Source organism: Leptidea sinapis, chromosome 21 (genome assembly GCF_905404315.1).
Source record: "Leptidea sinapis chromosome 21, ilLepSina1.1, whole genome shotgun sequence".
Lineage (NCBI taxonomy): Eukaryota > Metazoa > Arthropoda > Insecta > Lepidoptera > Pieridae > Leptidea > Leptidea sinapis.
The window spans coordinates 4,205,125-4,493,482 of record NC_066285.1 but is presented as its reverse complement, the minus strand read 5'-3'; the positions used below and the strand labels follow the sequence as shown (position 1 = coordinate 4,493,482).

Below are 288,358 nucleotides of genomic sequence, written 5' to 3'. Positions count from 1 at the left end.
GTATTTGGGAGGGGGGGTGTAGGCCTCCGGATACCCCACTCACCGGACGAAACACAGCGGCATAGCCGCTATTTCACGCCGGTTTCGAGTGGGGGAGTGGTATTTCTCCGGGCGTGCCGGCCCAATTCGGTTGTGTCCGTGAGGACCCAACATGGCACTACCACTCCTAATATGAACTTATTAGTACAAATAAACTTCAGATTCGATAAAACTATATATATAACGAGAAAAATAATATTATACATTAAAAAATAAATTTTTACATAGGTATATGTATACATTAAATTTCCCCTCCGCGCCCCCCAGCGGATCAGACGTACACTGTGCTCGTTACTTCTAAAATTATAAAGTCCGTGATTACTAATTTGCAGACACATATTTTACATCGTTATCAGATCAATTAACTGTGAAAAGTAGAATCAGTGGTGACAATATTAAGTGGTGCAAGCAACCGTTTTGAAAATCATTCGAACATTAGTAAACGTAAGTTATCAATTACCGTGTTGTGACTCATCTTTCTGTGCACTGAAACACACTTTTTACCTTATATGGTTATAAAAACAGCTGTTGACTCAAGGAAATAAATTCAACGTATCAACTTATCTATAACTTCAATCAAGCAAATAGCGTTGTCGTGGCGGAGTGGTATAACATCGTGAATGCAAAGCACAAGACCTGAGATCGCGTCCGGTCCAGCCACAAGACTTTCCTGTGTGTTTTATTTTTGATTTTGGTGATTTTTTTTTCTTAATCTTTTTACGTTTTGCTTTAATTCTGCTGACGTTTTAAATATTTTCGATTGGAGGTGCTATAAAAAGTAAATTATAAAATGCCTTGATGTGAACGATCTCCACCATCAACTTAAACTTTTGACGAACATCTTCAATTTTCAACACCTAATATGGATAAATCACTATCAGATACGGATATTAACTTGATGGGGAAAGTCCACAAGACACCACCTAATTATGACTTGAATCGCAAGAGAACTAGGGATAAAATGGATGACTCTATCAGTGATTAGCTGGATGAATTGAAGCGAGAAATGCGACAAATGCTGAATACCTTTACAAAACAGCACGGTAGAGAGGTTCAGCAGATAAATATAACCCTTAAAGAAATTAAACAGTCCAACGTCAGCATAGAAAACTCTATTGCATTTTTGACTGGGCAGAACGAAGAGCTCCATAAGAAAATTAATCTATTAGAGAGGGAAGCCAAAGAAGACAAAAAATGTATTTCTATGCTTGAGACAAAAATTGAGGAAATCCAGATAGGAAACCGCAAATCGAATTTCATCGTAAAGAATGTGCCCAGGCGAAGCAATGAACTTAAGGATGACCTCATCGAAATGATAATGTGTCTCACCCGCAACTTGGACAGCAACATTTCCAAATCTGATATAAAGGATATATATAGATCACATACTAAGAGCAACGAACAACGTAACGCACCTATAATAGTGGAAACCAGTTCGACCATGTTGAAGGCGGAAGTCCTGAAATTGGGTAAGGCATAAAACATAAAGCATAAGTCCAAACTATCCTGCAAACAACTGGGTATTAAAACCAATGAGGATACTCCCATTTTCCTCTCTGAACATTTAACCCCTAGGGGGTCCCGTCTACACTTCCTCGCCCGAGACCTAACCCGATCTGGACTTTACAAATTTTGCTGGACAGCCTATGGTAAAGTGTATGTCAGAAAGGACGACCAATCTCCATTTATTATGATTAGAAATGAAGACCAAGTACATCAACTGCAACTGCAAAAGTGACTAGAATTAGCGTAGTTACACGTTTGTATTATTTACATCTTAAAACAACAAACCTACAATTTCGTTGCATGTTAATGACAATTGTTTTTATAAAAAATATTTTTCTTTGTTATATAATATTCACTAAAGTTTTAAAAAGTTACCCAATGAAAGTTTATGCAAACAATCTTCTGGGTAGCAATACATTTATTCCCATTCACAGTATTGACAACTTACTCTCTCAAACGCACACTTACATTCCACACAAACAGCTCATACTAACCACTTTTATACTAAATACATGTTTTCCCCGAATCTTCACTAGTCTCACTCACAGCGTCACTACACTTCATTCCAATAGCACTGTTTACCCCCAACCATATAATATACGCTTAATCATATACAAACTATCGACAATATCATACTGTTACAAAAAGATTAAGTACTTACACGAATTCTACGTTCTGATATATTGTTTCTGTGAGCCCTCACTGTACTCAAGAAAGGTTACATTATCTACAATTGAACCTAACGACAACATTTCTGTTTTGTTCCTCCACCTGCGACTAAATACCATTTTGGCGAGTATTATATGGATACCTTGTGTTTTCACCTCGGGAACTATACCAATTAAAATTCGCGGCAGCTTGTGACTTTTTATCCGACCTTACTAACATCACTTTCTATGATGCTATTCAATGCAATGCCGAAGCATGTTCTGAGTTACTACCAATATCGGGTTCATGTATCACTTTACTATCTCAAAACATTTGTAGTATTAATGCAAATTTTCCGGGTCTTTTAACCTTAATTGAGAGGATTCACAGCTATCCTGATATTATTGTCTTAACTGAATGTCGATTATCTCAAAACCCCACTATTCCTTTAATGGATGGGTATAACTATAACGTAACCCAAATTACACATAATCAGAACGACGGCGTGGTTGTGTATACCAAATCAACACTGACTCAAGTAACTGTCACGGAACCAGTTATACATGACTCCAGCTGTCTATTGGTTACTTTGGGTACTGACATAGCTATAGTTGCCGTCTATAGACCATTCGCATTCAGAGACCCCTCCAGATTTATACAATCACTGGACTCCCTATTACAGCAGCTGAAGGCATACAGTAGTATAATTCTTGCGGGTGACATTAATATTTCAAATGAGCAGTCAAATGTCCACTCGATTGACTATATGGAAGTACTGGCCTACCATGGTCTTTTTCTTGGTCATAATTTTCCAACTCATGATCTCAACCTGAAGAGTCATCTACCCATTAAAATACTAGTTGTCGAGTCAACCGTCACTGATCATTTTGCTATTGTAGCTGCGATATCTTTGAAAAAGAAAATATCACATTATCGAACCTCAATAATAAAGTTTGACGAAGATAAGCTGACTGAGGATCTAATCGGCATAAACTTTGAGTCTGTATATACCTCTGATGATCCTAATATCGCGCTAAAACACTTATATGACCCTATTCTCCACGCTATCTCTGCTAACAGTAAAACTATCAAATTGTCTCGAAGACAAAGACCTATCAAACCCTGGATTACTCCAGGTTTACTGAGGTGTATGCGTCATAGAGTCAAACGAAACACTGAGAGTTACTTATAAGCGATATCGTAACTTTTGCATTAACCTATTACGAAAAACCAGAATTGCATTTGAAAAACTTGAATTTCATAAAGCCGGCAACAATTCCAAGCAAGTATGGAAGACCATACAATCAATTACCAACTCCGGTAAAACGAAGTCCCCGGCTGAAAACCTATTGTGCCTAAAGGAGAACAGACAGCTTAGCGTTGATGAGGTAAACTCTTACTATGCAAATATTGGTAGGCAGCTGGTAGATAAAATACACAATAGTGCTTTTGCTGCGAGATCCCACACGTCCATTCTATGCCCCAACTCTTTTGTCCTGTTCAGCACCGACGAATCCGAAGTCGAGCGCGTAGTCACATCATTAAAAAACAATAGTGCTATGGGCTGGGACGGAATCTCTACTGGTTTCTTGAAGAAGCACAAGAGAATCATAATCCCGCCTCTTACATATATATGTAATATGAGCCTGAACACGGGAATATTTCCTTCGGCCTTCAAAAGGGCTATTATCCACCCTATCTTCAAATCAGGTGATCGAAGTCTAATTATAAATTACAGACCAATATCTGTATTGCCCGCGATGTCTAAGGTACTGGAAAAAATTATTAATATTAGACTCGCTAAGTACTTAGAGTCACATAATCTCCTGTCTGCAAACCAATATGGCTTTAGAAAGAATTGCTCCACTGCTGATGCTGTACATAATTTAGTGGATCACATAGTCAGAAAACTTGACGATAAACAGAAATGTGTAGCACTTTTTCTGGACCTTGCGAAAGCGTTCGACACGGTTTCGATCTCGATATTGTTATCCAAACTGGACTCGTTAGGTATAAGAGGAAACCAATTATCCCTGTTTCAAAGCTATCTAACCGGTCGATCCCAATGTGTTAAGATTGGCCCTTATACAAGTTTAGAAACTACCATTGAATATGGCGTTCCTCAGGGGAGCATTCTTGGCCCAAGCTTGTTCTTAGTATACGTGAACGACCTGTGCAATCTTAAATTATATAATGAAAAAATATTTTTTTACGCAGATGATACAGCATTGGTATTTTCTTCCGGAACGCTGTCCGGGACGTATGTTGCTCAAGATGGACTTAACGCAGCAAATAAATGGCTTAAAGAAAACCGGCTGATCTTAAACGTAGCTAAAACTAAAATGATCCATTTCTCTATGCGCAACCATAAATACGAAGACTCCTTACAAATCACTGTTTTACCAAATGACGGTCAAATTTCAGCTGGTATTCGCTGCATTGAAAAAGTATCATCTATCAAATATCTGGGGGTAGTTCTTGACCAAAACTTGACTTTCAAGCCCCATGTAGAATACTTGTCAGGCCGAGTACGTAAGCTTATTTATAATTTCCGGCGATTACGTCACTCTGCCTATCCTAACATTATGAAAATGGTATATCTAGCGATATGCCAAACTATTTTGAATTATTGCATTACGACATGGGGTGGTGCTGCAAAATCTCACCTTCTCTTGGTGGAGCGTGCACAGAGGACTCTCTTGAAGGTATGTTGTTTTAAGCCTCGCCTGTTTCCCACAACAGAACTTTATGAATACTGCCAAGTTCTGACAGTCAGGCAACTCTTCATATTGGCGATTGTTATCAAACAGCACTCTTTAACAGAGTTTAGGCCAGAGTCTACTCGCCGCAATCATCTTGTGGCAGTATCTACGAAGGTAAGGACATCATTTATTTATTCTTTCTGTTTCTGGGACCGTACCTTTATAATAAGCTACAAAAGGTATTATGTTTGTATGGTCTAAACATATACAAATGTCGGTCAACTGCACACGAATGGCTCCTTTTGCAAGATTACAGTCACACAGAGAGACTTCTGGAGGTCTTGGGTAGTTAGCACACCTATAAACCGAGAACACCCTATCGTACGCATGTTTGCACATACACCCTCTCTCTCTCTCTCTCACATACACACACACTCACACATACACACACACACACATTTACCTCTATCCTTTGGAATTTCAAGCTTTTTAGTCCCTGTGTAAAAGTGGAATCCTGGTGACCAGTAATACAGGTATTTTATTACCTACCACAGGCACCAGCGATCCACAACCAAAACTTATGTATCCCCTGTATTTTTAAGTTTTCGCAAATATTGTAATTTTGGTTGTTGGTGAGAAATAAAAGTTATTATAATTATATTAATAAAAGCCATCAATTGTTAAAGCAGTCAGGACGCATGAACATCACACCGTTATTCAATGCATGTAACTTATATTTAGTTCAAATATTATCTTAAAGAGTATTTTCTTATAAAAATTTTGCTTATAAATAAATATTAAATAAACAAAATTGGTATAAATACGCGCGAAATATAAAACATCGAAACGCAATGGTTGTAGCCCGTCAAAGACTACATTTATAAACTGGTATGGTTCCTATGTAAATATTACTTTTGGTCATTATGTGATAAATAATTTAACTTTAAGGTTTTTCCAATTTATATTTTCTCATATTAATTTGTAAAGTTAAACATAAACTACATATGCATAAAATAAAAATTAATTGGAATAACTATGTCCAATGTTTTTTTCTGTTATTAAATATCTCAACGATACTCATATGAAATATATACCTCAACATTGATAATCATATCAATGTTGTAGTTTCCTTCTTTGTAAATTTTTTCCACTTTTTACTACTTTGTTTCGTGTTAAATTTTTAATTTGAAAATGTCCCAGTTAATAAAACACACTGTATAAAATTTGAGATCCACACCGGTACCACACAGATAAAATTTATTTTAAATAAAATTAGTACCTAGTTGCATACCAAACTTTAGTTATCAAAAGCAGCTTTCAAAAGCGCACAGAACTTGCGTTTTCCGGGTGATTAAAATTAAAGCAGTTTGTCGATTTTGAAGACGTACATGGATTTCGGTTTTAGCAATTTTTTATGATTCTAATGGTGCTATAAATTGAAATATACAGTGAATAAATAGTAATACAAAATTCTAATTTAGCTTAAAGTTAATTTTGTAAGAGAATTCGCGTCATTAGGTTCATCCGAGGTGGCTTCTCATTAAAAGTTGGAGCTCTACATAACTTTCGGTGCGTACCGCTTTGACGAGCATTAATTTTGATGTACAACTTAAGTATGAACTTTTGAATGATTTCACAAGACCGTTCTGTAGTATGAATTGTTCCATATATGGTTATATTGTTTTAATTGGACGTAATTCCTGAAAAACGTTCCAAGTCACAAACATTACATTTTAAGGAATTCGTGTTTAAAGTTTAATAAATATTAGTGTGCTCCATACATGTGGGTTGGGCTATTAAGTCATGATGCCATTTAAAGAGTGATAGTAGGGCTGCCATTTTTGTCAGTCCGTTAATATCAATTACTTGACCAGTTTTATGTTCTTAACTTAATTTCGGCATGATTGTGGTTTGGAACGTTTTTCTGGAATTACATCCGTTTGTTGGAGACAAACCACCTTTGCGGTCACATCATGTGCTATGTGTATCAGCTATGTATCGTAAAGTGGTTTTGTATCATAATTATTAGTCGATAATAGGGTTTAGGTGGGTCACTTCCACGAGCCCGACTACTTTCAAAATTTTTGACATAAGTTGACATAAGATGCAACAAACAGTCACCATTGCGCCCACTAATCGCGCCCAGTAATAATAATAATTATTGTAATATAATTATAATAATTTTAATTAAGTATTAATTTCTCGTTACGTAAATTTACAAGCTAAAATAACTTCTGTTTTATTTAAAATTATATTTAGCGTGACGTCACCAAATGGCCCAACGGAAGACCAGCGTTGGTTGTCACCATTTTTGAGTTAAGACCATTTTTGTAACGTATAGGTTCTTTCAGATTTTGTTTGTCTCCTTTATAAGTTTTATTTTTAGTTATTTCTATATTTATGTGTACTACTATCCGTTTCAAATAAACATTTTTTCATTTTAAAAAAATCAGAAAATCCGTTTCGCAGTTTTCTCGAAGCAACTTATAATATTTGGTTTCCTTAATTAACTTAAATAAATGGTTTCAATCTTTTAAATTTTTTATAGTTTGCGATATTATATAATTATAATAATAAAGTTGAAATCCGAAATTTTCAAAAACCAGCCAAATACTAATAATATCTTTATTATATTATATATATTATATAATATAATATAATATGTATTTATGTATGTTTATTGTATTGAATATACCGTTGTCTTGCAACCCATAACACAGGCTATATATATGCTAAATTTGGGGCAAGATAATTTATGTAAAAAGTGTGTCAATATTATTATTATTATATTATATTTTGATAAAACCTTTAGTTGCGAATGCAATGGGCAACTACTTGTCTATTAATAAATTCATATAAAAAGAACAATTCGGGAATCAACAAGAACATTACCAACCAAACTTTGATAATATTATTCGGCTTAACACTTAATGGCTTTGAAGCCATTTGAATGTGGCTCTCTCTAAATATAGAACTCATTAAACATTCAAACATGAACTAATTGAAACTCCATATTATACATTATTAATACCAAATAACCACACAGGTTCCGCAAATGTCCTCTAATTTGATTAATATTAGTTATGTATAAAATAGAGGTTTATTGGGTCCACATTTTAGGGTTCCGTAGCCAAATGGCAAAGAACGAAATCCTTATAGATTTGTCATGTCTGTCTGTCGGTCCATCCGTATGGCACAGCCACTTTTTCAGAAACTAGAAGAATTATAAGTCCTTGATGTTTTGGCGTTTTCTGGGTTTTGGCGATTGGCGTCTAGGCGCCTTTAAGCGGAGCGAGAAATTGGTTAAGAGTAGGTTATGGTCAGAGCCGCACTCTGCGCCGGGATAGGTTTTCACATTCGAAACTGAGGATCTCCAGCTATCTAGAATGATATAGTCGATTTGATTTCTGTGTCTATCGCCTGGAGATCTCCGTGTGTATAAACGTCTTGGATGATGTTGAAAATACGTGTTCATAATACTGAGATTTCTGGCTGTACAGAACTCGATCAGTTTTTCACCCCGTTCATTTCTGTGCCAAGTCCAAATTTTCCAACTGTGCTTCTTAAATGGTCATCCGCAAGTGTACTACCGACTTTGGCATTCCAGTCACCAAGGATCATTTTATTTTCCTGACCAGGAATTGAATTCAGCGTTTCCTCCAGTTTCCCATAAAAGTCGTCAATTACCTCATCTTGAGCTTGTGCTGTCGGGCGCGTATATTTGTAAAATATTCAGCACACACGGTTTGGTGTTCAGCTTCATTGTCAGGATTCTATCCGACACCGGGTTATTACCGAGGACATACTTATTCATGTGTGGCGGCAATATGATTCCGACCCCGTTCATACTCGAATCTTCACAGCCCGAGAAGTACATGGTGTTCCCCGCCGTAGTGTTGTAGTGGCCAGTACCACGTATGTGAGTTTCAGCAACGCCCAGTATGGAGATGTTAAGTGATTCCATTTCCTTTTCCACGATGGCCAGTTTGCCCGCCATTAGCAGACCTCGGACGTTTCAAGTGCCAATGCGACGATGGGTTCGAATTGAGGTCTTCTCGATATTAGATGTTTTGACAGCGACAGTAGCATATCCTCCCTCTGAAGCCTGTCGACTCCCCCCAGGGGAAGCTTTGGTCGTCAATTTAACACCATCCAGCCCGGGTACTGGGTGGCGCCGATGGTTAGTCGTCGAGCGACCTTTCTTCCGGGAGGCGTTAGAGGCCAAACTAAGGGATGACCCAGCACATGAACACGCTAACGCTGATACTCAGTGGAAACATTTGAAAGGTCATATCAACGATGCACTAGACCAGATCTCAAAGCGGAAAATGCTGGAGCGGAGGAGAGGATGTTGGATCTCCAATTATTCATGGGAGCTCATTCAAAGCAGGAAACACTTAAAAATCATGGGTCTACAAGATCATGACGTAATGACCGAATACTCCGGGCTTAGCAGAGCTATTCAAACCAGTTGTCGCCGCGATAAGAACAACCTCATTGAGGGCATCTGCAGCGACATTGAGTAACATTCGAACAAGCTACAAACTGCAGAACTTTTCAGAAAAGTTAGAGTCCTTTCTAAGCAGTTCAAATCTAAATTGTGGATTATAGATGATGCTGACGGCACTGTACTACACGAGCTCGACCACATTGCTGAAAGATGGCGTACCTACTGTGAGCAGTTATACACAGATCCCCACTTAACGACCGAAGTTACCCCGGTTTGGAGGGACCTAGCACTGGAGCTCATGATTCTAAGTTCCGAGATATCTAATGCTGCTTTCTTGCAGCAAATGAGTCAGAAATGGCTGCTTTTCTTGAACGTATGGAGCGGATTAGTGGAGAGATGGGACTTCCCATAAACAGGTCCAAAACCAATGTCATGGTGGTGGATAGATCTGGGAAGTTGGAACTAACTGGTGCGCTGGGCCTAGAAATGGTGGACAACTTTATCTACCTGGGTTCCAACATAAGTAACGATGGTTCGTGCGAGAGGGAAGTACGCAGGAGAATTGGCATGGCTAAGGGCGCTATGTCTCAGCTTGGAAGAATCTGGAGAGATCGTAACATTTCCGTAAAAACTAAGACCAAACTGGTACGGACCCTAGTCTTCTCGATATTTTTATACGGCGCTGAGACTTGGACACTGAAAGCTGCAGTCCGCAAACGCATTGACGCCTGTGAGATGTGGTGCTGGAGAAAGACGCTCCGTATCCCCTGGACAGCATTTCGATCTAATCTCTCCATACTGCGTGAACTCAGGATCTCCTCGCGATTGTCTTCCGAATGTCTGCGCAGAGTTTTAGAATACTTCGGTCACATCGGAAGGACGATGGAAACCTTGAGAGGCTCATTGTGGTCGGCAAAATAGATGGGAAGAGGCCTCGTGGACGCAGTCCAACACGATGGTCCGACGAGATCCGCTCCGCCCTCGACTCTACGGTTCACAATGCCTTTCACACCGCCAGAGACAGGAATAGATGGAGAGCGATCATACGTGAGAAAGTGATACAGAGGGGTGGTCACGACCCTGAGTACTGAGGATTACGACGCAGGGAGGATAAGAACTTTACAGTTGAAACTTGGTAAGTAGATGTATTCTGTACACCGCATTATGATTTGATATGAAAATAGAAAAAAAAAGCAATAAATTTTGGGGGAATATACAATACCTAGAACTGAAACTCAAAAATTATTTTTCATCAAACCTTTATAAATTTGACAGACAATGTGTCCAGTAAATAAATACATTACAAAAACGAATAAGCCATTTTGTATAGGACTACAAAATCCCGTTAAATTACACGCTAATTCACTAATATTACATTAGCTTCAATCAGAGAACTATCTGTATATGAAATGAAAGTTGTACTTATAAAAATTGAAGTAAAAAGTCAGAATATAATAATAATTAACTAAGTATAGCCTGTACTATGGGTACAAGACAACGATATATTTAATACAATATACTTACATAAACATACATAAATACAAATAAATATATTTGCAATACAAAAACAAGTACGCAAAAGCGTCAAAAAGTAAACTCCGTATGCAACGTAAAATATAATTCTAAACTGTAGGTAGTTAATAAAATAAATTATCAAAGTACTAAACCATTAAAAAAAAATTTTGTACTATGGCGCATGGAGGTAAACCGGTGTGTGACCGATACTCATCATTATAACTCTTTCATAAGTAATAGATAATGAAGAGATATAATTAATTAAGCCACGTTTGAAAACACTTTTCAATCATTCAGCTTATTCATTTGAAATATCATTCCAGTATAATTTTCAAATAAATAAAACTAAAATTTCTATAGCGTGGAGTAGTTTTAAAACGGGTTGAAGTCCTAACGACTATTTTATAGAATAGTAATCTTTAATGTTTGCTGTACATGAGCCGTGAAACTTGATTTATTTGTGTATCTTTTGTTTAATATACACGAATTATGTTTGGAACTCTTATTTATACTTAAATTGCTTGTTTTGAGTATTGTTTTCATTAACGTATCTATCCTTAGTTTAAGTTACTAGAGGTAAACAAATCTAACCTTTTACGCTTACTTACATTTCAATAACATATCCATAGATAGCATTGGACTATAACTAATAGCAAACTATATTGGACATAACTATGGATAGATCTTGTCATTAAACGGTGATAGCAATTTATCCGTAACTAGAAATACATTATTGAAAACGGCCGGTAATCTATTTAATTCAAAACGAATCTGTCAAACTTGTCTTCTTATAAGGCCGTTCCCCATATTCAGTCTATCTCCGGTTGTGGCCTACTTGAGATCACAATTATCTTAGACTTTTCTGTCCCAATAAACTTATCGACTGTAACTCACCTTATCCGTACACGCTGTCTGTCAATGTAAGGACGTATAGCTTACCAGCGATAGAAGTTTGTATGGACATTTGCAATTCACCCGTCCCAATATAAGGCGATAAGTATGACTTATCGGGTATATTTGAACAGCTTCAGATTATTGACAGCTAATTACTGACAGTAGAAGGTAGTAATTTAGCTCTATCTATGATCAATTGATAGATAAGATCTTGTCATTAAACGGTGTTAGCAATGTATCCGTAACTAGACATACATTTAATTCAAAAAAAATCTGTCAAACTTCTTATATGAGTAGTGTATAGATGTGTATTAATAATGTGTTTTCTATTTTGATTTGACAACGTGTGTGAAGCTAGCGGCTTAATATTCAAAATACATTGGAGCTAATTAAAAACATGGCCGATTGATCATTACTTGTTAACCAAAATTGGTTACAGTAACAATAAACTTGCATACCTTTTCTATCTTGCTGTAACTTTGTTAAATATTCCGCACGGTTTTCCGCATTCTTTATCCGGGGCGTGCATACTATATTGGCAATTAGGCAGTGCCTAAGAACCTACATAAATATAGCACTAGTGTTGAAGTTTATTCATTTATTTAATTAAATTGCGTTACATGCGACTTAGTTACTAAACAAAATTGCAGTGCTAAATAATTATCACATGCACTTCGTAAGGCAGCAATGAACGACAGAGGGGCAGACATTCAAATATTTTTTTCCTCTAAATATTCATTAATAGAAGAGTAACTTTTTTCCAAAACTAACTTTTCCAAAGCGCTTATGTAAAGTTGATTTAGTTTAACTTGGTTCCGTAATTTATTACCAAACTATTGAGCACCCACTCATAAAATCTTTTCCTTACGCTAGATCTTGTATACGTACGGTAGACGGTACGACAGAAAGTTTTGACAGACCTCAAAACCTTGTACTGTCCGACTAAGGCTAGGGTTACTATGGATGCGACTTCTGACGAAAATTTGTTCTGACTAGTACGTCCGAAATCCTCGTCAGAACAAGGCGTTTACACTGTGCGCGTTTTCTGTTATTCTGATAGTCAGTTCGTTTCTGCCGTCCAGCGAAGATGGACGAATTTGATGAATTTGATTTTCTTGAAAGTCCATTATTTAAATTATTTTTGTGGTGGAAAGACAGAGAATGTCAACGAGTTATTTTCTATAGGAGACGACAAAGGAGAGTACCAAATGTAGAGTGTTGAGTTCTGTAGCAACATTCTCCCACTTTTGCCGAGAAATATATCTGTTGTGATAATTTTTGTCTCTCATATCCCACAAACACCTGTTCTCGTATACGAGACTGATCAATTTATCGTTATCCATGGTGGAAACCAAATCACTCGAAATTCGCAGACGCAGGTCGTGCGAAAAAATCAAACTCGTTTGAACGCTCGAGTGGTTCTGACGACGACGTCGTGCATGTTCTGACGCGTTCGTTGTTGCCAGTATTAACACTGTCATTGGATACCAGGCGTTTGTTTCTTCTGACGAATCCGTCAGAACTCGCATCCATAGTAACCCTAGCCTAACATGCAACTACGACTAGTTAAATCTAGGGTGCCTTCCTTGCTAGAAAACCAATGCACGCCCCTGATGTTTATTTATCAATATTGAAAACGGTTCACCCGTTTTCAATATTGATAACTGGGTGAAGTCATGCACTACTAGAAACAAATATAAGTGTTTATAGCTTACTTAATGCATTGCAGGAAACAGTGTTCGAGAATCTCCAAGTGTCCGGTTCATACAAAGGTATTCTGAGACTTTGTTTGAACTGTCCAGGGGTCTGCAACCGTTTCTCAAACAAGATAAAGACTGACCATCTCAGAAGCTCTGCAGTGGATTAAATTAATATACGCTTTCTGTTTAAGTTTGTTTAATATCTTACAGCAATGATCAGTTTACAAAAGGTGGAGGCAGTCGTGGATATTTATAATGCTTCTTACCTCGGAACTACGACGTTTGTGAACTAATTTGGATTATTTGAAGTGAAAATTTATTTGAGCACGTTGAGTACTTTTTGTATGGGGAATATCATGGGAATATATAGTCACTGTCGTTGTTGTTGCAAGTTGTGTTACCATCAAGCCAAAGAGATTGAAGAAAAATTAATTTGTACTTTTGATAATAAAATTTTTAAGTTTATCGAAACAACATATTACTAATGTGTTCTTTTTTTTAAAGGCATAAAAGGCATTCATCTTCTAAAAATTGATTCCTTTAGAATTCTTTTTGATGTCATTTCTAATATACCATACTCTATTACCGCTTCGGAAACAGATGGCAAAGAGAAGACGCGGCGCAGGAAACTCTCCCAGCATTCTTTTATTTGCGCTCTTTAAAAAATATACAATTCTCAAATATACAGTATTGTACTGTAATTGCTATTGCTATAAAATAATCATAATCTAGTCTCAGGCTGTCAGATCACTTTGATATTCAGATGTGGAGTAGTAGTATTTATTTTTAAATGTAACCATTTTAGTGTCATCAAAACCGGAGAGGTATACATCCACACATACATGTGTACACCCAAACTAATACATACTGCTTACTACACAATATGCGAAAAGGCTTTTTACCGACATATTATAACAGCAACGGCTCACATATCACAATAAAAAGTATTTTGAGAAATAAAGTTCTTTTAATCTGAAATCGTATTCATAAAAAACAAACAACAAAACACTGATGTAAAGTTTTGCGATACTACTTTTACTACTAAATAACGCAATATTGACTGTCAAATAATTAATTAATTATACTACAATTCGTAAAAATATGATGAAGCTTACGTAAAATTATTTTGGACACTTTGCTCACCTTTATTTCAATTTTCAAGAAATAGGTTGAAAGGGATTTTCAATATATTATATTATGTATTATACAATGTCTTGTTATAATACCTTTAGTTCTAATGCCAGGCTTTGTCATTACATGCTACAGTGTTACACATTTAAATAAAATGAACTGAAAACCCCTCTGAATATGTGCTGTGAAAAGGTCACGAAACTTGGGGTTAAATGCAATAATAAAAAAAAACTTTTACACAAAAACTTATGTAAAAATACAGTTTCAATTATTCTCGTCTTCATCCTGCAAAAGTATTTTATTTAAATCTCTAATATTTTTAACTATCTTGGAAAGAATTGTTAGTGTATTTATACCTTTTCGAAGTACCTATTATGACTCTATATTTATTTTATGACAATAAGGGTTGAGACGAGCAGGACGTTCAGAGATGGTAATTGATACGCCCTGCCCATTACAATGCTGGGGATCCCTGAAAAACCGAAAAATTTTGAGCAGAGCTACAATAATTGCGCTCGTCACCTTGAGACATAAGATGTGAAGTCTCATTTGCATGCCCAGTAATTTCACTAGCTACGGCGCCCTTCAGACTGAAACAAAGTAATGCTTACACATAACTGCTGCAGAAAAAGGAGCCGTTGGCGTGCCCATATATTCAATCTTGTGCAAAGAAGACTCCCACTGGTAAATTTTTCTTTACCAGTGGGAGGCTTGTGTTTATAAAAGTATGGGTATATCAAATAACGAACGAATCGCAATATAATATTCATTTTAAAGTTGTCTGTTCTGGGCGGAGCGAGCTTGCGACTGTCAACTGAAGCCCGGGGCTCAATGCAATGTTGGAATGCAAATCACGAAGTTTACGGCTTGAACCGACATCGCTATATTGCAGCTTTGACTGAAAATTATTTGAATAACAATGCGACGTGCACTCGCTCAATCTATTGATGGCTTTTATTAAACTGAAGCTGATATGTAAAAGTTATTGGGAGTAAAATATGCAAATTCTCTGGTACTCATTATTACTGTAGTCAACTTCATGCGAAATGAGAGATGACTGAGAATTTGTGTAAGTAAATACTGTGTTGGTGGAATTGGCATCAGAAAAATATCTAGTATATCCTTACCAACATTCTTATCTTCAGTTCACAGTGTCAGCACCTTATATGATAATATTAGGGTCTCTGCCACTGTTGTATGCGGAAACTGCTAAGAATGCTTGGAAAGTTGCCTGTCCAAATGAAAATTTCCCTTTAAACATGCGATAACAAAAGCCTTGAGATGAGCCACAGTGCAAATTAATTCGGAAAAGGATATTAGTATCAAGTCACAATACTTCGAACCAAGCTCGTTTTATTTCTGCTAGCGAATGAGATTTAGGGTACTGGCTTCAGGCAACTCCTTTGACTAACATAGGGACACTTTTCGATAATTCCAGCTTCTCAATCGTAGTTGGTTTACGCCTGGGTATCCTAGAACAGTTCCCCACATGTGCCGCTGCGGAAGCAATGTAGACAGCCTTGGTCACCATGCCTTATCTTGCCGCCGCAGTGTGGGCTGTCTCTCCCACCATGCAACCTTAAACGACGTCTTGCGGCGGGGCTTTACTACCGTCAACGTGCCAGCTATCCTAGAGCCGAATGGAATTTCCCGTGATGATGGTAAGAGGCCTGATGGCATGCCTTTAATGCCTTGGAGTCGTTGAAAGCCACTGGTGTGGGATTCGACTTGTGTGGACACATCACAACATACATCTAGAGCGGGAGATGCAGCGGCGGAAACTGCCGAAAACCTAAAGCGAAGGCTATATGCATCACTCGGTGATGGATACATATTTGTTCCCTTTGGGGTGGAGACGATTGGTCCTTGGGGTTCATTAGCACAAAAACTCATAAAAGAGTTATCCAGGCGTCTAACCGATTTAACAGGTGACCCTAGATCTGATACGTAGCTCTGTAAAAGGATAAGTTTGGCCATACAAAGAGGTTACGTTGCCAGCTTCATGGGCACCTTACCTGCCGACAGCGTTCTTAATGATATTTAATATTAGTAATTAATTGATTTTTTTAGATTATTTAAGTTTTATTTTATTATTTTTTATATAAATAGTGTTATTAATTATTAAGTCAATTGTAAATAATTTGAAAAATAAAGTAAATACTGAACTATAAAATATAGCGAAAGTAACTGTAAGCATTAAGTAGGTGGTAACCCAATTCAATATAACAAATACGCTTATTCCACTCTACTCGCGGAGTGTCAATTTAAATTCGAGTATTTTTATTCAAAAACTACCACCCATTCAAAACAGACTGCTTCAGACCAGAGAAGAACGGGCGCATAAAACTCTGCGGACTTTTTTATATTGCAAATATGGATTACAATGTGATATCGTACAATAGACATTAATAATTAAAGAGCCTGGGGTGTTCACTCCATTCGCTGTCTGTAATATTATACTTTAATATTATTATTGTAATTTTTACTAGGGTCAGATACAAAAGGCAGCTGTTTTGAGAACTGTCGCCCTAACTACTGGCGGAATTGTCGTGAACCGCCTAGGTTAGGCTATAGCAATAAAATAATAAATGTAAAAAAAATAAAGTCCCACCGGCCTAGGTTCACAATAATTATTAATATTATAGCTATGAATAAACACATAATGAAGTGTGTGAATGTGTTAATTTGTGAGTGTGATGCCAGATGCTATGAATAGATTTTCATATTCTCGGCAATCTTACAATACATTTTTCTATACGATAATTAAAAGGTGGTTTTCTTTATTTGCCTTCAGAATTGTTTTGGATAGAAGGCTTCTCGTACTTACAGATATATTAGATCGTTAGTGGTATGTCTCCATCCAGCCTAGCGAGCTGTCGGTCCAAGGTTCGAGCCTCCTTCTTAAGACGCCCCGCGCCTGTGAGCTTTATTTTTGGCCTTCAAGTCGCCCGCCCGGCTTCGCTGGATAAGCTTTTATAGCTAGCAGCACAAAGGTTTTAGTCGATAGGGCATGTTTACACCCGAACCCGACATATGGGCCCCATTTCGGGGTCTAAATACGTCAGGATATTTTCTTTCTCTGAAAAAAAAAACCTTCCATGGATTTAATTGTAAAAAGTCTACGTGCAGGGTAGATATGACAGAAGAAAAGTTGGATTTATCGACAGTGTTCCGAACAGCATTGTAGTCTACCTATTTAAATATCAATGCAAAAAAGTAGTTTTTTTGGCTATAAATTTAGATTATCTCTGTGATTTCATTCTATCTCCTTCCATTACGCTTAAAAGGTCGCCATATGAAATATTTATATCTCACGTGATAATGCTCATTTCGTTACATCGAAAACCCTCCGATCTAAAAAGGGTCATTCAAGTAATCCTTTAAAACGGATTTGAGAGGTATTCATAAATTAGGGTAGAAAATTTTGGAGTGTTTTTCGCAAGAAATGAGTTCCTGAAATTTACTCATACCTAGCTAGCAATTAATTCAATAGGAAAGAATAATTATTTTGAGCTGAAAATGGGTTTAGGTATATCGATCGTTGTCCGCGGTTGTGTTTAGGCCTTCGTTGGGTTAGGAAATCTTGTGAGGGTGTCATTTACGGCAAACTTTTATGAATTTCACGATGACGTTCTATATATGTAGACAAATCACGTTGTATAAAATCAAAGCTGAAATATGAAACATGTCGCTACCATAATAAGCTATAACCATAACAAGACATACCAAATTTCGAGACCTGCGTCGTTCATAAAATTCGGTATAAATTAAATAAATATATTTAATCCCAGAAGTCAGGGATATCACTTAACACAAGAAGAAGAAAATTTAAGAATGAAAAGAAAATTTTATGAACGATGCTGGTCGAACCTACGACCTATCACGTTCCGAGCGAGCGCTCTTTCCAAATGAGCCAACCGTTCGAATGACGATGTGTTATATGTTTTGTTCAACTCTCAGGTTGTGGCTTCATCTAGTGGATCTACTTTACAGTTGACCTGCTCAACCCCAACATTTGCATATTAGGAAATTGACTTGAGATGTCGCTATCTAAACAATTTGTTATATTTTTAAAAACACGCGTTCGCACGGAACCCGAGAGGTCGCGGGTTCGAGTCCCGCATCGTTGACAAAATTTTGTTATCAGTTTTATTTGTGTAATTTATCCCAGAAGTAAGGGCAATCAAGGAAAGGTTATATAGGCGAAAGTATATAATAAACCAATTTGTTACTAAAACTTTAAGTCTTATTCAAGATATCAGACATTTCCTGCCACACTGTTCTTGAAATGGTCAGGGCTTTATATACAAAACGGTTTCTAACAACTAGACAGCTGAAACGAAGCATCAGCTTACCTTTGTTTGATAGGAATGGAGGAATATTCTAGAACTATATTTTGTATGTAGATTGCTAACCACCTGTTTAAATGAGGTTTAAGATAAACTAATACATTTATTGACATACAAAGAGACGTATTTTACCAGTGGGAGGCTCCCTTGCACAGGATGCCGGCTAGATTATGGGTGCCACAACGACGCCTATTTCTGCCATGAAGCAGTAATGTGTAAGCATTATTGTTTTTCATTCAGAAGGGCGCCATAGCCGTAGTGTAATTACTGCGAAAATTTAATAAGACAACGCCTTATGTATCAAGGGGGCGAGGGTAATTGTAATGCCGCTCAGAACTTTTGAGTTTTTCAAGAATCCCGAGCGGCTCTGCATTGTAATGGGCAGGGCGTATTAATTACCATCAGCTGAACGTCCTGTTCGTCTCGTCCCTTGCTGTCATAATATAAATAAAAAAATATAGGCTGACAATGAATTCAACAAATGACATATTATGGTTAAACTATTATTGATCACTAAACATTGTACATTGAGATATTGCATTGTGACAACTTAAATATGGATGAACAAAATAGTAGACGCTCAAACCTTCTAGGACTATAGTGGCCACTTATTCCCGATTGAGGTTAGGTTGTGGTACTATGGACTGGACTGTTCATCGCCTTGAGAGAGTCGAAATAACTTCGGGAATAATCGTCGGGAAGACTACAGCAACTGTCAACTCCATGTGTCATGAGGGGCTCCTGAAAACCAGTTTGGCGTTTGTGTCTTCCACACTGACTCAACAATGTATAAATGAATGAATGAAAACTTGATTAATAGCAAAAAGAAACCAGAGAGAATAAATAATACAAGTAAGAAAGACTGAGTCACCTCCTTTTAGGGAATTTCAGTGAATCACAAGCCGCACAGTTCCCTTTAATTTTACTTTTTAATTAATATGTTTTTTTTACTTTTCTCACTTAATTTTGTATTTTGAAATTGTAATTAATATTGTAAATTTAAAGTGTGTGCTTTTTGTTGCTAGTAAAGTGTTTTCTAATTCTATTCTAAATATAATTTATAACATTTTCTGTATATCATGTATTAGAGAGTATTAGTTTCCTGGTCAGTAGCAGGATCAAAGCATTACCTCACGAAAGAAATTGGCTTAGATTTTCCTGGGACGTGTTAAAACATGTCTTAAACAGGCGTTAATTTTAATTCACTTGTAACAGTCACACGTAAATATTTGATTAGGTGCCTCCAAGACTTTCTCAGAAGTAGGATAATAAGAGACAGAAAGACAAGCACCAAGGAGTGAGTTTTTTTTCCTTATGAGGTACGAAGCTTTTTTGCCTGTATTATTTACCTAATTTCGTCATTTATCTTTTCATTGTTACCTTCCAATTTCCCTTACCGAGGTAACTTCGCGAAAAAGTCCCCGAAATATAGATTACATTACCATATTGCTCGATACTATCTAGCACATATCGTGCTATAAATTCTCACTACAATACATAGTTGATATTCAATTCCACGGGTCGTCGCGACAAGAAAGGGCGAAATATTATTACAATAATTTTGTCTCGGCTATATTCGTGAATATTTCTTACAATACAAAAAGAGGATAAAATAAATTTAAAAGATAGAAACCAGCTTTACCAGTGGGAGGCTCCTTTGCACAGGAAGCCGGCTATATTATGAGTACCACAACGGCGCCTGTTTCTGCCGTGAAGCAGTTATGTGTAAACATTACTGTGTTTCGGTCTGAAGGGCGCAGTAGCTAGTGAAATTACTGGGCAAATGAGACTTAACATCTCATGTCTCAAGGTGACGAGCGCAATTGTAATGCCGCTCAAAATTTTTGGATTTTTCAATAATCCTGAGCGGCACTGCGTTGTAATGGGCATGGCGTATCAATTACCATTAGCTGAACGTTCTGCTCACCTCGTCTCTTATTTTCATAAAATAAAAATTCTCATTCAATAAATGGTTATTTAATATTAATCGAAACTGACAATGAACATAGGGTTTACGTATTGGTTGGTTGGAGTTTTTTGGCCGTCGATCAATTATTGAAATTGAAGCGATTCGTACGTACCAATCGATGATCAAGTTCTAAATCACATGTTATTTGAACAGTCTGAGCAGACTTCAACGAAATCGAAGCAAAACGTAACATCATTAAATTTTTCATACATTTCAACTTAGGTAATTTATACGTCTAGATAGACTATGACAGCTGTGAAAACGTCGAAAGTTAACCTGAGGTTGACAGTTAACCTTTATTTTGAGCAATTCACGCACACTAACACAAATATTCTTGAAAAATTTATTGAAGTAGGCCTTACTCTGCGGAAATCCATAATTATACAAATGATTTGAGTTTTCTTTAGTTTTAATTCCGCCAATATTTGTCTTTAAACAATTCGACACGTGTTTCGCCTCTACACGAGGCATCCTCAGGACGAGACTCAATACTCTCGTGCCAGATTTTGGCGAGACAACACGTCCTTTTGACGGAATTAACACTAAAGAAAACTCAAATCATTTGTATAAATATTCTTGACTTATTTGTATCGGATGTCTAACAACAAGAGACTCTATCTAGATGTAGAAATTATCTAAGCCTTTTAACTCTCTTGTCGGAACTTGACGCCTTCAATCTATTTGTTAACATTTTAACCTATCATGATTCTATTTTGTTATTCAATATCTAACATCACATCACGTAACATATTTAATTTACAATATATGAAGATATTGGACTGCACCTTCGTTCACGGTTGCTTAGAATATGCCTCTCAAATCTGGAATCCCTTGTATTCTACATATATTTCTCAAACAGAAAATATTCAAATAAAGTTCTTACGCTTAATATGCTACCGTACTAACGACAGCTACAATTCAAAGTCCTACGAGGAACATTGTAAAAAGCAACATTTACTACCGCATGAGAAACGACGTATGATCTCTGACATTGCTTTCTTCTTGAAATTAGCTCAAAATAAGGTTGGTTGTCCAGATCTTCTTTCGAAAATTTCATTGAGAACTTTGTCAACTGTACTACGCCATTTATTGTATGTACCTCAATCATCTTCTAACTACCGAAGCAATAGTTATATCTTGCGGGCTAGCTATAATAAATTAAGCACTGAAATAATTAATTTGGATATTTTTAATATAACTGTCAATGCAATGAAACAATGTATCATGAAATCACTTTTTGAAGCCGATGACTAACCTGTAAATGTTAAGTGTGCTTATTATTAGATTATAATATTACATGTTTACTCTTTATAATTTCGGTTCTTACTACTTCTATTGTGTATTTATTATATCTGTAATTAGGTCTAAGTTTTAATGGTATTTTTATTTTGTGTAAGTAGCTGTTGATATTCCTTGAAATAAATATTCAGCATTTTTAGCCATCTTTGCTTCTGTCTAACTTATATGAAACTGTATAGAGACTCGGAAGCATAAAACAATGAATTAATAATCGAATTAGAATTAAAATAAAACTAAACTAAACTAAACTAAACTGAAGAATAATCGCTCACATCAATATAAATTATTCAATGGATAATTAATTACACATAAAAGCGAGCGTCGTTTTGTGAGTAAATATCGGTGTGAATGAAAACACGATAGCACAGAAGTCCGAAAGGCATTTAATTAATAGCGGTCACGGGGAAATGAAATTCCTTCTTCACACTGAAATGTGTTAAAAAAGTCTCAATATTTTGTTTGTGGTTTGGATTTGAGATCTGAGAACTAATCTAGGCTTTTGTTAATCTATGTTGTTCGAGAAAGGTGGAATGGATAATTTTAATGGTTGATCTACGTCATCGAATTTCATCGATTGAATGAAATAGTATTAGGAATAGAAATCAAATGAAATATTTCGCGTTAACGTTAGATTCATCGATTTTATTTTATTCGTATTATTTCAATGTTAAATTTATAAAAGAAAATAAATATGTAAATAATAATGTTGGGGGAATTCTTTTAGATACTTCAAAGGAACTGAAAAAATTTTTAAGTTTTAAATTAACTTTACGTTAAGAGATATTAATATTTTAACTTCATTGCAGAAAATTCTATTTGTTTTAAAACTATCTGTTGAGAAGTAATTTATTAATTATAAGCGCTTATTAACAGTAACATAATAAGACTTAATGACTAAGATACTTTAATTAATTATTTTGTAACTCACCAAATAAGAAACAAAAATGAATAAAATATATAATAATAAAATAATGACAAAAATAACAGCAAAAATAACGAGATGATTACAGTGGTTTGTTAAACAACAGACAATATTAACATACGATTTTATATATAAAATACTTTTTTTTTGAATTTACTTGCTGATGATGCATAGATGTCTGTGGGAAACTTTCAGGTTGGGAAACTTTTATTATACAAATTAAATAGTAATGAGCAGAGAAAATATTAATATACGATTGTATGAAATGATTTTTTTTTTAATTTTGGTGCTGATGAAGCAATGATAAATAAAACTTGTTTGAAACTTTTCATCAAATGTTTCTATTTGTGTTTACTTTACTTTAGAGCCCTTTTTAAAAATATTGACGGGCTCGGGGTAGTGTATGAACTGGCCTTGTACTGGCATTTTGAAAGATAAAATAGAGAAGAAGTGCAGAAAGCTTAAACGAATAACATTGTAACATGCTCGACAAGTACTAGACCGATATAATTGAATCTTTATTTACGTTACCCTTTAACAACATCAAACAGATGGACTGTCAGATACACCGCAGATAAAATTCAGCTATTCAATTAAGTGGTCATATTTCTAAGCCACATTAATATAAGAATTAAATTTTTTTAAATTAACTTTTGTTATAATTAGTATGGAACATCTAATTGCTGCTTCAATTTCTCCCTTATTAGCGAAGAACCTCTAAAATACAAATTGTTCATAAAGTGTAAACATATCGAGTATTCTTACTTAATTTATTCAATTTACTTATTCAATATTTGCGATTCAAATGCTCGAATTACAAAATTTGCCAGATGTGAGAGTTAAATAAAAGTCAGCATCTCAGGTAACGGTATAATAGCTAAGACCTGGCCATTTACTGAGACGATGCTGAGAACCGTCTACGTCTTCGTGCTAATTTGCATTTGGTCAAAGAATAAACTAAAATGTAGAACTATTACATAATATTAACATGATTATTTCTACAAATTTTGTTGCTTACCCAGAAACTAAAAACTCTTCTTTATAGGGGTTTCGTATTTTCAAAATCGAACCTTTGGGTTGGACTTAACTGAATTGAATGAAATCAATTGGGCCTTTCATAGTATCGTAACAGTGTCCATATGTTCACCTGTTCGTCTGTCAATCAAAAGCCTTTTGAACTCCTTCCTTTTTTGTATAAATTGGTATGAAATACATTCACGGTCTAGTGATGATTAAAATTTCGTACTTAACTCAATTAAAATAGATTGCCATTTCAATCAAATACTATAGGATAATTTCCTTTGTACATAATGATTTAATTCCGGCTGTAGTAAGTTCTTGCAGTTCAAATTAGACTGTTAATCTGTAGGCATAAAACATACAAATGTTAAAATTAGCTTCTGTCTAAATTTTAATTTCATTCTATGACCAACTCCGGGTTACTTAATTAAAAGCTCACGAATAAGTGGCCACTTAATTGTATTAAATCATGCGATTCTGTCTAGAGGGCGCTTCTCTAAATCATTGTTCTTGTACGTGGGTAGTTCGAGAATGACCAATGGGTAATAAAATATAAGTAACGTGACAGAATAAAGCGATATATTTAATCACTATTTATCGTTGGGTCGTGGCGTTTAGTTTGACTTAGTTCTGTGATATTGATAATTATTTGATGGATCCCCGATTAATAACTATATGTTATATATGTTTAGTAGCATAGTTTTTTTATATTTTTATTTAAATTCATTTTTTCTTTTCTTCAGGGCAAGGATGACAATTCAAACGCATAGTTATGAATAATGATTTCGGTTTAGGCTTGAAACACGAATGAAGCTTGTACACGAACTGCTAAATTACCAATTAGCCTGTGATAAAATTCATCAGAACACCTTAAAAGTGTACAATAAGCAATGCTTTACTGATATTGTGTTCTTTATCTTATCTTATATCTTTAAACGAGCAATTCTTGTATATATATATAATCTGAATCTCGGAAACGGCTCCAACGATTTTCATAAAATTAAGTATGCAGGGGATTTCGGGGGCGATAAATCGATCTAGCTAGGTTTCAATTTAAAAAAAATGGTTTTATCCATGTTTGAATGAGAAACAGGTACAATAACATTAGAATACAAAGGTAAATTTCGAAATTTCGCCACTATATACAAGACTATTATAGCTCAGATGGGACATTGGGTGATCCGGAAAGCAGAAGACCCCGGTTCGAATCCAGATGTCCTATTAGTTTTTTTTTTTTGTTCAAGTTTTGTACATTCTTAGAAATCCGAGCAAGGCTCGGTCGTCCGGATAATATCCGTTTTAAGCACATAAGAAGCAAAGAGATTAAGCAAAATAATATAATAAAATAATACCGCACAACAAAATTTTGGACACAAAGAGACCGAAAACTAAACAGTCAGTAAAACAAACTTTAATTGTGACTCAATCTGCAGGATATAATTTGATGTAAGTGTGTTCTGACATGAAGATCTTTGTCTAGACTCCTACATACTTTATTGAGAACTCCTAAAAAATAACTGGTTGATCTTAGCTCAGCGACTGCAAAAGTGAAAACTTTAACATTAATGTTGTGCATTTTAGAATGTTTTGCAATGGTTAGGGAATAAGTACACATTTTTTTTAATGAAAATAAGGGACGAGGCTAGCAGGATGTTTAGCTGATGGTAATTGATTACCCACCCATTACAATACAATGCCGCTCAGCATTCTTGAAAAACCCAAAAATTCTGAGCGGCACTACAATTGCGCTCGTCACCTTGAGACATAAGATATTATGTCTTGTTTGCCCAGTAATTTCACTAGCTACGGCGCTCTTCTGACCGAAAAACAGTAATGTTTACACATTACTGCTTCACGGCAAAAAAAGGCGCCGTTGTGTTACCCATAATCTTTCTGCCGGCTTCCTGTGCAAATATAGTTATAGTTAAAACCTTACGTAATACATTTAAATTTTTAACCAAAAATTGTTTTGTCTGATTGCCAAAGTTGTCTAGTCTCTCAGCTGCAGTCAAACTATATTTAACGAAACTTTATGAAACATTAATGTTTATTGAAGTTCACGTTTAAGCCAAAAGTGATAAAATTATACAAATTTAATTTGTAACAAAATTCATGGACGATATGTAGTATCGATAAAACCGTAAAAAAACACTGAAAAAAGAATTGTAAGCCGTCCGGACGGTTGGCTCAGATGGTAAAAGCGCTCGGACGGAACTCGAGAGGCACGGGTTTGAGTCCTGCATCGTCTATGAATTTTGGTACAAATTAATTATGTATATTTAATTCCAGAAAAGAAATGGAAAATTCTTAGTCAAAAAGATATTGGTTCCGGATAAGTTGCTGAATACTTGCATACATATATGTTGCTGAAGCTGGATACTTATATATATATATACTTAAACCTTCTCCGAAACACGTTGCATACTATCGTATAAGTATTGTTCTGATCGGTTCAGTAGCTTTCGTAGTATAACCGAAAGAAAAAACCGGCCATACATTTATTAGTACAATATTATAGATTGTTGATAAAGACTCTGACGTCAGAGAAACCCTGCGCAAAATGGCGCGTGAATAGCCGAAATATACCTATTGCCCGAAAAGTTTGTTTTTTTTAATTCAATAAGAAAGTTTTTATCAATATTTTGATGTGTGAATTTTTGAAAATCATGAATATACCCTATTTTATGAATCTTTCCTCCTTTTTTCACTTAAAGCTCTCCTATACGAAAACGGAATCAAATTGTTGATTTTAATTAGAATTATGTTCATATAATAAATGAACCTGCAAATTATTCCAGCCTGTTTACCTTGAAATAATAGAGTACAATTATTACGTTGGTCGCAGCGTGGTTGCAGAATGGACCACAGTGTATGCACCGATCTGTTAATCGTGCCGTACTCGACTTAGCCGAGAATCTGGCCTAAATTGGCAGTCAGCCAGCGTCATGAAAAGTGGTTTTTGTTTTTCTTTTGGCACTATAAGCTTGCACGCTTAGAAATCCATTAGCTTTTTGGCATTAATACTCCATGTGAATAGGTTTGTACCAATTATTAATGCGGATGGAAAGTTTTTTATTGGCCATTGAATTTCATAACTTTAAACATATGAAGGTAGTGAATAAACTATGGTAAATAAATAAATTTTGTTTTATCAAAGTCAAATTAACTTTATTCAAATAGGCTAAACTCAACTAAAATCATCATTATAAATATTTCATTTAAGTTACTGAATCTAATGTTCCAAAAACAGCCACTCTATTAAATCAATGAGTATTTTACGAAAGTTTTAATATGCACATAACAATTACAATCTACTAGGTACTAGTATCTAGATTATTGATAGTTAATTGTCTGCAGTTTGGTTTAACACTATTTTAACTCACAATTTGTGACTTCACGTCACGGACGAGAAAAAAAATAAGCACTCCGTGTCACCTTACATGACAGTGAGGTACCAAAACAAGCCGGTAAACGTGTAAATACATAGCCCCACGCACAAACTTACACTAATACAAGCCTGTCTATGACAGATCAGTTTGCGTCGCAATAAAATATTTTAAAAATGTCGTCGTGCGTTGTGAAAAAGTGTAAAAACATTATTAAAGTATTTGTGGATATATGATTATTTAAGGGAAAAAAAATTGTGTAACTGGTATACCCCGCAACCGCACACACACTAGCATAAAGGTGCTTCACTTGCTTATATCACGGCGCAGAGTCCTTTTTTTACTAGACCGTGCTTCACCTGCGTATATTCTGTTTAGGTGATTTCGTCATTATACGGAACCCAGAATAATTACTAGGGACTGGGGCTGTTCAATCTTCGGGATCGATTCCCTGAGTACCAATGTGTTTTCTTAAGACTAGGCGAGGTTCATTATACGAAATACAATTTTTTTTTTGTATCAAAGTATATAAAATATAAAATAATATAATATATAATTTATGAAATACTAAAGTACGCGGAGAGCATTTAAATGGTATAATTAATTCAATTATTCTTTAATATTCCTTTTTTTTGTGATTTTTCCTTTCTGTGTTTCGTCTTTTAGTGTAAGTGGCACTGTCGTGCTAATTCTACAGTAAGTAAATAAATATTGATAATGTGAATTATTTTTATACATTATCAATATGCATTGATACATAAGTTATACACAGCCAATTGGGGCAGATTATTCTTCCTTAGTTCCAACAAAATAAAGTGACCAATTTTAAGCAGTTTTCACTACAAAAAATGTTCAAAAAACATCACGCTGGTAATCAATTTGTTAAGCTTAGTTATCTCCTTCATTTCTAGGGTTAAGGCGCGGACTGACAAGGATTGTAAACGCTACAACCAACCCTACAATATTTGTGTTGATCATGTGTCTAAGCTGCAAATGGACATTTATTTAACTGAATTTCTTTTGTTTACACAAAATTTACATATTAAATTGAAAAGTGTTAGAAAAGTACTAACTCTATTAAATTCTTTAAAAAAAGAATGTTGTTATAGCTGAAAATTCAGAGATTTTTGACTCCAAAGTTTATTTTTGGGAAGCAACTTCCACTTTTTAATTGTTTATTTCAAATTACATATAAATATTCTATTCGGTTCACAATTTTCTTTTAGTTCCTATTTGGGCACTGTATTTTTTGAGTCGGAATATTTTCATTGAGTTATATTATAATCGACTCTCTAAGAAACCAATTTTTGTGGATATTGAGGTATGACCGCGCCTTAAATAAAAAAATATTTGTACAAAAAATTATAGAATATGCGGGACGCGAACCCTTTGGTAGGTACTTAAATAAAAACAAATTCGTACAAATTAAATTTGTAAATCAAAATAGTATTCACACATACCCCGACCACATGAATAAATATACCATTAATTTACTCATGTGCCCCGACTATCCTAGATATCTTATGTCAAGGTCACCGGAGCTTCAAGAATAAGATTCTGCTAACATCAAGCTCGGCACTGGTGTTATGCCATTTATTATCCGTTTATCCTCAAGGATCATAACCTCATGAGATCGCCCTAATCTTTAAATCCGGGAAACATTTATTTTCTTTCGCATCTTCATTATTTTTAAAATACTCTCCCGCCTTCCTTAATCCGGTGTCGTGATGAAAATCTAAGGAATTTTCGTGTGTAACTGCGTAATATTTATGAGCCATATAGAAATGATAATATATTTTGGACCTTGTTTGTTATGCAACCAATTTTGTTTATTCTTTACTTATTTAATAATAATAATAAACTTTATTGGCAACATAATAACACTGCTGTATATAGGTCATAAATTATAATATAAGAATATATTTCAAATAACACAAAGACTCGAATAGAAATCGGGCAGAGTAACGCTAGGGAAACGTCGCCTTTTATAGACGTCTTCACCCTGTCCACTTGTCACTGTCAACACAATTTAAATAATTACTCACTACAAACAATCAATATGAAAACGGGCAGAGTTTCAGTGAGATGGTAACCGTCCGACGACGAACGAAGTAATGGTCACCAACTGTTCTGCTACCGCTAAAAATGGCGGTCTGTTGGCTGCAAGTGCTCCCCACAGGTGACGTCACGTCTTGAAAGTTTTCTTGTGTTTCTAAGAATATAATAAGGGAACCTTTAACAAAAAAGTAATTTTAACATAACATATTAAACTAACATTATAAGCAAACTAAACTTAAACTATAAAGACAACTAAAAAATAAATAAAACAGACCTAGTAAAATTTAAATTAATAAAACAATTAGATTGAGGTGCAGTTCAATCACTTTAGTATTGCCAATCGGAGGCCCACTCAGTATACGTCGAGCCTTCTGAGCCTCGACACTGATTTTCAGTAGGCACCGTGTTTTGCAGCACGGACAGCGACTGCGGTATACAAATACTACCTACATCTACAATTACAATTAAAATACATATTACTACACTAAAAGCAAAATTAATAAAATATAAGACACTATTCTAATGTTTATAAATTTTTATAACACATCTACAGTAATAGTTTATCTCTGAAACGTGCAGGAAAATCAGTTTTTTAAATTAGTAGCCGTAGTGCAATAATTTTCCCAGTGGGAGGCTCCTTTGCAAAGGATGCCAGCTAAATTATGGGTACCACAACGGCGCCTATTTCTGCCGTGAAGCAGTAATGTGTAAGCATAATTGTGTTTCGATCAGATCGACGCCGTAGGTAGTAAATAACTGGAGAAACGAGACTTAACATCTTATGTCTCAAGGTGACGAGTGCAATTGTTGTAACGCTCAGAATTTATGGATTTTCCAAGAATCCTGAGCGGCACTGCATTGTATGGGCAGGGCGTATTAATTAATAGCTGAACGTCCAGCTCGTCTCATCATTATTGTAATAAAATAATTTTAAAAAACTCGATAGAAAAGTTAAGTAATTTTTTTGTTTGAAATGTTTGAAAACTAAGCAAGATTAAATTTGTGAAGAGAAGAAGCATTCTGCGGGATGATATAGAACTAGTACGAGTGAAAAATTTTTCCCTTATTACTGAGTCAGCAATATTAGATTAACATTATTACTTAATAAACATCGATACCTTAAGTAACTTAACATATTTAATCTAACTCTTTATAATATTTTAATTCTTGTTTATTTACTGGAAATACTTCGAAAATGTGTAGCCTTAAATTGGAATATTAAGATAATTTCCCATTTAACAATGTAAAAGAGTAGCAATGGGTTTCTAGCCACTTCATCTCACTGAAGCTCTAGTTTTCTGAAGTAGTGGTAAAATCTTTGACATCCATTAGTATTATTTTGACCTGAGTGAATAAATGATTTTTATTTCATTATTTTCTTCTTACAACAACAATTATTTTCTCAGAAGAAAATCTTAGCAGGTTTTCAAAGAGCTTTCGTAGAACTACCTACTAAGTACCTTCAAATAACTTCCTTAAAGGCAGACAACGCTCCTGTAATTTCTCTGGTGTTGCAAGAGAATGTGGGAGTCGGTGATCACTTAACACCAGGTGACCCATACGCTCGTTTGTCCTTCTTTTCCATAAAAAAGGAACCAGTGATTTGACTATCAAAAACAATGGACTTGTTATAGCCAATGTAAAAAAATGTAATAAAATTTCAAGCTTAGATTAAGGATTTGTCTCCGCTGCGCTCCAACTAGATACCACACTACCTAAGAATAATAGCTTTTAATTTACGACAACTATTAGATGCTTGTGTGCGTGGCATCTTGCCGTGGTGCGTGGCATTTTACATTGAAATCAATAAACTACAAAATGTTTACTGATGATATGTGATGACTACGCCCACTTGGGCGTAGTTTGCTACGCCTGTGGTATCTAGTTGGACCGCAGTGAAAACCAATCCTTAATCTAAGTTCTCAAGAAATGTTTGCTACTCAGTTTAACATACAAGTTAAAAGGCCTATTTTGAATTCCAATCAAACATATCAAGCCAAACTTAACTTCATAGAGATCATATTAAACATCTCGTAAGCAATACGTAGTTTGTGAGTCCCTCGAGCGATATTCTCGTATACGTTTATGCAAATAGTGTTAACCGAGGCCGCCCTGCCGACCGCCCGCCCAGATAATGATGTTTTATGTATCTGAATTTACGCTCATAAAGTCGTTAACATATCTAATCGACTTCTGAAACACTGATTTACGGCCGGTTTAGTTCAACAAGATTATAGTGTACCGACTCTGTCAGATTGTATTTGTGGCTCTTTACTATTTGGTTGAAATTATTACTGTTGATTATTTTTGTAAGAATCATTGAGAGAAAAATAAACATCTTGACTGTTACCTCTCAATATATTCTTGATAATGTTATGTATCTATAGGCACATATGTCAATTTACTATAGAAACTGTTATTACCATAATGTTAACACCAGGAAGAAATGTAAACTTATAATGCCTAATACTCGGCTTAGTTAAGTTAGTAATTCTTTTGTGGGGCGTTGTAATAAGCTTTTATAACAAGATCTCAGATAATGTTCAAAACAAATGTATTACAAAATTCAAATGAATTGTTAAAAAACGTTAAATAATATATAATAATAAAAAACTTTATTTCACAAAAAACAGAGGTTCACAACATTTAAAGATATATGTACTACATCTTAAAAATTAACATATCTTAAATAAAATACAGTGTTGAATTGAAACTCTGATACCCATGATAAGATCTAACTTGTGTTATATGGGTACCAGTGTTTACGTAAATCAATTTATATTGGTTTAAGATAATAATAACATTAAAATGAAGATCAATCTCATCTAAACAACATTTTACAATAATTCATAATATATGTAGAATATTCCATATGTTGATAACAGTATGTGCTCAATAGTAATTTTTTTTGTTTTATAAGTTACATATCTTGAGGAGATCTTCAGTTTCTGTGTATGTTTTTGATAGGAGCCATTTATTAACAACGAATTTACAGGAAAATTTTGCAAGAGGATATATGTGACATTGTTGATTTATTTTATTATAGAGATGACTTGCGATTACTTGATGATGTCGACTGGCTAGAGAAGTTCTAAAATTTGGAACTGTACAAAGTCTTTGCGATTTTCTTCTTTTACTTTTATTTTTATCGCATGAGAGTGTGGTGTGTTTTCTTATTATGGAATGAAGTATAAAGAACTGTCGAACGGTCAGAACTCCAATTTCTTTGTAAAGCAAGTGCGTAGAGTATCTAAAAGGTTTACACGTCATTACCTTGATCACAGCTCTTTGTGCCCGTTCTAGTTCCAGAAATCTAGTCTTTGCGGCACCTCCCCATATTGAAATGCAATAGCTGATGATGGACTGGCACAGTGCAAAGTAAAAAAAATTTAGCGTATCACTATAAATATATATAAATAGTTTGTGTGGTAAAGGTTACTACAACATAAATGAATTTCTTAATAATACCACTAATTGGGCAGAGAATGACCGCCAACAGTATATTAAATAATAAATTTTATTGTACCATTTTACATTGTAACATAAATAATAAAGTTGAATAAAAATATTTGAATTTGTAAAAACTAGCTGACCCGGCGAACTTCGAACCGCCTTAAAAAGAAATAATGTTATGGAAATTACTTTCTGAATCAAGTCATTGAATTTAGATTTCTTCAGTGAAGCCTTGTGATATACGACATTTCGTTTATCTTTGACGTACGAGAACGAATATATTTAATGATTAGCCAACACATGAATATGCTATAGTGACTGTGAAAAAAAAAATTTAAGGTTGAACTGGCGATTTTCAGATAGTCGTGTCAAATGCAAAATCAAATCTTTATAATGATGGAATCGTTATAGTCATATGTACATAGGTGTGATCGTCGTAATTTCCGGAATTCCTCAGTTTGTGTAACATCGGTTTTGGAGTTTACTCCTTAAGAATCGGTTTTCATATAAGGCGTCCGGTATGAGAAAAATATGGAGAGTAAAACCTACTCATCAAATGGCATAGTAACGTTTTTAGTGCGCATAATATCTCGCGCACCTTTCACTTTCTTGTATTTTGAAGCTTTATTATATTATTGAAATTGATTTATTATTATCTTAATATATATAAATCTCGTGTCACAATGTTTGTCCTCAATGGACTCCTAATCTAATGAACGGATTTCAATGGGGATTACTTCATGGAGTGCAGTTTAGTCCAACTTAAGAGATAGGATAGTTTTTATTTCGATTTGGGACCCATAATTATTTTTATTTTCAATATTTGTTTTGTATGGTCATATTTTCTATGAGAGACTTTATTGACGCACGGTTTGACAGTTCCACTGTGAAACAATTTCATTATAACAACAGAGCATTTTTTACAAAATAATTATTGATGTTTTGAAATATTATTGGCACATTCCTAAAAAAAGAGTTTTATTTATTATCTACAGAACAACGTCTGTCAGGTCAGCTAGTACTTTCATAAATTCTTTTGTGGTCTCAGTTATGATAATTAATGATTCGATAATAGAATTATAATGATGTAATCATGTAAGAACTACTTATATGTAAAATATTTGATATAAAATATTTCGCCGAATAGTCGTAAAAAATGTTAATAAAATAAAAATATATATATTCTTTAAAAATTTTCATTAAATTATTTTTTTAAGCAAAGTTGTATAGTTGGTTGCTTCGTATTCTTTGATAACACAATCAATAAATTTGCTGGAAAGTTGCCGCAATAAATAATACTTAAATTATGTTGAAAATATTGCTGCACATCCTTTGCTGCGACGTAATTACGAATTTAACGTAAGCAATATTAATTCGTTCGATTGGTTCGAAGAAAGTTTAACAATGCATTCATAACGTATTTGGCGAGTTCATGCTTCTATAAACACATATTTGCGTGATATAAAATCGCATAAACTTGCCTAGACATTGAAATTTTTGTGTTTTTTATACTTTTTCAATATAGGAGAAATGTCTTTATGTGTAAAGCAAAAAAAAAATTCTAAAGTCTTACCATTCTCGACATGTAATGACTTAATCTTCTTTATATTTTATTATTCGGCAATGTTTATTCTAATAGTTATTCTGCTTTTCAGAGAAGAGACAAATCTATAAAAAAAATAGATACAGTCATTAATTATTGCTAATATACTATAAATAAGTACAAGAGACTATTGCTACGTGTTCTTTGGGGGAAATATGTGATTCTTGATTTATTATGGTCTCCCGACAACATGAGCACTTAAGAGATGTGAAGTTGTTTTTTAGATAATTTACTAGTAGTGAAGTACTTGCAAAGATATAATTACCATATGGTGGTCCATATCGAACACGACATACAAAATTATTTCAAATACCAAATATAAGGACAAATTGTCGTATTGCACAAAAACATATAACGATGATTATTCTAACTTGAATCTATTTTATTTATCGAATTATATAAACTAAAATCTGAAATTAGAAAAATGCATATTATAATAAAATAAACACACACACACGACACATGCAACCACACACACACAACACATGAACAGTTTGACTTTCTATTGTAAATTTTAATTGTGTAATTCACATTTGGCCATATTTATCTATGTTTTTATGCTTAAATTAACTGTATCGCTATAAGATTACCAAATGCAAAAAACAAATGAATATTTGAAATGGCTTCATTTACGTTTAATCGGTATAGCTGCTTTTTCAATTGGACAGGTAGACTGCCCTAATTTAGAATACAGCATCAACACTTCTATTTTTCATTCCTAACATGATACTAGTTGATATAAAAATAACAAAATTCTCCGTAATTTATTCTGTTTTACGTTTAACATAAGGCGACGCTTAAGTGCTTTTTGAGAAAAAATGTCTCGCTTAAGTAATTACACCTACACTTATTCTATTACACGGTTTGAGAGAAGATCAAAAATAGACATAATTCTGTGTTAATTTGTTTTCAAGTAATTTTCGCATATATTTAATGGGATGTATTGGCTAGGAATGGTTTTTATTAACTTTAAATCAGATCTTGAAGTCTTATATACCTGTGTAATACTGCTGACGTATTTCTAAGTTAAACGAGCATTTTGCTTGAGATATTGTATTCTAGATGGTCTATTTACCGATCAACAGGTTTGTTTCTATTCGAGTATATTCTTTATGCCATATGAGAAAGTTCGTGGTCGCTCAGTGGGCAATGGAGAGGGCTATGCTCGGAGTTTCCCTGCGAGAAATCAGAAATGAGGAAATCCGTAGGAGAACCAAAGTTACCGACAAAGCCCAAATGTTTGTGAAACTGAAGTGGCAGAGGGCCGTTGGGGCAGTAAAGTCCTCGAATGGCGACCACGTACCGGAAGACGCAGTGTTGGTAGGCCCCCAAAATCGCCGGAATATGATGGATGAGGGCAGCGCAGGACCGATCGTCGTGGAAATCTTTTGGGGAGGCCTTTGTCCAACAGTGGACGTCTTCCGGCCGATGATGATGATGATGATTTTCTCTGTGTTAGGAATCTTGATAAATTTCGGTGGAAAAACTATACAGTTAGGTAGTATTTAGTTACCTGTGAAGGGCATATAGTTACAGAATAAAGAACCCTTGTACTGTGAATTCAATTTACGGTTAAAAAAATTCCTTATATATGGGTTTCTGGTGATACAGGAGTTTATGGGCCGCGATGTTCAGATACCATCATTGACCCGTGTGTATGCCTGTTTGTCCTCCACTTTCATAACAACATTATTATAATTTCAACTTGATTCTTCCACGCTATCTGATAAAAGAGTTTTTACTTTTTATATGGGACAAACCGGTCACGTGGTGTTTAGTGATCACCGCAGTCCACATTTTCTTGTAACACCAGAGGACTTGTCTTGTGTGCTTAACATATAACAGAGTACTAAACGGTGGTTTCATGTCGTAGCTATATGGCAACGGCAGCAGACAGGAGGTTAAGGAAGGTGTACGTGCTTTTTTTGAAGGAACTCATGTCGTATCGTCCCGGAAACACAGCACAAGGAAGCTTATTCCGCAGCTTTGTATTACGTTTGGTTTTTAAATACTTATGGGAAGAAAGACAAACCAAGGGATGATATGGGCATGCATGTTAGCTTTTAAAGAAAGAAGCGTAACGTAAGAGTCGTGTGACAGTTTCATGTGTTACAAGACAATGAGATATCCGGAAATCGAGGAAGACAGAAGAGTGCTAAGAGTTCTTTTCTTTCTTTTTAAGGTACGTACTATCGTAAAACTATCAGATTAATACGAATAATAATAAAAAGACTAAATATAATAATAAAAAGACTAAATAATAGCGAATAATAAAAAGACTACTTCCAGAATAACTGAAGTAAAACTAATTAACTTGTGAATTGTATCGATCGAGCTATTAATATTTTTTGTAATTATACTAATAACGATCGGAGGTATATCTATATACCTACATACAAAAACACAGTATACATATAGTTCATCAAAAGCGTTCGGTGACGATGACGCGAGTTCCGTGATTTTTGTGCACCCAAAAAGTGCTTAACCCGCCTAAAGTTAAAACTTCAAATGATCATTTGATATAAAAATCTGTGGTGTATTTAACAGTTTTAGTATAGAAACAACCGAATACCTACCATGGAAGGAATCATGGGTAAGCGTAATTGATTATCAAATTTAAAATCTAATATAAAAATAATTAAAAGAAATTCCTACAGCATCAAGATCAAACAATACTGCTATCAAAACAAATATTATCCCGTAAGAGTCATACTGATATGAAGACACCCTAATCCTTATATCCGGGAAACATTTATTTTCTTGGAAGTCTTCATTATTTTTAAAATACAGACCCGCCCTTCTTAATTCAATGTTGGAAGAATTTTTGTAGAATTTATACACATCTCTGCGTAATATTTCCTAGACACATACTCTGAATTTGAAGTGTATGTACCTTTGCACTAAATATTAATTCACTAAATAAATTTACCAGTGGCCCTTTTGCACAGGATGCCTGCTAGATTATGGGTACTACAAGGGGGCCTATTTCTGCCGTGAAGAAGTAATGTGTAAACATTACTGTGTTTCGGTCTTAAGCGCGCCGTAGCTTCTGAATTTACTGGGCAAACGAGACTTAACATCTTATCTTGTCTCAAGGTGATGAGCGCAATTGTACGAGGGCAGCACTGAAAATTTCGGGAATCAAGGAAGTGACATAACTTTACTATTTAAAAATGTATTTATTGCTTTTCGAAGTATTCTCCGCGAAATTTGACACATTTTTCCATACGATCAAAAAAAAACAAATCAAAATCAAAAATTTATTTATTTAGAATTTTAGTAAATAGTATTTTAGTAAGACTTCCCTTTTAAGTTCGCAGAACCTGTGTTAGGGAAGACCGCTCTTTCCAACGGATCAGAATGCTTACACATTTAACAAAAATATAAATTATACTTAGATAAACCAATCTTAGGCATAAAATAAACAAACTAAAAATTGTTTCAATATTGAAGGTAGATTAATATTTGCGTGGCTCATACTAAACTTGTAAATAATATACCTACACAAAAACACTTGTCATCGTCTCAAGAATGTGCGACCACTGTAACTATGAACTAAGGTAATTTGTAGTTTTTACGAATATTTATATAGTTCTAAAATGTTCAAAGTACGATATTTAGATAACAATCAAATTACAGCAAGCGAAATTTAATTATCTATTCATATAATATACTATACTATAATTACAACAAAAATTAATATAATATAGATTTTTTTTTAAAACACACATTTACACTATTTTACTCATAATATAATTAATTTAGCAAGTTTTCAGTTTCTAAATAATTAAGGGTTTTCAGCCATTTAGTAACGCTAGTTTTACGTTCCCTATATGTCTTTGTGTATATATTTAAGATTTTATTTGCGGTATTATATAATTTAGTAGCCTGTGCATTAAATTGTTTAGACGCAAATTTAGTTTTAGTAAAATTTACATTTAATTACTGTATTTCTTTTACGTTTATTTAAAATCAAAGTATCTATAGATTTACTTTTGTGTATTTTTAGTATGCATTGCAATATATATCATTTTCTTACGGATAAAAGGTCCGCATCTTCATATAATTTTGTGGTATCATACAAACGATTTTTGCTTAGCATATATTTAATTACTGCTCTCTATGCTCGTTCTATGCTTAAGAATTGAGTTTTAAAAGTACCCCCCCAGATTCTTATACAATATAGAAGGATAGATTGTATCAGAGATGTATATAAATACTTAATAAGTTTGATATCACAGACGTTACGTTGGCGTTTGAATATCCAGATCAATTTTCTAGCTCTGTTGGCAACTAAATTTAACTGAGGATACCATGATAAATTTTTGTCTATAATTACTCGAGATTTGGTGGTGTTTACTCTTTCAAGTTTAGTGCACAGACAGTTTTCTATATCAGCCATGTCACATGTATGAGCAGATAAGGTAAAATTTTTATTAGGTTGAGTAGAATCTTTTATTGAAAATGTAATATAATTTGTTTTCGTTAAATTTAAAGTAAGAATGTTAATTTTAAGCCAGTTTTGTACTAAGAGTAGTACTTTCTCTGACAAAGAAAAGACCTCCGCCCAACTGTCTCGATGAAATAGCAAGGCAGTGTCGTCGGCATAAGAGTAAACTTGTCCATTTTGTATTTTTAAATTTGTAAGGTCGTTAATATACATTGAAAATAGCATCCGAGAACACTACCCTGAAGAATTCCGTATGATGTAGAATATTTAACAGAACTAAAAATTTCTGTATAAATTTTTACACGTTGTGCTCGATTATGAAGGTAGTCAGTAAATTTAAAAAGTTACCTCTTATACCAATTTTTTCAATTTTACGCAAAAGTATGGGAATAGAAACGGTGTCAAAGGCCTTTTTAGGTCAAGAAAAATACATAGAGTTTTTTTATTTCCATCCACATATTTTGTTACCTCTTGAGTAAGATCTTGAATAGCATCCTCAGTGCTAACTCCCTCACGAAAGCCATACTGGGATTTAGATAACAAACCATACGTATTTAAGTACTTGATTATTCTAGTATTTATAATCTTTTCTAATATTTTAGAGATAACTGTTAAGACGGAAATAGGCCGATAGTTATTAACATCCTCTTTAGACCCACCATTATGTACAGGATGTATAATGGAGCATTTGAGTTCTTGTGGAAAAATACCTTGAGCGAGTGATAGTAAACAAAGTCGTGTGATTATAGGAGTAAGTTCTTTTTTCGCCACTTTAATAAACTTGGTTGGGATATTGTCATAGCCCGAGGCAGTCTCTGATTTTAAGTTTGATATAATTGTTGCTACTTCTGATGGCTCGGGTTCTAGTATTCCAATTGTATTTGCTTGTGAAGGAAGTCGATTAAAATATTTCTGTACAATATGAGGAGGTGTTGAGATTCCAATAGCTAAAGATTTTCCAACGTTAACGAAATAATTGTTTAGAAAGCAAGCGAATTCAGTGGGTGTAGGTTTTAACTGTGTAAGTTCTATATTTTATTGTTTCTGTTTATTTAAATTAGTTATAGTTTTGATACTATTCCAAAGTGACTTATTGTTAGATTTAGATTTATTAAGTATTTCGCTTTCGTATTTACGTCTTAGTTGCTTCATTAAATTATTGCAATGGTTTCGATATCGTCGGTAAGTTATTCTGATTATTTCATTAGATTCATCACTTCTTAGCTGTTGCTGTAATTTATTTCTGGTTCTAATGCATTTTAAAATGCCTGGTGTTACCCAAGGGTTTATTATTATTTGTTAGTTGAAATTCTTACCAATTTAGTATTTTTGTTAAGTGCATATTGTATGTATTTGTGTAATTCTTCTTTTATTTTTAATACATCTGGATTATATTTTTCTTGCAGGGTCTTAAGTGCTTCTTCATAATTCATAACAGATTTCGTTTTAGGTGTGGTAGAATCTTTTATTTTTTTCCGATATAGATAAATAACAGTCATTTTATGGTCCGTAATTGTAGTGTTTAGAACTCCTATAAAAGTATTAAATTGGGAAGGATCAAGCTTAATTATTATATGGTCTAAACAACAATTTTTTCTGGTATCAAATTTATGACCAGGTAGTAACCTATGTGAAGCCAATGTATCTAAATATGAATTAGCGTATTTGTCACTGTGCCCTTCAATAATATTTATGTTTATATCTCCTGTAATTATGACATTAGATTTTAGATGGGATGAATCTAGATAGGCGTTTAATGAAGTTTCTTTTCTACTGTTGTGTTACTTAAAATTTTCAGGTTTCTTTTCTACTGGCGGCCGGTGTATACAAATTAGTGTCACTCTGAGGAATTCCGTATGCGATGCCCTGTATCTAGATACAGGGCTTCGCAATACAATCTCAAGGCAGGAAGCTCCATCCAAAGCAACTTCTTTGACACTATGTTCTAATGTTTTTTTTTACAAATACCACAACACCATCATTTTGATTTACTTTTCTATCAGTGTTATAAGTAAAATAGTAGGGTTTCTGTGGAACTGGTTTTTCGGGATCTATTCTGCATTCAGTTAAAACTATTACGTCAGTATTACTTTTTAGCATACTTATATTGATATCTAAGTCATCTAAGTTCGATGTGTTATAAACGCTTCTTATATTTTGGGTTACGACGGAGAGGAATAAATCTTCCCTAGGAGTGTTTTTATTAAAATACTCAATAGAACATTGTTGAGCTGTGATGTTATTTGTCAGGCTATCTAAATCTTCCAACAGAGTTATTGTATGATTATCCATTAAAGGTGTTTTTGTTACAATAGGTGTAAATCTTAAATTGTATATTATGCATGATACTATTATTTCTGTAGTGATTTATACTTTGGTTTATTTTAGTTGCTGGCTTAATTAAGTATAGTATTTTATTAATTTTAGTATGTTTGGTACTCTTATATAAAGTATTACACTTTTGTATGCTGTAAAGTACAAGGTGAATAAATATAATTAAAATATAATAAATATAACAGTAGTGATACAAATACATTAAAAGATTATAAGTATAGTTACGAAAATCCAGAAATAGTCATTCATTCCACAGTGGCTGTAATTGAGCTTCGGCCTTAATCCAAATAGTTTTTGAGTAGTCTTCTCTTTTCAAGTAGACACGACCAAACGATGTCCAACAATACTTATATCCTTTAGATTTTTTGAGGTCCCTTGCCATAAAATACAAACGTGAAGCCTTTGCAGTTAAGTGTTCTGTTATAAATATAGGTTCGTCGGGTTGCTTTTTTGAGCCAAGGTGTTTGTTACTAAGTTTGCCATTTCTGTTTTTATTGTTAAATAACTTACAATTTTTTAAGACTTCTTCCTTAGTTAGTTCAGATACAAATTCTACAATGATTGTTTTCTTGTCTGATTTTCCATTAACTTTATAAATGTTAGTTATGTCTAATCTATTTATTGTCATGTTGATATTAGTAGCCAATTGGGACAACATTAACACCAATCCTCCTTTGGTTTCCCTGGGCCCAATATTGGATACATTTTTGATTTCTATACTTTTCTTTTTCACTACTCTTGTTGTTTCTTCAATTTTCACTTCTAAAATAGCAATTCGGTCGTTTTTTTTCTTTATTTCAAGTTCTAGATGCTAAATTTTCTTCATGAACTCGCCATTTTTTTCACTTAGATAGAATACGGAAGCCTTTTTTTTTGAATTTGCTACCTGTATCTTATTTAGGATCGGGAACAGCTTACTCATTTGATGTTCACTTTGATTTACCATGGAGCGCACCAACTCCCTCGTCTATTCTTTAAATTCTGAAAATTCATCTGTACCAGCAGTTTCTAGTTTCTTTTTTTTGCCCTCCTGGCAGTTATGTGAGTCTCAAAATTTGGTTCATTTTGTGACATTGATGATAGGTTGGGCACAGAATTAGATTTCTCCGGCGACCATGGTTTAGACATGTTAAAGAAAAAAAAAACTAAATTTGATTCAGTCAATAGTTTATGTGGTCGTTCTCCACACACACCAGGCACGAATGACCGATGCACACAGTAATTTCTTGCGACGGTAGACGTAAGTTTATATTTGACGATTCACTAATGCTTACGTTAATCTTTACTTAATAATTGTATCGAAGTTAACAAAACACACGTCCGTTTGCCTCGAGTATCCGAGTGGAAGGGCAAGACGATGGAACCAATCATTGAAGCAACCATTCCATTCGGAAGTTGGGGTCTCCAAAATGGCCGTTTTGTAGGCGTCCACAGCTTCTTCAGGTGATGAAAATCTCTGACCACGCAATTTATTCTTTATTGTAGGGAAAGTATAGAAATCATTAGGGCTTAGGTCGGGGCCGTACGGCGGATGGTCTAATAATTCTATGTTTTCTTGCTCTAAAAACTCTTTTGTTCTGTGCGCGGTGTGAGAACTCGCATTGTCGTGATGCAGGATGATGCGGCGGTTACAGTTCTCTTTGCGGAGTTCAGAAACGACCTGTGGCAAACAAATGCTAGCAAACCATACTGCATTAACCGTTCTTTGTCCGTCAAGAGGAATAGTCGCAACATGGCCGGTTTTGGAGACAAACGTGGCCACCAATTTTTTTGCAACACTCCGTAAACGAACAATTTTTGTTAGCTTTAACTCATTTTCGAACACCCAAACTCGTGACTGGTTTTTTGTTTCGGGTTCGTACGCGTATATCCAGGATTCGTCACCTGATACGATGCTGTATATAGCATTTGAGGATTCTGCGTGGAATATTTCTGCGTGGAATAGCATTTGCTCTTCACAGAGCAATTGCGGTATCCATCGGGAAAACTGATTATTTGTATTTGAGTCATGCCAATTTCTAAAGTTGCCTAAATTTCGCGGTATGTCACATGTCGATCTTCCTCAATCAGCTTACGCACAGCATCAACGTTTTCTTTGGTGACTGCAATTTTTGGACGACATTGACGGGGATCATCACTGAGCTTGACACGTCCACGTTGAAATTCAGCAAACCAGCGATAAATTGTGGTTTTGGATGGGGCTTCATCATCAAATGCAGAAATCATCCGGTCAACACACTGTTTTTGTGTTAAACTACTTTGAAAGTCGTAATAAATCATCGCTCTAGAATTTTCTCGAGTCAATTCCATTTTCTCAACGACTAAACAAGTTTGAAAAGACCTTGTGACAAGACCGAGAATCTTTTTTTAAATAAATAAATGGTATTCGATTTTTAAAACCAAGGAGTTTGCAATTAAAAAGTTTGAAATGACAGGAACAGTGGAAATATTCCAATCCCGATACTTTTAGTGCAGCCCTCGTAGTGCTTCATCGTTTTATAAATTATTTTATTAAGAACAATGTTTGCAAAGTTATACAACAAATACTACCTGTTACTCAGATACTATATATATTTGATTATTAGAAAAAATAACATCATGATCTATCGAGTACAGATGCAGCAATTTACACAAACTGTAAATAAATAAAGATATTACGTGAGCATATCATCATTATGAAGGTATTTAAATGTATAATTTAAATATAAGATAACTTTATATTTAACCACTAGATGGCCTATGGCTTTTAGCCACCACAAGTGTCGCCCGTTCACAAACACAGAGACCAGCCATCGCATCCCCCAACCATATTTTAGGGAAACTAAGTCCCACGACTCCGCCGCAAATTAAATTATGTATTTATAATACTACCTTGAGCCTGCGACATCATCTGTGTGTAATTCGGCACTGGGTCCAGACAAAAATGTTAAACGTATGATTATAAAAAATACAGTCTCCGCATTTAACAATTTTATGAATGTGAAATAATTCTTATCAAAGCTTAAAGTAAACTGCAAATATCCCAAAAGTTTTTTTTGATATACAATAACAAAAAACTTTAAATAGATCTATATTGTCTTTTATACTTACTAAATCCAGCTATGAAAAGTACATGAAAGCTCGTTCAATATTATCTGAAATGTGCGCGAACAGACAGAAAATAATCGCTGACATGAGTTCCAATCATTCCATTCACAACATTCATTCATTCTTTTTTATTCCATTTCTTTAATTTTAAGAACATACCGGATCTTTGTGGCTTACTACATATTTAGAAGAATGTTACACTTTAGCAATATCAAACTGAAAAATTGTAAATATTAAATTTATGTTAACGTTAATTAAAACTTTCGTTCAGTATGTCAATGGCACTCACCTATACTAACACTCAAAGTAAAATGGAAAACATAAGAGCTTTCTTTTCTCAGGAAGAATCAACTTGAAATTAATATTATAACCACGAACACCTTCAACATCAGTTGACCACGTTTTTGAAGCCGTAACCTGATAGTTGAACAAGACATACCAATATTTATGAACGTTACGTCACTAGAACGGTTGGCTCAGTTAAGAGCGCTCGAAAGGAATGCGAGAAGTCGCGGGTTCGAGTCCCGCATCGTTCATCAATTTTGTTTATAAATTTAATTTGTGTAAATAATCCCAGAAGTGAGGGTTATCACTATAAAATATAACATATTGTTTAGATTTGAAAGAGCGACATCTCAAGTCAATTTGCTAATATGCAAATATTGGGGTTGAGTAGGTTATCAACTGTAAAGTAGATCCTGTAGATGAAGCCACAACCTAAGAGTTGAGCAAGACATATCAACAGTGTACAGCAAACCATAAAAATAGAAGTCATTTAATTCTAATTTTAACACGCATTCAAAACCCATTGAAATTTAAATCTTAAAATTTTGTGAAAAATGTTATTTACTGTTGTAAAAAACCGACAGCATTGCAAGTTTCGAAAAGCGATATTAACGCCGAAATAGTATGGATAGCAGGTTCGATTAGCAGCTTCTTTATCAATTAAATTTTTCTGAACTACAATTTATCGGTTATTATATTCCCTTTCCAATAAGCTTTGTTTTTATATTGAATAACGATATTAATTAGGTATGTTTTAAGTAGTGATAATTTGCATTTCTAAAAACTTCTTGATCAGGTAAGTTTAATCTACCTTCAGCAAAACACTCGTGTTAGGAATTGAAATCTGAGTCATTAAAGGTATGGTTCTCTTTTTAAATACAAATTTAAGAAAAAAGCTATGTGCTTAAGACCACAATACAGAAGTAAAAATATCAATATCCCCTAGTCGTGCGTCATACGTTAACGAAAGATTACGTAAACGATATAACAATGTGGAATTGAATAGTATTGCAGTTGTTATTTTTTATAGAAGAAGGCTGAACCATTAAGGTTCAGCCTTGTATTGTTTTACTGGGTTGCCTTATTTTTAAAATATATATGATTTAGCTTTTGTGTAATTACCATGTATTTGAATTGTATTTTTGGTAATTGACATTGAAGAGTAATCTGTTGATTTTATGTCAATAAAATATTTGGCTTTTACTTCGACTTTACCCGAACGAGCGTTACATATCCGTAAGTGACGACGAAGTTCTCGGTGCACCTAAAGAAATAAATTATGTCATATCGAGTCACTCTTATTCATCTAATTCTGTTTACTCTATAAGTATATAAAACTGTTATTATTAATAATCAAAATACATTCATCCTATCCATCACAAGAAACGTTTACTAAAACACTACCACCACCACATTAAATAATCTTTGTTAAATCCACTGCAAAATAAAGCCATAAAAACCATCAGTTACAATTAAATCCAAACACAATAAATATCAATAAATGTCTCAATGCTCGGCGCGCCGTTGTTAACAGCCGTGTGTCACGCAACTAATCCCGTAAACTAAGAGACGTCCAAATCACAGCACGCAGTGTATCTCTCTTCATTTTTCACTTCTGAAGTTTAATATCAGTTAAGGCACCACGTGTTATTAATGGACACTAGCTTAGTGTGATGGAAACTTCGCGGGCGGTCTCTATAATCAAGACGTGTAATGTAAAAGTTCTTAAGAGCGTTTATGCTGTGCGACCAACTCAAGTATACGCATTTATCGCTATATGTATGGGGCCCTTGCTCATTGTGCTCGAGATATGACGCTAGCGTGGCCATATAGCGCGACCGAAAAATGTTAGACTGGGTATTTGGGTATGTAAGACATCATTTACACACAATATCTTTTGAAAGATTTGCCACCAAACGCGGTATCTAAATTTATATTTAGAATTAGATACCGCTTATGCACGCACGCACAAAGCTTATGCTTTGAATTGGTGTTAATTTAAATCTTTAGATTTAAAGAAGATTTTAAGAGATTTCTCAAAAAATACCTTTCAGAAATATTGAAATATAGAAATGCTATCCTATCCCAAAGTGCCACTGTTATCATTGGCACTATGGGATAGGATAGCATTCCTGTCTTTTGCTGTCATTCAACCCGCAGCTCGAACGCGAAAATGCCACCACTCCACTTCCCCGTAATGATTGTCTACCTAATCATAGTATTTAAAATATATTTATAATCTTTTTTTAATGAAAATGAAGGACGAGACGAGCAGGACGTTCAACTAACGGTAATTGATACGTCCTGCCCATTACAGTGTAGGATTATTGAAAAACCCCAAAAAATCTGAGCGGCACTACAATTGCGCTCATTTAGCTACGGCGCCCTAAAACCGAAACACAGTAATGTTTACATATTACTGCTTCACGACAGAAATAGACGCCGTTGTGATACCCATAATCTAGCCGGCATCCGGTGCAAGGAATGCCTTCCACTAGGAATAATAATAATTATTTTATTTGAATAAATAAATAATTATCAATATTCATTCCAGAAGTATTATAAAACAATTGTTCAGATATCAAACTTCTTAAACAAATCACGTTTGTCATTGTAAATGTATACACTTTTATAATAAAGTCCCAGCCACTGTTCAGGCAGTATCTTTGAATAAATTTAAATGTTTTATAAAACAATGGCTCTATCGTAAATCCTATTACTCCACAGCTGAATATCTAAATGATCAGACAGCCTGGGACTAGATTATGATTATTTTTTAGCGAAAGAAATGACTTTATATATTGTATATTTTTACTACAAAGAGCACAAAAAAAATGCTACGAGAGTTTCTTGCGCCGCTTCTTCTCTCTCAGAGCGCCATTTGTTTCCGAAGCGGTAGTTGTATCTAGTATATTAGAAATGACATCAAGTATAATTCTAAAAGAATTAATTTTGAGAAAATAAATGCCTTTATGACTTTATTGAATAAAAGTTCGTCAACCGCAAGTCATTTTGTAGCGAAATTATTCTTGAAAGGATAAGATTCACTAATCCTCTTTATAAAGTTATATAAAACTAAGCGAGATTAAATTTGTGAACATGAGACGTATCGCGATGAATATTTAGAGCTTCTTCGAGTGGAAAATTCTCCGCTTGTATTTTCTACAGTAAGACAACAGCGACGGGAATATGCACATAGTATGGTAATACTTATATGGTTGCTTACTTGAAGATATAGCCCAGTGGTTAGTGTCACTGCCTACTGAGCTAGAGGTCTGGGGTTTACGAGTCATGGATGTTAATTTGTATTTATGTATGTTTAAGTATATTGTATTAAATATATCGTTTTCTTGTACCCAAAGTACAGGCTATACCTAGTTTTTTTTTATGAAAATATGGGAGGAGACGAGCTAGACGTTCAGTTGATGGTAATTGATACGCCCTACCCATTACAATGCAGTGCCAATGGGACGACGTATAGCTTACCAGCTTGTTTGTTTGCAATTTCCATACAAACTTCTATCGCTGGTAAACTATACGTCCTCCCATTAACAGAGAGCTTGTACGGATAAGGTGAGTTACCGTCGATAAGTTTATTAGGACAAAAAAGTCAACGATAGTTACGCTTTTTATCTCAAGTAGGCCACAACCGGAGATAGACTGAATATTGGGAACGGCCGTTATGCATCAGTGAATGACATGTCAAATAGCTATATTGACTTTAAACCTTAAGCAATTATTGTACAAACGCTCACGGCTTAAGGAGATAGATTCGTAGCACACTCATTCGGAAACCGGAGAAAAGTAAGTTGCGTTATGTATCGCATTATATCGTGTTCAATTCCACCCTATTGTGACATTTTTTTAGTTTGATTTTCACTCATTTTCCATAATAGTTCTTCAATAGTACCTATATATATATCATATTCGCACAAAAATATCACCGAAACATAATAAATACTCGTATAAAATGCTGAAACTAAAAATATAGATTAAAAATCATGGCAATGAGTTTCTTGCTACTTCTTCTCATTAACCTCAACTTTTCCGAAGTTATGCTCCAATTTTTGCCATTCATAAGTGTCATATTGAACGAATGATTGTTATTTCTTACTTTTTTTTTTTTTAATATTAATCAAAATCCACAAATAAGGCATGTTATAAACACAATACTATACTAACTAAAGACTTCGCCGCACTAGGAATGTCATTCGTACATGAGTTTGTACAACAGTTAGCGATGACAGAAGTGTCCATGAGTGTCCTGTGCTATACTGCACGGATGAAATGCTACAGGTGCGGCAGAGCAAACTATTTTAACGAGTATAAACTTTGTAATATTTGACAACATTCATGTAAACTTTATTTTTAATACTTCTGTCTAGCTCTCTTTGGACTAGCTTTTGATTATGCTAACTTTTATCCTCAAATATGAATTGCTGTCATTATATAAACCTGTTTAAGCTATGAATAAAGAACAGGTATTTACTCGTAGTAAAAAATTTCTTAACAAAAAACAACCGACTTGAAAAACACTATTCAAAAACAATAGATATAATACGCACTAAAAAGTATAAAAATAATTGCGTATTTTTATACAATCTAATTAATTAATCTAACCCTAGTTACGATTATTGTAATTGGTTTACGCGATATTGAGTTATTCGTAAATTTATCTTTGCTATACGTATGTACAGCAAATTTAAGACTTTTATGGTTTTCTCATAGATGCCATTGTCAGATCTGGACCAAAATACAATGGGACCACACGGGAAGCACCAACTTATCAAAATCGGTTCACCCAGTCGAAACCTCCTCCTTTTTTAAAGTCGGTTAAATGTTAACTTATACAATATATCCCAGCATGATGTAATAAAACTTAAGGAGTAGTAACTATAAATTATTTAATCAACGAATATATTTGACATAAGTATCCGTAAATTACAAAAAAATACTGACTTCAAATATGCCATAGTTGGTGCCAAGAAAAGCAAAAAGATTACGACATTTAATATATAATATGTTATATATCTAATTAAAAGTCAATACAAAACAAATATGACTCAGATAGTAATTACTAATTTCGATATTATGCAGCGAAAAGTTATTTATTATTGTTAAGTTACCATGTTTTAAGGTGTACTAATGTTCGATATCGATTTGTTTGTCGTATCACCGCTCTTCGACAGCTCTTATATCCTCGCCTAGTATCGGAATACTGGGTCTCGAAATCTTGAGCGATTGCCAATTTTGTGGCCATCTGGAGGGCAAAGCCAAATTGGCTTCAAAGAAACTGGGCGTCATTAATAGAGCACGGCAATACTTCAAGCCGGCCCACATTCTAGCGCTCTACAAAGCGCAGGTCCAGCCACACATGGAGTATTGCTGTTATCTCTGGTCTGGCGCACCCCAGTATCAACTCGATCCATTTGACCGCGTGCAACGTAGAGCAGCTCGAATTGTCGGGGTGCTCTGTGAACGGCTGGATCACTTGGCGATGCGTAGAGATGTTGCTTCATTGTGTGTCTTCTACCGCATTTATCACGGTGAGTGTTCCGAAAAGCTATTTAACCTCATTCCTGTCGCCGAATTCCACCTTCGCACGACACGCCACAAGTTAGGATATCATCCCCACCATCTGGATGTGTGGCGGTCTTCCACAGTGCGGTTTTCAAGGAGCTTTCTTCCACGTACTACTAAGCTGTGGAATGAACTTCCTTGTGCGGTGTTTCCGAGACGATACGACATCCGGTACCTTAAAAAAAAGCGCGTACACCTTCCTTAAAGGCCGGCAACGCTCCTGTGATTCCTTTGGTGTTGGAAGAGATTGTGGGCGGCGGTGATCACTTAACAACAGGTGACCCGTACGCTCGTTTGTCCTCCTATTCCATAAAAAAAAAGTAAGATAAATAACTTAAGAGCAATAGATTGAGGAAAATCAAGTCCTAACATTTGCATCTACGAGTATACTAGAATGCCGCAATCGCTCGTCGTACCGCTTCGCTGCAGCGATTAATTGAGCGAAGCGAGGTAAACTAAGTCTGTGTACAAAAACTAAACAAAACTAATCCAAACAAAAACAATATAAAGAATGTTTTGTAATTTGACGTCATATTTAAATATGAGAACACAGCGCTTTATTTGCTCACATGAGAATTTCTTTTTTTTTTATAAATATAAATAGCGCGTGCTAATTTAGAATAATTTGTAAATCATGTTTGTTTTTAATTATAATAATTGACCCAAGTTGAAATTCTAAATTTCGAAAGCTTTCTATGAGTTCTAAAATATTTAAAATCGGTCCAGAAATGGCCGAGAAACAATTTAACACAGAAATCAATTGGAGTCACCCGGTCGGAGCTCCGCTCAGCTTCGCTCAATAAGTAGCGCGATTATACACGCAGGCCCATAAATACCTTAACAATGTAAAGAAAGGTAATTTCTATAAAAAGAGTGAGGACTTCTACTATATAAATAACTCTACTACTACTCTCTCTACCATTTCCTTAGGTACTTTTTAGATAAATAACTTATCAAAAAACGACAAAATATCTAATAAGGCCAAATAAGTCTAGGATATACGGTTTCTATTAAAAAAAGGGTGAGCGTGTAATATTAACGCGCGATTGAAGTAAAACTTAATAATAATTAACTTTAGAAATAAATAACACATACATAAGTGCATTATAATTATAATATACATACATTAATTAAAGCCAACTAAGCACTCACGTATTGCTAAAGACCTAGGAGCATTGTTAGATTTTTCTGCTTTTTTTTTCTCGGACCTGACCTGACCTGACTTCTCTGACCTTATAACCTTATCTTTTGAGCAAAGTTGGCATTTCATTCTCTTAAAAAAACATAGTAACTATATTAAGGGGATGGCTGAAAAACAGCGCTGCATGGAAACACAAATCCATGATTCCATGTCAGGTGAAGCTGAGCCTTTTCCTTTTATTTCATCGCGTATCCTAATTGTTTATTTTATATTTGTAATGATTTTTATGGCAATAAAGAATTTAATATTATTATTATTATTTTAAAATGTAATTGTAATTGTATTTGTAGAATGATATAGAGTTATATTAATATTATTCATTAGAAAATAAACACTTACACTTTTTACAGTTCAAGTCATTATCAGGTTTTTGATTTTCTCTTTTATTCTTATTTGATATAGGGTTAAATGTTCCTGGGATTCTGCCATTTCATTTAACTTTTTTTTAATGAAAATCAGGGACGAGGAGGACGTTCAACTGATGGTAATTGATACGCCCTGCCGATTACAATGCAGTACCGCTCAGGATTATTGAAATACCTAAAAATTCTAAGACGCACTACAACTACGCTCATTTTTTTTATATTCTATTTATAATACATTAATACCACTTTTGAAATTTTCACTCATTAAATAAAATAATTGAAAATAATAAATTGAAGCAACAATAAACAGATTAAAATACTGAGTTTATTCAAAGAATTGTTAATTAATAATTTTATCAAAAGAATTGTTTGTGTGGTAAAGGTTACTATAACATAAATGACTTTCTTAATGATACCAAAGATTGGGAATGGAGTGACCACCCTCAGGCTATTAAATAATAAGGTTAATTTTACAATATTACTTTGTAAACATATTTTTTCGATGAAAAAAAAGCCCGCTTAGTTTGTTGGGCCCGTTCTTCTCAAGTCTGAGGCATTCATTTTGGAATGGGTGGTAGTTTTTGACTTTCAATAAGTGATGTCAGATCCTATTTAGAATAATAATATTTGAATTTAAATTAAGTTCATATTGACTAACTTATTTTCAAGCTTACGAAGTCTCTCTTAATTACTTTAATTAATTAAGAGAGACTTCATAAATGATTTGTTGATGAGATCTGTATACAGCATGAGGGTAAATTTTTCAAACGAATATTTTTAACAAATCGTATCGTAACACACTATAAATACAGAACCACCTACTTCTTATTGTACTCGGTTGAAAACCCGCCTTAATTATACATATTAACAGAAACAAACATGATAACATCCTCACTACGGTTAGATTACCTGGAAGAGATCGCTCAGTAGCGATAAGTTGCTCAACTGTACTAGCCTAGTTTGAATTGCTAAATACAGTTGCATTTTTAGTGCAAGAAATAATATTTTTCCTCATTCATTTGCTAATGTAGTCCGCATTGTTGAGTAGGATATTGAAATATGGCAATGCAGAAGCCACAACCTGAAAGTTGAAGAAAGACATTTCAAGATTAATGAACTTTACGTCACTCGAACGTGCTAGCTCAGTGAAAGAGTTTTTTTTAAGCTATTGCATAGCTTCTGTCGCGGGCCTTGAGCGTGGAGACTGAATCCAGAAATGTCGTAACGAAAATAACCGAACACTTACTTACTAGATGTAAGTAAAAAAAATTAAAAAGTAAAGAAGTGTGTATATTTACAAAAACAAACAATGCTTGTGAAGAAAATATGGTTGAATATGTAAATTGTGATCCAGTGTCGCATCTGTTAAGAAGACGGCCCAATTGTTCTCGATTCGATTCTCCGACAAAACATAATGCTTTTGTTTGCTTTCTACTGAATATGTAATATGAATCCATATTCGGCTGAGTTGCAGAAAAATCCGGTTTTATCTAATCTTTAAAAAGGTTTAACTTGGCTTGATCAGGGTCGAGTCAGCGTATTTAAATAATGTAATAGCTGATCCGATATCCATTGGTTTCTGATTCAATTATGTATGTTTATAGACACATTAGCAAAACCTCTGGACCATCAAAATCAAACCAAATATCAAAACCAGTGGGAGGCTCCTTTGCACCGGATGCCAGCTAGATGGGTACAACAACGGAGCCTATTTCTGCCGTGAAACCGTTACGTGTAAGCAATACTGTGTTTCAGTATGAAGGGCGCCGTAGCTAGTGAAATGACTGGGCAAATGAGACTTGACAATTTATGACTCCAGGTGACGAGCGCAGTTGTAGTGGCACTCAGAGTTTTTGGGTTTTTCAATAATCCTGAGCGGCACTGCATTTTAATGGGCAGGGCGTATCAACTACCAACAGCTGAACGTCCTGCTCGTCTCGTCCCTTATGTTCATATAAAAATCTCAATATATTTTGGGAATCATAATGTTAACTAAGTATAAACATAAAATTGTTATAAGCGATGTGTTTGCTTTAACAACACGATCCCAGAAAATTTTCAAAACAAATGTATTACGAAATTCTAAAGAATTGCTAAAAGACATTTATGTGGTAAAGATTACTATAATTAACTTTCCATACAGAATATTAGAAAAAATAAAATGCATGATTAGGCTATGAAACAATTAGCAAAAGTAAAGTACTCACCTTCATCTGAGATGGTATCATGAGCTCATATTTCCATACAGCGCTGTTTTTTAGCCATCCTCTCTTCCCTAAGGTGTTGAGTGGGAGTGGCCATTTTTTTGTAACTTTCTTTTGTCTTTCAAAAGAAACTTGAAAGACACATAAGTAACTCACCGGCAACTCCTTGGCAGAGCGTATCACATGCCATCACATGGACGCCTTGCGCCTCTCGTGACAGTTTCTCATAAAAACCAATATTCAAAGAAGTCGTTTAAAACCCATAAATATTATTTAATTAATAAATAAAATTATTCGAGAAATCCATAATTTAAACATAACTTCGATACCACACCTTGTAATGGGATCGGTTGCATCCAGGCAATTTAATAAATTGCGCTCGTTTACCTCAGGGATCAGGCATGTCTTTTTAAATTGGTGGAAGATTTTAATATTCAAGAAGTGATTTAAATTTCATCTGATCGTTTACTTGAATCACTCTTTCTTATCTGAAGGCTTTTTGGCTGCCGGCTAGATTATGGGTACCAAAACGGTGCCTATTTCTGCCGTGAGTCAGTAATGTGTTAGAATTATTCTGCGTCGGTCTGAAGGGCGCCGTAGCTAGTGAAATTACCGGGCAAATGAGACTTAACATCGTATGTCTAAAGTTGACGAGGGCAATTGTAGATAGTGCTGCTCAGAATTTATGGGTTTTTCAATAATCCTGAGCGGCACTGCGTTATAATGGGCAGGGCGTATCGATTACCATCAGCTGAACGTCCTGCTCATCTCGGCCCTTATTATCATAAAAAATAGGTTTCATAAAATCATTTGAGCCGTTTTGATGTACATAGAAAACATAATATATAGCCATCCACATATTAAATTCATCAATTAAATAAATAAAAAATTATCATTTACTACCACTTCGATAAAGGTTGAGCTTTAAAGAGAAGAAGAAGCAAGAAACTCACTGTGACTCTTTTTTTCGTTTCACAAATTATTTAATTGCAATTAATGTAAAGTTATTATTTTTAATAAATTAAAATCTAATAATAAATGACGACAAGAGCCAGAGGTTTCTTTCATTTCATTCACTTCATTCAGTTGATCGTAAGTGATTCGATCTTCTCAATTCCCATTACTATTATGCAGTGCAGCTCAAGATTCTAGGAAGACCAAAGTAAACGATGTTAAATCAGAAATATTATATCACTGGCTACAGTGCCCTTCAAAACTAAACAATTATTGCTGGGATATGATCATTACAATCCTATTCAATTTTCAATGCTTTTGAAATTATAGATACTTGTTTAGGCGCGTTATGAAAAAATGATGAGAGTGAAATTTTAAGATGCGCGCGCATCACTGTAACACAAAAGTAAGAAAGCGTCATTCGTTATTTTTATTTTTTTTTTGGTTTCTTCGTACATTATTAGGACAGGCAAAGGGTTCAAGCCCATAAAGCCGTATTAGTTATTTAATAATTAATTGTCAGAACTATCTTTGCAAGATTTGTACAATATTGTTCTTTCTACAAACGTAGAATAGCAGGAGGAATAAATGATTTTAAGGATTTTTGCTTTGTTACGCCAAAGAATTATAACTTCTCGCGTGCATACATAAGTACACACACATTTTTTGTCTTTAAATCTCTTGCAATAACTCAGTCCCGGTTCTTAGGGACGTGAAACGGACAAAAAGCTGCTGCGACACAAGCCAGTCAGGACTCTGTGTTCCAAAGCATATGGATAGCACAAGTTTGAGCACTTAAAACCTTGCCGATTGCAGTATAACTTTCCCTCAATGAACTACAAAAAAAAAAAGTGATTACAGGTTAGAAATTCATAAATGTAAAAAAAAATTACCTTTTGCGAATATCTTGAATGATTTAGCAGATTATGTCTAGCTCTATAATTTTATCCTTATTCATATTCATGTAAGAAAGGCAATATAATTTACATTTTATAGCGCCTAGCTGTGTACCATAATTTAAAAAATCACAACTCATTTTCTTGGACTGAATACGTTATTCTTCGAAGCAATTGTTGAAGTTGGCTTGCATTAATCACTATTACGTCATTACATACGTGGCGCACGCAAACTTTGGATTTTAATTGGTTCGTGTATTGTACCTTTATTCCTTAGAGGTATTTGAGAAATTTCGAAATTAGATTATGAAGGCGATCGATCATATTAGTACCCGGGCAGCATGTAGTACTTTTTCTTAGGAGATAGACACCTTCTTAACTTTTAGTCTCTTAGTCACCTCCTTTTCTTTACCACACTGGACGGCCTGAGAATTATGTTACATTTCACTCCAGCCTTTCCAATAGTCTTTCCTTTTATGAATTCCTAACATATCCACAACCTACTTAAAACAGGACATGTTTAATATGCCTTTGGAATACAGCTTATCAGTATTACTATCCGGAGTGTGTGGAATATCCAGTATAGCTTCCAGGGTTTCAGCTGTCTTTCTATTTTGATAGTAGACACTACTCCACAGATCTGTGTTTGAGATTTGATCCGATCTGGATATCTCTCCCAATATCCCTATTAGTAGACTTAAGAAGTTGGTGATAAGAGTAAAGACGTAGACAAAGAAATCGATTTACATATCACCCTAGTAGTTATTTGAAAGCTTATTCCTAATTAATATCATCAAATAATAGAAAGGTGCCTTAAGGAAGAGTAAAAGATCAGACGCCTCGCACAAAGTCGTGCCCAAATTCAGCATTATATAGTATATACAGTTCAAAAAACGAAGGTTAGTAATTTATTATTAACTTCAAAACATTTCATGAATATTAAGTTGTTTGAAAATAAATTAACACGGAATAATGTCTGTTTTTGATCTTCACTCACATCGTTTAATGGAATAAGAGAATAATTCCTCAAGCAAGGAATTTTCGCCAAATAAGCACTTTAAACATCACCTTGTGTTAATATGTAATTAAACGAGGCTGTGGGGAATTTTCCTTTTCCTTGAGAATACCAAGCTTAATTAAAATCGCACGTTACTTTCAAACATTTTGGTTACTGAAATTGTTTTTCAACCGACTTCAACAACAGGAGTAGGTTTTCAAGTTGACTGTTTCTTTTAGTTTTTACCGAAAAACTTTGACGTTAAGTTTATGGACTGTTTCGGATTTTTTTCCAGTTATTTGAATGATTATTATTATACCATATAATGATAAATGTCTCATTGTAATAATGGACACACTTCACAAAAATTATTTAACCAAAAATTAGGCATTTACCTAGGACCCAAACAACGATATAAAAAAAAGCAGGAGGAACTTTGAGGCAGGGATAGGGTAAAGGCCAAAGGGGTTTATACTTTACTTCTGATAATGAATCATTTAAACATAATTTTGAAATTATTAGACTAATAGACTTAAACTTAGTATTGTTTAATATAGTTATAAGGCCATTACAGCCGTTCAAAAATTGCCATCGCGGACGGTATTTCACGTCCACGCGGCGGGGTATTGGTAAAGTTTTCAACTAGCAATAATCGCACCTCGGATAAACCTCATTGGTTACGATATTGCCTCTGCGCAAAGTTAATTGCAATATCAAGTGAGTACCATTTATAACATACAGAAAATATAGTGATAGCGCGCCTCAAGTAATACCTAGCGCTACCTATCGGTGACATGCAGCACAAAAAATACTTGCAAATCATCATACACCTAAAAAAAAATGAATAAAAGAAACCAAAACAACATGCTTTAATATTAAAAATAGAAAATAATTTAATGTCAATTAAGAATAGTCTCATTTAGGGATTATATATTACTAATAAAATACCTAATAGATGCGGTGCTTGATATAAATATTTTATTGACAGAAATTGGTAACCATTTTGAAAATGTACTACAATTCACACACGATTTTCATACAAAAAATAGTATATATTATTTAAGTCCTACTTTAATTTTATTTTCTTTAAGTTTGGTTTTCTATTAAATCTTGTTTTTTATTTTTTAACAATTACTTATTTTTATTCTTAAAACGATGATTATTTCAAAGGGATAATAAGAATAATCGATTTTTTAGTTTTTTACTAGCTTTAGTTTGATTGCCATATAAAGTAATTAAAAAAAAAACAATAATTAAATTTTTTGGGGTATAAAAATAGATGCGACCGGTTCTCGGACCTACCAAATATATCTTACTACAATTATTGTATTCGATTGCCATCTTGCAACCTTATAGCGGTATTGTGGTAGGAACAGAATAATATAAAAATCGCGATACAAAAATAGTTGTAGATTGTAGAAGGGAGAAAATTTGAAGTTTTATGTATTTTTAATGCTAAATCATAATAAAAAAATGTAAAAAAAAAATATATTTACCACCCTGGATGGGTCACCCTTATCAATTAGGGGTATGAAAAATAGATGTTGGCCAATTTTCAGATCTTCCCAATATGCACACAAAATTTCATACAAATCGGTTCAGCCGTTTCGGAGGAGTTTGGTATTCAATCACCGGGATACGAGAATTTTATAAATTAGATATTTGCACGTCCAAGACACGTGCAACGTGTTTGGCACAAAGACACTACCAGGCTTCGGATAATAATCGCAAACCCCGAAGGTCCAAGCTTTGCACACTTTTCAAGCACCGATGAGAATGCAATGAATTAATAGAAATATTTTTTTCTTAAAAAATAAAGTTCGAATTTTGGTACATTTTCAAAATGACTACCATAATCTGTCAATAAAATATTTATTGCAATCGGCATCAAGCGGATTTATGCTTTTAAGCAAACAAATAACACATATTTCCTTAATGATACTATTCCTAATTGAAACCTATTTAAATAATTTTTTTTTTTTTTAGTTTGGTTTAATATTAAAGCATATTTTTTAGTTTACTTTATAATTTATTTTCTTTTAGGTGTAGACGATTTGCAAGCATTTCTTGTGCCGCCTGTCACCGATAGGTGGCGCTAGGTGTTACTTGAGGCGCGCTATTACTATCTCTTCTGTTTGTTATAAATCATTCGGACTTGGAAATTATAGATATCTTTGCGCAGAGGCAATATCGTAACCAATGAGGTTAATCCGAGGTGCGATTATTGCTAGTTGAAAACTTTACCAATACCCCGCCGCGTGGACGTGAAATATCGTCCACGCTGGCAATTTTTGAACGGCTGTAATGGCCTTAAACAAATTAAAATTAAGAAAACGTTGGTAATGCAGAGTTCATTTAAAGAAAATTTATTTATTTACAGAAAAAAAGCCTTTACCTTATCCCTGCCTCATAGTTCCCACACCTGATTCTAACTAAATAATAAAATTTCTTAAAAAGAACTAGGATTATGATCGAGCCTGTTGGATAGGACATGACTGATACGTGATGTTAACTTTTTAGTAGTGCATTCCATTTCCTCGTTCACAACGCCCACCTCACACCTTTTCCTGATAAAATTACATATGTGAGGTATAATTTTACTTTTCAAAAGTATAATTGCACGCTACTTTCTATACACATGAATCAATCCCATATTCTGTACTAAAGTACACATTCTACATTATTAATTTTTTGAAGCATTACAAAAAGCAGTAAGTGTATTTAATGAATGTTTTCTGACGAGAGATTGAAGAGCAAACAAAATACATTTAAATTGAGAACTGCCACTTGTTTTTTTTTATGAAAATAAAGGACGAGACGAGCAGGACGTTCAACTGATGGTAATTGATACGCCTTACCCATTACAATGCAGCTCAGGCTTCTTCAAAAACCCAAGATTTCTGAGCGGCACTACAATTGCGTTCGTCACCTTGAGACATAATAATATAATGACACATATTAATGTCAAGTCTCATTTACCCAGTACGAAAGTACCTAAGCTAGTGAAAACTAGCTATGGCACCCTTCAGACCGAAACACAGCAATGCTTACATAGTACTACTTCACGGCAGAAATAGGCGCCGTTGTGGTACCCATAATCTAGCCGGCATCCTGTGGAAAGGAGCTTCCCACTGGTAAAGCGATATCATTTATTTCTGAGGCGTGAAATTGTAATCGACTATCATGAAACTTAAGAGAGTTCTCGCGCGTAATTTAAAGCATATAAAAATATAGATACAATTATATTAATTTGGGACAGTGCTTAGTTTGGAAATTGTGAACGAATACCGACATTATACTGCAGGAATCCAAAATAAGTGAACATGCCTATTGCTTATTATCAGTTCTACTAGTAATTCATATAATACATACATATTGACGACCTGTATAGCCGAGTGGTTAGCGATCGTACCTACTATGCTAGAGGTCCCGGGTTCGAATCCCGGTAGGTGTAAGCATTTATATGATGAATATGGATGTTTGTTTCCGAGTCATGGATGTTTAAAGGTATTTATGTATGTTTATATGAATTTATGTATGTTTTAGTAAGTATATTGTATTAAATATATCATTGTCTTGTAACCCATAACACAGGCTATATATGCTTAACTTGGGGCAAGATAATTTGTGTAATAAGTGTATCAATATTATAAAAAAAAAATATATAGTAGTGTTAGGGGTAAATTTTATGCATCCTTTATAAAAATTTCAGGTGATTTTCTGACACTATATATAACCTTGCGTTATTTTATAACCTAGGTCCTAAAAAATGATTGAGTTCAAAATTTAAAGAAATATATCTTGACTGTTGCCTCTCAATATAGTATACTTGATAATGTTATGTATGTACATAGGCACTTATGTGAATTTTCTAGAAACTGTCATAAACATAATGTTAACACCAGGAGAACCAAGACAACTTTTAAAATGAAAATTGAATGAATAAGTATTTTAGTATGTCGAAAAGTTGCATGCATATACATCATTATTTTTATCTCTGTTTATAATTAAACTAAAAGAATTTGTCTAAATATGTGTAGATATACAAAATTTTTCAATGCAGCTATGAACGTAAGCGCTTAATTGAAGAGTTCCGTTACTTTGCCATGGATTACGTAACCAGAACCAAACCAAACTATCACCAAACTATCTTTGAAGTATATCCTTTCCAATAAAAAAAGACTCATCTAAATCGGTTGGCGCGATATTATTCGTAAATTTATCATCCACTTTTCTATACGTATGTATAGCAAATGTAGGACTTTTATGGTTTTCTCGTGGATGCCATTGTCAGATCTGGACCAAATTACAATGGGACCACACGGGAAGCACCAGCTTTCAAATAAAAAAAGATTTATCACAATCAGTTCACCCAGTTGAAAGTTTTGAGGTAACAAACATAAAAAAACATACCGACGAATTGAGAACCTCCTCCTTTATTGAAGTCGGTTAAAAATATTCCAATACCCAATTCATATTAAAGGTCATGTTTGGAGCAAAAATCAACGTCATGCTTGTCTCATCCCTTATTTTCATAAAATAAAACCTACTTCTTATCGTCTGTACAAGATCTCTGTAAGCTCGCCTATTTAATCTTTCGAAAGTTTAGCGAGGTTTCTTTTAAATTTGTTTGTGTGATTTTGCATGAGCTTTATATAATAATATGAAAATACGAATATACATGGGGGCTTCAAAGTGAATTTGTATAGTCTGGTATATTTCATAAACTATGTAAATATTACAGATGAACTGTTAAACAGTTTTAATAGACTACCGGAATTATTATAGAGGTATAGAACAGTTATTTTAGCTGAACCTTTACTAACTTTGGGGCAAAACTATTTAGATTGCCCAAAATCTGTTTATTGTGGTGGCGCTACGTTTTTGTTTCGTTTGCAATTGTATAACTTTGTATTGTCATTTCACGTGAATATTATGTCTATAAAGTTAGTTTGTCGTACAGAATTGTTGAGAAAACACATGAAAATGTACGAATGCTTTTAATTCAATTTATTTTAAATATTATATGACAAATATTAGTCAATTAAATCAATTTATCAGCTATGAGGTAGATTGTTGATTATATCAATGTCTAGTATGTCAAATACCCAAATTCATCATAAAACATCCAAGCAAATTGATCAGTATAGCTGTCCAACGCAAACGTGCCAGTATTCTTGGTATCCCATCTTCTAGTGAAAGATTTAACTTAATGACATCATATTTAATATTGTATAGTTATAATACTACGCCTTAAATTTAAAATAAATTCGTTTATCTTAATATAAATACATTATTTTAATAACTTTTAGTTACTTAAAAATAATATTATAAGATTAAATTCACATCGAAATATGAGAAATGAATGTTATCTTTATAATTCGAATCCACTCATGGAAAATTTATTCTTATACAGTATATAGTATTTACTTTTGTTTTATTTCTTAAGGATAACAAACCTGTGTAAAATTATTTATGTGTTGTTAAGACTAGCTGGACAGCAAGACTAGAATAATGAATAAAGTTAGAATATAATCTCGTACTTCAATCATTTCAATTCTAACGAGGAAGTATATCGGCATGAATCACAAGGCATGTGATCAATCTTGTAAGACCGTAATTAGCAATATTTTCATTTAGCCATTTATCAGGCATGAAAAATTTGCATTAGATATAACGCTAGACCTACAAGAAATATTGATGAAAGAAGAAAAACAACTATATCTTCGGGACGTGCATATGAAGGAAATTATAAATAGTGCCTCGCAGAAGGTGTGTTAAAAGAAAACCTCACCTCACCTCTGTAATAAAGATTAACTTACTCTTGGGTGCCTTGAATCGCTCCACTCAGAAGTTAACACTAGGGTTCTTTAAGAATAATTTCGCTACAAAATGACTTGCGGTTGACGAACTTTTTTTCAATAAAGGCATAAAACTACCGCTTCGGAAACAAATGGTGCTCCTGAGAAAGAAGAAGCGGCGCAAGAAACTCACCCAGCAGCTTTTTTTGCGCTCTTTTCAATAAAAATATACAATATTGTACAGTCATTTCTATCGCTATAAAATATTCATAATCTAATCCCAGGCTGTCCGATCACTTAGATATTCAGCTGTGGAGTAAAAGGATTTACGACAGGGCCATTTTTTAATAAAAGGCAAATGAAACTTAAAATTTTATGTCTCAAGGTGACGAGCGCAATTGTAGTGCCGCTCACAATTTTTGGGGTGGTTCAAGAATCCTGAGCGGCATTGCATTGTAATTGGCGGGGAGTATGAATTACCATCAGCTGAACGTCCTTATCGTCTCGTCCCTTTTTTCATAAAAAAAAAACACAAAGCAGACAGCCCTACGCTGTTTAGGTACCACGCGGCCACACGCCGCATTAGATATTAAATCCAAGGACAGGGCTGCGTTAGAATACTGTAAGATAACTATATCGTGCCTTGGCTCCAAAGCTTAATCAACCATATTACAGACTTGCAGCACCCCTGGATGCCTGTCTGTTGCATGAACGTTAATAATAATTTAAATTGAGAAAATTTGCAACGTTCCCGAAATATAAACTCTTAATTTAGATATTAAAAAGTAATTATACAATAATAATTGTAAACACACGTCGTAAATGTACGCGGTACAAAACTCTTGGCAATTATAAGCCAAAGATTGCGTGAGCTACATAATTGTGATTAATGTAAGCTAACTTGACGATTGCTACGAAGTGAGGCATTGAGTTCAAGAAAATTAACTGGAATTTTTTTATGTACATTAGATTAAAATTCAAATAGTACCATGAAATTTATATCAAAATTAGTTTCTAGCATTATGACTACCGGGCGTGGTAACAGGGACGGAACCATATCTGATAATAAGGGACGAGACGAGCAGGACGTTCGGCTGATGGTAATTGATACGCCCTGCCCATTACAATACAGTGCCGCTTAGAATTCTCGAAAAACCCAAAAATTCTGAGTGGCACTACAATTGCGCTCATCACCTTGAGACATAAGATGTTAAGTCTCATTTGCCCAGTAATTTCAATAGCTACGGCGCCACACAATAATGCTTACACATTACTGCTTCACAGCAGAAATAGGCACCGTGGTACCCATAATCTAGCCGGCTTCCTGTGCAAAGGAGCCTCCCACTTGTAAAGCAAGCTGGTTCTAGCTTTAACTATGGCTACTGGGCGTGGTAACAGGGACGGAAGCATGTCTTATTAACCTCTGGGTGACCTCAGTCATCAGGAAGGTTTCGAAAAGGCTTCGGACCGTTTTTTTTTACCATAGTTATCAAACTGTTTCGTCCCTGTTCTGTTAAGTTGAAATGTCAGCTTAAATGTGTTTCATAAGCGATTGAAGTTATTAATTATGAATAAGTGGGTTGCTATTTTGCCAGATTAATAAAGAGATATACTGCATAATATTAATTGGCCTTATTTATTCCGTGTCGCAGGGATATTGAAACGATAAGTTTTTATCTAAGCTGGGAACGGAAAGCATAGCAAAAAATCAATAACGTCTACTTATGACATTGTTACGGCCGTTCCCAATATTCAGTCAATCTCTTACTTGAGATAAAAATCGTAATTATCGTTGACATTTCTGTCCCAATAAACTTATCGACGGTAACTCCCAATATAAGGCGATAAGAATGACTTATCGGGTATATTCGGACAGCTTCAGATTATTGACAGCTTATTACTGACACTAGAAGGTAGTAATTTATCTCTATCTGTAGATAGTATATTGGGAACGGCTGTTAGACGTTTTGCTGAGAATAATCCTTACTGGTGTAAATAGAGGCGAATTTGATTGATTAGACCTTTGAGTAACTTAGTGATAAAGTGAACATTTGATACCTATAACAAGCATTACTGTATAAAAATTATAATCATTTAGCCAACAATATAGCTTATTCTTAAATAATGTCGAATTTAAATTTTAATGCTACTCGGTAACTCATTATAAACAGGAACACAATTACATACACAACTTTTAATATATTTAGTAATTTTGGGAACATCATGTAGAACGAGTCTTTGTATCCACAAAAAAACGTAAAAGTTAACTTCGATTTTTATGGCGTCGAAACAGCGCCATCTAGTGACAGACAGCGACAGCGTTGATCTGTACTATTCCATAAAAAATGCAAAGATTAAATGGACGAAATTCCAGAAAAACGTTCCAAACCACAATCATGTCGAAATTGAGTTAAGAACACAAAACTGGTCATATTTACAGACTGACTAAAAATGGCAGCCCTATTGTCACTCCTTAAATGACATCATGACTTAGTAGCTTAACACACATGTATAGAATACACTAATATTTATGAAACTTTAAACACGAATTCGTTTAAATGTGATGTTTGTCTCTTGGAACGTGTTTCAGGAACAACTGTAATGTATTGAATACTGTTTGGATGATTTTAATAAGGAAATCGTTCTTTAAATTTATTTATGTAATCTAGTCGCGCGTCGGATTTAGCAAGTGCCATATTTGGTATGATAATTCACTCAGCCTATTCAAACTCGCAAATTAATCCATAGTTATTTAAATATAAAATGTGTTTTAAAAATATTCCATCTGTACCTGTTATTTCCAACTCCGCTATTGAATTTTGAAATTCGATTCGATTCGATTTGATTTATGCCTGCTCCTGTTTTTGTGTATTGAAATGCAATCTATCCATTTAGTATTCAAAAAGATACCAGAGAATTGAAATGTTTTGAATGACGTGTGATGGTTGTAAGCAAAGTTAGATCTCTACGGATTTTTTTGTTGTAATAAAATAATAATTCGATAGTTAGGTACACTTTTTCATGTTGGAAGTATAGTTAGACTTATGTTATCAATGTGGAAGTCTACCCTTCGAAGAGAATTAGACAAGCCAATTGCTCGCGTAGTGTTGAGGTAATCTATAATATGCTCATTGCATACTTGTCCATAGCTCACCATTATATTGTGTGGACGTATGCAATTTTATTCATTCAAAGTTAAGTCGGTTTTCTGGTTTCTCAGGAACAATGAAATTCAATGAGTGTGTGCATATGTGTACACATGCACACAATCATCTCTCTAACTAAAATATAAGAGCTTATATGGACACACAAAAAAAAACTGAAAACAAAATTTCTTATGAACGATGCAGGACTCGAACCCGCGACCTCTCGCGTTCCATGATAGCGCTCTTACCAACTGAGCAAATCGTTCGAGTCAATTTCCTAATTTGCAAATATTGGGGTTGAGCAGGTTATGAATTGTCAACTAGATCCTGTAGATGAAGCCACAACCTGAGAGTTGAACAAAGCATACAAGATTTTATCAACGATACGTCACTCCGTTGGCTCAGTTGGTAAGTGCGTTCGTACGGAACGCGAGAGTCCGGGGGTTCAAGTCCCGCATCGTTCATAAAAATTAGTTTTCAGTTTTATTTGTGTAATTAAACCCAGAAGTGAGGTAATCACTATAAAAACATAAAAAAATATAATTATAAGCTTATTTAATAGCTCATATAGAGGATATTAAATGAGCTTATAATCGCAGTCATACAAAATTGAATACCCGAACCTCCAACATCGCAAGCGTATAGGAAACAATCGTGCGAGAAAGATGAACATATTATATTTCTAAGAGTGATACAGCAAGATATAATAGTAATACTATCTATTGGTACTGTAACATATTTTGATTGATGATTAGTAAAATGTCAGCCACGCTTCGTATCAGCACCTTAGTATCTTGCTAACGCACACATTCACAAATCAAAATTGCCGTTGGCCATCTGAGTGTGAGATTTGTATGTCGTCGAAAGAGCGCCATCTAGTGAAAGTAGAGGAAAACATCATAGACGCCATACAGATCGTAGTTAACATTTACGCGATCGAATTGGTAAAAAATCTCACACTTAGTACTCTGGTCTAACATACAATAGTATTTTTTATGCCTATAAGGGACGTGACGAGCAGGACGTTGAACTGATGGTAATTGATACGCCCTAGTCATTACAATGCAGTGCCGCTCAAGATTCTTGAAAAACCCAATTCACCGTGAGACAAGTCAGTCACCTTGAGACATAAGATGTTAAGTCTCATTGGCCCAGTAATTTCACTAGCTACTGCGCTCTTCAGACCAAAACACAGAATGCTTACACATTACTGCTTCACGGTAGAAATAGGCGCCGTTGTAGTACCCATAATCTAGCCGGCATCCTGTGCAAAAGAGCCTCCCACTGGTATAATATATATAAGTACATCCTAAGTCTATATTCACGCCACAAAATCCAAGAAAAAAATACAAAACTCATAAATTTAACTGTATGTATACACACACAAACATACAATGCTTGTGAAGAAAATATAGTTGAATATGTAAATTGTGGTCCAGTGTCGCATCTGTTAAGGAGACGGCCCAATTGTTCTCGATTCGATTCCCTGACTGAACATATGCTTTCATCTGCTTTCTATACTGAATATGTATGAAGCCCTCGTATTGAATCCTAATTCAGTTGAGTTGCGGAAAAATCCGGTTTTATCTAATCTCTTAAAAGGTTTGACTTGGCATACTCAGGGTCGACTCAGCATGGTGTAAAAGAATAGTTCTAAACCGCTAACCATTTGTGATCACTTGTTGGGATAAAAAATATTGTTTAACTACTTTTTAATAATTTAAACGCCTGGATAAATTGTGACAGCTGTGAATATCAAACAGACCTTAAATAGGTTTCTACACTTGATAATTTATACGTCTAGATAGACTGACAGCTGTGAACATGTCCATAAAAAATAGCGGCTAACTTTAATCCTCTATTTTCGGTAACATAGGCACACTAAATAACTAAAATAACAATATAAGTGACTTACGTATCGCGAGTGTAAGATGAAAGTGTCACGCACACTAAATTAATAAACCAGGCCTATTGTCTTGCATTGACCAACAGCAAAAGGCTATAACTAGACGTATAAATTATCTTTTATCTTTCAGTATGTAAATTGCATAGTGATCGATGTATTTTTTTATATATTTTGTTTTTTTATAAAATCTCCCCAGTTATATAGTAGCAAAAAAAAGTATTTATCACTCGGTGAAAAGTGCTTTTTTGGACTTTGAATATTGTGAATTGAGAATCTTACTTATTCGCTCTTACTTTTGTCACATGCCTACAATTTTTTCCCCTTTGTTATAAATCTGCCATTTCATCTTTGAAGATAATATGTTAACGACTTTATGAGCGTAAATTCAGATACATAAAACATCATTATCTGGGCGGGCGGTCGGCAGGGCGGCCTCGGTTAACACTATTTGCATGAACGTATACGAGAATATCGCTCGAGGGACTCACAAACTACGAATTGCTTACGAGATGTTTAATATGATCTCTATGAAGTTAAGTTTGGCTTGATATGACCTGATATTGCAGAGGGAAGCTAAATGTTAAAGATGTAGATTGTTTACAATGGATGGAAGTCAAACAGAACATAAAATTCATTCAGTTGTTCACTTATTTAAAAAAGAACATATTATAAAGAAAATTAAATACTCACACGGTTAGAAACAAAAACATTTACGGCCTTAAAAATAAACTTAGTATTAAGTTATAACTGATGATAAACAAATAAAATGCAAAATTTTTACAATATCGTTGACAACACTGTCAATACAATGATAATTCTAAAGTTTTCCTAATAACAAGCTGCCTTGCAAATAAACGCGGGAAACGTTATACGACCGAACAAACCATTCGTAAGCAAAATGTCTATTTGTAAACTTTTAACATATTCTTGGTTTTTGCTTAGTTATAACTTTATGCCAATTTTATTTGTAAGGCCGTTACACTTTATAGTACCAAATTATGTAAGCAAGTGTTTCGGTGCGAAGGGCGCCGTAGCTAGTGAAATCACTGGGCAAATGAGACTTAACATCTTATGTCATACGTCATAAATCGTAAACCGCAATTTTGATTCTACGGAACCCTTTATGGGCAGGTCCGATTCTCACTTGGCTGCATTTTTGTTGTTAGTATATAGCCAGACATATTAAAACTTAGCTAACTTAGCAATACAAACATTTTATGCAAATCATAATTATTAATTACCAAGCTGACATTTTATTTCATATTTCTGCATTGTTGTTTTACTGTAGAAAATATTAGCAGAGAGTTTTCCACTCGAAGAATCTCTGAATATTCATTGTGATGAGCCTCGTGTTCATAACTTTTATCCGGCTTAGATTAGTTAAGTTATCCTTTAAAGAATTTGCTACACATTGAGCAGCAGAACATTTCTTTGGAAACATATTAATTTATATACATGATCATCTTAAGCCGTTTCACGTTTGATATACAATTTAACGAAAGTTTCTGAAATGAGAGTTTTGTTAAAAAATGATGAAGAACTGATAGTTAATGATAAGCCGTGAATGACATAACCAAGGGCTTGGAGAGTAGCGAGGTAATAGCAACAGGCCTGTTGTTAGCCGGACCCAAACTTTAATCTCTTTTTTGGATCGGATGGACAAGGGCTGACTTCCATAAGTCCGAAACAACGCCTTTTGACTATGAGTACTACAGCACACTTTCTGAGCACGATGGGATATATGCCATCAGACCCGATTGACTTATTTACGTCCAACGAAAACAGAGCTTGCCCCACAGATTTCTGTATGAACGGTATATCAGGCATAGAGCTCTCACATCGCGAGATGGTTGACTTGTAGGCTAAAAGAGAACACAGAAGATCGGTTTCACATTGGCTATATGGGCAAGGGTGTCACTAGTCATGTGCAGTGGCTGGTTAAATTTACCAAGAGCTAAACAAGCTGAACAAGCTTTCGACAACGCCCAGAACTCACTTCTTCCAGTTGGGTAACTAGAAAGCTGTTCGCCGATTTTGACGATGGGCTTAGATTTTGCACGGCCGATTTGCTACTTAAAGAATTTGGAGGCTAGGCTAGGAGGCTCTTGAGAACATTGCAGTTCGGATTCTGTAGCACTTCAGCCACTGCAACGGCATAGGCACTGAGATCATGCAAAGGGAAATAAACCTTTGGCCTAAGGGTAATGCATGGATAATCTCAGTGCCCATGCCATTGCAGTTGGAACGAATCCTATTCCAATCTGCTGAATCATAGTGACAAAGGTGGCCGTTCACTGGTGTTTTTCAATGAGGCCGTTTGATATGATGAGATGGCACGACGCGATATACATATGACTACAGTCAGTAGAAGATCTAACAAGGACGGCATGTGGATATCTTTGGCAGTACCGGAGATAAAAAGACGTATTGGTATGACCAAGGATGCTATGACCCGCCTGAACAAAATATGAAAAAAACACCAAAATTCGGTTAATACGTGCCTTGATATTCCTCGTTTTTCTGTATGGCGTGGAGTCGTGGACGATACGGGCTCGAGAGAGGCAGAGGATTGGTGCCTTGGAGATGTGATGCTGGAGGCGTATATTGAGGATGCCTTGGAAAGCCAAGTGAACAAATGTGTCGATCCTCTCACAGCCCACGACAAAAACCCGTCTCTCCGCGATATGGCTTCAACGAATTCTATGGTATTTTGGCCACATAATGCGAAGGGGTTATGAGAGCCTGGAGAAATTGATCGTAGTTGGGAACACAAATGGCAAGCGAGCCCGAGGCCGATCTCCTACCAGATGGACTGACCAAATAAAAGACTCCAGCTCCCCGAGGTGACAGAAGCCGATGGAAACAAATAGTTCACTCCAAGTGTGGACCACTTGATGATGACCACGATCCTCAGTCATGAGGGAACGGCTAGAGAGAGAGTGGCTACCTACATATGGCAGCCGAGTCTGCAATTCAACCAACTGGGAAAGACCATACGCAAAAGCAAAATTATGCACAGATTGACCTGCGTAAGTGCATGTCCCAAGTCATTCGGCATTGTGCCCGTAGAAGTCACGCAAGTGATCCGTTTCTGCGTTATCACTATGAGACCTGTAGACACACTCGTAGATGCGGACGCGATCCTCAAATTCTACTCGCAGCCAGAGAGTAGACAGGTACTCTACGCTACTCTCAAAATTGCCAAGACGGCGACATCAGATATTCTCCCTAACGATCACATCTACCGCAGTATACGGCAAATAATTCTACAATATTTTGTATCCGGGATATGTTCAACATGCTGTATCACACGGTAGAGATAACTGTGTCGTTTCAAGATGGTGGTGTATGGCGCATAAATTGAAGTGGATTGGACTTTACGCCGGTTTTATGGCACTTAAAGATTAGTTTCTAGTCTAGTACCTAAAAGAATAGTTTCTTATTGTACAGAATTAAAATATATTAAAAACCGACCAAGTGCGAGTCGGAATCGTGCACGAAGGGTTCCGTACCATCTATTTAACGGCAAATCACGTCTGCTGTGTAGGAGCCCCCTTATATTTATTTTATTCTATTTTGTAGTATTTGATGTGATACTGGTAGCAGAAAAAAAACTGTGAAAATTTCAACTGTCTAACTATCACGGTTCATGAGATACAGCCTGGTGATAGGCAGACGGAATCATAGTAATAAGGTTCCATTTTTACGATTTGGGTACGGTACCCTTAAAAGTATGACTTATTGTTATGTTTGTATATCTAATATATAAAATTCTCGTGTTAAACATTGAACTCCTCCGAAACGGCTTGACCGTTTCTCATGAAATTTTGAGTGCATATTGGGTAGGTCTGAGAATCGGACAACATCTATTTTTCATCCCCCTAAATGTTAAGGTTGGTCCACACGAATTATATTTTTTATTTTTTTTGACATTTTTTTTTAAATTTGTTTGATTATGAGTCAGCATTAAAAAATACATAGAACTTCAAGTTTGCTGGGTTAGCTAGTATGTTTATAGAATAGCATCATTAAAGTTTTTTTTTGTAAACTATCTCAGTATTATTGTAGGTGCAATAATTTTAAAGTAAAAAGTTAAGTAAAGAAAATATATCCACAAATAGACTTCCACGAGAAAAATTATAAAACATTTGAAAACTTCATTGACTTATTCTTACAATTTTATATTATATAAAAATTTCGTGTCTCAAGAACAACTGAACCGATTTCAATCAATTTTCGCACACTGCGTGCAATTCGATTCAACTTGAAAGATATATTTTACCAGTGGGAGGCTCCTTTGCACAGGATGCCGGCTAGATTATGGGTACGACAACGGCGCCTATTTCTGCCGTGAAGCAGTAATGTGTAAGCATTACTGTGTTTCGGTCTGAAGAGCGCTGTAGCTAGTGAAATTACTGGGCAAATGAGACTTAACATCTTATGTCTCATGGTGACGAGCGCAGTTGTAGAGCCATTCAGAATTTTTGGCGTTTTTCATGAATCTTGAGCGGCACTACATTGTAATGGGTAGGGCGTATCAATTACCACCAGCTGAAGTCTTGCTCGTCTTGTCCCTTATTTTCATAAAAAAAATATATATTTTTCGATTCGTAACCCTTAATATATTTTTATTTCAAAACGTATTTTAGAAATTAAAAACCAAATAATATTTATGTAAATTTATATTTCATATTGTAGTTTTGATATAACAAATTGAAAGAAATACGAACGACAATCAAATTTACGTTATATCAACATTTGTGACTCGTCACGGAAGTTGGAATGTCCTCCGAAAGCCTATTAATTGGTAACACTAATAGCTTACAAAGCCAGATCAGTTGATTACAGGCTGTGTGCGTCCAATATATATATAAATGTAGATTTACTAGCCGGTGAGTGGTGCGGTGGTTCATCTAAATTCTAAGCAAATGCATTTATATCAAAAATCATATTATCAATCTATTTTTTTTATGGAATAGGAGGACAAACGAGCGTACGGGTCACCTGGTGTTAAGTGATCACCGCCGCCCACATTCTCTTGCAACACCAGAGGATTCACAAGAGCGTTGCCGGCCTATAAGGAAGGAGTACGCCCTTTTTTTGAAGGTCCACAGCTTTGTAGTACGTGGAAGAAAGCTCCTTGAAAACCGCACTGTGGAAGACCGCCACACATCCAGATGGTGGGAATGATATTCTAGCTTGTGGCGTGTCGTGCGAATCTGGAATTCGGCGGCAGGAATCAGGTTAAACAGCTCTTCGGAACACTCCCCGTGATAAATGCGGTAGAAAACACACAATGAAGCGACGTCTCTACGCAACGCCAAGTGATCCAGCCGTTCACAGAGCACTGGATATTGCTCTGCGTTGCATGCGGTCAAATGGATCGAGCTGATACTGATATCAATATTTAAAATATTTTTGTTAACTAATAAATTTCTAGAAGTTCAATCATTCCAATTTTGTTTTCTTTGGATTTTGTATATGTAGGTATTTAAGCAAATTATTTGTAATGAGTTTTGTAAAGGCATAAAAGGCATTTATTTTCTCAAAATTGATTTATTTAGAATTATTTTATATATACAAGATACTACTACCGCTTCGGAAACACCTTTATTTATACACCTTATTTTTTACTACTTCTTAAGAAATATTTGATATAGATAGGTACGCTATTTAACTCTGAACATGATTCATATATAGCATCTTACAAAATAATTTGCTATGTATATTACAACTATTGTAAAAACTTCATATAATTAAATAAAAAATAACTTTATTGCCATACAGAATATAAGAAAAAATAAAATGTATGATTGGCTATGAAACAATTAGCAAAAGGAAAGTACTCACCTTCATCTGACATGGGATCATGAGCTCATATTTCCATGAAGAGCTGTTTTTCAGCCATCCCCTCTTCCCTAAGGTGAGTGGGAGTGATCGTTGAGTTTCTTGTATGTCTTTCAATAGAAACTTGAAACACATATAAGAAACTCAACGGCCCCTTCTTGGCTATTGCCAGAGCGTATCATATGCCATCACATGGATGCCTTGCGCCTCTGGTGACTGTTTCTCATAAAAACCCATATTCAAAGAAGATCCTTAAAACCCAAAAGAAGTCGCCCTAAGGAGTAGATAGCCCAGGCTTTCTTCCAAAATATAGGTACCTATAGGTATTCATGGAATTCAGTTTTCATATTATTTTCGGTTATGTATTACCTACCACATATAATTAATTAGGTACTGAAATTCGAGAAAACCATAGTTTTAACATTATATATCACGATCTTCAGTCGTTAGTCACAGTGGCTCGACTCTACTGGAGAAATATCTCGAGGATCTGTAAGTAAAGGATATTTTTTCTTTATTAAATACAAACTACAAACAACCGCTCTTCGACAACACTTCCCTAAAAGCCTCGCCTAGTATCGGAATACTGGGTCTCGAAATCTCAAGCGATTGCCAATTCCGTGGCCATCTGGAGGGCAAAGCCAAATTGGCTTCGAAGAAGCTGGGCGTCATCAATAGAGCACGGCAATACTTCAAGCCGGCCCACATTCTAGCGCTCTACAAAGCGCAGGTCCGGCCACACATGGAGTATTGCTGTCATCTCTGGTCTGGCGCACCCCAGTATCAGCTCGATCCATTTGACCGCGTGCAACGCAGAGCAGCTCGAATTGTCGGGGACCCAGTGCTCTGTGAACGGCTAGATCACTTAGCGTGGCGTAGAGATGTCGTTTCATTGTGTGTCTTCTACCCCATTTATCACGGGGAGTGTTCCGAAGAGCTGTTCAACCTGATTCCCGCCGCCGAATTCCACCTTCGCACGACACGCCACAAGTTAGGATATCATCCCCACCATCTGGATGTGTGGCGGTCCTCCACAGTGCGGTTTTCTAGGAGTTTTCTTCAACGTACTACAAAGCTGTGGACTGAGCTTCCTTGTGCGGTGTTTCCGGGACGATACGACATGGGTACCTTCAAAAAAAGCGCGTACACCTTCCTTAAAGGCCGGCAACGCTCCTGTAAATTCTGAAGAGAACGTGGGCGGCGATGATCACTTAGCACCCGTACGCTCGTTTGTCCTTTTCCATAAAAAAGAATACAGTAAGGTATGTTACAATTCCTTTACGCCGGTAGGTACATATTGAATTCTATAACTCTGGCAAACATTCGACGTTCGTCGCGACCTTCGTATAAATATCTTCTATTTGCGTACGGTATAAAAAAGTTGAGCACTAATTTATACGTAACTAAACCCCGATGCCCGAGTTATAAATAAATTAAAATTCATTTCAAACGTATTGAAAACTTTGTAAAGAGCCCGCATGACGTACCAGTAGCCAAAGCCTAATGGATTTCCAAGCAAAGTTGTACCTTTGCTTGGAAATCCATTTTACAATCTTACAGTGCTAAAAGAAAAAACAAACATTATTTTTCATGGGAGCAACGATGGCTGGCTGCCAATTAAGGCCAAATCCTCGCCTTAGACGAGGACGGTCTTTTACATGCTATTTATTGGACACAATTTGGTTCATCCTGCAGCCAACGGGATAATTGAGTTATAATATTATTATCTCAAGATAACAAGACTAAAAAAAGTTTGTATAAAATTAAGACTTGTATTCTCGAAGGTACTATAGAATTATGGATTATTTAATGTTATGCAATTATTCGATATTTCAATACCAATCATTATAATTCGGTAATCAACAGATAATCCTCCAAAAGCTGAAAGTTTTAAATGCTATCTATTACTTTAACATAGGAGGGCGGGGCGATATACAATTGGCCTCTGCATGTTGGTTTTTTAATGCATCCGTTCCATAAATAAACTTTTTGCATTTAAAGTGAAGCAAGTAATATTAATAATAAAAACCTATTTATTCCAATTTACTAGATATTTCATTACATTCTTACAGTTATTATCTATGATATGATTTTACCGCTCAGAATTTTTGGGTTTCTCAAGAATCCTGAGCGACACTGCATTACAATGGGCAGGGCGTATCAGTTACCATTAGCTGAACGTCCTGCTCGTCTCGTCCCTTACTATCATAAAAAAAATATACGTAGTAAGTATATAATATTATCTTTATTTTACATAATTGAAAATAAATATAGTACCATCTTCATAATTATTTATTGGAACCCCATCCTGGGTATAGGCCTCCTCCAGCTTATTCCATGCCTCTTTGTTCATTGCTATCTCTTTTGGGTTCCGTAGCCAAATGGCAAAAAACGGAAATCTGTCTGTCCGTCCGTATGTTACAGCAACTTTTTTCCGAAACTATAAGAACTATGCTGTTCAAACTTGGTAAGTAGATGTATTCTGTGAACCGCATTAAGATTTTCACACAAAAATAGAAAAAAAAAAACAATAAATTTTGGGAGTTCCCTATACTTAGAACTGAAACTCAATCTTTCTCTCTCATCAAACCTATACGTGGTTATGTTTATTATCTATGGATAGGTCTTTAAAGTGATTTTGTGGTTTCTAATAAGTATAATTTTTTTCGAGAGACACTTTCAATGTGGTAAAATGTGTGCCTCCCCCCCCCTCTGTAACTAATATAAGAGAATGATAAAACTAAAAAAAATGTTGTGTATGATGAAATCTCATGTGCACTATATGATTTTGAGGAACGATTTTTCGCCTTTTCCCATTAAATAAATTAATATGATTTGCTATTCTATATCACTATTATATTATGTTACTTGTCGGCGAATCCGCCTCGCACTTGGCCAATTTTTCCCATAAGTTCCTGATGTCGTTTTAATGTCTTCTATCGTTCTTTTTTCCCTTTTCCTATTGGCCCTTCCCACATAGTTGTCTCTGAGGTCGAAGTGCTAAAATAGGTAAGTGATGGAACCACACAACACAGTTATTCTATTCTCTGTGAATAGAACTACCAGATGATAAACCTGATGTTTATCATAACGCTCACAAAATGTTCTGTGCAAATTTCGAGTACAAAACGGTCTTTATGGTAGCGTAATTCAATTGGCCTCGTATGAATTTAAGAGAGCCTTTACTCTTAACCAGTGGCGGAACGGTAGTGAGGCGCAAAACGATTCACTGCGTATTTTGTGTTATAAAGGGGAGCAATTGTGTAACCCAAGCAAATTTTCCAAATGAAATTATAAACAGATTTAATAGACTACAGACAATACTTTATAGTGTAGCTGAGTATACCCTTCCTAACTTTAGGGTCGTCGGTCAAACTACTTAGTTTATTCAAAATTTGTTTGTGGCGGTCGCCCCGTTATTGTTTCGTTTACAATTGTATAACTTTGTATTCTGATAATTTCATTTCCTGCTTAAAACAAGAGAAAATTGTTCTATGGTGTAGGAATATTTTTATTATAATATTAGAGGTATTGTTTGAAATTGCCATTTATACGGTAAAATATATTCATTCAATGTATTTAACCTCGTTATTATTTCTGATATATCTCGGTAAGATTTTTAATACCAATGCGGTAGAATTCTGTGGTAACCGGTTTGGACTAGGTCTGCCGAAAACAGTTAGATAAGAGTAGATAAGATAAACAGTAACTTTGCCAGCTTTTTGGACAGGTAGGCATCTATGTACGTAATTAATTTTAGCTTTAATGTTATCTACATTCGTTAGTAAATTAGTAGAAAATTAATTCAAGTATATCTACTAATAGGATATACTTATGTAAGCAGTTATGTAGGTATGTGTGGACTGCGGGGTTCAGAAAACACCAGTAAAATTTACGCAAATAATTGTTCTGATGACCAATAACTCTGATAGTGATCGCTACTTACACATTGTATCGCTTATTATGTACATTGAAAGTTTACTTCGGTCACCCAGTTACTAATAATCAAACATCTCCTTTTTTGTTACTGCGATCGACAACCCACCCAAAAATGGCAAAAACGCCCCAAAATATGACAGACAGTATAAGGGCCCGGCCCCCAGACCCTGGTGGCCCCGCTCGTGGTGGCCATGGTAGCAGCCACATAAGCGACGGGGCACGATCACCGGAATACATTGGATGAGGGCAGCGCAAGACCGATCGTCGTGGAAATCTTTGGGGGAGGCCTTAGTCCAGCAGTGGACGTCTTCCGGCTGATGATGATGATGAAACATCTCCTTACGGATCCGCTTTTTAAGTTGCCACTGCATGTGGCACTACTGATCGGCATATTGGGATGAGATGCGGTATTTTTCTGCATCCTACCCGTGGAGGCAATTATGTTTTTGACTGGAGGATCCAGATCCTGCTACTGGCTATGTTGGTGATATTGTACTGCAAGGTATGGAGCGTTTCATTTCGTTCTCTTCGGTGCTTTGACCGCTCCTGCAAAATATCCTATCGCCGAAAGCAGGAGTCCTAATAGGTTTGGGTCGATGCCATAGGTAAGGATAAAAACAAAGCTAACTTAAAGAAACACTACAATCATGTGTCCAGGTCCCTCAAAAGAATCGTACCGTTATAAGTGAGGCGAAGTCGAAGCACTTAGGCAGAATTGGCGAGAGACTTGCGCGGCTTTCCTTAGGAACTCGTTCGTTCAGGTCACTCGCCATACCTGTCAAAGGAAATTTCTGCCAGCCTGCCATTCCGCCATTGCACAGGGAAGAAAGCTGATGTCCGGACTTTCTTTTCGTGGCCAACTCGACTCTGGATGACAAAGGTAGGTAGTAAATCCGCGATACGAATCATATCTACATGCTGGCGGTATAATTCCTGCATGGCGCCGTACTTCTCACGATAGTGCTGCTATCACTTCGTTGTCTGCAGTACTGGCTTTTTCCGTATAGGTACAACGAAGAGCAGCTCGAATCCTCGACGATCAAGTCATCTCGGATTAATTCTGAAGCATTTCGTAGATATGTGGGGTTTTTGTCTTAGAAGCAAGGATACAGAGTGTATCACTGGTAGTGAAGTTTGTTTTCTTGTTTTGCTTTTGGAAACAGAGCATAATGTTATATGCTCCAAGTGGTAAGAATGTTATAGATTTCAACATTTCAACGTACTTACGGCCTTAATACTCCCTTCGAGAGTTTAAAGGCCGTAAGTGTTATTATTCCCAGTAGGTCCTCCAAATTAATATCAATCGATAGCTTATTGTTTATTATGTAAGGGTAAGGTGTACTCATCAAGTAGCACAATTTGAAGATCTCGTCAATATTAAAGATTATGATGATTTTAATTGTAATGGTTTCATGTTGGTACCATTCTTGGAAGAAAGCTATTTACCATAAACTGATTGGAAGGAGAACTGCTTGAATATTGGCCAATTGTAACCTGGAGAGTTCATCTTAAAATTGCAATAATTGTCTTGGGGCTTTGTCCACACACAGCGAACAACGGCGAACGAACACGAACAAAAGGAATGGGAATAAATGAAGTGTGGTCCCGAAAACCAAGTAACATACAAGAAAAATATTTAAAATAAAAACTCAAATCAATTTCATCACTTTATTCCAATGCTGAATTGAATATTTTAATATCTATATAAACAATTTAAAAATTATAAGTCCTTACGTTTATTACATTAATTAATATGACAATCTTCAGTCGGACATTTCCTTCCTAATAATATTAACTTTTACATTCGTTTCTTTTCCACACAATTCATGATACATAACCAATACAGCACAGATTAATTAAAAATTACTTTATTTGCTATGTAAATTACAGAAGTCAAATTCCGTTGATCATCTTTTGATGGTATTCTATGCTGAATATGTACTAAATTTGATAAGTTGGTTTGGCAGAACAATAACAATATTAATATTGATAGAAAACTTAGATAATTTATACGTTTAGATAGTCTCTTGCTGTTAGACAACCGAAAATAACAGGCCAGGATTATATTTAAGGCTCTTCACACACGACAGCTATAACGTACATTTTCATATCTTAGGATACAGAGCGATACGAAAATAAACATTGACATTTCGATAAATCTTTAAAAATCTCAATACTAAGTCAGGTCATACATACGTACCAATGGAATGAAGGGAAAGATTATTTATATTACCTGTTGTGTGTGTGATACATTAAGATAATTTAAAGCTTACCGGAATGTAATATACATAATAGCTGCCGTGTGTAAAGCCCTTTAGTGTGCTTGACAAGCTACGTTTTATACTCGCGATTTGTATGACACTTTGTGATATAGTGTGTGTGCATTGCTTAAAGTAGAGGATAACTCTAAACTCTATTTTTGGACGTTTTCACAGCTGTCATAGTCTACCTAGGCATATGATCAAAGAGCATCGAAGCTATAGAATATCATAAATTCTTAAGACTATGGTGTCTTAACTGTGGTGTCAATTTTAAAAATAAATATAGTAACAAAAGTATCAAAAGTGTAGTAGTAAATGGCATTTTTCCCTTCATCCAGAAATATTACTTTAAGTAATCTGAAGTAATTTAAACAAAGCCGAAATTAATTTAACTTTAAGTTTAAAGAGCCCGCTTTGACTTCGCAATAAATAGGTTATTGTTAACTAAGACACAAATAGAATACAGCAAAGAGGTCTCAATATCTTTGTTGGAATCTAATACTGACACTGGCATAAAAAATAAGTTTTAAATAATCTGTGCCTCCTTGCATTGCGTAAATTAATTATATCTAGACATCAATATTCATACCACCTTTCAACAATCAAATACACATTTAGGTACATTATTGCTTAAATATGTTCTTTAATTCATTCTTACCACTTAAATATGGAGTTAAAAACGGCCATACCATTGTTACAATCAGTAGTCACACTCTTAGGGCTATATTTCAAAAGGACGCCACAGTGGCGCAACCAGTCGCCGGTACCAACAAAATATATATAGAGCACTATAGGGTTACTCACCTAGTGTCCATTTCCACCAAATTGGTTGCGCAACCAATTTAGTGGCGCGACCACCTCGGACGCGTCGCACACTTTTACACAAATTATGTTGCCCCAAACTAGGCATAGCCCGTACTATGGGTACAAGACAAATATATTTAATACAATATTCTTACTTAAAAGCCATGGATGTTTAAATGTATTTATGTATATACATATAAACATCCATGACTCGGAAATAAACATCCATTTTCAGCATATAAATGATTGCACCGACCGGGATTCGAATCCGGGAGAATCCTCTAGCTTAGTAGTCAGGGTCACTAACCATTCGGCTATATGGGTCGTCAGATGTTATGTCGTTAGATTACGCAACCATTCGCGCCACCGTGGTGTCTCGGTGAAATATAGGCCTTATTAATGGCAGTGCTATATCAAAATGACGATTATATTATTACTTATAGAGAGAGAGAGACATATAGATGCTTATTGCGTACTATGATAGGATAAATTAAATTTTTGCATTTTATTAAAAAAACTCAGCGTAAACGAAAATTAAAATCGACAGTTCACTACATGTTTATAATAAACTATTTCAAAATTTTTTTGCCTATCGCTGATTTCAAAGAAGCATCGCAATTTATTATTCTGAATACTTAAAGCAAATTAATACTTAATGCAAAAAATCCTAGTCACAGTAGGTAGAATCTATCTACATATAAATAAGAGGTGAAACAATGTACCAATTCGTCAACGAACATTCGCTGTGAAAAAAGCGAATATTTTCGCAACTACCTTCCTTTTCAATCGTCATGTTAATTTTACAACTGTTGTGAATAACATCATAATTATTAGACTGTATTATATTATATACTTATTCTACATTTTAAGTAATGGTCGTGTTTTATATTAAAACCTTAAACAGGTTTGATGTAAAAGTACCATCGATCGTAGAATATATTTATATGGAATGTACACTTCTGAAACACGCGACAAAGACGGCTATTTACAAAACAATTACTAACTATATATTTGTACGCAAATTAAAATTAAAAGGCAGGTCTCTATAATTACGTATTTTATCAAATACGAGATCCATTCATTGACACTGCAGAAACGTCAACAGCGCGACTTGTCAATCTCAACTTTGACAGTTCTAATGTCAACATTGACAGTTGTAATGTCATACACATGAATATAATAGGCTGAATAAAATGGAAAAGGAATTGTCATGATGAAACTGTTAAGTATTTAATTCGGAAAGCTTGGTTAACTTATAGCTATACAAAAGCTCTTGGACGTCTTATTGTTTAGCATTAACTAACCTACTTAGAGCTCACACGGGTATTTTGTTAGCGGAACGATAAATCATAAAGATTAATGGGAATTAGACATGACGTAACTCATAATCAGAGTCGTATAGCTGCCGCTGAAGAAAACATTATCTACTTAAACATAAGTTTGGTTTTGAAGTACATATATCTTATAATAGAATGGGACTACAGAACAAATAAGAAAAATAGCCTAAATTACAGTCATTTTGATTTTAAGGCATTAATAAACGCAACTTTTGTGAAAAAAAAGAGGGTATTTTGAAATTAATTTTGCTGAACATTTTGATTCGATGAAATGATAACATGGTTTATTTATGAGATAATATTACAGGCTAGGGATATTTAATACGATTCGTTGATATGCATAATGATAAGACACCTTGTAAATACAATCGTTCTAACTCATATAAAAAAATTACTTTCATATCATACTATAGTAGTGACTTACATGTACATATTTACATTAGGCCTAGGCATGGAAAGATACACATAGGAATATAATAAACGTTGTCTGGCAGTATTTTTATGAAGGATAATATATTCATTTTTTTATAATGTTTGATTTATAACATAATATGCGATATTTAAAGATAATAATCAGAATAAACCAGGTCTTTATTAACATACTAATTAATATTATATTTAAATATTACATTTAAAACGCACCTTAACTGGACGATGTAAATAGAAAACATTAATCACACAACAGCGAATGTCATAAACGTAAAAAAAATAAACTTACGAATCCAAAGACTTAACTAAAAACGGGCGGGTTTACATTTTTCGATCTGGCAACCAAGCGCAAAATGAACAATGGCACTTACTTCATACTTAACTTACGTGTCATAAATGTTGCTAAACATTAACAACTATATTACCTAAATATTTTATAATACAAGAATTTCGAAGGTACAACATAGTAGGATCTTATTTAAAAAAATATTGTAAGTATTGTTCCTTAAGTTTTCGCTATAAAATTACATATAATTTAGGCGTTTCTACAACGATGCCTAAATAACGATACAAATCAGTCATTTTTGTAAACATTAATATGTCCATATTTACCACAAATATACTAATTCACTAAGAATTCTTACACGTCCAGATATATGACTGATAATTTGCTAACACACTTTCAATTATTATATGTAAAGTTATTACTGTATAAAGTAATTTAACAAGTAAAAAATTATTATACTCTAAAATTAAAAATATCTCTTAAAAAGAAAGATCAGGTTTTTTCATTTCTTTGTTTTTCTTCATGTATCTAAATATTTTATTTGTTTGTGAACACAAATGTAATATCGTCATTTTACGCATAATTGTATGAGCTTTTTTAGATGACACTATCTTCTTCTCATAATTATTTCATTCGACTCCTATTGCTTAATTGACACATTCTTAGCACTAAATACAATGTAACACAAATTGGAACATAATTGAAAAACAAAATAATTAAAAAATCATAATACCTTTGTTTTTTTACAACAACAAAAACATAAAAGTGCTTTTATTTTACATTTCACTGATAAAAAAATTTATGTATCAAAATCACAAATTTGTTTAAGTATAACAGCGTGTAGCAAGCAAACTGTATTTGTTAAAACAATTTAAGGTGAGCATAAACGCGAGATACCTTCGTGAAAATATCTACTCGTTCCGTCTAAGCGCACCTTTACATAAGCTAGAACATTACAATTTAACTAAAACACCACGGACCGATAAAGCAAGTGATACTAAAATAACGTAATATCACAGGCCAAAGTCAAATATTCCGGTGGGGTCACACTCACACGAACCGGCATCGAAAGTAAAATTAGCGTAAGGCATGCTTGATTTGTTACCAAGAGTTCGGGGCATTTTGGCCCTTACACAAAAGTCACATAAGACTGGTTATAGGATGGCTACACAAGCCATGCGTGGTGCTAGCACCAGGACTCCTCGTGCGGCGGTCGGTCGTCGTCGGAATCGCCGTACATGTCCGCTAGTTTACGGAATCGAGGCCCAAATGTTGACAGATAGTTGAATTTTAAGTCTTCATCGTCAGTACCTTTAAACAAAAATATATCAATAAATAACTTACATTTATATACATATAAAATGGAGGGAATTTTGTGATTGATTTCGACGAAACTTACACTGGCAGATAGCCCATATTATTGGGTGCGACTAAGGTTTCCTTTATATCGTAAATTGTTTCAAAAAACTAAACCTATGATTTTGATTGAGATAATTTATGATGAATGAAATACGATCAAAGTGCCATTTTGTTACACACATACAACCTTATACACATACTCTTTCTCACTCTTTCACAGTTTCACAGCCTTCTATCGCCGTCATTCGTTACATGTGGACCCAGACTTAGGAAAATAAAATTAAGAAATATACACGGGCGAGAGATTTCACTTTTTTACTCTCCCAAAATCCCTGACAGATAACTGTGCAGGTACTGCTACAAAATCTATTTCTGCCGCGTCATCGTACGGATGCTGGTAAATATGCGTATAAAATGCAGAAAGCTCTCTATGCAACGCCAAATAAAGTAAACGTGTGTGTGTACTTATTTATGCACGCAAGAAGTAATAAGTCTTTGGCCTAAAAAAGGAAAAATCCTTAAAATTATTTATTCCTCGTGCTATTATTCTACGTATGTAGAAAGAACAATATTGTAAAAATCTTGCAACTATGGCTTTGAATATTAATTATTAAATAATGATCACGGCTGTACGGGCTTGAACCCTTTGCCTATATCTACTAATAAAAGATGAAGAAACCAAAAGAAAAAATAACGAATATCTCAACCTTAAGAAAATATTAGGAACCAACTTTACCTTTTGTGTTACAGTGATGCGCGGGCATCTTGAAATTTCACTCTCATCATATTTTCATAACGCGCCTAAAGAAGTATAACTTCAAAAACCTTTTGGCCTTCTCTTCAAAGTGGCCGCGAAACTAAACGTCACTCGCAAAGACATTCTAATAAAATGACGTTAGATGCACGTTCAGCGTTCGGCACTCAGCCAGAGCGTGCAACGCAAGACGTTCCGTTAGTGGTGTAAAAATCGAACAGTAGCTTAAACAAAAGCTCACTGTAACATAACCTGTCACAAGTATAATTAATTTCGTTTAATTAATTAATATATATATTAAAACCGGGACCTCTAGCTCAATGGGCAGGGTCACTAAGTATTGGGATTTATGGATCGTCATCAACCTTATATTGATACGACATACAAAACAACATTTTTATAATAAAAAGGTTATTAATTGATCACCATTAGGTACCATTTAAACTGGCTGGTGTGATTATGCGGGTACTTCTAAAACAATAAAACTAAGTAATAATCGTTACGATTGAAACAATACTGTATTCAAGAATGAACAATGCTTGATATAATTAATAATTAAATATTCAAAGCGTGTTTCAACTACTCGAAATAATGAGGTTTCTGTTGTTCGCCAAGGCTTTACTAAATGTTATCAAGTTAACATTAATTTGCGAAGTGGAATTAGTTTTATTGGTCAACACTCAAATCTAATTAGTTAATGTTTGTTTAGTGTTCACGGCCTAACTTGTCGTCGTTTTGTTTGTTTTAAGTCGTTGTGAGTCGGATACATTTATCAGTATATTTTATTTTACGATTTGATTGAAGACTGGCCGTCATCTAGTCTCGAATTACATCCACAGAACTTATGTCAGTTTTAGAACTTAGGACGAAACTCCATGACAGTTTGGAGTGCCTAAACTTTCAATAAGATTGGCATTAAAGAATTCCATAAATTCAAATTCAAATATTTTTATTGAAAATAGGATATGACATTACTTATTGAAACTCAAAAACTACAACCCATTTCAAAAAGAATGCCTCAGACTTGAGAAGAATGGGTGCAACAAACTCAGCGGGCTTTTCTTTTGTCATCAAAAAACATGTTTACAAAGTAATATTGTACAATTATACTTATTATTCAATAGCCTGAGGGCGGTCGCCCCATTCCCAACCTGTGGAATCATTAACCACACAAACGTTTAATAATTCTTTTGAATATCGTAATACTTTTGTTTTGAACAATTTCTGGGATCTTGTTGTAAAAGCATATACCCCCACAAAAGACTTACTAAATACATACATAGAAATAAATATAAAGATGGTACTAGTCTTTTTAAGCTGAACCGTTAATTTGACGAACGATTTAGCGTTACCGTTCGAAATTAAACGATACCGTGGGATGGTGCAACTCACCCTTACAGTCTCTCCTGAGATATCCGTACCCCTCCTTATATGTAGCACAGCGATGTGACCTCGGTCCTATCGCGTTTCGAACTATGGATAATTTTGTGATGCGTAAATCATACACGTGTGAGAGGGATGGACAATTCTAACGAAGACACCGCAAGATAGAAAAGGAAAGTGAATCTATTGCAACTGTAACCGATTTTGATTGAAAAGTCGTAAACAGTCAGCCACGCTTGGATCGAACTTTCAGGTCGTCCATACGCTTGTATATTCTAAGACTATGGCTCAGATCACCTGTCATTCTGGAAGATGACCGCGTAACATAATTTTGGCTGTTTCTTTGCACATAATAATAAGCCCATAAACAGTTAACCATCCATAAACCCACCTAAATTATCACAACATTTCGCGAAATTATCGTGCAGTAGGAACATAACACCCAGTACCGGGTTAACCCCGTAGCAATAGTGCTACGGGCCCCGACCGAAAAGAGGCCCCGCATATTTAAGCCCACTCATCTCGCCTGATCGTAATTTTTGAGTCTGTTAAGATGTGGTTGGCTTTTTGAAAGCTTTTGCTACGGGCCCCACGCTTGCTTTATCCGGCACTGATAATCCCAATTATTGTTATAACGATTTCGAAGTTTTCAGTTTTACCGCACGTTAAAACATTACTCCTTTTTCGATGTGTCAGCACAAAATCGGAGAACAAGCGATTTGCTACATTGTAATTTGTAGTTTTAACTCGATTTTAATGGTCAAGGTTTTATTGCGTATTTATTTTATGATTGCTGTGATGCAGGCCACTGTTATGAACCATATTGATTTGGTAAACATTATATTATTATAAAGCCGAAACAAACCTAACAGTGGGAGGCTCCTTTGCACAGGATGCCGGCTAGATTATGGGTACCACAACGTCGCCTATTTCTGCCGCGAAGCAGTCATGTGTAACCATTACTGTGTTTCGGTCTGAAGGGCGCAGTAGATAGTGAAACTATTGGGCAAATGAGACTTAACATCTTATGTCTCAAGGTGAAGAGCGCAAATGTAGTGCCGCTCAGAACTTTTGGATTTTTCAAGAATCCTGAGCAACTCTGCATTGTAATGGGCAGGGCGTATTAATTACCACGAGCTGAAAGTCCTGCTAAAATACCTAATATTTGATATTAAATCTATTTAATGGATTCACAATTATTCTAAATCAGTTAAGTGTCATTGTACAATAAGCCATCTTGGTTCATTAAGTGAAAAATCGTTAAGAGATCTAAGTACTTTTATTCTGAGTATTGAATAAGACCGTCTCACCCGACTATGTAAGGATCGTTCGGGTAGTCAGCTCGAGTCGAGGAAGGAGGAAGGAAGACTGGTCTTTTCACTTCTATGATGTCGTCTTAAACACCTTTTTTTATTGTTATAGCGGCATTACCAATAAACACTCTGTGCGGATTAAGAGATAGTTTGCTGACACGACGATAAACGGTCGTGCAAAGGTCTCAAAATACAGCTTAAAAACATGATATGTGATGATCATATCTGTCAATTTATAACCTATTAATATTACACAATTTTATTGAGTATACAATTTCTTCTTTTCTATTCATGAGTTTTAAGCGATTCTTTACAAGACAGGAGGATTAATAATTTTATCGTACAGCTAATGTGCTAAAGGATCACCATTCGATATTGCAAAGTGTCGAACGGTTTACACACTTACGTTAAACGATTTGGACACTGCGGCTCGGCTTGGAGCCAAACTACGTGACGATTTTACTGAGGCTGACTCACTTTAGCCATAGACGTTTCTGGAATAGATGGAGCGTCGAATACTATAAGTGTTATGACTTCTGTTAAACTATAGGCTGTGCGCCAAGCGTCGACACATAATATGAAACATGTTATAATAGCTACTGTCGCTTAGTTATTATAACCAGAGACTTGTTAACTAGTCACACAGCTGTAGACAGGCACCAGGGCTCTGCTTTTCTTAGGTCTGTCGATTTTGGAAAAAAATTGCATATGTTATTTTTTTTATGAAAATAAGGGACAAGACGAGCAGGATGTAGAGTTGATAGTAATCGCCTTGCCCATTAGTACCGCTCAGGATTATTAAAAAACCCAAAAATTCTGAGCGCTACGATTGCGATCGTCAACTTGAGACATAAGATGTTAAGTCTCATTTGCCCAGTAATTTCACTAGCTACGGCGCCCTTCAGACGGAAATACAATAATGCTTACACATTATTGCTTCACGGCAGAAAGAGGCGCCGTTGTGGTACCCATTATCTAGCCGGCATCCAGTACAAAGGAGCGTCTCACTGTTAGAGTCGACTTTAATAAATCGAAGCCAATCTTGGTTGAATTAGAAGACGTATAAAAGCTCCAGTGGAGGAGTTTCACTTTCTGACAATATGGGAGAAGAGATAAATGGATAGTCTGATTTAAGGGCGTGTCCTGATTATGAATATGAGCGGTTGGTTTGTTTACTTTAGTTAAGCCACATGTGCCCTTTGACACCCTCTCATAAAATCATATATGATTTTAGGAATAAGAATGGGTCTTCTTTGCAAATTTTTATGATTCTTCATTTAAAGATAATTTTACTTATATTATAAATAAATATTAAAATATAATTATTTCAGGCACTGAATGAACTGCAGATTGAAGACATAAAATAGGCAGTCAATGTACATTATTTTCGGAGAAAGAGCGAAAAAACGTACAAGTCGCTCATCTGTTGGTAAGTGCTACGCCCTGCAAATTCCTATGCAGTAAGCACTCAGGCTTCTTTATACTTGTCACATTGAGACATATTAAGATGGTATAGGCTCATTGGCCGAGCCATTTCATATGGTTGCACATTATCATGCTTCACTGCAGAAAAAAACCAGCGCTTTGGTACCTAGTCGGCATTATGTAGGTACAAAAAAACCTCCCACAGGTTTGAAGTAGAGAGGTGTTAACAAGTATTAGCTGAAAAACTTTTGACAGACTTTTATATTGAATTATTATCCGTCTATAAATTTATAGTCAATGGAGCCGTACTTCATATAAAGCGTAGTTCTGCGATTGTTGTAGCCTACTTACCAACTTCTGCTAATTTATCTGACCTCATTACGCTTTTCTCGTTTATTAGATTAGTCACGGAATCTATACGAGATTTATGGGACGGAAAACAAGCAATATGTTACGTTTAGGTAGAATAAAATACGTATTTCTCGCCTGCCTCACTTTTGTTGGCCTGTTTTCATTATCAAACACCCATTCACAAGAATGCTGTTTTTTTCTGGTTCAAAACTATAAATCCACGTTTCGTATCTGTGTCATAAACAGCATCAGAATGTCAGTGGTCGTACACATTAGCATCTGTGAGCAGCATACAACGCGAGCCCGCTTCTGCTCGCTATCAGTTCATGAGGGATCTAACGACAACAAAGTTTCCGAACTTTCAACTCTTCGAGTAAAATCTGAATTTGGCTCATACCAATCGCCAATAGTCCTCGAATTGTCTCATAGGTAATCCGCGGGTTTTCTTTCTTTTCCGCGGCTTCTCGAATTTGTCATGTAAAGAAACCAGACCTCTCTCAAATTCAGCAAACCATCGCCTGACGGTGCCCAAGTAAGGTGCTTCCCTCCCAAAAGGATTTTGAAAACGAGCGGCACAGTCTTGCGGAGAGAGAGAGAACTTTTAGAAACATAAAAAATCATCGCTCTAAAATCTTTTCGACTAAATTATATTTTCCTTGCGTACGTAAGACTGATGTGTGATAAAAAACAATTGACAAATGATTTCCCGCCAATTGTTTTTTTTTTTACTAAGAAGGTTGCAACGTTTCAAAAAATATAACATTCGAAATTCAAATAGTTCCCATTAGCTAGAAGTGCAAATGTAATAATTCATGAAAGGAATCAATCATAGCAGAGAGCTAAAGTTAATACTGGCCATTACAATTGATCACATATGGACGATATTTGGACGAGCCGTTGATGAAATTCATAAAAAACCTTTTTGAAACCTGTTAATTTAATCCAGTTTTCACAGTGTTTTTTTCCAAACCGAAAGCTTTTTACACTAAACAAATAAATGCAGTGTGTAAATAAAATTTATTTCGCTTTACTATCACACTCCACTTAGGAAAATAGCTTTTGGAAATAAAATTGCACTGTACACTTTTGTTATCGCATTACGAGGAACAAAGTGGCATTATTTTGAATTACAACAGCGCTGTTATAACAATATTTGAAATTTTAGTGTTTTAAATTTGTTAGTCCCAGTTTTGTTGAATGAAAATGGGCCTTAATTGTTCTTAGGTAGTCAATTCAGCCTATTACATCTACCTTAGTTAGTTTAGCTGGGCTGATTACACATTTTGCCTTTTGATTGGGCCATTGTGCGTATTTAAAATGTCTTCTTACTCCGACCAGCCCAGATCATTCCAGAAGTCTAGCAGTCCTATTAGCATATTAGCCTTTGAGAATCTTAAACTGTAAATTCCTATTAAGGACTCTGCTGTGTATCAGACGTCTGTATGTCTGTCAACAGGCTGCGTTGTATTAATTTTGACAAATAATAGTAATAAGTATGTCTTACTCAAAAACGTCGAACACAAGAAGCCATTACGAAGATGATTCGGTATTCGTCTTAGTTCACGCGTGCGGTGCGAGTGCAGGCGAGCGCCGAGCAATCAGTCAGGGAAGAACAATCGAGCGAGGCGGTTGTATCACACGCGCGTTCTGGGTACACTCGTTCTTAGCCACAATAATAGATAACCACGTGACCGGCCTTCCCACGTCAAGTTAATAATCGTTAACAAATAAATATCGCGGATTCAAAAATTGTTCCCTTTACAAATTAAAGTACCATCCACTTTCAGCCATCCTCTCTCCATGAACAAACCACCCTAACATTGTATTTATAATTTGGAATAATTATGTACCTTTTGTATAACTCTACATCGCTCTCCATGATATATTTATTACCTTCATCATGAAACATAATATATAATATTAATAATTGAGTTGTTTTATTACTCACAGCTGGCTAGTGAAGAGAGAGAGCCGCTAGTGTTGCCGTCTCCTTCGTAGGCGTAGTGTCGCACATCGTCGTAAGGCGTTATCTCTGGGTCGCGATCCAGAACCGACTTCTTGTCGTCCAGGAAACCGGATATATCTGGCGCTGCTCCTACTAAACCTAGTAAAAATTTACTTCATTAATTTTTGTTTAATATTTTATCTATACATATAAATAAAATTGGAAAGTCTGTTTGTAATATTGAAATAACCAATTTGACTACATGTTTATGAATATATATGCACCAAAATAACATTTATTACAATTTTGTCTGTATGTCTGCCTGTTTGTTCCGGCTAATCTCCGAAATGGCTAAACCGATTTTGACAGGACTTTTATTGGCAGGTAGTTGATATAATAAGGAGTAACTTAGGCTACGTTTATTTTAGAAATAATAAAGTAATGTTGCAATGTACAAGAAATGGTCTAACTTTGAAATTAATTATATGTCAAAACAACGTTTGCGGGTCAACTAGTAACAAATAATATTTAATTTTCCTTTATGACAGGGGGCTGACTAAAAGTGTTGGAATGGCTTAAAACAAGCTGCCAAGTTGTTTTATTGTAATAAGTGATGGAATGAGAAGACCCATCTGAGCCCGATCAAGTCGCATTTCGCCCGTCACACGGAGACTTAAATGTGGAATGTTGCATATGAATGTAACTATAATCTTCGGACTGAAAAATATACATATTCACATTCACAGATACAGATACTAGATTTGGAGGCCAATGCCCCTAACAGAAATAGAAATATATTTATTTACCATAGACACGTTAAAAAGTGTATTGATTTTATAATAAGTACGGAAAAATAATATTTTGTTGAACAATGTCTGTTTAGTAAAAGATATTTTGTGTCGACACTAATTTTAATAATATTATGATAATGAAATTCTAAGCAATTTCACGAAAATCCTAAAGCAAATCGCAGCTTAAATTCTTAGGAGGAATTTCATCGTCGGTCTTATCAAATATGGAAGGCGTAACTCCTAAGATTTTCGAATGCAAATTGTGAAAACTTTTAGCTGTCTGCTTTTTATAGATGGTTGGGTGCCGTTAAATTTACATGAGTATTTTTAATAGATTTATAAATATATGAATATTAAAGAAAATTAAGATTACTTTCAGTTTTCTATTGGTGAGAGATAATTAATCAGAAATTATAATCTATTGATCTAGGCATTCTGACCTATAAACGGAATAAATTTAATTATTATTAATTTGGAAGATAATAATATTATGCCGGGAATTATATTCATCTTATTTCAACATATGTACATTATCTACCCATATAATATAAGGTGGGTAGATATTTACATAAACAGTGGCAGATTTTGTAGGCTACGTCACCTAAATCAAAATAATTAAAACTTCTTCTGATTAAAGCATTATTTTGTAATTGATTGGACGCGGCAGATGGTCTTTCAATTCCATTTTCATATCATTTTTTGTTCAAAAATTTTGTACGACGTGTGCCTGATTGATTTCTTCTTAAATTGTTAAACATCGAATTTAATAAAGACAGGCTTCTATCTTCGTCTTATTAATAAACGCAATGAAAAGTTACTCCAAGTGTAAAATTACTTCTTTAATTCTTTTAATTTATTATTCTTAATAATTTCTTCTTTAAAAGGTAAGGGTAAGGTAAGGTAAAGATAAAGACATACCTACGGCCTTACAAATAAACTTGGTTTAAAGTTATACCTGTATATATACCAAGAATATGCAAAATATTGACTATATCGCTGACAACACTGTCAATACAACGATAATTATGAAGTTTTGCGAATGTCAAGCAGCCTTGCAAATTAAAAGTGGAAACATCATACGTCCGAATAAACTAATCATAAACAAGATATCTATTTGTAAACATCTTGCATAATCTTGTTTTATTATCAGGTATAACTTTATACTACACTTATTTGTAAGGCCGATAAAGATTTTTTGGAATAACTTTACTTCGCGTTTATTAATGACATAGCTAGTGTTTCATATTAAGCAAAAGAATTAGTGTGAGACAAACTACAACATTTTTGTTAACTCTAAAATGTCAATAGATGGCGTTATTATCAAACCTCACTGACTGGACTTTTTAGTGTAGACTATGGTTTATAATATTATGGTGCCTATCCGATAACCATCGGTGAGGCGTTTAACATGAATGTGTCGTCACAAAAAATAATTACTATACTTTGGATAACAAATTACACGTAATCGTAGTTATCGGATGTCCAAAATGCTAGTTAATTGTTGAAGCTATAGAAATCCTGTGGGCGTTACACCAAAGCATATCGAGTAAGCTACATTTGGTGACATTCATTAATATAGGTAGGTACTTATTTAATGATAAATCTAAGTATTATTTTATTTTCTTTTTTGGTGATTTTCTATACTTTTAATTTGATTTTTTGAACCTTTCCGTTGAGATCATTTGATAATAAGGAACTTTTGACAGGTCAACTTGTTTTCAACTATTGTTATTTAATTCCAGTTTAAGACATTATTACCACCTATACCAATTAAATTTGTAACCAATATTTATGAACAATGCGGAACACGAACTCGCGCCTCTCGACCGCTAACCGTTAAAGTGACGCATGGATCGTAAATCGTGGTATGTCTTGTTCATCTCTCTGGTCCATCTCAACCCCAATAGTTGCATATTAGGAAATTGACTTAAGATGTCGCTCATTCAAATCTAACCAATTCGGTTACAAATTTAATGTGTACAATTAATCCCAGACGTAAGGGACCTGTAAGGGTGTGAGAAGTTCCACTCCAAAAGTTTATACTTACCAGGTGCTTTCATGAAGGCACCGTCTGCTTCGTTGGGCGGTGCGTCGTACATCTGCCGCAGCACATGCAGGTCATACCCCGCATCTGATTCGCCACCTCCTTCGTCCTCGTACGCTATTATATTTTCCCTGATGTCATCCAACTCTTTCTCTGCCCACGAGTCGGCACGCTTTCGGTGGACTACCACGGCTAGTAGTAGAACTGGAAGAAGGTTCAGTTTTACTACCACATAAGATACTAACACTCCATAGAGCGTCATCTAGGGTAAAAAAGGCATTTATATTATCAAAATCAATTCCTTTAGAATTGTCTTTCTATATTTTTAGTTAAATCACTACCATTATTTCGGAAACAATTGGCTCTGTAAGAGAGAAGATATCTCTTTCAAAGCCACACTTGTTGTTTGGCACACTAAGCCCTTCCACAATTCTTCTTTACTTTCAGTACAACTTCATACATTAATTATTGCTATTGGATTGTCATAATCTTAATAACGTATGTGACTTCATAAAAAAGTGTAGATATTCACACTTTAAACTATAATGTATTTTATGGGTCCTACTAGAATAAGTTCCAAGCAATTCATTTCAATGTCTTGTGACGGTGAAAAATCACTATTTTCAGCGTATTTGTAACAATTTTTGTTAACTCTTTTTTAATTTATAGTCACTGAGAAATAACAGTCATTATATTTGTTTCTGTAAGTTGTGTATAAAATGCTTAGATTAAGGTTGGTCTCAGCTGCGCTACACCTATATACTAAACTACCTAAGAACAACTAAAATAGCTTTTTGTATTGCGGCAACTATAAAATGCTTGTGTGCGTGGCATCTTGACACTAAATGGCATCTTTCAAATTTTGTACCGTATCGTTAATGTTATTTTACAATTAAATTAGTTAAAAGTTTCACAGAACATAAGATTGTGACGCGCCAACGTCACACATTGTTCGCCACGAAATCACACGAGACGGGCGTAGTGTAAGTTGCCGCACTTTACCCCTGCGGTATCTAGCTGGAGAGCAGAGGAGAGGATCATAAATCTAAGATAAAATGGTTTATTTACTACTGATATTTTATAGTTTAGAATTTATCATGCTTAGCGCACATAATTGACTGAATTGTATGAGGAGATGGTACTTACTGACTAATATAGCGATGCAAACAAGTATGGCTACTAGGAAGTTGGTATCGATTCCAAACGTGATAGCTGTGAACACACTTCTTTGACATCCTGGGTCTACATTGTGCTCCACAGATGGCGATCCCAAATTGTACATCTGTATACAAAAAGTGTTATTGGTTAACGACTCTGGAATGAAGAATCAAATTCTTTCGGGAGATGGCACACACAGTAAAAGATTTCATAAGCTTTATAGTAATGGTTTGTATAATGGCTTTATACAGTTCAGCGATAACCCTCTCTCACTGCAACGCAAAGACCTAATGTAACAGTCACTATTAACTATATATAACGGTAAGACGTCTTTTTAGAAATAGAATAGTACATTACGATACATGTGCGCAAAGTAGGTCGTTCTCGCACGCGCGACGCGAGCGCAGGATGACCTATGTGCGCACGAGTATCGTATACTATTTTTCCTATTAAGTTGCGCAAAGTTCGAGAACCATAATTATTTTCAAACATTCCGCACACTCAGTTACATTCCCGCACGCTCTTGTCAGCGTGTGGGAAAGAAATACTTTGCGAACGCAAATGCATGCGCAAAATCGAACTTTGCGCACGATAATAAGAAAAAATATTTATTTAACATAGGGAGTGACAATTACATAAATATTGCAGCAGCACTTGGTAAACGTCATGAGTCCCGCAGATTTGTAAGACAAATTTAAGTTTGTAAAACATGTTCAGCCTGTAGTAAAATTTTGTCATAGTGATTTTGACAAAAGACAAACATTTATGTTGTTGCTTCCTACGCCTATAAAAATATGATAACGTTATTAGTAATTAGCTTAAGGGACTCTTTATTTAAAAAATAAGAGAACGTCTTATCAACCTATATTTACGTTACGAAGAGAAATTTCAAAGAGACAAGATTGCCAATTTAGAAACTAAGAGATGGTATTCGGAAACTTTCTAGAAACGTCGGTTTAAACAAAGGAGACAAAACTTTAACACAGAGTGACAATAAGAGTTCAATTTATGAAAATAAGAAAAAAGTGAAAGCTTCTTACGTTCGCTGCATTATACTTTCTATGTGGAACAAAATGTTTCCATTTACTTCTTAAAAATGTTCAGTAATTTTAATATTTATATAAACTGGTATTCCTTTTCATATATTTTTATAGTACATAACAATATAGTATAAATATCGTGCCTAGTATCGACTAGGCATAAATATATACCGTATGTACAGCTGGTTAGTGTATCCAAATAAACAAATAGGAGTCAAAAATAAGCAGTTTGAATATGTAAACTGTTTCTTATAAGGATAAGTACTTACATAATCGTTGTAGGTGAAATTGCTAATACATCCAACGAAGTGTTGATTGGTTGGAACATGTCGCCACCCGAACGACTGTGCGAGATTCTGGAGGTCGATACTAGCGCCACCTAGCTGCAGCGGTGCGTTGACTGTTTGAAAGAGTTGTAAAATGTTTATTATAACATATATAGGTAATTCTATTATGTCTATATATTGAGGTAATAGGTAATATGAAGTATAAAAGCCATTCCAAACAAATTATAGGGCGCGACTTCATGACACTTTGACATTTACATTCATTCAATGTTTACATGTAGATTGCCAGATATTACCCGTTAGGTATTACCGCGACAGAGAATAATATTTAAATAAGTATGTTTAATAAATAATATTAAGTACTTAATAATTTTAGTTTATGATAATGTTAATTTAATAATTTAAAATATTATAATGTTGTAAGGTCATTCCTTAAATCTATATATATAAAAATGAATTGCTGTTCGTTAGTCTCGCTAAAACTCGAGAACGGCTCAACCGATTTGGCTAATTTTGGTCTTGAATTATTTGTGGAAGTCCAGAGAAGGTTTGAAAGGTAAATAAATAGGAAAATGCTGCTAAATAAAATAGAAACAACAAATTTGTTTTTCCTTTGATGTGTCCATACATAATTTCTATGAGAGAATTTATTGACGCACGGTTTGACAGGTCTGCTGAGAAACAATTTCATTACGACAGCATTTTTTACGAAGTAATTTTTGATGTTATGATATATTATTGACAAATTCATATAAAAACATTATTTTATTTATTATATACAAAACAACGTCTGTCGGGTCACCTGGTTTACTTATAAATAAATCCTTTATTTTGCTAGAAAACATGTAACAATGGGTGTTAATAGTTTTAACGTATCAATGTTATCGGCCATTTCTGGCATACAAAATTATTATTAACTATTATTACATTTTTCGTTTCATTACAAAATTCTAGTTATTATTATAATTAATTTAACATTAATAAACTCTATATTTTAAGCACTTAGGTCAATTTAAATTATAATTATTATTTTTAAATGTCATTATTTAAAGACAATAATTAATACTTTTTAAAGTCAATTCAATTTAATGTAATGTGTCAACATTTCATTTATGGAATAAAAACATTTATCTATAAGCCATGTCAAAAGATTTTTTTAAAATTTACTTGTCTTTTGAGAGTTAATAAAATAATATATTAATAGGTGAACCCAACACTCATATACTAACCCCCTTATTCATAATAGTCTCCTAACTTAAAGCATCGCTAATTCTCACTCTGTCTTCTTCTATTGACCTAAGTCAATAAACACTGCTAAGCGGCTGTTTAAAGTTAGCGGACCATTATGAATAAGGGGGTAACTGTCCACAACACGTCACGTCTTACAAACAGTTAAGGTCTTCTTCTCAAGTACGTAATAAATATTAGCTATTATGTATTCTTTAATATTACTTTAATGATATGGGTAACCGACGGACAAGGATATTTTGGCAGAATGAATAATATTATGTAACTGAATAAATTTTTACTCTACTGTATGCTATATTCAAAACAAAATAAATAGGTAAATATACTTTGAATACGACGTACTGTTTCCGAAAATTTTGTTGGTCAGCTAGGCTCTGCAGATCGCAGTCGCTAACCACTGTGATGTCACTACATACACTCATTGCGCGATGTTATGACGTCATACAGGCATTTCGCGCCATATTAAATATTTAAATAATGCGGAAACGAAAATTATAATATTTTCTAAACCAGTAACTCTATCAAAAGTATAACTAGGTCTATTTGTAACATTTCAAATCATTTAACGGGCTTACTTAGTATGCGTTATTAGTGCATTTTTTATATGATAAAGAGACGAGACGAGCAGGACGTTCAGCAGATGTTAATTGATACGCCCTGCCCATTACAATGCAGTACGGAGGGATTCTTGAAAATCCCAAAGAATTATGAGCGGCACTACAATTTACAACGCTCGTTGAGACATATGATGTTAAGTCTCATTTGCCCAGTAATTTCACCAGCTACGGCCCCCTTCAGACCGAAACACAATAATGCTTACACATACTGCTTTTCGGCAGAAAGCAGCAAAAAGACAGCAAAAAGGCGCCGTTGTGGTACCCATAATCTAGCCGGCATCCTGTGCAAGGAGCCTCTTGGTAAAATATTATGCCGTTTCGCAACCAGTGTGATCTGCCCGATCATCAATAATTATTTTAAAATAACTCACCGTTTAATATTTCTCTAGGTCCTGTCGGCGCTCCAAGACTCATGCACGTGGACAGTTGACATCTATCCACGAACATTTCTATAGAGCTCCTCATAAGGACGATCTCAATGAGATGCGGCTTTCCGTCCGCAACATGCACCACGCTGTTGTTCAGCCGCGTTGTTCCGGAACCGTAGTTGACCAGCAGTACCGGGAAGCCCTCGACCAACTCCAAAGACATGAAGTCTGAAATTAAAAAAATATTTTAATTCGAATAATGAAACTTGGACTTGAACAAATGTCGTGCCGAGACTTCTTAAAGTATGGCGTAGTGAATAACAAATCTGCGTGTCTAAAAAAGATAATATTTCAGTTTGTTTTAGGGTTACCATTAACTTTGGTTTTATTTGGGGCTAATACAAATGTGATAGAATTTGAAAACCCGACAGATATCCTTCATACTAGAAGTCAAGATATATATGCGTTACCGCTTTAGAAGTTCTACTCCTATCAGTAAGCTTGAAGGTTCAAGCAGGAAAATTATTCCTCAAAGTGGCTGAGGTAGGCAAAAAGTTTCATGCGAAACGCTTGGTGGTGGGATGCCAAACATAATCGTGGTTCCCATGTGGTGGTAAAATTTAGTATTATGACAAGATGGCTGATCAAGATACTTTTTATAACAATAAGTCACATATATTATCTCAAAATTGATACACTATAAATAACATTAATTAAATCAATAAAATACAGTAGAATCTCTGTCCAATCTTTCAAAGCCAAACTTCAACCCAATAATTGCCTCAAATATAAACTATCTCTACGTCGTATATTTCTCTTGCAAAGCCTCTGAACGTCGGTTATTTACTTAGAGAAAACCTTCCTAATTCGAACCTTTTCATTTTGCAAAACTCTAACTAATTCTCCCGCGTTTCCCTTGAATTTTGTTTGAAGTAGGTACAGAGGTTACTCTAGTAGCTAAAAATAATTAAATCTAAGAACCTAAAGTTAAATATGCTGCTCAGAAAAGTATGCAATTTCAACTTGTAAAATTAGTAACGCTTTTTAACGATATATTTATATTATATATGTCTTATTACAAATAATAAAAAAAAAGTAGCCATAAACCATCTAGGTTAAATTTCACATCGAATGGTGGTAGTTTCATGTCGATACGATCAGCGATTTAGGCGTGAAAGAGCCTCAAACAAAGACCATTTTCAATAGACAGCAGAGATAGATTTACAATTATTCTTAAATACCTGCTCAAGTACCTCTCTTGAGCTCTCAACCTAACGCAGCCAGAACATTATAATTTGTCAAACTAACGTTGTTACATTGTCAACTATACAACCACCGTTATAAATACTTATAATACTTATGGGTATATCTACTCCAGTAACATAAAGGCCAACAATAATTACGTTACATTACAAGCCTCTCCAATAATTCTTTCTCTATTTTCCCATGTCGAGAATGTTACCGAACAGATAACATATTCATTAGAAGTTGTACACGCGATCGAACATAAATCATAACATACTCGTACGCCGACGTCATTAGGTGGTCATTAAAAAATCATTACATCGCTGTCGCTTCAAGCACCCTTCAAGATTTACTACTTATTTGTATGGAAAATAACTGAGATTATGTTTTTGACATCAGTGTTTTGGTAATAACTGTTTCAATTTCCGTACAACGGACATGTTACGATATTTATGTAGCTTTAATTGTATACTATGTTACAAGTGAGTTAAGTTGCTTTTTTTTTACAAATAAAATTTGAACGATGCGGGACTCGAACCCACGACGACATCTCACGTTCCGTGCGAGTGCTCTTCCAACTGAGCTAACCGTTCGAATGACGTATCGTCATAAAATCTTGTATGCTTTGTTCATCTCTCGGGTTGTGGCTTCACCTACAGAATCTACTTTACAGTTGATAACCTGCTCAACCCAAATATTTGCATATTAGGAAACTGATTTGAGATGTCGCTCGTCGTGGGTTTGAGTAAATACTAATTATTTATCAAGAACTTTCGTTGGCTTTAATTTTTTTTCATTTTATGATAGCTAACGGAAAATTCAACTGCTAAACTAACCTTCTTTGTAAAATTTATAATTAATTAAATAATCCCAATGGGTTTCGATTAATTTTATTTTTATTTACGCATTTTCTGTGGGTTTAATTTTGATAATAATTTGTCGTACGTAATATTTTTTGAGAATTTGCTGTACAACATAATTATAATAGCAATTTTAAAAATATTTCGCTGTCTTTCTGTCCGTTCTGACAAATCTAGAAAACAGCTGGACTGATTTTGACGAAACTATCCCTATATCTATAGAAAAATGTGATACGATTCAATGATTATAATAATACCGCACAAAGGAAATCCACACGGACTAACCCGCGGGCGGTAGCTAGTGAAAAATAGTTAAATACATACTGCATTGAGAACTGATGTTTCTATTAAATTCTTTGAAACAAACCCGAACTCTCAAGTTTCAACAAACGAACGTGTCACATTAGTAGTTGGCAACATTGTTACGACGATTAAAGTTAAATAACTCGCGCGCTGAACTGGGTTGCCACATTTAAGTTAGATTCCGTCGGAGCGGAGGGATTAACTTCAGCCAAATTAAACCTTGGTTATGCCCTATATTTAACATAGTTTAAACTAGTTAGCGATTGTGGTTGTAATTACTGTGTATATCTCAAAACTGTCATCAACAGAAAAGCATGACGTAAGAAACATTTACGAAACAATCTTAGATAATTAATAAACTGAAATTAAAAAGTGATATTCAGATGGCAAGGTGAGGCTGATATACTATATGTTACCACCTTGTGGTGTAATGTTGGAATTCGAAGTGGGTATACTTCATGTATAGTAATGACAATAAGATGAAATATAGTGAACCCGCAACCCGCAGTTCGATAGCCAGTTAAGTATATAATTCGATCAAAATTCATCTATATTTATTTAAATTGATTTTTATTGAAGTTGTACTTCTATTGAGGAAAATATATATTAAATTGGTTTGGAGCTAATAATTTACAACTTAATGTTAAATAACAATATCTTAATACATATATATACGGCGTCCTGTTTATTTCCAGTGAACTCCCTAAACTAATGAACGGATTGTAATGGGGATTACTTCTTGGAGTAGAGTCCAACTTGAGAGATAGGATAGTTTTTGTTTCGATTTGGGACCCATAATCATATTTATTTCCAATATTTGTTTTGTATGGACATATATTCTATGAGAGAATTTATTGACGCACGGTTTGACAGTTCTGTTGTGAAACAAATTCATTAAAACAACAGGGAGCATATTTTTACGAAATAATTCTTGATGTTATGAAGTATTAGTGACAAATTCATAAAAAAAAAGTATTTTATTAATATGTACAGTACAACATCTGTCGGGCCAGCTAGTAAAATAATACATTAATTGTATTTAATACCTTCCTTTGTTGTTCTAAAAACATTGTTCTTTCTAAAAACGTAAAATAACAAGCGGATTTTTTTTAAGGATTTTTGTTAAAGAAGTATAACTTCTTGCGTGAGTACATAAGTATGTATTTTTATTTAAATAATTCATGAAAAATTCAATAAAGGTAATAAATTTTCATTATTGTTTAAAGAGCTCATTGAGATAAATGAGATCGAAGCAATAAAGAGGTTTGTTGAGTTCGCGAGGAAACACTTTACATTATTGCCAATTTGGCAACGCGATAAGAAATATTTGCTTATTACATTTGCCCGTTGCCAAGTGACCAACTTGTGACCGGCATTTTGTTTCGGGAGTACAATACAAGACATTTAATTTTAATTTACTGCTTGGGCAATATTATTTTACATAGGAGGAAAATAAAAATTTATAATGATAAACGAATTGGACCAAAGACTAAGAATATCATTATCATCATTCGAAAGACGTCTACTGCTCGACATAGGTTTCCCCCAAAGATTTCCACGACGACCGGTCCTGTGCTGCCCTCATCCAACGTATTCCGGCGATATTGACCAGATCGTCGGTCCATCTTGTGGGGGGCCTACTACCATTGCGTCTTCCGGTACGTGGTCGCCATTCGAGGACTTTACTGCTCCAACGGCCATCTGTCCGTTACATATATTGAGTATGTGATATATACAATATATTAAATTATAATATATAATCCATCCAGACTAAGAATATACTAGGGTATAATCAACCTGATAACCAAATAACGCGTAATATACACACAAAATACTAAGGAGCTAAAGCCAGATCGTCGCTGACTGTTTTCAACTTGTCAATCAAAATCAGTTAAAGTAAGAATAAGAATAAGAGAAATGGACAAAAGAAGTGACTAAATGGTGACAGTGGTAAAAATAAAGGAAGACAGTATCGAAGATGGGAACATGATATACAAAAGGTGGCTGGTGCTTGGTCTTGGATGTGTGTGGAGAACACCTGGGAGGCCTATGCTGGAAAGCAAGACAATCTAGAAACCGGTGTCTAATATAGTAAATTATTACATAAGTACTTTTATATTTTTTTTATGGAATAGGAGGACAAACGAGCGTACTGGTCACCTGGTGTTAAGTTATCACCGCCGCCCACATTCTCTTGCAACACCAGAGGAATCACAAGAGCGTTGCCGGCCTTTAAGCCTTTTTTTTATATAAACAAATTAAAACAGTAGATTTAAGATAAGTAATGTAACAGCACTTATTTATAGATTGTTAATAAAGGCTATTATTATTATTATCATCATAAATAGTATTCAGTTATTATTAAGTCTTACGCTCGCCTATAAATTGCTGTAAAACAATAATAAAATTAAATGGGCATCCAAGCAATTAATGATAAAACCGTCAGTTAATTCGGATTCACCTTTAATTTATCCAATAAAAACTAATTATTTTGTACGCATCATTAAGAGATTGCGCTGTATACGACCACTGCGACCGAACCCGCAGTTTAAAAGTAATTTATTAAAACTTATTATGTACGATATAAAATTTTGAGGTGGTTTGCTTATCCATATAAGCAAACACACAATAGTAGTCTGACTGAAAAAGATTAGCGAACTGGGATGTAAAGTGTTGGGGTAAGTTGAGCTAGATGTACGCCAAAATATTTACCAACTCCGCTTTACCGGAATTTACTTGAAGCTTTTGACTTAAGGCCACGGCGATATTGTGAAATAAATTCGACCGTTGGTTGTCTGCCTGTACAGTTAATATTAAGGATTTAAATTGTTGTTTCCTCGGTAAACATAAAATTCACGCCTCCTTCGGTCCTCCGAGATTCTTGTCTTAGGTTTCTTATTTTACTTCACTACTGGACTTCCAAATAGATTTTGACGACTATTTACAGTAAAGGTGCCTAGGCAAGAAGAGTTGATGCTAGTGGGGCGCGGTGTTGTCAGGCCGATAGTGTCTAAGTGCACTGGCCAATACCCTGTACTTATAAAAAGTTACCTTTTATTTCAACAGGTACGGAGGGATGAGAAGCAATTGCATTTTAATTGAACATACCTTGGACGTCAAGCAGTGGATTAAACTTCAGTGGTCCTAGATAGAAGACGAGGCAGTGAGGTGAGTGAGCTGTGATTGTGAGAGTCAAGCGTCCCTCGTGGCAGGAGGCAGGAGGAGGGAACATGGCCCAGCCAGACCCGTGGAAACCAAGTGATGTTTGTTCACAACGTGGTCCATTCCAGCCATCCGGACACTCGCATTTATCAGCGAATGGGGTACCTGTTGCAAACACACATAAATTATAGCTTTTAATTACTCACTCCAGTTAATAAGACGATAACAAAATAAACTGATCTCATACCTCAAAGGATGAAATTTATTAAATGCAAAATTAAGCAAATTCAAATCAAAAACAAGAAATTTAAAATCACTCATTGAACGTCAAAATCTACGAAAAAAGTTACCTTTGACATGAGAAGAACAAAATAATACTTTTTTTTAATAAAATTTATTTATTCCATAGCCTGGCGGCGGTCGCTCCATTCTAAAGCTCATTTATGTTATAGAAAGTTTAAGTATTTTTGTTGCTGGTGTAAACATTGGGATTATAAGAGTATCCAGAAAATTCGCTAATATGACTCTGTACATATATTTACAATACATACATTAACAACAAGATATTGAGAGGCAGTTAATATGTGAATTAATCGGAAAAATATCTGATTTATCATAATAACGCAGTCTTAACGTAATAGTAAATAGAAATGTTGGATTTTAATCTCATATATTTTAGGTACCGGATCGTTAGCGAAAGAATTAAGGACCTCTACAGAAATTTCATTTACTTTTCATTTTATTTTATTGTTTTGAGGAACGAATTGAGATGAAAAGAAAGGAGATGCTTAAAATACAATTTAACGTTCTTATGAGAAAGTTCAGTTTTAACTTACACATTGTTATAAAGACAACCTAAAAGTGAAGATGCGTTTTATAGAAAGATAATATATAACTTTCAAACTTTACATTTAACTAATAGTTCCTTTGTAGCAAAATTTTGAGAACAATAAATGGACCGCATACTTTGGTTTCAATTTTCACGGTTACTTGGTGTTAAAAGTATGTCTTTGATGTTCTAATGCTTATTGAAAGCGATGAGAAACTTTTTGGCAATACTGTGAGTTTCAAGTCCTGAATTTATAAAGATATTATATAGAACCAACGTTAGGAAATCGTGACGTATTTCATTAAATACTTCGCGATATTTACGGCAATTTAGCGTTTGAGATGTGTGACAAGTTAATTACACTACCTCTTGGTAAACACAAGTAATTGAATACAGGCCACTCAATATATAACAATAATTAAACCATTCTTATTTATAATAATAATTCATTTAAAATATATTTATAATAGTAATAACTTAGTACACATTAATAAGTATATATTTTGTAAAAAGGTATACTTATATAAATTATTTATTAAGTCAATTATCATCACTACGTATTATAAAACAAAGTCCTTCGTCGTCTGTCTGTCTGTTCGCGATAAACTCAAAAACGATAGCACCGATTTTCATGTTTATTTATAATATATATATATATATATTTGGGCAACTAACAAATTACACTCTTTACATGCTTAAACTTAAAATATAATAATAAAATGGATAAGAGTTAATTCACTTATAAGCTACCACAGCATTCATAATTTTTACTACGCTTATAGGACAGAAGTTTTAACAATTTATAAACTAAAATCTAAAAATATTGTAATATGTAATTTTAAATAATAATGAAAATATGAAAACAAGGTTTCTAAGTCACATGTGTAAATTAAGTATTATCTTTTTATATTGAGCAAGCGGAATGAATAAATCAATGTTCTGCGATTTAGCCAGTGAGTTCTATGACCAACAGATCCTAGAAATAGTTGCGTTTTGACATGTTCATCAATATAGCTTGATAGCTTGGTTCTCGAGGATGGTTTTAGTATATAATTTGTTAAGTTTTTGTTTGTATATATTTTTATTTTATTATTATTTAAATATTGTATTTGTTGGAGATGTCAATAAAAATAAGTCGTCTTGGAGCTTTCAACGAAAACGCTGTCTAAACTATTTTAAATAAAACAATGTATGGTGGAATTTTGTATCTTATATAGGTCTACAGAAAAGTCCGCGATGGCATATGTGTCTCTGTTAAGTTTAACACACTATATCCATTTTATTTATTTCCTGTTATGATATTAATGACTATCTTCAGTCGGGTCAGCTAGTCTTTCATATAAGAGTTGTAGTATGACCACTGTTAGGAGCAGGTTCCTTCAAACTTCTTTACTTCGTTGAACTTAGGTGATTAAAGCCATGGATTCTTAATAATTGGTTCTGACTTTATAAGCGACTGAATTAATGACCAAGTAAAATAATTTGAGCACAAATGAGCTTACAGGTAAAATAACAACTTAATTACTACTATTACGATTTTTCAGCGAGAAAAAGTAAAACAGGAATTTTATATGCTAATGAACAAACTTTTTTTCATAGCGTCTTTGGCATTAAGTTGTTATTATATTGATTATAACTTATAAGTCTTGTAGTTACTATGATATGATATCTGGAAGTCCGAGCCTTGCTCGGATTTTTAAGAATAAACAAAACTTGAATAAAAATAAAATTAATTGGACATCTGGATTCGAATCGGGGTCTTCTGCTTTCCGGATCACCTAATGTCCCAGCCATAATAGTCTTGTAGTGGCGAAATTTACCATTGTATTCTAATGTTATTGTAGCTGTTTCTCATTAAAACACGGATAAAACTACATTTTTTAAAATTGAAACCTAGCAAGATCGATTTCTCGCCCCCGAAACTAACTGTATTCTAAATTTCATTAAAATCTTTGGAGCGATTTCCGAGATTCTGAATATACAGGATGGGTTTTTTGAGAAGGGCGGTGATGGCCAAGTCGGAAACTACGTGTCTTAGAGAAAAGTCGTGAAAGGAGTCATGCCCTCAATTTATAAGAAAACAATAACTACATATTTAGTTTCTTTATATTTCTTCAACTTTTGACGGAAATCGACCCGAAAGATTAAAAGAAAAATACATCCTGTATTATTGGACCAATGGACTCTTGTTGCTGAGAAGGATCAAAGTTTGAAAATATATGTATTACTAAAAATGTACCCTATATATGTATATATACAGGGTACATTTTACAAGAATTGCTCGTTTAAAGATATAACATTCTTTGCTACTACTTCTGTATAGAGTCGGTGATTTAATTTACAAGCTGCCCGACCCTTAAATTATATTAACGGTTTTAAGCTGTTACTGCAGGACTACTTGATAGTTGATGGGGCTTCTAAGAATCTGATGTATACTGGTGCAGGTAATTATTATACCGAGGCGGCTCCATTTAGTGTACTTAATTTATATTTTTTATAATATTAATATTTTTTAAACAAGAGTCCCGCTGAGTTTTTTCAGTTCTAAGTCATATCATTTTGACATTTAATGAGTGATTTAAAATCTTTAATTTTTAAATTATTTTTAATTAATTAACTAACTTATAATTAATTTAATAACTACATTTACAATACCATGATTATAAAAATTTAAAACTATCATTACGGGGAAGTGTACCAAGAATACTGGCAGCATTTCCGCGTTGGATAGCTAGGCTGATCTGTTGACCGAAATAGCTGCCAGCGCCTAGGTTTCCAGTAGCCTTATTGAGGCGCGAAGATAGTACTTTGTACATTCTCCGCGCCTCTTTTATTCAATTAATTCATTAATATTATGTAATGATAATATTAAGTGTTGTAAATATAGTTAGAAGCATTTTTTTTAGTTTTAAATAAAATATATTGTCATTTATGAGTTATGTGTGATTGTATATCAAACTGACCTCCATTCAAACATATAAGTGGTTCCTCAATATCGCAGGTACACTCGGACTCAACCCTAGCGGACACACCAACAAAGCTTGTGGTGTTGGTGAAAACGGAGAGAGGCACGTTGTTTTTCATCAACACATTGCGACAGGACTCCTCGCATTGCTCCTTTTCTATAAGGCACTCGTCGATCCGGACCATGTAAATCTTGGCTTGGAGTTCTTCTTCAATCTAGTACAAAAATAATACTTATTGCAATGATAACTTCTTTAGCGGCGTTGAACACTTTTCTTGGAATGGTTATAAAATATTAAACTCGCGTCAGCACACATGACCTGATCGAAAATTGTGACAGTTGTTGAAATTATGGATGAAAGTTAATTTTTCTGAGAGATAAACTTTTTAATGTAAAATGATTGTAACAGTTCTGAAGAATGAATGAATATTGTATTTAAACACATATATTATGCAAGTATTTTTATATGATATTTTATACGAGAAATGCAAGTCTAGTTCACAAGTAAGGGATACTCTGCCTATTCCACTGCAGTGCCGTTTAAGCTTCAGACATACATCGAACACTCATGATTAGGCATTTGATACGAGATTTTGCTGACACAAGAGGACACTCTGCGTTGCTTCGTCGCTGCATACGTATGTGTACATTCGATAGCCATCTAAAATTTTGTCTTTAGTGGAGAAATTACGATATAATTTGTTTGTTGGAAGTTTAGAGTAAATATGCTTATAACAATATAGCTGGACATATAAGTTATCGGACAGCCTGGGACTAGATTATAAATTTTGTATAGCAATAACAATGACAGTACAATTTAATATATTGTATTAAAAAGAGCGCAAACAAAGAATGCTGGGAGAGTTTCTTGCTCCGCTCCTTTTCTCTCAGGGCGTCATTTGTTTCCGAAGCGGTAGTAGTAGTATTAGTATTAGAAATGACATCAAAAAGAATTTTAAAGGAATCAATTTTGAGAAAATAAATGGCTTTATGAACAGAGTTATTATTAACATAACTTAGTGCTAATATGACAGGCAGGCATGAGTTTTATTGGCAGCGAATACTCGGCATGTGTGACATAGGCTTAAGAGTTCAAGAAAACTCCAACATTTTTAGCAGCACCGAAATTACGCTCGACACATTGAGAAATAAGCTACTTTAAAGCTATATCACTATAATAGCGGCGCACTACGACAAACAGTGCTTCAAGACTTTTTCTATGAAAATAAGGGAAGAGACGAGCAGGAGGACGTTCAACTGATGGTTCAATTGATACGCTCTGCCTATTACAATGCAGTGCCGCTTAGGTTTCTTGAAAAACACAAAAATTCTTGAGCCATAAGATGTTAAGTCTCATTTGCCCAGTCACTACACTAGCTACGGCGCCCTTCCAACCGAAAAGCAATAATGTTTACACATTACTGCTTCACGGCAGAAATAGGCGCCGTTTTAGTACCCATAATCTAGCCCGCAGCCCTTGCAAAGAATGCCTCCTGGTAAAGACTAAGTTCGTTGCGGTAGAAAAAGGCACTGCTGTGATGTAGACGGTATCCTGTATAAGAAGAGCCTCCTACTAATAATACTGAGGCCCGATGAAGGGCTGAAAAACATTAAAATGATACGATACCGCAACGTGCACGATACGACGTCGTTTCACGTTCTAGATGCATCGTAAAAATTCACGACACGATATAAGTGAAAATTTCATTAAGGCGAGGTAAATAATACAACAATTGGCCACTCAAGACTATTTTTTTACGATAGTTTGGGAGGAGACGAGCATGACGTTAAGCTGATGGTAATTGAAAATCCAACAATTCTGAGCGACACTACAATTACGCTCGTCACCTTGAGACAAGTTGTTAAGTCTCATTTGACCAGTAATTTCGCTAGCTAAGTAGCCTCCAACTAGTAAAATGGTATTTGTTGATAACTCACTGAGAAATACTAAATGAAAAAATACCTTTTTTGTCACTTATGTACCAAAAGTAATAAATTAATTTGGACGTTGGTAATAAATCTTCGTGTATAGTTTCATTCAAAAAAATTTCATACCTTCTCTTGTATACCAATGACCATACTGTCCAGTTTCTCGGGCTCGAAGTATGGCGAGCCATGTGCTGAGAACCGCACGTCCAGGAAGGAGTCCTTGACTGTCTGTTTGTTGAACACCGTGAACACATCCACGTTGTCCATAGATTTGTTGTATAGTTCCGCAAGTCGTTGGTGTAGTTTCTCCTTTTTACTCGTGCCCTGAAAGAAGTTATTTATATAATAAACATTTTCTCATTTTTTTTATCGAACAAAAATACAAAGTTTTGAGTACTAAATTGAAAATATACCTTATTAAAAACTACTTATATTCATTAGGCGAATACTTTAAATTAAAAACTTGACATTTTTTTTTAAATAATTTAATATTAATAAATAATACTACTAATCTTTTCTTAAATTGATATTATTGTAACTAATGATTTAGAAATGTATTTTGTAACATTTGCTCGTCATAAAAGTGGCTGTTGGATGAAGAGCGATAGTGCCAGGTCGATGCCGCATCGAACATAAGTTTTCGCACTCGAATTTTTTTCTAGTCCGCAACTTTTATCTGTCATTTACACAGCCACGATCAGTAATGAAAGTACATACTTTATTGTCTTTGAAAAAGTCTATACTCTTATTATATTAACTCCTTGCAACGGCTGTTATTTATTTTTGTTTTTTTTTAGAAGCCAGTTCGAAAAAGACGGCAATTCTACAAAAAAGTTCGTTATTGAATAAAATCTCTTTTTTCCCCTTTCCCCTGCCCCTATACTAAATCAACCTTCTAAATTCAAATAATTTTGTCCCTAACGCTTGCAACGAAATAAAGACTTGCTATTTATGATATTTCGTGACATTTAGTAACCAAGTATTGTCGAGCTGGTGTGAAAAAATAATAACGTCACGTTCTGAGACTGTTATTAAAAACTTTTTTAAGGATTTGGGATTTCCTGTTACCTATGCAACTCAGGCCGCACAAAAAGTTTCGATTTCAATATAATTGAGAAGTTTAATAACCTATATGAATATTAAATTTGAAACTAGAATTTCTTCAGCAGGAATTACTGAATACCGTACAATATTCAACCGAATGAGAAGCTACGGGTTGATGCACTTGATTATAAGTGATCACCAACAAATACAAGAACAGATCAATCACAACGGACAAAGGGGAGGCTAAAGATCTCCATCGATCTCAATATCCATCGGCGATTTTGACCAGATCGTCGGTCCACCTTGTCCCCACAAGGTCCACACTTGGGCCGACTAACACTGCGTCGTTCGGTACGTGATCGCCATTCGAAGACTTTTCTGCCCCACCGGCCATCTTTCCGTCGAACTATGTGCCCTGCCCACTGCCATTTCAGTATAAGGGTATAGGATAGGAATAGTATATACATATATAAAATACATAATACTTTTATTGTGTATATCCATTTATTGTGATGGTTTCCTGTTCTACACAGTAAGCAGCATCGCCTACGATATAATTATTTAAATCTGATTCTATTATAACAGAAATACTCATATAAAATGCTAACACAAACTACATTCAAAATTCCTCCCACACCGCGTCGTAAACATAACTCCAACAGTTACTTCACACAATAGTGGCTTCTTAGCTCCGAGACGTTTATTCTGTAGAGTCACTTTGTGGCTTTTACGTTTGTGAATAGTTGCCAAGCCCTCACGTCTAGAGCCTTAACCTTGGCCTAAAATGTTACTTTATTTCACATTATGCGCACTGAATTCGCCACGCAATGTAAAGTATTATAATTGCTCCGAATAACTTTTGCTATGCTAAAATTTCTTTTATTATATTTGGACTTTGTTTCCATGGTCTGAGTAATGTTTTATACCAGATGTGATATTAAGAATATTTTATACGCCTAGATAGTCTGTGACAGCTGTGAACACGTCGAAAACAATAACGTTCTCAAATCTTGCAGCGACATGTGCGTTCACTTGTTAACCTCTATTTTCACCAAAACAAAGAGACATACGTATCGCGAATGTAAGACGTAGCTTGTCATGCACACTAAAGTAATAAACCTGGACTGTTTTCAGCGTTGCCTATAAGCAAAGAGGTTCTACCAAGACATTTAATTTGTCTGGCCTTTTTTTGTCTATTAAGTATGCTCTGCTGATTGAATTATTATTTAGGTACACGATCATGTTAAGTCAAAAGGTGTACGAGAGCTGCTATTTTATTTGATCATAATTTCTCTCAGGATTGCCATATCAATATAACAAGAGTTTACCATCCGTAAAACTATATTCTAGAAAATGTAAACGCAACTATTAAATTTTTGGATTTGCCTTAATATATTATCATCATTATTTAAATTAACAGTCTAAATTTAAATATTGTAACAACTTATTTTTTTTTTAATTAATATTTGGAATGATTTTATTATGTTTGAAACGTAGATCAATAACGGAATGTGGTCTTAAAAACAACTAATTACAGTGATTGCATATAACAAAGTGGGTATGAGGTTGAGTTATTTTCAAGACGCTTCAAAAGCTAGGTATTTTCGGAAATAGTACTATCGATACATATACCAACATATCTTCTGTCAAAGACCATAACCTATCAGTGTGGCCGCGTGCTGTTAGTACTACGACCATTTCCCGCTACGAGTCTATGACTCTTCATGACGTGGTCGCTAACTATGGGCCTATGATCATGGTCGCTCAGAGGGCAATGGAGAGGGCTATGTTCGGAGATTCCCTCCAAGATCGAATCAGAAATGAGGAGATCTGTAGGAGAACCAAAGTCACTGACATAACGCAGTGATTGTTATACTGAAGTGGCAGTGGGCAGGGCACATAGCTCGAAGGACAGATGGCCGTACAAGATTGACCGATGATCTGGTCAAAATCGCCGGAATATGTTGGATGAGGGCAGCGCAGAATCGATCATCGTGGAGATCTTTGAGGGAGGCCTCGGCTGAAATGATGAATAATGATGATAGGACTCTTTCGCTTATAATCAAAGACCCGACGCTTATTGCTTATCATTGATATAACGATATAAAGATAATTCCTCGATCTGTAAGCTTGCTGTCCCGATACGCGGGTGAAAAGTTTATAATTATCCTTTTTAACTGACTAAAAATTTTAATTGAAAAACTCAAAAACAAGCAAAATGATAAAGTATGCACATAGCTGCACAGAATCTTCACAAGTGGTCATCTTTTTCGTACCTACATAAATATTCATTATCTTCATTAGTTCCTATGTTTTTCGGGAAAAGTACCACATTATCTTCTGTTTCGTGAATAAAGTTACTTTTCATCGAGAAGACGCAATTTTATAACTCGATCTGATGGCGAAATTAGCATTTCCCGTGGTAATGTGCTAGTTAAGCGCAATCATACACCACGATATAACAATAAATCACAATACGTAACGTAAACCTGTTCACATAGCATTCACAATATGAAATATTTAACAAATAGGCCGCGTGAATATATTTTATGAATGGTTAGCGTGTTAAGAGCTGAATGCCTTTCTATGGGAATGCCTGTACTCAGGTTTCTTTTCAATATCGTAAAAACAATTGCGTTCCTACACGGCATAGAGTCCATTTCTGTTTGAAACACATTCCCTGCAATGTTTACAATTATTAATAACTCGCATTTTGTAGTTTTTCTATGTAAATTAAAAGTTTATTTTCAACACCTGCCTTAACATAAGGTACCTAGTCAATATTTTATTCTTGGTTTCAGGATTTGTTTATCAGAAGGCCATAGTCATTTATGTTTTCAAAATTGATAATTATTTATAATGTTAATATGAAAATAAGCGGCGTCTTACGAGAGAAGATACGACGCAAGAAACTCAAAGATGTGGTCTAAGTAACCACGTATGTGTGGGCCATTCGGTTGACACACATTGTTGTGGTTCGCACTGATACTGGGGTACCAGGCCAGAAATGAGAGCTATATACTCCATGTGGCCGGACCTGCGCTTTGTAGGGCGCAAGAAAAAAGGTGCCGACTTGGAGTATTGCAGTGCTCTATTTAATGACCTCAATTTTCTCTTTAGAATCTAATGATCTTGGATATAGTAGCCCGAGATTTCGAGACCCACTATTTCGATACAAGACGAAGTTTTATGGGCCTAACAAACTTCTTTTATTAAAGCCAATTCCGCGACCTACTTAAAAGAGGGCTCCAGCACACAAGTTTCTTCCGGCACTAGTCGAAGATTGCCCGAGATTACAATACATGGTCGTACGGCATCTCCAGTACTGCAATCTGCATGTCAATAAATGTATGAGGAGTCCAATATATCATTGATATGCAGGAAAAACATTTTACGAGAAAGAAACAGTGCACATAGCCATGGGTTCCCCAAAGCTCAAGCTCCAACTCCAGCGTTTAAGGGCTTCGGGTTTGTGCAGAAATATCCGTCTACAACGACCTGTACCATGTTCCCCGTGAGGAAGCTGTTGATTGGGATTGGAAGCTGAAAATTCTATTTTAAATAGATATATACCAATTTGAACCTTAATGCATAAATGCACGCACATGCACGGCGAACTGAAGGCAGCAAAAGGTCTCTTTCTCATTCACTCGCTTTGTCAAGCACACTTATTCTCTTGCATTCCTTAGCTATATTTCGCCATCAATCAATTTAATATGTAGACCCAGCCTAAAACTCGTAGATATATTTGTTCACCGAATAAAGGACACAAATACTATACCATACAGGTATCATTACAACTGAACACGTGCCTCGCCCTCAAACGGCTTTAACCTAAAAAATATAACAATAGATTTCCGCCAAATAGCTCGAATTAAAGAAATAGCCTGACAAAGCCAAGCCTTTCTGACACAGTTATTTCCTTCCTATTACGCTTACTGTAATACTTACGTCTGATTCGGGAATTATAAATTCTTCAGCTGTTATGTTGATGAACCGGATCGAACCAGATTTGTCGACGGCTTCTTCAGGGATCTCCTTGACTGTGACGCTGACTGTTGCTTCTACCCAGTGGAATGGTACTATGGGTTCATGTTCTTCTGTAACCTGGTTAAAAAGAAGAAACATTGTAACCAGAAGCAGCTTAATGTAATCACGTGCTTCTTACTTTTATTATAACCGACTTTCAATCGTCCTTCCCATATTTTATAGCCCTATGGGTGAAATATTCAAAACTCCCTTGTGTCCCTCACTTACGTCAGCTGAAGAACATCTGTCCAAAATTAGTTAGTCCCACAGTACTATACTAAGTTATATAGACTACACAAAGCTACCAACAGCCCGTAATTAAGGCGAATAAAAACGAGTTTCGCTGTAGACGTGTGGACTATATTAAGTTAAATCGATATGGTCGTACGCAAGGAGCGGAATTTCAGGTCACCGCAAATACTTGGCATTTAATTATTAACTTCCACCGGCTATAAATTCAAGAGCAACGCTGCAAGCAAATATACTGGATAGCGCAAGAGCTGCTGCAATATAAAGTTGCCTTAATTAAAGTTATTAAAACGGGTTATTTGACACCTTAGTTATATATTTTCTAGAGGCTTGCTTTATTAGAAACAATGTAATAGATTTTATTTATTTACGTAACGATAACTGGAGTGAATTTAGTACAAAACAACATAAAGGTCGTTAAATTAACTTTAAAATGATATTGCATTTAAAAGATAGGCCGCTCTACCTACCGCCTATGATACTTATGAAAAAATTATGAAGATCAATTGAGCCATTTGATAGAATAACAATTAACACACAGAACCCTTCCTTATTCATTTACTATTGACGTCTCTCTCTTAGTGCAAGCCCCACCGAAACAAAGATGTTAAATATTACACAAACGTACAGGAATTTTTATATAGAGACAGAAATATGTTTTAAAATGAGAAGAGTAAAAAAATATTTCTTCAAAAAGTTATAAAATTTAAAGAATGTTTTCGCAGCTTCACCTACAACCCTAATTATAAATCTATAAAAAAATCTTAAAAATTTTTACATGAAAGAAAGACCGTGATGTATTTAAAAAATTAAACTTAAATAGCTTCAAGTGTGGGTAGACTTACATTAAAACGCAGCATATAGGTTCCATTAGGCGTTCCCTCTTTCATTGTTATCATGCCAGTGTTGCTGTGCACGTCGAAATATGGGCTTCTGAGTTCATACGACGGCAGCCACATAAACCTCTTGTCTGGAAGGTCCCAGTCATCCGGGTCGTTGACAAATACTCTGCCGATTTCTGTATCTGGAGCTTCACCCTGGTAAACGACATACAAATTTAAATTACTGTGTCAAAAACAAAAATTTAATGCGTTTCAAAAAAAAAAACTACTCAACCATGCAAAACGATTTTATCATTTAATATACTTAATAATTGAATTGAGCAATACTAAATGATATTGTATAATAACGATGACAATCGACAAAGTTGATCAAATCTTTCAGAATCTGTAAGTGCAGATTCACGACAAATACTTATATAAAAAATAAACTTATCTTAGCTACTTTTCTTCTCAATGTACTCGAATAAGCAGTTGTTTAAAATACAGATTTTTATTTAATTATATAATATTATACAAATCATCATTAAAACTTAATAGTAAAAGCATGTGTAGACTCTTTGTCTAGTCATTGTTTACAACTTTGTTATTTATTTCAATAAATAATTAGTTTGATGAAAAATATACGAAAATAAATCTGGGTCACAGAAACGGAGCATGCATGTGTTTAATAAAATAATGCCAACTAGGTCGTACGTTTCTTAATTAAGTAAATGCAAATTTTCCATTTCGTAATAAGTGCTCTTTTTTTAAATATATTTTTTTTCCAAAACTGATAACACATTCTTCACGTTTAAGTTATTAATAACACTATGACATGGTAAATGTTATTCATTGCCATAATGATTTGTTTATAATAGCAATCTCATTAAGACGAGTTTTACTTTCGAAGTAGTTTTTTGCAAATGTATCATTAGTACTGTTATATATTCTATATTATGTGCTATTTATTCTTACAATATCATTCATTGACTCGAGGGGCGTGGAGTGAAGAAGCAAAGATGTGGGCGTCGACGCTTAGAACTTCGTAAGGAGTAGCAAAACAATGACTTTATCGGTATAACTTATAAAAATAGGATTAGGATAATCTAGAGCTAACAACTTTTTAGTTACCGTTATATAGTTGGTTTTCTGCAATAATGGAAAAATATAGAAATTTCAACTTACTAAGTATTTCAGAATAAGAAAATATTCATCCTGTAAATTATACATATTAGAACATCTAATTATTGCAAATCTAAATTCCAAACCACAAGGGATGCCAATCGAAAACACACTCAAAATTATTAAAGCTTAGAACAATCTCAATTGGCTTTCAAATAAAGAATCGCATCAAAATGAGTCCATTACATTGGGAATAACAGACAAATCAAATATGTAACTAGGGTTACCAACCGTAGTCTAAAATAGAGTATAGTACTCTATCTTTTCATGTAGATGTACTCTATAATCTACACACATAGAATATGCTAAACTACTTTTTTTTACACAATTCTTTTAAAAACATGAAAAAATGTTATGTGCTGCAAAAAGTCTAAAAAATAAATGATATAATTTTTTTTTGGAAGTCCGTACTCTTTATTTACCTCCTTTAAAATCAGATATACTCTATTTCTTCTAATTAAAATTGGCAACCAAAACCCTACTGTAGCATCCCTCTCCATGCGTCGGGGATTAATAATTATTGGTCTTTCCATTCAGGAAAACTTGAGGGACAAACAGTTTTTAAATGATTTTACATTAAAATGGTGTGCTGTGGATTGAGTAGATATAGTAGTTCTCCCAGCAGCCTAATGGTCTTGTTACACTTTTCAAAAACTAAACAAAGTCCGTACAAATAAATTGTCCACTAACAACTGCGAACACGGAATCAGTTGGTTCTATGGAGGTGTTTATTAGTAGAGGGCCACACAGCGGTTGCTTGACAACCAATTAACTCAGCTAACGCGACTTCAGGCTCTAATTGTAACGGAATTCTTGTCGCCGCTGCGGAGCACAGTCTAGACATCGGTGTTCTAATTAATACTGGAATTACAAAGTTAGTAACATTCCCTTGTTACATAAAATTAGATTTGAAACATGAGCTTTGATTGGATTGAATCAATTTTGTATTTTTATGGTACACTAACTAAATATTGCCATGTTTCACTGTGGTTTTCGTATGCTAGATAAATCGATGAACTGCGGTTTCATCAAATGGAAAAGTTCAGCAAAATGCACAGTTCAGAATATTTAGCGGTCTCCGTGCCGGTTTTTATGGTGACAGTTGAACGATATGACAGTATGTTCTGTACAGCTACGAAAAAGTGGATAACATATAAACTATCTCCACGAAACACAGCTGTGATATGTAAAATTTTAAATCAACTTTGAGATTGGCAGCGAAATACATAAAGAAGCCTACTAGGAAACTGGTGTTATTAAAGGCATCACGCAATAACACCCATAGTGCCGATGATCACGTAGTGGACATCGTGAGTAGGTGCATTTTGTGCACCCGTGGACACCAATAGTGATATCACCACCGGCGCACCCCGCGCCCCCCGCCCTGTTCAGCCGCGCACTACGAGCACAAGTCCGCAGTAAGAGACGGGACGTTATCGCGAACCCACTACACTCACCTTGAAGAAGGACCTCCGAATGGTCCGAAACTAGTCGGTACCCGCACCGATAAGGTAAAGCCATATTATTAAATAAGGAGCCTACTCTTTAAAAAAGAGGAGGACAAACTTGCATACATACGGTATCACCAAATGTTATGTGATCAACACGACTCATATTTTTGTAACAACAGAGGACTAACAAGAGCCTTGTCGACCGTATAAAGCATGGAATAAACATTAATTAAAATTCGAAAAACCAAAAGCACATTGATACATGGCAGGCGAGGATTGGACCAGGCCAGCGTTTTGAGTGTCAAGGGTTCTACTTATTGTGTCACCGCCGCATTAATTAATAACTTTTAAATCTAAAGAAAGATAAAGAATGAATTATGAATAAATGATTGGTATGATTTCAAGGCAAACTTTGCAAAAGCTTTAAAAGAATACACATACAGATAAGTGGAAGTGGTGTTTGAAGATCGCTCGCTTTTCGGAGTTTTAACAAATTATAAAGTGCCACTACAGGTGTAAAAGCACGGGACTGCTGTATTGTGCGACATAAGACGGGGAGGCAGTTTGCTAGCTACGTACAAATCACGCCCCATCAAATAGCAAAATACTATAAAATTAAAGAAATTCCTAAATTTTAACATAATATCAGATTATTGAAGTATATTTTTAACGCCTCCGAAATAAACCCCAAAAAACTTAAAAGAGAATAAATGAAAAGCCGTAAATAATAAAAGAAAGCACCGTAACTCGGCAATTTGACGGTCGGCAGTAAAAATTGTTTCCGAACTTAATCCCTGTTTACGCACTCAACACAAAACCCACATTTATTTGAACACAAAATTAACATTTTAACAGCCACGTAAGACGCTCTAGATGTTATTACAATTTATTACTAAGCAAACATTAACTGTGCTCGTAAAGATTTTAATTAAAATAGCGAAAGGCTTTTGAATGCGACACTGGATGTTGGATCTGTGGGAGAGATAAAAAAACAGTCAAGTGCGAGCGTGTCTTATATAAATCTATTTTTAATTAAATGTAATACTAAATAACATTTATTTAGTCAGTTGCGTTCAAAATTTAACCGGCCATATTTGTTTTGACAGTGCTTCCAACACAGATTTTAAAGATAAATAAGAAAAGAAAAAAAAACATTAGAAAAAAGAATCAGAAATAAGAAGTCTTGTAAGACGTGAGTGAGCAGATATGAGTGGAAGTTTCGTAATCTCTGGGAAAGTTTTTGGGGTTTAATTTAGTTAAATAATAATTGGTCTCTGTGAGTCATATATCTTTGTGCCGTTTGGTGTCGAGACACTTGTCCCGTGGGGCCCGGAGGTGCGGAGAATGTTCAAAATACTATCTTCGCGCCCGAATAAGGCTACTTACTGGAAACCCAAGCGCTGGCAGCTATTTCGGTCAACGGAGCAGCCTTGGTATCCAACGCGGTAATGCTGCCAGTAATCATGGTACGTAATGATAGTTTTAATTTTATGTAGTCATAGTATTGTAAATATAGTTATAAGATTTGTTTTGTTTGAATAATAAATATTATATTCAATTAATAATTATATGTGAGCAGTATCAACGAATCAAACAGTCGAATGGAGAACATGCGATCAATCGGATCCGTGGTAGGACAACTTATAAACCAACATCGAAAACTTAGTTCAAGTTTCGAAGTAGGTAGCGCCCCGTATCAATAAATAATGATTAGTCAGAGCCAGATTGTACGTCACGATGGAAGAACTACGTCTACCCTCTAAATCGAAAACATTTTACTTTAATACATAGTGTATGCTTTAACATAATGAACGAAGTGGAAGAAAGGTGGAAGAACGCTTAGAAACAAGAGATAGAATAGCGAGGCGAGAGAAAGATAATACGACATTACTGCATCACGATGAAACATCATACAGATCGCCTTTGGGGGAGTAAAGTTCTCGAATAGCAACCACGTACTGGAAGAACTGTTGGTAAGCCCCCCACAAGATGGATAAGAATCTGGTCAAGATCGCCGGAATACGTTGGATGAGAGCAGCGCAGGATCGATAGTCGTGGAAATCTTTGGGGGAGGCCTTTGTCCAGCAGTGGACGTCTTCCGGCTGATGATGATATACATATGAGTCACATTATGCTATTTTGCAAAAAAATGCATGTGAAATACAACCACTACAAGCCATATATATACATCTTCATATTCATAAAGCACAGAACGTTTAAGCAATGATAAATAAATACTAAAATATCACCAATACTAGATCAGATTTACATAAATGTTTTCAGTGTAATGTTTCGACCAATTAACGGAACATTTGTTGTGTCAATTAAGTGCGTTGTTAATTTTAACACGTCATGTTTAATGAGGGATTTTATATCAATTAATAAAACATCGTTGTCGATATAACAGTACTCAGGGTTAAAATTATTGGTAATAAAATGAAGAATATTTTGTGTTTTAACCAACACAATGTCCATAAGTTTTGTGAAAAAGCTAAATTTACTTTTAATGTGATGCTCCATTAAACACTTTTGCAACTGAAACTCTAAAACTATGTGAAGTATATTTATTACTTCACATAGCTTTAGAGTTGTATTATAGTTCTCAAATAGTATACCACGATGAACTTCTTCTAAAAGAATAGATTAAACGTTAGATCAAGAGAGAAAAAAAAGTGGGTGTGTACTTATATATGCACCCAAGAAGTTATACTTCTTTTGCCTATCAAAGCAAAAATCCTAAAATTATTTATTCCTTGCTATTGTACGTTTGTAGAAAGCACAATATTGTAAAAATCTTGCAACGTTGGCTTTGACAATTAATTATTAAATAACGAATACGCCTATACGGACTTGAACCCTTGCCTATCCTAATAATGTACGAAGCAACTAAAAATAAAAATTTAGGCACCAACTTTACCCTGTTACAGTTATGCGTGCGCATCTTAAAATTACACTCTCATAATTTTTTCATGACGCACGCAAGTATAACTTCAAAGAATTAATTCAATAGAAATATATAATTTGTATAATCTCCTTGACAAAGAAGTAAAGCTTCTTGGAGAGCGTTGTCTAAATACAAACGTTTGATACATACGATTTCGTTATCAGAAACTAGTTATAAGAACGCTATGGTTTGAAATACAATCCTCTCTCAATATTTAAGCTAAGTCATAAAATTAAATGGGAACTTGGCTATGTTGCGCTAAGCGATACTGGTTTAAATACGTAACTTATACCATAAAAAGTTTGTACAAAGTAATTTTATAGGTACATTTTGAAGTTTAGTGCATAATAGTGTCTAACATTGCAAAAAATTACAAATTCATCATTCTTATAGTTAAGAGTGCACATGCAAACTTAAAACAAAAATTTTGATGCACTACTAAAAAAAACGTTTAACAGCACTTATTTAATTTAAAAAATCACTATCAAGAAATATATAAAAAAAGGAACACCAATAAAATATTTGAAAAAAATGTCAAACCATCCAGTACTAAATTACGAAGAAAGATAAAATAAAACGTACAACATAGTTATATGAATACTTACGTAGTATCGCCAGCTGTATATCTCATTGAAGTAAGATTCCATCTGGTGGCATCAATTACAAAAATACATTAGTGAGCGATCGACCTCTATGACCCAAATTGACGATTCACTCTTAGCCAACACAATATGAAGACCTTCTACAATCTTTATTTTGATAACATTTTATCATTCGATCATACATTCTTCAATCTTTTAGGAAAATTTTAGTAAATATTATCCATACTAATAATTTGAAGAAAATAGATTCGTATTTTTTTGTGTTTGTAATGAATAAAATCGTCCAAACGCAATAATTATTATCTTCATAGTAGGTAATGGTATATTATCAGTTATGATAATATACTCTGTGGATTAACAGGAACAATTAAAAAATGGACTATGTTGGTTTACAACAGATCAAATCAAAATGAATTCTAAAGGAATCAATTTTGAGAAAAATAAATGCCTTTTCAACATGCTGTATTAAAAGCTTATTCTTATGACAAGAAATTCTTAAAGTTTACAGAAGCGATTTCAGGCTATTTTTTTATAATAATAATTACAATATTTGTTTTATAATCCCCAGAATACGAATGCTAATAACCAGAAGTACTTTTGTACACAATATAAGTTGTATCATTTCGTCACATTAATGAGAAGCCGGTACAAAATAATTAGTGACGGTTGTGTCATACCACAATACAAAAGTTGCCGTTGTCACAATATAGATGGATATGGAATTATATTAAGGATAAGTGTAAAAAATTTAACATTGACGTTATGCATTTTTGAATATTTTGGAATGGTTTGGGAATAATTTCACTGGAATTGCTTTATTTATCAGTATAAAAGTACTAGCACTTATGTGGTTAAATACAATATTCATTTATTGCGCTATCGTACACACAATCACAATTTATATTACATAAAAAATTTAACAATTCAGAACTATTACAATTATTTTACATTTAAAAGTTTATCTCTATTAAAAAAAACAACATTCATCCATAATTTCAACGACTGTTTTACGAATTTTCAATCAGGTCACGTTTCCTGACGCGAGTTTAACATTTTATACGAATCCCAATAGAAAGGCAAAAGGCTCTACGTTTTTTCGATCTACGACAAAATCCACTGGTTGAGGACGGTGGATTTACTGATACATTTAAAGGTAATCAGAATATCTAAATGGATTTCAAAACGCTAAATAATGAATTTATTTTATCTGCACAATACAATCCTTTAATGTTTGTCACCACTTTGAGATATCATTGAATTTCTATCTCCCATATTGTAATTAAACTTTAATTATGCCCAAGCACACAATATATAAACGACAGCAATTATTAATTTACATGCCAATAATATAACGTTTCTATTAATTAAATTTCAAGTGTCATAACGTCAAATTTGTAACGACAGCGAAATAATTTGATTTTTAAACGTAATTACAGTATTCCTAACAGCAGTGTTGCTTTATCTAGAAAATTTACACCGTAGATTTAAGGAATTTATGCCACGCTTAAGACTGGCAATCTTCCTCTACGTCACGTTCGTGTAAAATATTATTGTAACTTAGATTAATACCGTACATGGTGTACAGGTATTTCTGTGCTAAATTCAAGCTAAGCTGCACTGGATGATTTGTCCTTGTACATATTACGTAATCGATTTAAACTTGCTATGCATGTTAGGTATGTACTAAAGCAGTGAATATTAGCAATAAAATAAGCTTTATTTACAATATATATATATATTATATTTGGAGAACCAAGCTTTGCTCGATGTCTGCGCATTTTCCCGTGGCAATCGATGTTGAGGTTAGATCCAAATGTTTTGAGTTTTCTTTAGTGTTAATTCCGCCAATATTTATCTTTTAGACAATTCTACACGTGTTTCGCCTCTGCACGAGGCATCATCAGGCCATGTTGACTCGCCAAAATCTGGCACGAGATTAACATTGTTGAATGAACAAACAAAGTTGGTCCCTACACCATTGTTACGTATCTCTTCCGGAAGTAATACGTCACAACAGCCGTGCCAGATTTTGGCGAGTCAACATGTCTTGAGGATGCCTCGTGTAGAGGCGAAACATGTGTCGAATTGTTTAAAAGACTTGGCGGAAATAACATTAAAGAAAGCTCAAAACATTTGGATAATTATGGATTTCCGCAACGTAACTCCTACTTCAATAATTGTTTTATTGAGGTTAGATTTTAATTAAAAAAAAAAATATTTTAGATGTCATTGTTTTTGTTGTATAAGTTGGAAGGTGTTCGTCTTAAAATTTAATAGGTCTGTGTATCTGTCAGGCTATCCATCAGATAACTATGATATCTGCTACTAATTCCATCCTATAATTTAAATGGCCCTTACCTGCTAGATAACACTATCTTTATATATACATTGTTAAACGCAAATGATGTCTTTATTCGATAGGTAAGTAACAAGTAGCCTATCAGTAACCTTACTTGGACATTGTGAAACAGCCTTTCAGAATATATCAATACGTCACAGATACTACGAGTGTCTTACGGATTTGATGGCAGATGGTGATAGTTATTTATGCAACTGTTGTGTAATAAGGGGTATTAAAACACGAATGTGATAATAGTATCGCATGGGTGTTTGAATACCTAACAACAGTTCCATGCAAGACTTTACCTACAACCAATAGAGGATTTATAGCATGGGTGTAGATTAAAAGATTGCTCAAAGATTTGTTTGGAGACGCACAGGTTTCTACAACTGTGTGAATCAAGTATCAACGCTACAAGGATGCTGACTCGGGGCAGGACTCCAAGTACTTTGATAAAGGTACCACAGTACCAGTAAAGTAAGTTAGCAATTGGTATTGATTACATTTTTCTTGATTTTATTTAGAAAAACATACATGTATCTACTTCTCAATATTACGTTGTTCTGTTTTCAGTTGGACCTTATTGTATCCCAAGTTTTATTCTCTGAATATGACATGAACATGACAGCGACATTGCTTTAAATAGAATTTAAAATAAACACATCCTAGCGTGGAGCAAGGCTAGTAGTGTATTCCTTCCTGAAGTAATTTCCAAAAAAAAAAACGCTTAAAGCAGACAGAAGCAGGTGTAAACGATTTGAATCAATAACTTCCCTCACGTTATAATAAACCTTATCTAAGCATATATTGAATGCATAAAAGGTGAAATTCGAGTGAAATTGAGATATCGCAATCTTTACGTAGGCTATCAATACTTAGGGCTCGAGTAGCTCAAGTCAGTGAGCTCATAAATTTACATCGATAACAACTTTTCGAGAGCTCAGACATGTTTCAATATCCCTTCCTATATGGAATAATAAAATGTTATAAAATATTACCAACCTTAATTTGACAAAAAGTTAAATTCAAAACTCTTTCATTCAAAGGGCGCCGTAGCTAGTAAAATTACTGGGCAAATGACACTTAAATCTCATGGTGACGAGCGCAATTGTAGTGCCACTCAGTATTATTGGGGTTTTTCAAAAATCCTGGGCGGCACTGCATTGTAATGGGCAGGGCATATCAATTACCATCAGCTGACCGTCCTGCTCGTATCGGCCCTTATTTTCATAAATAAAGACTACTTTTTTACTAAACACAAGCAAAATACACTTGATTTTAAGTAGGGGAAGTGGGCAAACTAAAACATGAGCACATATACTGTCACCAAGTGATAGATGGGGGTAAAAAAGTTGTTAAAAACATCCCTTGATTAATAGAGAACCCTCATTACTTAAGCCTTAATTAAGCCAGTTTTAATTAAGATTTACTTTGATACAGAAATCTTATCGAAAGCACTTTATTCTAATTCCTAATATTTTATGATTCCAAGTATTCCAATATTATACAATAAGTTAATGAATAAAATATATTTAGTCTATTTAGTAGTTGGTTATCTCTGCAGTCATAAAAATTATTGGCAACTTGGATTTGTTCGAGACATGCGTATCTCGAACTTTCCGTTCAGGGATCTCTATTTACATGGGTCAAACATTAATTTGAATACTAATTTAACTCCAGCATTACAGTCCCGTTTTAATGGATATATTTCTGTTATTTTATTTTATTTAGGACAACATATTATTACTTAGAAAGCATGATTCTAAATTTCATACTGTTTTTATAAATTCAGATACGTTCCTCTTCACAATTTATAAGAATTTCTCCATTTATATGCTGTTATAAAACTTTATAATATTTTCTATTTTATTACTTGCTGGCCCGACAGACTGTTCTGTACATAATAAAAAAAATACCGTTCTTTTTAAGAATTTGTGAAAAATATTTCATAAGATCAAGAATAATTTCATAAAATATGCTCCCTGTTGTTATAATGAAATTGTTTCACAGCTAAACTGTCAAACCGTGCGTCAATAAATTATCTCATAGAAAATATGTCCATATAACACAAATATTGCAAATAAAAATAATTATGGATCCCAAATCGAAATAAAAACTATCCTATCTCTCTACTACACTGCACTAAATGTAGTAGTCCCCATTAAAATCCGTTCATTAGTTTATGAGTTCACTGGAAACAAACATCAGGACACTGGATTTATATATATTAAGTTATAGTGTAATGCATAACATGCCCCACGATTTTAAGGATGTTTTGTTACAGTTGGTAAACTTTAACGCTTGGAACAACCTAGGGGGCGTCCATAAATTACGAGAGATACTTAAGGGGGGGAGGGGGTCGAGTTAAATCTCATCTAATCTTACGTTTGAGAGAGGAGGGGTTTCGGTAAATATCACCCTTTTTTTTGACTGAAACAAAAAAAATTATACTATTTTGATCCATTTTGGTTCCAATAGTCTCTCTTGAGACCGCACATGATTCTCGATGGACTGAATTAGAGTAGATATTCTTTTTTTATTCACAGTAGTTACGATTTAAGTATTCTATTGTTAAATTTGTATTACGCTAATAACTCTCAGCAATATTGATTACTAGTCTGAACTAGTCGTAAATAAAAGCAAGAAACATTTTTTTTTTCTTTTTACAGAAACAATCCAACGCGTTTACGTTAGAAACCCACATTTTGAAAAATCTTACGTTGGGAGATGGGGGTTGAATAAAATCTCAAGATATCTCACAGAAAATTAAAAAAAACACCTCACGTAATTTATGGAAGCACCCATACATAAATATACAATTAAGTTTTTGATATGAGTAAATAAATGTTATATTTTTTAAATATTTTATTTTATATTTATTTAAACATACCTTATAATTATAGACGAAAATACTGCTGTCTCCCGGTGCCATAGGATTGTCATTTCTGTCTCCGATGAGAACACGAAGAGTTGATACTCCGGTGAGGCGAGGAGTTCCGGAATCCGTAATCGCTACAGGCACAAGGTACTCCTTACGTACCTCACGGTCAAACGATACCAGCGTCGATAGAACGTTGCCTAGGTACAGAGAATGACTGTAAATATTTTTTTTTTTTTACATCTTCCAAAACATTATAGTACATATCATAAAAGCTCAAGTCGTTCATATACCAGTGGGAGGCTCCTTTGCACTGGATGCCGGCTAGATAATGGCTACCACAATGGCGACTTTTTCTGCCGTAGAGCAGTAATGTGTAAACATTATTGTGTTTCGGTCTGGGCAAATGAGACTTAACATTCTTATGTCACAAGGTGACGAGCGCAACTGTAGTGCCGCTCTGAATTTTTGGGTATTTCAAGAATCCGAGCGGCACTGCGTTTTATTGGGCAGGGCGTATACGTTAGCGAAATTGTGCCGGCCTTTTAAGTCAGAGTATGCTCTGTGCTTAAAGACCTTTAATCCTCCGAAGTCCTACCAGATTAATGTGGAGTAAGTCAATCATACTATGAAAGTAAAGACATATAATAATGCAGTTAGAATCAGAATATGGATCTCCAAAACTGCAAACACTGGCTATTTATATTCTGATAATAATTGTACAGACGACAAATAAAAGAAAGAAATAACAAACACATTTTCCCAGTACGCTGTTACCGATGGAAAATCTTTTCGTTTATATTCTGTCCGATATTTTTATTTTAAATCTCTTTGATACAAACCGCAGTGTTTTTGTCGGCAATATTTATGGAGAGGATTTACAGCTCGAATATTGGATTAAAAACACAGATTAAAGTTTCAGAATCACAGACATCTGCCATTGTGGTTTTTTGTTAAAAGTGATTTTTTGGAAACAATGCCCGATGAAGAAACAAGTAAGTTAGTAAGTACCTAGTTGGGGGATTTTTTGGATTTCCGGTACGAGTGTTAATTTATGAATTCTAATTGGATGTAGTTCCTGAAAAACGTTCCAAGCCACAAACATCATATTTTAAGGAATTCGTGTTTAAACTTTAATAAATATTAGTGTATTCCATTCATGGAAGCTACTAAGTCATGATGTCATTTAAAGAGTGACAGTTGGGCTGCCATTTTTTGTCAGTCCGTTAATATAAATCACGTGACCAGTTTTGTGTTCATAGCTCAATTTCGACATGATTGTGGTTTGGAACGTTTTTCTGTGATTATGTTCAATTGTGATTCGAATTATCCTTCTTAATATAAGGACCTTGTAGTGTGATTGATCCTTTGGACCTCAGTTTATACAATTCCAGCGCTTAAAATATAATTATTTAATATATTAATTATTAATAATATATTAATTATTATATATAAATAAAATTATTAATGTTGCATTGGGTGAAGATGATTATTTACCATGAGTTGAAAACGTCCTCGAAAGTTGATGGATGATATATAGAAAGAGGGGAAATGTAAGAATATTCTAATATCGAGCTTTGGATTCACACTCTTTAATCGCTCGGACATGTTTAGCTAACCATTATAACATTTATAGTCGGACGCACATATATGAAGTAAATGCTAGGAGTAACTTCAACTAATTATGCACATTTATTTCCATATAATAATAAGAACAGGCACTAAATAGCACCGAAATTTTACAGGCACGCTTTTTTGGACTCTCAAGTGCCGGCAACGCTCTTGTGATTCCTCCGGTATTGCAGGAGAATGTTGCAGGGCAGTGATCACTTAACATCAGATGACCTGTTTGTCGTTTGTCCTCTCTTCCAAAAAAAAATGTTATGATTAGTATGAAAACAATTTGCATATGAATTTACATTACTAGATCTTAACTATAATACTATATACAATATTCCAAACCGTACTCTGTCGTTTATTACAAAGTAAGTCGCAATTATTCAACTTAAAATAAAAAATACAATTTCAGTTCTTGAGTCGTCAATTATCAACACGCAAATGGACTAAATTGAGTTGTCAGTCGTCACAGAAACAAAGTTAGGAGTAAATTCCGCGGCATTTATTGAGATTTAACAATGTTCCCGATCGTCAACACAATTTGGGGACTAATTGAATTGTTTTGATTTAATTACGATTCCTCACCAAGAGTTCTGTTAATAGGAGTAATTATTACTATAGCGAAGGTAATTGTTTAACTATTGCCTCAAAGATTCTTGTAAGGATTTCTCACATACAAATACATATTATTTAGAAAACAATTAGGGGAGGCACAGATCCCAGAGCCTTTACGCAACGGTCTTGCGGCTTGCATAAATAAATCAACCCAGCTCTCTGAATCTAGGATTTAGCCCCTTTCAGTCGGTACGTCTAGCAAATGTAGGTATTCGCTTTACACTTATTAATGAAGTCATTTACTTTCCATTAATTTTATAATATCTGCAGTCAGTCTTTACCAGTGCGAGGCTCCTTTGCACAGGAAGCCGGCTAGATTAAGGGTACCACAACGGCGCCTATGTCTGCCGTGAAGCAGTAATGTGTAAACATTACTGTGTTTCGGTCCGAAGGGCGCCGTAGCTCCTTGGCAAATAAGACTTAAGATCTTATGTCTCAAGGTGACGAGCGTTATTGTAGTGCCGTTCAGAATTATCGGGTTTTTCAAGAATCCTGAGCGGCACTGCATTGTAACGGGTAGGGCGTATCAATTACCATCAGCTGAACGTCCTGCTCGTCTCGTCCCTTATTTTCATAAAAAAAAGGTCAATGTACATATTATGGGTTGATATTACTATAACACAAACCTTGTATATGGAATTTGGATCGTATATCAAAAGACGCAGAATCATTGATAGCAAATGTGAACGGTGGTCCGTTTTCTGGTGAGTCGTAGTCCTTGGCGGTGAGGACTGCCACTTGTCCGGGTGGCTCATTCTCGTACCAGATTACAGGTTGAGTCTGTGAAAAGTAAATAAAATTAGTAGGAAGGCCAATGGAACAGTATTTTATCATCGAGCTGCGGTCTATGACACTATCTTAAACTTGTAGAATCTCTGGAACCTTCTTACCAGAGACCCTTATTCATAATGGTCCGCTAACTTAAAACAGCTGCTACAGAGTGTTATTTCTCATTCTGACTTAGGTCAATAGAAGAAGACAGAGTGAGAATTAGCAATGCTTTAAGTTAGCAGACTATTATGAATAAGGGGGTAACTCTCTAGTAAGCACTTGTTGTCCCATTTAACTTGTATTGTAATGATTATTATTTTTATTATTTCTTCTTGGCGTGCCTTTTGGACTAGCGCAGGTTGGCAGTCATGTTTGTATGTTGTATCGGATGTTGCCCAGCCAAGACTTTTTTCTGCGACCTACGCCTCTTTTTCCGGCAAGTTTTCCCATCATGATGAGTTGTAGAGGAGTTCGTACCTCTCGTGCCAAAGCAGGTGCCCCAAATATGCGACTTTCCTCATCTTGATGGTTTACATGAGTTCGCGTTTTTGATTTACGCGGCGCAGAACTTCTTCATTCGTGATTCGTCAGTCCAACTAATAGCCAACATACGTCTATATGCCCACATTTCAAAAGCTTCTATACGTTTTATTATTATTTTATTATTTACGAGGTAATAACTATTTAAGTCAACATTTCATGAATGATTAAATATAACATTATGTCTTTGAAAATTCATTAGCCTATATATATTTGTTTTACTTGCATTTTCAATATTAAAACTCCGTTTATCTATATGTACTTCTTAAATTTTACAGAAAACGATCAACAATCAACTATTTCAAATAGCCTTTGTTTTGTCTGTTGAGTCACCAAAAGTTCGCTAACATAAAAGGCAACGAGGTGACGCGTATCAATCTCTTCACTGCTAGAATATAATCCATCGGCGCTATTGATGTTAAGACCTGCGGTTTTCAACAACTTTCTTGTTAATAAATCACGTATCGATGTAAAAAAGGATAGATCGTGCATAGTAACCGTGACTTCTTTAACTCAAGCTGCGGGCGGTATGGACTTGCATTCACAATTCCAAATAAGTCGGACGGTATCAAAGCATAATGACATCTTGTAAATAGCAATCGTGCGAGGGCCTGCTTACGTCAAGCCATTTAAATATTGAATTCAATTTTAACATTGCATACTTAGATCATTTATACGTCTAGATAGGCTGAGACAGCTGTGAAAACGTCTAAAATCATTGACGTGGACAGTTAGCATTTATTTTGAGCAATGCACCACGCACACTAATACAAAGTGACATACAAATCGCGAGTGTAAGACAGAGCTTGTCACGTACACTAAAGTAATAAAACTGGCCTGTTTTCATCGATTGTCTAGCAAGAGGCCCTATCTAGACATATAAATTATCCATGGGCGTGCATATCATATAGGCAATTAGGCTGTAGCTACGTCGTTATGAACCTAAATAAATTTAGTGTTAAAGTTAATTTAGTTAAATTTGGTTCCGTTATTTTATAACCAAACTTCTATTGACTCCCACTCATAAATTTTCCTAAATACCTACGGAAAGCAATCTCCAGGCTCAACTACGACTAGTTTTACAGTTCCTACCTTGTTATAAAACCAATGAACCCCTCTGAAATTATCTAACTATAATCCGCCATAATAGTGACGTCAGCCACGGATACTTCAAAAATCACCAATCAAAAGTAGCGTTTGGTAGCTGAAGACTACCTGCTGACTTCACTATCAATTCAAAGTTTTTGATTTATGAAATACCCACTATGAAATGAATCGACACCTCAAAGCAGTTAATAAATGAAAAATTCCCAAAGTCTAGAGGATCAGGAAATAACGAATTGAGCGTCCATAGATAGAGGGATTTGCATGAATTATTAACGAGGCGGATAGTCCAGCGATCGCTTGAACGATATCCGTGTTACGAAAGCTGAAAAATCTCAATTTTTACCTTGAATTGATTTCAACTTTCAAGTTGAATTCAGTATTATAACGATAAGTACTGAAATGTTTGAAGCAGACTTATTTGAGTGTTATAAAATATGAATATATTTTCTGTTAATCCGTTAAGTTTTGTTACGGCCGTTCCCAATATTCAGTGTATCTCCGGCTGTGGCCTTTTCAAGATAAAAAAAGTCTATCGTTGACTTTTCGGTCCCAAAAATCTCATCGACGGTAAATTATCGTATCCGTACACGCTGTCTGTCAATGGGAGGGCGGAAAGCTTACCAGGGTAGAACTTTGTATGGAAATTACAATTCACACGTCCCAATATTATCTATATCTATATCGAACCTGCATGCACGACTTAGAGTTAGAAGCCAAACGCGTCCCCCACCGAAGAATCAGCTCCCACTGAACTCTCGACTGAACAACCGGGTTAGTTGGAAATGTGATTTGTAGTCAGTGGTAATGTATTGGTAAGGTTGGTGATGTGTTGACTTTTCTCTTACAGTTAACTCATTTGAAAGTAGAACACTTTTTACATCATCTAAACATATCATAAAATCGTTAAATGTACCTTGTACAATACAAGTTGTAAAATACAAGTCAATTTATATTCGATATCCAAGCTATACTGGATATACCTACATGAAAAGAAGAAAATAGTTTTTAAAATTTTATTAATGTTATTTATGAACATCCATTTCCTACCTAATATATTTCCCTGGTTTGTCCAAGTCATTGTATTCGACAGAAGTACTACAGGACTGTCAATGCCATATATCTTTAATTGTCATAATTTATGTGACTATCGTGGGAATTTTGTTTTCTAAATGTTAGTAAATTAATAATTACTTACATTGGTTAGGAAAGGAGCGTTATCATTGATATCCGTAAGCTCCAGAATAACTTCAGTGGTTGACCTTAAGCTATCCGAACCAAGTCTGCCGCCGTGGTCTGCAGCCATGATGAGAATCTGCCAGCGTGCGAACCCACTGGGCTGGTCACGGTCTAAGGGCTTTGTCAACCGAAGGCACCCATCATTATCTATAGACAGGAATTCTTTCTGCTCATGCTTTACGAGGGAGTAGACGATGTTTTGCGGCTCATTCCTGTCCAAATCTGGGTCGTATGCTTCAACCTAGAAAAAAATATTAAAAAAAAAAATTATTAATTCGATACATCTGCTGGTGGCGTCGTCTGCGTGCAGAAAAAATCGCGCTCCTTATAAAAATCTTCGAAATTCCGGGAAAATTGCAGCCTATATTCATTCGCTTTATATAGATATATAGTCCGCTTTATCTCATCTAAATCGAATAGGTAGTCTAGCCCTATGAACGAGTACAAAAGTCATAGACATAATATATATGTTATTAAATTGTGTAATATACAATCAATGCCAATGAAAAACAAGTGAATGTCTTAAAAACAAAATTGTCTACAGTATATGGTTAAGTAGTTATATGGATCATAAGGCGATGTAAATGTAATTTGGGAACATTATAGTGTCGGTTTACCTTAACAATGCATCCTTCGTACAACTTCTCCTCTTCAATGGTTTTAGTATAGTTAGCCAAAAATACAGGCGGATTGTCATTCAAATTCTCAATCTTTATCAACACCTTTGCGTAGTCCTCGTAAAGTCCGTCGAAAGCTCTAACATCTAGACTATAGCTTGTTATATTCTCATAATCCAGTTCATTGTTAACTCGAATTTCACCAGTGAAATTACGAATCACGAATGCATCATATGTATTGCCAGCTACAATACTGTATGTTACAACCGAAGCTGTAAGAAAAGATAACATAGGTTTACTAATTTTCAACTTCTAAGTAATTTACTCTACGACAATTGATCACCATTATTTGACTTATAGTAAATAAGTTAAAACTATCTCTTAGGTGTTAAAGCACCTATCGATATATTACTATTATACTGATATACTGATTTTCGTATTTTAGTTGAAAAAGTTTGAAAAAGCTTAAAGAATATCGGCCAGTGACGAAAAATTTTTAAATTACGTATCCTTTTTTATTAATCTTAAATTAAATAAAATCATAAATTTTCAGCATTTAACTAGATATTATTATCTTTTTGTTACTGTAAATTGGCAGTTTCCTTTTCCCTTCTATCCATGTTCCCAAGAAACTATTATCACTAATTACAGACTAGTACTGTTTAATAATTACCTGTGTCGATATCTAAAGCAGTCACTTGCGTGACCAGTTCATTAATGTTAGCATTCTCAGCGATAGATTCTGCGACATACGTGTCTTGTGTAAAGTGTGGCGGATTGTCGTTTTTGTCAGCAATCTCTATAAGGAATACTTGCTGTCCGGCATTATGTTTACCAGGAATAAGAGCTGATACTGAATTATCTGTTGCAATTATCTTAATATTGTAGAAACTTCTCTCTTCTCTATCGAACATTTTCAGCGTAGTTATGTTTCCTGTAATGCTATCGACTGCGAACGGGTCTGAAGGATCACCTAGTTCGTATGTGACTTGGTTGTTAGCTGAAGTGCCGTCTGCGTCGAAAGCTCGCACTTGCATTACTTGTGTACCGGGAGGTTCGTTTTCTAGAACAGTCCCTGATCTAATTTCGCTGAATATAGGAATATTGTCATTGACGTCTTCAACTTCTATTTGGATGATTGTCTCAGCGGCTAATTTGTAGTTGTTCTGTGAAGTCATATTGTTTGCATAAAAAATTATAATTAAATTCATTGTTTCTTTAGTGCTACAGCAACATAAGAATTCAATTACGTAAGTAAGTATCAGATATTTTTAATATTAAATAAGTTTGTAATAACCGAATTCATATGTTTTTAAATACAGATTTCTAAATATGCAATTAATAAAATTTTTTCAATGTAAATTGTCGATGTATTAAAACTGTAAAATTTGACAATAATAATAGAGGTAGATGAGTATCAAAAAACCTCAAGAATGTACAATCTTAAGAAATAATGGATTATGATCGAATTAAAATACCAACCGTTTAATATAGAAAGTTTATATCTTTGCTAAAACAGTTAAATTAAATGACAAACTAACCTGTATTCGAACAGTGAGCGTGTAGTCAGTAATTTTCTCGAAATCCAAGTGATTACCAAGCTTGATATACGCGGTGTCAGCTTCCGGCTCTAGCACGAACGTGTGCCACTTGTTGGTTTGTTCCGTCTGGCCTTGCACTAATTCAAACTGGAGCTTCTTCTCCTCAGGAATGTTTGATCTGTTCAGATACAACATATACGATTTAATTGCTTGTTGCAGAATAAAATACCTAAACTAACCTATTCCTTTTCTATCATATTCAAATTCAAGTTTTTTCGGATGGTAAGTATACTTAATTTATATTTAATTCTACCGAATCACTGTTTACATATTGTAAGTAGTGCGGATTACACAAAACCGCCCTCAAATATACTCGTGTAATAAATTGGAGGACTCATTACCGAAGCATGTTTAGAAGAATTACTCTTAATAGTAGGTAGGACAACGGTGACCAAGCTCCGCTCAAAACGCATCCCAGAGGCGATACCTATCTTTATTGCTTTTTCGCGCCTAAAAACCTATGAGTAGTAAATTTTATAAGAGCCAATACTATGATTATATGAAAAAGATGAACGAAATAATTAAGATAAAATATACTTAAATATCAAAACACCATATCACAAATAATTCAAGACGTTTTCCAAAGCAACCTCCAATTTCACATGAGTAATTGAATTACCAGGAATGAGTTGTTCAAAACAGATGAGAATTTAGAATAATTGAGTTCCATATACAACAAATAAAATAAACCAATATCAATGAAAGGGATTTAAGACGTCGCTTCATTGAGAGCTTAATCCAACCAAATTGTATTCGAATACTTACACAGCTCTGACGGTGGCTATAGGAGTGTTGAAGTCTGCGTAATTTTCTTTTAATCTTATCGGCCCGTCAGGAACTTCTATGAATGACGGGCTTTTCTTGTTCGACTCGACGACTTGAATGTCCAATGTAATTGAGCTTTGCTGGGGATCTTCGCCCATGTCCTTGACTATAGCGCTGAGCTTGAATTTATATCCAGGTGGTTTCTAGAGATCAAAAATTAATCTTAATTAAAAGTCTTTGAAAAAATATCATCATGAATTATAGAATATACCCATATGATAATCGAAATGCAGTTTTATTTATGTCAGTTATATTGTTATAATTTACTAGAATAGTTTTTTGTAGTTATAATATGTTATTATATTAATAAAAATACTCACATCTATTGTTTTGTTCAAGAATATAACACCATTGTCAGGATCGATGTAGAAATAGGATTGGTCTGGTGAATTTGAATCCAAGCTGTAGTGAACGATGGAGTTATTCCCATCATCGATATCAGTTGCTGATATTCTCATCACCTCTCGACCACTCGCCAAGTCTTGTGGCACGGACTCCGAATAAGACTAAACAGGAAACAAAAATTAGTTTGATGATATTTTTCTCAAGCATAATGTTTTCTTGCTATGTCAATTGAACAAAACGTCCCTAAATTTTTGTAGGTACTACGCGAAGCATGCCTAAGCTCAGAGAAAGATTTCCAAATAATACGTAATCGTGCAGTGTGATAAAATGCGTCTAGGGGAAAGAGCTGCCTAGCTAAAGAAAACACATCGACTACGAATGTGCAAAAAAAGGTGAATCACACAGAACACATATTATAACTATTACCAAAATTGCCTTCAGTGGTTTTTTATGATCCTACATCGGACATGCAGCAACATGCAAGTAGAAATAGATATTATATATTATTTTGTCGATTGTTACCATAGCTACTTCACATTTAACAACGTTATAAATTTTGTATCAATGGTAATAACCGAAAAAGTTGCTTAAATTACAATTGTGAAAGATATTAAATATTTGTGCAAAACGCTCTCTCATTTGCGGTATTTCTTTTAAGACAAACCTTCCAAACATCTCCACGGAAGACCTTCGAAAAACAGGCAAGTGTTAATAAAGTCTGCGCCACGGTTTGAGGCTAGTGAACGAATTATGCGTTAGTCACAGATAAATTTATGCACACATACAGACTTTTTAATAGACCTTAGAAGATATCTTGAGCACTCAATCTTGTTTTTTATCAATAAATTTCCGATGAACACTCTTGTGGTTAATAAAGAAAAACAGCTGAAACCTACCAGTTCTTCCTTGTCAACTATAATTGGTATTTGTATATATAAAATTATTGTCAATCTTAATAAAATACAACTATCAATAGATAATTCCAATTCAAACAAGGATTTTTTGAGAGCCTAACACTTACCATGTAATTATTAATAAATTTAGCATTAACTTATTAAATGAACATTTTAAGACAAAAAAAAACAAGAGGGTAAGGTCCATAAGAATACATAAATAATAAAGACGAAGTAACATGACAAGTAAGTATCGCATTTGTATACAAAATGTATAAATAGCCGAAAACACCCTCAAAGGTACATTTCAAGTTTTGATAATACCACAATATTTAGAATACTTACAACTTTATCAAAGACCGGTTGGTTGTCATTGATATCTTCAATGAGTATCTTTATTGTACATGCGTCATCCAACTGGGGTTGTCCGTTATCGCTGGCACGTACTGTTATATAGGCTTCTTTCTCCCGTGATGGTTCATCGTGGTCGAAAATCTGGATAATTTACATTAGTATATCAAACAAAAAATAAATATAAACCACCTCAATGCCATCATCTGCATTCTGTCAATATAATTGCACATGTTGGTAGTATTACGTGGTCTAATGACTTATCTAAAGCATGTGAAATGTTTAATGTTGTATTAATACTGACATCTGCTGTTGTGATTCTCCCACTATCAGGATCTACGTGGAACCTTTCCTTCTCTCCAGGTGTCGAAACGAATTTGTAAGTAACTGTGCCGCCCATATCAGGTGGGTCTCTGTCGTCTGCGTGAACCTAAATATAAAACATAGCATTAGCAAGACCATTACCTCTATAATTCAATTTTGTATTTAGTTTAGATTCACACACATTACAATTACTACCAAATAATAGATATTGTGTTAAATATTTTTTTAATATAAAAAAAATATTTTGTGAGTTATTTACCAATTTCTACAATAATGCATTTACTATGGAGTTGAGAGAAATGTAATATATTGTGTTAATTACACAAGTTTTTGTTAAGTGTTTGATTCTATTTCCAATTTGCATTAAACGAGACATTCCCTGTGGAATAAAGAATTTTAGCTCACCGTGAATACATAGGTTCCAACTGGTTGTTCCTCCTTCAATGTAGGTCTGTAGTTCATACAATCCGTAAACAAGGGCTTGTGGTTGTCTTTCACTGCGAGCTTCAGGGATGTAGATGAGACATACTGAAAAATATATTGAGTGTACCCACTTACTAAGAGCAAATATTTACCACTATAAGCGAAGCTAACTAAATTTATTACAAGAACAGACATTCACAACACGACCATCAATCAAGATATGAATCACTTACGTTATTTCTCCAGAGAACTAACAATAATTAACAAGAGAAGTTATCAATCTGCTGTATAGTGTGACTTAAATTACTTTTAAGATTACTCACGTAAATCCCTGCCAGCTTATCAAAAGATAATTTACAAAATAGTATTCCAACCTATTTTGAACATGCAAATACTATACGACAGTATTAAAAAAAGCAAAAATCAATATGAATACTATGGGAACAAAGCTTTGGGTCATATTGAAAGAGGGAGACTATAAATATGAATGATGTACCTAATTTTGTTTTACGATTTCTATACTTACTGCTGAAGGGTGCAAAGGCAAATATCCGTCAAGATGCCTTGAATGTCGTAACCTTGTGATGTGGTGTGTTGGATGTTCTCTGACTGTAAAAGAAAAATAGAAATTAGAATTCCATTCCAGTACAAGAGTTTTAACTACGAAAACAATTGTTTTACTTAAATTTATTTTTATCGACAAACGAGCATCTACCCTTACTTTTTTGTAGATAGCTCAGATCAACGTCATTAGAATTTCTTTTTTATGGGTTAAACGAGGGATTCTGATAATGGGATCTGAATTAAGAATTCAACTCTGCAAGACGTACAGAAATCTTTCTAACATACATTTGAAAATTATTCTTTTCAAACACTGAACAGTCAAGAACGTTTATACACAGTAACCGACTGCGATCTTAGTTTTATTCCACAATTTATTACGAGTCAAAGGAAAGTCTTCAGTTAACTAGATAACTTTAACGAGATGAAAAGATCTGCAATCTAGCTACAGAAGTTAAAACATGTTGATTGAAACTTTAAGAGAATAAAAGTGAAAATTGTTCAAATGGAAAATAAGTAAGTTGAAGGGAATAGGATACCTAGAGCATGAATCTACTCAATAAAAATTCTAAGTTTTAATGTTATTTATCACTCAGTTCTTAATAGCTAGATAATTTACGTTGCGTAGGTACGTCGCGTCATTGTGTGTCTTCTAGCGCATTTATGACGGTGAGTGTTCCGGATAGCTGTTTGACCCGATTCCTGCCACCGAATTTCGCCTTCACACGACACGCCACAAATTAGGATATCATCCCCACCATCTGGATTTGTGGCGTTCCTCCACAGTGCGGTTTACAAGGAACTGTCTTCTACGAACGACCAAGCTGTGGAATGAGCTTCCTTATGCGATGTTTCCAGAACGATACCACATGGGAACTTGCAAAAAAAAGCGCGAAAACTTTTTTAAAGGGCCGGCAACGCTCTCGTGATTCCGCTGGTGTTGCAGGAGAATGTGGGCGGCGGTGATCACTTAACATAAGGTAACCCGTTCGCCCATTTGTCCTCTTTTCCATAAAAACCAAGTGGGTAAGTATATTCGTAAACGCACAGATCACATCTATGAATACAGACTGTACATAGCAAAGCAAGGCTACTGCGGGTATCGAAATTTCGACCCGTTGCTTGAAGGTTAAAACTTCTCGGCCCAAATCGGCTCGATAGTTATTTCACCTTATTTACATAATTAAATATAAAAATTTAATGTTCATATACTCGTATTTATAAACTATTTCTTAGCATTATTCTATGCTATATAGTGTTTTAAACATGCAGTTTCAATTAAATGCTGAGAAACTCAAAGGCAACATCAAAGACCGGGTTTTTCTTTGAGATCGTTGCAAATTGAGTTTTGTTATGGTTTGCTATTGTTGATTTTAATTTGTCGTCTAGAAAATACACAGTTCAGTTATGCGGGTACTTTAATATAAATGTGCTTTTTTATTCCACTAAATGAATATCTAAGTTTTGGTTGAATAATATTATTTATAATATCATTAATATTTGTAGTTCCAGACACGTATCTTCGTATATACGTGGATAAAATACGCCGAATTTTTAGGCAACAATTTTAGATTTTAAACATAATAGCTCAAAAGTTTGAAACAATACCGACGATTCGAAATCTGTTTGGGTTATATTTTAAATAATATTAAAAGTGTATTCTTCATCAAGCTAAGCGAATAGACGAGCCACGCGGTTAGTGGCTCTGGCCACTGATCTTGAGATCCCAGGACCGAATCCCGGTAGGTGCAAACATTTATAAGTATGAATGTAATATTGCATCCGTGGAACAAGCTAAGCCTTATGTTAAAAGTATATCAATGTTAAAAAAAAAACACTATTACTTACTATTTGTTTTTTAATAACATCTAAGTTCGATTTAGAAGTTCTGTATATTCTGCATAAAACAAATTCGAATTTCGAACGAAATAACAATACTCAATACAAACACAATGGGATATAATTATGTAGAATGCTCGTGAGCTACTCACCTGAATCTTAAAAGGAATCCGTATTATGACAATACAAGTAATACACGAAACGGAAAAATATATCTAAGATTTATACCGATAAGATTCATATTAGATTGCAAACGGATGGTTTTATATCAGGAGCATATTTTTTACTCCAAGGGCCTTTGTTAAGGCTTCCTTTAGACGGGTGTCCGGTAGCGAGTGAGGTAGGGGGGTTTACTATTGTGTTGAGACAATTTGTATATTCATGTGTGAGGCTAACCGTAAACGAATGTCGATAGCCATTGTAGGGGTTTGCGTGCTTCAAGTATTGGATATCAAGGTTCTGCGCTTATTAATCGAACTTATGTTTAGTTAAAGGGAACGAATTGTAGGACATACTATTTTCAGACCATAGTTAGTTTATTCCCTGAAATGTCTATCAATTTTAGAGTAAATTTTTGTGTTTAATTAAATTCCAGTACACCAGTTACTGTTAACGTATTTTTTTGTATCAGCCGGTAAATGAGGAATGCTTTACCGATAGATAAGCCCAATGCTCCTTTATTTATGTAATTAGTTCTCTGAACCATACTGTGCAGTTGCAGAGATTATTAAGTAAAAGTAAAAGTAGATGATTAAGTATTAGATGGACGAGTGCCCACGAATTGGTCCGCGTAGTATACGGTGTATTACCTATTTCAATTAACTAAATTTTTTTAATTTGATCCGTTCGGATCATTCGAATGAACAAAACACTAACAGTCTTACAAATAAACTCGGTATAAGTTATACCTGAGAATATGTGAATAAATGTTAAAGTCAAAGTTCTATATCTGCTAGAAACATTTACAGCTAAAGTTGTTATAAATTCAAGACTCTTTGCTTGACCTCGATTGCATAATAGTTAGGTATTAATAAAAATCGTTGTGTGCTTAAAACAACTTGAAGTGAAAACTTTGTCAAAGCGAGATTTATTATAACATGAAACTAAATTATAATTATATAGAAATCCTCTGGTAAATATTACTCCAAATGGTCATTATTTTGTATCTTATCTAAAATGAAATAATTAAAATAAAAGTGTCTGAATAGTTTTATTGGTACGGCACGTGTAGGTATTACTTTAATTATAAGTGTGGTCTTAAGGCGTAAAAGCTTTGTCGTCCCAGAAACAGTTCTAAGTTTAGGTTTTACTAAGTAAATATTTAACGTGCGTGCCCCTTATTAAAGTATATAGATAATTACCTTGAGAATTAAATGTTATCATGCTCTTTGAAGGAAAGATAGGTTTATTATGTGAGGCGTAAAATCTAAATTAGATTGTCAGTCCCGATTATGTCGCGTTGGGAAATGAGGCGGGTTAACGAACGCAGTACATTATTTGTTACATTAATGTTTGTAGTTCGTGTAATGTGACAGTTGGTATTTCTAAAATACGTACATCGCTAGGACGTCAAGATACTGTTATAGTCCTTAATTTGGAGACAATGCTGTATTATTTAAGTTGAATATCTCACGAAAAACTAAAATGAGACTAGTCAATAGTCTAATTTTTTCCATCTTCAGTTATGGGCTGAGATGTGGACACTAAAGAAGGCCGACAGAGATCAGATTGATGCCTATATAATCCATCCTTCACATTCTAGGTGTAAAAACCAGACTCTGATCCATCTGCCTCCGTAGAATCTTAGTTCTTTTGACAAATCGCCAGAAAAGATGGACACAACCTCGAACTGATGGTTACTGGGAAAGTAGACGGATGACGCCACAGAGGTCGCAGCCCTATAAGATGGTCTGACCAAATCCATACATCTCTGGATACCGGACTTCATGACGCATTTCACGTAGCCAAAGACAGACACAGATGGCAAACTATTGTCAAAAATTTGAATCCTCAGAGAAATTAGGACCCTCAGCAATGAGGAATACGACGCGAGGAGGAGGAGATTTCAAATATTACAAGGCTTTCGTGTACAGGATGCCGGCTAGCTGTATCAGGGGGCCATCCATAACTTTGTCACACGTTAAGGGGGAGGGAGAGGGTTGACGAACTGTGACAAGACGCGGAACAAGGGAGGGATCCCAAATTTTGTGACATTCATTCAAAATTTAATATTTTATATCTCAGTATTACAACACTTAATTTAAACAACATACCTACTAAACTTGCAAATATATGATTTAATGTTGATTTTATTGAAAAATAATTTTAAATGGAAATAAAAATAATTTTTGAACACTGCTGTTTTATTTTCATCAATTTCTAAATGTAAAATTGCAAAATATATGAGATCACTAGGTAGAGGGGAAGTCTCTCAAATGTCCCAGCTACTAGGATGGGGGTGGCGACAAAAAATTATGAAATTCGTGTGACGTTATTAACAGATAGCCCCCTGAGCGGCGCTTTTATTTGCCATCAAGATGTAATGTGCTAGTGTTATTGTGTTTTGGTTCGAAAGGTGCCGTAGCTAGTTGACTTACGGCCGTTTTCAATAAACTATCTATCCTTAGTTTAACTTACTAGAAGTAGACAAATCTATCTTTTTACGCTTACTTACATTTCAATAACCTATCGTCTACGTCTCTGGGTGTACCTTTACCATTCCTTGAAGAAAATATTAAACCACTCACCAGAGATACTTATACGTATACACTATACAATTCAATTCCTGCCCATTTAAGCGGCAAATCGAAATATTGTGAAATTTGTTTGTTTAATTTTTCTTTTATTTAAAATTACCTAGGCGTAGAAAAAAATTGTATGCGATATGTTATATAACTACTGTTCGTAGCGTCATTCATTGCGAAACCCACACCACTCGTGTTTTTTATACCCTCATTATACAACTGTTGCATTTATAACATAAATATTTAAATACCCAATTAAGAATCATTCAGTATGGCCCACGTACGTTGTTGGAATAGAGTATAGACGAAGGGAGAAGCAAACTATACATATGTATAATGATTTCCTTAAAACTTTCGTTTATTTCATAGTGAGTGGTGTAAACCGACCCGTGTCCCGTACTCAGTGGAGTGTAGCGAACCGGGACGAGTCTGGGAAACACGTTAGCACACCACTCAAGCTATGAGTAATTTGACAAAGGTAACACTTAGATAGTCACTGTTATTTCGTTGAATGTGAGGTACATCAATCTATCTTAAATAAAGATTAGGGGCTATCTGAGAAGGAAAGAAATAAGAACAAAATTAGATTCATTTTTTTTTATGAAAATATGGGACGGACGAGCAGGACGTTCAGCTGATGGTAATTGATACCGCACAGGATTATTGAAAAACCCAAGAATTCTGAGCGGCACTTCAACTGTGCTCGTCACCTTGAGATATAAGTTGTTAAGACTCATTTGCCCAGTAATTTCATTGGCTACGGCGCCCTTCAGACTGAATCACACTAATGCTTGCAGATAACTGCTAAACATAATCTAGCCGGCATCCGGTGCAAAGGAACCTCCCACTGGTGAAAGGTTAAATATACTAATATTAATCATCACTTAACTCACGCGAGATGATCATACGGTCTTCCATTTCTTAGAGTTACCGATCGTCTAGATTCGAAAGCGGAATTTAACGGATGCAAATAATTTATAATTATAACTTAAACATATTGGTACACTGCGAAGTCCGAACGAAATAATATAACAGAGTTTTATCATTAAGAACCGTTATAGTATTTATATTGAAAATTACAAAATATCTGCAGCATGTTGGCAAATCATAACAAGCTTTTTTGTTAAGTCGACATTAAAATGTTTAGTCTGATGATTTAAACATGAAACGATTATGTATCATGTAGTAGGTACTACCTAAATATTTCTATGAACCATATCTAATGTAGATTTAGTTGTCTGTGGCACTTAAACAATTACTGTGCTTTTTTGGCGACATTATATAGTACTGTAAGAATGCTTTTTAGTACATGGAGTATAGACTTTTTCAAAGACTTAATAAAGTATGTATTTATCTTACTAATTTGGCTATTATAAATGACAGATAAAAGTAGAGGAGTACAAAAAATTTAAAACAAGTTCCGCGTTTTTCACCAATATGAAAAGTATAGAACCAGTGCTTACACGTAGAACTTGGCTTTACTAGAGATCATGGCAAAGAATGTGTAAAGTTTTTGATGAGAAAATACTATTTCCTATGCAGAGTCGTTCCATTCCATAAAAGGATTGACGATTGTTGCCATAGATACTTAATGCGTATAAGGATATATGTTTACATCTACCTTAGATATCACAGAACCGCATATATAACATCCAATGTACTAAAATACATTTAGATTTAAGACGAACTCAATTACATGCTATGTTTCTATATGAAAAAGCTATTCAACATTTTCGCATAATAAGATTTTTTAATTTTAAACTCTCCTGCTGGTATTTCGTAAGATTTATTAAATTCCCGTTGCATCAAACTAATGATACAACCAAAAAAAAGTGTGCGTGTACTTATGTATGCACGCAAGAAGTTATACTTCTTTGGCCTAACAAAGCAATAATCCTTAAAATAATTTATTCCTCGTGCTATTCTACGTTTGTAGAAAGAACAATATTGTAAAAATCTTGCAACGATGGCCTTGACAATTATTTATTAACTAACGAATCCGGGCTTGAACCCTTTGCCTGTCCTAATAATGGATAGAGGAACCATAAAAAAATAACGAATGTCGCAAACGTCAGAAAAATTTTAGGAACCAACTTTACCGTGTTACTTTTGTGTTACAGCGATGCGCGCGCAATCTTAAAATTTCACTCACATGTTTTTTTTATAACGTGCATATAGAAGTTTAACTTCAAAAATACTCATTCGATGATTATTAATAAAAAGTGTTATAAATTATAAATGCATAATAACAAACCAACACTAAAACTCGAAATATTGACAAATTGTGCTTCACGGTTAAAACTAACTAATGCTCCTCGTTGGAGAACACATTAGCTCCGTGTAACTTATCGCTGGCGACATAAACAAATGGCCTCATAAATACTGACAATAGTTCGACAGATTTGTTTCCTTCGAGTAATAGAACATTCAGTTGTAGAAGTCAGGAGATTTGGGATAAAGGTGCGACCACACTCTGTCTATTAGTGGAATATTTTTTTTTTATTTAAGGGACGAGACGTGCAGAACGTTCATCTGATGATAACTGATATGCCATGAGCATTATGAGCTGCACTACACTTGAGCTCGTCATCTTGAGACAATATGTTAAGCCTCATTTGCCCAGTAATTTCACTAGCTACGGCGCCCTTGAGACCGAAACACAGTAATGCTTACACATTACTGCTTCACGGCAGAAATAGACGCCGTTGTGGTACCCATAATCTAGCCGGCATACTGTGCAAAGGAGCCTCGCACTGGTAAATACATATCAGCATAATTTAAGAAAATTAATACTTATATACAATTTATGTTAAGTAAGTATTTCGGTTAAGAGATAATCGTTTATTTAAAAGTGTCCATGTTAAATCAACGTGTAAGTAAGTAAGAATTTATTACACATTTGAGATCTGAATAATTTCAACTGGTTTTGTTTAACGAATTCAGCATACAATAATTAATTTAATTGAGAATATTTGAGTGGGTCTGACTTTGATCCATCGCCCAAAAACTATCGGACCCTTAACCCGTTTAATAGAATTCTATTAAAGTACTTTATATTCAAGAATCGTGGCGAATGGCATTTAAGTGTTGGAGACGTCCCGATCCGTTGTTCGTGAAGAAATGTCTTGGAACTTGGAACGAATCGACTTCAACTTATTTGTGACTTGATTTATAACAATTTTGAACTTATCATATTGAAATTCAAAACAATTTGTTATGTTTTTAAAGTGATAACCCTCACTGATGGGGTTAATTACACAAATAAAACTGAAAACAAAATTTTATGAACGATGCGGGACTCGAACCCGCGACCTTGTTTTGTTTTCAGTTTTTTATGTGTAATTAATCCCAGAAGTGAGGGTTATCACTTTAAGAACATAACAAATAGTTTAGATTTGCAACAGCGACATCTTAAGTAAATTTTTCCTAATATGCAAATATTGGGGTTGATTAGGTTATCAACTGTAAAGTAGATCCTGTACATGAAGCCACAACCTGAGAGTTTTACAAGACATTTTTAGATTTATGAACGTTACGTCACTCGAACGGTTGGATAAGTTAGAAAGATCGCTCGCACGGATTGCGCGAGGTCGCGGGTTCGAGACCCGCATCGTTCACAAAATTTTATTTTCAATTTTATTTTTGTAATATACAAATTCATATATTTTAAATCAATATCAACTACGCATTTGATTCAAGTACTGTATATTATATGCCTTAGACCTGAGCTGAACGGTTGCAATAAACACATATATGCCAGCTCGCTTAGACCACTAGGCCCACCAGCTTTGAAAATGTTCACGCCTAATCCGCGGCCGGCTGTTATGCGACATGCGATAGATGGCCGAAAGAATTTTAGGCGATGTACTAAAAAATTATAAAAAAATAATTTACGGTATAAAATTAGTGAACAAGCCGTTAAGTAAAACTTACATCAAGCCGTAAATTAATTATATCTACTCACATAATATAATAGTTGGATGTTGTTAATAAGTAAAACGTAATCCGATCCCTTAATGGATTCTCCGCAGAGAAACTGAGGTTTAGTCTTAACACGCATTAGGTGCCTACATAATGTATGAAAATCTATATGAACTCTTATGTAACGTTACTATGCGGCTTAGGTTTAAGATATTTACTACTGAAGACTTAGTTTTCTGAGCTTACATGCTTTTAATTTAATATTAAGCACACAAAATAGGTATATTTTGCTTAATATTTAGGCTTGAAAAAAAGTATGTGATAAGAAAATCATTGAGAGCAAAATTTAAAGAAAAACGTCTTGGCTGTTGCCTCTCAATGTATTCTTGATAATGTTATGTATATACATAGACACACATATAATGTTGTGTATTTAAAATCACTTATTGAACGTCAAAACTACCACCCATTCAAAATAGACTGCCTCACCTGAGTAGAACGGGCACAAGAAACTCAGCGGGTTTTTTTTATATAAAATGTGGATTACAATGTAATATGGTATAAGAAACATTTATAAATAAAGAGCCTGAGGTGTTCGCTTCATTTCCAGTCTGTGGTATCATTAAGAAAATCGTTTTTGTTATAGTAACCTTTCCCACGCAAACCTTCTTAAACAATTCTTGTAAATTTCGAAACACATTCTTTTGTACATTTTCTGGAATCATATTGTAAAAGCATATACATCGCCCAATAAAAGAGTTACTAACTCGACTTATCCAAGTAGTTGGATATCAAGTTTATGTTTGTTCCTCGTGTTAACATTATGACTGTCACAGTTTCTGGCAAATTCCTCAATGCTAATGTGCATTTTATCCCGAACTTTTGTTTTCTAGGGAGTTCAAGCGTTCGGTCACAGCAAAAAATGTCGGTTGTTATAATATAAAAGCTTCCAAAAACAAAATACAGCCGGCCAACTTAGTATGTGTCAATATGTTTGCACGGAGCGTCGTAAAAGTTTCAGTTTTTATGTGGTTATAAAACACGGAGCTAAATTCGAGTCACGTTCACGTCGCCAGTGCGGAGTCAATCATTGTTTTATTGGACACAAACAACGGGCTTCAAGTGACGATGTAAACCCTTTAGGCAACATGCCCTTTTCAGTTTCGTGTTTTTGTTGTGTAACACTATTAATTGTCGTGCCAAAAGAAATATATTCCCGCAAAATATCTATAGAGACTTTAGTCTGTAGACTGTAGTCTGTATTGTGCCATATTTTAATACATATACAATATTGGATCCAAAAGCCATACTCGTATTTAGAAAGCCATTTTTTAATAGGGCATTCCTATTATTAGCACCTAATTCTGTTTATGTTAGGTTTTGCGTGTGTATTTTTTGTTACTAGCCATCATAATCGTTAAAAAAAACTACGTTAAAAAAACCGACTTCAAAAACTCAAAAGTATAAATTATCTTAATAGAGATTTAATTTAATACACCTTTTATGAAAATTCTATACCATTAATATTAATAAAATTCTATTGCTTGTATGTGCAACCCATTGATAGGGTTTAAGTCGGTGCTTGCCCGCTTGGGTTGTTTGGTTCTAGATGATGCTATCCCGCTCAAAGACACGCGTGGCGGGTGTAGGTACCTGCTATAACATTTGGCTCAGAAAAAATCTCAGCGTAATCGGTGTAGATACATAAAAAATATTACTAATCGAATTGAGAACCTCATCCTTTTCGAAGTCGGTTAAAAATATCTAAACCGACTTTACACTGTAATTTTTAATTATATGGAATAATATTAATAGCTAATAATGTAACAAATGCATATTATGTAAATATGATGTATGTGTGATTGTATTGTAGGGTTAAATGGATACTATCTTAAAATGTTATTTTACTTATCGCCTTTGAAACACCTATACCAAGTTGTACATGGGCTGTGTTATTGGAACGGCGTCAAACTTAATTGACCTTTGATAAATTTGCGCTGCCTACACAAATTTTAGGCCAATATTGACGCTTTGGGATTAACTTCTGATCAAAGACTGATATCATCGGCCTTATAAGCCCGTAGACGTATTAGAGCACGTAGGCTTTCAGATATCTATAAATGCACAGTAGCCAGTAAGGATTGTTTATGATATGTTGGGATTATTTATTACCTGATGTCCACTTATCTCTGTTGGTTTTGTCTTTGCTAGTATTCTGTACGATATTGTCTCTACTTTGCAGTTCCAATATAAATCCAATCTATAAAATGATAGAGGTTTTCATATGTGCGTGCATCACGAAAAACTGCATAGATTTCGTTTTATTCCTCAGACACTTAGCTGTATCTTCATTTAAAATAAAGTTATTGAAGATTTAAGAAACAACGATTTTTATAAGGACTTAGTCCTTATTATATGTTTAAGTGGACAAAGTCGCGGGTATTAGCTAGTTGAAATATTATGGTAACACGCAACAGACAAAACTATAGCTTCATTTTTCGTATTAAAATATCTACCTACATGTATTTTTATATTTAAGCATAGTGACGTCATACCATCGTGAACCTTTCGTCACGGAATACATTGCTTTACCAAGCCTCCTATCGTAGCAGACGGATACAATCAACAGGTGCGTATCTTGAGCCGCGCCAGATGTTTTAAAATCAACTTCAAGTTTTTTAATGCAATCTTAAAGATATTGTTCGAGCTTTTTTTTTTCTTTCACTTCGACTAACCTGCAGTCCTTTGTTCTCTACATATACAGTATTAAAATAAAACACTTTTAAAGGATTAAGCCGCGTGTAATTGTAACTGTGTTTTTACATTAGATTTTTGCGTAAAAGTAACATTTTTATTATTTTTATTATTTTAGTTAACCCGAGGTTTCAAGACCTTTCTTTACAGATCTCGGTTTTAGCCCCCTAAACTCTCGCGTGAAACACTCGCGTTAATTAAAGAAAATACTAAATACAGTATATTTTGCGATATATATTATTTTTTCATTTATGTCTATAAAAAAATATTTTTAAGTCGAGCTTCGACACGATTCCTGCTGTGACCATATTTAAACAATTTTCAATGTCTGGGTGTCTGTTTAAATATTTTAAGATATATAAGTAGAATTATCATAACGAAAATGAATAACGATAGGACAGACATTCAAAACAAATTGAAGACCACACGACATAAGTGAAAGCTGGATGAGAGCGAGGTCTATAATAAGAAAAACATAAATTTTTGGTTGTAAATTCACAAAGTAAGGAAATAACTTTTACATTTGGAAGTAGACAACATAGAGTATCTTCTCTGTTAAATTATCCTTGCATTATGTATTACAATTCTTTATTTATAATCAATAAGCTAACAAATGTAAGTAAATATATCAACCAGTATATATTGTACAATGTAAACAATTATTGTCTAATGGTTGTCCCGCTATCATGTGAAGATTTCCACGTGGAAGCACTGCTATTGTTCGTAGCATTTCTGATGTGGCCGGTATACTAGAGATCAAAGCCTGTGTTATCCAATGTACAAGGTTGAATGCAATCCATTCTGCACGTCTTGGCATAAGTAATTAAGCTATTCATGTCTAATTTTCTTCTATCGCTGATGACAAAGATATGATAGTAATATTTTCATAGATGAGATATTTTCATACATAAGAGTGTTTTCGTATTAGAGTGATTGTAGCAAAGTTAGGATTATGATTTCCAATTACAACCAAACTATATTAGTATTTTTCCATTTGTTTTAACATTATTATATAACTTATTTAATATACGTTCACAAAAATCGTCACCTTTTTGCTCTTAAAAGTGATTTTCATTATAATAGCACTAGAAATAAGGGATTGCTTGAAACTAATTCTAGTAGGCTTCATAAGATACATAATAGCTTTAAGGGTAAATGTATACACTTCTATAATAAAGTCCCAGCCACTGTTCAGGCATTATCTATAGATACATAAATTTAAATGTTTTATAAAAAAAATGGCTCTGTCGTTAAAACTGAATATCTAAGTGATCGAGCAGCCTAGGACTAGATTGTGATTATTTTATAGCGATAGAAATGACTGTACAATATTGTATTATTTTATTGAAAAGAGCGCAAAAAAAAGAATTCCGAGAGAGTTTCTTACGCCGCTTCTTCCCTCTCAGAGCGTCATTTGTTTCCGAAGCGGTAGTAGTATCTAATATATTAGAAATGACATCAAAAAGAATTCTAAAGGAATCAATTTTGAGAAAATAAATGCCTTTTATTATGTACTTCATATTATATTATTATTATTATATAGTACGAGTATTATGCGGATAGCGTATCTGACTACATTTTTAACTAATCAATTTGTTAATTATGTATATTGTAATCTATGATTCGACTTGTTTGCTGTTCTCCATGAAGAATAATATATATAACTACTTTGCGCGTAGTTATCAGAAAGATCAAATGAGACGAGAACGGCAACACGAGCATTCTTTAAAATGCGTTCAAGGGATTCATTGAGAGAAAAGTTAAGTGAAATTAATATTATAACAATACACTGCCAGTACATATACGAGAACCTCCTTTACGCTCATAAGCATTAGCCAATTTAAAAAGAATAATAATGTACATATTGTCAATACTCGAAACAAATATAAACTCGCAATTCCATCTACTAGGCTATGTAAAATTGCTAAATCTTTTAAAGTGGATTGTGTTATATTTTATAATAAACTCCCAAATGATATTAAAATATAAACAATTATAAATTTTTAATGTATCGCAATAAAATAAATGAACACATAAGGCCTATTATAATGTGAAAGATTATTTGAATGATAAAAATAGTTATACAGGTTGATTGTTGAGAAGGTCGGTGATGGCCAAGTCGGAGACTACGAGACTTAGAGGAAAGTCGTGAAATTTGTCATGCCTTCGATTTATAAGAAACCAATAACAACATATTTAGTTTTGTTATATTTCTTGAACTTTTGACGAAAATCGACACGAATGAATTAAAAAAAAAACACCTGTATTATTGAACCAATAGACTCTGTTGCTGATAAGGATGAAACTCTAATGAATATTGTTATTCTTAATTGAATGCTACTGTAACTTTTGTACTTCATCCTGACTTGCATTAAATAACTTATAAAGTTTTAAAGTAAATAAAGATTTTTTGAATTGAAATGCGCGTACATCTTTATTTACTACACACAAATTTGCAGGTGATTGATAGTAAGCTAATCATCTATGATAGCGATATGTTAATAATTTGCGTTCCAGAAAATAAATGTGATAAAACATGTCGCTAAATTGTAGTAACAATTAAGTCTTCACTGTAATCATATCGCTATAATAATCACAGCTTATAAATCATTCTAACGAATGTTGATGGCGTCTTTGTTACCAAAGGATTATATGAAAGTTCAAGCTGTGGACCAAGTTGACCCGTCACTGGCTGGCGAGTTAGCGACTGCATTCCTAAGGTGTGTATCATTGGATGACGCACGATTACCTGCAACAAAGAACTTAGTATTAATCCTGGTGTTTTCCTTTTAGCGAATATCTAAGGTCGGATATACTAACAGGCTGGCCCAATTCAAGGATTTTTTATTGTAAAGCTAAAGGTGAGATGTAGCAATTCTGATTGGTATATTACTACAACACACATAATTTAACACTAAGGTGCCTTTGTACCTATTAAAGGGTTATTTTCAGCGTGAAAATAAGAATATTTATTGATTTAAATATGAATTAAGAAATTCTACTTAACATATGTTGATATCTTTCTAATTTTGGCATGAGTCACCGATAAAGAAAGACATTCCAGGCTCTATACGCATACTCTGTTCTTAGATGCAATCTGCTGTTGCAACGAGATTTGATATGGTACCAATCACTTACCAACAGGAGACTCCCAAAATAGTTCTTCTTTGGATTGCATAAAACCCGTCTTAATTATAACAACATATTATTAAAATTAAATACAATACAACATAATGTAACCTACGTGTGCTTGTAAGCTCAAATGAAAGAAAGGAATGATTTTATTTCAACTTGAAAATAACTCAGCAACGGGCATAATCCAGACATTTATAATTGAAAAGTAAATCCTTTGTTTTGGACGAAACAACTAACATTCTTTAGCATCAGCTTTCTCTGACAGAGATTAAAATATTACGATCCATTCTCGACTTATCTGGTTTAAAGTTTAATTACTGCAGCTTTATTGGAAAGCTATCATTTCGACGTATAAGTTGAAATAGGCTATATAGTCTGTCTAAGTCAAAAGTTTTATACATTGTGGACATACAAATGATTTAAGTTTTCTTTAGTGTTAATTCAAACAATTCAATTGTTTAAAAACAAATATTGGCGGAATTAACACTAAAGAAAACAAATCATTTGTATAATTATGGAGTTCCGCAAAGAAACGCCTACTTCAATAAATTTTCAATGTGGACATATTTTATTACTTAAATTTTGATATATCTGTTAACAACCTATAAGACATTAGAAGTATTCCTATTGGGCGAAACGGTATTGTGGATCGGATAATTTCTTACCTAATCTTAGAAACAATTTCACATTGCATTATTATTGTTACCGATAGCAATGTCGTGTACAATTGAAAGAGGAAGGACAAGTTATAATAAACTTATATATGGTGAAAGAAATTTCCTTGTTGGCTATGATATTTTTTTTGTTTGACAAATAAACAATAATCCGTTTCGTCTGTTTAATGTTAATTTTCTTATCTGTTGAATGAAATGAGCCTCCCACTGGTAAAATCATGTCGTTATTCAGTCATAGCGGGGTATTTGCAGCTATGATGACTAAATGGACTCTTACGTATGAACGAATGTATGTGTTAAGACAAAAATATCATCAGATTATTCAGGGAAGCCCAATTGAATATACCAGCACTACAGCAACATTAAGATGTTGTAACCCAAATCTTAGTTTGAATTGAAAGTGATAAAAATACAGTTTATTTGTCTCCCGATAAAATATTTATCGAATTTCTAGCTGTCCCGACTTATTTTGTTCCCGCGGGTATAACAAATAATCCTTTCTAAGCGAAAGTCTATCCGCCATTTCTGTTTGTGGGTCTTAAAGTTTTAGAGAAAATGTGATATGTATATACGAGTATAAGTTTCTTTATATTGAATTGTATTCATATTGGAAATAACAATAATATTTTAATATTGGAAATGCTGCCAGTATTCTTCCAAGTAGTGATACTTTTAATTTTATGTAGTCATAGTATTGTATATATTGTTGTAAGATTTGTTTTATATAGAGTTAATTGGAAATTATATTAAGCCCTCTCCAAAACATTAATATTGAACATTGACAAAGAATAAATTTTATTTGCCGTATGTTATATTCCGAATATAAGGTATTAAATTAAATTGTAATATACCTGGGCATCTGCTAAATTTCCCCCATGTTTAGTTTGCCGTAGCAAGGTTAGTTAAGGTTAGAAACAGTTTTAAATGTAACAAGAGGGATTTGTTCTATAGCTCTTATTCATCGGATAGTTCCGCAAGAGTCGAAACGAGCCGAGCGTACAAACCAAAAGATAGATCCGTACGCTCGTCTTGTGCTATTGAGCTCTGACAATTGACTCCGCTGAAGAAAAAACCATTTTAAACAGGATAACTAATCCAAACCAACCTACTTAAATACGCAAAAATCGTAAAGTTTGAATGAATCAATGTACAACGTTTGCAGATTAGTTTTTGGTCGTTTTCCAAATCTTACGATTACTCATTGTCAGCCTGTCAAGAACCTCTTAATTAAGAACGTGTGGGGGACGATATTTAAATAACTATCAAATATTAATTGGTCATTTGTTCGATTGAGGCTGAAAATAAAGCTTTTAAGTAATTTGTCTTAAAAAGATAAGGATGTTTGACTTAAATTTTAACACTTCGCGGGTAAATCAATGTCAGAGGGATTAGGTACTAATATTTAAGTATTTATTTATTTAGTATAACATACAAATATTAATTATATAAAAAAACAAAAGCATAAGCATTTCGGTGCTAAGACATATGAGTTTTTTAATAATAATAATAACACATTTCAAACAATAAAGGAACAGGAAATCTCGCTCTCTCTCTATCTGTGTGTGTGTGTGTGTGTTTTTTGCTTGTCTTACTACTTATATTTTACATACCGACAGATCACCCGTTACAATTCTCTCCTCTTACGGCCGTTCCCAAAATTCAGTCTATCATAGCTTACCAGCGATAGAAGTTTGTATGGAAATTGCAATTCACACGTCCCAATATAAGGCGATAAGTATGACTTATCGGGTATATTGGGACAGCTTCAGATTATTGAGAACTTATTACTGACAGTAGAAGGTAGTAATGTATCTCTATCGGTAGATAGTATATTGGGAACGGCCGTTAATCGCTAATAGTGAACCATGTAAGTATACATGAAACCAAGGTACAGGTAAATACATAACAAAAAAAAACATACAAACAATGTAAAACATTGGTCAAAATATTTCGCCAATCCAACTAATCCCGCCAAAAACATTTCGTTAAAGAAATACGATCCGAGTCCACATTGAAAAGCTCATAGGTTATATTGGAAAAAACTCATCGGCCCTCCACAATACCGGCTGGCTAACACCTGACACACGACAGGTGTAGATGTATTCCATCAATTGTGATCGCAGATGCTGGGACGAAACCTATTGTGTTTATTTGGCTTCGAATTCTAGTTAAGAGAGATGGGTATTGGTTTTTAATTACTATCCGTTTTGAGTTTTTAAAGATGAATATTTGTTGCCGGTTGTTATTTGTGCTCTCTGAAATATTGCAGTTAGATCTGATGCTAGAGTTATTTTTATTGTATAACGTCTGTAATTATTTTTCGAATAAATCTAAAATATGTTTATGTAATTATGTACCTATGCACGCATGACGTAATACATCTTTAACGTAACAAAAGAAAAATCCTTGAAAATAATACTCCTCGTGCTATTTTAGTAATGTCGAAAGAACATTATTGTAATTAGGATATATTATATACATACAACCAATAAATATATTATCATACCGCCACGGACGAGTAACAAAATAAGGACTCCGTGTCACCTTACATAACAGTGAGGCACTAAAACAAGCCGGTAAACGTGTAAATACATAGCCCCATGCACACACTTACGCTAATACAAGCCGATCGGCCGCCATTCTTAGATTTGCCATTGTCTGTGACAGATCAGTTTGCGACGCAATAAAATATTTAAAAATGCTGTCGTGTGTTGTGAAAAAGTGTAAAAACAATACTATAACAGAATTTGTGGATATATGATTATTTATGGGAGAAAAAATTGTGTAACTGGTACACTACGAGTAGCATAAAGGTGCTTCACTTGCTAATATCACGGCGCGGATTCCTTCTTTTTTTTACTAGTCCGTGCGTACCGCATGATATTGTTTAATAACATTTATTTTAAAAACAACATTATACCTCTTGAAATTTATTTAATTCTCGTCACTTAGTTGTGGTTCAGTAGACATATGAGTTAAAAGAAGCTTGGTAGCTAAAGTATGATACAAATAAATGGTCTAGTTGACCTACTGACGTCAAGGTGTCGAATTTGCGTGACGGTGTGCGCGCGCATCGTAAAAGTTCAATGATAATTTTTCCGTAACGCGCCAAGCATTTAGGAACCAAAAACGACAAAATCGTGATGATGTAAAACAACTGAAGGTTTACCTCATGTGTTTCACTCAATATCACGAACACTGCATTAAAAACCCAAATTATGAACTACCACAGATCTATATTAAATACTTAATTTTTTTTTAGTAACTTAAATATATAATTATATAATAATGCGTTTAGGAGGCTTTTGAGGCTACCGTAGCGTTCTAGAGCTTCAGGAATGTTTGCTGATGCATCTGTGGATGGTTTCCATGCCATAATACACAATAAAGCGGTCTCCATGTTGCAGCGTCTAGGTGTAAGCAGTAACAGCTTCCTGAAGATGATCAGTGCCAGAGCTGACTGTTCCTTCCGGACAAACTGGATACAGTTAGCTCTAGGTTTATAAATATATTTCACTAATAATACTAAGATAGTAAAAAATATTGTTACTAACACATTTACAAGTATATATATGGAGATCTCTCGGAATTAAATAAATAAAAAAATCATTTTCAATACTTTGCTATTGCTGTCAAGATAAACCATTAAAGAAAATGTATATAATTTAGTTTATTAGAAAGTTATATGTTATACGAAGCAGCGAATAACCAATACATTTCTTTCCCTCACGTATTCAATATTCAATAACATGACCTGATCGGACATTTAAAAAAGCAATAGAAGCACATTACATTGTTTAATAAAAACGCTTGGAAAATGGAATAACCAATGATAAAATATGAAATTGATCATTTGTATTTGAAGGGTTTTGATTTAAAGCACGTTAACTGTTTACGTTGTCCCTTAAAGGATATTTTAAATAATATTTTTAAAACTAGGAAAGGATAAATGTAGGATACTGTTAATAGTATTTAAAAAAAGAATTGAAACCACAATGCAAGGAAATCTTTTTCATCAAAATAACATATTAATATCAGCATAGAAAAAAGAAACACGTTTATATGCGTAATAAAAAAAACTTCGTCATGTGTTCAGGGGATAGAACCTACTTTACCTCTCGGGAACCGGAGCTTAAATTTTGCGCCTTAGACCGCGCGGCCAAACTGACTTGAAAGCAGTAGTTGAAATTACCGTAAGTACCGGCCAATTGTAATGAGACCTGCGATGGGCGAAAAAATTTGAGGAGAAGTAATAAAAGGTTCACTTTAATAATGATAATCTTTAATATACCGATATCTTGAAAACGTAAAAGGTTTTAATATTTAAAACGATCAATCTAGGGCGAATACGTTTTTTCTCGACCGCCAAGCTTGCGGACTACTTTAAGAAGCGGATGAATGAATCATACCTTCTGAGAAACGAAATCAAATATCAAAATCGTGTTACGAATGAGAAATGTAAACATTACACGTTTAAAACTAGGTTGAATTGCTTTAACGTTTCCTCGTCTGAATTTCACATTAAGCGCTTAATATGTGAAAGTTTTTTTTTAATTTCTCAAAAAGTAGACTTTTCCAAGTGTTTAGCGTGCGTAAGTTATTCATTTCCGCAAAAGTTCATTTTGATTTTCTCCTGCCTAACTCGATAATATGCATGAATAAATTATCAAAAAGTTTTCTGTACAAATGTTTTGTATTAAATTATTATTATTTTACAGCGTAAATAAAATTAATGCATGAATGAAGTTTTTAAATATTTTTAAATAAGTTTTACATTTATAATTGTAAATAAATAAATAACGTTCAATTATTGTCATAGAATTGGCTAAATGTGCGGCTAAATCCAAATATCTCTGACTACGATTCGCACAATCATTTTTGGATGCGAAATAAAAATTGAATATTTCCAAAATAGAAAATTGAATATTTCCAAATAGTATAAATATAAAGAGTATTATTTCCTGGCTTGGTTTGATACCACCTGCAACAGCGATATATACCTACTTCATGTTATTTTTCCTTCCAACATAAACCAAAATTCATATTAAAATCATAAAGGCCTTTACTATGTCAAGACCAATTGGTATATGGCTTTGCCAACTCAAAATCCATATAATCGTTTATCGTTCTTGACTTTATGCTTCTCAAAGTATCCCATTTTTCCAATTGATTGAGGAACATTTTCGAGTTCTACAATCGTCCCGATATTTTAGACCATATTTTAAATCAGTACCAGGCGCACATTTCATAGCTTTAAAAGGGTTGTATAAATCAATAATATCAACGATTTTAAAGCCAACTTTGAAACCAATAAACCGTTTGGACGATTCGTAATTCGTAAATAACTATATCATGTAGGTAAGAATACACTTTTGTTGGGAAAATTATAACCGCTGTTTTTGCACTTTGTCGCGGTATAATCTTATGATACTTACTTTACTAAATATTGATCAAAAAATAATATAGCCTTAGTCAATACTTGCAATTATAGTTGCAACCTAGTACAGTTAACAAAAAACCTACGCTCTTGATTGACCTAAAGGTGCCTGATAAATGTAATAATTAATGGAATATTAATTTATTTGCAAGCAGTATTCCCTTGTGTAGTAGACAGCACTACAGTGTTAGTGGGAAAGAATGATAAGCGTCGCCATTTTAGATTATTTTCTTTATTGCCTCGGCTATATCTAATCGCCGCGCACGCACCCTGCCTTTACGGAGTAAAGGCTTACTAATGCTGGCTTACTTACTACTTACATATATACCTTATACATACATATAACATGAATGGCTAAAAGTGTCTTGATCGCAAGTAATGGGTAAATAAAAATATGCGTCGGAAACCTACCTCTGGGTTTACAAGTATAGGAGGCGGTTGTCATATACCATCATATGACCAGAATGTATTCCTCGTTGGCCCTCCTCTTCCATAAAGAAACGGGCTGGTCATCTGATAATGAGTGAGCATAAAACGCAAGAGTTTTGCCGGTCTTTTAAATGTGCATGCTTTCCTCCAAAACCATATGAACTAGTAAGCATTTTCAAATAAGCATTTTTCGTTCTTTCTAAAAATTGATAAGAGTGTTGTCGTACTTTTTAATATATATTTCTTTTTTACAAGCCAAATATTATAACTATATTTTCAATACTATGATTACATAAAATTAAAACGATCAACACGGGGAAGCGTACGAAGAATACTGGCAGCAATTTCGCGTTGGATAGCTGGGCTGATCCGTTGACCGACATAATTGAGGCGAGAAGATAACACTTTGTACATTCTCCGCGGCTGTGGGCCCCACGGGCAAAGAGTCTCCACACTAAAAGGCACAATGATTGCTGCTGTCTTCGGCAGTCGAAGCAGCAGCCCCAGCACCAACTGACGTAACTTGGACAAGAGAAGGAGCCAGAGTGTCGACGCAAGTCGCATCCCACACCAGCGCTCTTCCCCGTGCCCAAGCCACCAGCGTTATTCCATTAGGACGCTTGCCATCGCTGCGGGTAATACCACTTGGCTCTAAAACAGCTGGTGTATTAAGAGTGGCAAATACCCTGCGGAGGGCTTCATTAATGCTGGCGTGACGATTGATACGGCCTGCTGATTTTCGGCCGGATAGCTCATGACGCCCAAGACAGCACATTTGGATCAAACTTCTTTAGAACCTTACTGTGGAGAAATACCCAACATCCAGGTGGTGCGATATAATGATAAACTGTATCAAATTTTCAAGTCTTCCATCTGAAATAAGGTTAATCTCATGATAAATGATACCAGTAACAAGTTCATAGTTCGTACCAGCCAATGGGATTGACAGGATCAATATTGACCACACCTAAATCAAACATGTAGTTCACTGACCTGTAGATAACGATTCAATAACCTTTGCCTATCTTTGTATGTTATGCAAATATCACAACTGATATAAGTTACGGCGCTGATAAACTTACATAAAATACGGAAACTACATTTCAAGTCAATAAATATTTATCAAGTACTTTAATTTAAAGGTTTGAGTTTAGTTATCTGACCAAAAGTACTTCTTCTTCAAATGGTTAAGTTCATATTTTCCCTGACCTGACCCTGAGCTTGTTATCCAAGGTGTCAAGATATGCTGTACATTATGAATTCTGAATAATCATCGGAAACTAAATGTATGGTGTTTATAAATGATTTTTTGAAATGAAATGTGTTGAAAAAACCTATGTAAAGTCCATATGGGGGCCTTTAAAAGTATACCGCATACAACCCACCTTTAAAGGCCGGCAAAGTGCTTGATTTCTCTATTGTTGCAAGAAATGGGTGCGCCCATATAAAGTATTTAGAAAGAAAAATAAACTACGATACAAACAGCAGTGTCAGAAGTGGGATGATTATATGGTTTATTTACATTTATTTTACATTATTACAATTTTACATTTTATTGTGAATACCTATTGGATATATTTAATTTATATAAATAACACTAGAAGCTTAAAGTAAATAAAATGTTCCATGTCATTCAAGCGCAAGTTAATCTTCGTTTCATTAAATTATTATTACACAAAGAAACTATCATTGCTTTATAGTAGGTAGGTTATAATATACGTATGAATCTCCAATGACAGTTGACATTTCCATATTTGACTTGTCATGTCATAATGTTTATCAATATTCTCGCATGATACCTCCTTGATTGTTGATTGTTATCGAATCGTGAGAGCTTTTAGACAGGAAATCATAGCACGGGTGGCCATGGGTCACTCACTTATGTTTATATATATATATATATATATAGGGTTCTAACAACTCAATTGTTTATTTATTAATTAAGCTAGATTAGCAAATATTATATTTGTACAACAAGGTCTTAGATCATAATTACGTCTAGATAGACTATGACAGCTGTGAAAACGAAAAAAAATAGACTTTAGAACTAACCTCTATTTTGAGCAATTCACGCACACTAACACAAACTGTCATAAATCGCGAGTGTAAGACGTACCTTGTCACGCACACTAAACTAATATTCCCGGCTTGTTTTTATCGGTTGTCTAACAGCAAGAGACTCTATGTAGACGTATAAATTATCTAACAACTAGATGATACTTAACTGATACCAATTATTATCAATATTGCAAACAATGTAATACAAAAGTTATGCTGTTAGAAAATAATATCCTTTGACATTATTTTGCGGAGTCGGAACGAGGACACTCTCGTTTGGCATTTGGCGAGTAAGCAGCTAGATACCTCGATCTTCAGGAGCTGCTGACTGACTCGATGTGATAAATAGAACAATAGATATAAAAAAAAAATTGATCTCGTGCCAGATTTTGGCGAGACAACACGTCCTGAGAATGCCTCGTGTAGAGGCGAAACACCTGTCGAATTGTTTAAAAACAAATATTGGCGGAATTAACACTAAAGAAAACTTAAATCGTTTGTATAATTATGGATTGCCGCAAAGTAACGCCTAATTCAATAAATTTTCTTAAAACGTCCATAATAAAAGGTACAATTCTGTGGTAATACTACTAGTCGCCTAGCGCAAAGAATAATGAGCGCCTTCACAATCATTGAACCAGTATTATCGTTAACATTTAATGAATACCGTATTCAGTAGTGTGCATTTAGTTTCTCAGTATTTTTATCATATTTAAAGTCAAAGCGTACCATTTCCCGAGAATTTCAAAAAATAATTTGATAAATAAGCAAACACAACACAACGTGTTACAAAGGACTATTGTATTTTATACTCGGGGGCTTCCATTGTTATAAAATGGAAAACACTTGCTATTAAACTATATTTTATGTTACCAAGCGAGAGTAAATAACTTGAACCAGGTTCTGTTAGCCAAAAAAAGTGTTGATTATTTCTGGTATATCGAATTCAGGTTTGGAGAAACGTTTAATAATTAAGTACATACGCAGGGGCATTATATGACCAGTGGGAGGCTCCTTTGCACAGCATGCCAGCTAGATTATGGATACCACAACGTTTTTCTACCGTAAAGCAGTATTGAGTAAACATTATTGTTTCTGTCTGAAGGGCGCCGCAGCTAGTGAAATAACTGGGTAAATGAGACTTAACATCATATGTCACATGGTGACGAGCGCAATTGTAGTGCCACTAAGAATTTTTGGGTTTTTCAAGAATCCAGCACTGCATTGTAATGGGCAGGTTGTATCAATACCATCATCTGAACCTCTGTTCGTCTCATACAACAAAACAAGGCAATTTAGATACAAGTACAAACAAGTGATATGGGGCCACTTGTTTTATGCCAATTTCGTGCATACATAATGTACAAACCATCACGTCTTCTTACCATCTAAGAAAAACATTATTACCGAAATGGATAATGGACGCCTAAGTAATCTTTTGCCAACACTCCCTTTCACAGTTGTTCTTTAATATTGCAGTCATCTACTTTGAATAGTCCACGTGACCAAACGATGTATTATGTAAAAAAAAACTATTAAATTAGGTAACACTAGCACCTTTTAGGTAGTTCTGGATTATTCTGGAAGAACTCACACATTTTCCGCACGACTAGCAAACTATCATTGGGCATTTGGGCAATACTTGCTCCTGAATAAACATAAGCTTGTAGAGACGAAACCCTACGTCTAACTTATTTACTACATAATTCAATTTAACTGAAACAACATACTGGACAGTTATATTTAAATACATCTTAATACATATCCATGAGGCGTTCTGATGTTTGTTTCCAGTGAACTCCTAATCTAATGAACAGACTTTAATGAGGATTACTTCATAGATGTTTAGTCCAACTTGAGAGATAGGATGGTTTTTATTTGGATTTAGAACCCATACTTAATTCTTTTTCTTCCCAATATTTGTTTTGTATGGACATATTATCTATGAGGGAATTTATTGATCCATTTGACAGTTTTGTTGTGAAACAATTTCAATAGAACAACAGCATATTTTACGAAATAATTCTTGATGTTATGAAATATTATTTACAAATTCGTATAAAACAGTATTTTATTTATTATACAGTACAGAACAACTTCTGTCGGGTCAGCAAGTATTTAATAATTAATTCTTATTAAGCACTTTTTACCTACTTAAACAAATATTATTAAATATAAATTTATATGTATAAGGATGACTTTTAAAAGACATTTTTTATACATGATCTTTTACAATGAATAAAACCATTCTAAAGAAGAATTTATAATAAACTATTTGAACAATGTTCCGCAGTCATTCATTTAAACCGTTACAATATTCATAACCTATCAAAGGTCCTATAGAAAATAACAGTAATGCAACGTGTGAGAGTTATTGGCACAATAAACAACCTTAATACTTTGACATATGGGTTTCAATCGGCTGCTGATGTATGTCGTGAGATGAACATGATAGTGGAAACCTTTTAAGATGAGCATTATATATTCAATTCGTGAAACGAGTGGAACGTAAATCTCTTGGCAATAAATCATGATTTTTGTCATAACGTCTTATTTAGAATGTATGCTTTAATGTTATATCTCTAGCATTTAAATACTGACCAAGTGATATTCTGAATGCCTAAATGGAAAATATTTTTGGAAAGGTTTTTCTAGAAATTGTATCATTCACTTATTTTTTCTTTCGTATAGGGGCTAGAAGAACTACAGTTATTTGCGATATTGGAGGTTCTGGTATTAATAATTGATAAGCCAGACTGCCATTATTAATCCCCTATATTGTGCTTTGTAAAAGCTTATATAGTATATATATAGTATAGTTGGAAACTACAACTAGTATAGTTGGAGAGATCACTGTGTCCATATTTATACACACTACATATTATTTGACATTTGTAGTCCACCCTCAACCCGCAAAAATTTGTCCGTCGTGATTCTATAATATGTCAGCTTGATATGTTTACAAGCGCTACCAACGTCATGAGCTGTCATAAGACATTTAACATTTGTGACATCAATTGACATTTTAAGTTCACGATATATGATTGATTTGATTAGACATCCCAATAAATTATAACATTTATTTTACTACTTACTGTGTTAGAACTATTTTATATAATTATAACTAGCGATGATTTATTATGACTTTCGAAATGGTTTAATACAAAAACAGTGTGTTGACCGGATGATTTCTGCATTTGGTGATGAAGTACCACTCAAAACCATAATTTATCGCTGGTTTTCTGAATTTCAACGTAGACGTGTCAAGCTCAGTGATGATCCCCGTCAAGATCGTCCAAAAACTGCAGTCACCAAAGAAAACGTTGATGCTTTGATTCTGAATCTTGATCTTGATCTGATTCAGGAAGATCGACATGTGCCATACCGCGAAATTCAGGCAACTTTAGACATTGCATGGCATGCATGAGGCATAATAGCATATTATATTCAGATCTTTGGATAACTTGATTCATGTAAGTTAGTTGGCACTACAGTAGTGCCAACTAACAGTTGGTAGCATTGGCAGAGTCCCACATAACCAACGCAGACTTAGGCTGCGTTGGTATGCATGAGCATTCACCACCTCCCTCCCGTCGTTATCCTGGAGGGTATTTTCCTTTGAGATTCCCTTTGTTTGGGCGCAAAAAAAAATGGAGAGAATATCACACAGTGTGAATTGTAAGAAGTAACGCTGCCCAATTTGTATTAAATATTATACTTAATAGTTATTAGTGGAAAATGTAAAATACAGATGTTTCAATTTTAAGTGCGTTTAAATTACCAATCCTTTCTACAAAATATATTCTTAGGAATCGTGTCCATTGATAAATACGTCCAAAATGGCAAGGTAATTTGAATTTAATTTATTATGCTATGGGTTTTTTTTTGCGCGGAAATTTCATATTAGTCTTGTAAAACATAATCCCTCTGTCAGTTAAAAGCCCACAAAATCCTTGTAACATAATCCCTCTGTCAGTAAAAAGCCCATCAAAATCGGCAAAGTAGTTTCGGAAATGAAAACAAATATTTCAGCTAAATCAACCGAACAATATTTATTTTAAATAGAATAGCACGTTATTTTCTGAACAGCTCAGTTAAGCTGTTTTGTTTGCGCACTTATTGTATTGAAACAAACACTAAATATTAAAGGAAGTTTTTACCTATATCTTTATACATTATTCGGTCAAACTGTTATCTTGTAAAAACAAACAGAAAAAAGACAAAATAAAACAAAAACCAATTTAAGTTTGTCCTCGTTTTCATAAGTATAACGTGTTTCAATTGATTTTTGAAGAAAAAAAATAGAAAAAAAAGAGCCTGCTTATAGGTATGTACCTACATATCCGTACGAGCGTTACACAGCCGAGCGTGATAACTCAGTCTCATTCAATACCCACAAACTAAAGTGCGCAGCGCAACCAAAGAAATATTCAGTTAAAAAACTAAATGAAACATTGTATTGTTATTCATAGTAATTCAATATCAGCTTGTTTGGAATAAAATCAGTTTACGGTCGAGTCAACGTGAAAGGATGACCTTATTAAACAAAGACGGTAGCTTCGAGATTGTTATCCAACCTACCGAATGTAAGTATTGTTGAAGACTTAGATAATTTATACATCTAGATAGAGTTTTGCTGTTAGACAACCGATAAAACAGGCCAGGAATATTAGCTTAGCGTGCGTGACAAGCTACGACTTACACTCGCGATTTATATGACACTTTGTGATAGTGTGTGTAAATTTCTCAAAATATATTTTAGTACCACGGACGAGTAAAAAAAGAAGGAATCCGTGTCACCGTACATAATAGTGAAGCACCTAAATAAGCCGGTAATCGTGTAAATACATAGCCCCACGCACACACTTACACTAAACAAGCCGATCAGCCGCCATTATGAGATTTGCCATCATCTGTGACAGATCAGTTTGCGTCCCAATAAAATATTTTAAAAACGCCGTCGGGCGTTGTTAAAAAGTATAAAAACGATACTATAAAAGAATTTGTGGCCATATATGCTAATATCACGGGAGCGCGGAGTCCTTCTTTTTTATACTTGTCCGTGGATAGTTCTAAATTTTTGTTTCGACGTTTTCACAGCTGTCATAGTCTATCTAGACGTAAAAATGATTTAAGGTTTAAGAATTAAAAATAGCGTGCTGATTGATACACTTGTAATACTAGTGTTATTTAAAGTAGATTGTATTCCGCACGTTACAATTTATGAGTTCATAATGAAAAACAATAATATAGTTATAAATTCTATATAATTGCAAACGGGTTTCTTTTGTTCGTTCGTTCGTTATTTAAATTTGTTGTTATAACAGCAAATACTTCTCTTTTCTCTACACTTCAACTTTTCATTAATTGTAGCTAGATACATACGGAAAGTTTTGGAGGAGGCCTTTACCTGAGAGGGTTACAATAGAATACTACAAAAGATATTGTAATAAACCCATATCAGTGACGTTACACTTACCATTATCAGGTGACGCTTACGTCAGATTAAAAAAAAATGCACCGAAATCGAACCACTCAAAGCGACGATGCCATAGAGACACCCTGAATATTATAAACCCGATTAACTTACAGTATCCATCTTATGTTTTCCTTTTTTATGTTAAATATCACACTATTATTTTTTTCGTAAATAAAAAAGGATTGAAAATCAAACGATTGGACACTATTATTGCATAACGACTGGCATCTATGTAGGTACACATTATAATTAAATAGTTGAACAGTATTAAAGAATAATAATCCCCGTGTTTGACAACCTGTATAGCCGAGTGGTTAGCGATCCTACCTACTAAGCTAGAGGTCCCGGGTTCGAATCCCGGTAGGTGCAAGCAATTTATATGATGAATATAGATGTTTGTTTCCGAGTCATGGATGTTTAAATGTATTTATGTATGTTTATATGAATATATGTATGTTTAAGTAAGTATATTGTATTAAATATATCATTGCCTTGTAACCCATAACACAGGCTATATATGCTTAACTTGGGGCAAGATAATTTGTGTAAAAAGTGTGTCAATATTTAAAAAAAAAAAAAAAAAATAATAATAATCCCCGTACTTTCTACAGTCAATACCGAAGCGCAAAAATATTAAATAGATTTTATGTCCGTTTATCTATAAGTATACGGGCAAAACATAAAACTATTTTTTTCCTGAGCATATCCAGGCGGACGACGTCGCGGCAATAAGCTAATTTTAGTTAAAATTGTAGATTATTAACCGAGGGTCGAAAAAATCAATTCCCGAGGTATTTAGACGCCCGAGCGCAGCGAGGTCGGCTATAGTCCGAGTAGGAATTGATATTTTTACCCGAGTTAAACACTCTACTTTTTATTTCAAATATGAGGAAAATAAAACTAGTTGTGTATCTAAGCACAGATTAGTATCCCGCCAATTTATGTCGACTTTTTAAGTTTCAAATATGGAACTTACTTTTATTAGTTCTTTTTTACATAAAACTCTTCACAGCAGTTCTATTTTTAAAGTTCATTCCAGCCCTTAGGTGGGAAGTAATTTGTATGAGTTTTTCCCTCTCTATGGAGGGAAGCAGCATTTTCCACCCAAAAATCAAAACAACATTACTTTCCGAGTATGAGTAATGAAAAAGAATTTTTACAAAGTCGCTTTTCCGTCTTCATTGTAGTCTCACTAGTACAGTTACAAGTACATCATAATAACTGTTCGCAATCGATGCTTCCTTGAAGCGCTATTCTCGAGAACACCGACACATGATATTCAATTGTTCGATTCGATTCGCGTTTAATCGATTCACGATATCAAATTTCGATTGTTATACAATATCAATTATATTAGGCACAAATTACAGAGTGGCTTTTTCGTAATGGTCTCGCAGTCTGATACAATTCAGTTTTATTGAGTGCATAAATATAATTGTTTTTGTATCTAATATCTTTGCTGTATACGTTTATATGAAGTTAAAGAGCGATTAGGTTTTAACAAAGTAACTGTGACTTAGCACTAAAACTATACCATGTAAATTATGTACCTGCCCAAAATATAACAAAAATATTTTAAAATTAAAAAAAGTGTGTGTGTAGTTATGTAATGTTTGGCGTAACAAAGCAAAAATCCTTTAAATAATTTATTCCTCCTGCTATTCTACGTTTGTATAAAGAACAATATTGTAAAAATCTTGCAAAGACGGCTTTGACAATTAATTATTAATTAACGAATACGGCTGTATGGACTTGAACCCTTTGCCTGTCCTAATAATGGAAAAAGAAACCAAAAAAAAATTCGCAATCATCAGAAAATTTTAGGAACCAACTTCACACTGTTACTTTTGTCTTACAGCGATGCGCGCGCATCTTAAAATTTCACTTTCTTAATTTTTTCATTAGGCGCCTGAGGAAGTATAACTTCAAAAACTTGTAACTGGATTTCTAGTACGAATTATTATTAAGACAAAGTGATAGGCGGTGACACGCGTTACATTACAGGATAATTACTATCACAACTCCTGTCAACCTTACCCCTCCCGTGTCCATTATAATTGGAAAAGTACCGAAATGTCGGATAAATAAATAACAATTCAGAAATAACTTAATCTTAAAATTCAACAAGATTTGCCTCGCAATGTCAATCGTAGGTATTTGGACATAAGAAAATTTATTGAAGTAGACGTTAGTTTGCGGAAATCCATAATTATCCAAATGTTTTGAGTTTTCTTTAGTGTTACAAGTGACTTAGTCTCATGCCAGAGTTAATAAAAATTAAAAAAAGCGGAATTAGCACTAAAGAAAATTCAAAACATTTCGATATTCAGACATAGTTGAATCGATGTGCCAGTATAGTATGTAACACAAAAAGAAAATAATATTAAAATACATAATAATTATTTACACCTTACTATTTAAATTAATCGTTACATAATAAAGTGGCGGATCACACAATAATTTTTTTACTAATCAATAATTAGTGAGACTTAACCACCGTTTGTGTTGGTTAGCGGGTCGGCTAGATGGGTAACCAGCACATAGTTTATTTTTCTGCTTCCAAAAAGTATGCAGGCACTATGTTTCGGTTGGAAGGGCGCCGTAGCCGTAGCTAGTTAAATTACTATGGAGTTTCTACACTTAGCATCTTGCAAGTATATTAAGTATAACATGGTGATTCAAATTCAAATTCAAATATTTTTGTTCAAAATAAGGTTCAAAATCACTTATTGAACGTCAAAACCACCCATTCAAAAAAGACTGCATCATTATGTATATATCAATCCAATTATCCGGTGCACTTCAACTCACCTTGACACGTCCTCTTAAAACATTCGACGTTAGAATCATAAAATAACATTAACAAGTTATTGTTTTTATTAGATAATAACTAACATATTATGTTAATGTCACATTAAGGCCTGGTTGCATCATATTAACTGTTGTAGTTAAGGTTTAAGTCATATTTAACAATAACAGTAACGCTGACTTTAAGATAGACTGCGGAATGTGTTGCACTATAGTATTCCTTGGCACAGTGAAAGTTAAAAAGTAAAATATCAAGTTACTATCGAATATTTATTTGAAACTTTTGACAGCTCGCTATTTAGCGATTTAACATTAACAATAGCTTTAACCGGCGAATATTAGAAGGTTACGGTTAAAAGTTAAAGTTATGACGTCATCTAAAAATTGTCAAATGGTGCAACTCATTCTTTCTTAACCGTTACTTTAACATGTTTGTTATTGCTAAAATTAGTTGGTGCACCCGACCTTAATCAATTTTATGCCGTTTGAAATTCCGTTTAGCATGATTCACCTTATAACGAATGTAGTACTTCTGTACAACTAATCAAGTCAAAGAACCTCCCATTTGTTCAGACACGTTAGTAAATTAATTACCGGAACACTTCCAATTTCATAAATAGTTTTGTTTTGCTGACACTTGCATGATAGATGTGGACAAAGTTTAAGTGAAACTGAATACTGAACCTTATCGCCGTAACTTAGAGTTTAAACTAGGTGTTTGTATCCAAATGGGTTTTGTCATGTGTCATGTGGTAGCAAATGATGCACTTAACTGTATTGGAACTGGCGGCGAGTGAAATTAGTTTTATGTTTTATGCATTCAATAATTGATTTTACTCCGTGATGGATTCGTGTTTGTCATTTTAAAATTATACTGGCTTCGGCCGCGACTTCATCTGCTTTAAAATTTTTATAATTTTAGTGTAAACTACCCTTTAGATAGAAGAAAAGTGCGTGTGTACTTATGTATGCACGCAAGAAGTTAAATTTCTTTGACCTAACAAAGCAAAAAAACATTAAAATGATTTATTCCTAGTGCTATTCTACGTTTTTAGAAAGAACAATATTGTAAAAATCTTGCAGATGACTTTGACAATTCATTATTAATTAATGAATACGGCTGTATGGGCTTGAACCCTTTATCTGGCCTAATAATGGACGAAGAAACCAAAAAAAAAATAACGACTGACGCAAACATCAGAAAATTTTAGGAACCAACTTAAACCTGTTACTTTTGTGTTACAGTGTTGCGCCGAAAGAAGTAGGTATAACTTCAATAAAAGAAAGGCTATCGTCGACTGTGCAACTACGAATTCTGAAGTTCTTTGGTCACATCTCCAGAAATGAAGGATCGATTAAGCAGTTGATAGTGCAGGGCCAGGTGGAGGGGAATAGAGCGAGAGACCCACGCTATGGACGGATCTAATCTAAGACCCAGACAACTGAGTGAGAGAGACAAAAGTGCTCCTGCAATGCTACTAACCGCCAAAAGTGGAGGAAAATCGCGCAGGAGGCAGTGCGACATAAACTAAGGAGACTATCGACGACTAACGTCGCATCATCTTAGCAGCCACGACCACTCTGACAAGGTGGATCGTGCAATTACTAACTGTGACAGTAATCACGACCATCATGTTGACGAAGCATCCTTACACAAACATTGAGTTCAAGCTCTAAAGGTTGAAGCATGCATTTGTATTTATATTATTTAAACACGACTCATATATTGGATGCAGCAGCTTTCCAACTAATTTATCAAGTTACACATTACAGCCATTGTAAAATACTTGATTTGATTGAAAAAACCTCCCCTCGGTTGAGTTTATTATATGTTCTTCTCGCGAGCTCAACTTTTTACGAACATATGGTAAATTCAGTTAGTTTACCAGTGGGAAGCACCTTTGCACAGGATGCCGGCTAGATTATGGGTACCACAACGGCGTCTATTTCTGCCGTGAAGCAATACTGTGTTTCGGTCTGAAGGGCGCCGTAGCTAGTGAAATTTCTGGGAAAATGAGACTTAACATCTTATGTCTCAAGGTGACGAGCGCAGTTGTAGTACTGCTCAGAATTTTTGGGGTTAGGATTTGCCCTCGCAATAGTTGTAAACGAGAGGTAAACCTCATTCTTATTGAGCTGACTTTTCAAATAATACCGGCAGGAATCCTGACCACGCTTTTCATTGGTCGATATTGGTAGAAGCTTGTTATCTATTGGCTCGACTCATGCAATTACCATATTGTACGTGCCCGTTGTAATTAAAGAGTAATTTATAATAATAATACTGACACACTAACACAAATTATCTTGCCCCAAACTAGGCATAGCCTGTACTATGGGTCATTACATCAATATATTTAATACAATATACTTACTCAAACATACATAAATACATATAAACATCCATGATTCGGAAACAAACATTCATAGTTTTCATATAAATGATTGCACCTACCGGGACCTCTAGCTCAGTAGGCAAGGTCACTAACCACTGGGCTATAGGGGTCGTCAATCAATTCAATCCACCAATCTCGTAACATGATCTTTATCAAAATGAAGCGCACGTTAGGGATAAGGTTTAACTCATATCAGTAGTGTTAATTCAAAATTGATACGTGCACTGAACCCTTCATAATTCAGACCAAATAAGGTCGTATACACTCCCGAAAATCCCTTAAAGTCAACCTCGCCTAAGGGTTTCGCCTCATGAATACACCAAATATAATAGCGAAGCTTAGTTAAAAAGCCACATACATCGTCGATGAGTAGAAACGCGAAACGACTGTAAATGAGCGCAACATTTTTGCACGTAAAATATCAAACTCAATGTATGCAAAGTGTTATTATGTGGTAATTTTCTCATGCCATGAAGGATTTTTGTGAACATATTCTGCCCTATCTCATGATTATTCGCCTTTATGACTACTTATTTCTAAGCGTCACATTGTATTACTTATTCAACTTTGTGGCGAAGGCCTTCTGGGATTATCGGGAGAATGACACGATTAAAGACAGACTTGTTTTATATATCCAGATGTGTACCGTTATCAATGTACAATGTGATACAGAAGAGATGATCAAGAAAATATTAATAGAAAAGTGGTAAATATTGGTTAACAAGAATTTCCATATTAATTGAAGTTTGCATTGAAATATATAAAAAATATTGCAGGAAGTTATTGTCAAAATCTAATATATAAAATTCTCGTGTCGCGGTGTTTGTAGTAAAACTCCTTCGAAACGGCTTGACCGATTCTCATGAAATTTTGAGTGCTTATTGGGTAGGTCTGAGCATCGGACAAAATCTATTTTCCATCCCCCTAAATGTTAAGGGTGGTCCACGCCAAATTTTTTTTTAAATTTTTGATATTTTTTTTTAAATTTGTTTGATTATTAAAAAATACATGCAACTTCAAATTTTCCTATCTACCTATCTACGATCAACAGTTACTTTTGTATTGTGATTTTAATATCGGCAATACGTTTGTTGGGTCAGCTAGTAATATATTAAAATTGTTCACAATATTGCTTTTAGCAAAAATGCACAATAATATAAAAAACCTATTATATCGTTTATTTAAAGTCCAATTGACCGATTACAGTCTATATATAATAGTGATACAAGGTACAATTCAATTAACATCAAAATAAATAGAATATATTATTCAATATTAGTTAAATCAAAGGCTAGTTATAGTTTGAGTATTTAATATTTGTTTATTTTTTTTTAGGATGTAATTATTTACTGCATAATTAATTAATAGCTTAGGCTTATAATAAAATGTCACTATGGTGTCCCGGCGATGTGTTTTTGTATAGAGTTTTGCATAAGTAATTCATAGTTAACGAACTCTTAAGTTATTCCAAAAAGTCAGAAAAAGCAGCTCGGTAAAGTTTTTCTTGAGGTTTGCTTTACACTAAAAGATCTCTTTAGATTGCTGTAGTGAATATTTTAAGGAAATCTACTTTACAGACTTCCTTATGCATCACGAAACTAAAATTTCAAATGCGACTTGGGGTTTTTGAATTGGTTTTAAAATTATTATTTAATCGCTGTAAAACTGCTTAAAATGCCTACGTCGTTCTAAACCGAAATAAATATAGCACTAGTGTTAAAGTTGATTTAGTTTAATTTGGTTCCATTTTTTTTATGGTCAAACTTTTATTGAACACTCTCGCATAAAATTTTTCCTTACGCTTGCTACTAGATACCTACGGTAGTAATCTTTGCATATTCCAAAGCTCAACTGCGTCTTGTTACATCCATAGTGCCTACCTTGGTAGAAAACCGATGCACGCCCCTGACTAATGCAGATAAGTAATAAGTCCGTTTGTTGGTAAGTGTCAATAAAATGGCAACTACTCAATAAATAAGTATGAGTTTTAATAAATTGTGAAACCTCTCTATAATCTAGAATACCTACTATAATAGAACCTCATAGAAGGGAATCCTTTGCTGGCTATTGTTTGATGTATGTGAACATTAACACATACATATATCCAAAAAGGATACAAATATCTAAATTGAGCCAATTTACCTTACCTACCTAAAAGCCTATCAATAGGAGGCTCCATTGCACAGGATGCCGGCTAGATTATGGGTACCACGACGGCGCCTATTTCTGCTGTGAATCAGTAATGTGTTAACATTGCTGTGTTTCTATCTCTATAGGTCGTCTCAAGGTAAAGAGCGCAACTACAGTGCCGCACAGAATTTTTGCGTTTTTCAAAAATCCTGAGCGGCACTGCATTGTAATGGGCAGATCGTATCAATTACCATCAGCTGAACATCCTGCTCGTCTCGTCCCTTATTTTCATAAAAAAAAAATATAAATAAAGGCGTTATAAATTTCAATTCTAAAAATATAAGCTTTAAGTTATAACAATTCATAAATATTGTTACAACTTAAAAACCTACTAGGCCTAGTAAAGTCATCAAATATAAATTAATCTAAAGTTCATGCAATTTATTACCGATTTTCACTTCAATAACAAATTTTTTATATGTTGTCGTTAACCCGTACGAACAAAATACTCATAAATTTAAAATAATCAATCTTAACGGATTTAAGGTACACATCACGAAAACGGCTCACCCTGTAGGATTATGGCGCAAAAAAAACATGGAAATAAAGCTTGGTCCCGGTAATCTGTGACCCGCAGTCCGATTACCATTACGTCAGCTTCCAATTACTGCCTTTGATATCCCTGTCACATTCGTGGCCTCGTATGTTATTCTAAATTATGCGTGGCCTGTTTTTTGCTGTGTTATATTGGATTCTGTCACGGGTGAAAACCCGTCTACCTATCTAGATTTACGGTGCTGTAATAAATATAACTGGATGTTTGTTTGGAGCGCTAACGTTGCGTTACACGTTAAATGTTTGTATCTATCAGCTCTATTTTATCGTTTCATCAGGCCATGCTGATTTACGAAATTGGCCGACAAAAATTAACTAAAATATTGTTGTCGTAAGAGACGCGAGGAAATTCGTCGAAAGTCAAATGAAAGGTCTTTCGACGAATGAAAGGTCCACGGAAACATTCATTCCTAGATTAGGTTAGGGATATCAATACGACTCAGGGACCTTCATGCTTAGAACAAACTTTCAGCCTTAACTAAATGGTAACGCATCTCTTTGCCTCTAGTGCTCTGTGGGGGTTGCCTCACCACCGTCCATAACGCCACTTGCCGGTTTGCCCCATTAAAAAAAATATAGACTTAGGAAATGGTTAAGTGCTAGAGAGCCAAGAAAATGAGAGATTGTGCATGGAAGGGTTAGGGCGTAATTAGTGCTTAGTTAAGATCTAAGAATCTATTGTATCCTAACCGACACTGCATTGTAGGTAGTGGGCAGACCGCATCACTTACAATAATATAAACTTTTTGCTATACCACACGGTCTGGTAACACTAGGAAAGGTCAATTATTGGTAATTAAACTATGCTCACCGAGTCTCGAGCCGAGATGACCCGAACAAGCGTAACATAGCCGAGCGTGACAGATTAGTGTTTTCAATACGCAGAAAATAAGTGCTCGACGCAGCAAAAGGTTTTATCATTATAATAGACTAACAAATTACCTACTGCTGCAGTGAAAGCAGCTTATACCTGTACCGTACAGTGTTGTACCAGTGGGAGGCTCCTTTGCACAGATGCTGGCTAGATTGTAGGTACCACAACGGCGCCTACTTCTGCGATGAAGCAGTAATGTTATACATTACTGTGTTTCGGTCTGAAGGGCGCTGTACCTAGTGAAATTACTTGGCAAATGAGACTTAACATCTTACGTCTCAAGGTGACGAGCGCAATTGTAGTGCGAAGAATTTGGGGTTTCAAGAATCCTGAGCAGCACTGCATTGTAATGGGGAGAGCGTATCAATTACCATCAGCTGAACATGCTGCTCGTCTCGTCCCTTATTTAAAAAAAATTAAGGAGACAATAAGCTTATCTACTTCTTGTTTAAATACCAATAAAAATAACGTCACCACTGGCAATCATCTTCACATTTATCATACAAGCGTTTAGCCCCAGCTGAAAGTAATAAACGAGTATGTTTATTTTCGTTAGTCTCAAATTAACGGATGAGTGAAGTGCAGCGAGTGGATTCATCACAAATGCGGCTGTCATCTGTCATATTTGACATAAACGACGAAAGCTGACGTAATGCTTTTAGTGACACTGGGATTGTTATGGATGTCATTTATATAACATATTACATAAAATACATATTTATTTTATTTTGTATTTATTGGATGGAATTACTAATAATTGGGACAGTAATCACGACCATCGATCTAAAATTATAATTAGAAAAAACATTCCCTTGTAACAAAACAAATTTGTTTTCCTCATTGCAAAGTATACAGAAGCTACAGTTTGGAATAAGATTACTATCGTAAATATAAAAATTTCTAGTGTTTATTTTGTTATGTTTGGTGAAGGGCCGGTTGGGGTCGGAGCAATATATTCGGTTGGCCAACAAATATGTATCGCAGGGGGCTTAGTAATAACATTTTTCATAACGAGGGTGGTTTCAGCTATTTATAAATTTTTATGAATTATTACACCATTCTGCAAAGATTGCTACTGGACTTTTATGAATCCAGATTTATGTGGTACCCTAACCTATGATTTGTTGATTTAATGTTTTATCCCTGAATATGAATGGGAATTGTTTAGGTCCTTTTAGTTGTAGCTGTATACCAATAAAGGGAAAACATTTTCAATTTAAATATTTTTATTCATAATAGGATTTTACATCACGTTTTCAACGTCAAAATATAGCATAAGAAATTCAGCGGACCAAATTTTTTTGGAATAAATTTTGTAACAATAAAATTTATTTAAACACATTTTTGTTTGCTCCATGCATTATCACAGTTTCTAGAACATTTGCTATATTGCATATGTACGTACATTCAATTATCAAGAATATATTCTCGCTACAGATAATATGTTAATTTTTCTCTTAATGATTGTTTAGCGCATAAGCGCATACCTCTACAGCAAAAATATGGTATTAGTATCGCATTTAACAATTGGCTAACAATACAAGCTTTATCACACTAGTTAATCCAAAATTAATTCTAAATCGTAGTCTATGTTTGCCATATAATCATTTACTTTTTCAAAATTATGACATAACAGAGAAACTAGTGGAAGTGTAAAATACTCAACACTTTCTCACACACCCGACAAAACCACATACTTGCAACAATCATCAAAATCACTATATTTAGGTACACATACTAACCACCATTCAAATTCAAATATTTTTATTCAAAATAGGATGTGACATCTCTTATAGAAAGTCAAAAACTACCACTCATTCCAAAATGAATGCCTCAGACCTGAGAAGGCACAACAAACTCAGCGGGTTATTTTTTTTTTCATCGAAAAAATATGTTTACAAAGAAATATTGTACAATTAAACATATTGTTTAATAGCCTGAGGGCGGTCACTGCATTCCCAATCTGTGGTATCATTAAGAAAGTCATTTATGTTACGGTAAACTTTATCACACAAACGTTTTTTAACAATTCTTTTGAATAACGTAATACTTTTGTTTTGAACATTTTCTTTTTCACAAAAGACTTACTAACTCGACTTAGCCGAGTAGCAGGCATTATAAGTTTATGTCTGTTCCTGGTGTTACACATATTACCACTCCACACATCCTTTCAACTCAACACATTAAATATGTATTTGAAATGTTTCAAATGTAATTGAAATGTTTCAAATCTGATGTCCTGTACTAAATTATGTTTTTATTATCAATGAACCAAACCTTAACTAACTTAATTTACCTAAGAGTTAGTGAAGAAATTTATGGAACATCATTCCTTTCTGTATCTGGAGAATAGCGTTGTTAGCTGGGCTTCAGTAAATTATTGCAACTTTCATCAAAGGTGAATAATCCTTGAGAATTCTTTGTTAATTAAATAAGTAGGTGTCACCAATTCGCGTGCTGATGGCGCTCTGAGAGAGATTAAAATACTCAAAAAATTTAGCCGGTAATCTTCTAAGCGCTCCTTTATAAAATTAATGTCTACCGTAAATATCATTAATCTAGTCCCAGGTTGCCCTATCGTTTAGATAATCTGCAGTTGAGTAATAAGATTTACAGCACAGCCATTATTTATATTTCATCATAAAGCCTTTTAAAATTTAAGGATGACGAACGTAAACTGGGAATTTTACCCTAATGTTGGTAACAAACTAACAAACAATTCCTTATTTATCGTGTTATATTTAATTTTTTGATATTTAAACTAAACAACCGTTTCTGATGAAAATTAGTACGAACTACGAACACAGTCTGAGATAAAGGGAAAAACGTAAGGTATATTTTATACTGAAATTATAACCTCTACTTGCCGATAACTTAGCGAGATATAACCGAACTCCAAGCGATACGAAGATATGTCTAACTCAAGTCCTTGAAAACACTTAACTTAAATATTAATGATGCTTACCTTGCCGACTGTCTGGGTTAAAGAGATCATTTGATTGGCTGTCTTATGCCTTGCCTCAAAATATGTTAAAATAAATTGTATTGCAATAAAACTTCCTACGCTGAACCACTTTAATGAATGCTTTAGAAGGGCTTACATACATACGAACATTGTTTTGAAGATTTAAGTAAATTTAAAAAATATAACTGAATTGTTTTACTATTAAAATTTTTATAAACAATGAAATTTAAGTATTGATTAATTTTTACTACAACTAATTTGTGAAAATCAACATTACCCTGTTAATAAAATAGAAAGGCTAAGGTTTCTTTTTCAATGCCAAAACTATTGAAACCGAATTTCGTCGAGTCGACAGACAGTCTATAAAGTGTGTGAGCGGTATTGCCGATTGCATGTCTTGTCACGCGCTCCTTCACACTAACAGACTATTATAGGATATTGTAATATTACAGCGGCTGGTACATATATACCTGCGCAAAGAAATTTCACATTTCAACCGAAAACTGAGCATTATTTATAACATCATTTTCGAAGTAGCCAGCGAAGATAGTCAGAAATTCCACACTTGGGTGGATAAAATAGGGAACAAAAGTTGCCGTCATTAACGATTAGTTCGCTCATTTAACAACTAATAAATGTTGTTTTTACTTCTGCTTATCACTCAATAATCCTAATATACTTTAATTATTATTAATAATAACCAATCAAGTAATATTAAATAATCTAAGGCGACTGATTTCTATATACCGGAGACGATTTTACGTTTTAGATAATATGCATAATATATTTTCGACAATCAATCATTTAATTAAGCCTTTTATCCTGAACCATATAATGTGTATCTTTATCAATTTATAGTTTTGTTTACGTAATACCTCTTAGTATAGTCTGCCTTGGCATAGACCTTTTCTAAATTCTTCCATTGTGTTCTATTTCTAGCATACTATGTCTATAATAGAAAGATATATATAGGAAATTTTAAAGAATTTGATAACTCAATTCTCGCGCAGACAACATCAATGTCAAGACAATCGGTGGAAGAGCTACATACACGTAAATTTCTACAAGATAATAAACACTCATTTTGGAAGAAATATTACAATAAAAAATAAATCAAAGTGAACTCGATAACAATGAAACACAAAATGGCATTTAATATATTGAAATGAATTTAATATTTGATAAACGTCGAAATAAATGTAATTCATTGGGACCCCTAAACTAATTTACGAAACTCATTTAGCACCCAACAAAGGGGACTCCACCCTCCTTGATAAGTCTTCACTCCTAATCAAATAGTCACTAAAATATATACAATATGCGTGTGTATATATTTCCTTGCACCCTTCAAAGTAGAAGGCTAATAAGAAGAAAGCCCGAAAAAGTATATTAGGGGTTAGATGAGATAAGTCCGGGAGGTATGGACATGAGCGTTGACATAAAAAGGTACGTAAGTATATCATCTTGGGTTCCGTACCTGGAGGCAGGGGCATGCATTGGTTTTCTAGCAAGGTAGGCACTGTCAATCTAACTAGTCGCAGTTGCGCTTTATTCCGACAGTACGACATAAGTTGTATGAAACGCTGCTTGCTTTGTATATGCAATTCGTATGTAAGTTCATTAATTAATTAATTATAAAGTTATTAGAAAACAAATTTGCCGTAGAATACGTACTGTGTGTAGCCGCGCGTGAGCCTTTATTGGAATAACTCCACAAAAATTGTTTTGAATATAAAATTTTATATAAATTTTAAAATAGTATTTTTACTACAACTATTATACCGGTGCCAAGATTCAGAACTTCCAAGCGGTAACTTACAAGATAAATAGGTTTAAAGATTTCTTGAAAGCTTTCAAGTAATTTGTAGTGCGCCCTTAAGGAGATGATATCAGACTGAAAACCTTACCTTTTACCTTCACAAAGATTTACTTTATAAATAATTTTCCGACAACAGCCAAGATAACAGCATTTCATTCTACGAATGACCTAGTTTGAGGCAACAAGAGAAGTAAAAGCTGTGCATAGATTCTAAGAACATGATAAAGGAGGTTATATATTTTATTGAGTGCTAGAATATGATCAAAAGAATGCTCCATTGAATGATCAAGATTCTTCAAGCGAAGTGCCAATAACATGATACTTACTATGCATGTGCAAAATTGAAACAGACTTAATGCTAGTTATCGAACTTCGGGTTACATCTTCAATTAAAAATAGCATTTTTTTTTTCAACTTCAAAGCCACGAGCGGAATTTCGCTGCTAGTCAGAATTTTTGGTTCGATTAATTATCCTGACGACAAAAGAAGACAGCGTCTCGTCTCTTATCTCATAAAAAATGAATTCCAGCATTAAATTGAGCTCCATTCCAATGCATTTTTTTTTTCTTTTTTTTTAAAAGGTAAAAAATGTCTATCACCAAATAAATTAATTAGAAGGAAACCGTACAATTTTATAAGATATATGTATATATAACAGTATGTTTTATATACATAATTATTTGTAGTTAAAGTAGCAATAAAAAACACTCAGTCAAAATTTAACCCGTTTGCCTATTGTGGTTTATGTGATTACAGTCCGCTGACAGACAGATGGACAGCTAAGTATTAGAATTCACATTTACTACGGAACCCTAGAAACGCTATTAATGCTTGTCTTCCCTCAAAAGCTTACCCCTGCTATAATTTATAAATCAACTAATACAAACGGCGGTAGACAAACTCAATAAGGAAGCTGGGGAAGGAAAACAGCTGATCGCAATGAATCGAAAAGCAATAAATACGAGGGCGGTAATTTTAGGGTAGGCCGTGTCGACCGCGTCATTAATCAGTTGACCCCAGCCTCGTCTACGTCACGAGTGACGTATTGTGTAATTTTTATCAACGCCCATTTGAACAATAATAAGTATACCTATTATATTATAGTATGAAGACTTCCAGATACTATTATATTCCATAAATATCATATATAACATTATAGAATACAGGGAAAACTAACCTAAAAAGGAATGGTGCACAGTGCACTTAACATTTTCCTTTTGTAAACGATGCTTCATTAGCCAGTTGGATACAATGAATTTAAAAAAATCCTACTCAGAAAGTATTCTAAAATTAACATAATCTTACTGCCGGACGGGTAAAAGCATCAAGCAACCCATCGGAAATAAAACCCCCAATCTGTTTCAACAACTCGTCCTTAAAACATCAGTTAAGTGATAATAAGACTCCCGTTTTTTATGGAGGAGGACAGATGAGCAAACATACGGGTCACGTGATGATCTCCGTGGCCGACATTCTATTGTAAGACCAGACAAACAACAAGAGCATTGCAGCCTTAATTAAAGCGTCGAATTCACGTGATCACAAATCTAAAGAACAATAGTACGTTTTTTTTAATGAAAATAAGGGACAGGACGAGCAGGACGTTTCATCCAGTTCAGCTGATGGTAATTGATACGCTCTGTCCATTACAATGCAGTGGCGCTCAGGATTATTGAAAAATCCAAAAATTCTGAGAGGCACTTCAATTACGCTTGTCTCCTTGAGACATTAGATGTTAAGTCCAATTGGCCCAGTAATTTCACTAGCTACGGCGCCCTTCAGAACGAAACACAGTAATGCTTAAGCTTTACTGCATTACGGCAGAAATACTTGTCAGGCGGAGATAGAACCGGGAGCACCAGGGCGAGAGTCAGCGGTTTGAATAATTGTGTTACCGATGCTTCAAAACATAGAATTGGACCTGTTTACCCCTCGCCAAGTGCTAATTCGCACTGAAGTTGTCACGCACTATTTGCGCAGGTATATTTCGCATTCACCCATCCGATACCCTATGATAGGTACTTCTGTACTCCTCGCAGCAACGTCGTAGTATAACAAAGGTTTGCTGAGCGGTATAATACAAGATAAGAAAATGTGAATAGCGGCTATTTTTTGTAATTCGCAATTTTGATCTTGAATACATGTTTTTATAGCAGCATACTGTGTTGAGTTCAGCTGTTTTATTATCGCGGTATATGAGCTACAGCCCGCTAACAGCTTGGCAGACAGACGAACAGCGGACTTTATTTTTTTTTTAATTCCCAAGTCGATCCCTATGTCGCATCGGTAATTGATTATACACTAGTTCTATTTTTTTCTTACCTCAAGCATGAGGATCTCAACACGTATGGGAAATAAGATAATCTTTTCCATTGGTTTTGCTTCTTTATTCCGTTGTTAAGGAGACTTAGCTACGTACAAACAAACTATAGAATGAATTTGATGTTCGTTGTTTTCAGAACGACATGACGTGGGAACTTCCATAAGCGCGTACGCCAAGCTTCAATGGCTGTCAACGTTCAGAAGTATTACTTGATGTCGTAAGAGAATATGGGTAGCGGTAATCAGTTGCCATCAGCTCACCCGTACGCTCATTTGTCCTCCAATCCCATAGAAATTATACTCACTTTTAGGTCTTTGAAAGCAGTCTTCACAAGGTTGCCAAAGGCCAATTTAAATCATTGAACCTAAAATAATCGTATACAAATATTTGGATTAATTTAGTGAAATTCGTATTTTAACTAAGCAAACTGCTTAACATAGACTAAATAGGATTTCATTCACCCGAGTATTAATTAGGTAATTAGTAGTAGAGCCTTTATTTTATTCAAATTTAATTTAACAATTATAAACACTATTTTGTATAAAGTAAATTTTATTTGATAAAGCTTTTATGTTTAAGAATCTGTAGGTAAGTCCAATATGTTTATAAATAGAAATATATTTATTTACCATTGTTCAGAATGAATTCGTTCATAACGCTTTAATCAATATTATCCAAAATGTTTACACTTTCACTTGATAGATGGCGTTGTATTTAATTGTATTCAATTTGCATCGCGCTACAACTATTTTCTACGAAAGAGTGTGTAATGCTGTTTTTTGTGGAATAAATTTGTTTCGCTGCGAGGTACTAAAGTTTAATTGGTAGTGTCACAGGATTGTTGTGTATTAAGTACCGGTATTGTATAACCATAGGGAGTAACATTAACATAGCATATTAAAACAATACTAATTGGTAACAGTTATGATACTACAACAGTTCTTAAAGGTGCTTTGACATGGGGAGAAGAACGGATAAGAAAATCTCAGCCCATCTATTAAATCATAAAGCAACTTATCCTCTTAACAATTTTAGGTGATCTGCGCAGAACCAGACAAGAACCATGTATCATTATTCTCTATTTAATCTACTATACAATAGTAAGCCTTCTTTGTCACAGAAGCTTAAATATATTTCTTGAATTTGTGCTCAGTGAGTACTAGTACACTGTCTGGTATTTTGCTGCAAAAATTTAGTACCAAGACTTATGAAGGAGCCCTTAACTCTAGCTTTGTTTACAGCAAGATGTTCCAAAAATCTTCCTTACTGAGAAGAAAACATGACGTGACGTGACAATCTATGGATGGATTTCTACAATTGCTCAATGATAGTCATACTCATGATAGTTTACCAGTGGGAGGCTTACTTTGCACAGGATGCCGGCTAGATTATGGGTACCACAACGTTGCCTATTTCTGCCGTGAAGCAGTAACGTGTAAGCATTATTGTGGAAATTAACTGGGCAAATGAGACTTAACATCTTATGTCTCAAGGTGACGAGCGCAATTGTAGTGCCGCTCAGAACTTTTGGACTTTTCAAGAATCCTGAGCGGCAATGCATTGTAATGGGCAGGGCGTATCAATTACCATCAGCTGAACGTTCTGCTCGTCTCGTCCCGTATTTTCATAAAAAAAAGTAAATTTTTTAAGCCAAAGGCCGTCAAGAAAGGCAAATTACTGCCTAATAAAAAGTCCCATCAAACCAATGTCAATTAAAATGGCATTCATTTATTACAACGGTATTCGATCGTACAAGAGTACTTCCAAGGGCTTTCGAACATAGAAGGTTTTTACAAATTACTTTAAAACTGCAGACGAGGAGTATCCTTCGCTCGATATCCCTTGGGTTTTGCCGAAATATGGCCATTAAAATTATTCATATTATACAAAATTAGATATTAGAATGTCATTGCATATGCAATAGCTAGTCTGACCATAAATATTAATACAATAATGGCAAATGTTTATTTGCAGATCTTATTGCCAGTCAGAACAATATTGTCGTATAGATACTTACGTACTTTTGAATGGGGAAAATATATAAGACAAAACTCAGATTCTTTCAAATTCTATGTCCATACTAAATTTCATCAAAATCGGTTGAATAGTTCAGCCATGAAATACTCATACTATATTGGTACTATTAGTAGTTATTAATATAGTGGGCTTGGGGCTTTCTTTGTTAGCATTCTTAGTTATTATTTTTGTAATTTTATAGTTATCATGCGTATGCTATAATACGGTTCGCCATGCTCACTAAAATGGCAATGCTGTGTTGTGTGCCGGGCCGTCTCCTATATTTCCTTCTTTTCACGAGCTCTATTACGAACATATAGTAGATTCAGTAATTCAATTAACAATTTAAATGACGATTTTAAAGCTTAAGTCGAATTGAATTAAGTTTATTTTACTTTGACATGATATAATTATTGTACTATAAATTTTATAGTGACGAAATATTTGCACGGATTTCATAAATCTGTATTATAAAAAACGAGGAAAGCCCTGCCCATACAATTCTGTGCCGCTCAGGATTCTTAAAAAACCCAAAATTTCTTAGCTGCACTACAACTGCGCTCGTCACCATGACGCTATATAAGGTCGAGAACGCTCTTATTTCCAATAATCACTTAATCGTACCGCTAAGCCTGAATGAAGACAGGGCGAGCGAGAAGTAACAAGTAATACAGAACACATTTGATTATTTTTAATTAGGTTAAAATACAGAATTACCGTAATATGTAATGTTAATGCACCCTCGGCACAAATGTATGCAAATCCCATACGTGTGAAAAGCTCTTATTAAACCGGTGTTAAATCGTTTGCGTGCTCCGTGTGACGTTCCGTAAATTTCCGTTTTAAGCCTTCATAATATATAATTAATTTATTCATTGGGTATTCATGCTAAAATTGAGAGGAAAAATTGTGTTTCATGCAAATTTTTTAAAGGTTCGTATTTTGGTAATCCTAATGGTGGATTGTAAAGTGATATTCTTTCTTTAAAAGCAATTTCCTGAGCATTATCATCTCACCGACAGGCCGATGAACTAACGAAATGATATTATAAGAATAGCTTAAAAAATTGGAACAGCTTCACAGTGTGAATACATAAGTCACTATTTTATAACCAGTGAGAGGCTCCTTTGTACAGCACAACTGCACCTATTGCTGCCATTAACCCCACAAACGAAACATTACTATGTTTCAGTCTAAAGGGCGCCGTAGCTAGTGAAATTACTGGGCAAATGAGACTTAACATCTTATGTCTCAGGGTGACAAGCGCAATTGTAGTGCCGCTCAGAATTTTTGGGTATTTCAAGAATCCTGAGCGGCACTGCGTTGTAAAGGGTATGGCGTATCAATTACATTCATCTGAACGTCCTGCTCATCTCGTCTCTTATTTTCATAAAAAAAAAACTAGGCACAAGTTGACGTTATACCACATCAAATCTGGATCATGGTATACTTACGTGTATATATATATCACATATATATACTCACATGTATATAAATGTGAAGGAAGACAACGTACCCACTTAACTGTTTACTGGAACTATAATTATTTTTTCATCCCATCTATTAACACAACGAGATTCACAAAATGAGCCAGATTCGGACATTACTTCAAACACACAGAATATAAAATCAACAACAATCTCTATTGTCTAATAAAACTGTAACAATAATAATGTAAAGTTAATAAGTTTTTAGTCGTTTTATTATAATATACTATTTAAATTCAATTTAGTTGTTACTCTATGTTACATTAAATAATAATATTAATATTAATAATTAAATATGAGGCGTCTATTATTTTAGTGGGTTTTTCGGGCGCAAAATATATTTTAGCTCGGGCGAAGTACTTTGAGTCCCTCGCTACAGGATTCCCTACTAAAGAACCCATACTTAAAATATTATTTTGCTCCCTAAAGATATTTATTTCTCACTAAAAACATAATATAATCACTTACCTACATGAGAACATAATATGATGTAATAAGTTATCAACCGTTCTTAACATGTTTAAGTTCGTACTATAGGTACTATAAAATGCCGAATGAAGCGTGGTCAATATCAAAAGTATATAAATTACAAAAAGAGTAGGTTGATACATTAAGAATATTAATTTAAATTAATAAATAGAAAATTGGATAGTGGAGTGAGATCCCCTAAATGATTAACCATTAGTAACGATTAGTTAAATCCGATGCGTGATGTCGTTAATACCATATGCTCGGGTTTCATGGGACGCGGCGTAGGATTTGTTATTATTTATTACTAGAATACACGCAATTTTAACACACATGTTTACTGTGATGCTAACACTGACAAATAAATAAATAAAATAAAAAAAAACCTTATATTTCTTGCAATAAAGAGTTACAAATTTTTTAATTGCTACGGTTAAAGTTAGTAACTTTTGTAAAACTTATTTGTTAGTACTCAAAGTTTTTTTTTTGTTTTAGTTTATATTTGCAAGAACCCCTCTACAGTTGAAGGCCTGCTCCAAGGATTGCCAGTCTTGTCTGGTTTGTACTATCTGAAGCTCGTTTTCCCATCTAGCATAAGGTCTGCCTCTTTTACGTACCCCTTGAGGTCCATTCCATACAGTCACCTTTTTGGTCCATCTTTGGTCTTGAAGACGTGCCACATGTCCCGCCCATTTCCATTTCAAGGATTGTGTGTGTGCGATCACTGACAAACGTGAGCGTTAATTGATTGTCGACGACTCAGATGAAAACCATAAATAATTAAACTAATTATGAGCTTATAGCAAATCATATTACAAGTTGAGTAGTTTTTGCGGTTCGCCCGGATGTACATACATAAAAACAGACATAATACTTAAATAAAATTTGAAAAACAAAATTTTATGAACGATGCGGGACTCGAATCCACGACCTCCGGCGTTCCGTGCCGGTGCTCTAGAAGTGAGACTTATCACTTTAAAAACATAACATATTGTTTAGACATAATTCTATAAAGTACTCTTTTGGATTTAGTAACGTTTGAAGAAAACACAGCAAGTATTCTTCACAAGCAATATTCAATGTACAATTTTACTTTGTTGCATATAGTAATAGTAATAGTTAGTATATAATATATATAAAGTTCTCGAATGGCGACCACGTAGGTATCGGAAGACGAACATTGGTAGGCCCCTCATAAGATGGACCGACGATCTGATCAAGAATGCCACAATACGTTTGATGAGCAAGACTAATCTTCTTGGAGATATTTGAGGAGGCCTTTATAAAGAAGTGGATGTTTCCCGGCTGATGTGATGATGATGATGATGAAATATATAAAGTATTTAAATTATAATAAAATTTACAATTACGGTTCTTACGACCCTGAGAGTTATATAGCAGTAGAAGTTAACACAATAGTTTGACTATCTTTTGTTGTTTCCTGAAAACTCTTCCGAATTTTTTTAACGTTTTATTTACGCTGCCTACCTAGCCTTCATAAAAATAAGGTACGCATTACTATGCTACAAAGATTCTAATCCTATGACATAAAGTTGACTAGGCTTTTAGTAGTATTGGAAAGGGTAATGTGGTAAAAGAAAATTTTGCATAAGCACAAAATAGCCGTGAAAGGACTACCTGAACAATAAATGTTTATGAGAAGCTATCAAACTCTGCAAGTGGGCCAAACAATGGTTCCCCATTCAGGTCATTTAACACTTCAATGCAGTGTGAGCAATCATTAGAAAGTAGTTCAAATTAGCTTTAAAATTACGAAAGTTTTAGCAGAGTGAAGTGAATGAAACTCCAGTGGGGCTAACACTCGGCAATGTTGAATTTTTAATGCGGGTATTGTTGAAAAGATTCTCATTTTCATTCCAGAAATGAGGTGGACATTAATATTGCATTGTCTTTGTGAAGGCACAAGCGGCGCTTTTCTGTTCTCAGATCATAGCAATTTGAGAACAAATATTAACAGCCTCATTAAAAGTTTCTTAGAAATGTCGTGATGAATTTTTTTGTTTTATTAATTTGCATAGATTATTCAATTTAATTCTGGCTTTTGTTTCGCCGAAATACTTGCTCATAAAAAAAAATTACGTGGCACAATGAAGGTAGTTTCACAAATTATGATTTCGTTACATGCATGTTAATATAAACCAAGTGTTGTTATGTCAACTTTTGTAGTTAATGGCTTTGGTGCTGTCGTCGTCATTGAACAAGCGAGTTTTCACAATTAGTATGAGTCCATATAGTGGGAGGCATCTTTCCACAGTATGCCGGCTAGATTATGAGTACCACAACGGCGCCTATTTGTGCCGTGAAACAGTTATGTGTAAACATTACTGCGTTTCGGTCTGAAGAGCGCCGTAGCTAGTAAAACTGGCACCATTTCCGCGTTGGATAGCTAGGCTTATCCGTTTTTTTCAAAAGCCCTATTAAGGCGCGAAGTAAGTACTTTGTACTACGCCTCTGGGCCCCACGGGCCAAGTGTCTCGATACCAAACGGCACAAAGATGTAAGACTCACTGAGACCGACATATTTGCGACGCTTGCTGTCTTCGGCAGTCGAAGCAAAAGCCCCAGCACCAACTGACTTAACTTGGACATGAGAAGGAGCCAGAGTGCTGGCGCAAGTCGCGTCCTTATTATATCATACGACAACCTCTATAGCCCAGTGGTTAGTGACCCTGCCTACTGAGCTAGAGGTCCCAGGTTTGAATCCTGGTAGGTGCAATCATTTATACGATGAATATGAATGTTTGTTTCCGAGTCATGGATGTTTTTATGTATTTATGTATGTTTAAGTAAGTATAGACAACGATACCCATATTTAATATTATATTGAATATATCGTTGTCTGTACCCATAGTACAGGCTATGCCTAGTTTGGGGCAACATAATTTCTGTAAGAGTGTCTCAATATTATTATTATAATACTTATACAAATAATTGGCGGAATTAACACTACAGAAAACTCATCCAGATTTTGGCAAGACAACACGTCCTGAGGATGCCTCGTGTAGATGCGAAACACGTATTGAATTGTTTAAAGACAAATATTGGCGGAATTAACACTAAAGAAAACTCAAATCATTTGTATAATTATGGATTTCCGCAAAGTAACACCTACTTCAATAAATAAATTATAATACTTAATAATTATATCAATTATATCTATAAAATAAATCTAAATCAAAACAGGCCAAACATAGTCGTTTTGTTCTAATAAAATCTTACAACTGCAGCAAAGCCCACTCGAGAAATTATTACTATGAGTAACTTTTGTACTTGGGAGTTGCTCAATAAACGGACTGGAGTCAGTCGCTATCTTTTGTTTTTATTTTTCTTTGATCTCGCAAAGGTATACAAACACTTTTAGGGTATTTCAACTCGCCTTGAAAGGTTACGGAAAGTTTAAAAGTTTTGGTCATACATTCTCATCTAGACCCTATTCTTTCTTTTGGATTTTTTGTGAATTTTGTTTTATTCTTTTTAGACGGAATTATCAATAAGGAATGAAAAAAAATTTTTTTTTTACCAATTTTACAATTGCCCATAGACATCTGGAATACCAATACCAGAGGTGTTGTAGTAATTGCTAGTTGGGGAAGAGTATTATTATTTAATATTATTGTTATGGCTTCAAATATAAAAGTATCTCTGAATCCGAGAATCAGTAATGTGTGAGCATTATTGTATTTCGGTCTGACGGGCGCCGTAACTAGTGAAATTACTGGGCACATGAGACTTAACATCTTATGTCTCAAGGAGACGAGCGCAATTGTATTGCCGATTAGAATTTATGGGATTTTGAAGAATCCTGAGCGGTACTATATTGTAAGGGCGTATCTATTACCATCAGATGAACGTCCTCGTCTCGTCCCTAAAAATAATAAGTTTTACTAAGTATTTTCCTTGTTAAATGCGAGTGTTCGGTACACATTTAAATCACTTCGTTCAAAAACTTCATCTGCAGTCCTCCTGAAAACGAGATCTGGAAAGGTCTTGAACGTCGGGTTAACTAAAATAAAAATTTAACTTTTACGCAAACATCTAATGTTAAACTGTTATAATTACACGCGTTTTAATCCTTTAAAAGTGTTTTATTTAAAAGTTTTACTAAGACTAGGTACTTACTACATTACGTCATAAAAAGTATAGAAGTACATTTATATTACAAACAGAACATATTTTATTATGTCCAGGCTAGGTAGGTATTAGATTTCGGTAAAACTGTGAAACATTCTGAATAGGCCTTGAACGTATTTCAGAGTATTTTAACGACGTGGCTCACGATATCGCGAGTTACTGCAATAGCACTTCAACAACAGGCCACGATTGGTTTGAAATTTCACTTTAAAACAACTTTCAATTTATGCCTCTATGAATACTGTTGCGGGAATTGAACTTGATAGTAAAGAATTGGTTTAATTTTATTTTAATATTTAAGTTTTGGGATATTTTGCATAGCTTTTAGAAATATCTATACTAATATTATAAAGCTGCAGTGTTTGTTTGTTTGTTTGAACGCGCTAATCTCTGGTACTACTGGTCCGATTTGAATGATTCTTTCAGTGTTGGGTAGTCCATTTATCGAGGAAGGCTATAGGCTGTTTTTTTTTTCAAAATTAGGGATCCGTAATAAAATTGCTATTTTGTAACACAAGGTGTAAAATCGAAAACCTATTTTTGCGTGCGCTGCAAAAACTATTGACAATAGAACAAAATGATGTACAGGCTATAATATAGGCAATATTTTATTACTTATAAAACTATCGCGTGAATTATACTTTATATGGCAAAACAACGTTTGCCGGGTCAGCTAGTTATGAAATAATTTTAAACCATTAATTGTTATTTTTAAGTGATATCACTAACAATTTAATTTGTAACCGTGAGCCACAACCTGAGAGTTGTACAAGATTTACGATCATTGCGTCACTCGAGCGTTTAGCTCAGTTGGTAAGAGCGTTCGGGCGGAATCCGAGAGGAGGTTTGAGTCCCACATCGGTCATAAATTTTGGTTACAAATTTAATTTGTATGATAATATTCTTCCATTTTCAATGAAGTTTTATACATAATAATAGATCTATATTATTGGTAGATATAAAAAAAACTCTTGATGATTCTAAGGAAATATTAAGGAATTCTTTAAAAACCAATTAAAAACCATTAAATGCGATTCTAATATTTTGCTCATTATCATCCATAAAATATTAATATATCCTCATTTTGAACCAATCGCCGTCTTGCCGACTGTCATTTTAAAAACCTACATATAAGTAGGTTATAAATAGCAGGTATGTATGTATGTATGAACTATATACGAATATTCAGTTAAGTATATTTTAGTGGTTATCTATTACCGGGCTGGGCATGGGCAAGCTCAGAATTAATTAAAAGTATGATCAATTTAGAAAAAAAATACTTAATTTAAATATTGTTCATTCAAAAATTCATGCATACAGCGTGTCGCCGACCCGCGGGTTTTATATTTTCCCCCATCACAAATCACTTATGGCTACTTAAGTTTAGTTTTAAGTTCAAAATTCTTTTAACAAATATGTCGTGTGGTGATGTATTTATAAGCAGATCATAAAATAATACATATTTATAACGCGGTCAATCTGGGCAGAACTTTAAAATGCTTGCTCTGGTAAGTTTCGAAAACAGTTGGCAGACTGATAACAGCTGTTCCCTAGACAATTCAGGCGTAAGAAGGATATTTGTTCGTACAGAATATAATAAAAAAAAAATCATAATGTATAAAGCATGATAAAAATAACTCGAGTACGTGACTCAAGATGAAATCAAAGCACAGCTTCGTACATTATCTGGCTCGATCCACTCGAGATAAACGCCTCCCGTTTGCCTGTAGTAGGTCTGGCTACTATCTGCAAGTACATCTACATTCTCAATAACTTCAATCTTACCATCGTTATTATAAAAGATATCTCTAATAGATTTTCGCATATTATTAGCTATGTCATACTATTTCGTAAGAGGAAAATTTGTCTTTATTATTTTATATTTCTTTTGCTCCCATTTATTCAATTACAAATTAACTACATATATATATATATATATATAGTTCAATGCTTAAATTACGAAATAAAAAGAAAGTAAATAAATATTAAGAAATTTTAAGTTTCATACTATGCATGAAATTCTTTCATACTCAATCTGAAATATTAAAAAATATTTATATATCAAAATTCGTATCTGCAGAGGTTCAACTGTATATTATGCATAAATGTAAATAAAACTAGAATTGCATGTTTCGAAAAAGCTGAAATTGAAGCTAATGTGTCTAGACACTCTACACTCTTTGGGTAAGTTTAAAGCTTAAAACGTCATGATGCTTTGAGCTCGTGACCTCGACTTCAATCTCTGAAGCCTTAAAGCCGCTGATAACTTATTCCACGAAGTCACTTCACGAATTAGGTATATATATACATAATTTCAATGATAATAATTATAAAAACAAAACTTTTTAAGCGACTCTTTTTTATGTCGTGTGACCCGTATCCTACCTTACCTGAGAAACAAATTAAATTATTAATATAAACCTTTAAATTATTAAATAGTTTCCCCCACATAGAAAGCTTTTAGGCCCTGTCCGTGAGTAAGCGTGAGGTTACGGTAAGAAATACATAAAGCCTTAATAAAATGATTAGGTACTAGACCGTTTTTTTTTCACGTTTTTAATTTATATTGGTTTTTAAATTTATATTACCTATATAATCTTCGTAAAAAGTTTTAAGTAATAAAACAGAATATCTAATTAAGTATTTTACGGACTAAAACTGGGGTTCTGGTAACAATGGTTTGATATGTTGTAACAATTATCACAATTAGGATGTTTACGCGGTAAATATATATTTTTTACCTTTTGAATGTATAATATCAATGCATGCAAACAAAACATCATATTCGTCATCGTATATATATTATATATACGTACGTATACTTGTATACATACATTTAGCAGTGGGAGGCTCCTTTGCACAGGATGCCGGCCAGATTATGGGTACCACAACGGCTCCTATTTCTGCCTTGAAACATTACTGAGTTTCGGTCTGAAGGGCGCCGTAGCTTGTGAAATTACTGGGCAAATGAGACTTAACATTGCCGCTCATAATTTTTGGGATTTTCAAGAATAAAAGGGCGTATCAATTACAATAAGCTGAATGTCCTGCTCGTCTCGTCCCGTCTCGTCATTTCAAATCACGACTTCATTTAATCTGCAGCACAAAATGAACTATACGAGAGCTGATATAATCTGCAGCCTAGAATTAACAACGTGAGGGCTCATGTATATCTGCAGTCCAGAAAAATTTCTCATAACACATTATTCTCTTTCAGACACGTCACGAACGCGATGTGACAGCTAAGATGATTTATAGGCAACCAGGAAATTGATTGGCTTGCCCTCTGTTTGCCGAAATATTATGTTCGTGGAAAGGAATCGTTCGGAAAACTTTACTTGCACTTGAGACTTGAGGGTGGAAACATACAAAAAATTCTCAGTGAAAATTCGAATCAAAAGGCATAAAAGACTTTTATTTTCTCAAAATTGATTCGTTTAGAATTCTTTTTGATGTCATTCCTAATATACTAGATACTACTACCGCTTCGGAAACACAGAGAGAAGAAGAGGTGCAAGAAACTCTCCCAGCATTATTATTTTGCGCTCTTTTTAATGAAATATACAATATTCCACAAATAAATGATTCTGATGAGTAACTATGAAGATAATATGTATTTTAAATTAATTTTCGATTGGTGTTACTACAAAGTAAAGTAAAGGTTAAGGTAAATTAATTAAAGGAAAGTAAATTAAAGGTTTATTGGGTTCCGAAGCTGCAAACAACATGAATTGTTTTTATAGTGTCTGAATTTCTTCAGATACATTTTCATTAAGCCGAATTTAAAAAAAAGTAATTAATTGTAAACATTTAAAAATCAATCTTCTGAATGAACGTATGAAGTAAACAAATTTTATCTAGTTGTAATTTTTGGTTTATACCAAAAAAAAAATAGTTGTAATTCTTGACAAAATTTTTAGAAAAAGGATCATAAGGGTTATATAAAGTGTCTCGCCTCGTACTTATTCTCTCTTTCTAAAAAATAAAATAAAAAAATATTTGATATGTTTCTCGTAAGTAATTACAAAAATATAAATTTTAACTGGACTTGTTTACAGTTCGCGAGTTTCAATTATATCTACTAGTGCTACCGCTTCTGAAAGTTATTTAATAATAGACTATCATCTCACAATATAATAATACGAGATAGTTCATCACAATTAGGAATTAATACTACCGAGAAAGCTTACCATAAGCTCCACGAATCTAGGTTAAAATTATAAGCCGGCATATCAGCGGTATTATTCTCCATCTGGGCTGTTATCTATCAGTTGACGTCTGCATGACTTATGACTGTGACGTTCAGAGTAATTGATTGGCGAGGATATGATAGCGTCGTACTAACTTCGATCCGACTGATACGGAGAACAATGAACGTGGAATATGCTTACAGATATAGCTACTATAATATTAATGACTTTCCTAATGATACCAGTGAGAGGCTCGTTTGCACAGGATGCCGGCTAGATTATGGGTACCACAACGGCGCCTATTTCTGCCGTGAAGGAGAAATGTGTAAGCATTACTATGTTTCGGTCTGAAGGGTGCCGTAGCTAGTGAAATTACTGGGCAAATGAGACTTGACATCTTAAGTCTAAAGGTAATAACGAGCGCAGTTGTAGTCCGCTCAGAATTTATGGGTTTTTCAATAATCTTGAGTGGCAGTGCATTGTAATGGGCAGAGCGTATGAATTACCATCAGTTGAACGTCCTGCTCGTCTCGTCCCTTTTTTACATAAAAACAATAACAATTTGGGAATGGAGCTACCGTCTTCAGGCTATATGATTCGTAAATGTTATCGTAACTTTGTTTCTTGCATCCGTTCACAGGTCTGAGGAATAATTTGACATTCAAAAAGTGTTTTTAAAATATTTTTTGAATTAAAATATATGAACATGAATACCTTATATCATTTATACATGTATGACTCGAACTAACCTCTATTATGGGCAATTCACGCACACTAACACAATGTGTCATACAAACCGCGAGTGTAAGACGTACCTTGTCATGCACTCTAAACTAATATTCCTGGCCTGTTTTTATCGGTTCAATCAACACAGCAAAAGATTCTATCTAGACGTATAAATTACCTAAGATGAATACATACAAATTATTGTAATCGTATATTCTAACTATGCAACTTTAAAGTCTATTGTGTTTAAATAAAACACATTTAAAGGATTAAAACGCGTGTAATTGTAACTGTTTTTACATTAGGTGGGGGACAGTGCTCCTGAAAACGAGATCTGGAAAGGTCTTGAAACGTCGGTTTGTCTAAAATAAAAATGTAACTTTTACGCAAACATCTAATGTTAAGACAGAAACAATTACACGCGTTGTAATCCTTTAAAATTGTCCTTTAAATATGTAACACTTGCGTTAATCAAAGAAAATACTAGTCTATTGTGTGTAAATAGACATTTTTAGTATACATTAGTATAAAGTGATATAACAGAGTATTCGAAGCCGAATATTAAACTAACATAAACTCAAAGATATCTCTATGAAGGGAGCCCTAATAGACATAAATAATAATCAAGATTATAAAATGCCCCCATTGAGATTACATTAGTGGTCATTGCCCTGTAACGTACGTTGTTCAATATCTCCCATAACATTATATTCAACTCGGAACTAATGCTAAAAAGCAATGATCGACCAACAGATATTAATGCTTTTACAGCCATAGTTCGTCGTTAGGCCTCGCTATAGAAACATGTTTTTATGGGCCGTTTCGAGATTATTCCTTTTGCTTCTAGATACTTGACGCTGCAGCTTTTTATTGAATACATTTCTAGTTACGCTGCTGGTTCTAATGCGTATTAGGTCTTTATGAGTAATAGGTTCGGCGCGAAACTAATTGCTTTGTATCTGTAAGTATTTAGCTTACTAAATAACTAATTATATGGAGACCAGTGGGAGGCTCTTTTGCACAGGATGCCGGCTAGATTATGGGCACCACAATGGCGCCTTTTTCTGCCGTGAAGCAGTTATGTGTAAACATTACTGTGTTTCGATCTGAAGGGCGTCGTAGCTAGTGAAATCACTGGGCAAATGAAAATTAACATCTTATGTCTCAAGGTAACGAGCGCAACTATAGTGCCGCTCAGAATTTTTGGGCTTTTCAAGAATCCGGAGCGGCACTGTATTGTAATGGACAGGGCGTATCAATTACCTCCTGCTCGTCTCGTACCTTATTTTCATAAAAAAATGCTGTCAGGCAGCACAAATGCCGAATATAATAAACAGCGAGCGACATTAATCATTGATCTTCAAGACCTAAATAAAATGTAGCTAGCTTTCCTATACCCTAGGCTCATTTTTGAGTATAGTCACGCATCGAGTTACGTTCTCTTGATAGGGGCATCATTTATACCATAGCTATCTATAGTGAATGACTTCGTTTAAATTAAGAAAATTTGTCTAGATCTTTTGAATTTTTCGGCAGTCGTCAATATTGGTTATAGATATTTTTTGTGAACAACTTCTTAATAGACATTCATATCGAAAAGGTGAACAATGAATAGCATTGGTCCCAGGACAGATCCTTGAGGAACACTTATATGATTGTTATGTACTTACTCACTACGAGCACTGTTGAGTTGCAATAGCTTGTCTCCCGTTTGTAATATAGGATTCCAACCATGTTCCCAATATCGAAACAAAAAGAATTGCATCGCAAGTGGCCAGTAAGTTGCTACGTTTAATATCCACAAGTTCATTGTATGCCAAGAAAGCCGTGGGCAGCAACATAAAAGAGTAATACGGTCGTAACTGCGGTCGCATCATAATATAGGTACAAGTTTTACTAACACATAAACTTTTTATTTCGGACTTCGCTTCATATAATCATGCGAGTGCGGAACAACTTTTTACTGGGGTACTCTAGTTTTTAATTAATTATGATTTTCATATGGATTCACGGGTATGAAGTCTTAGTTACTACTGTGTATTGTTGATACCGTAACATACTGGCGTATTGACTACCTGGCAGCCCGATAATTCGTGACCAATTTTGACTAACCACATACTAATGCACACATTGTCAGAATGCTAAGGAGCTAATACTAAGCCTGTTTGAACTTATCAATCAAAATTGGTTACATTAACAATAGATTCGCTCACCTTTTCTATCTTGTTGTATCTCCGTTAGATATCTCTCTCGCACGCTTTCACTGTCTTATATGCTAGTATATTGTAAGTTATGCCAACAATACATTTGAAACACACACAAACAATACATTTACTATCTCAATACCTACACAGAAGGAATAAAGTTCCATCTTCTAAGCAAAAAATTAATATTTTCGATGACATTGAGGGAATCAAAGCCAAATTCAAAGCCTTTATTACAATAACTGCAGAGTGTGGTACTTACATTATTTTAAAATTAATTACATAAACTATACTTATAATAAAAAGAAAGATATCCATATTATTCTTTCTTGCTTTCATTTTTACATTTCTCACGAAATAACAAATGACCTCTCAGACCACCAGGTGATGAGTAATCACTACCGCTCGGCCCACTCTTCAGAGCCCAAGACACAAAGAAGCCAGTTCCCCTCGATTTCTTAAAATACAAGGATAAATATAAAGTTATTTGTATTGCTTTTGGAAAGTACTTTTATTTTTATGAATAAGATACTTGGCAATTCTGTGTGTCAGAATAAGCAATGTTGTAGTTGTCAAAGTTTGTTATAAAGAAAGGCCTTAGATCATATGTTATACGTCTAGACTCTAGACAGACTTTGCCATCTGTGAAAAACGTCAAAAAAATGAGGTTGACAGTTAACCTCTATTTTGAGCAATGCACGCACACAAACTGATTCCTGTCACCGATTTCTACCATCGCAAGACACGCAACAAATTAGGATATCGGCTCTACCATCTGGATGTGTGGCGGTCCTCCACAGTGCGGTTTTCAAGGGGCTTTCTTCCACGTACCTACTACAAAGCTGTGGAATGAGCTTCCTTGTGCGGTGTTTCCGGGTACGGGGTACCATCAAAAGAAACGCGTACACCTTCCTTAAAGGTCGCAACGCTCCTGTGATTCCACTGATGTTGCACAAGAATGTGGCCGGCGGTGCTCACTTAACACCAGATGACCCGTACGCTTAGTAGTGTAGGCTGAGCTTGTCACGCACACTAAAGTAATAAACCTGGCTTGTTTTCGTAGTCATTTGTTTTTTGTTTGTCTAGCAGGAAGAGGCTCTATCCAGATGTATAAATTATCAAGAATAACTCCAGTTGCATCATGTATTATTAATAATATTTAAGTAAAAATTAACGAAAATGGAAACTCTTAAGTTGTTCTTTTGAGCCTAAAATGTCACAATTAGTCATGAGTCAATTTAATTTCCGCTCCAGCTCAAAAACAAAATGTACAAGTTGTGTCGAACTGTTCATCCGACGAATTTAAACAGCATGACTAAGCGGAACGACAAAAAATTACATTACGGAACAATTACAGGCGAAAAAATCATTACCACGATTATCCATAGTTCACGACCAGTGTCACTGACCTCCCGTAGATGAGTTGTGTCGTTAAATTAAACATGTGACACAGACAGAACGAGCATCTTGTGCTGCAAAGAATGTGTCCACAATGACACTTACCGCGATTAGTTCAAACGAAAGATAAGCACAGAATCATTTCCAAATATAGTACAAGATGAATGACTCAAACATCCGCATTAAAATTTAAATTACATCGAGTAAGTAATCAATATATAAACCATTTGTTATAATATTTAAGTAATCTCTCTCACTTCTTGGATATAATGTACAAATTTAATTTGTAATAAATGAAGATGAAGGAATGTCTGGGCTAAAATGTAATAAGTTGAAACGTGGTTTTAAAAATATCGTCATATTTTTCTATTTCTTAGAATAAAATATTTGGCTATTTCACAATCTAGAAGACGAGAAATATTAAAATTAAGGTTAACAAATAAAATGGTATATCGATTATTGTGAATGAGTTTAATCAATTGAATACAAAACCAATTCAATAAAAGTACCAAAATCAATACATTACATTTTAACGTCTGTAATAAAAAAATATATATATATCAACAATTATAAAGGGATCTTATTGTAGTATAATTCCTGCCAATATACCTCAATTTTACTAAACCTCCTATATTCTGCTTTCAGATTGCCGAAATTCCTCAAATTTTCAGTTATGCTTCGTTAATTTATTAGCTAATATCCGGACGACCGAGCCTTGTTCGGATTTTTAAGAATGTGCAAAACTTGAACAAAAAAAACTAATAGGAAATCTGGATTCGATCCGGGGTCATCTGCTTTCCGGATCACCCTTATTGTATATGTTTCTCATTAAAACACGGATAAAACTACATTTTAAAAATTGAAACCTAGCTAGATCGATTTATCGCTCCCAAAATCTCTTGTAAACTAAATTTTATGATAACCGGTGGAGCCGTTTCCGAGATTCAGATTATATATTATATAACTACAAGAATTGCTCGTTTAAAGATAAAAGATTCATTGATAAATTTCATATTTTTGCACCTTGGCCCAAAAATGTATAAAAGGGTTATCCGACGTCTACTTTATACCCGATGGAGATGGACGCCACAACCTGAGAGTAGAACATACACAGCAAGATTTACTGTTTATGCGTAATTCTGACAGTTGGCTTAGTTGATAAGAGGGGGAAGTAACCCAGAGGCACGGGTTCGAAGCCCGCATCATTAGCCGGAAGACGCCCACTGCTGGACAAAGGCCTCGCCCAAAGATTTCCACGACGATCGGTCCTGCGCTGCCGTCATCCAACGTATTCCGGCGATCTTGACCAGATCGTCGGTCCATCTTATGGGGGGCCTACCAACACTGTTGGTACGTGGTCGACATTCGAGGACTTTACTGCCCCAACGGCCATCTGTCCGTCGAACTATATGCCCTGCTCACTGCCACTTCGAAGCCCACATCTCATAAATTTTAGCTTCATATTAAAAGTCAAAATAATATATAAAATGTAGTATCTACTTCATAAAAGGTAAATAACCTACTGCATGCAAATCAAAAGGTGGCCAGGACACGTATTAAAACCAGTTCTAAGTTGAAAGTGAACTTGGCATACTTGCAACTGAATTATGCAGTATAAATTATTGTTGAACACTCGATGAAGGGCGGCTTGTATATATTATAACGGTTTGAGTTTGTGTCTTGTAACCAATTGATTATAGGTTCTGTATATGGGTCAAGTATGCTGCTATATTTAAGTTAACATGAAACATAAGATGAAGCTGGTAGGTATTGTAAAGTTCCACGTTTGCTCACGAGTGAAACAAGTTATCTTTACTATGTAGCACTACAACCGGGGACATCCGCACGCAACCGATAGCCGATTAGCACTGCCTTCCGCTGTACTGTGCATTCCCTTTAGCACTCAACGTCACACGGTTAATGTCGCTGTCGATGTCATGACAGTGACAATGATTATTAACACATACTTAGTTCAGACTAGATGTCAATACACTACAGGTATCCCTCGCTTCTTCAATTGCGTATAATTTTAACCGACTTCAAAAATGGAGGCGTTTTTCAATTGTCTCATTAACTTCACTATTTTGAAGTTAATATAATTTATCTAAATTTATCTACATATTCTAAGCAAATTACTATTAGAAGTCGTCCGTAAGGATGAATTATCCATAATAGTGCTAAAACGAAAGTGAATTTGTTTTCAATTATTTTGACCTTACTTTATATATATATGTAATTACACATGGTATTACTAAGTAGGTACTAATTTCTTCTAATATATACAATTCTCGTGTCATGGTGTTAAACTTCGAACACCTCCGAAACGGCTTGACCGATTCTCATGAAATTTTGAGTGCATATTGGGTAGGTCTGAGAATAGAACAACATCTATTTTTCATCCCCCTAAATGTTGAGGGTGGTCCTTTTAATTTTTTTGACATTTTTTTTTAAATTTGTTTGATTATGAGTCAGCATTAAAAAATACAAACAACTTCAAATTTTCACCCATCTACGATCAACAATTACTTTTGTATCGCGATTTTAATATCGGCAATACACCGTTTGCTGGGTCAGCTAGTTTTATTATAATAACATGATTTTAAAGCAGCAATTTTTGACAAACACATTACGAGTCGATGGTGTTTTCAAAAAATTGTAAGTAATTATTATGTTTAAGTGTGTGTGTGTATTTAAGCACCTTTGTTTCGGTTCGAAAGGCGCTGTAGCTTGTAAAATGGGCTAATGAGAGAACATCTAATGGCTCAAACTGACGAGCGCAATTGCGGTGACGCTCATAATTTTGGGTTCAATGAAGAATCTTCTTTCTTGAAGAAAGTTCAAGAAAGAAAGGTATTATTTACTGTCAGGTCAACGCCTAGATCGTCTCATAACTTTTTCCCAGAAAATAGGACTGATATAAGAGATATTAAGAAATATACATAAATAATTTACAATAATAGCATGTTTGGACAGAACGATATTCTGAAATGCAATAAAGGAAATGAAAATACACCTACTGGTAATACACCATTCTCATTTCCTACAAATAGTATATCTTTTATACAAATCTTAATGAACATTTGGTATTACTTACCCACTGTTTTGTATATCTTAATAGAAATCGACAGCTTGAGGTTTTTCCTATATCTATAAATATATCCATCTTTGATTACATACCTGGAAATAAAAAAAGATAAGATTAGTAATGGTTGAAATTATATGAAGAGATTTTTGGTGCTGAAAATAATTACTGCGGAAAAACTGCATACGTAAATATTCCTTTATTAATTTGAGTGCACTCATAAGATATAGAATTAATTATATTTATTTTGAATTACTTTCAGTAAGTAACTAAGGATATCTCTAATTTATCATAAAAATCCGTCATTTCAGTAGGAATTTGAACATCTGATTTCAATGCTAACTACCAGAACAGAAGAAAATATTTAAGTACTAAAGCAAGAACTTGTCAACAAAAATAATTAAAAACAAGTTTCTATTCAATATTTTAAAGTTTTTTTAGGAAACACTTTCTTTTCAGGTGTAATATTCGTCTTTAAGCAACAATATCTTTAGGTACTGATATCATTCGCCGTTATTATATCACCGCCTATATTATCTTGCAACACTGACGCCATTAAGGCAGGTTTACACGCTTTTTCTTAAAGGATACTCGTTTTTTTTTTATGAAAATAAGGGACAAGACCAGCTGGACGTTCAGCTGAAGATAATTAATACGCCTTGCCTATTACAATGCAGCTCAGGATTCTTGAAAAACTCAAAAAATTCTGAATGCACTATATCTGCGCTCGTGAGCTTGAGACATAAGATGTTAAGTGTCATTTGCCCAGTAATTTCACTAGCTACGGCGCCGTTTAGACCGAAACACAGTAATGCTTTACACATTACTGCTTCACGGCAGAAATAGGCGCCGTTGGCCATAACCTAGCCGGCATCCTGTGCAAAGGAGCCTCTCACTGGTGATGTATTATCTTGAAAACAACGCGCAAAGAACTTGATTGTATACAAGAAAGTTAATTGAAAACGGCACTGTGGATAATCAAATGACTAACTTGGCAATTCGCTTTAAAATTCAAATAATTTATTACAACACACTTCGTTTGATATCTCAATACTGAGGCACTCCACGGCAGGCGTGTGAGCAATCAAATGGGGGAAGTAAATTTGAGTCTAATTGAACAGGCGTACCTACGCCAGTTGGAGCATTGTACAATAACTCTACGAAGATTATCACTTAACCTAGATTCGAGATGATGATTGGAATTAAAGAAATGATTTTGAGAATTTAATTTGTTGAAAGATTTAATATAATTAGTCGTAGTAATTCGTTTTCAAATTATTACTATATATATACTTATTATTACGTCATGTGATCAAACTTATACGTAGTTAAATACTCTGATTGAATAAGTTCATGCTTTGACAATGTGGTAGCTGGAAAATATTTTTTACTTTACTATGCTATAAATGTAGTTTAAACTTTAAAATATTAATAGAAAGGAGGTTGAAGGCCGATCTTCAAACTGATACACTATAAGAATCACAACAGTTTGGTACGCCTTAAAGGTGTACTGCATGTTCTAAACTGCCCAGTCACTTTGAAGCCAAAATGGCTTTGTTATCCAGTTGATTGTGGCACTTAGATGTTATTCGAAATTTTCGCTACCGAGTATTTTTTATGCTTCGTGAAGCATTCAATATGATTATTGTAGAAGTGGTTAGAGTTATACATGTGGTTTATGAGATAATTGGTCAAAAAAAAGTTCCATAACTGGAAGGTTTTTTGTCAACGGATCAGCCTAGCTATCCAAAGTGGAAATGCTGCCAGTATTCTTGGTACGCTTCCCCGTAATGATAGTTTTAATTAAATGTAATCATAGTATTGTAAGTATAGTTTAATAACATTTGTTTTGTTTGAATAAATGTATAAATCTTTTAAAGTTCCATATAACTAACTGAAAAAAAAAACAATTAAGAAGTTCTAATATAGCGTGTCTGAAAGGAATCTTGGCGCTTAGTCACTTTGCATTCATAAAACATGGCACGTTATTTCAAAAGAATAATTTCACACACATCGTTAGTTATTGGACGCATTTAATGCTTCTGGTTAGTACAGGAGGAATAATGAGAGCTTGTGAAGAAGGAAATCCAGTGAAATTATATTAAATTGATTTAACTTTAAAGCGTGTTAAACAGGTAATTGTTATCAATGTAAACCGGACCTAATGACTACATAGACATGTAATCTGTATATTATATAGTCTAACAGCCGTTCCCAATATACTATCAAGAGATAGAGATAAATAACTACCTTCTACTGTCAGTGAATTAGCTGTCAATAATCTGAAGCTGTCCCAATATACCGTATAATTCATTCTTATCGCCTTATATTGGTACGCGTGAATTGCAATTTCTATACAAACTTCTATCGCTGGTAAGCTGTACGTCGTACCATTGACAGACAGCGTGTACGGATAAGGTGAGTTAATAACCGTCGATAATTTTATTGGGACAAAAGTCAACGATAGTTACGATTTTTATCTCACGTAAGAGATAGACTGAATATTGGGAACGGCCTTAAGGCGTTACAAGTCTAGTTGTTTTAGTCTGTGGTCTATGATGTTAATTACTTACTATATGTAACGATGACCCGAACTGTATTGACTTGTACTGTGTACCACGAGCATTTCTTTGAAAAATTAAAACTCGCAATTCAATCCAGTAACTTTTAGTTGCTTTTTAACCAAAGACCCATCAGTAAAGATTGTGCATGCTAGTTTCCGAGGATTAGGTTAGTTGAGATGATTGCCCAGTTTCAGTAGCGAAGGTGCATCTGAGAAAGAAGATGAATCCATAAGCCACCCATAAGCATATCAACTATTGTGAGCCATAACAAATTGTAGGGTTATTCCAAAATTGGTGAGTTATTCTTCACATAATACTACGTAAATAAAAGAAATAATTTATTTACTAAAATCACGAAAAATTGGGCCAATGCCAATCAGTAATGGAATATTAAGACGAAAGTTCAATTCTGAAGTTAGAGGATAAAGATGCTTCAACAGAAGACCTAGACTCACCTAACGTAAGTGATCCCCGAGAATAATACCATGAATTTGATAATAATGATCCCAGCGGAAACCATACCCGAAGTCCGTTGTCCTATAGCAATTAAACTTGATATAACACGATCAAGTTGATTACCAATAGTTATAAAACTAGCTGTGCCCGCAAATTCACCCGACATTTGTTGATTCTATACATTTTCTTTTAAAGAAACGCCTAATATTAACAACAAAATTCATAGCAATGCAACAACACACAACAACAAAAATTCAAATCCTTAAATATTTTTATTTCGAAATACGTGATGCCCGGAACAACGAATAAACAAAGTAGAAATTTAAAAATAATGCATTTTTACTTTTTATTACTCCTTTCTAGTATGATTCAATAATTTATTTGCACAATACTTATATGTACAGGAACCAAAAGTCTACGATTTTATCAAATAGGTCCAATAGATTCAACTCAAAATCACCTTTTGTATGTTATATATAACTTTTAATTACAATAATATAAGTAACGTCTATCATGAAATACCTCTTTGTCTTTTGATAAAATTTGATTTATAATAAACCCTAAAAAAGTACAAACTAGATCGGCCACGATTAATGCCGCGCAGTAATTTATACAAAATTCGGATAAGGCTTGTGTAATCGACCGCCATCATAATCTTATTGACAGATGCCAAAAAAGTTTCCAAATTTACCGCAGAGTACTTGAGGATATTAGAATTCATAGGATTCGGAACAATTTATATGCAAAACAGTTGTTTATAAACGTAGTTATGTCTGTGTATGATATTTACATACATTATAACAATAAACGGCCAGATTGTGTAACTTGTAATAGCTCTTGGTGCTTTGTGTCAAATACGAATTAATTTCATTGTTTATATTATCCTGTTCTATTAAATTTGAATATAATAGATATTTATATACCTTAGAAGTAGAGACGGAGAAGAGAGCTTACCGAAACTTAAAACCGTTCAATTTCAACGAATAAAAATCTTTGTTTCTGACGGAAGTTGTTTCAAAATCAAGAAAAGACCTATTCGTCAATGAATGCCTCAGATCTGAGAACAACGAGCGTTAGAAAAAGTAAAACAATTTCGTTACAATCAAATTTAATATTTCAATAGCCCTAAGGCAGTTGCATCATTCCCAGTCTGTCTGATACCATTAAGAAAGTCACATAAACACCTGCAATGGTGAACGATCCTACGATTCCGATCATCGTAGGCATATAAAAGTATGTAAAAGTTTATGATGGCAATAAATGCCATAGAGCTATTTACGTATTCGCACTAACTGGCATATTTGCATCACACAAAGAAAATATTCACAATTTTTCACATCCAAAAAAGGCCAAAATTAATTAAACTTCAACAAATACAAGTATTTATAACATCAGATTTCAAACTATGTGCTCTTTTGTTCAATTTTTCCTGTTTCGATGTTCTATTAAAACACGTTTGTTACGTTATTTTTGAAATTTGATTGTCGTCGTCCAAAGGGTTCAGTGGCGCGTTAAATGGAGCCAGATTTGTGTTAGTAAAATATTGCTATTCTGAAAGAACATTTTTTACGCACTATTGTGCACCTATTGAAATTGTTTAGAAGCGACTTTTATATTCTCTCATTAAGTTTTATTTGGGAGAAAACAAAAGGACAATATTGTCATGTGGGTTTTCTTTGATTTTATTCAGTAGGATTTTATTAATGATAAGACTTGAATTAAGTTACTTCAACATTAACGAAAATATTTATAACATTGCTCCCGTAGCACTTTTACCAAGACTGAAACTAAATATGAAAGCGCCAATTATGTAGGTCCCTACTACTAGTAAGTAGAATATATAACATTCTAATTCTTAAATCTACGTTACAAATTGAGTAGGTAGGTAGTCACATTGTACCTACCTACTCAATAACACATTTTTAAAGGGATTCCTGCAAACAGCATTTCAAACATAACATACTTTTTAACCAATAACAATCACATGAAATTACTAACCCAAGCAATTAAAACTTGTAACTTTATATTGCAAGAATTATAAGCCTTTTCTTAATGATATTCTGCTGAAAAATAGCTCAACGTTAGAACTTGCCAACAATTAAAATGCATTCCCCTTTTTCTCTAATTTATTACCCCTGAAATAGTACTGAAGTAGTATTTTTTAATAATGAAAACATTTCAAAAACCAGTCAAATTATGCGTCACTGCATTTTTAAATCATCGTCATGGTGTGTATAATTTTTGTAATAATAGAAGTTTATTAGCAGTATGAATAAAAAATTATGGGCAGGTATTCAAGTAGGTATTTGAACAACTCTTTAATGTACAAATAAAATTTTGAAAAACAAAATTTTACTTTATGCGGGACTCGAACCCACGACCTCCGGCATTCCGTGCCGATGCATTAACCAACTGAGCCAACCGTTCGAGTAACGTATAGCTATAAAATCTTGTGTGCTTTGTTCAACTCTCTGGTTGTGGCTTCTTCAGACTTGAACAAAGCAAACAACCGTGTATTAATCCTAGAAGTGAGGGTTATCACTTTAAAAACATAACATATTATTAACTCTTTAGTGTTTAGTTACTATTAAGACACCTTACCAGTGGGAGGCTCCTTTGCACAGTAAGCCGGCTAGATTATGGGTACCACAACGGCGTCTTTTTCTGCCGTGAAGCAGTAATGTGTAAACATTACTGTGTTTCGGTCTGAAGGGCACCGTAGCTAGTGAAATTACTGGGCAAACGAGACTTAACATCTTATGTCTCAAGGTGACAAGCGCAATTGTAGTGCCGCTCAGATTTTTTGGGTTTTTCAAGAATCCTGAGCGGCACTGCATTGTAATGGGTAGGGCGTATCAGTTACCATCAGCTGAACATCCTGCTCGTCTCGTCCCTTATTTTCATTAAAATAAAACTACAATAACCTATCTAAATCATAGTCAGTATTTTCATAGAAACAATAGTGCCTATCCACAAAAGCCAATCAAATTTGAAAACAACTCCGAACTAAAGCTGAAAGTACAAAAGCAACCATAATATATTCTATGTTAATCACTGTTCCTGGCCAAGACGTCGCGACGCAGACAACCGGCTACTTCCTTACAACGCGATTTGAATTTTTCCCTACTTTATACATTCCACTGAATCACGTATTTCACTATTCGTTACAGAGATCTTACGTAATCTCTGCTATGTTAAGCACAAAAGATTCTGGAATATTACTTTTTTTATCAAACCAGAGTTAGGGTCTTTTTTATGAATAATTTTGTGATGTTTATTCTATTTGCGAATGTTTGGGAACCAGAATCAAACATAAACTTATTATGCCTTAGTCGAGTTAGTAAGTCTTTTGATGTGTATATGTTTTTACAACAAGATCTCATCAAATGTTCAAAACAAATATATTGCGAAATTCAAAAGAATTCCTAATAGATGTTTATGTGGTAAAGGTTACTATAATCACAGAGTAGGGATGGATACTTACTATTATTATTAATATTAACTATAACATAAATAAATTACTTTACTGAGGCTATTAAATAATAAATTATATTGCATCGATATATTATGGAAAATAAAGAAGCCCGCTGAGTTTCTTGCGCCCGTTCTTCTCAGGTGTGAGGCATAATTTTTCGAATGAGTAGCTTAGGACTTTATGGTAGCATTTGACTTTCAATAAGTCAAATCAAAACCAAGTCACGGAAATGACACTCAGGAATGTCAATAAAAATTTTTGCTTATTGAATCTACGGCTTTTTCGTAAACGGTTGAGCTAATGAGAAGAAGTAGCAAAAAAACTCATTGCCACTCTTTTATATCAAGATTTACACTATTATCGTTTTACAAATAATTTCAATTACAATATAATATGTAAAGTGATGCAACAAACATACGCAAACGTCAAAAAGTCATTTCATAAGTGATTTTCATATGCTATTTTGAATAAAAATATTTGAATTTTAATCAATTTACGTTTGGGATTTGTATATGTTAGCAAAAATATTTCTTTTCGCGAATACGACTATATATACACCACCATCTTTGCACAGGATAGGGGCTGGATCGATGCCACTTCGTCGCCTTTTTCTGCCGTGGAGCAGAACTGTGCAAGCATAAATGTGTTTCGGTTTAAAGGGCGCGGAAGCTAGTTAGTTTACTCGGATAACGGGACCTAATATATGTGTCCAAGATGTGACGAGCGCAATAGTAATGCCGCTCTGAATATTGGGATTAAACAAGAACAGTAAGTTGCTCCATTGTAATAGGCAGGGTGTATCACTTACCATCAGGTGACGCTTTGCTCTGCTAGTCACATATTCTCAGAAAAAAAAAGAGTGTGTGTGTACTTATGTATGCAAGAAGTTATACTTCTTTGGTCTAAGGGAGCAAAAATCATTAAAATTATTTATTCCTCGTGCTATTCTACGTTTTCAGAAAGAACAATTTTGAAAAAATCTTGCAAAGATGGCTTTGACAATTAATTATTAGATAGTAATTAATACGGCTTGAACAATTTGCCTGTACTAAGGACTTAGAAACCAAAAAAAAATAACGAATGACGCAAACGTCAGAAAATTTTAGGAACCAACTTCTACCTGTCACTTTTGTGTTACAGTGATGCGCGCGCATCTTAAAATTTCACTCTTATCACTTTTTTATAACGCGCCTAAAGAAGTACCTACAACATCAAAAATATGTTTGTTATATACACAGAGTGTATCTCAAAGCCGAGGATTGTCACCCGAGCTTAAGGAGTGAATCTAAGGCGGATAAAAAATATTACATACTATAACAGTTTGTTGTGCCGTATTATTTATTTTAGAATTACATCCACCCAGAAATGGTATTCATTAAAAATAACAAAAAAATATTATGTTGGACTTTCAACCATTATTTTACTATTGTTTAGTATATAAACAACATATTATCTTCGTTCAAGACAATTTAACTTCTCGTTTTATCGTTCACCGTCTTACACCAGCGTTTGATAAATGCTTGCATGTACCAGGTGGGTTGACATGGAAAGCGGTTTTGTGCGGATACACGGACGACACGGCGCGATGGACGGAAATGAAACCGGCTCATGTGGTGCCATAGTTTCTCTTGCTCCTGTTTTATATTTATATTGAACTTGTTGGCAATAGGTGATGAACAGTTACAAAATTGTGGAAACAATTTGCACGTTAATTAGTTTTTATTCCATTAAATCAACATCGGTAGAAAAAAATTCTATACGAGTAAATGAGTGAAGTTGCATAAACAACGTTTTTTTAAATATTCAAAGAAATTTGTTTTTAAGATGACATTACTAGACAATGTCAAAAAATCATCACATGATAATAGCAAACCATTGAGAAATTTATATGAATGTTGGGTATTGTGTGCGTTACAAAGCCACCACTAACAGTTCAATAAAAACAAACTGTACAATTCACAATGTTATTCATAAATCGCTTTTATAATTTCAGGCAAGATTTTTGAAAAGTTTAAGGAAGGAATGAGTATGTGTGGTGATGTGAGTGAAGAGTAAGATACCTTTAGCTGGCTTGCCTTTGCCGTATTTATGTATGTCGAGAAGGCCTCAAAAGTCACCTCAAGAGATATAAGAAACAAAATAATTTTACCTACTAGTAAAAAAGTGGAGTGAAGCTGCCGCAGCTATGCGCAAATCATTGTTGTCGTAGCTTAGTTCACCAGTCTTTCTCGACATACCCTCATAGGACGCCCTCAGAACCGAAACACAAATAGTGTTTGCACACAGTAGTTTGGCAGCTTGGCAGCAGAAAATGGCGGTTTTGTGGCCACCTAACTGGAATATTGAGGAATGGAGATAAGACTGACTATTAGTCATCTAGAATGATTGAATTTAACCATCTCGCTTTACTATTTGGAAAATCTAAATAAAAAAAAACATTGTAGAAAATGCCATAAATAAAAAAAGGCCACTGTAATATATCTCTATCATAATAAATTTGCTTATATGCACTAAATAATCCCCGAGAATAATCGTAAAACATATCTCCCAACTCTTTTGTCCACAATACGACCGCATTGCGTGAATATAAAGATTGTAATGGGCCATTAATGTTGATTTAAAACCTAGAGACTAGATTAAACATTTATTGCACAACATCGCCGTGTTCCGAGCTTGTTCAACTGAGCTTTGAGCTTGTACATGACAGCGGAGCTTACGTTATGTTAAAAGTTCGCTTTACTTGACACAAGCAACCGCCCTCGATTTTTCTGGCGTAGATTTCATCCATTCAAAATATGTATACAAAACTCAAATACATACAAAAATGCAATATCATTTAAAAGAACACTATAAACAGGATTTATTTATAGGATTTTAATTTTTTTTTAATAATTATTATTTGACATATATTTATTAATTGAAAATTAAAGCAAGGTAGGTAATCAAAAATTTAAAAAAAAATATAATAAGTCGTAGAATAAAACGCCTTCTTCACAATGATGACTTCACTTAATAATTGGAGCAAATAACGACTATGTATTTGAAGGCATCCACTCTGGTCAACTGTTGTAGATCAACTGGCTTGCTGATCGTTTGTATTAACGTCAATGTTTTTAATCAACTCAACTACGTTTTAAATAATATTTGTAACGTATATTCGCTGTGTTATGCGATTTTTGTCATCATCTAATCCGAGAACGATATGTTATCTTATTTTAGGTAAGTATTCAACAATAATATTTATATAAACATCCCAATCTTAGCGCTATAAAACCGCAATCAAAACGTACGAAATATTATCTTTTTTTATCACCACAAGTTTATCTTTCTGTAGGGGAAAAAGGGGATAGTCGCTTCGGCATTCATGCAAGCTTATTTTATAAACATCACATATGTCCACCCAAATGCACCATACGGTCACATAAACCAATATTTGTAAGCGAATTAATCCACCAAATAAATTAACCGGGTGCTTCAAACAATCACGGTTCATTATATTACAAAATCTCACCGAGCAATTGTGACGTCACCCCCTAATTTCGCGAACTACCCTCAGTTGTAAGACTGGCAATTTAAGGCTCCCCTAAGCGTAAGCTAATAAAGCATGGAGAAATAACGCTTCGAATAAGCGGAAGAATAACTTTGAATGGTCTGTAAATTCAGAACAGGTGCATACGAGGGGTTGAGTGAACCGGTAAGGGGTTACCAAATGAAACATCGGCGGAAGAGCGCGTCATGAATTTTAAATTTAGTAAATAAAATCGAAACAGATGAATGTTAAAGCAATAAAGAGGAACCACATCCTATGTAAAACAATATTGTGGTGAGCGCGCGCGTAAAATACTTATAGCATTTATTAAAGCTCCCTTTATGAAAGTAATTTTAAATAACAATTCATATGTAATTCAAATTCTAATATTTTTATAAAAATAGGATGTGACATCACTTATGGAAAGTAAAAAAAACTACCACCCATTCCAAAATGAATGCCTCAGGCTTTAGAAGAATGGGCGCAACAAACTCAGCCAAAAATGTTATCCTTCATTGCTTTATCAAAAAAAAAGGGACCAATAATCCAAAAATATAAGCCTGTATTTGAAAAATTGTGATTTCTAGTTGTAGCTTACTGTAACTCAAAAAAAATACACCAGGCAACATTGATATAAAAAATAGCCTAAACTAGATATAAATATTCATATAAAGAGACATAATACTAGTGTTAATACTAGTGTGGGTTTTAGACAGGAGATTAAGAAAGAAATCGGGGGATAAGTCCTCAAGTGTAGTATTTAACACGGATTAATCGGAAAGAACAGCGACTCTACGAAAATAAGGACCGACGACTGGGTGACCGAATAAATCCTTGTTCATGCAATGAAGTTAAATTGTCGAAGGAGACGAAATATATCTCAACAGTTTCAACTTGTGTTAATGTGAATAGTCCTCTGTGTTTTCATTGTGCAAGCTTATTTGCACACGAGGCCTTTTTCTGCCTTCAAGCAGTAATATGTTAACATTATTGTTTTTGTTTGAAGGTGCCATAGCTTTTGACACTGTAGTTTATTGACATCTATGTCATGACAGTGACAATGATTGTTAACACATACTCAGTTCAGACTAGATGTCAATACACTACAGGCACAATGGAGACTTAGTATCTAATTTCAACTAAGAATTTTGATTCATCGGTACATGGTAATGGACAGGGTGTATCTCGCACCAACAGGTTAACCATCTTTAATTTTATCAATGCTACTTTATAGAGAAGTGCTAAGAATGCTATAATTTATTCAAAATAACATTATATATACCTATTTCCTATACCCTCGTAGCTACAAAGTCCTACATGGAAACTATAAAACAAGAGACAACAAACTAAGTTCATCCGACGTGGTTAATCAGATTGTAATTGGGAAGCTAAAGCGCTAATTTAGCGAGAGACCAGATCGGGTTCAGTCTAACAAGCAGTCTAGTGAACGGTGACAAAATGTTAATTGCGAACATTGAAACGGGAAACTTTGATAACCGTATCTTAGTAACGTGGTTTGAATTTTGGTTCGTCGACAAAAGGCATTTCTGATAATCATTAAGTTTATTAATACAAAGCATGGTTGCGTAGCGTTCGTTATTAACTGAACTCATAAAATATTTGAGATACATAATATGTATGTATTCTCGAATTTTACAATATAAGTAAAAACGTAAATAATTTATTACTTTATAAGTAGAGACCTAAATTTTTTGTACTATTTTAATTATAGTACTGATGTAAAACAGATTGATTATTAAAAAAAATCCCTTACTTAATTGAGGTTCTAGTAATACATACTTTGTCAGAATTTCAGCTACCAGACTCTTGCTGTTCATATGAGGTAGCTTAGATTATTTTTTTACGTATAGATGGACTATGACAGCTGTGAAAACGTTGAAAAAAATAGAAATTAAAACTAACCTGTATTCTGATCAATTCACGCACACTCACACGAAGTGACATACAAATCGTGACAGTAAGACGTAGCTTGTCACGCACACTAAACTAATATACCTGGACTGTTTTAATCGGTTGTTCAACAGCAAGAGACTATCTAGACCTACAGCGGACGTTAAGTTGAAAATTCTATGTCTAATCTGTTAGGAAGAAAATCTCCATTATTAGGAAATTCAACAACTATTCAAATGTCTTGGATGAGGGTAGAATTGATATCCGAATAAAAATATTACCATCGTATAATATGTTATCACTAGAAATTGAACATACAACTTTACATACTTGTGAAGTTATTATTAAGGGTGAAATAGTTTTCTTAAGTCCCTAAAACTACTTACGTAACAAAAAAAGCAATTGTGTGGTTTTATGAAACCACGATGCAACTGAAACTTTTTTTTTTCACAAAATAACATAGGTATTAATATCAGCATAGATTTATTTTAGGTTCGAACCTACTCTTCCACCCGAACGCAATTGCATCCAATATGAGAACAATAGGCGCTGCGGCCGCCAGACCGTCAGCGACCATGTTGCGTTAATGCAACGCAACACACAGAAGAAAATGTTTGAGACGATGTAATAAAAGTTTCACTTTAAAAGTGGTTATGCCCGTATATCCGCTGATAGGATCAACAAAGTTTCTGTGAATTATTAAAACGATTAACGAGAAACTAACTACAGTGTTATCATTCACGACAAAATGGTCGCGCCTGTGAATCATGTTGATAAGAGCCAAGAACATCTACTTGCAATGTGCAAATAAAGACTTGTTTTTAGTAAAACATTTATATTGTCACGAACACGCGTTTATAATAGGGTTGTCTATAATTTTAGGCACCATTTATTAAAAATCTTATAATAATAATTATAATATAGCCTTTATTCAGATAGTAGAATTTACATACATACTTAGATACTATCCTTAATTAATAATTATCTATCACTATCTGTTTGTCTATTGACAAATGCCTCTTCCAACTTCTTCCACTCTTTTCTATCTTAAGCTAACCTAGACCATGTTTTGCCTGCCATCGTCCTAAGTTCGTCAGACCATCTCCTGTATTGTCCCCCCCGTTTCCTTTTTAGGTTTCTGGGGTACGAGTCTGTGATGCATTTGCTCCATTTGTCTATACCCATTTAAGTTTTCTTAAACATAAGTGACATTAGTGATTTTTGTTTTATCTCTTAAATCTATGTTTCGAACTTTATGTGTTTTATTTATTTTCAACAGTATAACAATGAAAAGCTTAATATATATACATAATAATTTAGTTCTTTTCCAATACAATAAACTGCATAATTAGACTTCATAGCCCGTCAACTTATTGTTAAGCACCGAGTAAGAGTGTATATTCAGACACTCGAAACCATAGAATTAGTCCGTACAGCCTGATAGAGACCAATTTTTATCAACGCGTGCGTTGCGTTAGCTTGTGGTTTAGTATTTAAAATACTAAAGAGCTAATGCCAATCTTGGCTGACTGTTTACGACTTGAATGTTTACTTGTCAACTAAAATCGATTAAATAAAACACTTTTAAGAGATTAAAATGCGTGTAATTGTAACGGTTTTACATTAGGTTAGTAAGAAATGTTTATTATAGCAACTAAGGGTACGGCCGATCACCGAATTCTGGACATAAATAGTGAGTAATTGGGACATTAAAAAAGGGTGGTATGCCTTGTACGCTTATTCGGGACTCCTAAACTGCATGAATAAAGATTTATGATCGCTTTGCTTTTCTTATATTCTGTCGCATGCTTCGTTTCTCTGTACGCTGGTAGGTATATTTTTAATCTATGCTCGAGCAACATACTTGCAACCCACTACTAGATAGACAATCGCAAGTCCGTTAGTAGCCAACATACCTGCTCACGAATTGCCTGTTAATAAAGGGCTGTCTCTCCATTGATCAGAGTAGCCCGATATACTGGGTGGCCGAGAAGTTGACGTCCAAAGCTAAAATTTGGATTCGGTTCATTTTCTGGGAAGTTTTTAAAAATAGTTAGAAGCCATAGGCTGTATTTTTTTGATACCTTGAACATTTTCATGAATTTAGCTGGAGCAGTTATCTTGAACTTGCGACTCAATTCTAAACTAGCTCCGCATTGTCAAAACTATTCATAGTTTCTTATGTGGTTATTGCAACTGTAGTTAATAATTATCAACAATAAAAGTGTTCAAAAAAATTAGAAAAGAATCCTAAACCACAATTAGTTGAAAAAAGCGGATAAAAGGGAAATAATTATTATCACCTAAACTACGCAAAATCGTAGAACATGCATAGGGGTGATTCGGATACTCATCACCATGAGGCTTTCAAATTTTAGCTTTGGACGTCAACTTCTCGGCCACCCTGTATAAGCTTGGGTTTACTGTGCATCTTAGTGCCAATATAAAACGTTAACCAGTAGGAGGATCCTTTGCACAGCATGCCGGCTAGATTATGGGTACCACAACAGCGCCTATTTGTGCCGTGAAGCAGTAATGTGTTTCGGTCTTAAGGGCGCCGTAGCTTGTGAAATTACTGGGCAAATGAAACATAACATCTTATGTCTCAAGGTGACGAGCGCAACTGTAGTGCCGCGCAGAATTTTTTGGAGTTTTCAAGAATCCTGAACGGCACTGCATTGTAATGGGCAGGGCGTAACAATTACCATCAGTCGAACGTCCCTTATTTTCATAAAAAAAATATCATAGTCGCAGAGATAAAGTCAGTATACAGTTGTCAGCCCTATCCATACAGCATAGTACGTTTTTAATTATGATTCACCATGTTATTTGAATGAACGTACCCATTTGAATCGTTCGTTGGTAATTCAATGAGTAACCCTTATATTTATTGTCACCTCAGAATTTTTAATCTTTGATACGTAAAATTATGAATGCTGTCCTGACGGAATTTAACCATAAAAATTCAACGTGTTGTGTTAATAATGACAGTGTTATAATATCTATAAGATATTTTATCCTTTAAACGAGCAATTCTTGTATGTACGTTATAATCTGAATCTCGGAAACGGCTCCAACGATGTTTATGAAATTTAGTATAAAGGTAGTTTCGAGGGTGAGTAATCGATCAAGCTAGGTTTCAATTATAAAAAAAGTAGTTTTATCCGTGTTCTAATGATAAACAGCTACAATAACATTACAATACAAAGGTAAACTTCACCTCTATATACAAGACTATATAGCTCAGATGGGACATTGGGTGATCCGGAAAGCAGAAGACCCCGGTTCGAATCCAGATGTCCTGTTACTTATTTTTTGGTTCAAGTTTTGTACATTCTTAAATATCTGACAAAGGCTCGGTCGCCCAGATATTATGTTTTAATAATGAAGTGTACGAATTCTATCGGTGGCTGTTTCTTATAAAATGTGTTCAGCAATTGTAACTAATAAGTCAGTTTTTTTGGTAATTTAATTTTAACCGTGTAGTTGTTGTTGATATTTGTCGTTAATATTAATATTTAATTATGATATCATAACGAGAACATAACTTAACAAGGAACAACAATTTTGTTCGGCATGATAAAGATGGTTTTCGGGTTGTAAAATAAATCTGTTACAAAAAATAATACGTCGAAGGGCGGCGAGCAGTTATGTAGAAGTAAGAAAGTTCAACACAAATATACGCGAATAGGTAACATGGTTAAACAAACACAATGTTTATAAAGTAGTCAGTTTTGTTCCTCTTTTCTTTATGGAAAGTCGCATTTAAAGAAATGATCAAGGTGTTAACATGTTCAATTATAAACAATTTGTTGTTTTTAAAGTGATAACCCTCACTTCTAGGATTAATACACAAATTAAATTTGTAAAACAGAATGAAGCCACAACCTGATAGTTGAACAAAGCATACAAGATTTATGTATCTTCACTCGAACCACCGGCACGTAACGCCGGAAGGGCGTGGGTTCGAGTCCCGTATCGTTCATAAAATTTTGTTTTTCAAATTTTATTTGTGTATGTTCATCATATCAAGAATGAATGAAGAACGATTGACGAAGAAAGTGTATAAGGCCAGTGTAAATGAAAGTGTTGGAAGGGGTAGACCTAGGCGGACGTTTCAAGATCAAATCAGGGACGTCTTGAAAAAAGGCCAGGTCAAGAGTACCCTAAACCGGAGAGCATGTATGAAAGGAATAATGAAAGTGGACGAAGCGAAAGAAGTATGTAAGGATCGTAGCAAGTGGAAAGAAGTGGTCTCTGCCTACCCCTACGGGAAAGAGGCGTGATTTTATGTATGTATGTATGTTCATCATAAGCCAATGTAATAAAATTATATATAACTTTCGATACAGAAAACCCCAATTTGAAAGTTTCAATTAAGATAAAAAAGACATTGATGCAACCTGAGTTAAGTAAATATTCATTTTTTTATGGAGAAGGAGGACAAACGAGCGTACAGGCTACCTCTTTTTAAGTGATCACCACCGCCCACATTCTCTTGCAACGCCAGAGGTATCACAGGAGCGTTGTTAAATAGCATAGTTAAATACTGACTGAAATACCTGGTTGTGATCATTTTGAAAATTACTAATACGTAAATAAACGAAAAAAAAAACGGTTTCATAGCGGTAAGTACCTACAGCTTTGTACTAAATTCCATAGACAAATATATAACATTGGTAATGGAAATATTGGATTTCTTGACTATCTTCGATACCTACAATGAGAAACTAACTAACAACTTAAGGATTTCAACCTTATTCTAAATTTAGTAGAAATTAAGTATGTTTAACAAACAAAGAGTATATTGAGATATATTATATAATCAGTATTTCTAGTCCCGTGCTAAAACGCTGGATTATGTGAATAATGCGAAAACCTCATAACAACTTCAGTAGTCCCCATGGGTAATTACGAAATGAATAATAACTGTGGGGATTTTAGCAGCAACAATATGCAATTGCAGGCCAGTTATAAAGATAATGGTATAGTATTTAATCAACACGTGCCTACAATTAGTACACACATAGCATCTAATATTTATTCAGCACCGTTAAGCCTTCTAGGCAAGTGTAATCACCGCTCAGTCAGCCTGTTTGAACAGCATCGTGTTGGCATGTCGAGATGATTCCCTGAATATGTTTTCAGTCAATTCAATGCGGATTTTTTTACGTAGATAGTTTTATGTCATACACTTTACTATTAAACTGTTCGTCGATTATTATAGGAATGAAAACACATGACAGCTTCTAATGTACTGCTGATGATTTATGGAACCATGGGCAGCAAATGATTTGAATTTTAAATTTTATTTTATTTATTTATTAAATAGGAAGCCAACGTAGTATACAATAATAATCGTTATCCTAAAGCACACTCTTAAATATAATTATAGAAATTGAATACCTCACTTACAGGCTAACTCAATATGCACAAAGAAATGAAAAAATAATACATTTTTTTAAATTAACATTACTAAAAAAAACGCAAAAATTTAAACAACTGAAACTCAATACAATTAAAATAAAATACATTATTTAAGTTGGTTGAGTAGATTAACAAGGTTTGAGGATAAGTCAGGAATCGAGATATTTTCTTATCGCGGTTTGATGGTCTCTCGTAAGAAAATATAACATTTATTTATTCTTTGGAAACCGTCGTTCATACTTCTAATTGTTTTTTTTTTATGTAATAGGGCTCACCTGATAGAAAGACACTTATATACATCTGCAATAGTTGTTGGAGATACAATAACGGTCTTTCGAGTTTCGTCAGAGTCATTAGTATGAAAATGATATAACACGATCTAAGGCTGGTATGTATACATAACTAACAGAGTTTCAATGAATACATTAAGCTTAGGTTAGCAGTAGACTCACATGACTTAGTATTCACGCAGAATACCTTCATACGAATAATCTTGTTACACGACACTGAGGCAGCATATCTTAGTTACCTATTAGGACCGTACCATCACCTATAAGTACTAAAGTAGGTACTGTGACGAATTCTCACAATATTCTAGTTTATAATAAAATTGCTTGCTTCGTGACAACAATTTTATTATTTTAATCACTCTTGCTTTTATTACACAATTTCTAATTCAACGTATGCCTTCGACCATATGCTCGATCAAAATACTGGGAGCATTTTGCACTTTCTAAAAAGAATCGACTATATTATATGTTTCGTTCTCCATAATACCAACATAACGGCATTTTGGATCGCAAAACTTACTAATATCAATCAAAACATGAAATAGCAAAAACAAAGTATGTAATGTTACTTTGGTGAGTGCCGAAACGAGAGACATAATAAGAAAGGAATTCGAATATACAGTAGTTTCACAAAATATTTAGAGATCCACGTTGAAAAATGAAGATAAAAAAGGGGTTGGAGGGATGAAATTGGAATTAATATGAGTGGTGTGAAATTGTATCGAACAATAAAGAGATAAAGGAAGATGCTGAGAAAGAGAGGTCGTGACTTGTATTAAGAAAGGAATGCGTAGGTCCACAAAATCAACAGAATTTAACACTTCAAGTGTAAAAGAATATATTAGATAATTTGGCTGTTTGAAACTCTAGTCAGATTGCAGGTGATACGATGTTTTCAAATAATTTTCAATAGAGCGTGTGGGTAGTTGGAAATGCTAACTCTGCTATCATCCAAAATTAAAATGATCATAATAATATTTCAAGAAAAAAAAACTTTGAATTTAAATTCCAAAATATAATATAATAAATATATAATAATATACATATATTCCATAGTCGCGTATATCAATTACAATTATTGTACTAATAACACACCTGGATGCATGACGTCTATCCAATGCGCTTCTCAATTCTCGGCAAATTATATTGGCTATGTGAAGCGAATCAGAGGGATCACCATTACTTTCGAGTCCTGAACTATTTCCTCAGGTGAAGTCCTAGGAGTCCATCCAAGAGGGGAAACTTTGCTGCTTTGTCTCTGGAGGAGATTGGGCCACCGAATGCCACCTAAACCATACCTCCACGTCAATTTTGAGTGGGATATGATATTATACGTCAAATACCATCGAGAAAATTTAGCCTATTTCTTTAGTTCAGCAAAGTTCTATTAATATATTATAATTACAAATAAAATACAAACCCCAATGAAATGAGTATATAATTAATGTGTTGGAATAGTTTCCATTCGTAAATATAACGCACATCAGAACTATTACCATACAGAGACATATCTCCAGCGAAGCGGAAAAATATAAACGAAGTTATCCAAATAGTATCGCATAAATGAGGACAATATTCCACTACTTTTCTGATATTTGCCGAGGCACAGAGCGTGCGTCACAACTCATGATTTGTAGCACAACGTTATGAGCTTAATATTCTGAAGCGCTGCTTGACGACGCAATCCCCGCACGTGTTAGATTGCTTTCAGAGCCTAGATAAACTGTATGTGGGATTTGTTGCTGCATAGTGTTGACAGGGTTTATATGATATGGATGGACAGTTAATTAATAATTCATAGTTGGAATGAAACTCAAGGCAATTATTGGATCACAGTATTCTCTAAATATCCGGTCTATTCCACCTCTAGGGATATAATACGCTTGACCTGTTTGCCGCAACAGGTAAGTACGTAAACTAGCAATTCCATTATTAACACAGTATATATTGGCATTACATGCTCACACACACACATACACAGACATCCTGTTTGTATAATATTTTTCGACTTAATTTGTGATCCCTAGTTTTTGGTATGGAAGAGCGTGGCCTTCTGGCACAGGTGTTCCTCATTTAATAGAAAGTCACATCCACTATTATGTTTGTAACTACCATTTTTGTTAATGAAATAAATATTTTTCATTTTCATATATACAATAAGCTCAATATTAAAATACTTAATAGTTTAATTAATTTATAATTAATTATTCTTAATTAATTATAAATTAAAACAAGATTTTAAATAAATCACAAAGAACGCTTGAAGACATCAAATAAATATTTGATTGCGCAACCAGCAATGGAATAATATACTTCAAACCGTATTGAACTGCAAATGCGCTGCAGATCACCGGCGGAAAGCAATCGGGACACCAATACAAACGATTCGTTACAATCGTATAGAGCCCGCTGCGATTTATAGATTGTGAAGTTGGAACTTGCCTCGGAGTTTTACAATGGAAAAGAAAAATAATTGGACGCCGGACGCAATATTGAATACAGATTCATGATTATTTCGCTGTATATTCTTAAGTTAAACGTTTGTTATAAAAGCATAAAAAGTCAAAGGCAATGTCGCGAAGTCGATTTGACTACGGGTTTAATTTGAATAGGTATAATTTTCTTAGAGGCTTTTTTGTATTAAACGTTGTTCTCATTTCTTTCTTCATCTTTATTTTTATACAATAAATAGTATCTTCGTCTGTATCTTTTGATTCATGTATCACCAGATTAATTGAAGACTTCATCAAATTGCTAGTGTCATTGTTTATCTGTACTATGTTATATCTATGTTAGTCACCCTCGCATGCAGGTTTGCTTTGTTGTGACTGTAAACTATAATAATTGAACACTAACTTTAGCCCGTGCAAAATATTGGTATTTCGTATCGCGCTTCCTCGGGAACTCTATATGAAAAAGTTGTTCGTCACAAGACGCCGAAGAATGCCGATGTTAAGCATTTCAGTGAGTAGTCAATATTTATGATGAAAAAACAATAAAAAATATCAATCCATCATTAGTATGATTGCCAGGTATCTCAATCTTTAATACTTATACACATATCTAACGATAGCTTTCTATCGCTGAGATTCGTTTTTATATGAAACCAATCTAAAGTTTCCATGATGAAGTTAAGTAAGAAGCACGGTTAAGTAGGGCGTAAAAGCGAAAGAACGAATAAACAAACTGACATTTGCATTCATAATATTAGTAAGGATGTCCAAAGCCACACAACAACAATTACTCCATAGCTATTAAGATAAGAGAATTTAAAAAACGACAAAACCGAAGGGTTTTTCAAGCACACATAAATCGTAACAAGTGTAGTAAGTAGTCTGCGATAAGACGCCCTAGTACCAAACTTCACGGCAAAAGTGCCGTTTCACAATTCAGGATACGTCAAAAGTTATCTGATTTGGGTCGAACTAATCTTTTTGAGGTCAACATAGTTTTGATTTTGTTAAAGTAAAGTACGCGCGTCTCTATTTTCAATGTGTAAAAGCGTTTTGAATATTTATTTTTGTTTTTGGTATGGTTACTGAAAAGTTAGACATTATTAACTTTATTTACTTACATAGGCTTTTCTCTAGATTCGTCGGTGTTGGTACCAACTAGTTTGGGAACATATTCGAAGGTCCTTCATCAGCTGTAGTGACCACCGACCAATCGTGAATGAGACCGATTTAAATAAATAAAATTAACGGTAGTCGTATATAAAATTAAGATAATCTGGCTAAATGTTAGTTTGCTCTGATACGAGCCGACTTTAAATCAAAGCAAAATCACTTTAACCATTAAGGTCAAGGATACCACCTGTAAATGTCAAAAGTTATGTTTTTTTTTGCATTTATTACTACTTCGGAAGTTTTAGCTTTAATGAGATGAAGTGGCAAGAAACTTATGGCTTTGCAAATAAAAATTTACAGCTTTATCGTTTTACAAATTGTTTTAATTACTATCTATGTAATATTATCATACGCCAATGACTTACAAGAATAATTTTATAAAGTAAATATTAATAATTATATAGATAAGTAGGTACCTACCTACTTAAATATATAAACGATATAAAATATATATCAGATAACTTGAATTTTAACAACATGAAGCAATTGCCAATGAAAGCATTCAGCCACCACAAGTAGCGACCCATCATGACCATAATGCATGGACCAGCCATCGCCTCCCTGACAACGCCGCAAGCAATGACATTCCGGCGAGTATGACGAAACGGGTCAAAAGAACTCAACAAAATAAAGTGCTCAGCCGCCCAAAGAAGTATTGTCTTTGAGGTACTCTAGTGATTTTATGATGACCATAATAATGAATCTAAAGTGGTTTGGCCTGTTAGAATTTTCTTGTAGGACATCCCACGTGCATGCCCTTGCACGTGGTACAATTCAAATAAATTAAATTTATCCCGCCAACTACAATATAATTGTTCTAATTCATTTCATTATGTAATTTAATTTCAATTTAATGAAACTTGTCAAGAGCTGGGCCAAAAACAACGAAAGTTATTAAAGTTCAATTTCGAGTATAACACGCAATTTATATACTGTTAGGCCAAGTTCTGAGTCCGATATAACATTATATGGATAGTTATTCACTGGAAGTAACTGTTAATACTATCAACCTTGACATGACAAACAACAATGAAACAAAATTTTGCACTGTATAGTCTTTTTGTTGGCATAACAAAAAATGAAAGTTCCTACAGATATGTAAAAAGCACAATACACGACTTTAAGTATTATATTAACAATGCCGTGTTTGAACTCGGAAGTTCATCAGAAGTGGGATGACATACAGGAGCTCTATGTGCAGTGTCACAGATATAGATATAGAGTCAACCTTACAACCGCAACACCTTTTGGGATGATTTTTTTTTATGACAATAAGGGACGAGACGAGCAGGACGTTCAGCTGATGGTAATTTATACGCATTACAATGCAGTACGCCTCATGACTCCTGAAAAACCCTAAAAATTCTGAGCGGCACTACTACTCCTTGAGACACATGTTATTAAGTCTCGTTTGCCCAGTAATTTCACAAGCTACGGCGCCCTTTTGACCGAAACAATAATGCTTACACATTACTGCTTTACCGCAGAAATAGACGCAGTTGTGCTACCCATAATCTAGCCTGCATCCTTTGCAAAGGAGCCTCCCTGGTACTGGTAAAAACAGGCCACACATTAAAAAGATTTTTTAATCCTACAGAGGTATCTATTACATATAGCGCCTATATATTGTAGGATCAACTATCGTATATTTTCTATAGTAAATAATTAAGTGAATTAGTGAAATAGGCGTAGCGTCAATGTACGACTAATTAACAGCTAATTATCAGTGGCCACTACCATTATATACTGCTATACATTTAAGGTAAGTCTGTGAAGAGTTTTCGTAATAAAATAGGTTACTTAATATGTATTATAGGTATAAACAGAAAAGGAGTCACATCCAGTAACATTATGTGAAGTGTCAGAGATATTGTAACCTTTACAACCGCAACATACTGCGATGAATTTCATTATACCCACACATTTGGCAGGCCTTTTAAAGTGAAATATATTTTGAGGTTATAATCTAAATTCTAACACAAACAAGAGTTTAATGGCTTATTCATGTTCATGTATTGTAACATCTGCCTGGTCTATTTCAAGGGGTTTTCCTATTATTCATGCAGTGCGGCCGATATTAATACCATCTTTGTGCTGCAGAAGAGGGCTATTCGCGAGATTAATAACCTAGGTTCTAAAGAATCATTAAGAGAAAAATTTAAAGAAATAAACATTTTGACTGTTGGTTCTCAATACATTTATGATAATGTTCTGTATGTTCATAAATACATTGAGCAATTTTCTAGAAACTGTGACATTCACGTTAACACGAGGAACAAACATAAACTTGCTATGCCTACTACTCGGTTGGGTTGAGTTAGTAAGTCTTTCGTTTGGCAATGTATATGCTTCTACAATATGATCCCAGATAATGTACAAAACAATGAGTTAAAAGAATTGTTAAAAAACGTTTGTGTGGGAAAGGTTACTATAGCAGAAACGATTTTCTTAATGACACCACGGACTGGAAATAAAGCGAACACCCTCAGGCTCTTTAATTATAAATGTTTATTGTACGATATGACATTGTAATCCATATTTTTATATTTAAAAAAAAAGCCCGCTGAGTTTCTTGCGCCCCTTCTTCTCAGGTCTGAGGCAGTCTCTTTTGAATGTGTGGTAGTTTTTGACGTTCAGTACGTGATTTTGAATTCTATTTTGAATAAAAATATTTGAATTTGAAATTCTTCTTTGTTTTTGTCCACAGGTTCGGAAAAGATTTATTTATGCTTTCGTAAAACTTACCGATATTACTTCTTCTTCTTGATTTCAATGTGCCATTATGATAGACCGAGGGTTTTCCATTAAAATGTATAATACTCTATAATATCACATTCCTTAGTTAGACAAAGTCTGTTACAGCGGAATTTAAAAGCGTTTTGTTTGTGATATATATGTCAAATATAGTAAATATATTTGACATATATATCACATTATTAAAAGAAACCTAGAGTTCGCTGCATAGTCATTAAAACTGGTAAGTTGGTTAGACCAGTGGCATTCTGTACAAAGGAGCCTCCTTTGTACAGAATGCCGGCTAGATTATCGGTACCACGACAGCGCCTATTTCTGCAATGAAGCAGTAATGTGTAATTAATGTGTTGTTTCGGCCTGAAGGGCACCTTCTCTAGTGAAATTACTGGGCAAATGAGACTTAACAGCTTACCGGCAGCGGTCTTCCCGAACAGATACGACTTAGGGACCTTCAAGAAAAAAGCATACCTTAAAGGCCGGCAACGCATTTCTTGACACACCTGTTGTTGCGGATGTCCTTGGGCGGTTGCCTCCCTCTCCCCATCCCGTGAGCCTCTTGCCCGTTTGCCCCCTCTCATATAAAAAAAAAATGTCTCATGGTGACGAGCGCAAATGTAGTAGCGCTCAGAATTTTTGGGTTTTTCACGAATCCTGAGTCGCAATTGTAATGGGCAAGGCGTATCAGTTACCATCAGATGAACGTCCTGCTCGCCTCGTCCCTTATTTTCATAAAAAAAGAGAGAATATCACCTATAATCAAATGGTTTAACCACATAACAATAGTTCGTAATTGCGGTTTGTTATCAAACATGCAGTAGATAATAAATTACCTGTAAACGTTCATTATGTACAGATGACACAGCAGAATAGTTAGCCAGTCATGTCTAGAGAAACATTAGTCATAAGCCTACAGCAGTCTCATGTTGTCCCGGTTTATTATACTTGCCCTAAATAGTATTTCAGACAACAATAATATCTTATTAAATTATTTTTCCGACGACAACCTAATTCACAGATAAAATTTGAAAACAATTTTTATGAACGATGCGGGGCTCGAAACCACAACCTCTGGCCTTCCGTGCCAGTGCTCTCCCAGCTGAACTAACTGTTCGAGTGACGTATCGTCATAAAATCTTGTATGCTTTATTCAACTCTCAGGTTGTGACTTGTGACTTATATCTATAAATCCTTGAAGTGAGGGTTATCACTTTAAAAAAACATAACAAATCGACGACCTAATGTTTATACAGATATATATAACGATTTTTTGTACATGTTGCAATAAGTACTGGACGTAATTGAAAACTCTTGGGTACTAACCCCAAGACTCCCACTGGTAACTATACCAGTGGGAGCCTGCTTTGTACAGGATGCTGCCTAGGTAGGAACCAAAGTGGCACCTTTTTCTACCATGAAGCAGTGGGTAAAGTAAGCCATGATTTAGGTATAGGGTGCCGTAAGCAAGTGAAATTACCTATTGGACTATTTAGATTTTTTTTCTTATGTCTCAAATTGACAAGTGCAATTGCGATACTACTCGGATTTTGAGTTTTCGCTATAATCCTGAGCGATACTGTATTTTAATTCTACTAATTAATCGTATCACTTAATCATCAGGTCATCTGGTTAGACCGTAGAGCAAGACCATCAGATGACCACCCTGCTCTTCTCGTTATGTTTTTGATAAAAAAAAGTGAACAAAGAGAACAGCGGCATCTAATTAAAATATTTTAAATAAATTAAAACCAATGTTGGTTTAGCTCGAATATCGCATATTTGTTGCGGAAGGCTTAAAAGATTATTTAACCGAAAATATCCATCCTTCTACTATTTATATGTAGGACTTAGTACTTAAGCCCAGTGATCCATCGAGGCATAAGATAGGATGCAAACGAGCGTTCGGGCCTCTAGATCATAAGTGATCATCGCTGCCCATAGTCTCTTGCACCACCAGAGGAATCACAGCAACGTTTCGGAGTTTGAAGGGGCAAAGTGGTGTTGAAGTATGGCCCTTTATTTCAAGTGCCCTAAATGGGCACCAGGGTATCGACCATGAAAAAACACTTGCCAAATTCACATTATACTTGTATCTATAGTTTCTTGAAACCGCAGTGCAGAATCGCCACACATCCAGATGGTGAGATAGTTTTTTGCAGGGATCATGCCAAACAGCTCTCCGTTTCGCCAGAGAAACACAATGTATTGCTTTACATACAAAATTTTGACATAATTGAAACTTGGAATTCAAATGTCTGTAAACCAATTGCTGCAGCCTTTGTGCAAATTGGAAACCGTCATATGATGCAAATGCATGACAAACAGAACTGTATCTCGTGTGTTTTCGTTATCTTTGTACGTTATAATTTCATTACTCTCGCATTTCTCTGACGAAAGATCTATCGTCCTCAATGCCGCATTCAATCCATCCCGCCTGAGAAACTGTGATTTAATGCTTCAAATGCGAGCAAACAAAGACGAGACCTTTATTTTGCTATACTGTGACAGTTCTGACAAAGGACTTTATAAAACGCATGGTCGAGAGTGGAAACATTAAATTAAGGTTGTTTAACAGTTAACAGTGATTCATGCAGCGCCTGACGCAAATGGTGCTGCAACGATATCTATACTAATATTATAAAGCTGCAGTGTTTGTTTGTTTGTTTGTTTGTTTGTTTGTTTGAACGCGCTAATCTCTGATACTACTGGTCCGATTTGAATGATTCTTTCAGTGCTGGGTAGTCCATTTATCGAGGAAGGCTATAGGCTATGTTTTTTTTTTCAAAATTAGGGATCCGTAATAAAATTGCTATTTTGTAACACAAGGTGTAAAATCGAAAACCTATTTTTGCGTGCGCTGCAAAAACTATTGACAATAGAACAAAATGATGTACAGGCTATAATATAGGCAATATTTTATTACTTATAAAACTATCGCGTGAATTATACTTTATATGGCAAAACAACGTTTGCCGGGTCAGCTAGTTATTTATATAAACAAAAACAATAAGTAGCATTTTAACCTACTGTTAAACTATAATGCTTTTGTATGATATAAAAAGAATTAGCTCGATGAATGAGTTATTTCAAAATAACTTTTATTATGAATAAATTTTAAGTGAAAACGAATGTTTAAATGTCACTTACCCCAAAAGAGCTGTCTGTTTGTTCCGGCAGGAGATATTCCTATAATATAATTACTGAATCTATTTTGAATGCAAGATAGCTTATGCTATTTGGAATAAGTTGGGATAAATTCGTATTCAACGGTCAGATTAAATAACAATAAAACATAAAAAGTGTTGAATATAGAGATAAATATAACAAGGTACTGTCTTAATACCACCGCGCTTCTGTATTAGTCAGACAAAATCATAATAAAAGCATAATAGAGTTAAAATTAATTGATAAGACAACATATGAGACGATGTGATTTATTCAATTATTTTAAAGACAACATGGTTACTTAACAAGAATAAACAAGAGTCGATTGACTAAAACAGGCATTTAATTTCTCAAAATTCATTCCTTTAGAATTATTGTTTATGTCATTTCTAATATACTAGATACTACTACCGCTTCGGAAACAAATGGCGCTCTGAGAGAGAAGAAGCGGCGCAAGAAACTCTCGCAGCATTAATTTTTTGCGCTCTTTCTAATAAAAATATACAACATTGTAAATAATAATAAGTCCTTGAATTGGGTCCAGCACGAATCAGGCACGACAAGAGGAAAGAGTTCTACTTATATTATTCTCATGGACCACAAAATGGCAACAAATAATTATAATGATTACAGTAAACTATATAGTATGTAAAGCTAAGTACTAACCATATTAATATTAATATTTTTATACTATATATAGTGCGACAACTTCGTGCGCGACCGTCCAACAGGGTGACAGACGGTTGCGGGGACGGGGACGGGGTACTAAGAAGTCACCGGGCACCGGGTGGTATTGCGGGGAAGGCCGACGACTGTACTTAGTTGTCGGACTGTACCGCAAGTTTTTATATTATTAAAATAACTATCAACTATAACTGTCAACGGTATAGCAGAATTACTTATAAACGATTTTTATTACTCATTTCATATAAATAATAGAGTAAATAAAATAAAAGTACTAAAGTAAAGGGGAATTATCTCGGTTCGAACATACTTCTAAAAATGTTTCCGAACCGGAAGATAATAAATCTACCGAGAATAAGATGAATGTCTGCGAGGCTTGTTCAAAGAAAACTCTCCAAATATTTCACCAATTAATCAGGGGACTGTTTAAAATCAATTAAGCGGTATTTGTGGTAACGGTTACCGCAACTGTGTTGCTCACTTAGCTTTGTTACACGTCCTAGAGGGTATTTTCAAATTTTAATTCGATGTTCAGTGGAATTATTCCACATCTACCGACGTAATTTTGTTTTTCGTTAGGATTTTATCCCTTTTTTGTTGCTTAGTTTTCAAATAAGTACCTAGATTTTAGTGACATAAAGAAGGCATTTTCTCAAGAGCCTCATGCATTTAAAAAAAAACAAAAGCTTGGTGACTGTATAGATATGCTAAAATGAAGTAGGTACCTAAGTATACTTATGTAATCCAACAAGGGTTGCGCTATGAGGTTGTTGGTAAATTATCATTACATGAATTACCTACCGATAGTTTTTTTAACTTCAAACTCTTGGGAAACCACAAATGAATGCACAAAAAAACAAACTTTACTCTTCTATTAATGTCAAACTATTGATCATTTTTATGATGTAAAAACTCAGTTAACATTAAGATAAAATTACCAATTGCTTAACACTTCGATGACTTACTTTACCAAAATACATTGGTTTATATGTAAGTCCCGAAGTTTATTTCCGGATTAAGCCGACGTATGTAGGTAGGTACTTTCGGCTACAAAACAAAAAAGTGTAAGCACTCGCGAACTATTTATTATCAGTTTATTGTTATCCGTTGTCTACAAGCCTCGCATGTTTTCGATGAAATTAAGAATGTATTGAACTGTTACACATAAACACAATTTAATTACTGGATCATACGATTGGATTCTGAGATTCGTCCAGTGCCACAGGGGTGTGTGACCCGTACGCTCGCTTGTTGCTCTTTTCGGTCGGTCTCGGCTCGGTCTTTAAATAAAAAAATATAAAAGGAAAAAGAAATGAAAAATTTAAATTACTCGTCAGTTGTTCGTAACGTGTTGTCACCAGGCATCAAAGTCAAACTTTCAACTTTTCTAATATCCGGTATCGTATTAAATTTCCTCATGAAACACAGACTGGCGTCACGCTTAAAATTTATCAACAGAAAAGTGAAATCCCTCTCGTTAGTTTTTATGTCATTTATGAATATCACTTTTTTCTTATATTTCTTGTTATAGTTTCACAGTTACATAGAAATTTAGTTTTTAGGATTCGATCGGTACGCACGTCATCCCATTACGCAGTCCGTCCGTCTGTCACTTTATGAGATACTTCTTCTTCGAGAGGATCTTCGCAGAGCGGTTGTGGTCACCACGAAGTGATGTCTTTTGGGGCAAATGTGATTCGCCTCACAAGTATTCGGCACTTTTTCCCTGCTGGCCGACAGCCTGGTAAACTCGTTCAATGGACCGCAGCAGAATTAATTTGGTCGGCCCCCATCACATTAGCGACCTTCCTCGCCCTCTGGTGCCCTCCACTTTACCCAGCACGACAAGGCGCTCAATGGACTCTCTCGCGCCAGTCCGTGTCCGAAGAACTTAAGTATACGACTCGTTGTTTTTTGCCAAATTCTTGGAGAATGGAGACGTTGGTGCGAAAATCGGTCCACGAAGCTCCCAGCTATCTCGATGAGATACACTTCACAATAATATAAAATATGGCCCACGATACTTATTGCTTACGGAAACCTAAAATCGTTTCGACTCTAGAAACTTCCTAATTTACACGTGTCGGTAAAAAATTGTTCGCACATCATAGAGGAAATTCTCTTATACAGGCGCAATAAGAATAAATAAGGGAAGATAGGACGATTTACGTTTATTATCATCATATAAACGCTCATAATTTTTATGGTTCATTCATGAGGCATTGGTGCTTCATCGAATATACTTTCATATAATATACCTGTATCAAATAAAGAGTTTATGACTGATGCTTCGGTGAGTACAAGAGTTCAGCACTTCTTTAAATATATCTGTATTTACGAATAATACGGTTTAGAGTAGTCTGTTGAAAAATATTTCATATATTTAACAGACGATCATTTTGATAGTAACATATATCTAGGTATATATGTATTTTTTTTATAACAATAAGGGACGAGACGAGCAGGACGTTCAGCTGGTGGTAATTGATGCGCCCTGCCCATTACAATGCCGCTCAAGATTCTTGAAATACCCAAAAAGTCTGAGCAGCACTACAACTGCGCTCGTCACCTTCAGACATAAGATGTTAAGTCTCATTTGCCCAGTAGTTTCACTAGCTATGCCGCCCTTCAGACCGAAACACAATAATGCTTACACATTACTGCTTCACTGCAGAAATAGGCGCCGTTGTGGTACCCATAATCTAGCCGGCATCCTGCGCAAAGGTGCCTTCCACTGGTAAATGTATAGATCTGTATGTCGCTCTGTCTGTTCATACATTTTTCGATTTTCTAATAAATATTCGTTGTAACAGTCACTGACACACGTGTTTTTAATTAGTTTTTAAATTTTAATAAAAAAAAACTCAGATGCTCAGAATAATCATCCTCATAATTGAATATTTATTGATCGAGTTTATCAACGTCTAGATATTATTATTATTGTTTTGTTAAAACTATTACGAAATTCATTATTTATGTTACAAAATAAAAGTGAGTCGATTTTTAAATGTTTTCTTTATTTTGTCTAAGCTTTAAGCCCAAATAAAAAAAAATCAGCCAAGACCCACAAACACATTGTTACATGGTTAAATTTATCCTGTTCTTAACAGCTTATTTGAAGGGGTTTGACCAATTTTACCCATGAAAACATTGGATTCAGGCTTAGGATTTTATGCCGTACTCAAAAAATACAAAATGAAGTATAAAAGATTGATTCCCAGCGTTTAATCATTTATTTATTGTCGGTTGGTAATTTTTTCCAGTTTCTCATTTTTGTTCAAATTTTTACTAAGCGACACTAACTCGTTTATAACACAACATTACGTATATCTGTTCAAAGAAGATAATAAAAGGTATTATTAGCAATTGAAAAACTAATACAATAGCACAAGAACAAACACTTATGTCACATCTAGATAAAAATAACATATAATATACTTAAACATCGATCGATCAGAAGACTAATTCAAATAGACAAAGACACTGAGTGCACTGATCAGAATTTGGCAAAGCAGGAAGATCTCTAATACGACCAAAAGGAGACTCGTGAATACCTTGTCAATCTTCTTCTGGAATGGATAAGAAATGTGGACGATGCGAGCAGCACAGAGGAAGAAGATTGACGCTAAGTAAACAAACAAGTCCACAGATTGTTCACAAACTGTTATCAAAAGATTTTAGGGTATTTTGGCCACATTGGCCGACGCCTTCTCGGTAATTTAGACAAACTGATAGTCATAGGCAAGGTGGAGGGCAAAACACCACTCGGACGATCACCTAGCCGCTGGTCGGACCAGATCAAGACACTCACTGGCCTACCCTTAAGACCGCAATCAGGAAAGCCGAGGACCGAAGTACGGATACGACCTTCAGAAATGAAGTATGCGACCAAGAAGATACTAAAACATGTAGAGTAAAATATGCGTAGATACATTATATTATCTACCGGTTAGGTTATTGCATTGCAAACTAAACCAGAATAAATAATATTAATTCATTATCCAGTAATTGCCTAAAATTAAATTATGTGTATTATGCAATACGAATTGCATTTAACAGTTCAATACATTCATTATTTAATACATCGAATAGATGTGAGGCTCGTAGAGAACGGAGTATGGACACCGGCGCGGTAACCCGTCTTGGCCGGAGGTTGTTGCGCCGGTCATCGACCCCGGCTGACCGACGCTTGCGCCCGCGCACCTCGTATTCGCAACGACGAAACCGTGTTATACATGTAGGTCAGTGCTACTTTATATACCTACTAGTCTGATTAAATTAATGATAGATTGCAAACCTATAAAATCGTGCTCGTCTCGTCCCTTATTATCATTAAAAAAAAGTGTGGTTTACTTATGTACGCACGCAAGAAGTTATACTTTTTTGGCCTGACAAAGCAAAATTATTTATTCCTCATACTATTCTACGTTTGTAGAATGAACGATATTGTAAAAAACTTACAACAATGGCTTTGAAAATTAATTATTAAATAACGAATACGGCTGTATGGCTCTACGGGCTTCAACCCTTAACTTATTCTAATAATGGACGAAAAAAACCAAAAAAATGGTTTTTATATAACGAATAACGAATGTCGCAAGCGTCAGAAAATTTTAGGAACCAACTTCACACTGTTACTTTTGTGTTATAGTGATGCGCGCGCATCATAAAATTTCACTCTCGTCATAATTTCATAACGTGCCTAAAGAAGTATAACTTCAAAAAACCTAAACGACGTTTACACTAAGTATTGGTAAATGAGAGAAAAGAGCTGCATGGATATCCCAGTAATCTGTGCACGGCTAAATCGCTTGGTATTGTATCGTTGCGTATGGACGTCGCTTCACTGTGTGTCTTCTACCGTGTTTACCATGGAGAAGTGTTGCGTAGTGCTGTTAAGCCTGATCCCTGCCGCGGAATTCTACAATCGAACCATAAGCCACAAATAAAAAATAATACATAATATATTACAAAAAATAGACGCTTAAAAACACTAAAAGACAATAATACAACAAGACAAACAATAATAGTTCAGTTAAAAAAATACGCTTTGCAAAGTGGAAAAATAATTTTTAATGGGCATTATATAATATATGGAGAGTACGTTCTACTGCGATATAGAACCCATATTTATTATTAAATTACTTATTATAGGCCATTATCATCGCTGTAGAATGATAACCTTTTGTGTCCAAAGTCTTAACTATCAATTAATAAAATGTTCATTTACAATAGGATGGCCGACAAGTAAGAAATTAAGTTTATTTTTACTCCATAGATATCACTAATCGTAAGTTAATTGGGTTCAACTTTGCATAGTTTCGTGGTCTTCATTCGATGTGTGTGACAATAAAAAAAATTGTGACATATGAACTCGGAATTTCGAAGTGATTTCGGTTTTCTTTCATCAATGATAAGTCACAAACGAATCAACCTATTTTGACGGGCTTGGTGGCGATCCACGTGGTTTTTTGATGATAAAACCTGATTAGCTCTGGAATTGATCGGTAAAGCCGTTTAAAAGTTATTCCAAAAATATCACATATATATAACAATATTTTTTTTGTAGTGTTTTTGAGATTTCTTTAAATCTACCCATTCAAATCGGTCCGAATTGAATTCAAAATCCTAATTTGGTCAAGCCCTGTCGGTAACATACACACATACACAAACCCACACACACACACCATCGCGGAAATAGTCAGGGAAGCTTCCTAGGACCTTAAAAGATGGAGATCTGATGAAAACTCGATTTTCGAAAAACCGAGTACCTAAAACCAATAACTTCCCGAATTTTCAATTTTCTTAGCAGGAATAATAGGTTAGTAAAAACTCGCGTTTTCAGTTAGGAAATAATTATTTAAAGACTACTATATTTCCTACAGATGCTAAGTCCTTTAGTTAGATGAACTCAATAGTAGTTTCATTGCTAGAAATGTAATAGTTGCGTTTTACATTTGCTTTGTTCCCTCCCATACTACAGTTGCTTTACCTTTGTTTGTTGTTTGTACACAGTAAATGCTGATTGTAGTACGATATGCTTACTTTCAAGTTATTTTCATACGCTACTTGTATGAATAGCTTTAAAATGTAAATAATATTGTTCATTTCATGTACGACTCACATACACACAATATTATGATTGTGAGGTCATTTCCTGTTACAATTTTTATGTTTATTTACGCAGAGTTAATTATGAAAGTTGGTAGTAATTATTAATGGGTAAGTAGTAAATATATTGTGTAAATTTATAAAAAGTGTTATAAGGCCCTTGAAACTAGCTTATATTAATGCAAGCTCGTTTTTTCGTGTAATTATTCTGCCTTCATTCTTATTATCGATATGAGCACCATTACCGTAGGACACAAATCACCTTTATGAAGCCAGACTTCTATACTGTATTTAAGTATTATAATAAAGTAAATATTAGCAAACGAAATACGCATTAAGTTTTCTAATAGGTCATCAATGGTTGAGCACTGTATCTCGCAATAGATCAAAACTCAAATCTAATTTTTTTATGGAAGATTTGTTCTCCACAAATGGGCGTATGGGGTCACCCTGTGTTGCCGAACTCTGAGAAAGGTGTATGCTATTTTGACGTGTCGTATCGTCCTGGCACACGTCCTGGCTCAAGGAAGCTCATTTCACTGCAGCTTGGTTGTACGTGGATAAAGTTCTTTGTAACCAGCACTGTGGAGGAACGTACCATTTTTCACACGAGACGAGCGGGCAGGATGTTCGTGCTGGTACGCGATGTATCTTGCAATGAGTTGATTCTACGTGCAGATATTGAGATTTTATTGCCGAAATAAGCTGTGTGATTCAAGACTCAAGGTAACGAAAATATTGATATGTCATCACGTCTTTGACACGTGAGTAAATTTTCAAGTAAATCAAACGGTTATGAAGAGGGTTAAAATTAAGTTCATAAATTTCGATACATAGGTACAATACAATTTATTATCCTGATGATACTGGTTATGATACAAAGCCTAAAAAAGCAAAATAGCAGAGGCGGCAGTTCGAGCGCTCTAGCAACTGAGCCAACCGTCCGAGTGACGAATCATACGTAAATCTTCGTGTATCTTGTTCAACTCTCAGGTTGTGGCTGCGGTGGAAATCACTTAAAATAACAAACTGTTCATGGAAGATAGTTAAAATCCTCGAATAGCCCCGGCTTAGTCCCGTAATTGTCCTGTGCCAGAATTCTGGAATATAACCAGTACAAAATTGCGAAAACGACACCACACTGCGGACAACGGCAAGCCGAACATACCGCTCCCGCTGTGGAACGAAAATAAGGGAATGAACTTATTACCCAAGACATAATTATTTATACTCGCACTCTGCTGTAGGAATATTTACAAAATGCCATTATTTTTCTGATATTTAAATTATGTGACAGTTTGACTCATCTTCGCGACTTTTTTTTATTTAAGTATTAGGTATATATTAGACGAAAAAGTATTATTTTCGTCTGGGAGGAATACCATAATTCTCTGTGCCTAATTTCAATAACATAGGTACGTGTTTAAAAGTGGTTTAAAACCACGAAACGTTTCGGCATAACTAATATTTGGACAAATATTTTAGTAGTGAAGTCAAGAGATTATATACTTCTGTATTTATTTTCGCACGAAACATCTACGTTTTCATTAGTATTAGGCGAATATTCACATGAAATACACACTCTAGGACTTGCAAGGCGCAATGCACTCCAGTATCAGATTGAACCATTTAAGCCATTCGTGCAACTGTGAGCCACAAATTTAGGTGCGGTTTGTAAGGTACATCTTTCCACGTATAACCTATTGCTTTCGTTACGCGGCTTTACCAGGCCGATACGAAATGAGTTCGCGTTAACAGACACAGAGCAACATAGTTTAAACATATTTCATAAAAAAGCGTCACTGCCTCGAAGACCACCGGCATCAGCAGTTTCTTGTCCTCTCTTGAGCTATCCCTCCTTAGTACATTCCCGATTTATTACTGGATTATACGCCTGGCTCGACCTTTTCCTAATACTTTCATCTACATTTGCTCTAAATTCCCTTGTGCCATCAATCTACTACCCATCTCATCAACTAAAAAAAAGTACTTACCTATTCTTTAAAAATTATTTACAATAAATCTATGTCGCTGTATTGTAACATGTAACATGTTCAAAAATAATTTTCCAAATTCCATTTCAGCAATGTGTTATTTTGTTTTTTAAATAACACATTGCTGAAATGGAAGAGCGGAGACACCTGGTACATGCATTATTTGCCTAAAAGGTGACTCCGGCCACTAGCTGCCGTAAACCTATGTTTTTAAGAGAAATAAATTATTACTATTATTATCTACTCTTAAAACTACTAAGCTAGCTCGACATAATGGTCAAAATTGTGTACACTTAAATCGTTACATAAACTATCACAGTAACTAAACGTGACGCGTCATAACTCCTAGTACCTGTACGCAGAGCAAATCAAACACCATTAGCAAAGCATACGTGAATCCAACAGTATACAAATAAGCAGTTGGTCGTGGCATATCTGCTTCATTAACGTGATCTGCAACAGCTGTATGTGCAGTTTGTTTTGTACTGTGTACATAACCTGACTGGGTAACTATGTCCTTCCGAATGTGGATATTGCTTACCTGCAACAAAACAAGGAATTATAAGATATATTAGGTACCAAACAATTAAAAAACAAAGTCAACACATCCTATTTTTATATAAGTATACTCACACCCGCAGTAGTGCTACGTGCAAAAAATCTGTACTAAATTTATGACACAGAACCTTTGGGTTAATCGAAGAGTTGATTTGTAGCTGCGATAGTCATTGTTACTTTTTTGCTAATTCTACTGGCGTGATTACAAATACGAACCCCCATTATAGATCATATAGTAACAAGGTTTTACTCGCGACTTCGTCCGCGTGCAATAGTTACTTTGGGCAGCATTGTTTGTTTTTAATATACTCACTTTGCAAATAATACACATACAATCTACTGTGGTTAATACATTTTATAAACGACCAACTATAGAACTTTCATACCCCGTTTTTTATCCTTACACAGGTCGAAATTACAAAAACGCTAGAACATAAATTTATTTATATTTCTTATCAAGTGCCTAAATACAAAGTTTCATGTTATCATGTTCGATAATAACGAACTTCCATCCCCTATATCAACCCCTCCAAAAATTTTTTTTGGGGTAAAATGTAGTCATGTCCTTTTCCAAGCTCTAGTTTATCTCTGTACTGTATTTCATCGAAATCGGTTAAGTGGTTTAGACCTAAAAGCGTAACAAACTTACATTCACATTTATTATAATATTAGTAGGGATAGTGTGAAAGAAGTGTACATTATAAAATATCGTTTATTTCAAGTGTTTTATGTTTGTTATTCCATCAGTATGAAATGTAAATGCGATTCAGATTTAAGTACGTGCACTTTTTTATATTATTATATTTTTGTGGGTTATATTAATTAAATTTTTCTTCAATTGTTGTACTCATAAAAATTGAAGAAAATTATAAGTAGGCCGTCGTAAGTCGAATAAACAATAAACTCAATTCACACTAATATTTAAGACTAAGCATAATCACTTACTAAAATTATTAACACCCAAAATTATATGTTGATCTAAAATAGACCTTATCCGTAACACCAAAGAGGTAAATTCGTATTGACATTTAAACAAATATTGACGGCGAGCATTGTAGATGGTAATTCAATTATCAGGTTCATCTGTGCCCCGGTTAACACTAACTGGATTGCTATAAGCCTGTTCTTTATACTTGTAAATGATCGAACAACGAATTGTAGCACAAAGGTATATTTTATCGCTGGCACAGTTTGCGATATCGTTAAATTCTTTCCAGGAAATTCTTATTACAGATGCATAGTAAGATATTTTGCAATGTATACGACCGCGATGTCTCTACAATTACACTATATTACATTTTAACACTAGAAATAAGGGATTGCTTGTAACTAATTCTAGTAGGTTTGGTTAGATACTTAATAACTTTAATGGTAAGTGTACACTTTTATAATAAAGTCCCAGCCACTGTTCAGGCATTATCTATAAATAAATTTAAAGGTTTTATCAAAAAGTGACTCTGTAGTAAATCCTACTACTCACTCCACAGCTCAATATCCAAGTGAACGGACAGCCTGTGACTAGATTATGATTATTTTATAGCAATACCAATAATGACAGTACAATATTGTATATTTAGTTTAAAAGAACGCAAAAAAGAATCCTGGGAGAGTTTCTTGCGCCATTTCTTCTCTGTCAGAGGGTCATTTGTTTGCGAAGCGGTAGTAATTAATGTCTTTTATGCCTTTATCATTTACTACAGATTTGCGTGTTTCTTGAAACCTTTTTTGTTTATTGATCAACTAAGGACGCGATTCTGATTATATTTCCAGTGACCTACCAACTCATGCTTATTGTCAGCTTAAGTAGGTATTACAAATTGCTTGTTCTATAGATGAGTAAAAAACATGTGCAATTCACACGCGGTAGAAGAGAAACTTTTAGAAAACTAGACTGCGAGAGAATGAGACGAATGCGCTATCAGAACTTGTATAATCATAGGGTCTATGTATACTAATAAGCTTAGAGCTCGTAATAAGCCTGGCCTGTTTTCATCGGTTGTCAAGCAAGAGTCTCTATCCAGACGTATAAATTACATAAGCTTAATAAGTATAATACTACAGCTAAGGAGTTCTTATGTTTTTTAGTTTGTACACGCTCGTTTCTCGTTCTTATGGATAACCAGGCGCATTTGCAAATTGATGTCGTATATTTTTTTATGTAAATAAGGGGCCACACGAGCAAGACGTTCAGCTGATGGTAAATAATACGCCCTGCCAATTACAATGCAGTGCCGCTCAGGATTCTTGAAAATCTTAAAAATTCTGAGCGGCACTATAATTGCGCTCGTCTTGGCCGAAGACCGAACCACACAAATGTTTACACATTACTGCTTCACGGTAGAAATAGTCGCCGTTGTGGTACCCATAATCTAGCCGGCATCCTGTGCCAGCGTTATGAGAAATACATTTGTAATTAACGTACGCTGTACCTCAGCTAGCTTTAAATATTGGTGTTTTGTGAAATTAGTTGGATGATAAAGCGCTTCCGAAGTTACCTATAAAAATCAAAATTTACAACCGAAACTTCGACGAATACGTACAATTCAATAATACTACAGTTTTATTATTTTTTAAACAATGAAAACTCCAGGAATACTCAACGCCTATTTTATTTTGAACAATACAAAATAAAGTCACCGAGACGAAGTCAGGGTAGCTTTATAATGTCACAGCCATTAAAATTAATCTCCACTAATAAGTAGCTTTGCAGAACAAATAGACAACAAAATGGCGTGTTTATTCCATCTTGTTTCCAATGCCCTCAAAGAGGCAATAAATATTCAGACACGACTTAATTAGCTGTTGCCGATAACGACGATAACATTAGTTGATGACAACTCGCAAATCGATTGCCTGGGTGTAGCCGATATCAATTACACTAATAGCTGCGTAAACATACTTTTCGAATACTTTATAAGTTGAAGGTAAGGTAATGGTATGTTTTAGGTAGCTTTTTGGGTCAAAGGCAGGTGTAATTGAAGTGAAAACGCATCAAACTACTTTTAGTAAGCCGGAGTTACCGACACCGGGTTATGTCATAAACCTAATATTCTGCACTTCTCAGCAATATCCTGAGCTGCCATCATAGCAGCATAAGGAGAGGCTTCGTCACGATCAGGCTTCATTCTCATCCTGTTACCCTGGTGATAGTTTCCCTACCGGATAAATTAGTAACATGAACGAAGGTATCATTGAAGAGGCAAATATGTGAGCCACTCCGAAAACTGTTTCACCGACCGGATTTCTTGGTCCAAGAGTAACTTGAACCCCTTCTTTCGCAACGTTGTTTTTTCTTGCGGCCATGATTTAGACTTGTTACAAGTTGTCAAAAAATTAAAAAAAAAACCTGCTAACCTTATTATTATATCTATAACTACGCACGTTCACCGTATGAAGCGTTCACCGTAAATCAATGAACCTCAAAATCGCCTTAATAGTTCTGAGAAGAACGGGCATATATTTTGTTACGAACGGTTTCACGCTGCCTCGTTCCTGCCGCAAATTTTCACTGAAAGTGCAGTCGGTGCTGATCTTGGCAAACAACATAAAACGTGGTAGGATTCCGCATTTTAGGTCAGCATATAAAATATATTATCTCGGTAGGAATATTTAACTAATTTATCATTTTCGATAAAACAAGTGATGACCCGGCAAAAGTTGTTTTGCCATACAAATTAAGTAAGTAGGTTACCACGAGCCCGCTAATTATATGAATTGTCATATGTAATGAAATTTCATTGACTTAATTATTTGTATTGCGAATATATATATATAGATATTTTAAGTGAAACAAATATAGGTTCTGGATAAGTAATTTCCAACATAATCGCTATACATATCTCCGAAACACGCTGCATCTTATGGTATAAATATTATTCTGATCGGTTCAGTTTTTTTCGCTGTATAACCGAAGAAAAAAACTGGTTCTCCATTTATTAGTTTATTAAGGCAAATAGCCAAAATCTTCACTGCCGCCACCTCGAATATCGCGTGGCAATGAAAGTTTTTGCTGAGACAACTCCATACGATATCGTCCAATGTGAAAACGGCCATACTTAATGCGTTTCTCTCACACACTCACATGATGATGGCTTCAATTTTGAGTCTATTCGTCAGTCCGTCTGTCTGACATCGGGCAAATAAAAACCTTGATAGCAAAATCCACAACATAAAGTAAGTGCTTAGTGTTAGGTATATCTTGTATCATGCTAAGAGTATGGACAGTCTGATCGTCAACTTGACCGGTTTTTCTTGAAATTTGAGCGGACAAAGCAGCGGGCACAATAGTTACTCGCAGATCCCCGTGCTCCGAGTACCAAAGACCTCTCTGTCTATAATACAGAAACAGGGCTAGTAATAAATTGTTCACATAAAATGAGCCGCACTTGCGTCAAAGTATCGTTTTTTGCGTCGTGTCTCCGACAGACCCGAGTCATTATCTTTACGAGGGGTTGGCAAGGTACTTTTTACCACCTTTTTTTGTTCTTGTAATTATTCCAATGGAGTAGATTACGCTAGGTCAGGGTTAGTTACGTTTCATAAATAAAAATGCAGGTTTCATTTCAAGCTTCACGCGTTTTTAGAGATTTTTGTTTTTATTTAGATGACTGTAGCCGTAGTTAAACTCGTTCGTGAACATGGGATTCGCGTTTAATAAAACATATTTGAGGACAGGCTTAATGCATAGTTTATATTTATATTTACTACGTTACTTACAAGTCTTAAATACTGGTTAGGTATTTTTATTATAGTAGAAGGCACGTGTACACAGAATAACAGCCAGAGAGAAACACATTCAGCCTGCCCGTGTATATCCGCAATAAAAAAGGTCAAAATAAAGCTTAACCACAAATTGAAATTCTAGAAGTAAAATCAAACGTAAAAGCACGACGCAACCACCCAAAAATAAGAGCCAATTCTCAAAATTACTTTATTGAGCATGATCAATGTAATCATTTAGCTGAGAAGAAACCACGAGAAACTCATTTAGCAAAACTCTTCTCAGTGAGTTAATAAAACGTAAGGTTCCTGATGCGAAAAGGTGAAACACCATATTAAATCCTGAGCGCTTCACACTAAAAGGAGCCAGCATGGGAGAACATGACCTCGGAGCGAGTTTAGACGGTTCCTCCACTCCCAAGGAGATTGTCGACTTTATAAAAAAGACGGGACAGATGTTAAGGCTCACGATACAACGGTCGGCAGTGTCAGAGAAGACTTATGCCCTATGTCAAACACTTAGTGGCCCTGGTGACAATTATAGATCATCTGCGTGGTAATAATCGCGGACACTATTCCTCAATATTCTAGGAACCGATATCGGCATTATAGTACGCTAGCAAAAATGCGAAACAGACGTGTCTTTCTTCCAAATACCCTTCCTATCTTTAAGTATTGAGTATCTATTTGAGTTAAATAGACAAAACCTTGTCTTGACAAAGTAGAACGTGACTGAATGCGATTTTGTGAAAATTACAAATCCCCTGTAAAGCCTTTCTTGCCGATACAGGCACCTTTATATAAACAACAATAGATTGGTTCGATAAGCTTTCTAATTCAGACGTAATTTCGGCAATGTTAAATTTCGATTATGATTTGAGTGAAAATGTGAAATGATCTCGTTTTTTTATCTGTTTGATGTAAGTGCAACAACCATTCCTCATCTACGTTTTAAATAAAAACAGTTGATATTAGGATATCGTTAAGGCGATTATAACGCTGTGCTTTGGGTTCCAACTATACGGGTAAAAGACCACCGCGCAATATAAACTTATTCTTCTTAGTATTTTCTTCGATGAACGCAAGTGTTATTATTTTAAATAAAACACTTTTACTATCTGTAGTCCCTCTGAAAACGAGATCTGGAAAGGTCTTGAAACGTTGGGTTAACTTAAATAAAACTGTAACTTTTACGCAAAATTGTAATGTAAAAACAGTTACAATTACACGCGTTTTAATCCTTATTCTTCTTGTGGAACTGAGGCAAAAAAATATTTTTAATAATTTTAGTCTGTCTGACGATTACGCTCAGAAATGACAAAAGAGGTATGAATGCGGTTTGAACTGATTTATTGTAATTGTAGCAGTTTAGTATTTCCTTCATTCCAATCGGATCACAATCAAAAAAGGTAAGTTAAATAAAATAATACCTCAAAATGTTATACGCGGACGCTCGTATATATAATTTGGTTGGAATAATTTCTTGTAAGCTTTTTAGCACCTATGTAACTTTTATTTATGTAATTAATTTCAAACTGATGTAATCCGTTCCTCATTCATATAAAATGTTATTAGAATTGCTCAAGTACCCAACCATGCACAGCTGTATTTAGAATTGGGAGCAATTAATCTAAACCGACCTAGATGGAAGCAGGCGCACTGCACTTAGAGTTAATAGCTCCGTCCTGTTCTGAGTCAAAGGTATGAAGGAGACGCACCCACTTAGTGCTTAGTCACAGCGGTTTGTGAATTACGTGGCAGTACGTCTTTATGTGCCAAGTATATTCAATGAAATTTGATTGGAGTTGTTTTTTTGTAAGAAAATAAGACGCTCCCCTGATTGTAAGTTAAACGGCTATTAGAATGCAGCGGCGATCAGGGTCGTTGATTGAACCCAAAGTTCTGAGCAGAACCGCAGTTGCTGTACTTTGAGACGACAGAACGTGTTAAATCTCACTAGTCCAGTAACTTCACAAGGGACCCTTCAAACCGCAACACGTAAATACTTGCAGATTACTTCACGGCAGAAAAAGGCGCCGCCGTGAGGTAGGTGGGTACACGCAGCTGGTGTCCTTATCAAAGAAACCTCCCAATAGTCCACTGGAGAAGAGTATATGGGTACGTATAATAATAGATAAATAAGAAAATTAAGGAAGTTTCACACATATTATCTCGCCAAAAACTAGGCAAAGGCTGCATAACAACGTTACACACACACACTGTCTATTCGACATCATTCGAGAATAATCCTGAGGGTAATATGTACATGCATAGAGGTGCAACAGATTCATTGATTAATTCAATAACTGAACGATAAAGTGAACTTTCAGTGCAATACAACTGCAAGTGTGTTTTTGGTGATTTTTACTGACTCCTGGGACGTGTATAAAATATTTGCGGACTTATACTAGGGTATTTCGAATCCTGTAGTTCTGACACGTGACAATATGAAATACTTAAGCATCCATGACTCGAATTGATATTCATCAAACAAACCTTTGCACCTCCGGTGTTCGAAGCTATCACATAACGATTTTATTGTTGATGCTCTGATAAATTGTACGATGAAACGGTATAAAATTGGTACTTAGGGCCAAAACCGCAAGCACCGCGCCGCTGTAATCGACAGTTTGCGTTGCGGCATCGCGAAAAAGAGTGTTTTAATTATTAGATATTAATTAGTTTTTATTAATTCAAGAAAAATTAAACACTTCGTCTTGTGTGCCATAGGAAGTAGCTGTCATTTCGTCCGGTGAAAATGGTGAATTTATTGGACGTTGTTGGTTTGATATTGTCAACAAGTATGACGTCATAACGCGGTTATGTGTTTCAGCCGTTAATCTTTAATATATATAAGACCATTAGTTATTTTCTTTGGTTTTATATATTAAATACAGATAAGTTTTGCATAACAAATATGACTGAAATAATAAGGTAGGTACAAACCTAAAACAGAGAATCGAGAATTAAATGTTAATGCTTTACTATTGTTACTATAAAATCTTAATGGTCTTTTGCCCTTTCAAATTCACAAACACAACTGAGCTTTAAAGAAGTTAATAAAAAAACATTTATAATTTAATTATCCGTAACTACTCGATTAGAACAAAGAAAAAATACGTTTTTACATTCAGAGCCACCAGTGAGGAACTGGTGGCTCTCTCTTATGGGCTGAACTCACGGACTAGTAAAAAAATAAGGACTCCGTGTCACCTTACATAACAGTGTAGCACCAAACCAAGCCGATTAACGTGTAAATACACAGCCCCACGCAAACGAATTTTCATCGTCTGTGATAGATCAGTTTGCGTCTCAATAAAATATTTTAAAAATGCCGTTGCGCGTTGTGAAAAAGTTTAAAAACGATACCATACAAGAATAAGTATTTGTGGCCATATATGATTATTTAAGGGAGAAAAAATTGTGTATCCAGTATCCCCCGTAACCGCACACACACTAGCATAATGGTGTTTCACTTGCTAATGTCACGGCGTGGAGTCATTCTTTTTTTACTCGTCCGAAAAGAAAAAATACTCTTTAACATTCTCCCTACTGGTGAGTCTCTCTATATTTATGTGAATCTCTATCTGTATTACAGTAAAGGTTAATCGACCGATTTTGATAATTTTTGAAGTGTAAAGTTAGTCTGAGATAACAGGATTTTTAAGAGTTCTCTAAATAGCGCGATATAAGCGGTTTCCTTGAGGACAAAGTCAAGAGCAGATGCTAGTTCCTTATAAACACAGAGAATAGTAAAAACCTTAAACAATAAATAATATTAAATTGATGTAACATTTCCTTGAAGAATATTTGTAAGCTAGATGCCATACAGAGGCATAATGTCGTCTAGAAAGTGTTATGTAAGTTTCCAATAATGTTACTCATTTGTAATGACTTCTTTTCTATTATCTACTTCATGAGTAGAGTAACTCTTTTACGGACGTTCCCAATATTCAGTATATCTCTTACCTGAGATAAAAATCGTAACTATCGTTGACTTTTTTGTCCCAATAAACTTATCGATGGTAACTCACCTTATCCGTACACGCTGTCTGTCAATGCGATGACGTATAGCTTACCAGCGATAGAAGTTTGTATGGAAATTGCAATTCACGCGTCTATGGCGTTAAGAATGACTAATCGGGTATATTGGGACTGCTTCAGATTATTGACAGCTAATTACTGACAGTAGAAGGTGACAGTGGAAACGGCCGTGAATGAATACACCTAATCCAGAGTTAATAGTGATTTCATACTTATCTCTTTAACTTCTATATTCCGGTAAAAGGAATTTATTATCTCTAATTTAATAAAAAACGCTGGCAATTTCTATGCCACAAATGTTTGAACCCTTTCAGAAATTCGGTATAACTTGAGCTTTTTTTTGTATTATTATTGTCAGTAAGTCCATTTATTTGTACAAGTACCACTGACTTTCGAACCTTGTCGTTTTAATTGCTATTATCCTTTCGGTACGCGAAAGTCGTGTTTACTCTAAGTATTTTACATCTCAACAAATTTGTCTGAATGCGTTAAATTGATGCATTTTTGCTGTCTATTATTAAAGGAACACACATTATGATAAAGGTAGAGATCAAGTCGACTGAGGGAGTGCTAAAATTTACCAGAGTAATTTTTACACAATAAACTATAATGTCATTAAAGTATTGTAAATATAGTGATAAGATTTGTTTTATTTGAATAAAATTCATAGTAATTTAAATGCATAAGCATAAAAAAACTATAACTTATATAGTATATTTGTCTTGTAAATTTTATTACTGCATGTAAACATAAAAAAATGTATATTATATTTTAACCGCGCCTTGAAGTTTCACTTCTGTATGTATCATGACTACTCTTCTATCTACATTTTTTTTATGGAATAGGAGGACAAACGAGCGTACGGGTCACCTGGTGTTAAGTGATCACCGCCGCCCACATTCTCTTGCAACACCAGAGGAATCACAAGAGCGTTGCCGGCCTTTAAGGATGGTGTACGCGCTTTTTTTGAAGGTACCCATGTCGTATCGTCCCGGAAACACCGCACAAGAAAGCTGTCATGAGTGGACGACAAAGGAGGATGATGAAACAAATATAATGTACAGACACGACAGACTTACTAATTTTTATATATGGGTAGTAAGAAAATATTATTATGTTTAGATTAGGTAAAGAAATTGGTAAGTGGACTATTCGTTAATTACGTGGGCTATCTCTAAAATTATTTATGTTCTACAACTTTTTGTGAAAATAAAGGACGAGACTAGCACGACGTTCAACTGATGGTAATTGATACAACTTGCCCATTACAATGCAGTGCCGCTCTGGATTCTTGAAAACCCAAAAATTCTGAGCGGAATTACAATTGCGTTCGTCACCTTGAGACATAAGATGTTAAGTCTCATTTGCCCAGTGATTTATTATTAAACATTAAAGCCCATAGTCTGGTACACATTAATAAATGATTTGAATAAAATATGTATAACGATTTATTTATGTAGGTAATATTAATCGAAGTGGCCAAGTGACAGATAAGCAGCTAGACTATCGGATGGCGCATTTCATTGACACGCCCAAGATAATGTTACTTTATACACATTCCATTGCCCACTGGTTACCAGGAATGATAATCTAAAGATAGGATTACTTCAGTGTAGACTTCAGACCTACCACGCAATGAGGGCGAATATCTATAAGTACATATAAATAAAATTGGAGTGTCTGTTTGTAATATTGAAATATTTTTTTTTTTACTACATGTATATGAATATATATATACGGTACATACACCAAAACAACACATTTTATAATTTAAAATTGTAGGCACGAGACGTAGTCGAGGGCTTCTAAATATTGAGTGATGGAGTAACAATTTCTCACAATAAATTTTGCTAAATACATACCTATTATAAATATAAAACTTATTTAAATTTATTTAATATTGGTAAGTAAAATAAATTGCACATCATATTATAAATAAATTTGGCATAAACTCAAAGAGCTATTTGAAATCTTTTTAACAGACATTTAAAAAAAAGATTAAGTCTGACAATGGCTGACCTATATGTCATGTTTGTATGTGGATTGTAAATAGCCTTAACCTCTAAACCGCATATGAAGTCCTGGTACATGTTGCTAGGATGACACATGATTTTAACCGCTATGAAATACATTACTATCACCGCTACCATATTCATGTTCTCCTCGTGTCTATATATATACCTGACGTACGTAAGTGTGTGACTCAGGAGAAAATGCGATTCCGTTACTCGGGTATTCTGGGTCCCTCAGCTTCGCTTCGTGCACACCCTCGTAGGAATCACTAAACTTGGTGAACAATTTACTATTATGTCTTTAATATTGAAAAACGTCGTGACTCATAACGATGACTCTATACTAAAGCATTCTGCAATTTATATCGAGTCACATTGATCATGAATCACTACCACTGTTCGATCAAGATACAAGAATTCAATATTGCACAAACACTACAAACATTGTTTAAATGTATTCCAAACGATTCCCAAAATTTGTAAGTAACGGTTGAAAATACAGAACAGCTTAGTGATTTTACCTAAAACAAATTATATCCTAAATTTATAAACGATGCAGGACTCCAACCCGCCACCTCCCTATATAATAGTTAGTCATAGTTATAATGAAATTGTTTTACAACAGAACTGTCAAACAGTGCTTCAATAAATTTTCTCATAGAAAATATGTCCATACATAAAAAAAATTGAACTAAAAATATTTAGGGGTCCCAAACCGAAATAAAAACTATCCTACCTATCTCTCAAGTTGAACTAAACTACACTCCATGAAGTAATTAATCTTCTTTAAAATTCGTTCATTAGTTTAGGAGTTCCCTGGGAACAAACATCAGGACACTGGGATTAACTAAAGAAATATTCTAAATCTGTATGGAGTTACGTTTATTGAAGATATATACGAGTAATAGCACAGTCACAGTGTTGTCCCATGTTGCCTTATTGTAAGAGAAATAATAAAACAGGTTTAAAAAACCGTTGGACTTAGATACAAGAAAAATTATAAGTATCAAATTTTAAACAAAGTATACGAAGACAAAATGAGTAAATATCTATGACTAACATAACCAACTGTTTAAACAACATAAATAAAGAGTTCAAATGAAACGAGAGCAACGTATAGTTCTCGAACACTCTCGAACCGGTTCCGGCCGTCAACTTAACTGACAACTTATAAGAGAGAGACTGTCGTTCCAACTTAGTTCTTGCTACTACAGTACTATAATGTGTTTGATCTGTGTGTAAGTATATATATATATAATATGTATATTATATTGGTCAATTTTATTTATAACCAAAATTTATGAACAAACCAATTACGGAGCCAACCGTTCGAGTGACGTATGGTTCGTAAATCTTTAACAAATTGTTAGAGCGACATCTCAAGTCAATTTCCTAATAAACAATTATTGGGGTTGAGCAGGTTATCAAGCATAAAGTAGATCCTGTAGATGGAGCCACACTTTGAGTTGAACATGACATACCAAGATTTAAGAACCATAATACGTCACTCGAACGGTAGGCACAGTTGAGAGAGCGCTCGGACGGAACCACAGAGTCGAATCTCTGTAAAAATAACAAACTGTTTATTATTGTATTGTGAAAAATGTCAAAGCTTACGCGATAACTCGCTTTGCTTCTTTTTTGTGAGCATTGATTGAAACCGAGTTCACGCTCGGCTATGTAACGCTCCTTCGGGTAATGTCAGCATTGTTATACATATTTAATATCTTATTATTAAACTTGCCTTAATTTTTTGTCTTCTTTTCTGTGGTCTTACTCCACACAATTTTTTTTTGGATTTGAATGACGAAAACAGTAAATGGCAAACTGGTGTTATGTAGGAGTCAAACCAGTGGGAGTTCCTTTGCACAGGATGCCGGCTAGATTATGGGTACCACAATGGCGCCTATTTTTGTAAGCATTATTGTGTTTCGGTCTGAAGGGCGCCGTAGCTAGTGAATTTACTGGGCAAATGAGATGTAACATCTTATATCTCAAGATGACGAGCGCAATATTGTAGTGCCGCTCAGAATTTTTGAGTTTTTCAAGAATCCTTTGCAGCACTGCATTGTAATGGGCAGGGCGTTTCAATTACCATCAGCTGGAAGTCCTGCTCGTCTCGTCCCTTACTGTCATAAAAAAATTAACACACGAATAGTTTCGTCATACAAGACAATAATACTATGTTGTATATATACGGTTGTAAAAGAAAACTCTCATTCATGTGAAAGCGATTTTCGAATTCAAATTATTTTTCGTTGTAGCGAAAGTAAGTACTTAGTCAAATATTCTCACAAAATTGCAACCATTTCAATACTGCTTAGCAGCCTGCTGACAAACATTCGTAACCATTCGAGTCCGGAAACATAAAAATGATTTGAATCGTGACGCATCTCACAGCGAAACTAAGTAGCGCAGTAGTAGTGTAAGGCCCGGTATCAACCAAAGCGGAGGGGAGAAGTATTTTGATAACTAATCAGATTCCGTTATTTCCACATCTTCGCTCCGTTTAGCTTCAGTGTAAATGGATCAAACGGAGAGAAGAGATGATGCATTTGTCTATAGAATAGAATTTTGTCGAGCGATCAAGCGGCGAGGCAGAGCGGAGATGCGTGTAGTACCCCCGGTGCCTTCTCCCCGTGCCACGGAAGCTTTGTTATAAGCACAGCTCACATCTCCTCACCGGCTGACAGTTTCTCGGCTTATCTCATGTCCTCTCCGCTTTGGTGGATACCGGGCCTAACGTAGAGACTGCGCCTTGAGACTTAACGACGGACTGTCCTATTTAATGACAACATAATAAGAAAATAAATCAAATTCTAGAAGCTGTTAGAAAATACAGATTTATTAATATAAAGTTAGCATCCGTGAGTAAGGATAAGCGTAAATAATTTTAAATTCAAGAGGTTGAAATGGGAGCGGTAACTTCGTATTAAAGTTTTTGTTTCATAATTTATGTGAGAGTCATGAAAATTTGGCAAACAGATGTTGAGCATAAATTATTTTTTAAAAAGGGATTCAGGTGATTCTCGTTATTTACTTATATAAATATAAGAAGCTTTAAAAGAATTCATATTTAAAGTTTGATACATATATAAAAATATAAAAATGGTATATGCTTTTAAGGAGGAGTGGAGAGGAGGAGGATATGCGGTTTTCTTAAGCAGGAGAGCGGAGAGTTACCCATGTAGTATCGTCCCGGAAACACTGCACAAGGTGAGAGAAAGTTCCTTAAAAATCGCACTGTCGAGGCACACCATACACATCCAGATGGTGAGGACGATATGTCCTTATTTGTGGCGTGTCGTTAAGTACTTTGTCTCACAAACACACATTTATGAAAGGTAGCCATGACGTACCGACCTCGAAAGACCACGAAAAGACAATAATTTGGTTTCTAATTTAGTAATACGGCGTTACTCATGATGTATCAGTGTGGGAACCGACTAGTTTCGGACCATTCGGAGGTCCTTCATCAGGGTGAGTGGCCATCTGGATATGTGGCAGTCCTCCACAGTGCGGTTTTCAAAGAGCTTTCTTCCACGTACTACAAAGTTGCGGAATAAACTTCCTTGTGCGGTGTTTCCGAGACGATACGACATGGGTACCTTCAAAAAAAAGCGCGTACACTTTCCTTAAAGGCAGGCTGTGATTTCTCTGGTGTTGCAAGAGAATGTTGGCCGCGGTGATCACTAAACACCAGGTGACCCGCGAATAAGTTTATCATGTCTCACGAGTTTTAATAATTTAAACAATTTGGTTGTAAGTTGAAGAAAGTTACTCGATAACCGCACTGTAGAGGGACACCAGAAGACATGCAGTTACTGAGAGTGATAATTTATTTTATCACTCTCGGTTCTTATTTCTTTCAAAATTATGTATCATAAACAAAGGCCAAGCCGGGTGTAGCTGGTAACAATACATCGTCATAAATAGAGTACTTAATCATACAGCAAGACCTATGTTTGATCAGTCGTAATAATATCCAGTGATATATTGTTTTCCATTACTGACCTCACAATTTCCATTATCTTTACATTTGCTCTGTCATAATGTTATATTAGACACATTATTGATACATCTGTTAATAATAGTGATAGTCTACCAAATCGTTATTAACAATGTCAGTATTTTACATCTGCATAATGTGTTTTCACTGTATATAAAAGAGTTATTTGGATTATGGTGTCCAGTCATAAAAGGCTAATAGAAGTGTCAGAGAAAGATAGATGTTACCAATATGAGATCTGGTTTCAGAGCTTTTATATACGATATCTTTATCCTTTATATTTTTTGGAGATCAACGGATAAGTTTATATCGTTCGGTTGCTTTTTAGCTCAATGTTTTGAAAATAACGAACAAGACGAGCAGGACGTTCAGCTGATGGTAATTGATAGGCCCTGCCCATTACAATGCAGTGAGAATTCGGACCTAGGTTTCTTGAAAAACCCCAAAAAAATTCTGAATGGCACTACAACTGCGCTCGTCACCTTGAGACATATGATGTTAAGTAAGTCTCATTTGCAATTAATATCACTAGCTACAGCGCCCTTCATACCAAAAGACATTAATGCTTACACATTACTGCTTCACGGCAGAAATAGGCACCGTTGTGGTATCCAATCCCTAATCTAGCCGGCATCCTGTGCAAAGGAGCCTCCCACTGGTAAAATATCAATATAATATACTGACATGTCAATGAAATCCTGATAATGTGTAATAATTAGTATATAGATACTTATAATCACAGAGTAGGGATGGATACTTGCGTATTAAGTATAATATAGGTAATGCTGAGATTATTTTTACGACCAGATGCACTGCGATAGCTGTGAAAACGTCGAAAAAAATGAGGTGGACAGTTAACCTCTATTTTGAGCAATGCACGCACACTAACACAAAGTGAAATACATATCGCGACTGTATGACGTTCCTTGTCACGCACACTAATATAATAAATCTGGCCTGTTTTCATCGGTTGTCTAGCAGCAAAAAACTCTATTTAGACGCATAAATTATCTAAGAGGTAATGTAATGCTTAGTTACATTAAGAAGTTAAGAATTCGTGCGAACGAAGTTTTTGTAACTAATATTTTTCTTTTCAATGTAAATACATAGGTACCTACATTAAACTTCAAGCGTCCCTTTTGTCCATATTGGTAGAAAGGCTTCAAGTAAAATAGTTAAAGAAATTTCGAGATGTACAGTGTATCTAAGTACTTACATTGTTTGAAGTTTGAACAAAGCTTGGCCGATGAGGGCTTGTAACTAGAATGAAGTAAAACTAAGCACTCGATACGTTTTACAAAAACAATAACCACTTAATATCGCCTCGTCTAGGGGTCTTCAACGAAGTAATAGTACTTAGAATTTAAGCGCACTCTTAAACACTTGCTAGCATTATTTTTTTCTCAACCCTCAAAGATAATTGCTTTTATAGTTTGAGTATTTCCAATTCTGGATATTATTCGAAGGTTTGTTCAAGTATCGATGAATAAAAGTAGATGAGATGTAAATTATAGTTAATTGTTTTTATTTTTTCACTTTCCTTTAGTGTCTATATACCTATTCTATAGGAAAGTGAAATATATATATGTATCAAGGCCGAGGTATGAATAAATACTGTAATCGATTCAGATTGACAGGTCGTAAATAGTCCTCCAGTAATTTAACTAGCTAAGGCACCCTTCAGACCGAAACACAATAATGCTTGAGCATTACTGCTTCACGTCAGAATAAGGCACCGTTGTGGTACCTACCTATAATCTAACCGGCATACTGTGCAGAGTAGCCTCCTACTGGTATCATAGATACCCCTAGAACATGTCTATGGAATATGGAATAATATAATGTCACCCTGCTTTTTTTTATGAAAATAAGGGACGAGTCGAGCAGGACGTTAAGTTGATGGTAATTGATACGCCCGGCTGATTATTGAAAAACCCAAAAATTCTGAGCGGTACTACAGCTGCGCTCGTCACCTTGAGACATGAGTTGTCAAGTCTCGTTTACCCAGTAATTTCACTAGCTACGGCGCCCTTCAGATCGAATCACAGTAATGCTTACACATAACTGCTTCACGGCAGAAATCGTCCATTAAATATAGCAATGGATATTAGTACGTATGTTAGTGTAGGTACCTAGATGCGTTAAATTTATAAATAGAGTATAATATTAGAGGTTTGTAACAGTGTCAGGAAAACACTTGGCCGCATTAACTTCTATTCAAATCTTCGATACTTGGAAGTTGATAACAATGTCGTTTCCTCAATTACTTAAACTTAACGGTACAAATAGAAAAGCCCTCTTCTAATCGTTCTGGTCCATTACCTTCGAGTTGTCTTTTGTTTTACAACTCGACTAACAGTATTGTTTATCAAAGCACGAATTTAAGAAATATATTAGAGCTTCTTTGACAAAGAAGGCGTACTATAGTATAGCAGATTTTGACATAATAATTCATGGTGCTTCACTGGTTCTGCACTGCAGGCCACCTAAAATTTTGTTATTATATAATTTAAAAGTTGGCTGATACTAATGAGACTTAAAAAAAATATATGTCACAAAGTGAATGAAAAGTTTGGGTTCAATCAAGAATCCTGAGTAGGACAGCATCAGGTGAAGGTCTTGTTAGTTAAGTTACGTTTTCCCACAACAAAACTACCAAAAAACGAGCACATACTTAATTAATGTAATACAAGAAAGAGAACACCCACCGACATTTGCAACTAGGACTATATACACCAATATTTACGAGTGTTGTGACAGCTGTGACTCCGTACAATCATAACTCAAAGAACGTTCTAGAATCTAGAATAATAGAATCGTGTGCCTCCGAGCTAAATATAACTCGCAAGTTTGAATGGCAATAAATGTGAAAAGTTGCCGCAACCGATGTGAATTGTGAACACATTCATACACTGACTCATGCAGCAAACTTGCGAAAGTTATAAGCATTGATTCAATAATACGAATAGTGCTTGATTAATTTTGTATTGGCGCTCATTTTATTGGTGGCAATATTTGACAGCGGTTTTATATTATCTGTATGGACTGAAGGATTACTGGTGTCGACGACCCCAATAGCCCAGTGGTTAGTGACCCTGCCTACTGAGCTAGGGGTCCCGGGTTCGAATCACGGTAGGTGCAATCATTTATATGATGAATATGAATGTTTGTTTCGGAGTCATGGATGTTTATTTGTATTTATGTATGTTTAAGTAAGTATATCGTATTAAATATATCGTTGTCTTGCACACATAGCACAGGCTTTGCCTAGTTTGGGGCAAGATAATTTGTGTAAGAGTATGTCAATATAATAATAATATATATATATATATAATTGGGTTTGGGTGAGCTGATCTAATTTATAACCCACGGCTGCCTTTTTTTAATGACAATAAAGGACGAGACGAGTAGGACTTTCAGGTAAGACAGCCCAATACAAAGAGGTTATTTGATACACAATATGATATTCATGGGACGAATATATCAATAAATAATCGTAAAAGCCTAATTATTTTTATGACATTTAGGGACGAGACGAGCAGGACGTTAAGGTAATGGTAATTGATACGCTCTGCCCATTACAATGCAGTGGCGCTCAGGATTATTGAAAAATCCAAAAATTCTGAGCGGCACTTTAATTACGCTTGTCACCTTGAGACATTAGATGTTAAGTCTCATTTGCCCAGTAATTTCACTAGCTACGGCGCCCTTCAGACAAAACACAATAATGCTTTAACATTACTGTTTTATTGAGCTATTTTTTTTTCCCACAATCGAGCCGGCTGTGCAAAGGAGCCTCCCACTGTCCTTCATTCTTGGTTTAGTTTGAAAAGTTAATCAGAGGTGAAATTGATGTTTCCTATGGAGGGTGAAACAAACAGTAGAGGTAAAAATAGGTATTTTTTTTTAATGTAATAATATATCTTCTAACGATTTTGAAAAATTAATGGCAACGCTCGTCTGATTCTCCTGGAGTTGGAGCAAAGGTGATGACTCACCATCATAATATGACAGTCCTCCGGTCTCATACAATCAACGCAAAAGTAGTGAAACAAGAGATATATTGAAAAATTCGCGAATTTTTAATTTTTAAAATGAAAATAAGGGACGAGACGAGCAGGACGTTCAGCTGATGGGAATCGATACGCCTTGTCCATAACAATGCAGTACCGCTTAGGATTCTTCAAAAACCCTAAAATTATGAGCGGCACTACAATTGCGCTCGTCACCTTGAGACATAAAATGTTAAGCCTCACATGCCCAGTAATTTCACTAGCTACGGCGCCCTTCAGACCGAAACAAAGTATTAAAAATTTACACATTACTGCTTCACGGCAGAGCCTCCCACTGGTAAACTGGTGATTATTTAAGCACTATACTTTTCTTATATTTTTATCATTCAAACGGGTCTAGGTAATGGTATAAGTAAGGTATAATTAATGAAATATGTTCGGAATTAATAAAATTCCACGAAAGCAAAAGTTAATTGTCATGCGGAACGTATATAGCAGCACTAAGGCTAGGTAACAATAAAACAATGGATTCATTAAGGATTACACGAAGTAATATTTATTTAAAACATCCTGAATTATTAGTATTCACTGTTGTTTGTCTATTAATGTTCCCAATAGGATTTAATGTGCAGTAAAAAAGAAAAGTAACCCATTTATCAATAGAAAATTGAATAGATTTTTTAATTTTCATTCAGTAGATCTATAGGAAATAGTAGATTGATAGTAACGAAGGCAAAACGAGGTTATGCTCAGTTTACCAGTAGGCTTCTTTAAACAGGATGCAAAGTAGGCGACTACACTCTTTTTTTCCATCAAGCCGCCGACAGTGGGCGCCGTATCGTTACCGCAATTATTGGCCAAAGAGACTTAAGATCTTATTCGTCAAGTGACGACCGCAGCTGCGATGCCGCTTAGAATTTTGGGTTCATGCTCCTGACTGAACCCTGTCCTGGGCCCAGGTCTCCTGCCCCGATCTATATTACGGAGGACATGGTTGTAAGCAGCATATCAGAGGGAATCCAATAAGATTTGGCTTCAAAACGTGGATTGTGCATAAATAAAACAGTGACGGCATGCAAAAAATGTGGGGTTAATTTACATCTAAAATGCTTCTCTGGCTTTCATTCTTGAAATGTTGAATTGAATTCATAAATTAACAATTTCAACACTGTAAGGACAATAATATTCAACAGTAATTGACTTGACCCTTAGTATAAGGTCGAAAACGACCCATGGGTATGGGTATTTGCCCTAGGGGTAATTTTCGACCCATTAAAAAACAACCTTCCATCTTTTTTTATAAGTACGCCTCAAGCAGTCATATATACAAAAAATAAAGAAATCGGAGACCAAAAATTGTTCTGGGCATATATATATGGGTTAAGATGGGCGACTTACAACCAAAAGAGCGCTTAGTTTCATTCATTGCGGTAGTAAATCTAAATTACAATCTATAACCGGTATTATAAAATTAATGTTCAATTCACGCAAAGAAATGTTTCCTGTACGAGTAAGATGGCTTACAAATTTGTTTATTATTTTTATAATCAACCTAGTTCCTATATTATGTTCCGTTCTGAATTGAATCTGGGGAAATTTATAAATCAAACAGAGAAGCAGTTTCATTTTAAATTTCCGCTCAACAAAGTTACAACGAAGCGGATCTGCTAGATTTATTTCCCCAGATTACAAGCGTGATAAGTTATACACATTTTAAAATTGAAAGTTAACAGCGAAGTATAATTTGGCACGAAAATATATTGAGATAGCAATACCTACTTGTTCAATCCATAATTACTTACTAATTCTTTAATTAATTATATTATAATTTAGGTAATTGATACGCCCGGAAAGAAACCAAAAGAACCCAAAAATTTTGAGCGGCACAGTAATTGCGCTCGTCACCTTGAGACATAAGCTTTTTAGTCTTATTTGCCCAGTAATTAAAACGTAAGCTTATTGTTTCACGGTAACAAAAGGCGCCGTTGTGGCACCTATGGATAATCTAGCCGGCATCCTGTGCAAACGAGCCCACTGGTAATATACGAATATATCTAAGAAGAGTTAATTCCGCTAGTGTTGTTAGTCTACAGCACACACACACACAAACACCCAGCCCGCATGGCTAAATTAGGGTGGCATATACGTTCGCCACCGAAGAATCGGCTAGCGCTAAACTCTCTTTTTACTTTTTTTTTATATCAGAGGAGGGCAATATTAAACGAGCCACTAATACATACCTATTACCTAATGGTAATGTGATCACCGCGTACTCTCGTAGAATTAGAATCATTCGTACGTCGTATACTCACGGGCGAGGATAGAACCGGGGTCGACGAGATGACTTAAAGGGTTTACCTATTGCGCCACCGACGCTTACCTACTGCTGAACAACAATCGATAAATATTGGAAGTTATTTAAGATTTTCACCAGTGGGCTTTTTTTGCCGTGAAGCAGTAATGTGGAAAACATTACTGTTTCGGTCTGAAGGGCGCCGTAGCTAGTGAAATTACTGGGCAAATGAGACTTAACATCTTACGTCTCAAGGTGATGACCGCAATAGATGCGCAATAGTGCCGCTCAGAATTTTGGCTTTTTCAATAATCCGTAATGGGCAGGGCGTGTCAATTTCCAGCTTACTTATTAGCTGAACATCCCGCTCGTCTCGTCCCTAAGTTTCATAAAAAAAAATCTTTAGATGATTTTAACTTGTCTTTGAAGTTGCACTAAGAATTTTCTAGACAACTCAGCCTTCGAAGCAATACTAGGCTTACATACTTTCGCGTGTAAATTGAATATTAAAGTTTGAAGTACGTGAACAAGCAAGCTCGTATATCCAATAAGTTTGCCTCTATGATATTGTATTCAACTCTGCTCCATCCATCACCATATTCGCTCTTCTTTCAAGATAACGTGACTTAACAAATTCAATATCCCGCAAGTTTATTGATTCCGCGGCTCTACAACACAATGTAACTTGAAATATTGGTGATGCCTTTAAATAAATAAAAACGCTGTTGAGTTTATACGATTTGAGTGAATACTGTTTTTACTATCGTAACGAACTAGGTTATCATTATATTATCAATTGTAGTAGGTAGTAGGTACCTACAGATAGATACAACTATTCTTCGATAAGAAAAATAATATGATTCGTGTTATTGCTTAGTAATTAAACTGAATATTAAGTACGTATACATTACATATCTATATTTTTATGGAAGAGGAGGTCATACGACCTGATGTTAAGTGATCACCGCCGCCCACATTCTCTTGCATCACCAGAGGAATCACAGGAGCGTTGCCGGCCTTTTAGAAAAGTGTACGCGCTTTTTTGAAAGCAAAATGTCGTATAGTCCTGGAATCACCGCACAAGGAAGCTTTTATTTAGAGTCCATCCGTTAGAATAAAATTCTATAGGGTGACCCGGTTAAACCATTGCCCGTGGCGATGGAAACCTACGTTCTCGCAAGCCAGTCTGTCCGATAGGCAGCCATAGAGTGACAGGACCCTTCTCTTGCTTATTTCTACTTTCATCAACCCTTTTCTACGAGCGTTCTTTATATGAATCCTATCGACCTAGTCACTCGTTTTCTTGAATAGAAGAATAAACGGGTCACCTTGTAAAGTGAATAAGTTTCTTAGTCTGGACTCTGATTATGTTTCGTAAAAACTACAATAACGGCACACATCCAAATGTTGTAGATGATATAATATTTAAGATTGTTATGTGTGTTGTGGTAATACGGAATACGCATACAATGACGAGCGTCTTCGCAATGCCCAGCGACAAAGTCATGCACAGAGTGCCTACTATACCCTCGAAAATTCGTGCAGCACTTTGTTACAAGTGGTGTAATACTTCAAGCTGATACTCGGGTGCACTCTAGACCATAGAGCAATAGTGTGGGCCAGATCACATACCTATATATATATATATGTTTGTTTCACGAATATTGCACGTTGATTTCATACTTCCAGAATTCATATGAAGTGTTTCTAATTAGATGTTCACCACCATATATAGTACACTTAGGCGCCCAGAACTTACCTGTAAATATTTTAGAAGACATAAATTATTCATACAAATTCCTTAATGAACCAAACCGTGTAAAACGAACCACATCGAACAAATTCGTTAATTAAACATTAATGAATATTTAATGGCTGTTTCTATTTGTGGTTATTGCAATATAAATACTTACCTCAATAAAACCAAATTTGAACGGGATAGGAGTCTCCGAGTAGAAAGGTGTCCCCTTTGAAGGTCTATTCTAAACAGAGACATAGAATATACTAGCGCGTAGACAACCTGACAACCCGATAATACCTGAATTGTCATTATTTAATATTCAAATTACTAAGGATCTACTGCACTGACCTCTACTCTAGACCACTGTACTGGCGAGAGTCTGCGGTACTAAATCTAGTGATGACAACCTCAGGAAAAATCGATAGATGGTGAGAAACTATTTACAAAAAAAATTGTGTACTTTATTACGTTGATTCTTGAAGTATAAATAGCACGGGAAACAAACGAAAATAATTCAAAATGCAAAAATACTTCAGAGTATTGTACGTTCACTCGCAGCCATTTGTATTATACGTCAAAATTAGTTCTCTAGACGCTCGCGAGTGGCGCTTCAAATAGTCACAAAAAATTTGCTGTCAAACATATGGAACAGCCTGTCCAGTGGTATTTATACAGGTCAGAGATCTAATGCCAATCATATCTGACTGTTTACGACTTGTTAGTCAAAATTAAAATAATCACGACCATCATGGTAGTTCACGAAGCATCCTTGCACAAACAAAGAGTTCAAGCTCTGATGTTGATGTTCAAGTTGATGCATCATCAAGTTGATCCAATATACGATAATTTATAGTATATTTAATTCTTTATTACTTTTTATGAAATAATTTATATTATTTAAACAAGACTCATGTGCTGCAGCACCTTACAAACTAATTTGTTATGTATATTACAGCCATTGTAAAATACTGTATTTGATTGAAAAGAGTAGCCGTTTACTTGAAATGTGTTTTCAACAAGATCGCAAAAGGGTACAAAATAAATGGGTTACGAAATTCAAAAGAATTGTGAAAAAACGTTTATGAGTTAAAGGTAACTTGGACTGCCAAGTCGTAAACAGTCAGCCATGATTGGAGTTTTGAAAGTTTAAAATGAGGGTAGTTTCACAAATCACACTTGATCTAGCCCTACTTATCGCAACACCATTGTAAACGATTGATTGGCTGTGCGAGTGAATGAGCTTTGATTGGGTATTGTGGCCGCAACAATAAGCAATCATTCACTGGAGTGCTAATAGTGATGGAACGCAACACAAACATGTTCAAATGTCACTCTTAACATTGCAGTGTATGAGTATTACGATAGTATGCGTATTTTTCAGTCGACTTTCGAAAGTATGGGATATTCTCCTTAGGGAATTAGTTTCTTTGTGTTTTCGAGCTTACATGGTTCATTTTTGGCTTCAAAATAAGTTTTAACTAATTATCTTAATATAATTATATTAACAATATTAACGAGACATTTGTACACATATTTTTTTTACTTTACTCACTATTACTTAAACAAATTAAACCTATACAAATATATATATACGAAGCTATAATATATGTACTTTAGTATTTTTTTATGAAAATAGGGGACGTTCAGCTGACGGTAATTGATACGTCCTGCCCATTACAATTGCAGTGCCGCTCAGGATTCTTGAAAAGCCCCAAAAATTCTGAGCGGCACTACAATTGCGCTCGTCACCTTGAGACATAAGTTGTTAAGTCTCATATGCCCAGCAATTTCACTAGCTACGGCGCCCTTCAGACCGAAACACAGTAATGCTGTTTTTTTCACATTACTGCTTCACGGCAGAAATAGGCGCCGTTGTGATACCCATAATCTATCCGGCTTCCTGTGCAAAGGAGCCTTCCACTTGTAATAGTAAGTAACAGATAAGTAAACCCAGTCAAAGCAGTGAGACGTTGCTTGAAAATGATAAACAGAAACAAATAAAAGAGATAATAAAAAATGACATAAAACTCATTTTAAGTTATTGATGACAAATTATAAAGCAATACCTGTTATAATAACAAAGCAGTAATAGGAAATCGAACTCAATTAAGTGCTCATATCCAGGTATACCCCGGTCACAGATCTGATGATAATAGCAATCTGTGCAGGTTTATTTTTAAAGTAAACCGTTCGCTTGCCGGCGAATGGTGCCCTCGGGAACCATACGGAAGATATTCACTTAATAGGAATCTATTGCGCTAACTTCCACTTTAATTAGGTTGTATTTTATATAAGAACGGATTAAGTTTTATTGCAATTGAGGAATATGACTATTTTGGTATTTAATTATTTGATTATATAAAAGACTAGCTGACTATATAGACTAGCGGCAAACGTTGTTTTGCCATATAAAGTATAATTCACGCGATAGTTTTATAAGTAATAAAATATTGCCTATATTATAGCCTGTACATCATTTTGTTCTATTGTCAATAGTTTTTGCAGCGCACGCAAAAATAGGTTTTCGATTTTACACCTTGTGTTATAAAATAGCAATTTTATTACGGATCCCTAATTTTGAAAAAAAAAACAGCCTATAGCCTTCCTCCAGATAAATGGACTACCCAACACTGAAAGAATCATTCAAATCGGACCAGTAGTACCAGAGATTAGCGCGTTCAAACAAACAAACACTGCAGCTTTATAATATTAGTATAGATTTCTTTTCAGTCTGATTTATCGCAAATTTATATAATACACCTATACTGTCTTATTCATAATAAAACGCTTTTCGAAGGTATAAAGCTATCTTAGTTATAACGTGTTTTAAGCCTAGCGAACGTTCGATAAAATTCCTTATTCATATTCGTTAGATAAATCTCCCATAACTAATACGTCTCTATAGTACGCAATGTTGCCATTACGTACAAAAAAACATGATTTTAACTAATTTAATGAGGAACTGTCAATGGAAGCAGACATCTTTTCATTGTCAATGGTTTGTCAGTTGTCAAAAGTCGATGTCAAAATAATTTCAAACTTCAAAATTCGTAGTTTTGAAGTCTAAAGTGACATTACTAAGATGTTGCATGTGATTATGTTATATTACAATTACTAAAAATATAGTAAATATAATAACTAAAACAATATTATATAAACAGGTTACAATTAATTATTCTATTAATAATATCATAACTGAATGTTGGTACTAATTGGAATGTCAAAAAACCATAACAGTGGGTATTACAGCAGTTAAACTCTATTTGAAATTATCTCAAGCCTGGTCACTAGCCCATCAATAGATAGGACCTGATGTGGGCGTGACCGGCTTGTGAATTAATCACAAACACGCGTTTGTTACTTGTGTATACATTGCATAATCGCGGTACCGACTCAGAACAACACTAACTTGGCTCATTTCTATAACTTGACTAAAATAGTAGATATCTGTTTGGTCTATAACTCAACGCCATAATAAGCTACAACTTGATGCATACAACAGATTCCACATGCGCGGTATGCATATTTTTAGATGAGATCAAAATCTATGGACTTGCGACACCGTTACGAGACGCATAGTGTGTGCATATATGCATGTACATATAGCAGACCGCGATCGCATCTAGAAAAAAAAAATGTTGATATATATTATTATTATATATTATTTGAATAAAAAAAAAATTTTTCCTATTTTAGTTACCATGAACCTATAGTTTCTATTTTAGGTTGTAATAATTTTAATGACAATGATGATACTACAAGAGTTGTCGAAAGTGTTAACGATGATTCATAAAATCATATTAAATGTATTTTAATGTTTCTAATAATTAATAAACTACAATTCATAAATAAAATGCAATTCATAACGCGCCAAAATAGGTTTTCACTCAAATTACGGGTAGCACTCCCAAATGCAACCCGTTTTTTTGTAATAGAAACGCAAAAACTTGTAGCAAGGGTTCTGCCATCTTCTGATTTACCACAAGTTTAAATAGACCAGTCAATATACGACGCTTATTTTACAATATTAAAATGAAACCTAACTAAATTAATAGGTTTTTAATACTTATCATAACAGCTCATCTTATCTTGTAAAAATTATCCCGTACAATATAATGACCAGCCTCAAGACAGATACTATTAGTACTAATAAACTTTAAAAGAGTTGCAATGAGTTTCTTGTGACTTACTCTCATCAAAGCTCAACTTTTGAAGTGGTGGTAATTAGAAAAATAAAAAAAAACTTTTGACATTAATTTAAAGTGTCCTTGACCTAAATTTATACAGTAATTTTGTTTGATTTAATTTAACTGAGAACAATATATTTCACGTTAGCATTACACATTGACTTTAAGTTTGATTGAACAAAATGAAAAAAAAAATTGAAACTAGTGAGTGAAAATTAAGAAACCAGTGGGAGGATCCTGGGTGGGAGTAATATGTAGGCATTATTGTGTTTCGGTCTGAAAGGCGCCGTAGCTAGTGAAATTACTAGGCAAATCAGACTTTACAACTTATGTCTCCAGGAGACGAGCGCCGTTGTAGTTCCGCTCAGAATTTTTGGGGTTTTTCAAGGATCCTGATTGCACTGCATTGTAATGGCTAGGGCGTATCAATTACTATTATCTGAACGATCTGCTCGTCTCGTCCCTTATTAAAAAATAAAACTTGTAAAACTCAATTGATTATTTAAAAGTTTTAGAGGAGTCCGAATTTCAAACTCGATCCTAGGCTGGTGTTAGTACATGCAGTGGGCGTGACGGTGTTGTGAATTAAACACAAACATGGAATTACGAACACACGTTACGGTCTGCCACTCTTGTGTGCATTGCGACATTGTGCCACTGAATCAATACGGTACTCACTTACCTCATACAGTACAGTTATTTTACAGCTTGATATTGTGTAGATTAAGGGCTCCACACACGGCACCTATAATGTATCACACACACAACATCTGTTGTGTGTTTATATCACATTTATATCACACATTATCTAATACAATGAATATTTCCCTTTATTCCATTGGTATACGACCCGATTTTGTATTGAGATTTTTAAAGATGTATCGTAATATAAATGTATAGTTTCGAATCGCTCTGTATCTTAAGATATGAAGATGTGAAAATGTACGTTATTTCTGTCGTGTGTGGTTCTGTTGATTTCTATGGAAAGATGTAATGAAATGTATCGTGCTACAATGTAGATTATTATATTATTGTAGCCGTGCGTGAAGAGCCTTACTCGATAGATATGTTTATCAAGACACTACTCTGTGAAAATTGCAAATTGTTCCTTATCTGAGTACGTTTTGGGACGGAATAAGATACGTTTAAACAAACGTTTTAAAATGTGTTTGCAATTACATAAAAATCTGAAATATTTTTATTGAATGTTTATTTCAGCCTAGCGAAACTCTCTAAGAAAAAATGGCGAATCACTTTTTAAACGTGCAGATATTGATAGATTGAAGATGACGGCTATAATCTTGTAAAAAACATACATAGCCGAAATACAATACGTTTTAAGCAACTGTTCTCTTTAAAATTTTGCCGGATTATACTTCGTGGCCAATCGCGATTCTGTAATTACTACTATCACACTTATGTCAAATCACTGCACATTTCATACTAAACTAAATTTAAATTTTTAATTAGGCAGTCCCGCCCCTTATAACGTAGTATGTACATCCTCTTTGGTTTGTGTGTTCAATTAACTGCCTATATTATGGTTCCGATTGTGAATTAAATAAACGTTAAAAAAAATAGGAGAAAAAAAGAGCGCTTTTAGAAAGAGCTAGCTAATAATATACACCTATAATGGATTTAATATTTTACGAGTCGGAATATAAAACAACATGGCAGTTAGTGAGCTGTTCCTGTTATCACCTTATCAGTATTGATAGCCGCCCTCGGCAGTAGCAAGCAAGCGAAGCCGATACTTATCGACCTGCAAATTCCGTGCAATATTTCATAATCATTTGGTAACGGTTTCATTTCACCGACGTGCTATCAGCTTGCTGTACGCGGTCATTACCCTGGAGAATGCGAAGCACACATACCAGCAAAATTTTAATTGAAGAGCCTATATAGTTTAAAATATAAAGAGATTACGGTTTTTTAACGTAAGTGCCATACAAGAAAAAGTGTCTCAAATAGTTATCTCCGTACAATGGAAGATAGAGGCAAGGAGAATCATCTGTGTACATAAAAAGTGTCCGTCAAAATGCATTAAATTAGGGTGGCGACAGACTAGCATCAGGGTACTGAAATCTTGAAAGAAGCGCCAAATTTAAAGAATACTAATCACGCTAGCTACACGTTTTCTCATAAAACATTATTTGGTACAACGTAATTTGTTGAAATGTTCACTATTTAACTACCTACTTTAGTCGAGAATACTATTATTTTTTTTAATTCAGAATACTTCAATTAGTTTACATTTGCTACATTCACCATACTTCATTCCCTGTGCCTACACCAGCGCCATTGTGGAAGGTTTTTGAACTGTTATTTACTACATAAGCTGGACACTTTTCTCCCATTTGAGATGATACTCCCTACCTCTACCCTCCATGCTCTGTAGTTATACTGTTATACAGACATTGATAAGGCATTGACGAATTTTCTTCTAAATCTGTGGGTCTACGCCTAGAGAAGGCAAGCACGGGTTGACCATCATCAAGGGAACAGAGATCTCTATGTTTCTTGTAATAGTAAATCCATGCTACAAGAAAGACCGCAGAACTCTTCTTACGAATAATTAAATTTGAATTGTTTATCGTTAAGTAGGAGGGAAAAAAATGTGAGTTAGCAAATTGCATCTCATAGTAGCGCAAGTACCAGACATCGACCTAAGATGTAGCGTAATCTAGAATGAATAAAAATATAAAAGAGATGAATGTAGAATATTACTAGGTCCATCAAATATCTAAAACTTCATAATATATATGCTAAGAAACACACTAGTTTTGTGATCGATATTATCAAGAGAGTAAGTAGGTACCTAGTTTTTTTTCGTTCACGCATTATTTGAATATTTCGCACGACGTAAAAAGCCCGTGTTACGTACCAATAATACCATTTTTAATACCATCGCTCGTAGTCATTACTCATTAGTGAGTGCAGTGTAGTGACGTCACTGCGGTCTGTGACCCCGCTCCGGTGCTGCAACTAACTGAACAATTTAATATTTCGGAAACTATATGTTGTATCCAAAATATTTTGTACCTATTATATTATATTAGACCTCTATACTCTAGTATAAATGGTATAAAATAACTTTAAGGTAAAGATAAAAATGTGATTGTATTCGTGGAAAAAGCTCTCTTGCAACTGAAGATTTAACACGTCGTGTTGATGAGTTCGGTCTGTGGTTACAATATTATAGTTTTATCGATTAAGCATTTTTCGTGTACGTCACGTGAGCTATTTCTGTTATCATCTTATCAATATTGCTTGCCTTCGCGACAGCACCGAAATATGGTAGATATTTATTGACCAGCAATTTAAAGTATTTTTAATCAAGACTTTGTAACGGTTGCACTATGTCGGCCCGCCAGTGTCACTGGATTGCCTCGAGCTAAATAATTATAAGATGCTATCGGGCAATTGACAAATGACTAAAACTAGGCTATAAAGCTCTGAAAAGTATGCAACAAGAAAATAATTATCTTTGGTGGTCAACTACATACTAGGTATTACTAGCGGAAACTACTAGTTACGCCCATTACAATGCAGTGTCTCTCAGGATTATTGAAAAAAAAACTGAGCGGCTCTACAACTGCGTTCGTCACCTTGAGACATAAGTTGTCAAGTCTCATTTGCCCAGTAATTTCACTAGCTACGGGACCCTTCAGACCGAAACACAATAACGCTTATACATTACTGCTTCACGGCAGAAATAGCCGCCGTTGTGTTAACCATAATCTAGCCGACATCTGCATTGCACTTGTACCAGTGGGAGGTTCCTTTTCACCTTTTTTGACCGTTGTTAGGTAATACGTTCAAAGTAGTCAAACTCTTCATCTGGATCATAAACTGCTAAACAACTTAGAACTTAACTTAAAACTAAAAATTGATAAGAGATAAAAAGTCTATGTAAGTTTTATGTTAACAATGCTGCAGTTACAAACCGGCTTACATCCCTACTAACTTGCCAACAGTAATAGAACACCGTCATTAACATACCAGGGTCGCATATATAGTTAGCAGATAACGTGGTATTGACACTACATTCCATAACAATTTTACCGCTACTCAGTAACCACGAGCGATTATGTTTCACTTGTATGAATAGGAATAGGATACATTCATAAAAGACTAGACTAGATATTATAATATAGTAGCAGTTACAAGGTGGTTACACATGTATATGCTGTATGAAGTTGTAGGTTTGTTTCAAACTAGATAAAGTAACTATGACTTTTTATTCTATTATTATTAATTTTTTGAAATTTGTGTATTAGCTGTGTTTTCCGAGTAAACAGTTGCGGTTTTGTGAATCTCTCCTGGATGGAGCTTTCCTCCAAAGTGCGGTTTTCGTGGATTTTTATTCTCTTAAGAGGAAATATTAGCTGAGGTGGTTTACATACTTAAGAATCCTAAAGCCACATAGGTACCATCGCACTAACGTGGGTGAATAATTGGACGTAATTCCAGAAAAACGTTCTATACCACAATCATGTCGAAATTGAGTTAAGAACACAAAACTGGTCACGTGATTCATGTTAACGGACTGACAAAAAATGGCCTACTGTCACTCTTTTAAATGACATCTAGACTTAGTAGCCCAACCTACATGTATGGTAAACACTCTTATTTACTTTAAACAGGAATTCCTTAAAAATTTATGTTTGTGGCTTGGAACGTTTTTCAGGAACTACGTCCAATTATCAGTGCGATAATAACAAGTGAGCTGCGACTAAAAATCGTTACTTACTAGTTTCCATAAAAATTATATCCGCGGACTGTTTCTCATAAATATCGCTTGTCTAGGATAACACAATTTTTTTCAATGTGCATTTAATTACAGCTATAAAAATTAATAAAAACCAATGTATTTTTAAAGTAGGTAGGTATCTAGATAGTGTTATTTCATAATTGAACATACTTATTACATTATATTTAAACCCACTGTTTAACTGGAGATATGTTTAATTATTGTATTAATAAACGCGGAGTGAAGCTATTCCAAATTTAAAACTTTAATCTTACCTTTGTCACTACAGAATTACATGACAGGGAGAAGTAATTTTAAACTTGGAGTAATTTTTCATTGCTTTTTATTAATAACACTGTGTGTACGAGTCCGACTCGTATTAGACATGTTTTAAACGTTGATAATTTATACGTATAGATAGACTGCGACAGCTGTGAACGCATTGAAATAAAATAGCGGCGCACTGTTAGCTTCTATTTTCAGCACACACACACACACACACACACACACACACACACACACACACACACACACACACACACACTTACTGGTACTTAAGTAATAAACCTGTTCTGTTGTCATGCGTTGTCTAACAAGGAGCTCTATTAAGATGTACTTTTAATAATTTTAGTTTTAAATATAAATATAACGTCCGCAAATCGATATAATGTGATAGGGTCAGTTTATCACTATAGTTACAAGCTCATGAGTTATTTGTACCATAGGTTACTTGACCCTTGTGCAGATATAAAAATAAATTTATCATAATTTGTATCAATTTTACTTTCAATGTGTCGTCAACCGACAAACGCGATCTCATGAATCTATCTCAAGCATCAATTTTGAAATGAAATGAAACAGTACCTAACACAAAATATGCTTGCAACAAGCCGGCATCCTGTGCAAAGAAGCCTCAAACAGGAAACTTACTTGATTTTATAACTTGCTTGTATCTAAATACACCTAGGTACAAGCAAGAATCTAGCAGTTGTGACTAAACTCAAAAGCATTTGATCACTAGTAGCTAAGGGCACAATGAGTGACCAGTTCGTGACGTCACCACAATGGCACCCGCAAAGCCACACACAACTAGCTACAAGCGCCAGCGCATAACGACACATGCGACATAACCATTGCCGGTTTACTTAAACACCTTTCAACGTGACGAGCAAAGTGTCCACATCAAGCGAGCATTGTGCGTGTTGTGAGACAAAAGCACGCTATGATAAATTATAATGTCGTGAGGTGAGTGCGAGAATAAATTAAGTGTAATGAATGGGTTATTGTGAGGGACAGGAAATTATTATTGGTTGGGTTATGTCGGTTCTTCAGGTTACAGTAGCTTTGTTATTATTAAAAATATCCTACTAATATTATAAATGTGAAAGTTTGTATGTCTGGAATACATCCAGTTTGAACTTCTTTAACGCAAAATCTACTGAATAGATTTTGTTGAAACTTTACCATAATATAGCTTACACACCAGAATAAAAAATAAGCTATAATTTATAAAACTATCGTGTGAATAAAAATATCGTGTGAGGTAAATATAAAAGAAGTGTGATTGTTACTAATGAATACAACTAGCGCCATCTCTTATCAACTAGCAAGCAAAAGATCAATACAATTTACATGGCAAAACAACGTTTGCCGGGTCAGCTAGTACTTACATAAACTCCAAGACTTGATTTTTTAAGGTGAATTTCTCACAGTGTTTGTCGCACGGACGGGAAAAAATAATAAAAATAATAAAAAAATCAATTTGACTACTATTTTACTATTTCTGTATAACAGTTCACGGTAATGAAGATTCCGGATTTTGAACTGTCTAGAAATGGTAACAGAAACAACAATTGTACGCAACCGAAATTGTTCCTATATACATATAATGTACATAAACTCGTTCTATACAATTCGAAAACATAAGAAGTTCAAATTCAAATATTTTTATTCAAAATAGGATTTAAAATCACTTATTGAACGTCAAAATCTATCACCCATTCAAAAGAGACTGCCTGAGAAGAATGGGCGCAAGAAACTCAGCGGGCTTTTTTTTCTAATATAAAATATGGATTACAATGTTATATCGTACAATAAACATTTATAATTAAAGAGCCTGAGGGTGTTCGCTTTATTCCCAGTCCATGGTGTCATTAAGAAAATCGTTTATGCTATAATAACCTTTCCCACACAAACGTTTTTTCACAATTCTTTTAAATTTCGTAACATATTTGTTTTGTACATTTTCTGGGATGATATTGTAGAAGCATATACATCGCCCAACAAAAGACTTACTAACTCGATCCAACCGAGTAGTAGGCATAACAAGTTTGTTTGTGTTTGTTCCTCGTGTAACTCTCAAACAATATAGGTATTTAGTTACATTCCTTATTCCTACTTTGGCAACAAAAGACTTACCACTTACCTACAAAGTATTTGAAAAGATACTTGTACAATCAGATATATAGCTATAAAGTATAGGCTAATGCTGTTGTTAATAGTATTTTCATTTTCATTTCATTCATTTCTAGCCCCAACAATAGTAACATTAAAGTATCTCCAAGGTTATATTTTATTGTTAAGAATATTTTTCGTGCAGATATCGCGTTTCAATAGGATATTTAAGCATTTTACTTAGGTATACCATTTTCGAATTTCGATTTTTTGTGTTAACTATAGCAGTTACTAGCCATAATAGTGTTAATACCTATATTACTATCTTATCAAGCATTACAAAGTTGATAAAATTTAAGTACCTAATTCTTTTTTAAATGACAATACCTACTTACAATTTTTCTAATAACTTTAAATATAGATTTCTACTTTAGTTCGGAAAAGAAACCGTAACATTGAGATATAATACTGAAAGTAGTTACATATTAAATAAGTACTTTGGGAAAAGAGAGAAAATTTTTTCTATGTCGGCCATTGTAGATTTCGCCAACGTGCTTTTGATTAATGGGATGTATAATTGACAGATAAATACATTAGGTTTATAAACATACATGCACACAGACAGACGGACTGTCGTACATATACTATGTAGGTTTTATATATATGACTGACAATAGCAAAAAAAGATGACTTTAACAAGTTTTAAAGATCGCAAAAGCAGGGCCCAGTTCACGCACAATGATACAGCTATGTAGGCTGCGCGGCGACTTATGTATTTAAGCCCTTGAATAATGAAATGACTATCTAAAGACCTTCTTTTAGATATAAAGCCAACTGCCAGGTATAGGTATTGTAAGTTATAGATACACCTTTATATTATATATAGGCACATTTAAATTAGCCATTGGTAATTTATAGAACTATTGACAACATTACTTAATTGCGAATCCAGTCTTACTTGTCTCTTAAATAAGAAGCACAAATACAGCTGATAACATAATAAAATAAGGTCTAATTTAGCTTGAACTAAGTATCGAACAAAATACCGGTTAATAGCGAGTTCTAACAATAGGACGGTGTCGCGGTCGGAGCCACGATCACCTTTCGCCAGTCACAGAGTTTAACTCTAAAGTGTTGCCATATAAAGGAAAATTTGTGGGGAGAATCGGTTAAAATTAATTAACGACTGCTGTTTGAGTAAGGAGTTTTTAAATTAAATACAACTGACGACTACTCAACGTAGTTTATTAAAGGTATTTCAGCAGCTAGTTTAAAGCTAAAATTTTAAGTAGCAAAGGAATTTGTATATACTCAAACCTTTTATATTTATAAATATAAAAGGGCGCGAAGAAATGGCAAGCGGTTTGTTTGACGTGAAACTGCGGCCCCGTTTTACATATTCCGCAATTAGATGTTTTGCCGGCTTAGGAGGTTATAGACAATCCGACAGTAATAATTAAGAACCGTATATATAAAGTAATTTATAACATTATGTCCAACATTAACTATGACATTAATTGAGACAGAACCTCAACAGTCAACATTAACATGGAGCCAAGCACAGTGTAACACAATAACAATCATTAATTGTCCCTTGAATGAAGATTTCACAGAAATATACTTAATACCTAGATACCAGTTTCACATTACACGAGGTTCTTTTGTAAATTACTTTGATCTTTAATATAAGACATATTTTTATTTTACAATATTTTAATAATCAGGTTAAAATTACGTGCAAATAATTAACACGTACCTACTGCATTACAATATGAGCAATCAAACAGCAATAAAAAGAAGTTTTTACATAAAAATAATTAGGAATTTGTACCTACCGTACATAAAGTAAGAAGCACTAGATGAGACAGAAAATCAAGAACACTGATGCACTAACACAGGCACTGGAATTGAAATGGGCTGGTCATATTGAACGGACATGATACTGACAGAAGGTGGACTAAGTAATTTACACGTTAGAAGAAGCTACCATCAGGAATTTAACGTAATGTAGGCAAGGACTAAACGGTGGGCAGATGAAATAGCATAATCTGAAAGATGTTGATGAAGTTGGAGAAGCCCTGTACCTATGTCTCAACAGACGTAAAAAAAACAATCGTACCTAACAAACAACATTAACAAAAACTACGTTTGAAATGTAATTTCCTGATAGATGTGAAATTAAATATGGCAATATTAACAACATAATCTGGCAACATAAGTCTTATGTAGTATATTGTCTTCATGAACTCAACCAGTTTTTATGTTCCAAGAACAATAGATTCAGTATACAGTTACAGGTAGGTAGAAAGTAGCTTTTCCTTTGTTTTACCAGTTAAATGACATGTATGGTAGTTATTTACCACAACTTGACGAAAAACTTAGCTGAGTATAGGTACCAACGGTCTACATTAATTATTGTTCTAGAAATATTCAAAATGTTTCTTCATACTTATAGGTAGCTTAACCTATTATCCAATGTATGGTCAGCATCGCGATTCATGCATAATAAATAACGTTATATATTAGTGAACATTATATGTATATTTCTAATATATATAATTTCATACATTCCAAAGTCACTAGAAAGAGCTTCACTGGAAGTAATATATTTTTATTTATATGTGTATCAATAATAACCAAATACATATTTGAATTTTAACGTAATTACTTAATTATAGGAAGATATCAAAATATATTTGCGGTAACAACTACTCAATAATATATAATCCGAACAATAATTAGAGTAAACCTATTCCATAACTATAGTTATTTTTCGAAGAAGAAAAATATTTAAAAATAGGTACCTGTTTTTGTAATACTTTAGCATACTATAGTGGATTAAGGTAGTCCGTAGACCGTAGGTACCTACTTGTTTTATTTATATTTATATTTATATTTGCCAACCCAGTGGGAGATGTAGTGGATTTTTATACGCTCATTCTGAGCTTAGGTTGTAACGGACTAGCCATTTGAACCTTATTTTGACCTACTTCAAAATGTCCGATTTAGGTATGTACTCGAAAATTTGCTTTCGTATCGCGGACCAATGCCAAGACACTATTTCCATTATGTTCACGTTATATCCCAAGCAAGATCACCAAGACTATTTTATGTTGTAATATACTAAAAAATTATTAGGTACTTGTAAACACTAAACTAAACACAATTAAACTTAAAAATCTCAGTGGTCTTAATTTCTGTTTTTAAAACCGTTTTAAAACAACATAATTATGAATATACCATGCACTTTTTATGTACAGTATTAATTCGGTTTGAACACAGAGAATCTACAGCGACCATGGCATTGTAAAGTAGTGGGTGGTACTGATAGGTATGTGGTAATACCATACACAGACTGGAGGGCTGGGCGTTATTATATCTCTTACCACCAACTCTCATCACTTATCATGAAAAATATTTACGGTTTCATTATTTTGAGAATGTTAGTAACTTTATCACTCAGTAGTTATAAATATTTGATTGTGAGAACAAATATTATGAAATGTAGGTAATAAATGTTAATCGGGGTCGGCGTTAATTATTTGTCTTGTACAAACAAATTGTATCTATCTACTTATATTAAAGAAATAAATTGTAAACTAAAGCCCTGATTCTAAAAGTTTAAATTACTAGGTACCTACCTACATATTATATATATATATATTCTAGTGGCTTGGTTACCGAAGGATCGGCATGTATAATACATATTATTATTATATTATAAGTACCTATATACCTTCAATATTTATCTAGTTCCGGTTTATGATAAAAATTGTCAACACCTTTGATTGATAATATTATATTGAATCATTATTGAATATTGATTCAATATACTTAATATTGAAAGAAAAATAAGACTATGATGTCATCAGAAATACGAATTTCTACGAAATATATAAAATAAATAACATTGAAAGATAAAACTACGAAGTAAGAAAACTAGACTCAAACAATTACCACGCTATGTTGGGTTTATCCCTCTGCCATTATAACGTTGTATAACATGGATCAGGTAAAATAAGGTCTTTACACCCACCTTTTGTGTATTGAGACGACGCCACCGCGAACAACCCAACGAAAAGAGCGACGCATCTTCTTACTCGGCACATTAGCATTTTAACAACTTTGTTTCTTGCAATTTACAATTAATAAACACCTCACTTGTACTCAACTCACTGAATCACGTATACCTTGTTCTGTATTTACACATAATCACAGAAAACATATGCACATCCATTTGAAAAATGTTCGTTTATCCAATATAAGTAACCGCTTTGCACAACTCGTGGGCTAAGGCATGCAGGTAAAACGAGTAAGCCTATTAAGTTTCAATAACCTTAAACTACTTATATAAAACTGTACAAGTTGTTTACACACTAAAGATACCTATACTGTTGTATGCGAAAAAGTGTTTTGAAACTTTACATAATTTCGTAAAAGGACTTCGAAGTTTTGAGTGTGAACGGGCGGGAAAAGCGACACGACCGCCCGGCACATCGTTCGCGATAGACTGACGTGAAGTGAGTGAACAATCAACAAGTTGGTTGTTCGAAGTAGGAACTTGGAAGAGCGCGCCAGCCTCAAGGCGTGCAGTTGTACGTATACGGACTACGGAGCATGCGCCGTTCGTTCCTAAATTCACGCTTGTCTAGACAACATTTTGCAGGCTGCAACCGCCAACCGCCTACCGGCGTCTTCGGTCTTGATTCTTGTAGGCAGCAACAGCGCTGTAGCTGTAACTATAGTAATGCCTACTTAAACTATAGTATTAATATTATTATGATTATATTTTTATAAATTTGTTTATTTAGATTAAATTAAAATTGTTATTACTTATTTATACAAACTAGGCGGTATGATCTATATTCTATAGCCTGCCCTTAGTGGGCGAATAAAAAAAAATATTTATAAAAATGTATATTTTGTACATACAATAATATAATATAACATATTAAATGTTTATGATTATATTTCTTTGGGCAGACTCATATTTCTGATTTGTTTCAAAAAAAGGAAACTAGGTGGGTAAATTTGTCACATTAACAAGATTTCGGCTGCTAGTGCAAAAGGATCTTTAAATTGCGTAATTTTATAGTGATTGTTTGTAGGTGGCAATAATTACTCTGATTTTGAAGTGATATCTTCTTATGAGAGGCTAAACCACTTCGTTACGTAACGCGGTACTTCCGCCAGAAAAAAATCAGTTGAAACAATTTTCAACAGTTATAATTTAATGGTTTTAAAAAAATTATTTAAATTTGCAAAGTAATATTTTTTGATAATCTTCAAGTGTATTTGTTTATTTATTACTTACTAGCTGACCCAGCAAACGTGGTATTGCCATATAAAGAAATAATAAAAAAATCAATAATTACAATTTAAGTGGTATAAAAATAGATGACAACCGAGTCTCAGACCTACCAAATATTAAATCGTACATAAAATCTACCAAGTTAAAATCGTCGTTAAAATTAAGTTTGTTTTTTACCTTCAGAGAATGTCTACGATATTCTTAGTTATTCGTTAAAGATTCTTATAAGTTATTCGTTTAAAACTATTTTTTACTTTGATTTCTGAACGACGAGGGACAGAACAAAGGAAAAACAAATTTATTGTTTTTATTTAATTCCGAGCATTTTCATATTTATTCACATTTTAAACCTTCTCTGGACTTCCCCAATAATTCAAGACCAAAATTAGCCAAATCGGTCCAGCCGTTCTCGAGTTTTAGCGAGACTAACGAACAGCAATTTATTTTTATATAATAAATAGACTACTATTGTAACTAAAAAGCAAATAACAGTTTTTAGAAATTTACTGACGTTTGCGAAATTAAATCCGTCAGAAAAAAATCTATTGAAACAATTGTTTACCACTATAATTGAAAATAATTTACCAATATAATTGGCTTTAAAATAGTTTAAAAAAAAAGTAATATTTTTTTTTAAATGTTTTTAAGTGTTGTTTTATACTAATTTTGTAATGAATAATAAATAAAAGTTTTTAGAAATTTTCTGATGTTTGCCACATCCATCCTTTATTTTTCCTTTCTTACTCCATCATTAGGAGAGGCAAAGTGTTCAAAAAAATATTCAAGAATTGTAACTAAGAATAAGATATATTTAATAATCAATAAATGATTTCATTAATACATAACTTTGCCTTACAATGAAATAATTTGACTAACTACCGAAGCTTTTCTCAATTAGTCAAACCAGTGGTCAGCAAAGTGCAGCTCCAGAGCCGCATCTCTTTGGCTCCTCGAGTGCGGACTCTGGCACAATAGTAGCTTCGAAATACAATTACTGGATGCAAAAAGAAGGAGATGTGGTGCTCAAAATACGAACGTCTTTGTGTTGAATCGGAAATATTGGAGACGGAAAAATATGATCTTAGTTCACACCAAAAGTGGTCTGCTGACTTGAATGACTTGGAGAAGAAAGACATGATCATTTTCAACGCTTGGCATAGTATTACTGACTCTTACTATCGGCTGCAAAAGCTCGCACTTACTTTTCTTTCCCTTTTCGGTACAACTTATGTATGCGAATAATCTTTTTCAATCATGAACATTATCAAGAGTAATCTGAAAAGTCGTCTTATTGATGAGAACTTTGAATCATGCTTACCTACCTAACATTAAAAAACAACAACATACAAACCAGACTTACTTATACTTACCATGGAGATTCAAGCAAATTTAGTTTTGTTTAGTGTAATAAAAAAATACGAAACAAGCAGATTTGGCTGCCAGTTTTTTTTTAATTGTTATAATTTTCATATTTGGGTCTTTAGCTAATAAGGTTGCCGACAACTGAGTTAAACAAGTTCAATATTAATTAGTTCAACTTAGATTAGTTGAAGTAGAAGACCAGCCACTTTCTTGAGGTCATTTTCGCATCTTTTGCTTTGTCTCTATTTCTTTTGCCATCTCTTTGGTACCATTCTATTATTAACTTAGTCCATTTTTCTTTACTGTCTCGTAGCATATGTCCTGTCCAACGTTGTGTTTTTTAAATATAATATTTGAAATAATTTACTGTCTATTTATTATGACCACATTCATGTTTTTATGTATGTGTTTCGGTCTCCTTTCACCTAATCTTTTGATACGACAATCTTGCCACAAGTGATGGTTGACACTGCTATATCAAGTTGGTATTGGAATAAAATAACATTTTTTTTAACTAATTAGGCCAGATTTCACTAATAAAAGCGCCTTAAAATAGACTGTCGGTACGGAGACTACATAATGCTGTTCAACGCCGCAATACTGATGACTTACGGCCGTTTTCAATACCGTATCTCTAGTTACGGAAACATTGCTGTCACCGTGACAAGATCTTATCTATCCATAGCTATGTCCAATATAGTTATAGTCCAATGCTTTATGTCGATTGGTTATTGAAATGTAAGTAAGCGTTAAAGGATATATTTGTCTACCTCTAGTAAGTAAAACTAAGGATAGATAAGTTATTAAAATCGGCCGTTAGATAATGTATACCTCTAGATAGAGCCTCTTGCTGTTAGACATCCGATAAAAACAGGCCAGTAATATTAAGTTTAGTGTGCGTGACAAGCTACGTCTTATACTCGCGATTTGTATGACACTTTGTGATAGTGTGCGTGAATTTCTCAAAGTAGAGGTTAGTTATAAATTAAATTTTTTTCTATGTTTTCACAGCTATCATAGTCTGTATCATAATGATGTAAGACTGATGGTTTGAGATTTTTTAACAAACTGGTGCTATGTTCTAAAAAATAAAGGATATTCGTTTATTTACGAGAACATAATTATAAGATTAAAGCCGAACTTAGTAATCTGTCAGGCTAATACTTTGTGTCTATATCTATGTTTATGTATAATATCTATAATATATCTACTAACAGACTTACGGCCGTTCCCAATATACTATCTAGAGATAGAGATAAATTACTACCTTCTACTGTCAGTAATTAGCTGTCAATAATCTGAAGCTGTCCCAATACACCCGATAAGTAATTCTTATCGCCTTATATTGGGACGCGTGAATTGCAATTTCCATACAAACTTCTATCGCTGGTAAGCTATACGTCGTCCCATTGACAAACAGCGTGTACGGATAAGGTGAGTTACCGTCGATAAGTTTATTGGGAAGTCAACGATAGTTACTATTTTTATCTCAAGTAAGAGATAGACTGATTATTGGGTACGGCCGTTAATTGAGGATAGACAGAAGTCTGTTTCTTGGCTAATGATTCTTAGCGCACTCTAGCATGAGATAGCGATATGGAAGATTATCATATGCTTAATTCTAACCTATGTTGATTCCGTGCTAAAGATCCAATCCTTGCAAATGTAACTTTTACAGAAGACTTCTGTAGAAGTTACACTTGCATATTCGGTAGGTTGGTAATTATACATAGTTGTTTTAGGTGAGATGTGCTTGTGTCGCGCGCGCATCGTGACAAGGCGAGAGGCTAGCGGCGGCGGTATCCGCGGCGGATACCGATTCGAAAAATAACAATAGTTGTACCTAGAATAAGATTAATTAATTAGATTATTAGATTATATAAAAACACGCAATATTATTTATTTTTTAATGTAAGTATATTAAACTATCTATTGTTTTGTAATAGTCTTTTTGAAGTCGGTTGTGTTTTTGTTATTTTTTTTATATTTAATAAAAAAATTGAAGTTTTATATTTGCCTACGTTTACGATAATCCATGGTTGCCAGTAAAAAAATGGCCGCAAGCCATTGACGTTCTATTAACAACTAGAGTACTAGACTCTCAATCGCCCAGTAAGAGGTCATCAAAAAAGCTTCGTTGACATTAACTAATACACATAACATTAAAACATTCATTCAAATTAATACCTTATTTCGTAACTGTAATGTTCAAGGTCTATTGTATAAAACTCTGCCACACAGACGCCTAGGCAGAGTTTTACTTCGGACAATTTTTGAGCGTGATTATGAGTGTAGTTGTTTATTGTACGTCAATGCCGCAAGCAGAGGTTTTTTTTTATGGAATAGCAGGACAAACGAGCGTACGGGTCACCTGGTGTTAAGTGATCACCGCCGCCCACAATCTCTTCCAACACCAGAGGAATCACAAGAACGTTGCCGGCCTTTAAAGAAGGTGTACGTGCTTTTTTTGAAGGTACCCATGTCGTATCGTCCCGGAAACACCGCACAAGGAAGCTCATTTCACAGCATTGTAGTACGAGGGAGAAAGCTCCTTGAAAACCGCACTGTGGAGGACCGCCACACATCCAGATGGTGGGGATGATATCCTAACTTGATTTCACCGTCCCAGGGACCTAATTTTGAGGGCAAGAGAAAAGATGTACGGATTGTTACGTGCTGTAAGCCCTGTGTAAAAATGTAATCACAGTGAAAACAGATAACTTATTTATCTATATAAAATATTCGTTTTTCCTTGTTAGAGCTAGCTGCAAGTAGTGCCTTAGAGTTTTTATGATCGGTTAGTCAGTCAGTCAGTGACTGAGTGACAAAAGACATTAAGAAAATTAATTAAGAACTAGTTATAATTCTTAAGTTGATTAAAATTTTATGAAATTTGAAATATACCGTGTTTAAACTATGCCAGCTTGTTTACTAAAAATTCAGGCGTCTAGTTTTAGGGGGTCAAAATGGTATGGGACACGACGAGCTCGATTTGGCGGGGGCGCTTCCGTTCCGCCAGTAACTGGGCACATTGAAAATTTGTGAAATATCCAAATTGTTAATTTAGCAAAGTGAAACAAATAAAACTATTATTTATTATTGAGAAAAACAGAAGTTTAGTATTAGCGAAACCTTGTGTCCTTGAATATTTAAAATATTAATAATAAAATAAAAACATTTTTTTAAACAAAAGTCGAAATAAATTTATTTTTTACAATTTTCCGTAACTAATTTAGAATAAATCTGACTACTGAATCACATATTGCACACAAAGTCACGCTTTCACGTGAAAATTAAAATTATTTTCATTAGTAATAGTCTAAGTTACTCCTCCTAAGTAACTTAAATTTTGTTACACGAAAATTGGTCCAGATATTTCATAGATACAGCCAGACAGGCAAAAATTTTTAACATTTACGGCCTTACAAATAAAATTGGCTAAATAAGTTATAACTAAACATAAACAAAGAATATGTAAAATGTTTACAAATAGACATTTTGCCGACGAATGGTTTATTCGGACGTATAACGTTTCCCGCGTTTATTTGCAAGGCAGCTTGTCATTCGGAAAACTTCAGAATTATCATTGTATTGACAGTGTTGTCAACGATATTGTAAGCATTATGCATATTCTTTGTTTATCATCAGTTATAACTTTATACCAAGTTTATTTGTAAGGCCGTTAGGGTTCTGTCATAAACATTACTTGAATTTTCATTACATGTACATATTTATACATGTCTACTGTCGCATTTATCATGGGAGTATTCCTAAGAGCTGCTTGACTTGATTCCTGCCGCTTAATTCTCGTACGACACGCCACAAACTTGAATATTATTATATGAATGTATGGTTTTCCTCCATAATATGGCTTACCTATCTGCCACGTACAACCAAACTTTGGAATGAGATTCCATGTGCGGTGTTTGTAGGACGATAAAAAATGGGTTCCTTAAAAAAATACGAACACCTATCGAACATTTCGGCAACGTTCTTGTTATTTCACTGGTGTAGCAAAAGAATGGGCGGCAGTGATCACTTTTTTTTTATGGAATAGGAGGACAAACGAGCGTACGGGTCACCTGTTGTTAAGTGATCACCGCCGCCCATACTCTCTTGCAACACCAGAGGAATCACAGGAGCGTTGCCGGCCTTTAAGGAAGGTGTACGCGCTTTTTTTGAAGGTACCCATGTCGTATCGTCCCGGAAACACCGCACAAGGAAGTTCATTCCACAGCTTTGTAGTACGTGGAAGAAAGCTCCTTGTAAACCGCACTGTGAAGGACCGCCACACATCCAGATGGTGAGGATGATATCCTAACTTGTGGCGTGTCGTGCGAAGGTGGAATTCGGCGGCAGGAATTAGGTAAAACAGCTCTTCGAAACACTCCCCGTGATAAATGCGCTAGAAGACACACAATGAAGCGACGTCTCTACGCAACGCCAAGTGATCCAGCCGTTCACAGAGTACTGGGTCCCCGACAATTCGCGCTGCTCTGCGTTGCACGTGGTCAAATTGATCGAGCTGATACTGGGGTGCGCCAGACCAGAGATGACAGCAATACTCCATGTGTGGCCGGACCTGCGCTTTGTACAGCGCTAGAATGTGGGCCGGCTTGAAGTATTGCCGTGCTCTATTAATGACGTCCAGTTTCTTTGAAGCCAATTTGGCTTTGCCCTCCAGATGGCCACGGAATTGGCAATCGCTCGAGATTTCGAGACCCAGTATTCCGATACTAAGCGAGGCTTTTAGGGAAGTGTTGTCGAAGAGCGGTGATGCGACAAATGGGGTTTTTTTAGTGGTAAACGCGCAAACTTGAGTCTTCTGGGGGTTAAATTCGACAAGGTTCAATTTACCCCATTCCGCGACCTTCTCAAGAGAGGACTCGATAGAAGACACAAGTTTCTCCCGGCACTGGTCGACGATTTCCCGAGAGAGACGTGCATGGCCCGTGTATACGGCATCACCAGTGCTGTCATCTGCATAGCAATGAATGTTGGAGGTGTCCAACATATCATTGATATGCAGAAGAAACAGCGTAGGAGATAGCACACAGCCTTGGGGCACTCCAGCATTCACGGGCTTCGGGTTCGAGCAATGTCCGTCGACAACGACATGTATGCTGCACCCAGTGAGGAAGCTGGAGGTCCACTTGCACAAGCTCTCGGGAAGCCCAAATGATGGAAGTTTAGAGAGGAGCGCCTTATGCCATACACGATAAAAGGCCTTCGCTATATCCAGGCTAACTGCCAGGCCTTCCCCCTTGCTTTCAATAGCCGCAGCCCATCTATGTGTTAGGTATACCAGAAGATCACCTGCCGACCGACCATGGCGAAACCCGTATTGTCGGTCGTTGATCAACTGGTGACCCTCTAGGTATACCAAGAGCTGACGGCTAATTATGCTCTCCATGATTTTGGAGAGCAGGGAGGTAATAGCAATAGGCCTGTAGTTTGCCGGATCCGAACTGTCTCCTTTTTTTTGGATCGGATGGACAAGGGCTGACATCCATGAGTCAGGGACTACGCCTTTGGAATAAGAGTGCCGGAATAAACGCGTTAGCACCGGCGTCAACTCAGGGGCACACGTTCTAAGCACGATTGGAGAAATGCCATCCGGCCCGCTCGACTTCCTGACGTCCAACGAAAACAGAGCTCGCCTAACAGTTTTCTGTCTGAACTGTACTTCAGGCATAGAGCTCTGACACCGCGGGATGGTCGGTGGGGTTTTTCCGTTGTCGTCAAGAGTCGAGTTGGAGGCGAAAAGAGCGCACAGGAGATCGGCTTTCTCTTTTGCCGTATGGGCCAGGGTGTCATTCCTCATGTGCAACGGCGGCATGGACGGCTGGCTGAAGTTACCAAGAGCAGCTTTCGACAACGACCAGAACTTGCGTGTTCCGGTCGGGTAACTGGAAAGCTGCTCGATGATTTTGACGACGTGTTTTGACTTTGCACGGGCGATCACTTAACATCAGGTGACCCGTACGCTCGTTTGTTCCCTTATACTACAAATATTTTTTATGCACAAATAGTATCACATAGATAAAACACTTTTAAGTATCGCTGAAAAACATAGTTAAATTAATTAAGCAAAACTTTGCTGTTGAAACAGTAGAAGGCGCAACATTTTACTTTATTACTAAAGTCCACTTACATCTTCGTCCTCGTAGACTTTATTTACATGGCTATCGAAAATTTCATGGAGTTTGATAATTCACAGAAACTTAAGTCTTTATTTTTATTGTAAAATTATATCTACCCGATTGACCTGGGCGATTCTGTAGTTGGTATCTATTGGTATTTTTTTACGTTATATTTATAATTTTTTATGTGTCATTTTGTTGGAATATTGTTTGACTTGAAGAGACAATTTAGTAAACAATTTAAATTTAAAAACGTTAAGACATCATTTAAATCATATTACAACGGCAAAAAAAATAACTGGCCAAAATAGTCGCAATACAAAATCCAACGTAGAGCTATTTAAATTAGGTGCATTACAACTCAATTTACATAGCGGCGATGCATACTAATATATTATGTAAATGTAAGCACTAAGCAGGCATTTTTCAGTCACACGATAGGGACTCTGACACTATTTTGAATTACAAAATACAGCCCTCGTACAGGGATAAATAGCCGTATTACTTAGAAAGAGTTGTTGCGGATGTATAATTTGTACGCAGTAACATGAACTGTTGTAGATTACAGACTTTCCATCCATATTCCTTACAAAAATTATGATGAATAAGAGGCAACGTTCTTTTGTTCCCCGAGCTAATCTCTGGATCTGAGGATATGTAGGATATGAATAATTCTTTTGTAAATGATAGTTATATGAGAAATAGCATTGGCTATCAAGCTCCATTTAACTAACTTAAACACCGGTTTTAAATAATCCTGCCCTTAAAGCCTCGTCCAGTATCGGAATACTGGATATCGAAGTCTCGAGCGATTGCCAATTCCACGGTCATCTGAAAGGCAAAGTCAAATTGTCTACGAAGAAACTGAGTGTCAAGTAAAGTACAGTTATACTTCAAGCGGGCTAGATTCTAGCGTTCTATAGCGGTTGGGCGACATATGGAGTTTCTGGTCTTTTGTACTGGGGTCAGTATCAGCTGTCATTTTAGCGAATGATTCCTTTGGTGTTGAAAGAGAATGTGGGCGGTGTTCGCTTAACATCAGATCACTCGAATGCCCGTTTTTCCTCATCTGCTATTAAAAAATGTCAAGTATAACTAGAATGGAACCATAGTAGTGATACTATAGTAGTATTCACCACTTTTTACTTCCGAGCCCGCAGATCATGCCAATCCACATAAACAAAACAGATCTCTCTGATCTCAGATCAATCATGCTT

At 34.7% G+C, this 288,358-nt stretch overlaps 1 protein-coding gene and 2 non-coding genes across 4 annotated transcripts; 1 reads left to right on the top strand and 2 right to left on the bottom strand.

The window, feature by feature from the left end:
• Positions 1-57,561: 57,561 nt before the first annotated feature.
• LOC126970743 (U4 spliceosomal RNA) lies at positions 57,562-57,700 on the bottom strand. Its single transcript, XR_007730692.1, has one exon. It is a non-coding gene; the product is annotated as a U4 spliceosomal RNA (small nuclear RNA).
• A 1,467-nt stretch (positions 57,701-59,167) lies between these two features.
• On the top strand, positions 59,168-59,306 carry LOC126970742 (U4 spliceosomal RNA). The gene has a single exon (XR_007730691.1). It is a non-coding gene; the product is annotated as a U4 spliceosomal RNA (small nuclear RNA).
• A 19,984-nt stretch (positions 59,307-79,290) lies between these two features.
• On the bottom strand, positions 79,291-278,848 carry LOC126970402 (DE-cadherin). Of its 2 annotated transcripts, XM_050816232.1 has the most exons (25): positions 203,632-203,670; positions 153,396-153,503; positions 139,462-139,544; positions 138,918-139,040; positions 138,493-138,618; positions 138,183-138,332; positions 136,920-137,105; positions 136,540-136,742; positions 135,715-135,892; positions 134,847-135,339; positions 134,174-134,445; positions 133,516-133,797; positions 130,529-130,682; positions 127,683-127,870; positions 116,297-116,488; positions 115,125-115,280; positions 110,256-110,453; positions 108,199-108,415; positions 104,353-104,571; positions 98,840-99,064; positions 96,586-96,716; positions 95,265-95,400; positions 94,122-94,322; positions 91,287-91,442; positions 79,291-84,064 (listed from the first exon to the last, which is right to left on the bottom strand). In XM_050816232.1, exons 4-25 carry the CDS (start codon positions 138,972-138,974, stop codon positions 83,940-83,942), a joined length of 4,245 nt encoding a protein of 1,414 aa, XP_050672189.1. In that variant the 5' UTR covers positions 138,975-139,040; positions 139,462-139,544; positions 153,396-153,503; positions 203,632-203,670; the 3' UTR covers positions 79,291-83,939. The 2 variants fall into 2 exon arrangements, with proteins under 2 accessions (XP_050672189.1, XP_050672188.1); XM_050816231.1 differs by lacking the exons at positions 153,396-153,503; positions 203,632-203,670 and adding an exon at positions 278,362-278,848.
• Between the last annotated feature and the right edge of the window lie 9,510 nt (positions 278,849-288,358).

Bases quoted from the DNA above. Each gene is read 5' to 3' on its own strand.
- LOC126970402 (XM_050816231.1), bottom strand. From the start codon at position 278,440: ATGCTAATGTGCCGAGTAAGAAGATGCGTCGCTCTTTTCGTTGGGTTG. The intron at 139,041-139,461 runs GTAAGTATAGAA...TATATTTTTCAG, and splicing joins TGCCTTTGCACCCTTCAGCA to TATGTCTCATCTACATCCCT. The intron at 130,683-133,515 runs GTAAGTAATTAT...TACTTTTCACAG, and splicing joins ACGCTCCTTTCCTAACCAAT to ACTCAACCTGTAATCTGGTA.